We start from the raw sequence: 288,358 nt of genomic DNA, 5'->3' as shown, positions 1-288,358 counted from the left end.
TATTGTTCTTTATATTTTCTAACCCTTTGTTAAAAACTTCTAACTTCTCCCTCTGTTCAGTGGTTTTTCTCCCAAGTTCTTTGAGAATGTTTACAATCACTACTTTGAACTCTTTCTTGGGTAAATTGACTGTCTCCACTTCACTTAGTTACTCTTCTGAGGTTTTATCTTGTTCCTTCATTTCATACATGTTCCTCTGTCACCTTATTTCACCTAATTTGCTCTTTTTATTCCTATTTATCTAATAAGTGGGTCATGTTTCCTGACTTTGGGGAATTGGCCTTTATAGGAGACACCTGATATGTCCCAGAAGTGCAATCCCCTCTCATCACAAGGGCTATATGTTCTAAGAGTATCTTCTAGGTTGGGTGCTTGAGTCATTCTCTCGTGGTGGGCTGACTTTTGTGGGTAGTCTGGTGGGCTTGTCTGGCTCCCAGTCTGGTTGGTTGCCAAATCCTCCCTTGTGTGGATGCTGCTAGCTACTGCTTGCCTGGACTAGGTCATGAGGTGTCTGGCTTTAGAACCCCAATGGGTCTCCTGGGTTAGTGCTGGCTCTTGGTGGGCAGAGTCAGGGTCCAGGAGATCCTGGGGCTGGTGCCCACCCACTGGTGGGTGAAACCAGGTGCCAGGGCTACTGCCAGCCAACTGTTGGGCACAGCCTGGTACTGAGATCTCACTGCAGAGCCCAGGGGTCCCAGAGCTGGTGTCAGACTGCAGATGGTTATGGCTGGTTCCTGACACAGCTGGCTGCAGGGTCCAGAGTCTCCTGAAGCTTATTGGCCTGCTGATGGGCAGGGCTGGACTCCAGTGTTCCCATGGCTAGACCTGGCCTGTTGGTGAATAGTTGGGATCTGTAGGCTGCAGGGTTGTGGTTTTCCTGTGGTTGGTGCCTGCCTGCTGGTGAGTGAGGTTGGTTCTTAGGCTAAAGGAGGCTTGCTGGTGGGTGGGGCCAGGGCCCTGCAGGTGTCACTGCTGGAGATGGCCTGCTAGTGATTGTGTTGTAGGTTATAGGGCTATAATTTTCCTTGACTGGTGTCTTCCTGCTGATAGGTGAAGCTTATTGCAAGGCTAGAGAAGACTAGCTGGTGGGTAAGGCCTGGGATTCTAAGACTGGTGCCTGCGCATGGTTGGGTGGAGCTGTGTCTCAGGGTCTCTGGCTGCAGTGCCTTGGGCATTCCACATCTAGTGCCTGCACATTTGTGTATAGAACCTGCTCCTGGGCCCTCTGGTAGGCTGGGCCATGTCAAGGGGCAGCTACGGGCTCAGGTAGTCTTAAGACAGCCTGTCTTCTGGTTTGTGGGACTGTGTCCCTGCCCAGTTAGTTGCTTGGCCTGAGACATCCCAGTACTGGTGCCTGTGGGCTGGTGGGCATGGGCGGGGCTGGGTTTTGAGGCTAATAAGCTGGAGGGAAGATTCTAAAATGGTGCTTGCCAGCACCAGAGTCCACATAGTAGAACAAGCTTCCAGAAATGGCTACCACCAGTTTCTACGTCCCCAGAGTAAGCTTCAGTTGCCTCCTGCCTCTCTAAGAGATTCTCCAGGATCAGTAAGTAGGTCTGACCCAATCTCCTTTAAATTACTGCTTCTGCCCAGGGTCCTAGAGCATTTAGGATTTTGTATGTGCCCTTTAAGAGTACAATCTCTATTTCTCACAGCCCTCTGGCTCTCCCAAAATTAAACCTGGATGGCTTTCAAAGCCAAATGTTCTAGGTGTTCGTATTCATGGTGCAGGACCCTCATGCTGGGTGGCCCAAAGTGGGGCTCAGACCCCTTTCCTCTTGAGGGGAACCTTTGCAATTGTAATTATTCTCCCATTTGTGGGTTGCCCACTTTGGTGTATGGGTTCTGACTATACTGTGACTCTGCCCCTGCTACTCATCTCATTGTAGTTTCTTCTTTATGTCTTTAGTTGTAGAAGACTTTTCTGATAGGTTCTGTTCTTTTTCATCAATAGGTGTTTCTCAAATCTCTGTAATTTTGGTGTGCCTGTGACAGCAGGTGAGCTTATGACCTTCCTACTCTACCATCTTGGCTGATCTCTCTATGCATTTTAATATTTTAAATGATACAACATTAAGTCTTTTGAAAATTATAAAATATTTATAAAATTTAATGAATACTTTAACTAACTGCTTTTCTAGTTGAGTTTTTTACCCTTCATACAATTATGAGGCTTCAAAATTACTAATTTTATTTTAATAATAAACCTTATTTGAGATATGCAATAATATGCCTACACACACACACACACACTCCCAACAAAACCCAGTATTTTAGACTTTCTCCTTGCAACATTGGCAGATGGAGAACTGAGTAGTGTAATTTTCCCTTAGTTACTCTGAGGTATCCAACCCCAGTCAAATGTTCTGTATGCATTGTGACCTACTATACCTGAGGGGGTAATAAATATGAAATTATACACTTTCCTATTTTGTCCTTCTGTGGATCATATTCTAAAGAATATGTAGCAGCTCTTGCTATATTGTTGAGGTCAGTGGCAGTTTTGCTGACAAATCATCAGATAACACCAACAGCTTATAAGTCTCTGTCAATATATAAAACATACATCAAATACACTATGCAAAACTTTTGAAAATGAAAAAGTAGACTACACTTTAACAATGAAGAAATAGGTTTTCTTAGACAAAAGCTGACAAATTCCTCCTGACCTATTCATAATTGCCTAAAAGCTATTTTTGTGTCTCCATGTATCTATATGGACATAATATATAAATTTCTTTTTTCAGGTCATGAGTAACATGGAACCCAATTTTCTTTTTATATCTGGCATCTACATTTTCTGTTCACTTAAATGTTTTCCTGTTATGAAATGCTGATCAGTCTGTCACATTGGCCTGGTTTATAATGGCTGTAAATGTGACATATAAGATGTTGTTTTAAATATGGGAAAGAACACTAAAGTGCATGCATTAGGGAAATTTTAAATTATTTTTAAAATACTACAACACTATAGGTAGGGGTCAGAAATAAAAACACAAAACGTACTCCAGATGGTAGATGTTTCAAAGCAGAATGCTGTAGTTACCTCTTAGTAACATATAAGAACTGTCTTTGCCACCATCCCCACCAACATACTCATTTCAGAGTAAGAAATTGATCTTACTCTTCAAACTTGAAATAAGTCTGAAGCAAGTAGCTCCTTCAAGGTTAGATTTTAAGACATAATCATCTCAAAACAAGTGTATCTCTATAGTTAGTGACAGGTATAAACCACAGAATTTAAGATTACATTCAAAAGTATTTGCTTAATAGCTTCTGTGGCTATGGGCCTGATTTTTTTTATTTTCACTTTTGGGAGAACCAGTTGTTTGAAAATAAATTTGTAAGTTATTTCTTAGAGGTAAATTGTCTCTTTGGGATAACAAAATGATATAAAATTGTCAAATTCTAGATTGTTCATATGCCAACTCTTAACCTAGTGGCTCCACTGTATGGCATACAATGAATGTAGAAAATTAATAAGAGTTAATCTCATTAAATATACAGTGGGATTCAGGGTATAAACTGAATTTTTAACATGAGACCAAAAGGTAAAGAGCCAAGTCATATTTCTAATTTTTCTGCAACTCAGTAGTATGGGAAGAGCACTGGAAGTCAAAGAATTTTGATCTATTCTTGTCTTATTCTCATTGGGTGGTCTTCCTGGGGGTTTTGAACCAAATCCCTTAGCTCCCTCTTCCAATGAGTGATTCAGAGGCTCTGCCAAGCATGTTTCCATCTTAAATTCATTAGACCTGAAGAGAGAGTTCTTTCTGGATAAGATGTTCCACATCTCAGGCACTTTAGTTAAGTTTTGTTAGAGAAACACTCAAAAATAAAGATGGCCTTTTCTACATTTTTCTAAGATCATTCCTGTGAAAATCATTCTAACTACCTAAGGTTGGTCCCTGCCTGAGGTTAAAATAGAGAAAGATAATTTTCTTTCGCCTTGATATAGTTTCATTCTGGCATATCTGTCAAATTGTTTGCATACAATAGCCAGAGGTTCAATTTCAGAACAGGGACATATCATCTTTTATCACAATGTATTAAGCAGAAAGTATCCATCTTAAATTTTGCTTGTTGCTTGTCATAGTAAAGAGTATGAAGAATGAATTAGGATTTATTTTTCCATATATTCAAAATCTATCTTAATATACCCAGAAAGAGCTAACACACAAAGTATGATTAACAAGCAAGAAAATATATTTGACTAAAAAAAATTCTAGCAATGAGATCTCCATTTTGTTTTCCTAACTTGGTATTAAAAAATGAAAAACACATTTTCTTTCTCCTCTGTACCACTACCTTAACACCTCCCCATGCCACATTCCTAATTCTGATGTTCTGTTTTCACACCATTTATAGAGTAGTTCAACCAGATTTTGGAAAGACTTAATGAAATATGGAAATAAATATATCTATATATGCATCATTGGGACATTATGCTATACACCAGAAACTGACACATTGTAACTGACAATACTTCAATAAAAAAAAGAAAATATAAGGCATTGCCATAGAAAATCTGATGTAATCTCTTGGGAAGTTTGCAGTCCAATGAGGAAGACACAAAACACACAGCCACAAAGAAACACCCACACACACAAAACCACAAATGACAAAGACTCAAAAATATACCTAGAAATATTCGCTACAGGGAAGCAGACATGGGTTATATATGAAACTAAGTTAAGGTGAAAATAATCTCAGAAGATACCACAAGTAATCAACTAATCAAAATTTCTGGTAAAATACTACTATTAAGAAATGATATGCATTAGCCTATGTAAGACATATCGTATATTGATAATAGGTATTGGTTTGTGAAAATATTGACTAAGGCTTTACTGAGAAATGCAAATTGTGAAATTTTAACATACCTGTGAGATTCAAACAGATTGTCATTCACTAAAAGTCATTGCTGACTGTAATAGAAGGAGATGTTCAAACAATAAATGATTTATGTTGATAGAAAGGATTCAAGCAGGGCCTAATTGATGGATTTGGTAATAGATCTTTCTTACTTGGATCCTTGCCCACCCTGTCTTGCACTTAAGTGCTGAGAGGTTATTGTTGTCATTGAGATGACTGTGAGACTTCATGAACAGATTCACTGTAATGAATGTTTTAAAACAAAGAAGACACATAGGAAGCTTGTTTGCATGAAAAATGAGATATTATTCTAGATAAATAAAAATGCTTCGGATGGGCAGTCCATTTTTAATATCCAAGAAAAGGAAAATAGTTTTGTTTTGAGAAGAGAATAAAAGCAAATGGATGCTAAAACAGGATAATATTTACTACTTGCCCTTTAAGTACTTTACTTTTTTTTTTTGCTACATAAGCCATGCATACTCCACTTAATAATTAAAACCACACAGCCACATATAAAGAAAAGCTTCATGATTTCCTCTTACCCCCCCAAGTATCCCCCCAAGATAACCAATGATAATATTTTCTTGTAGAACATGTACATTCTGTCCTATAATTACACATCTATATTCATACTTTTTTTAGTTTGTTTTTTAATACAATCATACCATTAATATTTTTTTTTCTGATACTTTCTTTTCTTTTCACTCAAAATGTCTTAGAAATCACCTTGGATAAATTCTTATAGCTAAATCCATAGAATATCTGTGTCTTTTGTATATTATATTCCCTTGGAAGTGTCTTCTTGGGACTGTTTGTGGGGAGAGTGGAAGAGGTCAAAATGTAGACTATGGCTGAGGTAACTTCGACAGTGGCAAAATAGGTGATGAGTTTCCTACCAATATTGACAGATGCACCTGATGGCAACAGATGCTTAAGGTGATTTTTGGCCTGTCACTCTTGGCGTGGCAATGTAGAAATGCTCATGTTCTATGCTGTTTCCTCAAATAATTGTCTGCAAGATAGAGGTTGCTATTTTTTATTTGAAACTAAAATTCCATAAATGATATTCTAAGGATATGAAGAGTTTCAGTGATGTGAAAATGAAATGGTTTGAATGGATCTTCTTCAATGTGGAGGCTTTTCCTTTGAAAGAGGGCAATACTGAATAATGGCACGATTTACTGAAAAAGCATCTGAGATTGAACATGAAATTCAAATCGCTGAGAGCTTGTAAGTTCACGAATTACAGGAATATAATTTGGAAAACAGAAGGGAAAGCTTTGGAAAAAGGCTAATACAGTATGAATGCTGTATAGTACTTGATTGGTCTCTTTCATTATTCTAAAAACTCCCACTAAATGGAACACTCTTTAGAAATGAAAGCCGAGACAAAGAATGAAATTGACTGCATGATTACAAATGATATGGCATTCTTATCTATGACTTTTAAATGAATAGCAACTGATTATACCTATGGATTTCACTTTTAAGAATAGTTTTATCACTTTGTAATAGTCAAATGAACTTCTATTCCAACCATACACGATTAAAAATGAAAACAGAATACAAAAAAATAATAAAAATTACCAACTGACTTAACAAATATAATAGAAAGCAAAGAAACTTGCCCTTAAGTCCTTGATATATCATACATTTTTCTTCATTTGTTGTAAAAGAATTACATTTTTCTAATTTAGTGTTGAAAAACCAATTAGAAAACCCATCATGAGATCACAGTATTTAATCCCTCCATAGCCAACAATAAAACCCTAAGTATCACGTGATTGTAAAGATGCCACAAAAGTAAGAGAACCACATAAAAATTATGAATGCAACTCTAAATTCATGGGGATAGGAAAGGCACAACCTCTATAATAAACAGAAAAATTTATAAAAGCTAATTATTGATGATTCTAAGGAGATCAAGCAGAAAAAATTATGACTATTTCAGTATCACTTCATTTATGCGTTTACCTAACCAACCAAATAATGAATGAAGACTGGCTGCTATGAAAGATTTTTATGAGATGCATTGCCCTTGATTTCAAAAAGTTGCAAATTAGAAAAGAAAAACCTGCACAAAAATACAAGTGCAATAAGTATAATACACTATAGAATGCAAGTACCAAGACAAAGGTAAATATAAGATCCCCAGAGGAGGAAAATATTACTTCCAGCTTGCTGAAGGCTGGCCTCCTTGGCAAGCAGACTCTGAGACAAAGATTAGCATGCTGGAATTTTATTAGAGAGTCCTTCCAGAATTAACACCTGTCAAGTGAAAGGAAGAAAATGAGATCAGGCAGAGGTGATGGATGTTAATTAGATTTATTGTGGTGATCATTTTGTAAGATATAGAAATATCAAATCATTATGTTGTATGCTTGAAACTAATGTAATACTATATATATCAATTTTACCTCAGTAAAAAAAAGGGGGAAGTTGGGCTACAAAAATTGCCCTCAGAACAAAGATCTCAGTCAACCTCACAGTGCTCTGTGAAACTGGGATGGTTCTTCATAATTGTTCTGAGTTTGGATGAAGATGATGGACATTTATATCCCCTGTCTACAAGTCACTGGATGCAGGGGCATGACCTCATGTGGCTAGATTCTCTTCAGATGAAATCCATTCCTGGATAGAGATGTCAGGCAGCAGTACTTCCAGCAGTCGTGGGCAGGGGACTAGCAGAATGCTGGAGCAAAGTATAATGTCCACTGCACAGATGAAGAAGTCAAAGTATTAGCACTCTAAGGAACCTTATTAATTATCTCATCCACCTCATTATTTTTACCTGATAAAACAGATTAAATTATTTCTTCAAGGTCACAGAGCTGGAGATAAAATTGAAAGTAGAACTCGCTTGATTGTTCTTTCCATTATTCATGCTAATACAACTAAAGTTTTCCCCATGCAAAGAATGAAAACAAGCAAAAGCAAACAAAACAAAAGAAAACAAAACAAACACTAAAGCTGAAGCATTCAATACGTTGACAAAGGGCAGGAAAAATGTATATGAATTTAAGTAGATATTGCTTTATAAGTAAACCTCATGTAAATACATCTTGAGTTTAAACATTTTTCATAAATATATGTAGCACTTTGCTATATTAGTGAAAATAACTAGAAATTGAAGAGTAATAGGATAATGCATACAATTACCATTATTCCCAGTTAGTGACATTTCAACTTTACAGTTCTTCACCAGGAGAAGCCTACTATTTCTTGCTCAAGGAGGAGGAAAGGGAACACCCAACAGTCAGAGAGAGTGTGATAAATTTCTATTTGTGTTATTTCTTTCAATTATCTTGACCGAACCCTCAGCAATCTCATGGTGGTGGCACCAAACACCCAATGGGAGCCTACAGTAGCCAAAACTAAGAGGGAGAAGACATTCTCTTAAAATATTCTGCTTCGCCCCCCACTTGTCCTCTGCTGCTTGGCTCTGGAAGTAAGTGCTGTTGCAGAAGTATGTGGCAGAGTAGGGATAAATAAAGCCCCAGATTTCTGAACACAGGACCAAAATTGTTATCCTTAGGAAACCATTAAGTTCCAAGAATAGTCCATTACATTTACTCTCATATTTACGTTTCTATTGCTATTACTTCATTTCCAGTGTTCCAAAGTATCATCTTATATCATTGTCTTTTAGTTTGAATAGATTTCATTAGCGATTCTTCTAGAGTGTTACCTCCAATTTGTGGAAAGAGGATGGAGTAAGGGGTTTTATGATGCAGATTGCTCAAATATAGTAAATCCAAATGTATTACCTGAATTGCTATTTAATTCAACATGTTGTAAAGAAATAGCTGATGCAAGTATATTTTATCTATAGCTATTTATCGTTTATAATACCTGGAAACTACTGAGATTAGTATGACCTCAGATTGTAACATAACATAAAATTATACTGATGAACATTTTGTTGGTTTTGCTGCACTCTGTAAATTCATCTTAAGGTTTTGAAATATGAATGAGAAAAAAGGAGGCATTTTCAAAGTTACTATACATCTGTTTTACCTACGAGTATCAGCAGCTTCAAATTATCTTCAGGGAAGATGGTTTCTTCTGTTTAGGAAGCATCCAAGTGGCCCTTTTAATTATTTAAATATAAAGTAGGTGCTCTTGCAAATGCCTTTAGAGAGACCGTAAAGTCCTGGTAACCTGAATTTGATCTTGAGTATTCCAACTGGTCATACAAATTGCTGTCTAAGTTTGAGATTATGTAGGATTATGTAGCTTGGTTTTTTAAAGGGAGATGCAAGTGGGAAAAATAACTTCCTGGGTGCAGACAAATGGGAAAGTGCTTTAACAGTTTATGGAAAGAATGGTGCTTTGGGAGTACTGGGAGGCAACACTCTGACATGGACACTGTAGTAGCAGTGGAGAATCCTTTCCAGAAAGCTTTAAGGTAGAGACACATTGGCTGAGGGGAATCAGAACAGGAAAGGAAACATATTACAGGCACTCCTAATAGATAGACTGTAACATGAGGCACCCGTCTGAGGATATGTAGGAATAATTGCATAATATCCTGGAGATGAAGGGATTGGGATGAGTCTCAACAAACACAGTGATATGGTTTAGAGCTGTGCTGTCCAATGGAAATTTTGGTATTAATGTAGAAGTACTAGATCTGTGCTGACCAATGTAATCTAGTAACCACTAGACACAGGTGGCTATTGAACACTTGAAGTGTGGCTAGTGTGACTGAGGAAGCAATTTTTTTTAAATTGAAGTATAGTCATTTACAGTGTATCAATTTCTGGTGTACAGCTAACATCCCAATCATGCATATCTATACATTTATTTATTTTCATATTCTTTTTCATGAAAGGTTATTACAAGATATTGAATATAGTTCCTTGTGCTATACAGAAGAAATTTGTTTTTAATCTATTTTTATATATAGTGGTTAACATTTGCAAATCTCAAACTCCCAATTTTATCCCTTCCCACCCACTTTCCCCTGGTAACCATATGATTGTTTATTATGTCTGTGAATCTGTTTCTGTTTTATAGGTGAGTTTATTAGTGTCCTCTTTTTTCTTCTTTTTTTTTAAGATTACAAATATGAGTGATATCATATGGTATTTTTTTTTTCTCTTTCTGGCTTCACTTGGAATGATGATCTCCAGTTCAATCCATGTTGCTGCAAATGGCATTATTTTATTCTTTTTTGTAGCTGAGTAATATTCCATTATATAAATATACCACAGCTTCTTTATCCAATCATCAGTTGATGGACATTTAGGTTGCTTCCTTGTCTTGGTTATTGTATACAGTGCTGCTGTGAACATTGGGGTGCATGTATCTTTCTGAATTAGAGTTCCCTCTGGATATATACCTAGGATTGGAATTACTGGTTTGTATGGTAAGTCTATTTGCAGTTTTTTGAGGAATCTCCATACTGTTTTCCATAATGGCTGCACCAAACTACATTCCCACCAACAGTGGAGAAAGGTTCCCTTTTCTCCACACCCTCTCCAGCATTTACTGTTCATGAACTTTTGAATGATGGCCATTCTGACTGGTTTGAGGTGATACCTCATTGTAGTTTTGATTTGCATTTCTCTGATAATTAGCAATCATGAGCCTTTTTGCATGTGCCTATTGGCCATTTGTATGTCTTCATTGGAGAATTACTTGTTTAGGTCTTCTGCCCATTTTTGGATTGGGTTTATTTTTGTTTGTTTGTTTGTTCTGTTACTAAGTTGTATGAGCTGTGTATATACTCTGGAAATTAAACCTTTGTCAGTTGCGTCACTTGCAAATATTTTCTCCCATTCCATAGGTTGTCATTTTGTTTTACGTATGGTTTCTTTTGCTGGGCAAAAGATTATAAGTTTAATTAGGTCCCATTTGTTTATTTTTGCTTTTATTTTTTATATATTGCCTGGGTAGACTGCCATAGGAGAACACTGCTAAGATTCATGTCAGAGAATGTTTTGCCTATGTTTTCTTCTAGGAGGTTTATAGTGTCTTGTCTTACGTTTAAGTCTTTAAGCCATTTTGAGTTTATTTTTGTGTATGGAGTGAGGGAGTGTTCTAACTTCATTGATTCATATGCTGTTGTCCAGTTTTCCCAACACCACTTGGTGAAGAGACTCTCTTTTCTCCATTGTATATTCTTGCCTCCTTTGTTGAAGATTAATTGACTACAGGCCTGTGGGTTGATTTCTGCACTCTCTATTCTGCTCCATTGATCCATATGTCTGTTTTTATGCCAATACCACACTGTTTTGATTACTGTAGCTTTGTAGTATTGTCTGAAGTCTGGGAGGGTTATTCCTCCAGCTTCATTCTTTTTCTTCAGTATTGCTTTGGCAATTCTGAGTCTTTTGTGATTCCATATAAATTTGAGGATTATTTGTTCTAGTTCTGTGAAAAATCTCCTGGGTACTTTGATAGGGACTGCATTAGATCTGTAGATTGCTTTGGGCAGTATGGCTATTTTAACAATATTGATTCTTCCAATCCAAGAGCATGGGATGTCTTTCCATTTCCTTAAGTCATCTTTAATTTTCTTAATCAGTGTTTTGTAGTTCCCCATGTATAATTCTTTCACCTCCTTGGTCATATTTATTCCTAAGTATTTTACTGTTTTGGATACAATTTTAAAAGTGATTGTTTATTTACTCTCTTTTCCTGCTATTTCACTGTTAGTGTAAAGAAATGCAGCTGATTTTTGTATGTTAATCTTGTGTCCTGCTACCTTGCCAAATTCTTTTATCAGCTATTGTAGTTTTTGTGTAATGCTTTTAGGGTTTTCTATATATAGTATCATATCATCCACGTATAGTGATAATTTGACCTCTTCTCTTCCAATTTGAATCCCTTTTATTTCCTTTCCTTGCCTGATTGCTGTGGCTGGGACTTCCAAAACTATGTTGAATAGAAGTGGTGAGAGTGGACATTCTTGGCTTGTTCCAGATTTTAGTCGGAAGGCTTTCAGGTTTTCACCATTGAGTACTATGCTGGCTGTGGGTTTGTCATAAATAGCTTTTATTATGTTGAGATACGTTCCCTCTATACCCACTTTGGTAAGAGTTTTTATCATAAATAGGTATTGAATTTTATCAAATTTTTTTCTGCATCTATTGAGATGATCATGTGATTTTTGTCCTTTATTTTGTTGGTGTGGTTCTATCACATTAATTGATTTGCATATGTTGAACCATCCTTGTGGAGGAACCAATTTTTAAATGTAACTTAATTTTAATTACTTAAATGTAAATAGTCATATATGGCTAATTGCTATTTATTGGGCAGTGCAGGTCTAGAACATTAAAAACAAATGTGACATCATCTACTTAAAAGTTGTAAAAACATGAAGACTTCAATTACACATTTAAGACTGAGTCATAAATTGAACTGAAAATGCATCTTTCTATGTAAAATAATTGGCAAAAAAATTTTTAAAGTATGTCATTCTCCACTGCTTATGAAATAAAATTCAAAATCTTTAGCTGAGTATACAGAGCTTTCCAAAATTCTTTCCCAGGTCACTGTTCCAACCTTAAGTCCAAAAATCTTCTAATACAAAGCCCCTATTGCTGAAGCTGATCTGGACTATATGCCCTTCCAAAGAAATGAAGAAAGCAAGGTTTAGAAAGATTAGATTACTTATCCACAGGTTACAAAGGGGATAGATGTTCAAATCTAGGCAGTGTGATTCCAGAGCTCTCTCTCTTATCACTGTACTAGTTTCCCTATCTTCAAAATAAACATAGTAATAGTACCTACTTCATAAGATTGCTTGAAGATTGATGAGATATTTATATGATGAGCTTGATTTTTACCTCGTACAGAACAAGTGCTTAATGAAAATTAGCTACTGTTGATGCTACATCAATATTGTGGCTTACAATGCTTATTAATTGTAGTATTATAACATAGAATGAAACGAAGGATATGATTTTTCTTTTTTAAGTCCAGTAGACTATTTTTGCTTTTGACCTATATTATCTTGACTAGCATTATGACATTTACAGATATTTCAAATAAAAATTAGTTCATTGATTAGTTCTATATCACTCTGGAGAAGTCCCACCACCCCAGAGCCACCTGAATTCTAAAGAAATGAAATGGCTTAACAAAGTGCCATGGTGCTAAAATAACATCATTTCAAAAAGTACACTTGTGTATAAACAAACCAAAAGAAAAAAAAAAAACAGAATAAATGAAGAACAGTCAGTCACTGAAAGCCACAGTGGACTATAAACGAAAATGAGTCTCAAACAAACAAGATCATTCCTCATGCTTTTCATCATGGAAAAGACAAAATGTGGAAAGGAGAAACTGAAATGCATTTGCAAGAAGTCAGACAAGTAAGGTTATTGAGCTTGTCTCTCTATCAGAGGTAGAATAACCTAACTATGCTCTTGAGTATGCATAGTAAAGTTATTATTTGCTTTTATAAAGTATGTGGCTCTGACCATAAGAAACTGCAACATAAATATAGGCTTTACTATGAAATATAATTTAGTAGGCTGTCATCAGTTTGGAAATACATGACTAAAATTTCTCCCACAAAACAGAAGGGATTTAAGAAACAAATGTAGTTTTCATTGAGATATTTTTGTGCTCACAGTAAGTATTCAGAAGGGAAAAATATTTATTAACAAATGAAAATATAAAAAGTATCAATACTTTCTAATATTTATTAATTATTTTGAATGTTCCATATGTGGCTTAGAAAATTGAGGCAATGCTTATGAGATTATGCTATATAAATACTGATTGTTTTAGTAGTAGAATATAAAACCTGAAAACAAGATGCCCAGCAGGTAAATTCTATTAAATAAATAAATAGATAAATAAATAAATAAATAAATAAATAAATTTTAAAAATCTAAAAATAAGAACTCTTGGATGCATGTCATGATTCATTTCCTCAGAGATTTTCTGCTTCTTTACCAATAGGTATAAGGAATTTTATTTCTCTCAGATTTCAAGAAGAATAAACCAAGCATATTGCTAAGGCTTTCAGAAATAGATACAAAATTCAATAAACTAATTTTAATCAAAGTTAAACAGTTGGATGAAATTTGTTATATTGTTAGTTTTATATTTTCCTAGATATTAGAAAGTACTATTCTATTTTGTGGATTTGATTGCAGTAGATTCTTGAGTAGATATTTTCAGAGGAATTATTTGACCCTTACTTTATTGTGCAACCTTTTATTATGTAAGAAATTGGATTAAAACTAGATTATACTTCATGTAATATTAATTGACTTTCTTGAACTTTTATTTGTAGTTTTTAAAAATAGAAACATTGTGTAAAGTTTGCTTAACTGTACAGAAATGCAAAGCCAAAGGAATGCAAAGAATCATTCTTTGGGAGAATTTCAATTTCTATATATTATTTAAAAGCCTGAAACTATCTGACTTTTTCTTTATGACTTCATTTCCTTTTTCACAAAATCTTTCCTGAAGTCTTCCATAAGGCCTCTTAAGATAAATCAATGGATAACCTAAATTAGCCAGTCAGTGCTTTTGACCCTTGGACTAATATAACTGTGAATATAATAAATTTGTTACAATGATGCATTTAGATCAGGTCAAAAAAGTAACATAGTTGAATGTGTTTATTTTGCTTTACAGTTGTGATATAGTTGAATGTTTTTTCTTTAAGCTCTCTGCTTCTATCACATCGTATCAATTTAGAGGATTCAGAATTTTTAGTACTGAAGGTCAGACACTACTAAGCACTAAAAGACTTTATGTAACTGAACAGGGAAAGGAGAAAACATCCAAGTTTAATTCAGACATTTGTGACCTCAATTTAGATCTTTATTTTTATGTTAAATCCAAAAGTGTTGAATCTAAAATCAAAACAATATACTTTGTTCTGCTCTAGATTAAAATAGGTTGTGCTGTAATAGTTTTTAATATGTGTCTCACATCAGCCTATCTTCTGCTAATAGGTTAGTAACCTTCTATTTTTCTTTACCAGTGCAACCAATAAACACTACTGTTATAGGAAATATAATACTAATACAAGGCAACTTGCCTTTCGTGCTCATCATAAAAAATGTGTAATATGAGCATGCTGTGTATACACAATCAGCTCTTCCATTCTAGGGGAAAAGAGGGAGAAAAGATGATAAATTGGTGCATGGAAGTCTTTGTGGCACTAAATGACTCAAAGTAATGAGATATTATAATTCAGGGCACAATAGTAGCCCAACTGTTTGAAATTTTATATTATACTATATTAAAGTTTTAGTTATCTGCTGTTGGTTTGGATATTATCTAAGATTCAGAGTTAGCATTCACAAGGAAGCAACCAAGCATTACAAATCTTTAAAAAAAAAAAAAATTAAAAACTGCAACAGTACAAGTTGATTTCCCAAGGATGCAAAGAGAATAATTTTCTACAGATGAAGCATACCTTTATGCACTCTATTGAAAATTAGGCATAGTGTTATACATTCATAATACATCTTGTATCTCCTCAAGTACAAAGAGTGGGTTAGAACTAAAGTGTAAATCATATGCTTGTTTTTGGATTGCTTTATCTAATCCTTTATACATATATTAGTCCCGTTGTAAAATAGAGATGTAATTTTCCTTTCACAAGTCTAACTAAATCTTCACATTATGCAAATACACATCTGTTCAAAAAACAAAGCTAAAGAAACAATCCACATTTACTGTAAAACAACAAAGATTTCAAGGATATTGGAGTATAATTTTGTTTTTGCTTTATTTGTTTCAACTGCATCAAGGTCTAATGGTAATGTACTACTGTTCTCCAAACAATAAAAAAAATTCCTTTAGAGTGTATTGACCACAATATAAGCAATGTCCTTAAATATTGTTATTTTAAACAAATAAACCTCAAAGGCAAACTAAGTATATTTTATATATTAGTAACTTATAAAAAGGGAGAGTTAATATGAAAAACAGAGCTTGAACACACACTTTGCCACCAGATGATTTTAACAGTTCCTTCTCCCATCAACAGTGGGTTCAGTTATAAATGCTGTTCACTAATAGGATTATTTAAAATGAGACACCTAGAATATTCCACTTCAAGCTTGTTTTATTTTGGCAAGTGTTTAAATCCTTTACTCCACCCTCCTCCCCTTGTTATTAGAAATGTTGATTTTTAATTTGGAATTTTCCCTTCTCTTCACTTGAGTAATTTAGTTTAGTGACAGTCACCTTAATTAATCAAACGATATATTTCCTGCTATTATCTGGCATTATATTCAAAGAAGACAAAGTGAATAATTTTATCAATAAGTCCAAACAAGAGAAAGAAAGATATATGGAGAATAAAATGTACCTGGAAAATGAGTAAGAAGAGAGCTTTCAAGTGAATGATCATATTCCCTTTGGGGATACTTGTGGAATGAAGAAATATTGGGTTTTCTTTTCAAAAGATAACCTCTTTATTACAAGAATTAATTTCGGTCCTGAGATCAGTTAAGAAGGCAGTTTTTTTGGATTTAATCAGTTGTGCTCTCTGTCATTCAACAAGTATTTATCAAACATTGCATTATGCTAATTCTTAATTTTGTCTTTCAAATTTTAACAAAATTATTCAATTTGGTATGAAATGCTATTGTTATAAAAGATACCTGCAGTTAAAGCTACTCTAAAAACTAGATTTCCTGAAAATGTGGGTAAAATTACTATGCTTTTTGATTTTTCAAAGAGATCAGAAACCTCAATACAGGCAGACCTTTTTCACCAGATGCTCAAGAAAAAGTTTTAACAGCTATATTACATTCTATATTCAAGATCCAATTTTAAAAAGAGATAATAAAAAAAATCCAGGCTTATAAAATATTAGGAGTTAATTGTGCACATTACAGAAAGGTGTTTCAACTTCACAAAATAGTAGTGTAGGATTTACATATGCCACTTACTGAATAAATAGATTGTACTATTATTCTCCTTTTCAGTATTAAAATTTCTACATTAAGCAAGACACACCAGTATCTAAACTTAGAGGTAGATGAAACCTAGACTAACTTTATGCACTGTGCAAAAAATGTCATTTAAATGTTCCTGACAGTGTTCATTTAACTTTAGCTTTAGCACTTTTAGTGCAAGAGAGCATGTTCTGTTTTAGTTTGGTTTCAATGCATTTCAATTTCTTCATTCTAGTGGGCATCACATTATATGTGTTATATAATTTGGCAGCATTAAGTAAAACAAAAAGACCAGGTCTTCTGAGAAAGGCTAAAATATTTTTGCTACATTTTTGCTAATGGTATTTCCATAGACAGCAATACCCTCTTTCATTTGGAAAGACATTTCTATTTTACAAATAGGCACGCACACACACACGTGCAGACACACACACACACACAAATACACATCCCAATAAACAAATGTTTGAATAGAGAGAGACATAGACACAGGAGGTTTAACGAGAGTGTTAGGTTTCACATCCTAATGTGTTGGGATTTACTACACCTACAGCTCATACTTTTAAACCATGCATGTATCTATAAGATTAAATCAGTCTTCTCTGAAGATTGAGTAATTTACTAGCAAAAGTGACAGTAGCCAGGGCTGCCCAGGTTTTTTTTAATCCCCCACTGAAACCACTAGGGGGCATGTCTGTCCATAATTCTAAAGATCAACAATTGACTTGACCTTGGAAGCTGAGTAAGTAAAATTTTCATTTCAATGGGTCAGAAATAGTAGACTGTAATTGATTTAAGAGTTTAATCAAATTTATTCCAGATACTTCCTGGATAAAAAGTTAGGCCAGCGGATTTCTGTGCACTGAAAAAACAAGATAGATGAAAAAAGAATTTTCATTCTAACAGATTTCTCAGTAGTAGTTGCTCAGAAGAGACACATGTTTTATCTAATATAGAAAAGTGTAGGCAGTAGAATATTCCATTTTCTTTATTGTATCTCCACAAAATATGTTTGTATTTTTAGGTGCAAAAGACTAATTCTATTTGATTTTTCTCTAGAGAATTTGATTTAGGCAGAATAATGATGAATATAAACCATTTAACATTGTTTTTGGATTTCTCTTTAGAAATGGAATTAACAAGGTCAAGGTTGGTACACATTCAAAATACAGCAATTACAACCAACACTGAATCAAAATTACACTATCTACTTGTTTGATTTTTCCATCATTGTTTCCTAATAATTTATAAATATGTGTGCATTTTTCCTGATGATTTTCTTAGCCGAATAATTGAAATCATGTCATTCTTTCCTTATTTTATAAGTGTAGATGTTTAAAAACAGTAATATCAATTCTTTGTACTCTAGATGCCTATAGATCTTTGAATCAAAGTTGAAGAGGACTCAAAAATAATGGGCTGGGGCTGTGAGTTGAGAAGGAAGGAGTAAGAGAAATAATGAGGCAAAAACTATAGAAGTTCCATTTTACTCTAACCAATATGTGTATGAAATGGTAATTATAATTTGAGATTCTTTTATCTGTCAGTTTGCTATCAGTTGTTTCTACATAATCTCAAATTCAGTCACCTTTATACCAATGATTTGTAATCTGTGGAGTTAAGAATGTAATCTATTGTGGTTGGGGTGGGAAGGGGAGAAGAAACAATTAATGTTTGCTTAGCATCAAATTGTTTCAAGCATTTTACAAATATCTCATTTAACTTTCACAACATCTCCCAGAAGTGGAGAATAATGCTATCCCCAATTTACAGATGATCAAACTGGTTTAGAGAGATTAAGTCTCTTGCATAAATCACAAAGTTAAGAAGTGAAAGATCTAGGATGGTAAACTGTTCAACCTCCCTCCAGATTCCATGCTCTTTCATTTTACTGCAAGCTAACTGGCCAATATGGAGATAGAATTTAAAACTTTGACCTTGTTAATACCATATTCCTAATTTATTTGACCCTTGCTACTCAAAGTATAGTCCAAATACCTGTAATTATCAGCATCACCTGGGAGCTGGTTAGACATGTAAATTCTTCAGCCTACTCCAGGCCTGCTGAAATTAGAAACTTCATTTTAACAATTTCAGCAGGCTATTTGTGAGCATATTACAGTTTGAGAAGTGCTGTTTTATATAACTTGACAGGATGAATCCCTGCTTCTTGGAAATTTGTAAATATAATACTGAGGACTTCTTTTCAAGGACTTTTTAAAATTTATAGATTGGTTATTTAGTGTTTAAAGTAGGCAGGTGGTTGAAATAGTTCTAACATGGTGTCTCTGTACAAAAATCACTTTAACCACGCCTCCCCCACATTTTGGTCTCTATAATGTATTTTATTTATTCTTGTTACAGCTGTAAAGTAGAGAAAATGTACAAAATTTAATAGATTATTAGAGATGATTTTATTTCCAACTTCTAATGAGATCCAATGGCACTTCATGGAATGATTATATAGAATGAGTAGTACAGAACCTCACTTTGATTTGTCTCGAAGTTTATTTTCATCTGTAATGAATGGTAATAGATTCCTTCTGTACATGCCTTAAAAACAGCCTGAAAGCCCATGGACTCATTAAGTAGTACCATTTATATTCATGCTCATGATGTATTGACTTCCCTCCTAAACGTATTTTTTTGGAAAAAAGATGAAGATTCAAAGCTCATTGCAGTCACTTGAGTATTCAACTTTAATTTCTGCTTCCCCTAACTTGACCTTGCTGATCACCAGCTCTTTATGTTGTCACTTCTTTGGTCTATTTCTAAGTAATATTACTGTTGGACTTTTTGTCAAGCTAGCAAACTGCCTCCAGTTAATATTTCTGGCCATAAAAATATATTTGGCACTCTCCTATTTAAAGTATTGTTGAGTTTATATAATTTTCTTAGTGGTTTCCCTAAGTATTACCATATATATATATTATATATGTATATTATATATATGACATTACATTCTATTGAACTCAATATCTTAACTCTTCAGTGAAGTATAGAATCTTTACACTTCCACTTAGGTTCCTGTAACTTGCCACTTTAAAAATATGTCTTAAGAATTTCGTCTTTATACATTGAGTACCACTTAAGATGATGTTATAATGTTTGCTTTAATCATAAAATATTACTAAAAATCATGTAGTCAAGTATAGTCTATTATGTTTACTTCTCTTTTAACTCAGTCCACTGTTCTTTCATTGCTGAAGGATCAAGCCTTAATCTATTATCATCTTTCTGTTTGGCGAGGTTCCTTTAGACATTCTTTAAGGGTAGATCTGATAGTAACAAATTCTTATTGCTCCTTCATTTAAGTCTATTTTCTCTCATTCTTTAAGGATACTTTCATATGTTATAGTTTGCCATTAACAGTTTTTTTTTTCAGCACTTGAAAAAATGTTCCACTTCCTTCTGTCTACCATGATTCCAGATAAGAAATTATTCAAATTGTTTTTTCTCCTATAGGTAATGTGTGGTTTCTTTCTGACTGTATTCATTTTATTTAGGTGAAAATAACACAACATAAAATTAAGTGAACAGTTCAGTGGTATTTGTACATTCACAATGTTGTAAAACTGCAACCTCTATTTAGTTCCAGAATATTCTCATCACCTTAAAAGTAAACTCCATGTCCAATAAGCAGTTATTACCCATTCCTGCCTTTCCATGGACCCTAGGAACCACCAATTTGCTTTCTGTTTATATGGATCTACCTATTCTTGATATTTCAGACAACTGGAATTGTCCATGTGTAAGCTTTTGTGTCTGGCTTCTTCCACTCAGCATAGTATTGTCAGGGTTCACCTATGTTTAGCGGATATTAGTACTTCATATATCTGTGTATATATATGTATATGACTTACTGATGAATATGTATATGGAAATATATGTTAGGTATAAATAATAATCATAAGTTAATAATTACATATAACTATTAGCATATTTTATATAATAAATACTTATTAAGACTTTATTTCTTAGAGCAGTTTTAGGTTCACAGCAGAATTGAGTGGGAGATACAGATTTCCCATATGCTCCCTGTTTCCACATATACATAACCTCCCACATTATCAACATCCCCCATCAGGGTGGTGCATTTGTTACAATTGATGAGCCTACCTTTACACAGCATAATTACTCAAAATCTGTAGTTTACATTAGGATTCACTCTTGATGTTTTACATTATATGAGTTTGAATAAATGTATAATGACATGTATTCTTCATTACAGTATCATGAGAATATTTTCACTGCCCTAAAAATCCTCTGTGCTATGCGTATTTATCCTTCCCCCACCAACTCGTCAATCACTGATCTTTTCATTGTCCCCATAGTTTTACCTTTTCCAGAATGTCACACAGTTGGAATCATAGATTATGTAGTCTTTTCAGATTGGCTTCTTTCAATTAGTAATATGCATTTAAGTTTTCTCCATGTTTTTTCATGGCTTGATAGCTCATTTCTTTTAAGCTCTAAATAATATTCCATTGTCTGGATGTAACAAAGTTTGTTTATCCATTCACCTACTGAAGGGCACCTTGGTTTCTTCCAAGTTTTGGCAATTATGAATAAAGCTGTAATAAATACCCATATGCAGGTTGTTATGTAGACATAAGTTTTCAACTCCTTTAAGTAAGTACCAAGGAACGTGATTTCTGGATCATATGTTAAATGTGTTTGGTTTTGTGAGAAACCACCAAAAGTGGCTATATCATTTTGCATTCCCATCAGCAAAGAATGAGAATTCTTGTTGCTCCATATTCTCTCTTGCACTTGAAATTGCCAGTGTTCCAGACTTTGGCCATTTTAATAGATATATAATGATATCTCATTATTGTTTTAATTTGCATTGTCTTGATGACATATTATGTGGAATATCATTTTATATGCTTATTTTCCATCTGTATTTCTTGTTATGTGAGGTGACTTCTAAGATCTTTGGCCCATTTTTTAAATTGTGTTGTTTTCTTATTGTTTAGTTTTAAGAATTCTTTGTGTATTTGGGACAACTGTCTTTTATAAGGTGTGTCTTTTGCAAATGTTTTCTCCCAGTCTGTGACCTATCTTCTCATTCTCTTGACATTGTCTTTTGCAAAATCGAAGTTTTTAATTTTGATGAAGTCCACCTTATCGGTTATTTCTTTAATGGGTTGTGCCTTTGGTGTTGTATCTAAAAAGTCATTGCCATGGGTGCCTTGGGTACAAGATCATCTGGGTTTTCTCCTGTGTTATCGTCTAGGAGTTCTATAGTTTTGTGTTTTATATTTAGGTCTGTATCCATTTTTTTGTGTGTCCATTTTTAGTTAATTTTTGTGAAGGGTATAAGGTCTGTTTTGATTCATTTTTATACATGCGGATGTCCATTTGTTGTAGTACTATATGCTGAAAAGACTATGCTTGTTTCAATGAATTGCCTTTGCTCCTTTGTCAAAGATTGGTTGACCATATTTATATGGCTATATTTCTCTGCTCTCTATTTTCATCTATTGGTCTATTAATGTATTCTTTTGCTAATACCACACTGTCTTTTTTTTTTTAATGGAGACACTGGGAATTGAACCCAGGACCTCATGCATGCTAATAAGCACACACTCTACCACTGAGCTATATAACCACCCTCTCAATGTCACTCTCTCTTGAATGCTATAGCTTTATAGTAAATCTTGAAGTCAGGTAGTCTCAGTACTCTAACTTTGTTTTTCTCCTTCAATATTGTGTTTGCTATTCTGGGTCTTTCGTCTCTCCATATAAACTTTAGAATCAGTTTGTTGAAATAACTTCCTGGGAGTTTGATTGGAATTGTATTGAATCTATAGATTAGGTTGGGAAGAACTAACATCTTGATGATATTGAGTCTTCCTATCCACAAACATGGAGTATCTCTCCATTTATGTAGTTCATCTTTCATTTCTTTCATCAGTGTTTTGTAGTTTTCCTCATATAGATCTATCTTGTACGTATTTTGTTAGATTTATACCTAAGTATTTCATTTTTCAGGTGCTAATGTAAATGATACTGCATTTTTATTGAAGTAGAGTTGATTTACAATATTATATTAGTCTTAGGTGTATAGCATACTGATTCAATATTTTTATAGATTATACTCCTTTTAAACTTGTTATAAAATACTGGCTATATTCCCTGTATTGTATAATATATCCTTATAGTTTATTTTATACATAGTAGTTTGCACCTCTTAATCCTCTACCCCTATCTTGTATCTCTCCTTTTCCCTCTGGAACTAAATACTTTGTTGATATTCTTTATCAAATAGAAGAAATTCACCTCGTTTATTGAGTTTTTATCCTGAATGATGTTGAATTTTGTCAGATGCTTTGTCTGCATCTACTGATATGATCAAGTGATTTTTCTTTTTAAGCCTGTCAATGTGGTGAATTACATTAACTGATTTTCTAATATTGGACCAGCCTTGCATACCTGGAATAAATCTCACTTGATCTTGGTGTATAATTTTTTGTATACATTGTTGGATTTGATTTGCGAATATTTTGTTGAAGAATTTTGCATCTGTGCTCATAAGAGATATTGGCCTGTTGTTTTCTTGCAGTGTCTTTTTCTGGTTTTAGTGCTGGCTTAACCTAATGAGTTTTTAATTATTCCCTCTGTTTCTGTCCTCTGAAAGAGATTGTAAAGAATTAATATAATTTTTTCTTTAAATGTTTGGTAGAAGTCACTAGTGAACCCATCTGGGCCTGGTGCTATCTGTTTTGGAAGGTTATTAGTTATTGATTTAATTTCATTAATAAAGATCTATTCAGATTTTCTGAGTTTTCTTGTGTGTCTTTCAAGGAATTGGTCTATTTTAGTCCATTTCAACTTGTTTATCAAACTTGTGCACATAGAATTGTTTGTAGTAGTCCTTTATTATCATTTTAATGTCCATGGGATCTGTAGTGATGTATCCTCTTTCATTTCTGATATTTGAAATTTTTGTCTTCTCTCTTGTTTTTCAGTCAGCCTCACTAGATGCTTATCAATCTTGAGCTTTTCAGAGAATGAACTTTTGCCTTTGTTAATTTCCTCTATTGATTTTCTGTTTTCAATTACATTGATTTTGCTCTATTTTTATTTCTTTACTTCTACTTTGTATGTAATTTGCTCTTCTTATTCTAGTTTTTTAAGGTAGAAGTTTATATTATTGATTTTAGATCTTTTTTCTTTTGTAATATATGCATTTAGTGCCATAAATTTCCCTCTAAGCTCTGCTTTTGCTGTATCCCACAAATTTTGGTAAATTGTATTTTCATTTTCCTTTAGTTTAAAATATCTTAAAATTTATCTTGAGATTTCTTCTTTAACTTATGTGTTATTTAGAAGTGTGTTGTTTAATCACCAGTTATTTCAGGATTTTTGAGCTATCTCACTGTTTTTGATTTCTAGTTTAATTCCATGGTATTCTAAGAGTAGACACTGTTAAATTTCTATACTTTTAAATCTGTTAATGTGTGTTTTTGATTTTAAGTGCATACATATTAAGAATTGTTATATCTTCTTTGAGAACTGACTCCATTCACATTATGTAATGCTCCTCTTTGTTCCCGATAACTTTCCTTGCTCTGAAGTCTGCTCTGTTTAAAATTGATATTTTACTACCACTTTCATTGATTAGTGATAACATTTTATATCTTACTCCATCATTTACTTTCGATCTCTATTTATATTTAAAGTAGGTTTCTTCAAAAAAAAAAGTTCATATATACAGAGAACAGATTGGTGATTGCAAGAGGCAGGGGTGCAAGAAATAGGTAAGCTGGATTTTTTTTTCAGTTAAGTTTAAATAAATTAATTAAGATATTTAAAAAATAATGTAACTCTCCCTAATGCCACTGAACTTAAAAATGGTTAAGAAGGTAAATTTTATGTTGTGTATAGTATACCACAATTTTTAAAAAGAAGGAGATCCCCAAATAATACATACAATAAAATTCCAATTGTATGAAATTCAAAACCAGGCAAAAATAATGCTTTCATAGATAGTACAACTGCAAAGAAAAGCAAGGAGATGATTCTTAGAAAAGTCAAGATAAATGGTTATTGTCTCTACTGGGGGCATGAAAGGATGAGGGTGGAACTTTTGGGGTGCTGACTATGTTTTATTTACTGGTTCGAGTTGTTATGTGGATGTTTATTACTCTCTTTAGCTGTATGTATATTTTAGGTATTCTTTATATTTTATATATTTCATAGTTAAAAAGGAAAAGAAGAAGTCTAAAGCACTTTACAGTTATAGATTATGCAATCAGACAATATTGTGGAAAAAGCAACTGATGATTTGCTGAAAGCCTCACAGCCTCCCACCAAAACAGCTTTAGGATTTCTCCTATTCATTCTCCATGGTGGGTTTGGAATTGGAGCTCTTCAGCAACCAACATCATGCAAGCTTGGTCAGGCGCTGTGGAAGGAGATAAAAGAAGCTGAAGGAATCACCAAAAGACTGGTTTTCAAAGTGGATCTGGGGCTTGACTTTGATTTCATACCTCTCATGACACTACTACATTCAGTATTTTCACTTGTTAAAAAGCATAAGGTGAATGTTTTAAATCTTAATAATTCAACTCAGTGTGGAAAATAAAGATATGCTTTAAAAATATCTAACTCAAAACTTTGCCTGAAAGTATTTCTGGTGACCATCCAGGCATCATCTGTATTATCACTGAAAGTATTTGCTGACCACTCACTATGTGCCTTATCTGAAATGAGTGCTGTCATTGCAGGTGGGAAAGAAGGATTTTTAAAATATTATTCATTAATAACCAAGCAATTCATTACATTCCAAGAACTTCAAGTGAACTATAATTAACTTCAGATTCATTTGAGTGCAAAAGACAAAAATAATATATGGTATATGCCAAGTATTTAAAAAGCTGTATGTTTACCCCTGGGGTACAGGGGTTGGGAAGCACAATAGTAAATATTGAGTATTTGGAGGATATTATTGTCATAAAATATGGTGGAGCAATAATATAATAAGTAAATAAATCATGCTATCATCATACAGTGATTACTATATAGCAACACTAATTAATGAATTACAGCTACACTTAACAACCGGGATGAACCAATGCTAAGGGGAAAACAAGTCACAAAAGAATAACTTCATTATTTTATTTAAAAATCCACATGAAGTTCACAAATAGGCAAAACTGTTGTATCATTTGGAATGTATACATGAGGGGAAATAATGAGAGTAGTGACCTGCATAGGGAGAGAGGGGATGGTGACCTGGAAAGGCACATGTATGCACACACACACACAAACTAAAGCGGGTTTCTTGTGGACAACATTTAGTTGGGTCTTAGATTTTTTTTTCAGTCCTTTTTTTATTTCTAACTTCACTCCATTGTGATATGGAGTCATATGATTTCAGCTTTTTATACTTACTGAGATTTTTTGGGCCTTACAATTGGTCTATAATTTAAAATGGTTTGTATGTACTTGAGGAGAATGTGTATTCTGCTGTAGCTGGGTGGAATGTCCTATTTATGTCTGTTAGTTCTTGTTGGTTTATAAGTGTTGTTCAGTTCTTCTATTTCCTTGCTGATCTTCTGTCAAGATTTTCTATCTGTTCTTGAAAGTGGGGTTTTAAAATCTCCAACTATGATTGTAGAACTGTCTTATTTCTCCCTGTAATTCTATCAATGTTTGCCTTATATATTTTGAAACTCTGTTGTTTGATTTGATGTATTACAGTCATTGAAACTTCTCAGTGAGTTGACACTTTTATCAATATGCTATAGCTCTTTTTCTCTTATAATAATTCTTTTATTTAGTTTATTTTTATTATAGTTACTCTAGCTGTTGTGATCATTATTTGGATGAAACATCTTTTCCCATCCTTTCCCTTTTAAGCTATTTGTATCTGTGGATTCAAAGTGACTCTTTTATAGACAGCATATAGTTAGATTCTATTTTTTTAATCCATTCTTCCTTTTCTGTATATTTTAAATATATTTTCTTAGTGTGTACTATGAGGATTACATTTAATATTCTAAATTTATGAAAGGTATAACATTCTAGTTTGAATTGATACCAACTAAGCTTGAATAGCATTCAGAATATCTGCCCCTAGATAGCTCCACCTCTCCCTTTATGTTCTTTTTGCATCAATTAAGTCTTTATTAATTGTTTGATCATTAACATAGGTTTATAGTTAGTTTTATTATTTGTATTTTAAATCATGTAGGAAATAAAAACAGGAGTTATGAACTACAAATACAATAATAGTCGCTCTTATATTTACCTATGTACTGACATTTATCTCTTCATATGATTTTGAGTTACTGTCTAGTGTACTTTTATTTTAGCCTAATACATTTCTTTAGCATGTCTTGTAGGGTATGTTTACTAGTGTTAAACTCATCTGGGAATGTATTAATTTCTTCTTATTTTTGAAGGATGGCTTTGCCAGCTATAGTATTCTTGACTGACAGAATTTTTATTTCAGCACTTTAAAAATGTCATCTGACTGCCATCTGTCCTCCATGAGTTCTGTTGCAAAATGTAGTATTAATTTTATTAAATATGCCTTGTACATGACAAATCACTGGATAATTTCAATTCACCTATCTTCAAGTTCACTGAATCTTTCTTTTGCCTGCTCAAATATGCTATTAAAAGCTTCTAGTGAGATTTCATTTCAGTTATTGTACTTTTCATGTCCAGAATTTCTATATGGTTCCTTTTTTATAATTTACATCTCTTTATTGATATTCTCTACTTGTTTATGCATTGTTACCCTGATTTCCTTTAATTCTTTGTTTACATTTTCCTTTAGTTATTTGAACAGGTAATTTAACGTCATTTTCTACTAAGTCTAGTGTGTTTATATCCTCAGGGACAGTTTCTCTTAAGTTTTTCTTTGAATGGACCATCATTTTTTGTTCTTTACATGCTTTGAATTTTTTTTTTGAAAACCAGATACTTTTAATATTATGATTTGGTAACTGTGAAATAAAATTCTTTCTTAGTCTTTGAATTTGTTACTATAGCTATTTGTTTAGTGAATTCTTAAAATTATTTTTGTAATATCTGTATTATTTGTCCTATGTGGTCTCTGAAGTCTCTGTTACTTTAGTTTGTGTTCACTTTGTGCTTTGACAGAGATTTACTTGAATGTCAATAGGGAGAGAATGAAAAAAAAAAAAGTTTCCTAGTCTTTGTAGATTGCTTTTGTGCTACAGCATTCTTTCAGTGTCTAGTTAGGTTATTTACAATTCTATCTTAGCTCTTTCTTCCTGCTTGTACTGAGCCTATCAGTCATAGTTGAAATCTTAGGTTCTTCTCAGATCTTTTGTAAGCATGTGTCCTAACCTGTACATGGCATTCTACATTTCCTAGTATATTAGGTATGTTTTCAGTGCTCCAGTATTCCAAGGAATCTTGCTCCTTGGCCTGTTTTCCTTGATTTTTGGTGTATTTATTGTTTGCCTCAGCTATAATCTGTTGCCTCATGTGGCGGTGCTTTATTCATTTGCCTCTTGCTGTTTTTGAGGAATGCCCTCTGGGTGCCTACTTTTCTGCCCTGAGAAAATTCTTAGTTAGGCGATATAAATCAAGTCTTTCATGTAGCCTCCAGAAAGGTTAGAAAAGACAAACACAATGATTAGCAAATAAGACATGCTCTGCTCCCTCTGGAATCAAGGACCAGGGTCCCCTCCTGGAAACTTGGGCACCTGTCTTAAGAAAACTCCTATGCTGGAGAGGAGACTGGGTAGGGGCAAATAAAATATCACAAAGCTTTCCTACTGTTTTTAAGTTGGCTTTTTCTTGATTCCTCATTTGCTTGTTTGCTGTAAACCTTTGACTGCTTTCCAGAGTCCTAATAAAGTTGATTCTGTTTTGCTTGGTTTTCCAGTGTTTCTGTGGAGAGATGGACTCTTGAAGCTACCTACTCTGCCATGTTTGCTAACGATACTCTCAAGATTTTTTTTGTCTTTATTTTTCAGAAGTGTGACTGTGCTGGATCCTGCATGGCTATGTTTCACTGTATTCTATTTGGAGTTCAGTCAACTTCTTGAATCTATAAGTTTATGTCTTTTGCTGAATTTGGGAGGTTTTCTGCCATTGTTTCTTTTCAGTCTCATTTATTCTGATAAAAAGTTAGATCTTTTGTTACTGTACTCCAGATCATTGTTTTGCTCGTTTTTTTCAGTCTATTTTTTTCTCTGTTGTTCAGATTGAATAAATTCTGTTGATCCATCTTCAACTTCACTGTTTACTGATTCTATTTTCTGCCATCTCTAGTCTGCTATTGAGTAGAGTTTTTAAAATTTTGGTCATTGCATTTTTTAGTTCTATAATTTCCACTTGGATTCTTTTTTTACAACTTCTATTTCTTTGCTGGAATTATCTATTTTTCTTTTGTTTTAAGAGAATCTGTAATTAATTGTTGAGGCATTTTTATGACTGCTGCTTTAAAATGCTTTTCAGATAATTCTAACGTGATTCATCTCAGTGTTAGCATCAGTTAATTGTTGTTTCTCATTCAGATTATAAGTTTCTTGGTTCTTGATGTAAGAAGTGGTTTTTAATTATATCCTGGACATACTGATTATTATATTAGATTTTTGATCCTATTTATTTAACCCTGTTTAGGTTGAGCATGTAGATTCTGTCCACTTTTGTGGACTTTAGTTCCAATAATAATTTCGTTTTCTGAACTTTTGCAGTGTTATCTAGTCTACATCATTCATCCAAAGCCACAGGGACTCCCACTCATTCCCTGATAGTGCCTACTGACAGTGCAGAGGGTGCTTCCCTGTGCCTGCGCCCTGTTATCTTATCCATTATAGGGATAAATAAAAACTTAATTTTTCATTTTGCCAAAATGGAAAGAGACTGTTTCCCCCTACCCTATTTTTTCCTTATAGCTTTTCTATATGAAAATCTTATGGTGTTCAATTCTTTCTCCTACTTAACCTTTTGATATGCATGTACATCTTTTTAGAGGCTTAGTAACCCTATTGCCACGTTTAGAGCCTAGGAATTTTTTTAAAGTGTCTGGGAGTCATCCCTTTGAAATGTAAACATTTACAAAGATAGCACCTCTAGCTCCCTGTCACAGTGGGAGTTTAAGCTAGGCACCTTGCTCTGAGCTACAACCATCTGCTTGTCATAGAGATAAGAAGTTTTAATATACCTTTGGATAAATGCAATTAACTAAAACAAATGGTTACTGTAATTCCCAAGTGAACTTAGAATGAACATTATGAAAAAATTTGTAGCAAATGATGGTGTTAAGTCCTGTTAGAGAGGACTTGAGAACACATGTACATAATGGGTTATGACTATTTGGCTGTATAAATGGGGTGGAATTTCTTTGGCTTACCTATGAGGTTTTGTAATCTGGATATACTTATTCAATAATAAAACTTTCTATCTTTTCTGCATTTTGAGGAATAGAGTCTCTAGGTTGGCAGGATTGTTATTTCTCCAAAACTATATACCCATGACCTGGTTATGATTCTATGAATATTTAAATGACACACTTGCCAGAATTCAGCCAGGGAGAGTGCTTTTCATCTCCAGGTGTTTAATTACTTGGCATTCTAAACCCATTGAATCCTCCTGAGTGATCTCCTCCCTAAACTACAGTGCTCCAAATTCCATCTACTGTGTGATCCTGGGCTTCTGCCAGTGTGAAATGGAAATACCCTGTAACAGCAAAATAACAACCAAATGAATAAATGCACCTGTGAAAGGAGGAAATGTAAAACAAAAATGTTACTGGCTAGAGGAAATATATTTTTGTCTCTTACACTAGATCAGATTAACCAATTCTGCTCTACTTTTCTAATTTTATTTTGTTTGTTCTACATTAAACTAGTTTTAGTGTACTCTCAGTACTTTTAACTTTTGACTCCTCAGTCATAATTAAATGCAGGTAATACTTGAGAATATATGACCTCCTGTAAGAATTAGAGTTTATATAAAATTTGGCATAAGTTGATGCTTATGCTGTACTTATACACTAGAGTTCCTAGAAAAATCAAATTTGAATTTTTGATATGGGAATTACTGAAAAATGAATTGTTGCATAAAGCTTAGATTTTTAAATTAAGAAAATGTACAATTTGCTCTAACAATTTTATGGAGAAATATCCTTTTTTGTTTTAATATGATTAAAGATAAAATATGCTCATACCCTTATCCCCTGCATTGACAAACTAGAATGTTAAAAAGTAAAGCATTTCAAATTAATTTAAAATGCCTTTAGCATCAAATTTTTGCCAGTCATTTTCATGTTATAAAATCTGAATTTTAATTAAAATGGTATTAGAGAAATTTCCAGTTTATGAAAAATGGAAACAAATGGATTTTGTTACAAGAATGAAGCAAATGCTTAGTACAGAAGCTGCAGTACATCCTAATAGCTAATGCCAATTCTCAGGGTGTGTTAGGTTACTATAAAATCAGTGCTCATTCAAGTTGAACTGCTTGTGACTTCCATATGCATACTGTAGTTGGAATTTAGGATTACAGTGAGGCACTGTATTACTATAAGGCACTACAAGACTATGAAGTAACATGTGAATCACAAAAAGTTTAACTTATATTTAGTGGAGTTATGTATATTTAAATACTTTCTAATTTTACTGATTATATACTCTTATGGAAAGATTGTAGAATGTGTGTATTTTCTGGAATCAGCATGGGGAGAAAACATTCAGAAGGGCTACCCTTTGTTGACTGAAAAAGTAGAAGTTCCACAGCCTTGATAGGGTGCTTTTATTTCGTGTCTCACACGTCCCAATTAATGTATGACCTGCTTCAGAAATAATTATTTCCATTTACAGTTACCCTTCAACTATGCCTCCACTGATTTTCCTCTGTCCTCCTGTTTCAAGGTGGACTGTTGGTTTTCTTGGACTTCTGTGCAGTTCTTGTTCCTTCACTGTTGACCTGAAAATCATCTTTATTGCTCTACAGGAACTATGCAATTTGTGGCTGCCCAATATCTTTTGAAAATCCCCTTCCCATTTTAGTAGTTTTCTAACGTTGCCTTTCACATGTAGAAATTGAAACAAATTTCAGTATCCCTTTTTTACCAGAGTATACTCATATGACTAACTTCCACCAAGCATATGACTAGCTTCTCTTGTGCCTGAGTGATAAATGGAATGCAGAGGTAGAGATCTGAGATTGTGCGGCTCTCTCAACAAGCAGGGGCATCATGAATACAAGCATTTTGCTTATATTTGGCAGCAGAGATAAATTATGAGAAACAATCATTTCTATCCATTTGCCACCAAGATATTTCCCCTGGTAAATATCTCATTCTTGTAGAGACTCCTTTCTCTCAAATGATGTTCCTACTGCATCCTGTCACACTCAGATTTACCTATTTCTTCTCATTCAAACTATAGAGGCCACTTCTGTTCCCTCCTTTTCTGTTTTGAAATATATATTCTTGTTTGACAAGTATTTCCAGGTCTCCAAAGGGAGAAAGCATTTAGAAGGGCTACCCTTTGTTGACTGAAAAAGTAGAATTTCCACAGCCTTGATAGGGTGGTTTTATTTTGTGTCTCCCATGCCCGACTTAATGTATGACTTGCTTCAGAAATATTATTTCCATTTACAGTTACCCTTCAACTATGCCTATGCTGATTTCTCTGTGCTTTGCATTGCTTTTCTCACAAAATACTCAGCTTCTTTCTGTCAGTTATTTCCAAGGAATTTTTGTCCAAGTCAGGAATTTAAGAAATCTTGTGTTTTAAACTGCTGTGGATTTTTTTTGTAGTCATTGTTTATTGATTTTGTAAACTATTCATGACATAGGAAGGACAAGAAAGAATGATCTGTAACAAGCCATTCTGAATAAAATCATTCATAGAGAAGAAGGTCAGGGATGGTTTGTTTCAGAAAGGTACTCAATTCTCCCCACCCCATTCCTTAACCATACATTATCTCTGCTTTTGCTAGACCTTAGTTAAAACTAAAACTCAGTCCCATTAAAGGCAAGGGTATTATTATCATTAGAGAAATCTTTTGCAGTTATAATTATGAGGGTCTTTGACCCTTCACATTAGAATATACTTTGTATATAAAGTGACAAGCTAATTTGGCTAGAGCAAGTCTCTGTGTAAGCTAATTACATGTGGTAATTTTGCCTGAAAGGAGACTGACTTGAAAGTGAATCCAATTTAACGGTGAGGAGATTGTTATAAGAAACATTTCATTGTGGGCTTGGAAGTCCCTTAAAGTGCTAATTTTTCACTTGAATAACCATATTGCCATAGTGAGGATTTTTCAAATTACTTAATATTTGTGAGATATTATTCGAACTAAGAAAAAATAAAGGCAAATAGTGAGAAATTTTTTAAATTTTCTGGGGACAATTTAGGCGTCTATCTAATTATTATTCACACACATTAAAATTAGCTTCTGTTTCTCTCTTCCCACTTGTTCTTCAGATATGGTGGGCCACCTTGCTCCATTAAAGGACAAATCTAATTTCTTAATTACATATTCAACTCAGAAGGAGCATGGTTTGTCCATTTTATCAATCTTTCTGAGTTTTGCTTTCTAAAAATATAATCTCCTTTCTCAGGCGTTTTAATAATCATTTCTCAGAAAATCATTACATGCAGCTAGCAGCTATTGCATGGTGAGTTGAAATATGGCAACTGCAAGCAGAAAGGGCAGGAGAAATTCTTTAAGGAGGACTGGGAGTGTGGCTTTAAACACTGTTGTCTGGCTGCGGATGGCTAGGCAAAGGAGCTCTTTGGAGCACAGTAATCAAGATCAGGGCCTTCCCCCCCCCCCCATCAAAGACTTTCATATAAATCCAGGTCAAATCCAATACAAACCCTGCAAATGGCAGCCACAGGTTTGTATTGTACTTTACACAATATTGGGGTTTATATAATGTAGAAAGCTAGCAGGAATACTGGCCAGCTTCAGAGCTGAGCAGGACATCATGACCTATTTGAGGACCACCAAGTATACCATCTGTTCTAAAATTTTCTTTCCTTTTGAGTTACCCCTGTTCTTAGAACCTGTGTCATAAGTTATTCCATTGTGTTAAAGCCTAAGACTTCCAGAAAGTCCCTGTAAAATTGCAGATCTTCTCTGGGAACGTGTAGCGTGTACTATGATGATCTACTCAACTCTTCCCTTCAGGAAGACACAGTAATGACCCCAGCTGTTTGGAGAGTTTGTGACTAATGGCTCTCACCTGAATCTCTTTCTATGCAATTGACCTCGGTGAAAGATCACTGTCTCACTGAAAACTTTCTCTCTTCCATGGGGTCAGTTCATATCCAGTGACTTAAAAAATGGAGCATAAAGACCTGACCTTCTTGTCTCATGGCAGAAGAACTCTGAAGGGCAATTCCAGCTCCAGAGTTCCCTATAGGATCAGCTGAGACCACTGATGCAACTCCTCACAATTGTACTTCTCCCAATGCTCAGTCCTGCTTCCCTCCCCACTCATAAGTGTTGTTACTCAGTAAACCTCCTGCAAGCAACTCTGAGAGTCTCAGGATCTGTTTCCGGAGGAACCTAACATAAAAGAATTGATGTTAGGATGTTTCCTGGGAACAGACTCTAAATGTGATGGATAACTGGTAGCACATGAATAACTGACAGCCCCTGGCATGTGACTGTTGTACAGCACTTAAACATTTCATCGGTGATAAACTGGGATGAAATGCTGAAGGAAGGGAATGCCCTGGAAGGTCTGATGTCCCAGATGTTTGAGAGTTTTGAGGGGGAGTGGTGAGAGAGACTAACTATGAGAACTTTTTAACAACATGGCAGTGCTAGGGATCACCTATGCACTGGAGAAAGACAATGAAAGGCTGAGGATGATTAATAAGCAATATAAGGTGAAGTGTGAATGCCAGAGAATTTTCTTGGAAGCATATAAAGAGAGTCTCATCTCCTGAACCTGGAGGGCAGAAAATGGAGACAATCAGGCCCAGTAGTTATTTGTAAGATTATCAGCACTCCAGAAAGTTGAATTCTTATCCCAGGTAGATCTGATATATCAAAGTCAGGACCCTGATTGGGAAAGGTTGTATTCTCAAGACTTGGGATGAGGACATCTGCATTGGTGCACTTGAGAATCTTATAATCACCTTGAACACTGTGAGTCTACAAAAATAGCCCACTTTTCCATGTTGAAGGCATCCTATCACTTTGCTTAAAAACAACCAAGAGGACCATCCCCTCCAAGGCAACACCTTGCCCCTTCAAGATCTACCTCCACATCCCCTGGCCAACAGACCAATAATTGGAGTCAAGTTACAACACAAACTAGTTAAAGAAGTGCTAGGCATTCTAAAGAATACAAGTGGCTATATGCTGAAATTGCTACAGGATCTAGCCAACATGTACCAGAATGAACTCAGAATATGTTAATGGACTGGATCCCAAGGGTATTGGTTCAAATAAGACAAAATAAAAAGTTAGATAAGGAAGAGTGTATCAGGATAAGGTCATTCTCTTCTAATAGAGGATTTAATATCTTCACAAAGACCATGGGAAATGGTGCTAATACACTGCTAGGTGGCCTCTCGTAGGCTTGGGGAAAGTAATACTTCGCACAGAGTGAAGTATAAATGCCAGGGCTTACCTGGAAAACACTGGAGGAAAGAATGAAAGAATCAGAGGAATGGCCATTCTGATAGGTATATACCATATAAATCAGGAAAACCCTCCAGGTAGCTATATTTTGTAGGAAATTCCAGTAGACACCCCACCGACAAAAGTGGTAAGGAATACACTGGTTTGGGGGCACATGTTTTGTTGAGAAACTCAGATATGGCTATCCTCTGAAGTCCTTGGCTGAGAGTAGGAGATACTATTATAGAACTGACCTTGATATCAATGGATATGATAGAATCCCAAAGTCATAGATGCCAAATAGTGGTATGTAATCATCAGAAGCAAGGTGGATATGATACCGTAGTAATAGGCGGGATCAAAACGGTAGCCTATAGGACCTGATCTACAGAGCTATAGAGATGATTAATAGAACACAGTATTCCCAGGGGCAATCTAAATGGGCAAACAGGGTGTTGCCCAATCTATACACCCCAATATAATCAAGTATTGATGATTATGAGGCTGAAGCAGCTGCTTCAATAGCAAGTCATGATCCTAGTTTTGGAAAGTAAGCAAATTCTCAGGCCAAGATCCATTGACTAAAGGGGATGCCGGTCCTCCATGAAGAAGAACTTTGAAATACCAGTGTGTATGGTATTGATTCCCCAGTCCTTCTCTAAAGGGACCTATGACCATTTGCTTGTGTAGTTGTACATTGGGGAAAAGGGAATATTCAACATTTAAAGGACTGTTGGACCCAAAATATGAGTTGACATTGATACCCAAATATCCAAAGTGCTAGCATAGATCCCAGTCTAGATTGGGGGGCATATAGAGGACAGGTAATAAATAAATTGCCCTCCAATGTCTGAATCATTGTGTGTCTATTGGGTCCAGTAGACTTGCCAGGTGGTTGTATTCTGATCCCCAAATTTATAATTGACATATTTTTGAGTTGGCACAACTGTTGCATTGGTTCCTTGGTCTGTGGCTCATGAGCTGGCATAGTTCTGATATTCTATGCTTCTGCTGCTTTTGAGAACTTATGAACATAGGAAATGAACAATGGAAATAGAAACTGTCAATATAATGGTCTAATGTGTTGTTTTAGAACAAGTAATTATCCTCCATATATTTAACTCCCAAGCTGAGAGATAAACCAAGATATCCCCGGCTTTTTAAACCAATCCAAAACCCACTATGAATTGGTCAGCCAATAGCACATTTATTCATTCTTTTCTTCACAAAAACAAATATTTATTGAGAACTCTGAGGTACTATTCTAGACGTTAGGTTAAATGAGAAGTAAAAACACTGAAACCCTTGTTGAGTTAGGGTATAATTCTAACTGATACTACTTTCCGGGGTAAGTTTTTTTAAACAACTCCTTCAAACTTCAAAGAGGGAATTGTACATTTAGTACTCAAGCCCTTATTGGGTCAGATCAAGTTCATTATATCCAAATATAATTTGTAAAATTTTATTTCTGTAAATGATACAAAAACACTTATTTTTATATTGTAGTAATAACAGTGTGTATATAATACGCTGCTTTGTCTCTGACTAGTCTGGAAATAGTGATCTGATAAGATGAGATTGATGAATGGTCAGAAGGGAGAAAAACATCTACTTTTAGCTTTCAGAAGAAAATAATTTCACAAAATGATTAACTACAAGCTAAAAACATTTGCAGAATAAAAATAGAGTTGCCTCATTAGGATCAGTAACAATGTGTACATTTATTTCCTTGTAATCCCTCTTCTGTCATATTCATTTAGCAGAATCTCTGATTTGACTTACACAATTTATATGACTTTTTATTACTAAAGACCTTCTGTATAACAGACTTTGAAAAATGTACAATTAGCAAGGACTGCAGTTTTATAATTTTGTCATTTAACATGGAAAATATTTAAGTGATCAGTGTTTAGATTTAAAAATCTTTAATACCCTTTGGTATGTAGAATGGTTTATTTATATACATAATACATACTATATATAAATTATGCATGTATTGATTGATATATGAGATTGTCACCATTCTTAGATTACTGTGTTCTCCATTGCAGTAATAAAACTGAGTCATTTCAAGTCATTTTCATCTAATTGGATGAATACTTCCCTATGTGCATTCAGTGTTTAATTTCTAATTATGGTTCCCTTGTCTTAGAAACTAAAATGGAAAGGGACATATTTTTCTTTGCTCTCAAATAAACCCTAACCCATGCTAATTTACTTAAAGTGACAATGTCTTTTTCTATTAAATACTGACATAGGATTGGCAGAGACACATTTGTTCATACCCTTCCAAGCAGAGCTAGCCCTTCTTCTTCAATGCTGCCACATTGGATACTCTATTGGCATACTCTTCATGTTCTGTCATGCTTTCTATTTGTTTCTCTCTCTCCTACAGGATTATAAGCCTCTCAAGGACAGAGATCTCATTCTAGTCATCTGTTGTTCATTAATATCTAAAATAAGACTGAATGAAAACTGTATGTGTGTAGAGAGAGAGAAGAGATTTCTTTTTCTTACTTTTTCTTCAATATTCCTTTTCTGAATTCAGTATACTACAAACATATCTGTGACTTAAGTAGTATTCACTTTATACTTAAACTGTTTGGCATTGTTGTGAATGTTTTCTTGTGAGATGGCTATATGTCCAACTACATGTTATGTTCCATGAGGGCAGGATTGCACCACAAGCTGGGAGTACCCTGTCTGTGCTAGTGAAGCCCAGTGTACAGAGCAAGTAAGTTCAGGGACCTTTGGTTTAATAGAAATGTAGTGAATTACAAGCCTAAGACCTGAGTTCAAGTCTAGGTCTACTTTCTTTAACTGGTTATATAATACTTTGAGCATAGTATAAGCCTAATCTCAAAATGATAAAAATGTATTTTTCCAGGTCTTTGTAGGGGTTAAATAAAATAAATTTGCAAAAGTACACAATGGGTGCTTATAAATATCCTTCTTTTAATAAGTATTCATTTAGTACAATAAGGCTAAGAACTTAGAGAAGATTCATGAAAGAACTAAAGTTATTTAAAGCAGAGTTGCACTTGGTTATTAGTGTCAACAGGTAAGATTTTGTCTCAGGCCAGCTTCCCTAAGCATATATATTCTATTCTCCTTTCCCCTTTAGTAACTCACTGTTTCTGTTTTCCTCATTGTGAAGTAAATATGTATTATTATTACCAGAATTCTGAGAAATTCTGAGATGATCCCCAAGATTCTTGTCCCTTCGTATATATGCCATGTATAGTCCCTTCCCCTTGAGTTGAGAAGGACTGGAAATATGATAGATTTTACTCTTGTAATTTTGTCATGTCATATAACAAAAGTGAAGGGACTGTGCTGATGTAATTAACCTCCCATAACAATTGACTTTTGAGTTAATAAAAAGGAAGATGGTCCTGAGTGGGCCTGACTCAATCAGGTGAGCCAAAAAAGGGACTGTGCCTTTCCTGAAACTAAAAGTTTGGAGCAAGTGAGAGATTTTCCTTCTGGCTTTGAAGAAAAAAACCTGCCATGTTGTGGAGAGATCCATGGGGGGGGGGGGATGACTGGTGGCCTCAAGGAGATGAAATGACCCCCAGCTGACACCCAGAAAAAAAATGAGGATTTTAGTTCTACAGCCTCAGGAACTGAATTCTGCCAAAAGCCATGTGAGCTTGGAAGAGAACCTCAAACTTCACATGAGATTGCAGTCCCTTGCCCACACTTTAATTTCAGCCTGGTGAGACCTTGAGCATAGCTAACTCAGTTAACTCAGGAACCTGACTTATGGGAACTGTAAGATAATACATTTGTGGGAATGTGTTATGCAGTAATACAAAATAAATATATTTACCTAATCTGAAGAGATAATTTGATTTAGGATGTTAATTGGTAATAATAGTTACCCTTCCCAAGTAATGTATCTTCAGCCAAGAAAAGCTACATGGTAGAAATTGCAGTTGGTAAAAGCAGGAAAGTCAAGAGCAAAGGAGGCAACTTCTCAGTCCTCATTTGGGAAATCATGGTACTAAGTATTGAAAGTCAATCATTGAGTCTAAAATATATTTGTTTGTTTTAATTAAAAGAGGAATAAAAGGTAGGAAAAAGATTTAACAGCTTCAAAAGATGCAAGAAAATGAGAAGAGGCAGCATGAGATAGTGGATTTAAAGAGCAGGAGCTATAGATTTGAGCTATGATACTGCCTGTAAGAAGCTATTAACCTGGGAAGACCTGTGAGATTCAGCCTCCTTTCTGGTAAACTCAAAGGATGAGACTATATGATTTATATGTCTCTTTCTGATATAAAATGCTGTGGCTCTTCTAAATGAGGAAATCTGCTGAGATTTGATTTAATTACAAGGAAAGTTTTTGCAGACTACAAGAGCTTGGGAGGGTTTGAAGGATGTTACATAGTTATAAATTTTACTAAAAGAATAGTATATTTGAGATATATAATATATTTATATGTGAATATAATTATATATTATTGATGTATGGATAATATAACCTAGTATTAATTATAATAATATCAAAGCATATTATATATCACAGAATTTTAGGGCAAGAAGTACTTAGAACCATCTCCCTGAGTCCTTTAACGATGGCCTTTAATTATCTCAAATATATATACCCTGAATTTCTGCAATGTTTATCTTTGTGACTGAAACACAAGATTGTCTGATTCAGTCAGAGAAATGTCAAGGCAGTAAAAGTCCTACGTCTTCTCCAAATGCCCTATAACCCACCACCCCCGAATGAGATGATAGTCTTTCTCCAAAAAGCTGCTGTTTTCTAGACTTATGTTATTTGAAGGGTTGAATTAAACATCTAGGGACAGTGTTTTCATGGACATAATCGAGTCCTTAATAGAACAAAAGGATGTTTTTCACCAAAAATGGGAAAATACAATGAGACCTGAAACTAGGAACAATATTTAGTTTTGCTGAATAACAGTCCCATTACTGAGTTCTTAATGACTGAATTATAAATAAACTTGGCAATCATACATCAAAATTTTTTATTCCACACTGCTCTAATTTTTAACAGCCAGTTGGTTATCTTAATGATAATTAACATACTAAAAGTACATTTAACAGGACATTATAGTAGTAACAAATCAGTGAAAACAAGGAAATTCAAAAATGAAGCTAATATTTCATTCTTTAACTATATTGGCTCAAGCTTAACTCACGGAGGCATTAGAACTGGAAACCTCCAATTAGATCAGAAGTCTTTTTCCCTAAACATGAAAAGAAGTAAATGGAGGAATACCATCTGCTATCTTCAGATATAAAAGAAAACAAATTAACTCTTCAAGATTACTTTAAAGTATGGTATGGTATTTTAGTGCATACTCTGGGTTTCATTTATGGTCCTGCCAACTGGAAAATCATACACAATGCAAAAGAGGTAATAACTTGAAAATATTACCATTTGTACCCCATGTCTAAGGTCTGGTCCTAGGAAAAATTATGAAATAAACGAAGTTGTCCACTTTGCTTACTTTTACCTTTCTTCTCCCTTTTTAACTCCAGTATTTTATCCAAGATCTCTTAGATGCCTTGTGGTGTTTTGAACAACTTGCCCATTTTAACAAACTATTCAAGTCTTACTGTAATTTGAAATGCTCAAAATGATTTTAACTCAATAATTGCCCAGTTTTATGAGTTTGGGGAACAGAGGCTAAATATGCATCTGTGTATGGTGCGTGTGTGTCTATGTGTGTATAAAAAACAGCATTGCACATCAACTTGGTGGATGGCACCCTTGATTTGAGCAGTATGAATGAATCTTTGTGCAGAGAATATGCAAATTTTGGAAACTGGCTAATTCCAAAAGTCTCATTGTTTCCTCAGACTATCTGCAAGGACAGTATTAGGCAGGGACTCACAGTCTGCTTCTGGCTAATTAAAACTGACAATAGTTATTTGCATCCTCAGAGCGTGAAGTGTGTTAATTATATCTTAAATGCGTGCACTTTGTGCATAAAGGATTTGTATTTCAAGCAAAATTTTGAAAAGAGAAATATATTGAATATAATATTTCTGAATTTCAGAATATGGGAAGCATATTAATAAAAATCGTGTATTAATTTTATATAACCATTTCATAGGTTTCTTTTTGAATAAAAATGCAGATAAGATTAAACACATTTTGGTCTTCAAAGAAAACATTGTATACAATAGATTGGGCATTCATTTCTGGATAGAAGGAAAGTTGCTTAGGATGTATACAGAATATTGTTTAAGACAACAAAATATTCCATCGAATGGAGTTTTTATAGGAGATATATATTTTTCAATGTAATAAGATACAATGTGGGTAATATCAGGACATTGTATTAGTCATTATTTAATTTTCATAGTGTTATTTTTTTTTAAATTGGAGCTAAAAATCCAATGCCATTATAGACAGACAATAACTACAAAATGGAAAGGGAACTAGTTACTGAATAATGCACCAGTTACAGAGGTTTTCAATGGACTGTTCACTGCCTGTAAAGAGTGCAGACTGACTATAAATAAATAAACTCCTTGGTGCAACTGTTCCCTTCACTTAGTGGCACGAATAGCAAGCTCACCCTGACTCACCTCGCTGATGGGGACTGAAAGCAGTGATGCATGCCTTATATTATCAGAAAAAGTTCACATAGTAAGTGCAGATATTTCAGATAAAGAAACACTGTTTGGTTTGGTTTTTAGCATGTTTGGTAACGAATATTCTTTTAAAAAGGGTACTTGGTCACTTAAATATAACAAGATAAACAGAAAATAACAAAAGCAAATGTCATCTACTCCCAAATTTTACTTATAGTTTGGGGCAATTTGACATTATAAACTTCAGTCACTTAGGTGAATGTTCTCATCTGAAGCATATAGCATCTCTACCCCATAGCTATTAAGATGGTTGCATAAGCATATTTGCATTTACGTGCTCTCTGGAGCATGACCTGTACTCTGCAGTTCAAATGAGAGAATTTTCTTCAAGGTTCCCAATGATTACTGTCAACATGATAGGATGATATCCAGATTTATTCAGGGGATTTTATTGGTAGCTTTCAGTTTTTATTCCTTCATGATTCATACACCTATATTGGAAGATCATGTGATAATTGACTGAAATTTGAGTTCCTGGAAAGAAGAAATTGAAACTACTAGGTCATTTAGGACTAGGGGAGTTTTTGTTTTTATTTTTGTTTTTTTTAACCTTTCAATATGGAGTGGAAATGCTATTTGGAAAAATTTTTTTTTTTTTGAAAACTCTTAGAAAGAAAGAAATGTTTAAAAATTTCTAACCTACAATTTTCACCTGGTCTTGAGGCTTCTGGTAAAACAAGTTACAAAACCTCTGTCTATGGGTTTTGTAAGCTTCAGACAACTTTTATTCAGAACCAGCAGATCTGCTTCTCAAACGTCCTTAGTCTATGAAAGTAAGCTTTAAGTGCCTTGCAGGCATTCAAAACTGTAATCTAGGTTCAGAGAAATACTAAGACATAGGATATAACAGAGGTAAAGATACTTTCTGATTAATGTAGTAGTTGGAAGTAATGTCTGGCAAAAATAAATCCCAGAACTATTTTTATTATTACTTTGTTCAGGAAAAGAAAAATCTGTAAAAGCATATGAGCAAGAGAGCATGAAGCTCAGCAACGTACTGAGCCAAACATATAGAAGCTGAGAGACGGGATTAAGGTCAAAAGACAAAGAGGCATGGTAACTAGTGGCTGAAATGAAGAGCCCATCATTGTGTTCCAAACCCTATTTAGGTCTTTGGATGGAAAAAGAGTTCTGATATGGGGGTCAAATAAGGGACAGTCCTCCAGAAGATGACATTAAACTGAGGTTGAGGAATAAGTTTTCCTTTAATGAATCACCTAACCACTGACATAGGGACATACTCTGCTTTTAAAAGTCTTCTAGGTCAGCTCTACTGAATGAAATATAATGATGTCTCGAACTTACCTTACAGTGACCTTCTTTGTCATACCTTGGTGAATAACCATACTGTAAATGCCCTATATTGCTGTTATTGAATTCTCTTTCTATATACCTTGATAATAAATTACCTATATATCAAAAGACTGCCTCACACAGAAAGTTTCTTTATATGTGAAGAACAGTAAGAGTATTTCACTATTTACTATTAAAATAGATCCATTAATTCTAAAGAAAATATTACAACATGATGTTAGTATAAAATGTGAATTTGTTTAGAAAATATATGGAACAATTCCTTATCAACAATTAGCATTAAGTAACACACAACCTTACTTTCCTTTTCTTCTGCCAATGCCATACAAACATGATACATGAATTTTTATTAAATAATATATAGAATTTATTTAAGATGAAAAAAATACTTCCCTCAAGTTTAGGCTTTCAGATAAACAGAATAGTTTTGGACATGCACACTTTTGAAATTAGAAAGCGATAATGACAGTTTTTAATTTGAAAAAAAATTCACATTCATAGAATATGACTTCAACTATTTTTGTTTGTTTTTAACATCATATTAAAAATATGGAAGAGATAATCCAAGATATCGCTAGTAATAAAATTATTAGTACTTTTATCTTTTATGTGCTTTACAAATTTATAGAATTAGCATGCATTACATCTTTGGTGGAAAAAAATAAATTTTATTTTTGAAGTATATTTTAAAAACATTTTGACTTTGCTTCAAAATACTTCATGTTTTGAGGAGAAAGTATGAGAATTGAGTAGAGGGAAAGAAAAAAAGAAACTTAAAAAAAGAAGGCAGACCAGTAAGAAAGGGTGGATCTTAGGGAAGAAGAGAGAAGGAAAAAAAAGAATTAATGTAAAGGGGTGGGAATTCAGAGGGGCAGATGCTACCAGGTGTGAAAGTATAGTGGTGTTATGCAAAGAAAACTGATTCTTCCTCTTAAGGGCCTTCCTATTTAGTTGGTGATATTTAATTTAAACTAATTAATTATGATTGAATCAGCTTTCATTTTTCGTCAAAAAAAAAATACAGTAGAGATGAAAAGTGAAGGAAATCCAAGTGGGGAATGGAACATATGAAACCATAAAGTTAAGACTAAATAAAATGTGGTGGAGGGTTAGTAAAATAGCAGTTCAGGATAGAATGTTCCTACTTCCATATTGGATATTGGAAGTTGCTGTGAGAGTTAAGTGTGATAAAAACATGGGCCCTATGATTTGGTACTGATTTCAAGCAAAGATATATTTATTTATGCATTCATTCACTCAGAAACATTTATTATTACCAACCACTATCTGCCAAACACTCTTGTAGGCACTGGGGTTGTAAGAATCGACAAGACAGAGAAATCCCTGCCCTAGTATGATTGTATTCTAGCAAATATATAATTAAAATACATTAAAATATATAGTAATATTTTATAGTTTAGTACATATAAAAGACATAGTACATTGGATTTTTCATCATCATATGAAACAAGCACATAATCATCCCATGGCATCTCATAGTACATTGACCCTTGTTGGTGGATAACATCAATGAAAAGAGACTTTCATACAAGAGGTCACACATGGGCCTTGCCTTAGAACATTGGGTCTTAATGCTTTGCATTGTGTATAAAACAAGAAACACTCTGTTACCAAGATTATCTGCTGCTAACTGGGATAATGAGCACTACAAATATGATCTACTTTCCATGTCAAAACAAAGAGAACAACAAGATGTCAGAGATGTCAAAACAGCCAGACACTATTTATTCTTAATCTCTTCACATCTTTGGCTTGTTGAAATTGAGTTTCATGAACTTGTGGAACTGAATACAGCTAATCTGTAGACTCCTTCTGCCCAGGAACATAGTCAAGGTGTGTTTGGCGGAGGGGCAGATGATAATACAGAAAAGTGTTAGTGAAGTTTGCCTACTAGCATTTTAAGTTTCCATTAGCATTTCTGTGTAATTCTATGCACACATCTAGATATGAATCTCTCTCTGAGGCTATACTCAGAAATGACTTACTGTATGCCAGAAAGTACATGACTCTCGTATGTAATCTACACAAAAATCAATTTTCATTAACAAGAGCCTTGGTGTGCAACAGGGAGTGAGAAGTTGCTATATGGAAAGATTTTTCACTTATTTATTTATTTTTAAGATAGAACAAGAAAGAGGAAACATCACTAACATGATTGAAAAGAGAAGCACTCAGACAAAAATGCCTTACTATTTTTTCTCCTTTTTTCAAAAAAGATGGATGAAAACACTGAAGCAGCCCTTAGGCAGATTATTCAAGCAGATCCTGACAGTGGCAAGCACTTGGGGGTTAATCTTTACAAAGAATAAATTAGTTTTGAACAATTTCTCCTGTGTTCTGTATTAGGATCTAACATTCTTTTCTTAAATATCAGCCATCCCTGTCACTTCTTTTTCCTCTACTTGCTTTTGGAAATAGAGATCCACAGATCCCAAAGCAGAGGACTTTTCTGTATTTTGTAATCGCTTGGTGCCCTTACTAGGCCGCTGAAGGAGAACTTGCTGAACAACACACAGATACCCTTTTTGTCTATTTCACCAACTCAGCAAACAACACATTTTCTTTTAGAAATCTTCTTCTATGTCAACTCTTTGCTAAAAATTTTGAAGAAGACCCTTCTTTTTAAAGATCCTGCTTATTACTTATCATTGCTACTTTTTAAGAACCCCATTTTCAATCTCTTTCAGTGTTCCAGTTCAGGGTACATTCTACATGTCTTCAGTGTATACTGTACAGGTCATAACCTAATTTCAAATTACAGTTAATGGGAAAATTAACCAGTTTTTTCCGACATATGTTAAAGATGCCTATGCAGTGCTGACTGGCACTCAGTAAGCATGTAATTAATGCCTGTTGAAAGAAAGCTGCACTTGATGAAAATAAATTCACAATATTATTGCTAAATTTGAATTATCCAAAATCACTATTCACGTACCACATATTTCTAAGCACAGGTATCAAGAGAAGTTTCTCTACTTGTTATATGCCGCATTAATAATTATAAAGTCACAAATAACATTTAAAGTAGAGGAAATGCCAACATTACTTATACATGCCTCTAAAATAGACATGGCTTTTATTTTCTTCAATAGATTTTCCCTTCTGAGCCATGGTTTGCTTAAGGGATTATTAATTTTACTCACTGGAGCAAAGTAGCATTGGATTTCCCAATCATTAATTCACTGACCTTTTATTAGACACCTACTCTGCGCCATGGTTTTTAATAGGTAGTGAGTATGAATAATGTGAATAAAACCGCCTCTACACTCATAATGCTAACATTGTAGTTGAAGTGACAGATATAAAAATAAATAATAACAAAACAATGTAATAAGTGATAAAATAGAGAGATTTCCCCCCTCTCCCTCTGTCTCCAGTAAACAAAGGTCATGGGGTATTGTGGATTAATTCTGTTACCGTGGCTAGGAGTTTAGAAGGTTCTTCGGAGGACAAATTATATGAACTGTGCATTAAAAAATAAATACACTTGGAAGTTGAAAAAGAGGTTTGAAGTGATATGAAAAATATTTTAAGTAGAGGGAATAAAACATTCAAACAATGGAGAGAAATGTCAGAGAGAAGAAATATAATAGTTTGATAGCTGCAGGGAGAAGCTAGCATGAAATATTTTTCTTGGGGAATGCACAGCAGATATTTGAATCTGGGTGTGTGTGTGTGTGTGTCCACATGCATGCTGCATTTGTGAGTCTTTGTGGATAAGTAGAGGGTGATATGTATATAACTGAAGCCTGTTTCATATGTTCTGTGTCATTAAAGTATCTAAGTTCTTTCTGTTATATCGAATTTATATCCACATATAAGGAAAGAAATACTATCACATATAATTTGCTTTTTAAGTTAAGAGAAGCAGTTAAAAAAGGTACCCTTAGATATAGTAGGGATAGAATGATGATGGTTATTTATGCATCGATTTAAGACAAAACCATTCACACTAGTTATCTTTTACTTTAAAAAATAAACTAGCAACTCAGTATTTTCTAAAGTGTTTTGAAATAGTGAAAAATAATTCATATTCTTAACAAAACTCTGAGATTTGGGTTGGACATTTGAAATTTTAAATATATTTTCTGATATGAACAGTAGCGGTAAATATCACTGATAGGAAGACTAATCCTTCCCCTACTATGCTCATGCCTCCCCTGAAGCCCGTGCCCTGTATTGAATGACAGTATTTTACACTTCCTAAACTGTATCCTGAAAATTCAGGCTATGACGCTTCTTATGATGTCACTAATGTCCCAGATTGATATTCTGGGTTTTCACCCATGATTCCAACTGCTTGCAAGAGATGGGCCTAAATAATGCTTGCTCCTAAGTCAATTATTTGAAAATAGAACCCATAATGTGAGATTTACTATGATACTCTCAACTTTGTAGTGAATTGAAATGTTTGTAGTGTCTGTAAAATTGACTGATAGTTTCTCATACCGCCAGCAGTTCTACAGAGAATAAGACTTTTATGTTCAGAAAAGGAGCAAGGTCAAACAACTACAAAAGGTGGACTGGAAATGCTACTTCTGATTTTGTAAAAATACTGAAAGCAGCTTATACAAATGCTTTGCTTCAAGAAAGCGAATGTGTGGGGAGAAGGAGAATCATGGCAGAAAGGGAGCAAGATAAGGAAAACCAGATTCATGGGGCACTGGTTTGGAAAATAAATAGATGCAAATTGGTTTAGGTAATCTAGTTAATGTCTTTTAATATTTTATTTGGGGAATGAGTGCATTGTTTCATATGTCCCATTTTGGCAGGTGCAAAAATAAACTACCATACATTAGGAAGCAAACACTAGTCAGGTAGGGAGAAAATAATATTCTTCTAATCCAGTGAGTATGTTTCTTCATTCCCTAGAACTGAGACTAAACTGTCAAATTGCATAAGGAAATACTTTATGCAAGGATTGGAGAGTCGGTTCTCCCTCCTCTCATCACGTATATTAATGATCAGTGTAGAGTTTTCTCCTCTGTATGACTTTGGTAGAGTACATCGTTCTTCCCTATGAGAATCAGAGAGATAACTCTGTTATGAGCTTCTTTTTCTCTGTATAAATATATTCCCTATAGTATCAAGGCCAAATATTAACATATTGAACAATTATTTCATAGAATTTTACTACTTTTTCCAAAAAAGTGTTGGAGTTCATTTCTCTAAGTATGTTCTTTTTAAAATCATTCCCACTTCCTCTCTCCAGATTTTAAGTCGTTAGGTTAAGTAATAACTCTTCTTTAGTAACATTCTCACTCAGTCTTGTCAGGTAGTCACTAGTTATATAGTATGTTATAATTCCTGACAGAGAAATTTGTCCATTTGCTTGCTTCTGATTCCCATGATATCCCAATAATTGCATTGCACATTAGTAACTTTCTGGGCAGGCCTGTGGGGCTCCTCTACTGAGAGTCTTAATTAAACTTGTTCTAAATTAAAACAACCTTTGCTGAGACACTTGTCAGATCAGTTTTACAGGCTTGCCTGGTACACAGGAGGCAATGCCACAATCAGTGGAAGCACAACAGGGATCAGGACCTAAGCAGTATACTTGATGATTCACAGGGAGGTAATTTATTACACCCACTAGACCCGCTAATATGATGGAGGACAAGTAGGGAAGTAGGAGGATTAACAATGTAAAATATTGGGACAAAGAATAAAAGTGATGTAATTTCATAGTGCTACTATGCCTCCCTCACCCCCAATAAATAAGCTACCAAAATAAAACAGATACCACAGCTTTATTTTATAGTGCTAAGAAGATGAAAGAACAGTTAAACATCTAGTCAATCTTCTAAGTTTTGGTTTATTGAGGTTAGTGCTGGTCCTTGTCTTCCAGGCCTTATCCACATTAAAAAAAATTATCTGTGGACTTCTTACCCCTTGATGATACCAGATCATGATCAAATTCATCCTGTAAATCAATGACTTCATTTTTCACTTGACCCAGGAAAACTATTCTCAAGAAACTAATTAATCCCATTACACTAAGATATAAATGAATGACAAGGTTTAACTTACTAATTTCTTCATAGATATTTATATTTGACAGGAGGAAAAACCCCTGCTCAGTTTAAGCCCAAAATATGAAGCTGTAAATACAAAATTTCAAATTTGGCACACTTAACTGGGTCCGTGTTTCCTTCTGGAATGTCTTGTTTTGACTATAGGTCAACAGTTTTGCTAGAAATCTCCACAGCAAAGAAAACCATCAACAAAATGAAAAGGCAACCTACAGAGTAGGAGAAAATATTTGCAAACCATCTCTCTTATGCAGAGTTAATATCCCAAATATATGAAGAACTCATATAGCTCAATAGCAAAAAAAATCAGGCAATGCAAATGGTCAGAAGCTGATTTCTTGAATATGTGTAAGCACATTTGATTGTCCTTTAAATGACTGGATTATTGCATTCTGTTAATTCTTATTTTGTGGTTGGCTTTATTCCTTTGATAACTATGTAAGTTTAAAAAGCTAAAGCTGTAAACTGTTCTTAGAAACAATGAACAGTACATATATGTAAATTTTTAACAAATATCCAGAATAGATAAATCCAAAGAGAGAGAATTTATATTGGTGGTTACCAGGGACTGGGGGGAGGATACCAATAGACAGAAAGTGCTTAATGTGTAAGAGGTTTTATTTTGGGTAATAGAAATGTTTTGGAACTAGATAGAAATGATGTTAGCACGACATAGTGAATGTATTGAATGCCACTGAATTGTTCATTTTAAAATGGTTATCTTCTAGATTGTGAATTTCACCTCAGTAAATTATTTAAATAAATAAATAATGAAATGCCAAAAAACCCCAAAATGGTCAGAGGAACTAAACAGACATTTTTCCAAAGAAGACATAAAAATGGCCAATAGGTACAAGAGAATGTGCTCGACATCACTAATCATCAGGAAAATGCAAATCAAAACCACAATGATACATCACCCCACATCAGTTAGAAAAGCTATTATAAAAAAGACAAGAAATGACGAGTGTTGATGAGGATGTAGAGAAAAGAGAATGCTTGTGCACTGTTGGTGGGAATGTAAATTGATGCAACCACTACGGAAAACAGTAGCAAATTCCCTCAGAAAACTAAAACTAGAACTACCACATGATCCAGCAATCCTACTTCTGGGTATTTATCCTAAGAAAATAAATCACTATCTCAAAAAGATATCTACATCCTCATGTTCATTACAGCATTATTTACAATAGCCAAGACGTGGAAATAACCTAAGTGTCTATTGATGAATGAATTGATAAAGAAAATGTGGTATATATACAATGGAATATTATCCACCCATAAAATAGAAGGGAATCTTGCCGTTTGTGATAACATAGATGTACCTTGAGGGCATAATGCTAAATGAAATAAGTCAGACAGAGAAAGACAAATACCATATGATCTCACTTACACGTGGAATCTGAAAAACCAAACTCATGGAAACAGAACAGGTTAGTAGTTGCCAGAGGCAGAGGATAGGGCTTGGGTAGATGGATGAAGGTGATCAAAAGGTACAAACTTCCATTTATAAGATAAATAAATTTTGGGGATGTAATGTACAGCGTGGTGATTATAGTTAACAATATGTTATTGTATATTTGAAAGTTTCTAAAAGAATAAATCTTAAAAAGTTCTCAACACAAGGAAAAAAAACAACTGCAAGGTGATGGATGTTAATTAAACTTATTGTGGTAAATATATACTCTATGTATAATATCATTATGTTATACACCTTAAACTAATCCAATGTTATAGGTCAAGTACATCTCAATAAAACTGGAAACAAAAGACTAGTTCCAAGTTTGGTAAACATAAGTTAAATCTTGGCTCTTCCACTAATTGTGTGGCCTTGAACTCTTCTAAACCTCTGTCCTTACCTATTAATTGAGTATAATAGTTCCTTCCTCATTTTGAGTATTAATGATATAATACACAGGACTCCCTTACCTTTGAACCTGGCCCACAGTAAACACTCAAAAATACTACCTGTAATTATTAAGCCTCATTTACAGGTTGGGAGTAGTTTCTAGGCACAACCTTTAATATAATATACAGCTTTTCCTTGCTCTCTGAAAGTAGAGCTTTCCTATAGAACCTTTTATGAGCTGAAATGTTATAAAGCAAAGACGCAATTACCTTAGGACACATCTTGCTAACAAATGCACAAAATAAATTGAGATAAGGTACAATACTCACAAACACAGTTCAAAACTATGGCAGCTTGATGCCGAGATGCTGAGTGTAGTTTTTCAGGAAGGAGCTTAGAGGTTCCACTCTCGCTGCTTGGGGTGCCCACTGCCTCTGTAACAGCTCACTATAAAACAAATGCTGGACACTATTTTTGCCTTTTATTGTAAAAGGGAAAATCCTCTTTGGATTTCTTTCAGTTAGAGAAAACAGGTACTAATAAAGGTCTTTTGCAAAAGCAAAGTGGCATAAAGCAAACTTTCGAAAAGCAGGGGCATACCTGTATAGTGCGTAGATTTATTTTTAAAAACTGTATGTGGGAAATAATATTTTCATACTTTCTATATGAGACCTAATATTTAATTTTTGTTGCTTTATAGTAAATAATGTTTTTTGTGAAATACCGACATAACATAAAACAAAATTTTGTCATAGTAGCCCATGCCTTTATTTGGTTTCGATCTACTAGATTATAATTTATAATTTAGCAATTTATAATCCTCTTCACTGTGTTAAGTTTTTGTATAGAAAAAACAACAATAATAACTTCTGTTTTTCTCCTGGAGAAGTATAGTTAAGAAAGAATGATATGCTGTTAGTAGGTAAAATATTTTTTGAAATGTCTCCTAAGTTACGTTTATTTATTGGAAGGCCAGTCTCTCTTTCACACCTTGCCATCAAGTTGTAGTCATGAGATTGGATTAAAAGAAGCAACATGTGATATTAAGTAGGTAGAAAAACTGAAGCTTGTTTCCTTTGACCCAGGCATACTAGAGAGAAGTACTTGATAAGCAGAAAGTGGAATTCCTGTTCTCACATCATAGGGGATTTTGGAGAAAACATGATAAAATCATCTGCATAAAGTCAGATGTTAGGTTACTTGTTCACATCCCCAGCTCCCTCCTCTTTTTGATGCTGAACTCCAAGTTGGGTATTTATGTGTCTGTTTGGGGAGGTTTTTTAGAGATATCTAAGTAGGTGTGCAGGAGATTGAACGTAGCAGGCCTAGAGCCCCATTTTCTCAAATATGGTGGGCACTTGGACTGAGTTGTATCCCCTCAAATTCATATGTTGAAGCTGTCAGTGTTCCTGTATTTGGAGATACGGTCTTCAGGAGGTAATTAAGGTTAAATGAAGTCATAAGTATGAGGCCCTAATTAGCTAAGACTTGTAGCCTTTAAGAAGTAGGAGATTCTCTCTCTCCCTCTCTTTCTGTCTCTCATCTCTCTCACTTTCTCACTCTCTCACTCTCTTTCTCCTTTTCTTTGTGTGTGCACAAAGAAGAAAGGCTATTTGAGGACACAGCAATAAGGTGGCCGTGTACAAGGAAGAAGAGAGCTTTTACCAGAGACCAAATCTGTTGGCACCTTGTGCTCAGACTTCCCAGCCTCTAGAGCTGTGAGAAAATCAATTTATGTTGTTTAAGCCACCCAATTTGTGGTATTTTGTTATGGCAGCCCAAGCAGACCAAGACAAGGGATAGACTGCAAGTCTCTAAAAGCAGCACACACAGCCATTTCCACACATTACGAGATAAATAGTGCAGCATTGTTGATGGGCCCCAGTATATGGGTGAGCATGAAGCAGTGTTCCTGTTTCTCCAAGTTACACATGTACAAGGGACTCAAGTTCTGCTATACCCTAGTAAGGTGCCTGGGAAATTCTGAGAGTGCAAGTGAGCAACCCAAGGTCTATAGCCAGGAAAAGGAGGCTGTTTTGGGTGAGGACATTGAGTCTTTGGACTCAGTGAGCTCTAGAATTTGATTTCAGCACATCAACCATGAGCTCTAGAATTAGATTTCAGTACATCAACCCAAAATACCAAGTAAGATTCATCTTATCCTGGCAGATACCAGTCCAGGCTATAGACCAGTATAGTCACTCTTAAACAGTGACAGGCAAGAATCCAGAGATCAGCTGTTACCACAGTGAGATTGTATGAGCATACCCCTTCTTGAAACACCCAGGTTCCATTTTTTACGAGAAAGGTGGAGGACTCTAAAAGACTAAGACTATATTGGAGTCCAACAAGCACAAATTGAATCATATAAAGGAAATTCGTAAATTACTGAATCAGTCTCAGCTTTAGTTTATCAGGCTGGAAAATGATGTAGTAGTTCTTGTCTCTCCATCCCTCTCTGACCCTGGTATCCAATGCATGGGACCCTTGAGAAAGATCACATTGGTAATTTCTGGAGAAATAAGGAAGTTACATTGGCTTTTCATATCTTTTACATAGTGTGAAGAAGTTTTTCAATGACAGTGCACTTATTTTCTGTTGAGGTTTTCGTACTCTTGGGGAGAAAAATTAATTTCCTGTCAAGGACCACCTCTAAGTATTTGGTAGTGGCTGTTGAAATGTTGAACTAAAAAGCATTATAAGGCTTCATCTTGACTCTTAGGAAGCGGATGCCATGATTAATGATAGGTGTTAGCCTTAGAAATGGGATGGAGTAATTGTGGCACATTTGCTAACTATGTATGAACACTGGCTTATGTTAATCTGAGGCAGACATTCTCTATATAGAAAAAACTTTCCTCAGCCTGGTACCTGACATTTGTTTAAGTTGCTGGTTAGGTTTTCTGATATGATAATGAAACATTGCATACACTTTTGTCTTTCAAGATGGCATATTTTATTTCAAGTGATGTGTTCTTTTATTTAGGAAAATGCCTTGATGGGACTTTATGGTCATCGTGGGTTATTGAAGGACATTATTCTCTCATAGTAGTGTTCAATTCAGGAAATCAGGGGTTTTTGTAAAAGAAACAGATTCTTTCCCACAGGTGCCCCAAACAGCTTCTTTTCTATATTTGTACTGCTGCATTTTTGCTTCTTTCCTCAAAACTTACCCATTCCAGATATCAACTACTTAATCTGATTAAAAAATAATAATAATCCCTGCCAAGAGCTTTAAAGCATCCTCACTAGCAGCAGTTTTTTATCTGAGACCTTCTTATGTTGCCTAATTGATTAATGGCTTTTGGTGGAAATTTCACTCAGTCGAGGATAGTAGCTAAGAAGATAAATATTTAGTGCAAACCAGTCATACTTGATGTATTTGTAAAGACAGCCATCCCTGTTTTCCTGATTTCTTGAATGATTCTTAGGAAATAGTTTCATATTCATCTTTTTAATGTCATAATCATTTGCCACAGGAGATGGCTTGTTCAGAAATTGCTCAGAGATCTTATTATAAATACTGTTATTATTCCTGTGATTATTATTTATAAATAGGACCTAACCAAGGTTATATATGATGTACTCTTCACTCAATTTGCAATTATTAAGTTACTTAAATCAACAGTGTTTAAAAAACCTTCTCAACATTAGGAAGAAAACTGCACAAGGTAGAGAATGTGAAGCAAAGAAAGAAAACACAGACTTGATCGCTATAAAAAGATAAAGAAAATGCAGGAAAATCGTAAGATTGGGTTTTTTTTTTTGCTTCCTCAAGCAAGGTCACATTTTTTAGATAAAAGTAAATTAGTTGTCTAATTTTCTTGCACTTAGTAGGCATTCAATTCATTTAAAACAGTCTCAGAAAATGCTGCAATGTGAATAAAATAATCTCATTCTATTTGACAATCTGATACTTTGAAAATTAGTTTTGTCATGCAGACATTTAAATCAAAACAACATTGCCAATATATACTATGTTGCCAGGTCTTTATACATACTCTATTATTACACATATAATATTACAATGCAATTATTAATGTATATAACGTTCTATACTCTCACCATGACCTCTTTGTGGGTAAGGGTCATGTTTTCATCATCTATTTGTCACAGAATTTCTTGTGAAGAGGAGGTACTCAGCAAATATGTGTTGAATAAATGGTTGGTAATGACAGTCATTTTATTTTCCATTTTTATAAAGGTGAGGGTTGAAGTTCCTATAATCATACATGTTTCTGCAATCATAAAAGATGAAAGTAGAGCAGCCATCCATTAAAAATCTGATTACCTATACATCAAGCAGCAGCATAATAATAATACTTTTATCTCCATCGTTAAAATGCATATAATTAGTTTCAAGATTGCACATGTCTAATAAGATGATTCTCTATTTAGGGGACCTTTAACTCTGCCAGGATGTCATCAAAATAGATTCATACATGTTCTTTCTAGATCATTTCAATGACAAGTTATAATAAAGCTAATACTTCCCTTGTTATTAGAAAACATATCTAAGTACAGTGCCTACCAACTTTACTGATGTTTCACTGTCTATCATAAATGAGAACTGCAAAATTATATAAAATAAAATCACACAAGGACATTTTAATCATGTTCTAAGGAGCATACATGTTAGTAAATCAAACTGATATTCTATCACCTAACTATGATAATTAATTAATATTAGGCCTAAAATCTAAATTGCATCGTTCTAAAATTTTAATTTATTATTTTTTAAAATTTCTTCTTTCAAATAACCATTTATGTTTGTTCACGTCACAGTACAGATTTTCAGTGCTCCCGTCAGACTGATAGAGAAACTACTGTATTTATTTTTCTAGGTATGAATAATTACATTTGTATTCACAATAATTGTACAACTGTGTACCAGCAGAATTTATAAAGATAAATTATGACCACTCTAGAGATGGCCTTTGACATAACTGTAGCAAAAAAAAAAAAAAGGAGAGGGGTTCTATGATAGTGCTCCAGTCTAATTTATGTGAACAAATATTGCATGTAACAGCAGTAATATTTTAGACATATTTTTAATTATTATATTATTTTCAGTGAAACTTTTGTACAACTGTGAACATTATTTCTTAGGAGTCGGTGGACAATATTGAAAATGCTCAATAATGTTTGCAAATACATAGTTTTGATTGAAAATCAAAATCTACAGTGGAAACAAAACCATCACTTAAAAGGATGGAAATATGTTTCACATTCAATTTGTTACAATAAAAACTGGCCAAACTGCTTATTTTCTTCTCAAAACTGCAAAAAGCTGATAAAATCATCATCATGAACATTTTGAAGAAATTTGGAAGTAATATAATTTTCAGAAAAAAATGCTATATTCTTGGTTTCATGTTGGAAATCTTATATAATGTTATGGAGAGATAGTTAGGTGGATAAATAATCTCACCTATTAGACTTCCAAAACCAAAGGATCTTTTAGTATATTTAATCAGGCAAATGTCAAAGAGAAAAAGAAAATGCCAAAAATATGAATTTATTCTTATGATGAGTATAGACATACATAACTTCCACTTGACCTTTATGTAGCTCCAGGCCCAAATTGTAGCATCTTTCATGTCAGCCAATCCATGCCCATTAATTTCCTCAAGCCTTTTTTCCAGAAAACTCTCTGATGAAAGTCAGTGCACAAAGATTGCCTTTGCTTTGTATTTCTTGGCACTTGTGCATACTTCGTACTATTTGTTCATAACTTAGAGATCTTGTTAATTGGATGTGCATGTTCACAGACAGATTATAAGAGTTCTGTGAGCATAGGATATCTGGTCTGATGGATTTGTATAAAACAGAGACTCAACGAATGCTTTAGAAACATATAATAGCCTTAAAGAGCATGTGGTTGTTGTAATTTGCCATTTATGAAAAATGAATGAATGCCAAATTATGAAAAAAAAATCTGCAAATTCCAAGAATGATGATGATTTCACTAAAATTGAAATTTACCTGTTTTTTTCTATTAGGTAAAATATTTAGCAAACACTTAAATCATACTTAAATCTAATAATGAAATATCAAAAGGTAGTATTTCTTTGATTAAAATAGATTATATTAAGAAAATTTAAATGATCTAAAGTGGCATTTAATAATTATTTTTTAATGGAAAATATCACTCAATTTTTGTCCTATCAATCATCCTCCATAATTTATGGCATACTTTCCATGGTACATAAATAGCAGAAGTACTAAACTTCAGGGTCACAAGTGTGTTGGATGAATAATATATAATGAAGGACTCGAACTGGAATGTGTAAAGTCTTATCATTAACTTTAGCAGTAAAACCTTCTCCCTATATAGTGTAGAACTTGTATGATCAAGTAGTAGAACAAGGTGTTAATGCAGACGAGTTTTTTGGGGATTCGGTAACCAAATAAGCCAGTTAACTATGTAAAAATATCCTCTGTTTCTTGGTCACACACTGTATATTTCCTCCAAGTAAGTTATCTTAAAGGTAGTCATGAAGGGAACTAGAAAAACAAAAGTTTACTCACTACAGCTCACCGTGAGCACTGATTATGAGTCTATAGCATCAGCTATATATTTGCAACACTTGAGGGTGAAGACACTGCTAGAATTGATAAGACATCTTTCCTTGAAGTAAGCATAACATTCTTCCACTCTTGTAAAAACTCACAGAAATATATAGTTGCTTTTATTTGTGTCAATTTCACTCTGACTCATAATTCTTTGTAGTTAAATTTGGCATTTTCAGCAAGAATCACAGCATAAACGATCCCCGTGTTCTCCATAGGTTTTAACTTTACCCTTTCAAGGAACTTGAAATAATTAAAACATACTGTTTTTCAAAATGATTGATTTTATCAAACAAGTCTCAATTGGCTTGCAACTTTCTTAACTCCTCAGCTCATCACTATTCCACATACTCTCCATATTGTCAGATCCTCTCCCTATGATTAATTGATCAAAAACAATAACAACCATAAAAGTGTAAATTGCACAAGCTCTGTGCCCTTAGTATTTTTTGCAAAACACACTTTCTTGGGTAAGTGAACATATGTGAAGTAATAAATCTATAAAAGCTGTTTATGAGGTATTGCTGAAAAAATCAAATTATAAGTCACAATTTATGTGCAAAATGATAAATGTTCACTGAGGGTTTTTTCCGTGTTTTGTTTCCTTTTGGGGGTGGTGTTGTGGTTTTCTACTTGTTTTGTTTTTGACTTTGGTTTTCATTTGAAAAAGACAAAAGGAGATGTTTCTTGGTTAGAAGTCGGCTTTTGGTGCAGAAAAGTGCTAACGAAACTTGTGGCTAAATAAATGCCCAATAACTGATCATAAAATGGAATGTTTCGGAGAGCTTAGTGGGCAACTGAAACCGTCAGAGAAGTTAACAGTTGTCGGGAGTGGATTAAGATCCTAGGAATAAATGGATAAATTCTATATAGAAGTGTGGTGTACTATATGATAAGGACTAGACACACATGGGCATAGGGCACTTGAAATGTGGCTAGTCCAAATTAAGATATGAAAAAAAGATAAAATGTTTCATGTTAGGCACATAGTAAGAATTGTTCATTCAATAACCATTCTTCACTTTCTCTATGATAATAAAAGCTTAGCTGGACATTGAATACTCTGCTAAAGAGTATGTTTCTTAGCTTCTTTGTCGCTAAATGTTGTCATGAAGCCTAGTTCTGGCCAATGAGATGAGTGAAAGTGACATGTACAACACCTTTAAAAGGAAATAAAAATGTCCTTTCTTTATCTCCTCCTCTTTATGCAGGCTGGGATTTGGACTAGTGGTAGAAGTGGTGTAGTAATCTGAAGCCACAAGATAGAAGCTACAATTTCAGGGTGGCAAAACAAAAGAATAGAATGATCTTGTATTCTGAAAAACCATGGAGTTCTCATGTCACCCTAAGAACACTTACACTAGGACTGTTTTGTGAGAGTAAGGTAAAGTAAGTAAGTACTGCATAATGTCCATGGTAAGTGTACATCTACCGTAGATTATCTATCCACTTTAGGAGTAACAGACACTCAAGTTGCTTCCTGCTCACTACCATCACGAGTAATATTGCAATGATATCCTCATGTGAATCTGTGTGAAGATTTCTTTGGGATGTTATTCAGAAGAATGATTGCTGGTAAATGGAATATGTATAATATTACATTGTCTAACTAGTGCCAGATTTTTCTCTCTAATGGTTGCACCACTTTATATTCCCTTTAGCAAGCACTTCTAGGCTAGATAGACCAGGTAGTGAGACACCATTGCAATCAATAATAATATATTCAATTTGCATGTTTAGAACTAAAGAGGGGAAAAATCAGCCTCACAAAAGCTCCATAAGGGAAGGGATAGTGCCTGTTTTTGCACTCCATTATAGATCAGTGACTGATTCATAACAGTGGCTCCATAAATATAAGTTGAATTAAAAAATGAGTGGCTATATAGATCCTACAAAAATAAAGTTGTATATTCACAAAAACAATCACTCCAAATGGACTTGATTCACAATTAATAAGGAAAACTTAATGGGGTGTACATTTCTGCTTGAAACATATTCCTTTCAGGTCTTTGCATTGCTTGGTCCTTCATTCAGGTCTGTGCTCAAATGCTTCCTTCTTAGGCAACATATTTCTAATCAACCTATCTAATGGAGCATTCCACCCCCAGCAATCAACAATCATACTAAATTCCCTTCCCTTGTTTCATTTTTCTTTGAGTACTAAGTATTTTCCTCAAGTACTAAAACCATCTGAAAAAAATATATAATGTTATATATATAAAATTGTGTGTGTGTGTGTGTATACATATGTGTATATATATATATATATATATATATATACACATATGTATATATATATATATACTATCTTCCCTAATTAAGTTCCATGAGGGTAAGGACTATATCCCCAGTCCCTAGAACAGGATGGTACCTAATACAGAATAAGTACTCAGTATATTTGCCAAATGAATGAACAAACCATCCTATAATCAATCAGTATGTATTGAATCACTCCATGTAGAGTAACCATACTGGGTACTGGTGAAAAACTAAGATACAGCAGACAAATCTATGATCTCAATCTGCTTATAGTCTGGCAAAGCAGAAAATACAATGCATACAAAAAGCTAACTAATAATGCCAGGCAGTTTGAGGAAAGGAAACTACTAGTAAGTAGCTGTAGGAACTCAGAGGATGGAAAGACCATATGTAGGTCTCACTGAAAAGATAGCACATGAGGTGAGTTGGTACTTAAGTTGGTAAAGGGGGACGTGTGGGCTGTCTAAGGGCAGTGACCTGAATAAGCAGATAAGAATCTCAAAGAAAATATTTCCTCAGATATGCATATAGCTTTCCAGTTTTCAAAGTACTTTCACACATATTTTAATCCTCATAATAATTTTCAAAGTCAGCAGAGAAGGAACTAATGTCCAAACAGTATTTTTAGGAAACCCAGGCTCAGATACTAATTTGCTTAAAGGGCCCTTGAATGGAGTTGGAAGCAAAATCCATGTTTTCTGATTCTTAATCTAGGGCCCTGTCCTCAATAGCAGGAGTCAAAGGGCAGAGCTATTACACACCTGGGATCTTGTCACTAAATACAATTATGAGGTGTTTCTCCTGGACATGTTTGGATAACTGTAGCTGATTGTGTTTCCATTACCTGTGTTTATTTGTATTTGTCTAATCTCCCCATTAGATTAAGCACCTCCACAAGGGTTGGGTTATGACCTCTATTTCCTTTGTAATTTCCACAGAACATAGTACAATTGAGAGGTGTTGATTGGCCCATCTCTGTTCTAAGGCAATATCATGAGGAAAGAAAACAAAATAAATTCTAACAAAATACGTTATAAATTAAATTATTTTTAGATTAAGCTACAGAGATGTATACACACAGCAACACATAGCCTACATAATTTCATCAGGAGGAGATGATCTCCTACTGCCAGTGACTACACAGATCCTTAAAGACATCTAGTTATATATCATCCACACCACACACTGAAAGTCAGAAAAACTAACATTTCAGTTGCAGGTTTTTATAAGCAAAAGGAGAATCTACTGTTTTTCTATTGTATTAATCAGACACTAAGTTCCATGTAGAGTATTAATCAGACACTAAGTTACTTAGCTACTATTCTGCACAAAAAGGAAAATATGTTAAAAGAACAAGAACAGAACATCTTGTCTTTATATAAAATTTTGTTTAAGATATTAAACTAAATAACTTGGCCTTAATTTTCACACTTGACAACAAAGAAATAAAAGTGTTTCTGTTTCAATCCATGTCTAGGATGCTTCTACTTCTCCCTTTTTTATTCTTTCGGCAAATTAGTAACACAAATTATTCTTATATCTTAGACATTGTAGTTAGGGTTAGGGTCATATTGTATAATATTTTAAAATCATGAATGAATTTAAATTGAATTGAATGAAGTTAAATTGAAATATGATTTTAAAGTAATATAAAAAATCAGCCACAACACAGCTATAGCTATAACATTAATAATTGACTACACATTTGTCAACTCTGGACTCTAAAACAGTTTTCAAAACTTGCATTAGTAAAAAAAAAATGTCTATAGCTATTGTTAAAAAATAGGCAATCACTTCCACATTTGGCTTTCTTTATTTCTTTTTCTGTTCTTTTTCCTGGGACCTTAAGTGCAGAAAATTGAGATGTTCATGGCACACTGTCATCATCAATCTATGCAAGGCAACTCATTTATTTCTCCTATTCATTCCTGATCTCCATTTCTAATCCACCCATGGGCCACTGTAACGTGTTTAATATGTTCCCTTGAATGTTTTTGCAAATACTTTCTAAACTATAAGCACTGTTTTGTGTATATATTTAATATATGAAATGGCAATGCATTATAGAGCTCATTTAATTTTTTAATTTGTTTAATTCAACCACCCTTTCTAATTTTAAAAAAGCTTTAAAATAAAAATTATATATATTTAAGTTATGCAACATGATAATTTGATATGCACATACCTAGTAAAATGGCTACTACAGTCAAACTAATTAACACATTATCTCCTCACATCTTTACCATTTTTTTGTTAGTGATGAGAGCACTTGAAGTCTACTCTCTTAACGAATTTCTAGTATTCAATACAGTGTTATTAACTATAGTCATCATGTTGTACATGAGCTCTCTAGGCTTATTCATCCTGTGTAACTGCAGCTTTGTAACCTTTGACCAATATCTACCACACCGCATCCTCCTGTTTCTCCCATCTCCCTCTACCTGGTAACCACATCCTACTTCCTACTTCAGTGTATTGGATTTTTTTAGATTCCACACGTAAGGGAGATCATGCTTTTTTTTTTCTTTTTGTGTCTGACTGTTTCACTTAGCATTATGTCCTCTAGGACATGAAATGACAACTGCTGACAAGGATGTGGAAAAAAAGGGAACCCTTGTGCACTGTTGGTAGAAATGTAAATTGGCACAGCCACTATGGAAAACAGTATGGAGGGCCCTCAAAAAACTAAAAAGAGAGCTATCAAATGATGCAGTAATTCCTCTTCTAGGTATATCTCTAAGGTAAATGAAATCACTATCTCAAAGATATCTGCACTTCCATGTTCATTGCAGCATTATTCACAATAGCCAAAACATGGAAACAAGCTAAGTGTATGCTGACAAATGAATAGATAAAGAAATTGTGTTATATGTATACAATGGCATATTATTCAGCTTTTAAAAAGGAAATATTGCCATTTGCAATTACATGGATGAGCCTTTCTAATTTTGTAAAATACATAGTATTCTCTTTTATTTTTCAACATTTGTATTATTTTGAAATTATTTTCAATATCTTATGATTACTTTATTATATCACAAGTAATTAGAAATGCACTTAGAATTTTCAAACATACAGCAAAGTTGAATGAATTTTGGAGTGAACACTCACATATTCCCCACCTAGATTCCACCAGCAATATTTTACTATATGTGGTTTGTCACTATGCATCCTTTCCAACTTTACCCATTTATTAATCCATTTTACATTCATAGTATTTCAAAACAAATTATAAACATTTCTATACCCTAAATATTTCAGAATACATGACAGTTAGGATTCAATATTTATTAATAGTATTTTCTATGTAAAATTTCCACAAGTGAAATACACAAATCTTTTGTGTATATTTATGTGACAAATTCATGCAACTTTATAATAAAAACTCCACTCAAAATATAGAACATTACAACTATCAGACATTTCCCTTATGCCCCTTCCACATAAATCTCTACTTCTAACCTCCAAGACTACAATTATTCTTACTTTTTTCAAACATGAATTAATTTTGCCTATTTTAGAACTTTATATAAATGGAATCACATAGTATGTAGTCTTTTGCATAAGACTTACTTCACTCAGAACTTTGTGTCCTTTTTTCTTCACCCACTATAAATAAACCACCCTTTGTTTATCCATTCTGTTATTGCTGAGCATATGGGTAGTTTCCAATTTGGGGCTATTATGAATAAATTTGTTATGAAAAATCCTTGTGCGACTATTTTTGTGGATGTATACTTCCATTATTCTTGAGAAATACCCAGGAGTGGAATTAATAGGTCAGTAGATGAATGTGTAGAAGAAACTATCAGACCTATTTCCAAAGTGGCTACACCACTTTATGTTCCCACCAGCATTGGTGATGTCTTTTCATTTTAATTGTAGTCATTCTTGAGAGTCAGTAGTAGTAACTGTAATTTGCATCTTTACAATGATAAAGTATGTGATTATTGACCATTTATGTAACTTCATTTGGCAAATGTATGCTTGAATGTTTTGTTTACATTTTTTCACTGAATTTTTCTTTTACTATTACTGAGTTGTAGGATTTTTTGCAATATCTTTATCAAGTTTTGGTATCATTGTACCTGGCATCCTCCATTTTCTGAGTTTATTTAGGATTGACATTATTTCTTCTTTAAGTGTTTGATAGAATTCAATAGGGGAATCATCCTGACCCGGAGTTTTCTTTGAGGAAAGATTTTTGATAACAATTTCAATTTCATTAATAACTATATGGCTATTAATATATTTGGTTTAATGTCACCTTAGATACATTGTATATTTCAAGGAATTTGTCCATTTTACCTAAGTTGTCAAATTCATTGACATAAAGTTGGTAATATTATTTTATTATTCTTTTAATATCTGTAGAGTCTTTAGTGATGTTTCCTCTAACATTCCTGTTATTGGTAGTTTGGATTCTCTCTTTGTTCTTGAGCAGTCTAGCAGTAGGTTTATCAATTTTCTTGCTATTTTCAAAGAAATAATTCCTGATTTCATTATTGTTCTTTATTGTTTTTCAAAAAAATTCTATTTCCTTACTATATGCTCCTATTTTTATTATTTAATTTTATTTTATTTACTTTGTTGTTTTTCTACTTTCTTATATTGAATTCTTAGGTCACTGATTTCATAACATTATTTTCTTTCTAATATGTATATTTACAGCTATGGGTTTTCTTCTGAGTACTGCTTAAAATGCAATCCATGAATTGACCTTAATATGCTTAGATTCCTTTCTCTTTATATTTTTTTGTACCTAGTATAAGATTTGCTTTGTGGTTACCATGAGACTTACATAAAACATATATTTATAAGTCTATTTTAAGCTGAAGACAATGTGACTTCAAACACATACTAAAGCTCTACATTTTTACTCTCCCCCTATTTTATGTTTTTAACATCGCAGTTTACATATTTTTACCTTGTGTGTCTGTTAACAACTGTAACTTGTAGTTACAGTTATTTTTAATACTTTCATCTTTTAACCTTCATACTAGATTTGTCAGTGATTTGCCCACCACCATTACAACACCAGAATATTCTGAACTTAACTATACATATACCTTTACCAGTGAGATTTATACTTTCATATATTTTCCTGTTACTAATTAGTGACTTTTCATTTCACACTGAAACAATCTCTTTAATGTTTGTTGTAAGGCCAGTATAGAGATGACGAACTTCTAGAGCTTTTACTTGGTTGGAAAACTCTCTCTCTCCTTCAATTATGAAGGACAAATTTTCCACGTAGAGTATTTTTGGTTGGCTTTTTTTTTTCTTTCTTTCTTTTAGCACTTTGAGTACCACTCCCTTCTGCATACAGCATTTCTGCTGAAAAATCTGCTGGTGGTCTTATGGGGATTCTCTTATACATAACAAGTTGTTTTTCTCTTGCTGCATTTAATAAAGATTCTCTCCTTGTCTTTAACTTTTTACAGTTTAATTATAATGTATCTCAGTGTGAATCTATTTAGATTCCTCTTATTTGGAACTCTCTGGTCTTCCTGGATCTAGATATCTGTTTTTTCCCCTGAATTAAGAAAGTTTTCAACCATTATTTCTTTCAATAAGCTTTCTGTCCCTTTCTCTCTCTCTTCTCCTTCCTAGACCCCTATAATACAAACATTGTTTCACTTTATGGTATCCATCAAGTACCTTAAGCTATCTTCACTCTTTTTCATTCTCTTTTCTTTTTGCTTCTCTGATTGGAAGTATTTTACTCCCATGTCTTCAAGTTTGCTGATCCTTTCTTCTGCTTGATCTAGTCTGTTGAACCCCTCTGTTGAATTTTTCAGTTCAGTTACTGTATTTTTCTGCTCCAGCAACTTCAGCTTGGTACTTTCTTATATTTTCTGTCTCTTTGTTGAAATTTTCACTTTGTTCATACTTTTTCTCCTGACCTCACACCATTATTTTATTATCAGGTAAATCACTATCTATGTTTCATTAAGGTCTGATTTTGGAGTTTTATCTTGTTCTTTTGTTTGGAACATATTCTTTTCTTTCTTCATTTTCTTGATGCTCTGTGTTGGTTTCTTCATGTTAGATAAAACAGTCAACTCATTCAGTTTTGACAGGCTAGTCTAGTGTAGGAGATGAACCTTATCATTCAGCCTGACCTGAGCTCTTGGTGTCTCTCAAATCTTTTGATTGTCCACGATACCTTTGTTCTTAGTGGCTCTCAGTAGTTGAGGGTGTGCCAAGACCTGTCAGTGTTCCAAAGTGGAGGTAGATATAGACTGAGTGAAAGCTGGACCCTCAGGCAGCAGCTTTTAAAGTGTGAAAATAGACCTCTTTCTCAGAAAGACTGGGAGATGAGTGTTTCTGCTCCCTCTGTGCTGAGCCCCAGGGGAATAGCTGGTTACGAATTGTTTGTTTGTCACAGACTTGTGGGGCCCACAAACACAAGCCCTGCTGGCCACTAAAACCAGGCAGTCAGGGAGTACAATTTCTAGGCAGCAGTTACAAAAGCTAGGGTGCCAGATGTGTGCACAAGCTCCTTCCAGGGAGACTCCAGTGATCTGGAATGGGCCGGAGGGAGGGTTGCAGGCAGCTTCTAGATGTATGCTAAATTAAAAGCCTGGCCTTCAGGCAACAACATTTGAAGTATGTAAGGAGATCTCTTTCAGGGAAAGACTGGGAGATGAGCATTTTTGTTTGCTCCTTCAGCACTGAGCCCTGGGGGGAATAGCTACAGCAAGTCCTCACAGTTCAATTAAGAACTGTTTCTTTGCTGTAGTCTTTTGGGTCTCAGGGACACAAGCACTTTTGGCTTTCAGAGTTAGGTGTTTTGTGGTCCCATCCCTCAGGGGGAAATCTTAGAAGTAGGAGTCAACTTAGGTGTTAGGTCTAAACCCTTCACTCCTTAGGCAGAAGCTTGGAGTTGCAAGTTCCCTCCCAGTTTTGGGTCTCTGTGCCAAGGGTGAATTTATGGTGAGAGTGTGTCTCAGCCTTTCCTACCCATTTCAATATGGGTTTTTTCTCATTCACTCGATAAGTAGGAGTTGCTCAGCTAGTTTCTGGATTTCTTTCAAAGTAATTGCTCTATGTGTAGCTGTAGATTCAGTGTGTCTATGGACGCAGGTGAGTTCAGGACCCTTTGACGTTGCCATCTTTTGCAATTCACAAATATTATTCAGTTCAAAATATTTTTAAATTTCCCATGCAGTTTCTCATTTGACTTATGGATTATTTAGAATTGTTTTTCTGAGGAGACTCTGGATTCTGTTTTATAATTCTGAAGAGTTATTTTTGTTTTACCAAGTGTTTATTTTGTTTTATCAGTTAACTTGTTTGGAATCAAATGGTAAACTCTGTCTCTTGGGCAAGTTTGTTTATTTATTTATTTTATCTTTATCTGGGCTACTTTCTACTATTGTTGCCAGTAGATGCAACTGGTGTTCCAGGTTCTTGTCCTGTCCCAGAAAGAATTCAGAGACAAGACATAGTGGTTTAAAAAGTAAAGTGAGGATTTATTAAAGGAGATAATAATACACTCTCAAGGAGAGAACAGGCAGGCTCAGGTGAGTGGCTGCCCTGTGTTTCTTTGGCAGGTTAGTTACATAGGGTATAAAAATGAATGGGTGGAATATTCATTGGGGAAGGAAGGGTTTGGGGTGATGTTCCCTGATTATCATCCCAACTCCACCTTCCCAAAGGGAGGAGGGATTTTTGTCCTTATTTAGTCTGGATCGGAAGTGTCATGGTGTTGGTGCATGATGGGTACTTCTGATCTGCAGGGCTAATTTTATTTAAATGAGGGCATAATGAGCAAAAGGTTACATTCGGACTCTGGAAATTCCTTCCTTTTCTCACCTTTTTTTTGTTCCTCTCCAGGCCACTCATCACCCCAAAAGGTATGATCCCTTATCAGCCCAAAGGTCCTTGCTTTTCTTTCTCTGCCCAGGGACCCCTGGTGCTTTTACATGATGTATGTTTTCCTGTATTTGGCTTGTGCCCCTCCTTTCTGCCCAATTCCTGCCATTTGGTCTGTGTCCCCCTTTCTCTGCTCGTATCTAGCTATCTGCCTGCTCTAACATTAGGACATGATGCAGGAAAAACAGGTGTGGGGTGTGAGAAGGGCTGTGTCCCAGGCTTCAGTTGAGCCCCTGGGACCTGCCCCGCCAAGTGTGGGTCCCTGGCTTCACGCAGGAAAGAATTCAAGAGCGAGCCACAGTTGAGTAAAGGTAGATTTATTCAGAGAGATACATTGAAAGGCAAGAGAAAGGCCACGAGGTGTGGGGGTTGGGTGCTCAGATTAAAAGTAGGTACACACTCCATAGACAGAGTGTGGGCCATCCGAACAGAGAGAGAGAGGCCTTGGCTGCAAGGCACTGTGTTGCCAGTTTTTATGGGCTTGGTGGCTTCATATGCTGATAAGTGGAAGGACCAGTCTGACTAGTCTGGGGAAGGGGCTGGGATTCCCAGGAAGTTGGCCATTTCCCACTCTTTGAACTTTTGTGGCTAGCCTTGGGACTGCCATGGTGCTGTAGGTGTGTTATTTATCATGCTAATACATTACAATGGGTGTGTAATGAAGCTCAAGATCTGCTAGAAGTCAAATCTCCCACCATCTTGAGCTTCAAGGCCTACTAGGGGTTGAATATTCTACCATTTTGATGTTAATTGCTGTAGCATTCCTTGAATGGCTGTGCCCTGCCCCCTTCCTATCTCACTATCTGTCTGCTATCTGCCGTGGAGATGCATGATTCTGGGACTAGCAGAGATCTGGGCAGAATTTATACACAGAATATAGGACTCTCCTCTATTTATTTCCTTTATGGATTCCCCCTTAGCTCTTTCTAGTGGTTGTGTTGCTGGTGACTAGATTCTTTTCTTGTCATAAAAGGAATTCAGAGATGGGATGAGGAGGTTAAGAAAGTAAAGTGAGGATTTATTAAGGGATAGATAGTACACTCTCAAGGGGAGAGCAAGCAGGCTCCGGTGAGCAGCTGCCCTGAGTTTCTTTGGCAGGTTGGTTGCCTAAAGTGTAAAAATGAATGGGTGGAATATTTACTGGGGAGGGAAGGGCTTGGAGTCATATTCCCTGATTTTCATCCCAACTCCACCTTCCCAAAGGGAGGAGGGATTTTTGTCCTTATTTAGTCTGGATCAGAAGTGTCATGGCATCAGTTACATTCAGACACTGGAGATTCCTGCCTTTTCTTACTTTTCTTTGCTGGTATCCAGGCCACTTGTCACCCCAAAATGTGTGATCACTTATCTGCCTAGAGATTCCTGCTTTTCTTTCTCAGCCCAGAGACCCCTGGTGCTTACTTAATATATGATTTCCTGCATTTGGCCTGTGTCCCTCCTTCCTGCCCAATTCCTGCCATTCTGCCTGTGTCCCCCTTTCTCTGCTCATATCTAGGTATCTGCCTGCTTTAACAGTTGTGGTTACCCCAAACTCTGTCTTCTGGGTCTTCAAGCCAAGACTATGGTCTTTTAAGCCTAATTTTAACCACTCAAGGTATACTGGTAAATGTTTAATAACTGGATCTCTGAAGCGAATATAAATAAAATCCTGATTTTAGCATCTTCTGATTTCCGTGGTGTGAAAACTCCTACCATAGCCAGTTTCAAGCTATGTGTTTCACTGAACATTGAATTAGGAAGTTATGCCCACAGTCAACTCTCATGAGCTAGTGTGAATTGGCTATAGTGTACCTTTGTAAACACCTTACATGGTGGAGGTTTTAACCTATCCTAAAGATAAAAGCCATAAAAATGAGATACTCATCCCCACTTTACAATTCTAAGTGTCAACTCTCCTTCAAATTTCAGAATCTGCCTGCTTTTGTTACTTTTCAGTGCATTGATCTTGTTTTTGTTGATGCTATTGTTGTCGTTGTTTATTAATTTGCCTTTTCATGAAAATAATTATCCATTATTTAGATTTATGAAAGGGTAGGTTCCAAGAGGATCTCATTTAATCATGCTAGAGATAGAAATCCAACAATACTTTTGATATATGCTTTTTGAGATCTAATTATATTTCTTAACATATATCTGGTTCATTGTAACTACTGGTTAGTAGTCCATGGTATGTTTTACCATATTTAATTATTTAATTTACCATATGTAATTATATATTTCTCTTGTGATTATTACAGAGCTGCCTCTGAAGACCCAATTTCACAAAAATGCTTCAAATATGTCCTAATGTATGCGCATATATGCACACACTTATGACCTTATTTTGAACTTTCTCTAGGGTGTACACCAAAGAGTGGGTAATACAGTATGCATATTCCTAATTTCACTGTCTTACCCAGTTGTTGTCTAGAATAGCTGTCTCTTTTACACTTCTACCAGCAGTGCATTAGGTATAACAGTTCCTCACATCTTTGACAATACTTGGTTATATCTGATACATTTTTGCTGATCATAAAGTTGTGTAATTGCTTTACTTCACATTTCTATAATCAACATCAAGTATAAGCATCTCTGTATTTACTTGTAACCAGTCAGGTTTCTTGTTCCATTAACTCTGTTTTCTCTGTTCATTTTGTTATTAATTTTCTCTTTTTCTTATTGATTTGCAGGAATTCTTTATATATTCTACACATTAATCTCATTTGCTTTAGATGTTGCATGCATTTTCTTACTGACTCTTAATATCCACTTTTGAACAAGAATTTCTTTTTCTATAAGTGAATCCATCAATTTTTATATCTTGTGATTTATGTTTTTGAAACTTGTTAAACATTCTTTTTCAACTCAAGGTCTTAAGTTTTCTACCACCTGTATTTCTTTTAGCTTTATAATTTTACCAGTTGTTCCAAAACTTGATAAATAAGATAAATAATAAAAAAAAATAAAATAAAACAATGAGGGAGCTAAAAAATTCTTGGGCCTGATTCTAGACCTACTTAATCAGAATCTTTGGGGCTGGAGCCCTGGAATTTGCATTTTTTTCTAAGCACCTATCATGCAGCCAATTTCCTGATGTGTTTGGCAACCTCTCAATTGCATGGCATGCAAAGTCATTTCCAAATTTGGAATTCCTAGACTATATCAACATTTAATTAAAAAAAAAATAAATATCCCTAATAGATGACACTTTACTGTTCTACAAGAACATCCACCTGGGACTTCTTATTGAACTCCAGAAGATACAGAAGTTTAGGGAAATAAATATTGTCTTTCCTCCTTCAGGAAAAAGTAATTTCAATTATTTTGACTTAATTTCTTAAACAAACATTTATAGACTATCTACTGCATGCCAGATATCAAGACTAATATGGTTGAGTCCCTCCCCTTCATCTCTGTCTATTAATATTCAGATAGGGAAAATGGGTTTTCTAGAACTAGTAGCATTGGTGAAAGGATATCTTCTCCATGCCCCTTGAAGAGAAAAAAAAAAAAAAAAAAGCCATAGAAAGCATGTTGCAGCAGAACCATCCAAGCCACCTAGCAACCAACCATGTCTTTGTATACTTGACTACAACTTAATTAGGGGTAAATACTGAAAGAGCATAATGCCTGCTATAGCATATTAATATGCATAGGCACTGAAAGTAGGCTGAATAATGAAGTTAGAGAATTAAATAATTTTCTATGACTCTGGGACTTTATTTTTTTAATTTATACGTTTGTACAATTAAGAGAGACATGCATGGTAGCGCTTCTTGTCTGTTTGAATTTGGCCTCCTGTCAATCATGAACTTAATGAAGAACTAAGAATAGAGTACAATCACCATTCCTTCTTCAAAAGTTCAACATCTAAAAAGTTTTATGGAGAAAACTAGCGTATGGTTTTATCCAAAGGAAAGCAGGTCATCTCATATGACTCTGAGAAGCTTCTTCAAAGTAAAGGACTGCCTTGCCTTTTTAAAATATTTTTCCTCTCTGCTCATCATCCTTGCTTGTAAAGAATTCCCCAGTGGAATTATAGCTGTTGATTTTTCTGATGTAGATGAAGCCATACCAAACCATCAGGGATTTCTTGTTACGAAATTTCACTTGAACACTTTCTTCCTTCAACTGCTAGTTCTTTTAGCTTATTCTAAAATATGAGTGTTTATTCAGTCCTCCTGGTGAACCTGTAATGGATGGATAAATGTTCAGATCTTTCCATGATCACAAAGTTGCCTCGTTATAAAATTTGTCTTTGGAAATTTATTGTATTTAGAGAAAGTTTATTGACCTTTGAAGTTTTACTAAGAATGTGATTATTCTTCTCTCATTTCCTTCTGTGTAATGTAAAATTCAATTAAAATTGTGTTAAGTATTTAGTAACCTTTAATCAGGTGAGGTTCAGCTTTATAGGTTTACTTTTAGGTGATTAACATTTTTCATCTCTCATAATAGTACTTGTCTGTATGGTGTTATTTGTACATATGTACAGTCTGTGTAAAATACATGCACATGGGGTTTATGCATAAAAATATTTTATAACGTTCTAAATACAACCTTTTCTTTAGCTCCAGTTTGGAAAAGGTGTAGTTCAACTCTTTCATTACACTCATGTTTCCCACTGAATGTCAAACACAAAATATACTTCCCCCATCTCTCCAACTCAGACCACATCTTGGGTATATGACTTTTTCCTCCTTGATTTACTATGGATGGAATGCAACTTTTCCTATCCTTAATGTGAATGAGTACAATTTACCTACAATTGCAGTGATGATAAAGGGACAGAGCTGGATGGAAAAGAGGGCTATCACTTTACCTATAAGTGTATTTCACAGTTCTGAAGATCCATATACACTAATAGCTTCAATATTTCCCTCTCTGGACCTACTGCACTATTGGAAATTACCTGATCCTCTGACTAGCCTCATTTTCTTAGTTGTTAAGGTGATAAACAATATTCAGAAGTTTGATATAACTTTGGATTTTCAAAAAGTTAGCATCAGAAGTCAGAGAATTCCTATTGAAATTGCCTCTTGGAAGCAGTGTAATAAGTAGGTAAAGAACACAGGCTTTATGAGCCCAGTTGACTAGGGTTTGGGGGAGCTGAGTCTGCCATTTAATAGCTGTGACCTAGGGCAAGCAAGTCACAACCTTTTTGAGCCTACGTCTCTTTATGAGGAAAATAATGATAGTAATATTTGCTTCACAGGTATTGTTGTAAGAATAAAATGGAATATGTGTATAAAATGTATAGTATCTTGCATGTCATCAGCATTTAATAGATCATAGTTTTATACACTGGGTGGGGTAATAGTAATTTTTCATGACATGTGCACTAGCATTCAGCTCAGCTCAGTCCATTGAACATTAAGTACCTACAGAGCATCAGACCCTGTGCGTAACAAAACTCTGGTAATACAAAGATGAATAACACATGATTTTTGTCCTCAAAGATCTCACTGTCCATAATAACAAAGACACATAAGCAGACAATTCTAATACAGAAGGATCCATGCAATGGCAGAGATACACTCATTTTATGGGAATAGAAAAGAAAGGGTGGCTTGAGGGAGGCAAAGGAAAACTTCTGAGTGGAAGGAAAATACCTGAACTGAATTTTAGCTCTCTAAGCTCTGGGTTGTGCTGCAGCTAACCTAGAACTGTGGCTTAACTGCTTCTGAGTGAATGCAGCCTTGTGGAAGAATACACTCTCTCTGAAGCCAGACTACCTGGATTCAGCTCCATCACTTACTAGCTGTATGACCCCTCACTTCTCCATCAATAAAATGGAGATAATGATAGTACCAAAGTCATAGGGTTTTGAATATTACAGGTGCTTAGGAAACTGCTTGATAAATAGTAAGTATCATATAACTGTTATCTTTGCTGTTTCTATTATATCTTTAAAGTAGAAATAGCAAAAATCTAATCATTCACATTTACATATATCTGGGCTGACAGAAATAAAAGTGGCTTCAAAATTACCTACTATATTAGCATGTAATTGTACCTAATTTACTAGTGATAGGTGATGTCAGAAGTCAGGACAAAGTTGCATACGGTACCTGATTCTAAAGAATAGAAAATATTTTAAAAATGAGAAATAATAGTGTTAAAGAAGTGAGCTAAAAAAATCTGTTCTTGTATATGTAGCCAAACGACTGATTATAACTTCACCTCCTTATAAAAACTAAACTTTAAAATCTAAACACATAATTCTAGGTAGACATGTACTTTTTAACTAGTGGTTTTCAAACTGTCCCCAGGTTCTTTGGAAATGCTTCAGGATCCTGCAACAAAGAAATATTTTCTGCCATCTACTGAAGATTTGAACTGCCCATTCATTACTGTTACCCAAATGACATATAAGGGCTCTGTTTTTAAAAACTATTTGGGAATTGATTTATAAATTTAAACAATATTTCATGGCCTAAAACCTTTGATAATCACTTTTTAAAACTTTCAGATATCACTTTTATTACCCATAAACCTTGCCACTGATTGTGTCATTGTAATAAACATATTGTGATTTACACTGACAGCAAGATAATGTTATTTCTAAACTGTTCTTTATCGAAGAAAAACCATGAGATAAACCTTCTATCATTGCTTATATGAAATGAGATAATTACTCCTTTATTGAACATAGACAACTTTCTCAAAGTCCACCCAGTAAAAAGAAACTGACTTTTTATTTTCAAGATTCAGATTCTTAAAGCAGTCTGCCTTTTTTTGGATAATATACAGTGTTTCAAATGTCATATACTTTTTCATTCAAAACTCTACATGTTATAATGTATCATGAAATACAGTATGTAAACAGTTCATTTGTAAGGAGAGTGTTTTAGTTATCTATCGCTGTGTAAAACATTGCCCCAAAACTAGACAGTTTAATAAAGCAAGTATTTATTATTGTACATACTTTCTGAGGGTCAGGAATTTGGGAGTAGCTTAGCTGTGTTGTTCTGGCTCAGAGTCTTTCATGAGATTATAGTCAGACTGTGGTCTGGGCCTATAGTCTTGTCAAGGCTGGAGAATCTACTTATAAGCTCACAACGTGGTTGCTGACAAGCCTCTGTTCTTTGATAGCTGTTGGCCAAAGCCATTAATTAATGTCTCAACTTGTTTACTTTTCCATAGGGCTACACACAATATAGTAGAGATCCAAAAGAACACGAGAGGAAGGGAGCAAGAATACCGGAAAGTGGGGTCACCTTGGAAACTGATTACCACACCATGTCTCAGAAATAATGACACCTGGACTACTAGACCTACAAAAAGGTCTCAGAAAACACCTCATATGTCCCCTTGCACTATGGTAAATGAGTATTTAAAATTTGCAAAACCTAGGATTATTTACTCTCTCCTTGAATTCTTTGGGATTGTACTATCAAAGTCATCCTTATTGACTCATTCTAGCCCTTTATCCCTCTGATAATCAATAAAGTCATATCAAATTTCAATTTCACCTGCGTTAATTGAAAAGCATTTTCTATTCTGGAAGAGTTCATGTTGACTAAGAAAACATAGTCAACTATAACATCTACTTCAGTTCAAAGTTTAAGGTGTTTACCATTATGAATTTTTGTACAATTAGAAAACCAAACAACCAGCTGAAAGGATCAAAGTGTAATAAGTGTAATTGTGACTTTCTTTGAGGGTGCTTCTGATACCTTCTATTTCTAGGTTAGTGGAATAGTTGGAGAAAAGTTAATTTTTTATTAAGACTGATAGATGCACATCACTATATATAAAATAGATAAACAACAAGGACCTACTGTATAGCACAGGGAACTATATTCAGTTTCTTGTAATAAGCTGTAATAGAAAAGAATCTGAAAAAATGTACATATATGTATGTATGTGTATAACTGAATTGCTTTGCTATACACATGCAACTAACATTGTAAATTGACTACACTTCAATTAAAAATAATAAGTAAAAAGGACTCCCCTATCTAGTAGGATCAGCTCAGAATTTCTGTATTGATGCTATCATTAAACATTAGTACACAAAGCATGGTTAGATTATGAAAAAAATTGAACATGGTGTCATTGTTCTTACTGAGTTTAACTTGAAGATGCTTCATGGTCTTAGAAAGTTCAGTTCATCAACACAACTAGAACAGTATAACTTTCAAGTGCCACTGGAGCACTTTTTGATTTAAGGTTTATAATTTATAGGCTTTGTAGAAGAGCATTATAGCAACCAGGTTGGCCTGCTGCTAATAGCATGTGGGCAATTTATGGCAAAGAAATGAAAATCAATGATAAGTTCAAATCACAACCATTAGCTATTAACATTTTTTGTTGTAGATGAATATCACTGGGCTTAGCATGGCTCATTTATTTCCAGTACTCCCTGTCCTCTCGTCATGGGGTCTGTTTTATACTGTTCTATTTTCTTAGTCCTTAAGTACAGAACTGTTCTGAAATAAAGGTTGTGGCAGATAAACATGTTATTTAAATTATTCACTCCATAAAGCAATCAAATGGCAAATCTAGATTATAATAGATATTTTATGTTGAGAAGTTTACTTAAGTTTTGTTTTAAACCATTGCATTTTACGATATATTTAGGTACACTACAGGTCAGTGTATCGCTTGTATGCACATAGTGGTGTGTGAGAGCATATTCCTTTATTACAAAGAGATGTCCCTGACCCTAGAAATTAGAATGGGATTTACTGTCTGAAATTGACCAGTGTGATAAGGAAATTGGGATTATGAGTGAACATCTTTGAAGGAGGGTTAAACAATTCTTTTCACTCTTGTTGAAAAACAGTTCTAATATTAGTTTAATTCTGTGTGTTTAAAGTTAAACAACCATAGTAGAACTCCTAATCTAGAATCTTGCAAGGGCTCAAAGGTCATAACTGTTTTTAACAACAGTAATCACTATACACGACAGTGGAGCTAGATATGTAGAAGTGGAAAGAGACTAGATGACTTGTAAATGAACCAGGTAATATATATATGTAGCTTCTTGAATAGGTCTTTCAGCAAACACACACACACACACATAAACACACATACACACGTGGACTTAGACTGCTTTTATTTTTAAAAACTAAAAAATAATTAAATGTAAATTTCAAGTCAGTGAGGCATACATGCATATATAACTCATGCATCTTTCGTTGGCTTGGATAAAAATTCCCTTGAATAAAAATAAATCAGCTGTAGATATTACCATTTATTTGGGGCTTTCAGACTATTGTCTTTCTAATAGTCAGATGATATGAAGCCTGAGAGACAGTATAGTGTGTGTTCTAACTTTTTGCTTTAGGTATAAAATTTTTTTGATTTGTGTAAAAATACTGGAGCATTTGACAAATTAATGGTCCAGTTGAGAACACTTAGGGCCTAATTCATAGCAGCGGAACTCCCCTAAGAATAAATCATAATAAACCTTTTTTAATGTAAGTCAAGAAGAGGGCATGTAATAACTTAGGTAAATACAAAATAGGACAACTGGATACATTTGAAAGAATAAGAATGTTACAGGAACATCAGATATCATGGATACATAGAAAAATGAGACTCTGAGGAGAATCAGAATAGATCAGGTGATACCTTAAGGAGTTAATAGAAACCCTGTAAGAGATGAGATATCCTGACTTTCCTCCTTGCCATGAAGCAAAGCTAGTCAATGATTTGTGCACCCATGGAAGCAAACACAATAGCATCATCTATTCTATTATCTCCCTTACAGTTAAAAACATTCAAGATACAAGCTTCACTATGCAGAAAACAACTGAATAGTAGATGAACATCTTTTTCATTAATCCCCTTCTGCCTATTAAAGCTTTCATATACTTCAGTATGCCCAGAAATTAACTAAGAATTTCCTTTACAAAACTATTCCTCCTCCATATCTCAAGGAATCATACCAACATGCCCTCCCTCCCCAGTTTCCTAAGTTAGAAACTTGTGAGTCATCTTAGAGTTACCTATCTTCCTTACCCCTCACTTTCAGTCAGTCATGAAAACCTGTTCATTGCTTCTCCTGATAATAATAGCTGGCTGCTGACCTCTCTTATTACCCCATTGTTTTTGTTGTTGTTTTGTTTGTTTGTTATGTAGACATATAGTCAGTACTAATCTTGGCAGGATTCAATGTTCTTTTCTAGATCTGCCTTTCTGACTCTACACTCCTGACTGCATCCACTCCTATGACTTCAATTAACATCTATATGCTAATGACTGCAAAATCTCTGAGTCCAGTTCAACTCTCTGTCCTGAATTCTGTACATGCACATCCAACTGCCTATTGAATGTATCCACCTGGATGTCTTACAGGGACATCAAACCCATATCAGGAACTGAACTGAACTCTTTGCTTTCAAATCTCTTCTTCTGGTTTTCCTATTTTCAGTAAATGGCAAAACTGTCTACTCAGCTACTCAAGCCCGAAACTGGGGATCATTCTAAATAAAATTCTCTCAACCATGTTATAAGAAAGAATAAAATGCTATGCAATGGTAATAATATTTTCTTCCTGAAAAAACGTTATTTTAGTGGTATTTTTCTTCTTAAATTTATATTAAACATATAATCAAGCAAAATACTAAGCATTTAAAAATATTTGTGTTATTTGATAATTTACCCCTAAGTACTGTCTAAGAATGAATGATGGCTAAATGTAATTAATGATAGTCACTTTACACAGAGATAAACTTTTTGCTAACTTTCATATTAATGATTTGTCTCTTTGATGGAGGTTTATCTGTGCTATGTATTTATGTCTAACCATTTCAACGTCTACTTGTGTTATCATTCAATAATTATTATATTCTAAATATTTTAATCGTACAAATTATTTCTATATAGATTAGAAAACTATTTCCATGTAGATTATATCTGAATAAAAGAAGCAAAAAACTAAAATACTAAAAATTGCACATTTTATTTAAAAAAAGTCAGCAGATGAATATTCCAAGATAAAATAATTAATGATTTATTGAGTAGCCTAACTCAAGAGTAACTGGATAATGCAAAACATGGAACTTAACATTTTCTCTTGGTCACAATGTACAGGCAGTAAATGGATTTTCATTATTACTCTGCAAGGGAAATAAAATATATTAATGTATTTGATGTTGTGCCCATGTGAGGATAGGACTCAAAAACTCAATAATTGATTTCCAATAAAAGGGATAGTTGATAGTTACAAAACCCAGTTCCTATACTTCAGTTATTAGAGTTTTTCATCCCATATTTACATTAAAATATAAGATACAATATTCTGAATGTTATCTCAATAATATTTTTATTTTAAATATATCACAGTATCTAACATTCTGTTTTAAAATCATTATGGATCACATTTTCATCATTTCATGCAACAAACTATTCTGAGATTGTCTTGTTATTTGCTTTAAGCTAAATACCTATTTCAGTTTACTATATCTTTGGTATTCTGTCAATGCATTATTATTTAAAAAGAGCTTTGTTATAAATTAATTTAGGAAAATATTATTCTAGAATAATTTTTCTCAAAATGCAAATACTTTCTAACTCTGATAAAAGTTCTTCAGTTGCTCCCACTGCCTTCAGGGTAAATTCCAAATACCTTATGCTAAGGTACATTCTGATCTGGCTACATCTCAATCCTCATTGAGGATTCTGTCACCGCCTTCCCAACATTTGTGCTCCCAGTAGAGCATGCAAAAGTTAATATAGTTTCCTGAACTCTCTCACATTTATTATTTAAAGTGTATAATCCAGCAGTTTCCCTTTTTGTAACATACAGGTGAGTGTTTTTTGTTTTTTTTTTACAATATTCACAAAGTTTGGCAACCATCACCACTACCTATTTCCAGAACATTTTCATCATATCGAAAAGAAAAACATAACCCTATCCTTGTCAGTAGATGTTTGCCATTCTCTCTTCTCTCCTTGAAACACACTATTTTCTGACTTCTAAATTGGATAGGAAAAAAAAGACATTTGTACTTTTTTTTTTTTTTACTATGTAATTAAGTTTATGAGTGCTCTTTATTTTTCCTTGTGGAATCCAGTTACTAGCTATTGTCCTTTCGTGTAGACTGAAGGACTATATAGTCTGTAGGACAAGTCTACCAGTGATGAACTATACATTTTTTTAAATATGGAGAGTCAATTTTTCTTTATTTTTAAAGATATAGGATTTTTACTTTCTTTTTTTATCACATTGAATATGTCATCCCTCTTATTTCTAGACTCTATATTTTCTAATATTTTAGTTGTTAATCTTATTGAGACTTTTTTGTATGTGATGAGTCGCTTCTCTGTTGCTGCTTTCAAGAGTCTGTCTTTGACGGTTGGTTATAATGTATTTAGGTGTGGATCTCTGAGTTTCTTCTACTTGGAATTAACTGAGTTTCTTGGATGTGTAAATTGATGCTTTTCATGAATTTTAGGAAGTTTTCAGCTAGTAGTTCATCAGATATTCTTTCTGCCCCTTGATCTCTTTCCTGTACTTCTGTGATTCCTATTATGCTTATGTTGGTATTCCTGATGATGAGCCATGAAACTCTAAGGTTCCGTTCATTTTTCTTCTTTTATATTTCTATTTCTCAGACTTGATACTCTCAAACTTTAAACAGCAATTTCTGCTTATGGACTACAACTCATCTATTCTTTTTATCTTCTGAAAACTATATGTAGGACCATAAAAATACTGAATATTAGAGTGCAAAGAACCTTAGAAATCATCTAGGTGTGTTAGGCAGTTAGGTAAGTGGGGGCACTGGGCAGATAAGGTGGAGGAGAGGGAGGATGCACTGGAAGATGGTGATATGTCTCCTTTCAGCATAGGGGGCTTTACCTCCTCTAAATGAGTACCAGCCAAAGAAACTGGTTGGGACCAGATGGCTGCAACTATGCAGTAGCAACAAGGAGCTAACCAGACATGACCCTGTGCTCACTGTAATATAATTAGCATTGCCATTTAGGCCCTCTTCTGTGGGTTTTTCTGTGTGCATCATGGGTAAGGACATACACAAAAGGGGATTGGCATGACTAAGCACTCCAGGGGCAAGAGCCATCAATCAATCAACAGACCGCCTCTAAGAGAGAGTATGAGAGCTGCCATCCACTCTTGGATCAGCCCGCTTCCTGCTCTTGGAGGTGTACTTTCCCTCTGCTAATAAACATCTTTAAAATCTTTCACTACACAATGCTTTCATCTCCTGTCTAAATTCTTCTCTTTCGGGCAAGATAAGAACTGAGCCTTTTTCCCTTCCCCTTTGGGGGTAACAGGGGGGTTGTTCTTATTTTGTAGCATGCTGAACCTCAGAGAGGGGAAAGGGTTACCTACAGAATGTTAGTCCTTTTTGTAAACCCTAGTACATTTTCAGATTCTACCCAAGTCTAACTAGTGTTAGGCAAATAAAATGGTTGATATTGAACAATTTCTTCGTGTTATTTAAGCAGTGCTCTATAAACAGAAAGCAAATGATCTCTATGATTATAAAATATATTACTATAACATTATACATACTCAGCTTTTTGAATTACCCATTGTGTGCATAACTAGGAAGTTAAAGCTGTGGGGACAGCTAGATCCACTTCACTGCTATAGTAACTAATTTAGAGCTATTGAACACTTAGTTTCAGGGTTATTTCTACCTGAGACATTTTATTTTAGAGATAAGAAATTTTATATTTCAATAGACACCTATGTCTATCCAGCTTAAGATATTCTGTGAAATTGCTAGCTGCACAGCCAATATTCATGTCATTTGACTCTTTAATATAATATTAATCTTACATAAGTAATTTAAGATTCTTTAACAAGCAAAAGCAACTCTCAAGTATTTCTAAGTAAACTCAGAGTATAAGTTCTCTAGTCCCTTCTCAAACAGGCCATTGAAGTACATCTTAATGTAAATATTGCTAAACCCACACCAAAATATTCTCTAATTGAAGTGAGCCCCATAAGGTATTAAAAATAGGCAACACAGTGAACTCTGTTGTTAGAAGGGGAAAAAGTAGGAACTTTTTGTATTTATCTACACATTGTTGGGGCCTAGGGCAGGTCGCCCCAAAATGTGCCTTAGTGGCATATTAATTATTTTGAATTAAAATTACTTAAAATGGCCAACACAAGACAGAAGCCCTGACCCTCCTTTCTGTCACCCTGAAAACAGAAAATAAATCTCTTATGTGAAAGGCCAACTCCCTAAATCTGGAGGTAACAGGACACCTTTGTCACCAAAGACAGAGAATTTGAGACCTAGATTCCTATAAAAACAAACCTTGTTACTTCTTTAGTTTACTACCCCTAGCCAAACTCTGTTTACATTCTTCACTAATTAGGCATCCCAAACCTAAATTTCTTTGCCCTGTCAATTCCTCACAAATTTATTGTTTCTAAGTCTAAAAAGTATAAAAGCTTGCTGTGCTGGTTACTTCTTAGGTCCCATTTCTATGAGACCTCCATGCTCATGAATTAAAATTTGTTTCTTTTTCCCCTATTAATCTGTCTTGTGTCAATTTTATTATTAGTCTAGCCACAAAAACTCAAGAGGAATTGAGGGGGAAATTTCCCCTTCTTAAGGAAATTAAGAATAACTATGCTTGTAATTTTGTATATAGTATATTGTAGAAGAGTGGTTTGAATAATTTACTATTTATTTCCCATCATATTCCAAAAAAAAATTATTTAAAGAGACACACAAAAATTACATGTGTTACAGGATAAAACCAAAAAGTTGGGAAAATCATTAGAGTGCATCAGAGTTCTAGAAATAGGGTGGTGGGAGAGCTTTCTGAAGGAGGTAGGGACAAGGAAGATTTTCAGAAATTCTCACTTATATAAATAGTTGGTGTCCCTCATGAGAAGACTATAGAAGATGGTATTTTGTGAGGCTGAATAGGAAGTATAATTTCAGTATGATTGAGTAATAGTTGAATTAGGGCCTTCATAAAATATTCATCACATCTTAAAATGCTACTATTATGACTTTTCATGGACTCCAACATTCCTGGGACAGCATTCTCTTCTTCCTTAAAGACCCAAAAGATTGGAAAAGACTCATCTTATGTCTCTTCTGTCACCTTAGAACTTTCCCTGAAGATACGCCCAAAATTGCATGATTGTGAAAGCAGGCCTTTCTTACAACGTGACTTTCTAGATGAACTCAGGTTGTCTAGTAACAGTATTCATAAATTAACAGAACTTTCAGCAGAGATGGAGATTACATTGCTTCCTCCCCGCAAATTTCTAAGCCAGTTTTTCCTTTATCCTCACAAGGAGGATATAGGGTCCAGGGGAGCCCATACATACTAGTAAAGGTATACTAATTGTTTAATCTGTCAGCTCTTCTGATAGTCCAGTACCCAAACCTGTTTGTATTAATGCCTGTGCTGTACTACTTGTTAAATATTTTGAATATCGCCTTTGCCATGATCCTGATGAGAAGTGAGGTTAACCAAACTGGAAATATATTAGAAGCAGGTCAGTGTATTACTATGTTCCATAAATATCTATTTGGCATTTAACACCATCTGTTTCCTTCTAAAGGTTAGGCCTGAGCTCACATTTGTTCAAGGAATAAATAATTTGGAGGCCGTGCTTCCTGTAGCAACATGTTCCACACACACAGTTTAGGTGGTTAGAGATTTTAAGTACAGAGTGTTGTTCCATTGCTATATCTACAGAGAGCAAAGTAATTGTCCTGAAGAAGGTTAATTTGTGGGTGTCTATAAGCCTTGGTGAAGTTTTTGATGAGTAATCTTTAAAAGACTAGGCTATTCATTCTGGGACCCAAAGAAATAGTTGCCAAGGTAGTTTAGAGGAAGAAAAATCTTTTCGGTGTATGATGTGGGTTATCCCCACAAATCCTACCTTTATGTTCTCACTTTGTATTTATTATAAAATCAAATCATAATGAGGATAAATTAATAAAATGAAAATGAAAAATAAGTAAAATCAAAGCAAAATGATCTGTTATTAAAATAAATGTGTTAATCTAAAAAAAAGAATAAACTGAGAAATTTAAAATATTTAAGATAAAAAAGTAGTATATTAAAATGGGGCTTCAAGACCCAGTGAAGATAAAAGTCAAAACATTTGAAATAATAAAATAATAAACTTTCAGGTAAAGGGTATAGGTCAGAAAACAAGACAAAACTTATGAAAGAAAATAATTAGAATAAAGTGAATAAATTTAAAACATGAGATTGAAAATTAAGAATAACAAGACAGGACAGAAAGCTAAGAGTAAGAATCATTTTAAATAATATTAACTTTAAGATAATACATTTAAATGCATTTATTAAATTTAAAGCAATAAGAGCAGAGGTCAGCAATAGGATACCTGTAAACTTTCACCTGTAACTTAACAGCTTACAAGTTCTTATAATGAATGGGCTTTTCAAAAATTATTATTATTATTAGTGGGTCAAGAACTCTATAATTCCAAGAGCTGGAAAGCTGCAAGGTGTAATGAGCAGTAGGCAGACAAGCTTCTGTAACCTCCTAGGAAAAGCAAAAACTGAAACAAGAAGCCAAGAAATTATACCAGATATACTTAATTATTTTAAATATGTAGATATTAAGGTTGAGCTTGCTCTTCATACTTCTTCAATACTAACTATAAAAGTTTAGGAAAGTTTATCAGATTCTTTTCCTTTGTTGAATGGTACAACTTTGCAGAAACAAAAAAAATGCATATCATAAAAATAGTTCTTTTGTTAGCAGTATGACAGATAGTTTGAAGCACCTGATGGCAACCTGGCATCTAACTGTGTTCTTAATTCTTGCAAATTTAAGATAATTAATACCTTTGAGGTACCGTATGTGCCTTTGGAAAAGAACGGTTTTTATTTTCACATTAGAAATTCTGGAAAATAATTGTAGCATGTTCAAAAATTTGGATCTTATCTTCTAACCATCCAAAGAAATATTTTGTTAAATCATACTTTATTCTTACTTTGTGTTTTTTATAGTGCAGATACAGAATTTATTAAGCTCTGGAAATGCTCACTAAAGAATTCTGTCATGAACATGTGGCAGATTCTAATGTAGGATGGCTCAATTTTTAAAGGTAAGGGGAAAACTTAAATGGTTAATATATTTGAGATATATCCTTATTTGCCTCCAAAAAAATAATCTGATTTTGCTTGGTTGTGACTCCCTAGTTCATGGTTCTTCCTAGTTACAGGTATTCATTTCAGCATGACTGATGAATATCTTGTGTATATAAGTGCATATGATCATATACATTCTTTTATAAAAAGTCAAAGTCAGTATTCCTAGTATGTTACTAGGAGTGAATATTGGAATGAATAAACTGCTTGTGATCACAGTCTATAGGTCTGCAGAATCAGAGAGGAAGCCCACTCTAACAACAGCAAGGTAGTATAAAGCAAAGAATGTTGCCCACCATTCAGTTCTACAAGGATCAAGTCATTAGCCACTGCAGTCGCTGACTGACAGTATACCCTGAAAGGAAATCAGGATGAAAAACATGCTTCTTAGATAGTTAGAGATATCTCAGGAAAAAACTTTAATGAACCCAGACTCTTGCATCTTCCTATACATAGAAAATCACTAGAATTATTAACTGAGATGTCTGATCCTTGAGACTAGCAGCAGCCTTCTACTGAGATGTATGCTTGACTGATGCATTCCCTAGCCAAAATCATATGAATACTGGCATCTGCCCTACCTCTTTGGAGCAGTAAGGTCTCCACCTAAAACTGAAACCCGCAATTCTTAACAGTACACAGGAGAAAAGGTGGTTTAGACTAAAAGGAAGAAATGAAGAACTATTACACTATTTACCTACAACACTCTCCCCGTTTTAGAATTCTTTGTATAATGTTTTTGTTTGTGGAAGTTATTTGAGAAATACAGTTATGTTTTATTTTGGTGATTGGGGTGATTGAGGAAAGAGAGGAGGGCAATTTGAAGAGTAATTGCCGTTTGCTGGGATGACTTAAAGTCATGTAACTATCTCAGATGTCTGTTTTTACCTTTAAGACAAACTACACAAAATAAAGGTAATGACAATAACTATAATTTATTGAGCACAAGTTATGTGGGCTGCCTTGCTAGGTATTTTGCATACAAAAAATTTGCAATGCATTCTCTCCATTTAACAGTTGAAGAAACTGAAAGGAAATTGATTAAGTAACTTGCCCAAGAAGTCAGTTTGGTTAAATTTGACCCAAAGCTCCTACTATTTCCACTGTTTCATGCAACATCTCTCAGAATCTCATTTTAAGCAGCTACTAATCCATGCTGCTGAATAATGAAGAAAGTATGTCTTAACGAACTGGCTTTTAAAAAAAGAAACATTCTTTTAAAAAATGGCGTAGGATAATTAAAAGTATATTTCACTACTCAATCTCATTTTTCTTAGCTCAAACAAAATTCTTCAGCAATTTGATCTCAAGCATATGTAAAGGCAAGGACAAGTGGGGAGCCACCCTTTGTCATTTAAACTCCCCAGATGGCCTGAGATAAATGCCCGATTTTACCTTACCCTCATCTCACTAGTGGATGTATTTAGAACCCTGTCAGAAAACTCTTCAGATATTCTCTGAGTTTATTTTTAACTTTCATTCATTTGAGAACAAGATCAGAAAAGTTATTTTCTGTCTGTCACAGACACAGATATAGCTATTAAGTCTCTATTTTCACTTGCCACTTTAAAAATCAGAGCTAAATGGCTGTAAGATACACACCTCTCAAACAATACAGGTGGATTGGGCTGATGATTCCATTTACAGAAACATGACTAAAATATTACCTATTCTTACTCTCCCAAACTCCTATTTATTTGGTCACATTTCGATCTTGACCTTTTATTTTAAAGATTATGTTAAAATCTACTTCTTGCTCCATCAATCTTGCCATGGTCTTTGATAAAAACCAATACTATTCTGACCTAAGACATAAGAATTAAATTCTTTAGTATAGTGGAAAAAAAAAAAAAGCTCACCAACAATATGTTATTAAGATCTTATTATCTTTAGTCAGCGATTCATGAATCAGGCAGCATCTGAAACCAAGCAGGACCCTATGGGGCCCTCCCAGGTACAAATTCTTTCCATGTCCCTCATTTCTTGTTTTTAGGAAATAGGCTTCATTCAGCCTTCTAGACCTTCCTGAATATCAAAGGGCAGGTTCAGACAGTTGCTAACCAAGGAAGTAAGGGAATGCAGCAACAAAGGAGCAGTCAAGAAGCAACAGTACACCAATGGACAAGGTCCTGGTTCCTCAGGAAATAATATACCTAACAATACCTTTGAGTTCTTCTGCTGGAACTAAAGCCCCCATCCAGGTGGAGGATGGTGACTTCAGGCTGAGCAGAGTCCTGGAACACCACCCTCTTACCGCACCACCAACCAATCAGAAGAAAGTCACACACCCTGCTGCCAAAACTTCTCCCCCAAACCCATTGGGAAGTTCTGGGTTTGAGAGCACAAGCTGCCACCTCTTCTGGTTTGGTTCTACAATAAACCTTTCTCTGCTCCAAACTCTGATGTTTCAGTTTGTTTGTCCTCACTGTGTATCGGATATATGAACTTGTGTTCTCTTACCGATTATCTTGTGCTCAGCCTGAAGCTGTGATTGGAGGCTGGTATAGGGAAGCTGGATACATGCCTACTAGATGTGGAACATCCTATGTGATAGGGTTCGGGAACATGTTTGGTTCTCTCTGGTTGGCCCTGAATTGAAAGGAGACAGAATTAGGAAAGCTGGCAGTCATTGACCAAATCCTGATCTTTCTGAATTGACTCCTACAGAGGTTGTAACTCAGAGTTCTATTTTCATATATGGTTTAGCCATTGTCTGTATATTCAGTCTCTCATTATCAAACATTAGTATCATTCACTTGTTTAATACTTTTTTGAGTACCTACTGTGTGTCAGGCAATGTTATAGGTGCCAGTGGCAAACAGTGAACAACACAGAACAAAACAAAAATCCCTGCCCTGAGAGAGATTATAGTCAAGATAAGAAAGAGATACATTCAAGATTGGTTGCATTTTTAAATAGAGAAGGCAAAGACGGTCTTACTGAACAAGTTGACAATGATAAATAGAGTTGAGGAAAAAAGCATTCCAGGCAGAAGGAACAGTAAGTTCAGGAATCCTGAGGTTGTGATATGCATGGTATATTTTATGAATAGCATGAAGGCCATGTGGCTTGAGTTGAGTAAATAAAGGAGAAGAGTGGAATGAGTTACTATCAGAGAGACAAATGGACCAGATCAAACAGGGCAGAGTAGCCACTTGCAACAAATTTAACTTCAGCTCTGAGAGAAGTGGAAAGTTATTGAAAAGTTTTGAGTAGAAGTATGGGAAGAAATATGTTTTAACATGATAATTCTGACTATTGTCTAGAAAATAAATGGCTGGGATATCAAAAGTCCAAGCTTAGGAGCTTGATTAGGAGGCTACTACAATAATTGAGATGATTTATGGTTTGGCCTAGGCTGACAACAGCCATTCTGTGACTTTTGATTGGAGAATTTAATCCATATACATTTGAAGTAATGATTGCTAGGTAAGGACTTATTATTTCCATTTTAGCCATCAATTCTTAATGTTTTAAAATAATCTTATCACCCAGGTGTGCGTCTCTAGGTACTAGAGCCTTGTTTTATCCATGTTTTCTTAATTTGGTAAATCTTCTTAGTCTCCTTGACTCTATTGTTTTCTAATGTTCTCATTTCTTTATAATTTATCACTGAAGAATTTAAAACATTTGACCTTTGGAAGTTAATGTAAATTTTACTGTTGTATACTCATGTAAAGTCGTCATGTTCCTTTGTCCTCTAAGTTTCTTGTATATTGGCAACTGGATCTAGAGACCGTATCAGACAGATTTGATCACTTTTGCAAATGAATAGATAGTGTATAGCAAGAGCATAGGAGGCACAAAATGTCTGGTTGTCCCTCTTTTTCTAATGTTAGCAGTCATTGATACTAAATACCTGTATCCATTCATTGTGGCTTGAAAAATAGAAACATTCTAATGTTATTTCTTATTCAACTTTTGGATAGTTTTATAGAGATAACTCCTCTCATTTACTATTTGTTTACCCAGTGGTATGGTACATGAAGGAAATGTTTGATTCTTTCCCTTTATTTACCTGTTTTCAAGCTAATAAATTGCTTCCCTGTCATCCTCTAAAAGTGACCAATTTTCTTAATATCAATATAGCTCATAGATTTAAACATATTTCATGGGGTTCAATCATTTGTAATTATTACTGAAGTTTGTGTTATCCCCTCATTGGCCAGTGGGAGTCCTTTCAAGTTGGTTCCTAAGTCCACCTGACCTACACATATTTGGTAGCTTCCTTGCTATCTGCCATTACAAGAATTTCCATGCTTGTTGGCTTGTTTTGTATTTTTTTTTTCTTTTTTGCCCTAAACCTAGAATCAACTATTTCTCCAAGAAGTTCTGGTTTGGGATAGTGGTAAATGATATTTCAAGACTACAGTCTGGACACCAGGCTTGCTCACTGCTACTGAGTTGGGATTGTACCTAGATCCTTTAGTCAGTTTTTTCTTGTGATGAGAATTCTTAGGATTTATTCTCTTAACTTCCGTATATAACCTACAGCAGTGTTACTTACATTTATCATGTTGTACATTATATCCCTAGTACTTATTTATCTTATTACTGGAAGTTTATACCTTTTGACAGCCTTCATCCAATTCCCCCTGTAAACAAGCCACACTTCTGGTAACCACAAATCTGATCCCTTTTTTTTTATGAGTTTCTTTGTTTCTGTTGTTTTTAAAGTATAATTGACTTCACTATGTTAGTTATTACTGTGTTATAGTATTATAGAACTCATACTATATTAGTTCCTGGTACAAAATACAGGGATTTGATATTTCTATACTTTCAAAATGATCACCATGATAAGTATACTTACCATCTGTCACTATACTTAAATATTGCATAATTATTGACTATATTCCCTACACTGTACATTTCATACCTATGACTCATTTATTTTGTAACTGAAAATTTGTACCTCTTAGTATCTCTTACTTGTTCCTCTCCTTCCCACACCCCTTTTCCATCTGGCAACCACTTGTTTTTTTCTGTATTTATGATTCTGTTTCTGTTTACCTGTTTGTTTTTTAGAATCCACATAGAAGTGCAATCATACAGAATTTTTCTTTCTCTTCAGCTTATTTCACTTATCATAATACTCTCTAGCTTCATCCATGTCATTGCAAATTCCAAGATTACATTTTTTATAGTCAAGTAATATTCCATTGTGTGTATATATATATATAGATATATATATATATATCTATATATATATCACATCTTCTTTATCCCTTCAACTATCAATGGACACTTAAGCTGCTTTCATATCTTGGCTATTGTAAATAATGCTGCTGTTAACATTGGGGTACCTATATCTTTTTGAATTAGTGCTTTTATTTTCTTTGGATATATAGCCAATAATGAAGTAGCTGGTCAATATGGTAGTTCTATCTTGAATTTTTAAAAAATCTCCATACTGTTTTCCATAGTGGCAGCACCAATTTACATTCCCACCAACAATGCACAAGGGTTCCCTTTTCTCCACGTCCTCACCAATACTTGTTATTTGTTGTCTTTTTGATAATAACCATTTTGACAAGTGTGAGGTAATATCTCATGTGGTTTTGATTTGCATTTCCCTGATGATTAGTGATATTGAGCATCTTCTCATGTGTATGTTGGCCATCTGTTTATCTTCTTTGGAAAAATGTCTTTTCAGGTCCTCTGCCCTTATTTTAATTGGGTTGTTTGTATTTTTGATGTTGAGTTGTATGAGTTCTTTATGTATTTGGAATGTAAACCCCTTGTTGGATATAACGTATGCAAATATCTTCTCCCATTCAGTAGGTAGCTTTTTTGTTTTGTTGATAGTTTCCTTGGTTGTGCAGAAGCTTTTTAGTTTGCAGTAATCCCATTTGTTTATTTTGATATTGTTTCCCTTGCCTGAGGGGACATATCCAAAATAAATATTGCTAAGACTAATGTCAAAAACTGTATTGCCTATTTTTTTTTTTTTTTTTGGCCTAAACATTTTATGGTTTCAGGTCTTACATTTAAGTCTTTAATCCATTTTGAGTTAATTATTGTACATGGTGTGAGAAAGTAGTCCAATATGATTCTTTTGCATGTAACTGTCCAGTTCTCCCAACATTGTTTATCGAAGAGGCCATCTTTTCCCCACTGTATATTCTTGTCTCCTTTGTTGGAGATTAATTGCCCATGTAAGTGTGGGTTCATTTCTGGGCTCTCTATTCTGTTCCTTTGATCTACATATCTGTTTTTGTGCCACTACCATATAGTTTTGATGACTTTAGCTTTGTAGTATAGTTTGAAGTCAAGGAGCATGATACTTTTAGTTTTGTACTTTCTTAAGATTGTTTTGGCTTTTGGGGGATCTTTTTGTTTCCATACAAATTTTAGAATTATTTGTTCTAGTTCAATGAAAAATGGTTATTTTCAAAGGAACAGTCTTAGTTTCATTGATCTTTTCTCTTTTGAGTTTGTGTTTTTTAATCTCTATATCTTGTGTCCTCTCACTGGTGGACAGACCTGGGTCCTGAGGTCTCTGTCTTCAGTGTCCATGAGTCCTGAATCTGGTGTCAGCCCACTGGTTGGCAGCCCCAAGGTGTCCTGGTACTGATGGCACCCCTGGTTGGTAAGGCCAGGTCCCAGGGCTAGTAGCAACCCAGTGGTGGATGGAGCTGTGTCCCAGGGTCTCCGTCTGTAGTGCCATGGGGATTTGGAGTTTGTGTTGACCCACAGATAGCTGGGGCTGGGGCACTGGGTGTCCCAGGGCTGGTCCTCACCACTGTGGGTGAGGCCGGCTACTGGGGCTTATGCTGGCCTGCTGGTAAATGGAGCTGGGTCTTGAGTCCTGAGTCCTCTGGTGCATGGAGCCAGGTCCTGGGGCATCTGGGGTCTCAAGTAATCCTTCAGCAGCCAGTCTGCTGGTGAGTGGCACTGTGTCCCCACCCAGCTAGCTGCTTCGCCTGGGTTGTCACAGGACTGATGCTGACTGACTGAAAGGAGAGTCTGAGTCTGGCACTAATAAGCTAGAAGGAGGATTTCAAAATGGCACTTGCCAGCACCAGTCTCCTTGTGGCGGGATGATCTCCCCAAAATGTTTTCTGCCATTGTCTGTGTCCTCAGGGTGATGTCTAAATGCCTCCTGCCTCTCTAGGTGGCTCTCCAAGATCAGCATGTAGGTCTAACCCAAGCTTCTTTCATATTATTGCTTCTGCCCTGGGCCCCAGAGTGTGTGAGATTTTGTGTGCCCTTTAAGAGTCTCTATTTCCCACAGCCCCTCTGGCTTTCCTGAAAGTAAGACCTGTTGGTCTTCAAAGTCAACATTCTGAGGGCTTGTCTTCCCAGTACAGGACCCTGGGCTGGAGAGCCCAAAGTGTGGCTGAGACCCCTTGCTCCTTGGGGAGAACCTCTGCAATTGTAATTATCCTCCACTTTGTGGGTCACCCACCCAGGTTATGGGTCTTGACTATACTGTGTCTGCCCCTGCTGCTCATCTCATTGTGGTTCCTTCTTTACATCTTTGGTTGTACAAAATCTTTTCTGCTGGTCTTCAGGTAATTCTCATTGATAGTTGCTCTGTAATTAGTAGTAATTTTGGTGTGCCTGTGAGAGGAGATGAGCTCAGGGTCTTCCTACTCTGCCATCTTGGCTACTCTCAAGATTCTTTCACGATTCTTAAGCATATATACATCTCTATCCATGAATGTGATAAGAGTTTCAATATGGATTCTTAAGGCGGGTATATATATACATATTGTGTGTGTGTGTGTGTGTGTGTGTATGTGTGTGTCCTATTCACATTCAAGTTTATAAAGTTTTAAATTCCTTTCTGTAAAATCCATATTTTCTTTCTTCTACACTAAAGATTCTGCTCCTTAAGGACATAGCACGGTGAGGATCAATTAGAATATAACAACTTACTTTTTAAATCTCTAATTCCATTCACATTAGTCTCAGAAAAACAATATTACTACTACCTCCAATATGATTACTGAAATGTTAAAAATACTTTTACATGTACACTATTTTCCATCTATTTTTAAAATGATTGTATTGTATTTTATTGTCAAAACATATATCTGTTACATAACATCCTCTTTCCCTCTTAGTACCTTGTTTAGTTCTGCAAATAACTAAATATTGAATGCTTATGACCTAATCTTATATTAAGGTCTCTCTAGTCATTTTGTGTATGAAGCTTATTCTCTATTAGGTTCCTCAGGAAGGATTCATGGGCATAATATTAGCTGAGTTCCTGTATTTTGATAAAGGTTTATGCACTTTAGAGCTGAAAGTTAATTTTGCTGAATACAAAATCCTTGGCACACATTTCTTTTCTTCAGTATTCAAAAATGCTACTAGTTTCATCTGACATAAATCATTGCTGTCAAAAAAGTCTGATGATAATTTAATTTTCTTTCCTTTATAAGCACTTTTCTTTCTAGTTACCCAAAGGAAATTAGTTTCTTTAAAATTCTATAATTTTAATAAAATATATCATGATGTTTGTAGTTCTGTGTAAGTATTCTCATATACACAATATGCTCTTTCAATATGTAGTTTCAAATCATTTTTTTTAATGAACATTTTCTTGAATTTGCTTTTTTAGTTTTTATTCTTTTTCCTTACTTGGCTTTTCTTCATCAAGGATAATATAATATCTGTATGTCCATTCTCTCTTGTTTATTTTTAACATCTTTCACGTTCTTTCAAGTCTTTTTTATCTTTCTTTACTTTAAAATATTCCCTTTTTTTGTCTTTTATTTTTCTTATGAAATTAACTGGTTTTTAATTCACTCTTATGTGCCTTGTGAATATAGTTTCATTTCAGAAATAATTTTTTACTTTTAGTTCTAATCTTTCTAATTTCTTTTATCTTCTTTCTGAGTTTTTAAATGTATTGTATTCTTTTCTTTAATCTTCTTGCTTATTTTGGAATTGTAGTTTGCAGTTTTGATCTGCTTTTGGAGTATGTGTTTCTGAGGTGTCTGTATTATTGTATTATTGTCTGTAGGGAAGTAATTCTGCCCATTCTCTATTATTTTTATAATAAATTTGAGTAGATTTTAATCTTGATAATTTTCTCTTGCTGACTTTTATTTGAAATTAGTCTTCTTGATTTTTTTTAAAAGAGGCACAATTTAGGAGCGCTCTTATAAACTTAACAGATTTCCTTCTCTTGTTTTCATATAATGTTCAAAAATTTTACTGTTTGCTATCTGAGATTTCCTAGCTCTATTTTCTTCCCCTACTTTTGACATAGCTTCTCTTTCTCTACTGTCCCTATCTTGTTCAATTTTTATCCTACTCTTAGAAATTCCTCCTCAGTGTAGGGCCCGTTGTAGACGTGAGCTCTAGTGGGGCATATGTGAATGTTCATGGGAGTTATACTAATCTCGCTGCTCCAATTCTTCGTACCACAGGCTGCTTACATTCACCTACTGTTAGAGAGGGAAAATCGCTTCCATTTTCAGCTCTTGTTACCTCTTAGCTGTTTCAGAGTTATCTATTCCCAAGTTCATTGCACACCACCCTTGTTGCTTTCTTGATACCATATAGGTCTGGTGTCAACTAATTTTTATCACCTGCTTACATTCTGTTGTGAATGTCATCCAGAGGTATTTAGTTCTCTCATCTAGTTCTCTCTCTTTTTATAGAGGATATGGAGAGACTGACATATTCTGTTGCTGTTGTTCCTTCTTCTTAGAATCTAAGAAATAAATTTTAATTCCAATTTTCTTTTTCTTAAAGCAAGGACTTGGCAAATTCTTGGCAGTGGAGCCTTTTTGCCAATTAAATTGTACACTGATCCACCAAGTATAAAAAATATATATAGTGAAAAACATAAATATAAATAAAATGTAAAAACATATACATATATTAGTATATAATTATTATAACACTAATTATAAATACATTTGGTGAGAACAATTAGGCTGCTGTCATGCCTCAGCATCTAATTTATCTCTCCATTTGTTTTGGTTGAGAACAGAAAATTCTGATTTACTCATCTAAGAAGATGAAATGATAACAGCTTGTTTTTAAAAACAATTTGCCTTGCAATCTTAAGTATCTGTTTCAACTGATTTGATTTGTCTTAAGTATTTAAATGGGACGAGCAAGAAATAACATTTTCAATAAATACTAAAACCAGTATGATGTCATACTTTCTTTTCCTTTTTGACTACAGAAACTATTGTTGAATCAAACAAGCTGAGCAGATGTTTCTGTGCCTGGCTGGGCATTTAATTGACTGTGGTCAGATACACTGTGGTCGTAGGTTGGCCTATACAATTTACTTTCATAATCATGGGATGGGTATTTTTGAAAGAGTTCAGCACTATAAACTTAATCAATGACACACTTAGGAAATTCTCAAGCATGTTCTAGAAATGTCAGGAAGTGTTTTATTCCCAGGTCTGCAGAAAAATGTGGTGATTTGAGAGCATGCATAAATGGGATAAGGGTTTCAACAAGAAGTTAAAATTAGGTGTATTACATATCAGAGTGTGCATTTTCTATTAAGTGGCAAATTCATTAAGACAAATAAACACAGGTAAAATTTAGGTCAAACATTTCTGGAACTTCTAGGCACTGTCAATCACAGTCTGAAATCTAGTGAATTAGAATAGGTACTCATGAAAATTTTATTTCATGTCCTTGAGTTGAAATATATAATCCAATAAATGATTTTGTCATAAATATTAGCTTTCACATGAATAGAACCAATATAGTAACAGGAAAAGAAGTTTGAATTCAATTGTTATTTTGAGAGTCGTTTACCTCCTAGGTCTACTTTCATAACCTGGGAAGAAAGTGATTCTCTGTTAAGATACCATTTGTCTATCATAGAAAATAAAAATGGCAGAATCTGTCAACCAAAGCTTGCAACTTGTTAGTTAATTTTGTTTCTTTTCCCTATATCAGAGTGATTTCATCTGTCTGTGAAGATGTCCTTTCAAGTGCTTTTGAGGCATTACTTTGCTACAGTACACAATTCAGGTGATCAGTGATGAACCATTGTCTTCTATGGTTAATTTTTTCCTTCTTTTTCTTCTTTTGCTAAATTATTTTGTTTAGGGTGTGTGTGTGTGTGTGTAGGAGTACAACCAGCCAGTCTGGCTTTTTTAGAATGTGCACTAAATGGTCATGCTCAGATGAACTATATTTTTGCTCATTGTCCATCCCTTTCATTTATATAATAGCAAAGAAAGAACAATAGTTAAGTAAGTCATTTTGTTAACATTCATGTTTCATTTTCAATCAATACACTAAAGTATGATTTTTAAAGTACCTTTGAAATAGAATCTCAACAATGCCTGTTGAAATGTATTATTAAAAGGAGATAGGCATTAATTACCTAAATAATGCTAGAAAGAAGCTGAAAGGGGATAGTAGCAGAGGAAAATAATTAACCTGAAACTAAAATGAAGAGATTTCAAATCCATTCAGACTTGTCAAAGTGGTTCATAGCCTTTGAAACTTTGGTAAGTCAGTCATATCCTATTGCAATAGATTGATTCATCCTTGTAGTAATGATTAAAGGGAAATATATTGTAACAGTGGTGTTCACACAATAGTGTGATATTTGTTGTCATTGAAATGGGTGGACTGTGCACTCTATGCTCCCTAGAAGACGATTCTTTCATCTTTGAACACTATGACCACAAGACTGGAAATTGCTGCCAGTTACATATTTGACTAGAAACTAATGTTTCAGAGATATGAAATCCCATCTTACCAACTAAACTTTTTCTCTGAGACCTATAACTATCCTTAATAAAAAGTGAGATGTTAGAGAAAGACAAATATTGTATGATCTCACTTGTCTGTGGAATCTGAAAAAAACCAAACTTGTAAAATCAGAAAATAGAATGGTGGTTACCAGGGTCTCAGGCTGGAGGAATAAGAAAGATGTTTAAGGCTACAAACCTGCAACTAGTAGATAATTTCTGGAGATCTAACGCACAGCATAGACTGCAATACTGTATTATAAACATCGAACTTGCTAAGAGACTAGATCTTAATTATTCCTGCAACAAAGTAAAAATGATAATTATGTAATATAATAAAGGCATTAGCTAATGCTACAGTGGTAATTATATTACAATATATAAATGTATCAAATCAACATGTACACATTAAGCTTACACAAAGTTATATGTCAAGTATATTTCAATAAAAAATGGGCAAAGATATATAATAAATTTCAAAGAAACAGAATGCCTACACACAGACATGGGCCTTCCAACAATAAAATAAAACTGCTATCAATTAGATTTTTTGAGGAAATCATCCAGTTTTGAAAATACTTCTCCACAGTCACAAATATGCATTGAACATCAGCTTTAACATTTTTATCTTGTGTGTTAATTGAGTTGCTGCCTTCTCTTTACATCGTCAAGAACTTGATTAGCTCGACCTAGCCTTCTCCTGTCAAATTTTACAATGTCACTTGGCTTCCTTCTATACATAGAAAACATCTTCAGTAGCATGGCCTATATATAGAAAGAAATCAAGTGATGTTGTCTATATTAATGAAGCCAAGTGTATATTTTATATATATACATATTCCACTGTCAGACAGAAAACAACACAGAAAAATCAATTTTCCTGTGACTATCACCTACAATAGAAATTTCCAGTTCTACTCCCATCAGCAATTGTTTTACAACTATTTAACAGTTGACAGTGTCTTAGTGGCTGATTTTAATCGAGCCAAATCTTTTTCTAAGCCACACATTAAGAGGCGATATAGTTTAGTGGTTTTAGAACATGGAGCCTAAAGTCAGTTTGCTTTGATTTATAGCCTGACTGTGCCACTTACAGACTGTGTGATCCTAGGCAAGTTGAAGAACTTTTCTATGTCTCATATTCCTTATCTGTGATAAGGGAATGATTACAGAACTACTGTGAGAATTAGGGAAGCTAACATATGTACAGTGTTTAACACATAGCATGACATATACTAAACACTACATTTAAGTATTAAATCTTAGTATTGTTTTGCACGTATTTTCAATATTTCAAAAAGAGCACTTTTTATAATAATTGATTTTTAAAGAGTCAGTTAGATCTAGTGTCAAAGGTATTTTCAACATAGATCTTGAAAAGGCTTCAGAGTTCATAGGTGGAGGCTCTTTTTTGAACTCACATGTGAAGAATTATCTCTGTTGAGGTTTGCTTAAACATCTTCAGAGGCGTGACCTTACGACCTGAGGAGGCAGAGCCTACTTTCCACACTTCCCAATATAAGACTCCTTCTTACATGGAAAGTGGGTGTAATTGAGTTGGCACTAAACTCTCATCTGGGAAACAATCCTGCAGATTCAAGGTATAGCTGGAGTAATAAAAATGGAAGATTTGTCATTTTATTTGCATAATCATTAGAGGTAACCATTCAAGCATAAAAGTAAATTTTCTGCTGCTACAACAGTTTTTGTTTCTATTTTTCATCATAAAACTAATTAAGAATGGTAAAGGGCTGAACCAGGATTTTTAGGGGGAGGGTGAGAAAGATAAAGTTTGGTTATTTTCATTACCTATACATTTTGGGACATTCTCTATTCTATTTTATTGTCAACTAATTGACAGATATTTAAAACATTATATCTAAACTGTAGTGGTAAGCTCTACAGAAATAGACATTTTCCTGTTTAATATAGTTTCTCTTCTAATTCTCTAGCACTTTCTAAAACCATACATTATTTTCTTTCGTTATCAGACCTGCAATAGGGCTTCAGTGACATTAAGTTAAAAAAAAAATGTAACTAAAACCATGCTATAAAGCCTTTATAAAACACAAAGGTCCAACATTGCAGAGGATAGCCTTCTGAAAAGCAGTACCTGGAGGAAGCTTTATGAAATATCCATCCTTTAAGATAAATCACCAGATACTCTAATGGACTCTGTTACATTTAGAAGTCTTTTTCAGGCAAAGGACCTCTCCTCGATAGACATCTATTATTCACATTCTTCCTTTTGGTTTGACCCTATGCTACTCAGGGCAGATCTAGACAATGCAACACAGTAGGTGATTGTTCATCTGTATTCTTTTCTTTCACTTTACTTTCTGAGCCCTATTGACTTTTTTGTTTTTTGTTTTTTGTTTGGGACTCCTTCACTAGAGTGTCATGATCCTAACATGGGGGGAAAAAAGGGTCAAATATTCCTCAATCAATTAGGCTTTATTGTATTATGTATCATCTCTCCTCAGATCATGTGTATATGTAACTGTGGCATTTGTTGATGGTAATACTTAACTGAAGATACAACATTTTTAAGTGATAGAGTTTAGGGTCTCATGATATAAGTGCAATTAAATATGCCATTATTTTCAAATTATTAGATTAAGAAGATGACATAGACATAATGAATCAGGATTTTAGCCATATTTTAAAGAAACTTCACATAGTATCCTGGTATAATATCCTGGCCATCATGTTGTTTTGTAAATAATAGTTGTTTATTACATGGAAATTGAATGCAATTGCAATGTAGAGAAATGTAGAGTTACAGAGATGTGAGTCAGGAGATTTCATAATATACATGAAAAGTATTGGTTCACTGGATGGGATCTGTATCTGTAGAGTCATATCTAGTGGAGAATTATAGGGCTTGGATATTGAACTTAATTATTTCCACTTTTAGCAAAAAACTTAAGACAAAGAACATAGATAAGCTTATCAAATTTGTGGATGACGTTACTTGACAGGATACTAATACAGAACGAAGATTTAATAGAAAAAATCTGACAGAATGAAATGATAAATGAAAACTACAGTGATGGATTTTACTAGATAGCAAAAATTTACTGCAAAATTATAGGAGAAGGGTAAAACTCCTTAAGAGCTTCTTATGTAAAACAGATGTTTCTGTTGACTGAGTGAATGTAAGAAATGTACTGTTGCTATGAAAATTATGAAATAGTTTGCATTCACCTGAGTGTAAGGTCCACGGTAAAGGAGCTTATCTTCTTTCACTGGTTGGACCATATTGTGAATGTTGGGTTCACTTGTGGGAGAAATGCCTTTTAAGAGTGGCATGCTCTTTTAAGAGGACAGGAGACTAGGAAATAGAAAGTCTGAAAATTATATGGGAGGGATGGTAGAGGAAATCTGGAAATTTTTGCACAGAGAAAGGAGAGGTAAGGAAAGAATGATAATTAAGTCCACATATGTGACGAGCTCTCAGGCCCTTAAATATAGATGTTTTTCATTGTTTTTTTTTTTTTCATTCTTTTGTTTAACAAATATGTGAGTGCTCTATATATCCCAGACCGAGTTGTAAGCTCTGTAGATAAAGAAGTGAACCCGTCGATGTTCCTACCTCATGGAACTTGCTTTTTAAGTTCTTTCATCCCTTATGCTTGCCTCATTCTATGCATTGTACTTAGGCAATTCCATCCACTCTCATGGCTTTGTTTGGTCAACCTCCTATCAGTAATCATGTTGATAACCTATACAATGTCATCTTTAGGCAGAGTTCTCCTATAAAACCTAAAAGATAACAAAGAATTAACCAAACCAAGAGACTAAGAATTAAATGTTCAGGGTAAGCAAACAGTATATGCGAAGACACTGTTGTCTCCCCAAACTGCCCCTTCTCCTGTAGTCATCCTCAAATTCTCCCTCTATCTCATATTCTTCGTACAGTCCATCAGTCCCTTCTGCTTATGCTGAACATTTAATTCATATGCGAAGACACTGAGATGCTGTCCCCTCTTCACCATCTCCATTGCAGAAATCTCCGCTCACACTCATCATCTTTCAACTATGTTCCTGGAACACTCTCATAACTGATTTTCCTACCAAACATTTTTACTCACCTTTACTCACAGTTGACAGAATAAAAATGTTAAAAAATATTACCTTTTGCCCCTAGTTAAAATTCTTCACTAACTGTGTATCACCTATAGAATAAAATAGAAACCCCTGAAGAAAGTACCTAAGGCCCTTCTGGACCTGCCCCTGCCTACTTCTTCAGCTTCATTTCTTATCACTCTTCCTCTTATATCCTTAGGTATGAGACAGGAAGGAAGGGGGCAGGGCACATCCATTCAAATAATGACACAACAATGAACACCAAGGTGGCGGAAAATTCAGCTCCCAGTAGGCCTTGAGGCCCAAGATAATGGGAGATTTGACTTCCAGTAGACCTTGAGCTTCATTATATGCTCATTGTAATAATATTAACATGTTAAATGGCTCTTCCACAGGAGCCATGACAGTCAAATTAGGTGGTGGCTCAGTTCCTGGGAATCCCAGCCCCTTCCCCAAAGTAGTTGGAATAATCCTCTCACTTGTTAGCATATGAAATAACCAAGCCCATAAAAACTAACAACCCCCACACCTAGTGGCCACTCTCCCTCCTGAGTGAGACAGCCCATACTCTGTCTATAGAATGTGCATCTACTTTTACTTTAAATTAAGCTTCCAACCCCTACACCTCATGACCTTTCTCTTGACTTCTGAAATAGCCTGTACTCTGTCTATGGAGTATGTATCTCTCTGAATAAGTCTACCTTTACTCAACTGTGGCTCACTCTTGAATTCTTTCCTGCGTGAAGCCAAGGACCCCCTTGGTGGGGTGCATACCAGGGACTCAACCAAGACCTGGGACACAGCTATCTACTCACCGCACATTTTCCTGTATCAGATATGGTCAAGTGAAAATACTTGTAGCTTCCTATTATATTTTATTTTATTTAGGCCTTCTAGAATTCCATTTTTCCCTCTTCTCTGTATTTTTCTATTGCCTCAAATAATACTAGATCCTCAATAAATAGTGGAAGAAAGGGATATAGGAATAGAAGAAAGGAAGGGAGGAAGGAAGGAAGGGAGGGAGGAAGGAAGGAAGGAAGGAAAGAAAGGACATAAATTCAAGGTGGTTTAGAAAGAATATTGAATGATAGATTCATAATGGGCTATTAATGGAAAAAATAATGATATTTAGGATAGCACATGTTGGTATTCTTATCTGGTTGTATAGGAAAAGAATGTCTCTTTTGGCACCATAGAGCCATAGAGATTTACTTTACAGAGATTCTTGGTTTGATGAAGTGCTTCATTCTTTATATTCTACTGAGTGTTTGGATTTGCATAGTGTTTTCTTGGGAGGAAGGTAAACAACAATGATAATTTTAGTTCATGCTTCCTCATAACTACACTCTGAATTAGGAAAGCCAATTTTGTATTGTCAAAGTTTCAAAAATAGAGAAACTGAGAAACAGAGAGTAAGTGATTTTTCCCAGAGTCACACTGCTATATGGCATCAGCAGTAGCACCAAAGCCAGATCTATTTATTCAAGTCTTGTATTTTTTTTCAGCAAATCAGTGTGCCAACATGGTTCTGTTCTCTTAAACATCATTTACAATTTTTTTTTCAATTATTGAGGAAGTTTTTCTATTACAATGAATATTCTCACCAGATTTCAAGAAGAATCTGGCAATCATGTGGAGGGCTAAATTCTGGAAATTCACAGCTAAGGAAATTACATATTTTCCCAGTAACAGATGTTTCATTTAGAGAAAGGATGAGATACTGAGCAAGAGAGGGATGAAGAAATCCTTTCGTTTTAGTAAGCATTTCTGTGATCTCAGTATACAACTTAGCAAGTAACTATTTCTATGAAGTTACAATTATCCTTTACACTTAATGACCATTTGACGTTATACATTGTGGTTATAGATGGCTGGGCTTACTTTCAATTCAGGGAATAAAGGAAGGAATCCATGCTGCATTTTATTTACCAGTTAAGAGGAGAAGATTTGTTTTTCCAAGTAATTGAAGACCCAGCATGCTTATTTTACAGAATATAGAGGAGATGTCTTTTCTGTGGAAGTTCTTTTCTAATCAGCAAGGTCCAAATATGTTTTTGACACCTTTTGAAAAAGGAAATAACCCACAGAAATATTACTTCCATAAGAATATTCCAATTCATTTGATTGGAATTTTCTGTACTTTCTGCTGGAATAATGGGAAGCTGCTTACCAGGCATTATTTTGTCCTCACGCTATACCATTGATTCCAAATGCTAATGTCTTAACTTGAGCCAGGACCAAAACTGGCAAGAGTGGCTTCATCCTTCTCACTTCCCATGGGAATATCATTGCCAGGACTTTTATAATTCTTCATAAAATTCCAAATGGAGCCATGGGAAATGCTCTCAGGGGATTAAAGTGAAAGCCTGCTGCTGTTCCTTAGGAGGTATCTGCCCTACTTTCTAGGAAACTGTAAAATTAAATTTTAATCAGTGGATCTGCAGAAGAGCTTTGGTGCACTTAGGGCCCCAAGAAAAATGAGATTTAAATTATCCTGAAGGTAATCCCTACTGAAAACAAGGAAAACAACAACAAAATAATATGAAACAAAACAACAACAACAAAATAGTAGAAATTCTGTTATCAGGCTCCAGAATTGTATTTTTAAAATATTTCTCATTTATATTGCACCTATCAGGCCAGTGCTTCCCTAGGTGCCTTACATATAAAAATGCAATTTAAAACAGCTAAAGTAAAAACTCCTCAGAACTGTGATTATATTATCCCTTTCAGAATTCTCAGACTTTCTTCTAACTCTCCAGCTGGAGACAAACAATGGAAAACATTTTCCCTCTCAAAACACAGACATATTTTGCAACAAGCTTTGAGTATTAAAATTGATGGCAGTAAAGGGGTTGTTTAAAATTGCCAGTTTCTCTCCAACACAGGGAGTAAGACTTTGAAGCTAGTAAAGCCAAGTCGATATTTAGCTATCTATTTCTTTGAATTACATGAGGAAAAATTATTACACTTTACATATAGTTGATAATTTTTCATGAACAAATAATACTTCATTGAATTCTGTCTCGATGTTAGTTCTCAGGGTACAAAGATGAGTAAGATGCCTGTCCTAAAGGTATGTAAAACAAACAAACACAAATTACAAAAGAGTGGAAATGCTGTGTAGAGAGTAGGACAGGACATCAAGAAAGCACTAAGGAGGTTTTCTGACTCTGATTTGGATGGAGTCATATTTTTAAAAATTTAGATCGATTTCAAGTTGAGGCCTCGACTCAAAATGGTTGGTGTTAATGCCAGTATCATCCTATGACTTAGGCAAAAGGAGGCCCCTGCCCCGGATTCAGGACCCCGCCCTGGCCCTACTCTAGCCACACCTCTTTCCCTAGGGAGGGGGATCTGCAAAACCAACTGTGTATTCACTTCAAATATGTGCCATCTCTTTCTAGACTGCTCAAGTTACTCAAGACCCTAGAATTTCTTGTTCAAATGGTACCCAATCCACTTCCAGAATCTAATCAGGCCTTTTTTCTTGAGTCTTTCTGAGGCCACTGTTTGTGGGAGGTATGGATAAAGCTTTGTTTTGCAGGCTGGAGTAACCACACTTACACATACATGTGAAAATAAATGAAGATAACTCAAGTGAGAACAGAGGCTACTTATTCAGAACTTGCTATAGCAAGGGCGTCAGCCACCTTCACTAATGTTTAGCAGTGATTCAAAGGCAGGCAAAGGAGTAGGAAATCTGTATCATGAAAAAAGGGACAATTTCAGGTGTGCTCTGATGGGAGGATATTGGTATGAGAAAGTGTTAGATGTGTTCATTAGAAGCAGGGCTTCCGTTTGGGGAGAATATTTGGCATTCTCTAATTGGTCCTGAATAGGAAGTGGAGGCAAAACTTAGGGAAGCTGGCAGTTATTAATCAAGGACTGACCATTCTGGGCTGATTGCTACAGAGGTTATGGATTAGTGTCCTACTGTCATGTATGGTCTGGCCATTGTTTGTTTGTATATTTAGACTCACACATGAGGACCCTCAAGTGCTGGATGTGACTGGTGGAGGGAAGATGACTGTGAAAACTTTTCACTCACTATAGCACATTCATACATGGAACAAGACCAAAAATTCCCAGTTTCAGCCTGTTCTTCCAGATCTTTATGCAAGTGTATTTGTCAACATAGGAGAGTACAACGTTTTAAATATCTTTGTATATGTTATATGAGCTTCCACTTTTACTTTTACTCTGAGCCTCACAAACATTCAGAAAGGCCTGGCAGATGCACCAGAGAACTCTATTGCATTGGCTCCTTCCATCAGTCTCCTACTTGCATGAATTCTGGCACTTAATGCAGTCTACAGATGAGAATGCTAAAGGTGATGCTGAGGGTGCTGGTTAAAGATATTCTCGAGGTGGAGCATTCAGCAGTGAATAACAGCATAGTGTGGACAGCTCAGAAACCACAGTTAGAACTGCCCGCACAGATCCGACCACACTTCCCGCCATCATTATTCAATCCATTGTTCCACCAGTCTGGATTCATTCATTTTATTAATTTAGTTTTTACTAAGTACTGTAAGATAAATTATATCACTTTCTTTTCAGAAAAATCCCTGATCATTTTCCTGTGCCTTTGTAGGGGAGCAAAATTTGGCACCCCAAAATGCCTCATTGGCATGAGGATTATTTATAGCTGAAAAGAATCAAGGTCCAAAAGACTCAGGAAGAACCTTTGACCTTCCCCGCTAACTGCCTGAAAGAATTTAGATAGACGACCTGTTCCAGGAAGGGGAGCTATCACTGTAGATAACTGTAGTATGAACTAGTTGTGTAGACAAGGAGGAACTAACCAAGTCTGTTTGTTAAAATTCCCCTATGTCCCATTGTCTTCATGGCCCAGCAAACACTTGTTTACCAACATTTGCTTTTCCATCTCTCTATCAGTTGCCTTCCTCCCCTTTGAAGTCCCAAACCACTATTCCTAACATCTTCCTTTGTCTTTAGCTGAAGATGGTGTTTAAGATGAGGACTTTGGCTGTTTTGGTCAGTTACTCAGTTCTCCTGGGTCTTTCCCACATATACGTATTATTAATTTTTTTCTATGATTTTTTCCTGTTAACCTGTCTCATGTTAATTTAATTCTTAGACCAACCAGAGGAACCTAGAAGGGTAGAGGAAAATTTCTTCCTCCCTGACACATGCAAGTTTAAGTTAAACTCCTGGACTGTCATTATTTGACACCAATTGACCTTAACCATTCATCTTAGGCCACTTTTTCTGTGCATGCAACAGGTAAGTCACATTAAATGTCTCACTATTTCTCTGATGTTCCAGGCCTTTCACAAGTCTTTGGTTACAGACATGATACCCCCTCTAGTTCAGAGGCCTGGTTTCTACTCTGCTTGGCAAACTAGCACTCATTCATCATCAGTGTCTTCCTACCCACTTGTTTCTTACTCTCTTGCTTTAAACAAACACAGATTTCATCTCTTAGATGAAAGAAAAAATGACCCTAAAGCCCCCTAATATAGATAAAATGTACCTGATTTGTAGAGTTTGTTTGTTCCCCAAAGGTGGCATTAGCCAATTCTCCCAAAGTGTGGGCATAATAGTCTGCTTCATTGTAGCACTTAAATACCTCTTTTGTACTCACCTTCCTACATATCAGTATTTTGACTTTATTCCAAAGCCTGAAAATGTAGGAAATCTGCTTTATTTATCTCTCCTGGAATATAATAGGTATTAAGTAAATGTTTGCTGAATTGAATAAAGATAAAAGGTCAGAAAAAGTTCATTTAGTCTTGTAGCATGACACCAAAGAAATTTTGCAGAAAAAGATCATGCTCATTCTCTATGACCATTAATAGATCAATCTCAAGATTATAGGAATGCTTAAAATCCCCTCTTCTTGACATAATGTGAATCTATCATCTATAGATATATTAAAAGCTCAGGAAAAATATAGACTGTTCAAAATGTTTAATACCTTAAAAATGTAGTTACATTGTCTTTAATATCTTCCTTCATCCTTCATCTTTCCTTCAGAGTTAATCCTTGAAGACACAGTTCTGGTCACACCCCTCTACTCAGTATGCTCATTCTTTCCCAGCTCTGTCTTTTCTAAAGTAATGCCATTTGCTTGGGACACCCTGAAATCCCTGCCTATACTTCAAGGCTCAGCACAAATATCAACTCCTTTCTAAAGCTCTCCCAGATTTGCCAAACCAGAATTAATCAAATCCACTTCCCTGGAGTGACTGTGCTAACATATTTACTGCCTAAAATATAGTTAGGCACTCAATAAAAGATGACTATACTGCATGTTCTGACAACTCAAACCATTTCCTTTGTAGTTGCAAGCTTTTATAGTCAGTCCAGCGACAGTGCAAAATATTGGAGACAGAGATCTTGTCACCTCTAGAAAGCTTTTGTTTACTTTTGTGGAAGTTTTTATACCTGTAATCAACCCAACCTATGATTTATGAGCTATGCAGGTTTCTTACCTATTTGCAAGTTATTGTCCCGTTTGGAAGAGAAAACCCCCTAAGTAGGAATTACTGCCTTGACCCTCACTATACATGTGCTGTTGTTCACTTGTGTGACCATCTTGTCATATTTATGTCAGTTCTCTTTTCTGACCTTGATGATCAGTCATTGTTCCCAAGCACAGCTAGCTAATTTGTGGTTGGTATTCACTGCTTAGAACAAACTGGGAGGCTTGAATCGATTGCTTTGTTATTAATTTATCTAGTTTGCCACATAAAGATATACAAATTTTGGATTAATGCCTTAGTGCAAGACTTAGGGCCTGTAAATATAACCTATATCCGTGTCTTCTAAAACCCAGTTCTGCTACCTGACTCTCCATAGCTCATTCCATACATCATGAAAACTTGTTTTAAGGAAAATATAAAATTAGTGTATTTTAGCTTCCTGCTCAGAGGTATGTACACTCCAAATCAAGTTATGTATGTTAATGCCCTGTCAGTGATGTGAAACCCAGAGATATAAGCAGAAAAATTGAGAGACTAAACATACAACTCTAGCGAAAATTTAAAATTATTCTGGACTCACCTAAAAATCCCCTACCTTCAAGACCTTTTTCCAAAAGCTCCACATTTTTCTTCCTGGAATAAAAAGCAAGATGCTTTTTTGAATTTTTTATTTGTTTTAGTTAGGTTTTTTTTTTTTTTTGAGGGGGGTGGTAACTAGGTTCATTTATTTATTTTTAATGGAGGTACTGGGGATTGAACCCACGACCTTGTGCATGCTAAGCATGCACTCTACCGCTTGAGCTATACCCTTCCCCAAGATGCTTTTTTTAAATAAATAATTGTACAAATGAGGTTAGTGTATCTAATAAGTAGGAAGTTGTCTACCAGGCAGAGTAGAAGTGAATTTTTCTGCTAAAGAACTTGGAAAGTAATCCTGCAGGAAAGTAGATTGCAGACAACAGGAAAACCTCAGATTTGGGAGATTTTCAGCCATTATTTCTTCAAATATTTTCTCTGCATTATCCTTCTTCTCACCTGCTTTAGGAACTTAAGTGACACAAGTGTTAGATGTTTTATTATTGTTCCACAGGTCCCTGGGTCTCTATTTATTTTTCATCCTTTATCTCTTTGTTTTTCAGATTTCTACTGACTCACCTTCGAGTGCACTGACTTTAGTCTTTCATCTCCAGTCTGCCATAGAGCCCATGCAGTGAAATTTTTTATTACAGGTATTGTGTTTGTCAGTTCTAACTTTTATGTTTTTGTTCTTTTTAAAAAATAATTTCTATATGTCTGCTGAAAACTTTTCCTGATTTAAGAATGTCACATTAATCCCATGAAAGATGACTCTAATAGCTGCCTTAAAGTCTTTGGTAATTCCAATATCTTGGTTGTTTTGGGGGTTGGCACCTGTATTTTACCTTGAGAACTGGTTACATTTTCCTGGTTCTTTGTATGTTGAGTAATTTCAGATTGTATCTTGAACATTTTGAAAATTATGTTGTGAGACTCTAGGCTATATTAAAATCTTGGATGATGCTGATTTTTTGTTTCGAGAAAGAGTCAATCCAGTTAGGTTGAGGTCAATGTTTTGTCTATCTTGACTTCAGTGGGTAGTAGCTTTAATGTCAATTCAGTGTACAAGCCATACTCTTTGGGCAAGTCTTTCCCATGAGCCCTTCAAAGGTTCACCTGGAATTTACATGGTAGTTAATGTTGTACTTCACCTACCAAAGCCTTTTCTTTCTTTCATTGGTTTTGTTCTACACATTCACAACTTGAGAATGAGCTTGGGACATGTGTTGATTCATACACAAAATTAGAGAAACCCTCTATCTCTCCCATTCCCAGGATTTTTCTCACAATTGACAGTTTCCAGAGGATCCTTTTCTTTGCCTTATGGTTAGAAATCTGAGACTTCTCTGAGAGATTTAGCCCCCTGCCGTGTCATACATTTCTGCAAGACTGAGCATGCACTTAAAATGAAGGAAATAAAGATAACAAATGATAGAGTTTTCCCCTCTGCATTCACCTAGCAGGTGCCTCTTTCCAAATTTCTCTATTCAGAGAAATGGGCTTTCTCTCAGAGTTTGAGGTACCCATGTGCCTCCACTACAATAGGTCTGTAGCTGACTCAGAGTAAGGCTTAGGAGAGAGAAAATAAAAAGAGGGGGACTCCTGCACACTCACCAGTTTACATTTCCCGGTCCTCTTTGATTTTTCTTCATAACATTATATGGATTTCTGCATAGAAGTCTTGTACAGTTTTCAATGGTTCTTTTCCCCAAGATAGTTGATGTGTTTTGACATGATGGTAAATAATTTCTCTCATATCTCTATAAAATTTTTTCTCTTTTGTTCTTCAATATAGAATTAAATTTTTAAAAATTATACTGTGTGCAGAAACCATAAGTGTGCTTCCAATGATTAATTTGTGGGTTATTTTGCATTTACCACATATTCATTGTTAGCATAGGGAATGAGAGTTTTATTTATCCCTTTCCAGTTACTTAATACTACTTCTTTTCCTTTCCTTAATGCAGTGGTAAGGACTTTCAGTTTGATGTTCAAGATTAGTAGTAGTTGACTAAGGGATTGCTCTGGGAGTTGAGTCCTTAATATCTTAGTACATTAAAAATGCCTCCGTTTACTTTAACTTCATATATTTTAAAAAAGAAAGAGCAGTAGCAGTTGTTGCAGGTATGCTTGTATTTTCTAGATTATAAAGGTGGACATAAATCAACTCAGTATTAAGTATGATGTTTGCTGTAAGTTTTGATAGCTTCCCTTTATAAGATTAAAGAAGTTCTATTCAATTCCTAGCTTAAGAATTTTTTAAACCACAAATAAGTGTAACATTTTGTCAAATATTGTCAGCATTAATTAAGATGTTCATATGATTTTCTCCTTCAAAATGTTATTGTGTTATATTAGCTTGTTGTTTAAATGCTTAATCAATCTTAGATTCCTGAAAGAAAACAATATGGTTATGAGGTATTATCCTTTTTATATATTATTGAATTTATTTTGTTAAATGTTGCTTAGGATTTTTGCAGTAATGTTTATGAATGACGGGGTATATAATTCATCCTTCCTTGTAATTTGCTTGTCATATTTTGTTATCAAAATGATGCTGGAATAATATAAAAAGTTGAGAGAGAAGTTCTTCATTTCTTATTCTCCATAAGAACTTGTGTACGATCAAAATAATTTCTTCCTTAAATATCTGATGAATTTCATCATATCATTCATCCAGGCCTGGAATTTTCTTCGTGGGAAAGTTTTCAAATTATAAAGCAATTCTTTTAATATGTACTGGAGTATTTGTAATTTCTATTTATTCTTGCATCCATTTTATAATTTATTTGTCTGATACTTCGTCCATCTCATCTAAATGTTTTGATTATTGGCATGAAGTTGTTCATAATATTACATTATGATTTTTAATAACTTTGAGATCTGTAGTAAAGTTCCCTTTTGTATTTGTGATATTGATTACATGTGCCTTCTTCTGCTGGTCTTCATCAGTCTTCAGATCTCAATTTTAACTTTATTTTCTATTTTTATTTTTGGTGTAATCTTTATTTTTTTCTTACAGTTTTCATTGAGTTTAATTTGTTGCTATTTTTTAATTCTTGAGATCACCTCTTACGTTTTTTAGACTTTCTTATTTTCTAAAATACTAATTTAAAAGTACATATTTCAGTTTGAGCATGGATTTAACTAGATCCTCACATATTTTATTCTATGTTATTTTCATTTAGCTAGAAATACTATCTAATACTCAGTATGCTTTATTCTTTGACCTAGAGGTTATTTTGACATGCATTTTGTAATTTTCACACAGATAAGAATTTCTGGGTATTATTCTCTTATTGATGTTTAGCTTAATTTTTGCTATGGTCAGACAATAAACTGTTGAAAGTTCAAATTTACCAATGGTCCAATGCATGTTCAATTTTGACAACTATTCTGTGGATTCTAGAAGTGAACATGCATTCTGCGGTTGTTGGGCACAAGGTTCTATAATAACATTAACATAAAGTCTACTAATCATGTTGCTTAAAATGCCTAGATCATGTCTAATTTTTTTGGTATATTTTGCTATCTGAAATGTATCTATTGAATTGGTGGATTGGTCTATTTCTCCATTTTGTTCTATTGACATTTACTTAATATATTTTAAGGAAGATTTGTCATTTGTTGCCTACAAATTTAGAATTGTTATATTTTCCTAGTGAATAATCCTGTTTTACAAAGTGGCTCTACCATTTTGCATTCCCATGAACAGTGTATAAGTGTTCTGTTCATCCTACATACTTGTCAATATTTAGTTTTGTCCGTCTTTTTGTCCATTTTTTTCTCTATGACTAGTAACTTTGAGCATTTTTATGTATTTTGTTTATCACTTACACTGAAAAAGATTATAGAAAGAAAAGAAGTATGGTTCCACAACTCACTGTTCTTTTTCTTTTAGGTTCTTCTTTACTCATCAGTAAGCCAAAAGTAGAGAGTGTTGGTATAACATGCACATATCAATAAGTGTACTGGAAACTCTTAATTTAGACAGTGTTTCTACTGCTCTGATAAGAACAAATATATGTACACGTATAAGCTATAAAATGTCAATGATTCCATATACAAAAGTAATGCTCTTGTATTTGCATTTAAAACTGGCATTATAAATAATGATAAAATTCATTCTTATAATTTAAAATTTTAATTTTTTCTTAGAACCACAATTGCTTCTATGATATTTAATGCATAACAAAGTGTTTTTAAAGGAAACATTTTATATATTTATACCTTTAATAGCGTATTTCTCTTGTTTTTTGATTAAGGGCTCCACATTTCCATTTTGTACTTGGACCTACAAATTACGTTGCTGGCCCTGCCTGGATACAAATCCTTTGTCAGACATGTTTTGCAAATGTTTTCTCCCAGTCAGTGGCTTGCCTTTTCATTTTTTAAAGTGTCTTTTGAAGAATAAATGTTTAAAATTTAAATGAAATCCAAATTATCTTTTTTAAAATTTTTGTAGGTTATGCTTTAGTGTCCTATCTACTAGCTATTTTCCTAACTTCAAGTCACAAGGATATTCTAATTTACTTCTAGGAGGTTTTTTATTTCTAGCTCTCATGTTTGGGTCTATCATCCATTTTGAGTTAACTTTTCTTCATGATGCAAGGTAAAGGTTGATGTCCATTTTTTCTGACTTGATAAACTATAGTTCCAGCATCATTTGTTGAAAAGATTGTACTTCCTCCTTTGAATTACCTAGCACATTTATGAAAAATCAATTGATAATATAGAGTAAGTCTATTTCTGGACTCTATATTCATTTCCATTTATCTGTATGTCTATATTTACACAAATTCTACACTGTCTTGATTCCTGGAACTTGGTAATAAATCTTGAAATCAGAAAGTGTAAATTCTCTAATTCTGTTCTTCTTCAAAATTGCACTGGCTCTTTCAAGTCCTTTTTATTTCCATATAAATTGTAGAATGTTTACCATGGTTTCAAAAAAGTTTTTCGATCATAATTTTCATTACAATTGTGTTATATCTATATATTTAATTAGCAAATGATTGATATCAATAACCTTGAATCTTTTGATTCATAAACAGTATATTCCTCCATTTATTTAGGTCTACTTTAATTTCTCTTAACAATAATTTTTATCTTCTAGTGTAGAGGTTTTGCTCTTCTTTTGTTAAATTCATCCCCAGTGTTGTATGTTTTTTAATGGAATTATAAATGGTATATTTTAAACTTTCAGTTCCTAATTGTTTGTTGCTAGTATATAGAAATAGAATTCATTTCTACATACTTTTTATCCTGTGACTATGCTAAACTTATCAATTTTTCCAGTAGGATTGTTGTAGATTCCTTGATATTTCTATGTAGGTAATTATATCAAGTGGAAATAGAGAGTTTTGTACCATTTCCAATCTGAATGTCTTATTTTTTTCCTATTCAACTGGATAGGACAGACAATATAACATTGTATACAGGTGATAAGATCAGATACCCTTGTCTTGTTCTCTAAGTTAGGGTGAAAGCATGAATTCTTTCAACAACGTGTATGTAGGCTGTACATTTTTCATAGTTGCCTTTTATGATCTTGAGAAAAGTCTCTTGTATTCCCAAGGTGCTGAGAATTTTTTAAATTATATATTGATGTTGAAATTTTCAAATAACTTTTCTCCATATGCTTTGAGGATTATATAATTTTTCTTTTCAATTCTTTTAATTTGGAGAATTAAATGATTAAAATTTGAAAGTTAACTTAAATTCATGACAAAAATTACAATGAATCATAATGTATTACTCCCTTTATATAATGGTGGATTCAGTCTACTAGTTTCACTAAATAACTTTAAATCTGTGTTCAAAAGGGATATTGTTTATAGCTTCTTTTCTTGTAATACAATACCTAGTTTTGATATCAGGTTATTTCTGACTTCATAAAATGAGTTGAGATGTTTTCCCTCCTCTTGTGTTTTCTAGAAGCCTTTGTGTAGAATAGGTATTACTTCTTTCTTAAAGGTTTAAGAGATCACCAGTGTAGCTTTAATGATCTGGAATATAATTTGTGGAACGTTGTTTTTTATGAAGTATTCTATTAATTTTATATATATAAATTTATTCAGATTTTCTATTTTATCTGAAAGAACTTTTAATTTGTGTATTTCACAGAATTTGTCTATTTAATCTAAGTTGTGATTATTATTATACATTTTTCCTTATATTTCCTAATTTTCCTTTTGATCTCTACGGTGTCTGTATTAATATCCCCTCTTTCAACCAGGTATTGGTGATCTGTATTTCTTTTCTTCATAATTCTGGCCAGCAGTTTATTAAATTTATTGATCTTTTCAAGGAAACAGTTTTTGGTTCATTGAGTTCCTCTACTGTATGTCCATTTACTATTTCATTTATTTCTGCATTTATTATATTTTTTCTTTACATCTGCTTCATTTGGCTTCATTTGCTTTTCTCTTTTTAGTTTCTTAAGGAGAAAGCTTTGGTAATTGGTTTATTACTTTATTCTTTAATGCTACTAATTTATTTCTGAGTATTGCATCTCAGAAATTTTAATAAGCTGTGTGTTCATTTACATTCAGTTCAAAATATTTTCTAATTTCCCTGGTTATTTTTCCTTTGATCCAGAGGCTACACAATAATGTGTTGTTTAAGTTCCAGATATTTCGGAATTTTCTTTCTGTTGCTATTTTCTTGTTTTGTCTAGTTATGATCAGAGAATATTATTTATATAATTTTAATTCTTTAAAATTTATTTTAACTTCTTTAATATTCCATAATATAGTCTGTCTTGCAGAATATTCTATTTGTACTTGAAAACAATGTGTATTCTGCTATTGTTGAGTGAAACATTCTATAAATATCAATTAGATAATTTTTTTGGTGTTTGAGTCTTCTAATTTCTTACTCTCTAGTTTTTCTATCAAATACTAAGATCAGCATGATAAAATATTTAACTGTAATTGAGAATATTTCTATTTACCATTTCTCTTATATGTTTTCTTCATGTATTTTGGGGCATTTTTAATATCTACATATTATTTTAGTATTGATAGGTCCTTCTTATTGTTTTGATCAAATATCCATTTACTATTTTTTTCTTTCTGCTTGAAGAAATTTCTTAATAATTCTTGTAATAGTCATCTATTGGCAATTGATTCTGTCAGCTTTTGTTTATCTGAAAAAGTCTGTGTTTCACCTTTATACTTTTAAGATTTATTTTGGATAGGTATATAAATTTAGATTGGTTTTTCTTTCTTTCAATATTTTGATAGTGTTTCTCTACGGTTTTCTGGCTTGCAAAGTTTCTTATGAGAAGTTTTTGTTATTCTTATTGTTGTTACCCTCCATGTAATTTTTTAAATATTAGCTGCCTTTAAGATTCTATCTTTACTGCTGCTTTTTTAGCAATTTAATTATCATATGTATTGGTATGATTTTTCTCTATATTTAGTCTACATGAGGTTCATTAAGAAACTTGGATTTGGGACTTATTATTTTAGTCATGTTTGTAAAAAAAAAAAGCAAGCCTATTATTTCTTTAATAAGCAACCTTCTTTCCCACACACATCCCTTCCTGAGACTCCAATTACATGAATGTTAAACCATTTGATATCACCCCACAAGTCACTGATACTCTGCTTGCTTTTTTTTCTTTTTGTATCTTTTTGTGTTTTTGTATCTCCTTGTCTTTTTATATCACTTTGTCTTTTTGTATATCTATGCTTCTTTAAGTATAGTTTATATTGCTATCTTCCACAAATTCACTAATCTTTTCTTCAGCTTTATCTAATCTACTGTTATCCCATCCATTATATTTATTTTATTTCAGATAATCTATTTAAAAATTCCATTTTGTTTTTTTTATACCTTCCACTTCTTTATTCATCATGTTCATGTTTTCTTCTACATTCTTGAATATATGAAGCATATTTGCAATGGCTTTTTGTCTACTACATCTATTATTTCTCTTATCTCTGGCACCATTTTCACTGATTATTTCTTGGATAATATTTTCTTTTTTCTTGAATGCCTGACGTTTTTGAATTGGATACCAAATGTGATTTTTACATTGTTGGTTCTGGATTTTATTAAATATGTTTATAGAGCATTGGGTTTTATTCTGGCAACAGGTTGTATTTATTAGGAAGTTTTATATTTTCAAGGGTTATTTTTATACTATTTTAGGGAATAGCCATGGTTTTCTTTAATATAGAGCTAATTTATCCCCACTTTAAGACAGTAACTTTCTGAGAACTCTACATGATGCCCTGTGTATGAGGATTCACTACTCTGGCTTGTGGGAACGCAAACTACTCCCAGGCTTTGCGTGAGCTGCGGAAAATGTGCACCCTGCTGTTCACTGATTGTTTCCTCATCCTTATGGAGATCCAAGTCATACAAGCCTAGACCAGTACTCAGGCAAAATTTGAGGGACCCTCTCTGATCTTCACCACTCTCTTCTCTCAACGGAACTCCCTCTTCTAAGATACTGTGCTATACAGATTTTGTCTTGCTGTCCTCTCTGTTCTGACCTCAGTCTTCTCAACTCAGCAAGACTTCAGGGCTCTGTTTTGGTTTCAGCTCCCTGGAAACTGCATCCAGGAAGTTACTGCATCCAGGAAGTTACTGCACCCAGGGAAATTATAGTGCTCCCCTCCTTTGTTTCCCTTCTCCTAGAGGTCACTGTTTGTGTTCCCTATGGTCAAACGTCTTAAAACAGTTTTTTCATATATTTTACCTAAGTCCCACATTGTTTATGGTTCGGAGACAATTGCTGTAAAAAGTCCTTCATAAGTGGAATTAAATATCCCCATCTTTTTACTTTTAACCCATTTCATCTTTATATTAAAGTATCTTTTTTTAAACAGTGTGTAGTTATTGTTTTTTAAATTCTGTCAGATAATTGGTGTTTAGCTCATTTATATTCAGTGCAATAATTATTATAATTATATTTACATCTAGTATCTTGCTATTTCTTTGCAAATTTCCCATCTATTCTTAGTCCCTTTGTTTCAGTTTGCCTACTCCTTTTTTAAAATTTTAATTTCTTTCATTTTACCTTCTCTATTAGATTTTTAGCTATGTAACTTTTAAAAATAGTTTGTGGTTAATCTAGGCATGACAATATGCATGCTTAACTTATAGCTTACCTTAAATAATTACTGCTTAATGAACAATGCAAGAAACTTGAAACAGTTCGACTTAATTCAATGCTCTTTGTGCTATTATTATTACATATTTTTCTATGTATATTGTAAACCCCATAAGACATTGTTGATTTTGCCACTTTAAATTGTCTATAGTCTTTTATAGACTATCTATTCATCCTTTTTTGGTACTTTTTATTCTTTTCTGCAGTTTGATGATTCCATCTGGGATTATTTTCCTTCAGACAGAGAGCTCATTCATTCTCAATGTAAATATTTATATATGTGAGATTAAATATATCTTATTTATTTTCTCACTTATTCTATTTTTATGCTGTTATTCTATTGTTTTTCCTTTAATGGAATTATCATTATTTTTGTTCCATTATTTTTCTTCCTTTAGCTTGTTCTTTCCACTATGCTATTCGCTGGTACCATTTTTTGCTTCTAAAACTTCTAAGGCTCCATGCAAAATCTATATAAAAGTATAAGTAGAAAAGGTCCAAAATAATTTAATTTGGTATTTTGTTTCCACTTCTATCTCACATTTTTAGAGTGACATTAAGGAATATATGATGCAATTCATTAAATGTAGCAAAACAAATACAGTTCTTTTATTTTAACTCTAATTACTTTATCTCTGACAGCACAGTTACTAGCTTTGTTGAGGGAATTATTTTTACTGATATTGTTGGGAGGTACACTAGAAAGCTACATATTTGAAGTGGTGGACAATTTTTAATTAAAAAACATAAATAAAGAATCAAACATTTCATTTTGCTTTGGCTCTATAAGATTCATTAGAGTTTTAATTTTAAAGATGTAGTTGATTGGCACTTATTTAGCTTGACTAACTCAAAATACTCTGCAAATGTCCTTGTCCATGAATGTTAATTTGACATTTGAAAGTATATTTGAAGATATTCGCATAGATCTTTGATTTGTAATAGTCAGATAAACATTGAGAAGACACTAGGGAGCAGAAAAGTTTTAAGTTCACTTTCTTGATATCTGATGATTGTTACAGAGTTTATCCAAGAGATGCTCTATTCCATTCCTAATATGGCTAATATATCATGAAACAGTCAAAATAATCATACTGATATTTTGATATGAAAAATATATTTACCAGGCAGAGTGACATTTGCAAAAGAATCTTAAGATTGTGCCTAAGGGTATGTTCAACTTAAGTTGATGTGGCATTTTCATTAACTAAACTCAAAACTATCATCACTGCATATTTTTCCTAAAACATTTTGTGTCATAATAGTATTGATTACTTTAGATTTTTAAAGGATGTCATCCCACATTTTTAATCCCCTTACACATTTTTGTATTTTGTTTTCATCTGTTTTGTCTTTTTTTTTTTCTCTTTAAAGTAATTATCTTAGTTCACTCAAATTCTTGGTGCAGAACAACCAATTTCCTTATATTCTAGCTAAACATTACTGATGCTCACCATTATTTCCACTTCTCTTTGCTTACCTAAACATACAGAAGACTGTATTTCCAAGCCTTTAAAATTGGATGGTGCCACATGACTAATGCGGGTTAATTGACTATGACTAGTGGTAATATGTATCACTTCAGGGCTGACACACTTAAGAGCCAGTGTTTCATGATCTCTTCACCTGCCATAATGGACCCTGAAGCCTCATGTTGAAATGGATGTACCATAAAATAGAAGCATCCTAGAATACTTAGCTACAACATGGAGAATATTCGTCCTGAAAAGTCATGGGGACCTGCAGCAGAATTTGCATGAGTAAGAAATAAACTTGTTTCATGTTAAGAAACTGAGATTTTGGTATTGCTGTCACAGCATTACCTAGCGTATCGTGGCTGCTACACGTCTTAAAGAACTAAGGCGTAGATATGAGCTGGGGTGGGATTGACGTGAGCTTTTTGGCATATGACTCTTATATCTAACATCTTGTCAAATCATATCAATTTTATTTTTATAATGTGATTTTCCTTCTTTTTTTCCTACATCTACTTCCAAACTCTCTAAGTTTTATATCACATTAGGTACAAAAGTATAAATGCATTTTGTGACCAGACCAGAGTGACACATATTGTTGTAGGGACAATAAAGCTCTCAAGCCCATATTGTTTCATGCTTTCAATTATGTTTTATTTCCTATAGAGTTAAAATTTAAAGATAAGTATATATGATACACAATCATGCATACTACAAAACAGTCACTCTTGAGAAATTATAAGCTACTGAAATTCACACGTATTTTGGGAAATAAAGACAGTATTAACCACTTGGTTGCTTATCTTGACCCATTAATAGGGTCATCTGAATTATGCTTCTGAAAAGAACCATTTTGTTAAATGAGTAAAATGTCATTGTTCACATTAAAGGTGAAAACAGAAAACATGGAAGAAAATCAAGTTTACATGGTTTACAAAGAATATTCAGTATGTATTTAGAAGTGCTATAAGTGCTATATGCTTTCAATTCCTTGTGTTTGTCTTTGTCATTCAGCGAACTGATGATCTCATGCCATAAGTACTAGGGCAAAGGGAAAAAATAGGTGCTGGTTATTGAAAAGAATTTTTCATGCTGAAAATCTGTACTATTATATGGAAAGAAGAGCCTGACAATGAGATAGATTAAATGGAGGGGATACATTTTCTCAATACCTCATATCTTCCTCAGTGTCATCACAAGTATGTTTGCATAAACATATCCATTTTACTTTTTTAGGAAAGTCTCTTTGCTTTCTCCTTCCTTTAATCACACTAGTAATGATTTTATATGCATTTTTTAATTAAATACTATCACATATCTTATTTCTTGAGTAGACACTCCAGACAACTTTTACAGAATAAAAGTTAATCATGGATCTCACACCTCTACGTAAATAATCTTACATTTGAGACTTAAAAAGCAACCTCACTACCATTTCCTAAAGTATTTATTAGACACTTACATGAAGTAATCTAAAGATTGTCTCTGACCTCTAAAAACTTGTAACTTAAAGCAGGCAAAATGGCCATACACATCCATTTGAGGCCTACAGCTGTTAAGATACTAAACAGGTATATGATTCTGTATTTCATTCCCAAACATCTATGATTGCCACACTCTTATGATATCTACCATATTGACCTTTATTTTCTAGTTATTTGTGTGTTTTTTATTATATCCTCTACTAATCTTTGTGCTCCTGAGAGGTTATATCTAATACACCTAGAATTACAATAAATAGCAAATAGGAATTCATTAAACAGCAAATATTAGTTAAACATAAGCAAAATATTTTATGTTTATGTCTTTGTGTAAAATGTAAATCAAAATTTAGAATAGCTATGGCTTTTTTATTCATTCAGATTTCCCATAGTCATAATTATTGACCCCAAGAATACGTGATTTGCAAACAGCCATTTTAATGTATATATATATTTTTAAATAATTTATTGGCTACTTTTATAATTCACAATTACATGAAAGCTTGTAAAATCAATCCATCAAGGTTTATCAGATGTTAAAACAGCGCTACTCACTCAAACCACTGATCCCATTATGTGTACTAGTAAAGAGAAATTTGAACCTTTTTATATTGCTTGTGAAATTCTGCGTACATCTATTTTCCTTCCTTGGGAGAAAAGCTCTATAAGTTTCATAAAATTTTCAAAGGGATCTTTGAGTTCCCAAATACTCTAAAGCTAGTCAGGCTTTATGTCTTCCTTACCTTTACCTCTCACATTCCCATTTATCTAGTCATCAATTTATCCTTCTAAATATCATTTAAAATTGTCACCTCTCTGACCTTACTGCCTTAGTTCAGACCCTCATCATATCTCTTAACTGGTTTTTCTGCCTCCACCCTTATACCCCTCCAAGGGAGGAAGCACTCGAAAGCTGGCAATAGAAGGAAAGATTGCATTAGAAATGAGATTAAAGAGAATAGATGAGAGAAAAGGTTAGGTGTATTCAATTGATGAATAGATCAGTGGATTCAATAGGTTCAGATTTAAGCAGCTCCCTCTAAAATTCAACAAATGGGAGTAAGGGGGCGGATGAACTTGAATAATGGACATTGTCATGACTTTTTGAATCTCTTGTGTGGATATTGTTAAAAGTGAAACATGTGACTAATTTTAGTTATATTTAACTAATATAACTAAAATATAACTGGATCCCCATTTCTAGGTGATATCAGAAGAAGATAAAAAGTGATTTTCTGGGATAGCTAAAGATTGATGAAAGTGATTTGGTGATTTAGTGCTGAAAATGCACTATTTTAGCTAGTTCTGTAGAAGCATTAGCAGAAAGAGTCTAATGATTGGTGAATTTTCTCAAAAAACATTGCTCTTGATTAATTGATAATTATAAACACTATTGTGACCTAGAAATTTCTCTACTGAGAAATTTAATTCTCAAAGGAGAATTAAAAATTCCTGTCACTGATGAGGAAAATTTTGGTAGGTAGAGAGTATCATTTGAACTAGTGTTTTCCAGTAAATTTAATCCAAGGGATAACAAATTTAGTTACTTTAGGTAACTTTTAAGCATTTATAATGTTTTTCTTCCAATTTTATCCTGTAATTATTTAAAAATTTTTGACCAGAACATAAATTCTACTGCACATTATCTGTAGCTTGTTCTTAGCATAATGTAAAATTTCAATAAATGTGCATTAGCTGACATCACATTTGTTTTTTATACTTTTTAATTCAGATGTAGCATATATTTGTTAGGTAAAATATACTTATTTGAATAGAAAAGCTTAATTATTTTTTTCATATGTATATATCAACTACCCAAATCAAGTTACAGATCATCTCCAGCACACCAGAAAGTTTCCTCAGGACCCTTCAGAGTCAATACACTGCTAGATGCATACAATGTTCTGACTTTTATCACATTGGATAGTTTTGCTTGTTGTTAAAGTTTATATAATTGATATCACATATAATCTTTGTGATTTGCTCTTATATTCATCAACATACCTGAAAAATTCACGCAGATTGCTGTGTATATCCATAATGTGTTCTTTTCTTTATATTGTATGTTATACTATTGTATGAATTCCATTGTAGAATAAACCATAGTTTATTTGTCCATTTTTCTCTTGACGATATTTAGGTTGCTTCTAGTTTGGGGCTATTATAGAGTTGCTACAAACATTTGTAATCATGTTCACTGGTAGAAATAAACACTTAATTATCTTGGGTATATACCTAAAATTGGAATTACTGGATCATAGGGAAGTGTAAGTTTACCATTTGGCTAGTATTTTAAAGAGTTTGTACAGATATAAGATCTCTTTAGAAATACATAAGAATTCAGGTTTCTCTTCATCATCACTGACAGTATTGTCAGTATTTTTAAATTTTTAGTCATTCTGATGGACATTTAAGTGATGTCTCATTGTGGTTTTAATATTCATTTCTTTCATGAATAACTTGAAAATGAGCATGTTTCATATGCTTATTGGCAATTTGAAGATCTATTTTGTGATGTATCATTTCAAGTCTTTTGTCCATTTTATTGGGTTACTAGACTTTTTCTTACTTGTCTGTAGAATACATATATATATTTTCAGGATACAAGCCCTTGCTGAATATATTTGTCTTGAATACCTTTTTCCTAATTTTGGCCTGGTTGTTGCTCTAATAGTGTCTTAATAAAAAGAATTTCTTAATATTATATTTTATTTATTTTTAATGGTTTCTTATTTGGCTTTTTAAAAAAATTAAGGTATAATTGACATATAACATTATATCAGTTTCACATATACAAGATAATGATTCAGTATTTGTATACATTGTGAAATGATCACAAGTTGAGTTAACATCTGTCATAATGCATAGTTACAAATTTGTGTGTGTGTGTGATGGGAACTTCCAAGATCTGTTCTCTTAACAACCTTCAAATATCCAATACAGTATTATTAACTACAGTCACCAGGCTGTATGTTACTTCCGTATGACTTTTTAATTTTATAACTAGAATTTTGTACCTTTTGACCTCCTACACTCATTTTGCCCATTTCCACACCCCCTCACCGCCCCACTTCTGGCAGTCACCAGTCTGTTCTCTGTATGTATTAACTTGTTTTTAATTTTTCTTTTAGATTCTACATACAAGTGAGATCGTATGGTATTTGTCTTTCTCTGTCTGGCTTATTTCACCCAGTATATTGCCCTCAAGTTTCATCCATCTTGTTCAAAATGGCAAGGTTTCATTCTTTTTTTTAAGCTGAATGATATTCCATTGTGTGTGTGTGTGTGTGTGTGTGTGTATACACCACACTGCAATTTCTTTACCCATTCATCCATTGATGGCCACTTAGGTTTTTTCCATACCTTGGCTACTGTAAATAATGCTTAGTGATTAGTGATATTGAGCTTGAGCACCTTTTCATGTACCTGTTGGCTATTTGTATGTCTTCTTTGGAAAAGTATCTATTCAGATCATTCATTCATTTTTTAAACAGGTTATTTACTTGCTATTGAGTTGTGGTAGTTAGTTATATATTTTGAATATTAACTTCTTCTCAGATACATGGTTTACAAATATTTTCTCCCATTCTATAGGTTGCCTTTTCATTTTTGTTGATTTTTTCCTGTTGTGCAGAAGCTTTTTAGTTTGATACAGTCCAAATTGTTTATTTGGGGGGTTTTTACCTGTGCTTTCGGTGTCATATTAAAATATCTCATTGCCAAGACTAATGTCAAGGAGCTTTTTCCTTATGTTTTCTTTCAGGAGTTTTACAGTTTTAGGTCTTACATTTAAGTCTTTAATCCATTCTGAGTTAATTTATGTGTATGATATAAGATAAAGGAAAAATTGTTTTTCCATGAAGCTATACACCTTCCCAGTACATTTATTGAAGTGACTATCCTTTCCCCACTGTATATTCTTGGCACACTTGTCAAAGATTATTTGACTGTATATGTTTAAGTTTATTTCTGGGCTCCCCATCATGTTTCATTGGTCTATGTGACTGTTTTTCTGACAGTACCATAGTGTTTTGATTACTATAGCTGTGTGTGAAATCAAGAGTTTTGATGCTTCCAGCTTTGTCCTTCTGTTTCCCAAAAGGGAAACGTAAAAGACCCAATTATTGTCTTACCTGAAAGATAAGATTTACAGACAGGAGACGGAAAGTGTATAGCAAAAAGATTTTAAAAGATTTATTTAGAGGAAGAAGAGTACACCTCCAAAAACAGGAGGTGGCCTGATTGAAGAGGGAATCGTGGTGGTCTTTGTCTCCCTTTTCTCTCTTTTTTTAAAAATATTTATGGGGGGATGTAATTAGGTTTATTTATTTTATTTTAGGAGGAGGTGCTGGGGATTGACCCAGGACTTCATGCATGCTAAGCATGTCCTCTACCACTTGAGCTATACCCTCTCCCTCTTGAGTTATACCCTCCCCTTGTCTCCTTTTTCTCTTATACCCTCACATAGAGGTGGTCTTTTGATTGATTGACGGCTCTTGTCCCTGGAATACTTAGTCATGTTTAGTCCCTTTACACTTGTCTTTACCCATGGTGTACATAGAAAAACCCATAGAGGCGGGGCCTAAACCACAATGTTAATTATAATACAGTGAACATTGGGTTATATCTGGTTAAGTCCTTTCTGCTACCGAGCAGTTGTATCTGTCGGGTTCTAGCCCATTTCTTGCTGGCACTCATTTAGGAGAAGTAAAGTCCCTTTATGCTGGAGGTGGGCATAACATCATCTCCTGGACCATCCTCCTTCTCCTCCACCTATCTACCCGGTGCCCCCACTTATCTAACTACCTAAAAGTTCTTCCTGAAGATTGCTTTGTCTATTTGGGTTTTCTTTGTGTGTGTGTGTGTGTGTGGTTCCATAATAATTTTAGGATTGTTTTTTCTACTTCTATGAAAAATGCTTGGACTTTTGATAGGGATTACTTTGAATCCATAGATAGCTTTGGGCAATATTGATATTTTTATTAATGTTAATTCTTCCAATCCATGGAAGTGAGGTATATTTCCATTTATTTGTATCTTCTTTAATTTCATCAAAATCTTATAGTTTTAAGTGTATGGAACTTCCACGTCCTAAGTTAAATTTATTCCTAAGCGTTTTATGCTTTTTTTCTAAGCCTTTTATTCTTTTTGATGCTATTGTAAATGGAATTATTTTCTTTAGTTCATTATTGGATAGTTTGTTGTTAGTATATAGAAATGCAATTGGTTTTTGTATTATTGACTTTATATCTTGAAAATTTACTGAATTCATTTATTAGTTCTAACAATTTTTTGGTGGAGTCTTTAGGATTTTTTGTATATAAGATCATGTAATCTATAATCAGAGGCAATTTTACTTCTTCCTTTCTGATTAGGGTGCCCTTTATTTCTTTTCCTTGCCTCATTGCTCTGGCTAAGATCTTCAGTACTGTGTTGAATAAGAGTAGTGAGAGTAGTCATCCTTAACTTGTTCCTGATCTTACAGCAAAAACTTTCAGCTTTTCACCATTAAGTATGATGTTAGTGGTGAGCTAACATTAATTAACATTATTACACTATAACATTAATATTATTAAAATGGTCATACTACTGAAAGCAATCTACAGATTTAATGGAATCCCTATAAAAATACCCATGACATTTTTCACAGAACTAGAACAAAAAAATCCTAAAATCAAATGTAATTGCAATAGATCACAAATTGCCAAGTCAATCCTGAGGGTGTGAAAAAAAAAAATAAAAACAAAACAAAGCTGGAGATATAATGCTCCCAGACTTCAGACTATATTACAAAGCTATAGCAATCAAAAAACCATGATATTAGTATAAAAACAGACACACAGATCAATGGAACAAAACAGAAATTCCAGAAATAAACCCACACATCTACATCCAATTATGTCATCCTATGTCAAAGGAGGCAAGAATACGCAGTGAAGGAAAGGTAGTCTCTTCAACAGGTGGTGATGGGAAAACTGGACAGCCACATATAAAACAATGAGATTAGAACATTCCCTCACACCATAAGCAAAAATAATTTAAAAATGGTTTAAAGACCTAAATGTAAGACCTGAAACCATAAAACTTCAAGAAGAGAAAACAGGCAGAACACTCTTTGACATAAATTGTAGCAATATTTTCTTGGATCAGTCTCCTAAGACAAAAGAAGTGAAAGCAAAATTTCTTAAAAAGGGACCTAATCAAACTTAAAAGCTTTTGTACAGCAAAGGAAACCATTGACAAAACAAAAAGACAACCTATGGAATGAGAGAAAATATTTGCAAGTGTTGGAACTGACAAAGGGTTAATATCCAAAATATACAAAAAAGCACATACAACTCAATATCAAAAACATAAACAATCCAATCCAAAAAATGGGCTAAAGACTTAGACATTTTTCCAAAGAAGACATACAGATGGCTAACAGGCACATGAAAAGATGCTCAACATTGCTAATTATTCGAAAAATCAAAACCACAATGAGATATCACCTCACACCTGTCAGAATGCTTATCATCAAAAATTCTGCAAGTAATAAACTTGTAGGAGAGGGTGTGGAGAAAAGGGAACTCTCGTATGCTGTTGGTGGGAATGTAAATTGGTGCAGCCACTATGGAAAAGAGTGTGCAGGCTTTTCAAAAACCTGAAAATAGAACTACCATATGACCCAGCAATTCTACTCCTGGGTGTGTATCTGGAAAAGATGAAAACTGTAATTTGAAAACATACATGCACCCCAATGTTCATAGCAGTACTATTTACAATAGCTGAGACATGGAAACAACCCAAGTGCCCACCCACAGATGATTTATTTAAGAAGATGCGGTGTATATATATATAATAGAATATTACTCAGCCACAAAAAAGAATGAAATACTGCCATTTGCAGGAACACAGATGGACCTAGAGAATATTACACTAAATGAAATAAGTCCAACAGAGAAAGACAAATATTATGTGATATCACTTATATCTGGAATCTAAAAAATAATTCAAATGAATGTATATGCAAAACAGAAACAGACTCACAGATGTAGAAAAGAAACTTGTAGTTACCAAAGGGAAGGGGGAAGGAACAAGTTAGGTGTATGGGATTGACAGATAAAAACTACTATATATAAAATAGATAAGTGACAAGGATATACTGTATAGCACAGGGAATTATACCAATTATCTTTTAATAATCTATAATGGAATATAATCTGGAAAAATACTGAATCACTATGCTGTATGCCTGAAACTAAGACAATACTGTAAATCAACTATACTACAGTTAAAATATTATCTTCACTATTGTATCTACTACTGGATTCTAGCTCTGCCTACATTTTTCAGAGGTTGCTCTGGGGTTTGCAATATAGACCTTTAAGTTAATATAGCCTACTTTCAAATACTCTAATATTTGTGTATACTGTAAGAATCTTATAACAACATACTTCCATTTCCCCTCTCTTCATCTTTGTACATTTATTATATTTTATTTATACATGTGAAGTAAATGCACAATGCATTGTTATATTCCCTTTAAACATTTAATTATTTTTAGTGAGGCAAAAACAAATGAGAAAAGAAAGTCATTTATATTTATTCACATATTTGCCCTTTCCAGTGTTCATCATTTTTTGTGAAGTTCAAATTTCTACCTGATATAATTTTTCTTCTCCCTATGGAGCTTCTGTAGCTGATAGTGATAGTCTACTGGCAATTAATTTTTGACTTTCATTTGACTATATGTCTTTAATTTTTCATCATTTTTGGAAGATTTATTTTCTGAGTATAGAATTCTATGTTGAGAGGGTTTTTCTTTTTTTTTTTTTAGAGACCTTGGTCTATTTTCTTCTAACTTGCACAAATTTTAATTCCTGATACACCATAAGACTAAGTGTAAAAATTAAAATCATATAATTTCTGGAAGAAGACAGAAGGGTAATTTCAAGAGCTTGTGTAGGAAAATGTTTCTTGTACAGACCACAAAATAGACTGACATTAATGAAAAAAGATAAATTGTTCTTCTTTTAAAATTAAACATTTCTGGCCTCCTGTGGGTGGCATATATAGCATATTTAATGCCAGAAGCAGACCATATCATTCTTAACATTTCTTTTCTAGTAGAGTAAAATTTATTTTTAATAAGTTTAAATTAGCAATTTAAAAAAATAGTTTCCTTTAATAGAGATTACATTTATTATGTGAGTTCATTCAATCAACCTCCAACTTTGTTCTTATTTTGGCTAGGCTTTTTGCTTTTCCATATACATTTGCTAACTAATTTGCCCATTTCCACCAATTTCCACCAAGAAAATCTCCTTGTATTTTAACTGGGATTGTGATACATAAAGTGATCAATTTAGGAAGAAGTGAAATTTTAAAGTATTGAGTTTTTCTAACATGAAAAAGTTTATTTTTTCTATTTTTCTGATTTACTTTAATTTTTCTCTCATCAATAAATTGTTGCTATCAGTATGGGATTTTGCTTTTATATGATTAGATTTATTTCTGGGATTTGATTTTTTTTAAATGCTACTATAAATTTTTTTCAAATTTTGTTTTTCTGTTTTTGGCTACAGGTATATAGAAATATAATTAATATCATGTACTGACTGTTTTCCAGCAAGTTTACTAGATCCATTTATTAATTGTCATTATTTGTGTACATGTGAAATCATGTTATCTATGAATAAAAACAGTTTTATTCTGTTTATTTTAATCTTCACTCCCTTTATTTCTTTTCTTGGCCTTCCTTTCTGCTCTGGCTATGAACTTCAGTACAGTGTTGAATAGAAGTAATGTTGGTGTAAAATTTTTAAAAATCTTTTTAAACTGCTCTTTATCACTTTCAAAATTCCTTCCAGCTTAGATCATTTTTCTTCAGCCTGCAAAACTGCCTTTAGTGTATCATGTAATTCAGTTTTTCTGATTCCAGTATTCCAGATATGTTTGTCTTAAATGTCTTTATTTTGCTGTTATTTTTGAAGGAAATTTTTTATGGATAAAGAATTCCAGGTTGGAATTTTAAAAAATCTTTTAGCAGCTTAGATATACCATCCCATTTTCTTCTGACTCTATAGTTTCTTTTCAAAAGTCAGTCATCAATCCTATTTTTGCTTCTATTGAAGGTAATTGTTCTTTTTTTCACCTGTTTTTAACATTAGCTCTTTATGGTTTTCAGCACTTTAAAGTTGATGTGATTTTTTTATAAATTCATCCTTCTTTGTGTCCACAGAGTTTCTGGAATCTGTGTGTTGATATCTTTAATTAGTTTGGCAAATTTTCAGTCATTGTGTCTTACAATATTGCTTCTGGCCCATTTGCTCTCTCCTCCCATTATGCCACACTAATTGCAAGCAAGTTATGCTATTTAACTTTGTCTCACATATTTTTTATGCTCTGTTCTGTCCTTTCTACTTGCTTTTCTGTATATACTTTAGTTGGGAGACATTCTATTCACCTTCCTTTGAAATAACTTATTCTATTTTCATCTATATCCAGTCTCCTGTTAAGCCCATCTGAGTTTTTCATTACTGGTATTGTTTTGTTAACTTCTAAAATATCTGTATGACTTTTTTAAAGATCCCAATATCTAATGATAATGTTCATATTTTGATCAATTTTGTTACTCTTTCCTTTATATATAACTGTAGGATTTTTACATTTTATTTTCTACTCTTTATCCTGGGTATTTGCTGCATTTTCCTACAGTCAAACTTCTCATAGTTTTTTATTATATGCTTGTAAGTATGTATAAAAGAACTGTAGAGACTGGAGATCTCCCAGAGGGTTCACCCTTTCATGTGTTAAACAAAAAGCTGAGATGCAGATCATGTCAATGAAATCAAGGACTGAGCTGGGTAAGAGCTGGATTGCAGCTTTAATTAGACTCAGTCCACCTCAGGTTTCAAACATCTCAGTGGTGATATCTGACATATGATGTATCTTTGCAAGCTTTTACTTCCAACAAGACTCTATTTTCGAGACTGTATGAGAGCCTATCTGCTTTTTCAGTTACATCCCTCACCTAGCCTCCTATGCTGTTGTAGCACTCAAAAATGACTCAGCAGGAAGGTTGAATATTTTAAAGATTTTGTCCTTCTTTTGATTTTACATTGTCATGCTAGCTCTTACAGCTGCTCAAAGTTCTGGGTTTTCTTCCTCCCAGGAAGATAATTATGCCTGGGACAAGTCAGATCATAAGCCCCAAACTTAGCCCACATAGGAAACATTCTATGGTATTTGAACTGAGACTTGCCCCTTTCCTCCCCCTCCTCAATGCTGTGAGATGAAAATTTCACTCCAGATTAGTGCAGCCAAGAACACAGGACTCCCTCTACCCTTCATTCCCGTCAGAGGGTTACCTTCCCTGGAAGGATAGCGAGTCAGCATTTCTCACCCTGCCGCCAGCTACCTGACTCAGGCTAAGTATTGATGAGTGTGTTTGAGAGACAGGAGCTCCCTTCTTTTATTTAGCCCCAATTTGTGCATTGGAAGCTCTTCTACAACAGTACTGGGAATATTTATTTAGCCCCAGTTTGTGCATTGGAAGCTCTTCTACAACAGTACTGGGAATACTGGGAATACAAGATCTTCCCTAACTTAGCTCTTGCTATTGCCTCTCTCCAACTAGTGCTCCTAATTTAGGGGCGTTACTCAGCGAGAAGAGCATCATTGCTCCCAAATTCATCTCCAGAGCTAGCTAAAAGATTTTTGTCTGGGGAAGCAGATGGCCATAAAACAGAGAGCACCAGTCTTTTCCCAAAGGAAATGACTTCATTTGCAACAGAGTGTGGAGAAGCCTGAGAGACATTCTCAAAAACTGGAGGTTTTAGTGAAAGGTAAGTGGGAGGGCATTGGGTACATGCATTGGAAATATAGGCTAAACTATAGGCAAACTAGATTGCAGGAGAAAACCTAGGAGACAGCTAGCAAGAGCCCTTCTGGGGACAGAATATATCTCAAACACTGACTTCAGGAATTATCACTTCAAAAGACATTGAATTTGAATGGATGGCTCTGCTCAGCAGTTTATGCCCAAGGGTATTGTTGAAAACAATAGTGAAATCAGCCAGCCTTAATAGCTGGGTATGGTCACAGGAAGGGACAATCAAAGAGGGCCCTAGGAAATCCACTGTTATTCAGCATGACTGCACACACCCACGGCTGAGGAACAACACCAAAGGCCTCACACTGAAGGGAAATTGATTTCACAAAAATAGCTATCCAAGTCAAAAAATAATCAAGCACACAAAAAATTTTTTAAAAGATCCATAGTGGGGTGGGGTATTCAGTACACAGAATTACTACAACATATTACATTATATATCCACTCTGGAACAAAAATTATGAGACATGAAATTAAACAGGAATGTGTGATGCATATATAAGGGGAAGAAAGCAAGTGACAAAAACTGCCTATGTGAGGAATGAGATCAAATTTAACAGTCAAATATGTTAAAGTATAACTATACATATGTCCAAAGAACTGAAGAAAACTTCTTTAAGATGTAAAGAAAGTTATGAAGTTAGAGTTTCCTCAAATACCAGATATCAATAATAAGATAGAGGTAATTTTTTCAAAAAAGAACTAATAGAAAATTCTGCATTTGAAAAGCACAACAACTAAAAGGAAAAATACATTAGAGAGACTCATCTATAATTGGAATTGAGGGGGAGGGTATAGCTCAGTGGTAGAGTGCATGCCTAGCATGCATGAGATGCTGGGTTCAATCCCCAGTACCTCCATTAAAAATAAATAAACCTAATTACTTCCCCCTAATAAATAAATCAATAAAAGATAAAAAAAGAAGCAAGGATTTTAATTGGAATTTGCAGAAGATTCAGAGAACCTGAAGACAGATCAACAGGTATTATGCAGTCAAAAAAACAGAAAATGAAAGAAAAATTTATACCAGAATATATTTATTTTACACAAAATCAGTAAAAGAAGAATAGAGATACAAAAAAGGGAGATAATGCATATAGAATAATACATTAAAATGGCAGGTCCAAGTCAAACTATACCGTAAATAATACTAAATGTGTATAGATCAAACAATCCAATAGAAGGCAGAGGTAGTGTTGCCAGTAGATGTAGCTGGTGTCCACGTTCTTGTCCCGTCCCAGAAAGAATTCAGAGACAAGACACAGAGGTTAAGAAAGTAACATGAGGATTTATTAAGGGATACATAGTATACTCTCAAGGGAAGAGTGAGCAGGCTCAGGTGAGTGGCTGTCCTGAGTTTCTTTGGTAAATTTGTTACATAGAGTATAAAAATGAATGTGCAGAATATTCATTGGGGAGGGAAAAGTTTGGGGTGATATTCCCTGTTTTTTTTTTTTTTTTATCCCAACTCCACCTTCTCAAAGGGAGGAGGGATTTATGTCCTTATTTAGTCTGAATCAGAAGTGTCATAGCATTGGTGCATCATGGGTACTTCTAATCTGCAAGGCTAATTTTATTGTAGTGAGGGCATAATGAGCAAAAGGTTACACTTGAACACTGGAGATTCCTGCCTTTTCCCACCTTTCTTTGTCAGCCTCCAGGCCACTCATCACCCCAAAGGTGTGACCATTTATCAGCCGAGAGGTTCCTGCTTTTCTTTCTCTGTCCACAGACCTCTGGTGCTTACATGATGTATGGTTTCCTGAATTTGGCCCATGCCCCTACTTCCTGCCCAATTCCTGCCATTTGGTCTGCAACCCCCTTTCTCTGCTCATATCTAGCTATCTGCCTGCTCTAACAGTAGTAAGACTGGATACCAAAACAAGAACTGATTATATGTTGTCTTAGGACAAATAACCCACAAAGTAGGAGAAAATATTTGCAATTCATATATCTCTGATAAGGGCCAAGTATCTTGAATATATAAAAAAGTACTTTCAACAACAAGACAAAAAGACCAAAAAAAAATTGAAAACATGTATTCAAACAAATACTTAGACATGAATACTCTTTGCAGCAGTATTTACAATAACCAAAGGTGAAAACAACCCAAAGTCCATCAATGGATGAATGTATAAGCAGAAGTGGTATATTTATGCAGTGGTATATTATTCAATGATAAAAAGGAATGAAATACTGATATATGTTACAATATGCATGAATTTTATAAAATTGACCAAATTATTGTAAATTCATGTGTAACTGCAAGAGATCAAAATGGGTGAAAAAATCCTGAAAAAGAAGATCAAAGTTGAGAGACTCAGATTTCATGATTTCAACAAATACTACAAAGAAACAATAATCACGACAGTGTGGTGGTGTGGTGCTGGTATAAATATAGACATATAGGTTAATGGAAAGGAATTGACAGTCCAGTATTAAAACCATGAGTCTGTGTCAACTGTCTTTCAACAATAGTGCCAAGGCCTTTCAGTGGGAAGAGTAGAATTTTCAACAAATGGTCCTTTGACAAGTGAATGGCCATATGGTAAAGAATGAATTTGGGCCATTACCTCACAGCACTCACAAAAGTTAACTACAAGTGGACAAAAGATCTAAATATTATGGGCAAAGAAATTCAACTGCCATTTCAGTAAATAGAGAAAATTGTGTCCATCAAGCCATCAGTCTCTGTAGCCACTCCCAATGGTGTACCCTGAAGGGTTCAGGATGGAAAAAAAAACCAGGTTATTGGCCCTAGACAGTTAAGATGCATATCAAAGGAATAATTTCAGTAAGTCCAGAATCTTGTGTCTTCCCATACATAGAATAGCACTAAAATCATTAACTTGAGGTGTCTAGTTTTCTTTAAAGATCAGTAATCTTTTGATGTCCTGACTACCTATTTTTTGTTTTTTGGGTGGTTTTTTTTTTGTTGTTGTTGTTGTTTTTTTTTTTTAGTAAAACTCCAGTATATCCTGGCTCCCCACTTACCTCTTCAGAAGAGTCCCTCAGAGCTATCTGAAAGACTGTATCCCAGGCTTAAGTCCTTACTAAGTCCACCAAATAAAACATAATTCTCAATTTTAGAGAATTATGAATGTTTTTTCAGTCAACAATATGAAACCTAAAACTATAAAATTCTTAGAAGAGAACATACAGTAAGTCTTCATAATCTCAGATCTGGCTATGGATTCTTAAATACAACACCAAATGCATGATTAACAAAGGAAAAGCAATATATGTATTAGTCAGAGTTGTCTGGAGAAACAGAAACAATAGACTATAAAAGGAGATTTAATATGAGGAATTGGCTTACACAGTTACGGAGTCTGAGAAATCCCATGATCTGCCACCTGCAAGCTGGAGACCCAGGAAAGCCAGTGGTTTAATTCAGTCCTAGTCCAAAGGCCTAAAAACCAGGGAGCTGATGATGTAAATCCCAGTCAGAGGGGAGAAGATGAGGTGAGATGTCCCAGCTTGTGATAGTTAATTGTATGTGTCAACTTGCCTAGACTAAAGGATTCACAAATAGCTGATAAAACCTTACTTATTTCTGGATGTGTCTGTAAGGATGCTTCTGGAAGGAACTGGCATTTGACTCAGTAGACTGAATAAAGAAGATTGCCCTCACCATTAAGTGTGGGTATAATCCAATCTGCTGAGGACCTGATTAGAACCAAAAAAGTTAAAGGCAAATTTTCTCTGTTTGAATACATACACTTTACATATATATTTATATATGTAAAAAATATATATTTATATATATTATTAATATATATAATATATATTATTTATATATATATAAATAAATAATATGTTGTTTTTCTGAAGATAGTATACATATGTGTGTGTGTGTGTGTGTGTGTGTGTATACTTTGAGTATATATATACCCCCCCTCAGTGTCCATAGAGGATTGGTTCTGGAACCCACCATGGATATCAAAGTCTGCATCTACTCAAGTCCCATAGTTGGCCCTCTATCCACAGTTCCACATCAGCAGATTCAATCAACCAAGATTGGGTAGTACTGTATTTACCACTGAAAAAAAAAATCTATGTATAAGTGGGCCTGCACAATCCAAAGCTGTGTTTTTAAAGGATAAACTGTATGTATTATATATCCCATTGGTTCTGTTCCTCTAGAGAATCCTGACAAAGAGATTTTAGTACCAAAGGTGGTTCTAGAACAGAATTTTAAGGATGAGTTTTCTGACTTGGCTCTGGATTTTCTGGAAGTGGGTCTCTAATCTGATTAGATTTAAAAGCAGTAATGACTCTATTTCCAGTAGAAAAGAGCACACTAACAGTCAGTGGAATGAACTGCTTACAGAATTTACAAGCTATCTTCATTGGATAGTCCTAATCAACCAAAGAAGCAGAGAGCTAAATGACTCCGTATATGATTCTTTTGAACATTTTTGGAAAAACAAAGGATATAATGACATTGGTTAGTTGTTCCTAATGTCTCTGGACAAAGTGATGAAAGAGAAGAATGAGCTCAGGGATTCTGATTCCCAGCTCAAATGCTGCATAAATGATCTAAGAGCTTCTGTGTGTGTCCTGAAGAAGACCCTTACCTCCTGTAGCTTGCTGGGTTGAAATTGCTGAAGATGAAATGCAGAAACTCATCTTGTGATTGAATTAAATACAAGTGGAACTCATCCTGTAGAGTGTCTACTAATAAAATGAGAGCATTGACTGGGAAAGAGTGGGATCCTATTAATTGGGATGGGGCCATGTGGGAAAAGCCTGTTGGAGCTGAGGACATTGAGCCCCTAAATTCTGATGCATCTTCTTTGCCAGTGGAAGTATTCTCCCTACCCTAAATGGCAGTGGCATCTCCAACCGAAGTGGTAGTGGCCTCCCACCCACAATGGCCTTTCTACCTCCCTCTGAGAGAATTAAGCCTGTATTGCCTGAGGAAATGGTAATGACCTTCTCTGAGGCAGCTGCCCTGCAAGACAATACTGTTTCTTCTCAGGACCCACCCCCTACTATCCCTCTTTGCTTCCAGACTTATAATTAGACTCAAGTCCCAGAAGGCCCCTAATGGTGGAGAACATAGTGAAGAACCAATGAGGAGATGTGATACACTTCAAAAGTACTTGAATTTTCTAATTTATACAGATAGAAACCCAAGCACATGTGTGGGAATGACTACTAAGTGTGTAGGATAATTTTGAAAGGAACACAAAGTTGGATCAGGATGAATTTACTGATGTTGCAGCCCCAGGAATTAGAAAGGGCTCTAACAGTTTGGTTGGTTGATTTGCTGAATCATGGATCAAAAGATGGCCCACCATGAGTGAACTGGAAATGTCTGACCTTCTTTGGTTTACTATAAAGAGATTCAGAGACTTAGAGAGTCTTATAATACATCTTTGTTGGTTGATATATAGACAGCTTGGTGCTAATGATTGATGACGAAATCTAACCACAGAGAATAATTCAAATTCTACCCCCATGAAATAAATTATATACAGCATGCTGTAAAATATAAGTGATTATATAAATTGAGCAATTTTATTTTACCTTATTGCATCATACCAACATCTTTCAGGTCCTTGTATTGTAACAGTTTATTATGTACAGGCATGATTTTTCAAATGTTCTCCTTGTGGGCATGGACGATACTGTGACTCTATTTGTATTCACAGTACATAGAAAAGTGTTCTTCATACAGTAGATGCTTAATAAATATTTGTTTAGTATTTAACTGAGTATTATAACTTTAGAAATGGGAGGCACATCTCAAATTTAACTGAAGTTTTTGTACAAGTAGTTTGTATAAATATCTTTAAGCAAAGTAAATTAATAAAAAAAAATCCAGCTTTTCCAAATCTCTGGGGAGAAGTTGAAAATGTTTTCTATTTGTTCAATGTGTAAATTGAGTTTTCTTTAGATTGAAGTTCTTTAACCAAGGCTAAATATAATTTCATAATGGAAAGCAAAGAATGACTAAGCACTTAACTACATATTCAAGACTTTTTAACATTTAAAATTATAATTCTCCTGAGTAAAACACCTGACTTCTTTCAGATATTATATCTGCTCAATGTGCAGCATAATTGGACCTCATGTATACTTATTTGAAGAACCCAAGCCTGAAAGGAATTAGATTGTGTCACTAGAGGTTGTTTACTGTAAACCAATTGCTTAATCCCTAACCCTTAAATTAGTATACTAAAGGGTTTTCTTTTTTGCATAAAAAGAGGTAACAATTCCATAAATTTGCAGCAGTGCATCAGTCTTTTTGCCACACTTTCTTGTTGTCAGTGTTTAACTTGTGACCCACCTAAACAATGACCCTCCATTGCACTTTCATGGCTGATATGTACTGTACATCTCTGCCCAAGCTCTTCACTCTTCTACTTTCAAAAACCTTTTACTGCACTCTTTGGAAATGGCACTCCATAATCATCAAATTCTTCTGTATTCTTAACAGAATTTGGAATGTTTTCTTCAACTACTCCCTATGTCTCAAAATACACCCCTTTCTTAACATCATGTGTGCCCATTTTTATTTATTTGTTTTTCTTTTTCTCCCATAGATCTGACTGCTCCTTCTCAATCTCATTTATAGGCTCCATAATCTTTTTCTGATCATTTGATATCAGAGAATTCCAAACTTCTCATCTCAATTCAAGATTAATCTATCTATCTATCTATCTATCTATCTATCTATCTATCTATCTATCTATCTATCTATGTATCTATCTATCTATCTATCTATCTATCTATCTATCTATCTATCTTTCTATCCATCTGTTACCCCTAAAGGGGAAGGGAAAAAGCCTCGGTTCTTGTCTTGCCCGAGAGAGAAGTATCCAGATGGGAGACAAAAGCGCTGTGTAGCGAAAGATTTTAAAGATTTTATTAGCAAGGTGAAAGTACACCTCCAAGAACAGAAGGTCCAAGGGAGTATAATAGTGGTCTTTGTTTGTCCCTTCTCTTATACCCTTGCTTAGATGTGCTCTCTTGATTGATTGGCAGCTCTTGCCCCGGAGTACTTAGTCATGCCCGTCCCCTTTTGCATATGTCCTTATCCATGATGCACACAGAAAAGCCCATTGTAGGGGAACTATAACCGCAATGCTAATTACATTACAATGAACATTGGGCAATGTCCAGTTAGGTCCTTGTCACTACTGCACAGTTGTGACTGTCGGGTTCTAACCAGTTTTTTGCTGGCACTCATTTAGAGGAAGTAAAGTCCCTGAAAGCAAGCATACCACCATCTTTCAGACCATCCTCCCACTCCTCCACCTATCTTCCTGGTCCCCCCACTTATCTAACTACCTAACACATCCATCCATATAAATAATTTGATATATATTTCCAGATTCAGATCCCTGAAATGAGCTTAAGACTCATACATCCAATCATCTACCTAATATATCCAGTTGGGTATCTCAGTGGAAGTTTAAATTCAACATGTCTAAGGTAAAGCTCATTATTTTGCTCCCTAAATCTGTTCTTTCAGTGTTTCTTCCATCCAGCTCCACAGACCAGAAAACTAGGAATCATCCTTAATACCTCCAAATCTCTCATATTCCATACTTAATCCATCATCAAATTCAACTTACTTTATTCTCTGAGTCTTTCCTGATACCATCCACTCTTTCCCATGCCCTCCATTCTGGTCCAATATACCATCTTCTCTAGCCTAGAATACTGTAATAGTTACATAAATGGTCTCTTGGCTTTCCATTCTGCTCTCACTTCCCCACCTTCAAGCAGTTCTCTGCACTGCAGCCAGACTGACATTTCAAAACACAAATCTAATCATATAATCCTTAGACAGGCACCATAGAAAGCCTTGGATAGATTTTACTAACCAAAATCCATTCTGTCTTCCTTCTTAGATGGGCCCCAGCATTGTCCACACTTCTCCAAGAGATCATTTCCTTCAGGGAAGGTCCCTGAAGGCCCCTTTCCGGAGAGAGCGGGTGAGTCTTCATTACTCTAATCTAATTATCATTGCTTTATTTGCTTGATCAAGAAACTGTTTTAGGAATGGGAATATGATACAATTCTGTGCAATGAGATATGAAAGGACACATGCTGAGCATCTTCTGAGAAGGTTTTACTCATAAAAAGGATTCTGAGACAAGAATGTTCATTATTCTTCGTCTGAATATTGACATTAGCAAATGCTGCCTAGAGCTGTATCAGTAATTTGGGACCATTGGAGGATTCAGTCTCAGAGGACAAGCCAACAAACATATGAGGGATGAAAGGGATCTCTGTTCTTGATTACTTTGTTAAGTCAGTGAATTAACTAACTCTAGAATCTATCTCTGGACTTCTTATGAATAAATGTGTTCACAGTTTAGTATATTTCTGGTCGGATTTTCTGCTAGCTGTAGCTAAAAGCATCCTAACTGGTATACAAACACTTGCTTAAAAACTATCAGTGGCTTCTAAATTACTCTGAGGACAAAATCAAAAATCTTTAATGTGGCCTCTAATGCCCCACATACTCTGGCCACTGCTTTATTCTACAGATTCATCTAACACAACTCTCACTGTGTTTTCTTGCCTTCTTCCAACTTGTCACATTTTCTGTGTTCTTCTGCCATAGTTTGCTTGGACTACCATAACAGATACCACAGACTTGGTGGCCTAAAAAACAGAAATTTATTTCTCACAATTCTGGGGGTTGGAGGACCAAGATCAAGGAGTCAGCGAGTTTGGTTTCCTCTGAGAAACTTCTCCCTGGCTTGCAGATGGCTGCTTTCTCACTGTGTCCTCACACAGTCTTTCCTCTGTGTGCACACAGCCCTGGCATCTCTTAAGCGCCTCTTATAGAACACCAGGTGGATTCAATTAGGGCATACCCTGGGGAGATGACTCATTTTAATTTCATCACCTATTTAAAGGTCCTATCTGTAAATATACTCACATTATGAAGTATTGAAGTTTGGGGCTTCTATATATGAATCTGAAGGAAACATTTCAGTTCATAACAGGGCCACTGTAATTGTTAATTCCTCTGTCAAGAACACTTTTTCCACCTCCACACAACCCCATACACCCAATCTTTCTAGTTTTCTCGTTGAGTCCCACTCACGCTTTATATGCTAGATTAAATAATTTTCTATGAAAATATTTCCCTAATAGCAAATTAGTAAATCCAATTCACATTTATACATTCATTAGTATAATGATTTGTTATTATATGTATATGCTACTTCATGATCAGTAACTTGAAAGCAAGGGCCGTGTTCATTTTGGCTCATCAAAGTGTTTGTGGTTCTTAACATAATGGAATACAATGCATGCTCAAGAAATAATTTTGAATGAATTAACACTGAATGAATACTATATCACATAGTTGGAAAATATAAATATTATTTTCCAGTAATAATTTCTTATTAATATCTGTATCTTCATTATCTAGTATAATGAGTAGAACATAATAGGTGTTGAATTCATGTTTTCTCTGAAGGAATGAATGAATGAGTGAATGACTGTTTCTCTTGCACTTTTCATAAATACAATGCAGTTTGATTGCTTGAGAGAAACTCTATTAAAAAAATAGAATTCAGATGTAGTCTCCAGATTTACTTAGACCTTCTTCTCACTTGTTTTCTATAGTACTGCTTTTATGTACAGCACTGGATTGAACTTTTCTATCTCCATACCATCTCAACTTCATAGCATGATTCTTGTTCCCTACCTAGACCCTGAATTTGCTACCTCTGTTTGGTACTTACTACACATTGATGTTTGATAGTTTTCAAAGACACACTTCTTATTTTCCTATGTCTGATTTCATGTACCACAACTAAGATGGAAGATGGCTTCACACTCATCATATATAACCTTTTATAGTCTTAGAGGCTCATAAAGACCACATTTTCCCTCAAACTTGATCATTTGTCACATAGAAAGAGGACTGAACAGGGTGAAGTTACTTCATTACCCAAAACATATAAAAAGTAAGTATAATATTTATTTATTTAGATGAATAATAGAGTTGTCTTAGCTTTTCAGAAAAAAAGTGTGTATGTGTATGTGTGGAGAGAGAGCTCTATCTCTAGTAAATATATTTAACAATGAAATTCTGATGAGTTTGCAATATAAAAAGAGATGACAATTATGTATGCTACCCCAAATTAAACCAAAAGTTTTCATGTTCTCTCTTATGAACAATTATAAATGAATCAGAGGAAATAAAGAAAAAATGGCTCTCCAAATTAATAATGAATAATTGACAGAAATGACTGAATGAACATATTTTAAGAGTTTTGCTATACATGAATCAAGAAGATAAAGACAAATGATGGGCATATTTAACTCAGCAAATGTCAACCTGAAATTATAATATCTATATCATTCAGAGAAAAGTTTAAATCATATAAATAAACCCTTCAAAGTGAATCAGTGAAAAATAGATATAAAGGAAGAGAGCATCATTTCATCTAAAAGTCTAAAGGAGTAATTAGTGCAGATTTCTGCATTGTTTTCTGGCATAAAGTTGTAGCTTTCAATAATGTCTCTTTCTCATTTGTTATACAATACAAATGTCCTTCAAGTGAGAGAGAATATACATTTTTAGACCAGAAACTCACTGATGATCATTGCCATGTTAAGTTTCTAATGTTGCTGATATAATCTAACCCAAAGATTCATGCCATAGGAATTTGGAACTTTAGGCTGTAGCTTAAAATGGGTTGTTTTATATACATAGTGTGTCTAATCTATGCATTTACACTTGTTTGTTTATCTAGCATTTCCCCAATTTATCTGGTTCCTATTCATAAAAATATAATACCAAATACACACATTCAAATTTAACTAGGAACGATTCAACGTAGGAAGAAGGGAGTAAATAAATAGCACTGTATCGATTATCTGTTGCAGCATAACAAAATAGCCCAACACTTAGTGACTTAAAACAGCATTTATTCTCTCTCAGTTTTTTGTGGCTCAGGCATAGCTTAATTAGCTGGTTCCTGCAGCTCAGGCTGCTCACAAATCTTCAACTAGGGCATCTGCTGTGGCTGCAGTCATCTGAGGGCTCAACCTGGGTGTTTAGGGTGGGGAATCAGTGGGGCAGGATGCACTTCTAAGCTCACTCATATACCTATCAGCAGGCCTCAGGTCCTCACACTCTGTTGACCAGAGATATCAGTTCCTGGCCAGTTTTTATATAGTTAACACACCACATGGAAGCTTGCTTCTGAAAGAGACAGAGAGGAGGGGGTGGGGGGGAGGAAGTCTGAAGCTATAGACCTTTCCTAACCCAATCTCAGAAGTGACATCTCATTGCTTCTGCCACATTCTATTTATTACAAGCTATTTAATAAGTCCAACCAACGTTGAAGGGAAGGAAATTGCACAAGTGTGTAAATTCCTGGATGCAGGGAGCACTGGGGCCTACCTTAGAGATCATCTACCACAAACACCAGAGAAAAGCAGAATGGAATAAAACTAGGGTAAAAAGTGAATTATAGAACTAACTATATCACTTGAGATAAAGCATCTTTTCAGTTTCAAAATACAAAATGTGATCATAAAAACCTCTGCATAATTATTTGACTTGACCAGTATTCAGAAAATTATTTCAACAGTTACTGGATAGCTACTCTTCTGTCAAGGATTAGGAAACCACGGCCTCAGCCCTGTTTTTGTAAATCACATTTTATCGGAACAGCGTCATGCCTATTTACATACTGCCTGTGGCTGGTTTTGGAATGCAACAACAGAGATGAGTAGTTACTACTATGACCTATGACCTGCAAAGACTGAAATATTTACTATCCGGTCCTTTAAGAAAATGTTGCAGGACTATGTCAATGATAATACTTACAGGTTTCTGCAAAAAGCCAAGATTGTGTGGAGGAATTTTTCCTAATAGTACAAGCCCAATTCTCACCATTTCACATGGAGTAAGCAACTATCTAGATAAGGCAATCTCAATTAGACAGTACCCCACCCAGGAAGTTTTTCCCAATCACAAAGCGTGAATTAGATGGCTTTCTCTGTGCTGCTGGGGTACTATGTGCGTTTATCTGACTAGCATGTGCTATATTTTATCTTTTTTTATTGAGATAAAATTCACCGTTTAACAAATTTCAAGTTCACAGTTCAGTGGTTTTAAGTACACTCACAATATTATACAACCAGCACCTGATTCTAGAACTTTTTCATAACCACAAAAAGAACTATATCCACTAAGCAGTCATTCTCCATTCTCCTCTCCTCACAACCTCTGGCAGTCTCCTTTCTATCTTGATGGATTTGCTGCTTCTGGACATTTTATATAAATGTAATCATACAATATATGGCCTTTTATGTCTGGTTTCTTTCATTAGTATTTTAGGATACATCAGTACTTCATTCTTTTTATGGCTGAATATTATTTCATTATATGGCTATATCACATTCTGTTTCATATATTTGAGTTGTTTCCACTTCTTGATTGATAAGCATAGAGCTACCGTAAACATGTGTGTAGATGTTTTTGTTTGAACACCTGTTTTCAGATCTCTTTGTTGTTTACCTAGGAGTGGAATTGATGGATGGTATGGTAATACATTGTTGAATCGTTTGAGGAACAGCCAAACTATCATTTGAGGAACAGCCAAGCTATTTTTCACAGTGGTTGCACAAGTTTACATTCCTACCAGCAAGTATGAGGGTTCTAATTTCTACACGTCTTTGCCAACCCTTGTTATTTGTCTTTTAAAAAAACAGTGCACATTCTAGTAGTTGTGAAGTGATATCAGACTCTGGTTTTGATTTGCATTTCCCTAATGACGAATGATGTCCAACATCTTTTCATGTGTTTAATGGCTATTTGCTGGCCCCATAGAATAAGTGTTCCTGTCGTATTTTTAGGGAGAGTGAGTTTGAGAAGGAGTGGTGTTAATTCTTCTTTAAATGTTTGGTAGAGTTGACCAATAAAGAGCTTTTCTTTTTAGGAGGTTTTGATGGTCAGTTCAACCTCTACTTGTTATAGAGCTGTTCAAAGTTTCTATCTCTTTTTGAGTCAGTTTTGGTAGTTTGTGTCTTTCTAAGAATTTGTCCATGTCATCTAGGTTATCTAATTTGTTGGCATATAATTGTTCATAGAATTCTCTTATAATACTATTTATTTCTTTAAGGTTGGTAGTGCCCTGACTTTTATTTCTGATTTCACTTATTTGTACCCCTTTTTTCTTAGTATAACTAACGGTTTGTCATGTTGTTTTTTTTAAAAAACAACCTTCAGTTTAATTGATTCTCTCCATAATTTTTCTGTTCTCTATTTTGTCTCTCTTGGAATTATTATCTTCTCCTTCTATTGTCTTTGGGCTTATTTTTCTAGACTCTTAAGATGTAAAGTTAGGTTATTGTCTTTCTTCTTTTTTAATGTAAGCACCTATGACTACAAATTTCTCTCTGAGCATTGCTTTTGCAGAATCCCCTGAGTTTTGTTATGTTGTGTTTTAATTTTCATTTGTCTCAAATTATTTTTTAATTCCCTTGTGATTTCTTCTTTAACCTATTGGTTATTTAGGAGTATGTTGCTTAATTTTCACACATTTATGAATTTTCCAGTTTTACTTCTGTTATTGATTTCTAGTTTCATTCGACTGCAGTCAAAGAATGTATTTAATTTCAACCTTCTTAAATTTATTGAGACTTGTTTTGTGGCTTAACATATGACCTATGCTGGCGAAAGTTTCATATGCACTTGAGGAGAATGAATTCTGCTGTTGTTGGGCAAAGTGTTCTGCAGATATGTTAGGTAGGTCTAGTTAATTTATAGTATGAAAAATGAGGTGTAAAATTATGCAACTAATATTGTATTATTGTTGAACTATTTCTTGCTTCGACTCTTACATTTTTTTCTTCACATTTTGAGATACATGTATGTTTATAATTGTTATACCTTTTTGCTGGAATGACCCTCTTATCAATATGTAATTTCTTCATCTCTTTTTTGTCAAAAAGTGTAGTATGTCTGATATTAGTGTGATACCCATTTCAACTATCATTTGGTTACTCTTTGCATGAAATTTCTTTTTCCATCCTTTTATTTTCAACCTATTTGTGCTTATTTTGATGCAAAGTGAATCTCTTGTAGATCACATATAGTTGCATCTTGTTACTATATTCACTTTACCAATCTATATGTCTTAATTGAAGAGTTTAATTCATTTACCTTTAGGATATTTACTTGTAAGGACTTACTTCCACCATTTTGGTAATTGGTTTATACATATCTTATCTTTTTTTATTTCTTAATTCCTCCATTACCACCTTATTTTTGTTAGTTATTTCCTAGTGTAGTATTTTGATTCCTTTCTCATTTTTTACCATATAATTTTCGCTTATTTTTGTAGTGGCTGACCTAGAAATTATGATTAACATTTTAATTTATAATAATCTATTTTCAATGACTATCAACCTAGTTTCAATAGTATACAAAAGCTTTGATTCTATATAGCTCTATGCCTCCCATTATCTTGTTATTTTCACAACTGACATCTTTACACATTGTATGTTCATCAATGTAGAATTATAGTTATTGTTTTATGTAATTGGCTTTTAAACCATATAGAAAAAGGAGGTAACATGAACAAAAATACATTTATACTGATGCTTATATTCAACTGTAGTTAACTCTACCAGTGCCCTGTATTTCTTCATGTTGATTCAAGTTACTTTCCAAAGACTTTTCCATTCAGCCGGAAAGCCTACCTTTAGCATTTCTTATAGGTAAGTGTTTTGGTGATAAGCTATGCTCAGTTTTTGTTTATCTGGTAAAGTCTTATTTTTTCTTCATTTTGAAGGATATTTTTGCAGGATATAGTATACTTGGTGACAGTTCTTTTCTTTCAGAACATTGAATATATCAGTCTAATGCCTTCTGTCCTTAAAAATGTCTGATGAGAATTGAAATGATTACAATATGTCTTGGTGTGGCTCTGTTTGAATGTATCCTACTCAAGATTTATTGAGCTTTTGGATGTATAGATTTGTGTTTTTTCATCATATTGGGGAAGTTTTCAGCCACTATTTCTTCAAATATTCTTCCTACTTCTTTTTCTCTCTCTTCTCCTTCTAGTATAACCATTGTGCACCTTTTTTTTATGTTTGTTTCCCACAGTTATCTTACGCTCTGTTTGTTTTCTTCCTTATTTTTTCTCTCTTCTCTTCACTGGGTAGTTTCCATTGACCTGTCTTCTAGTTCACTTATCCTTTCTTCTGCTTTGCCTGTCAAGCCTTCCTAGTTAATTTTTTCATGGCAATCATTGTACTTTTCAGCTCCAAAGTTTCTGTTTGGTTCCTCTTTGTAATTTCTACCTCTTCATCTATATTCTGTATTTGTTGAGATGCCATTCTTATAATTTCCTTTAGGTTCCCCTCCTCCCTGATTTCCTTTAGTTCTTTGAGGATAAGTAATATAGTTAGTTTAGTCTTTTGTATAGTGAGCTCAACATATAGTCTTCCTCAGGAAGTCTCTATTAATTTCTTATTTTTCTTTGTGTTAGGCATAATGCCTTTTTTTTACATGCCACATGCTTTATAATGTTTCTTGAAAACTGGACATTTTGAATATTATAATATGACAACTCTGGAATTAAGATTCTGCCCCATTTCCAGTGTTTGTTTTCATTGCTTCGTATATATTTTTTTGTTTATATTTTGATTTTGCTTAACTAACTTGTAAAGTCAATATTCTTTGTCATCTGTCACCACTGATGTCTCTGTTACAGTAGCTCTTTGTTCAGTAATGATTTGACAGATATTTCATTAAATGCCTAGAACCAAAAACAAACCAAATAACTTGTAATCTTTGTAGATGGGCTCTGTGTGTGTGGTGGGGAATGCTTTCAACTCTCAGCCAGGCAGTTTTAAACTGCCCTGAAATGTATACATATATAAAATCACTATATTGTACATCTTAAACTTAAACAATTTTATATGTCAATTATATATCTCAATAAAACGAAAAAAAAAAAAAACTTCTCTGCCTTAGCCTTCACTTCCTGCTTGTACTGACTCTGGAGATCATCCATAGGTGAAAGCTTAGGACTCTCTTAAGTTTACTCTGAGCATGTGCCCAGCCCTATGCCTGAGTGTTACCTTCTAGATTTACATCCCATTCTCCGTTCTTTTTTCTCAAGCCTTTTTAGTTTGTCTATTGTTTGCCCCAACTATTATACTTTATCACTGGTGTCTGTGGCTCAGACATTTGCCTTGAAATGTTTTTGACAAATTCCCCTTGGATAACTGCCTCCAGCCTGGGAGAGTTCTTTTAGGTAAAATAAAGGCAAGTTTTAAAATTTGACCCTTCAGAGAGCTACCAAACAACTCAAAACATGAAGCCACAAATTTCTGAAAACAAGTTCCGTTGTGTGCTGTGTGGTACTAAGAATCTATACTGGTAATGTGGGCTGTTGCCTTCAAAGCTGCCAGGGAATAAGGGATGCAGATGCAGTCAGGGCAAGTAAAAACGCCGTAAATCTCTCTTATTAATATTCACATGTTTTTTTGTTTTGTTTTGTTTTTTACTTACTGAAAGCGTTCATATGGTTGCTATAAAGTTTTGAATAGTTTCTGGAGTTTTGTTAAAGTTGTTTCTCATATTTTGGTAGTTCACTATTTTTGTGGAGAGATAGGTTTTAGAAGTTCCCTATAACATCATTTTTGCTGACTAAACATATTTGATCTTAATTATTTGTTTCCATCTCTTTCCTGGGCTTCAACACCATAAGACCCTAGAGAACAGAGACTATATTTTGGCCATTTTTGTCTCTCCAGAGAGAACTCAAGCTTCAGATACATAGAAACCACTATTAAGTATTTGTATATGAATGAATAAATTAATATTTGAGTTGAAAATATATCACATTTTATAGATAATTGCATAAATCTTCCAATGCTGGCAAAACCTTTGTGGGGGCGGAAATCACTGCTTATGCTTTTGTATGTGTGGATAGGAATGAGGGAAATATGGACTCTTTCTGTGAAGCTATTTTGCATCAGTGAAGTAGGCTACTTATTTTGATCAGATTTCTAAACTGGTGGATAGAGAAAGGTTGCAGATACAGCATGTTAGTATTTAGTTTAGTTATATAGTAGAGTCTCATAATTTATGCCACATATTAGATGCAGAAATAGTAACTGAAAGTAAGTATACTTAGGTAAGCTTATTGTTGAATATCTTAATATTGTATGTGTTCTTGTTAAATATCAATATTAAAACCAGAACAAATTCACTGGTGGTGTACCACAGGTCACTATCTTCTGCCTTAAAGCAAAACGCCAGGGAATCCATAGACTAGCTGGATGCTCATCAACCCTATTCTCACCTCTTGAAAGAAAAAAAAAAGCAAAACTATATTTTTCAGCCTCCCTTGCCACTGTTTTCAGTGTATCCACATGGGTTTTGACCAATGAATTGTGAACATATGTGATATATATGCCGGGCCTACCTCCTCTCCAACATCAGCCTCGCTCTCCTTCTTCCCCTTTTGCATGCATCATGGGAGCCACATCTTGAAGAAGGCAGCATCACAAGATGGAAGGAACTGGCATTCCTTAGTCACCGCTTAGAGAAGAGCTACCCAGGGGCGTGATTTGACCTGTTTTTACCAGTGGCGTGAGCCAGAAATAAGTTTTTATGTATGTTAAGTCACTGAGATTTAGAGATTGTTTCCTTAGCAGCCATTGTTACTTATTCAGACTAATGCGGGTAACTAATACAGTATTTTGGATGCTAGACCCTGTGTCTCAAAGATCTCAACAGACTGGAACTATGTATCAAATCCAACAAAAGTACTGTAAGAGGCACAATTTCAAGTCTTCTTTGCGTGCCCACGTTAAATAATAATCTACACAATTTTTGACTGAGGTGTGATTAGATTCTGATTCAGTATAAAAAAATGTTTGTGAAGAATCAGAGCTGTTCAATAGTGATATTACTGCCTCAAGAGTTGGTTGGATCACTGTCACCAGAGGCACCCAGATGAAGGCTATACACACCATCACTTTCTAAGAAGGAAGTAAATGGGATTCATGCCTCAGACTAGAGTTGAATTGAATTATCTGTAAGGAACCTTGTTATATTTCAGTCTGTGGAGCTGAGTAGTTGAGTAAGAGAGCTGACAATACTAGTTAGATTAAGCTATGAGAACACCCTCAAAATTTCACTGCCTTACAAAAGCAAAGATTCATTTCTTATTCAGCTTACATATTCTGTATAGGGAAGCGTTGGCTCTGCTCTATCACCTTGTCATTCAAAGTCTTAAGTTGAAGGAACAGCCCTTATCTGAGGCATGTATGGCTTGTTGCAGAGCAAAAAGAGCAATGGTTTAGAACCACCCAGTGTCTCTTATCTCTTCTACTTGGATGGGGCCTGTATCCCTTCCACTCACATTTGTTAGCCTAAGCAAGTCACATGGATAAGCCTGACAGCAGTATAGTAGGAATGATAATCTTCTCAACAGGACAGGCCCCAGGGAGATAGTGATGGACCTTATAGAAGGGGCAGAGAATAATTGGAACAAGTAATACAATCTCCCACAGTAACATATGATAATTCCACCCAGGACTGATTTTTTTAAATACATATAGTAACCCTGTGTGGTATGATTTTGTATAAAGTCAGCCCTCTTTCTAAATATCTCCTCTTAGTGTATCAGTGATTCTACCCTGAAGTGAATTAATTTGAGTTCCTCTGCAACATCAGTGGCACAGAAGAAATGGCAATTTTGATTGAGGAAAGAAGGTTAGAAAAATCTGTTTCCATTTTTAATCCCAAATCCATAGAGTGAGAACACTTTAAGGCAAATTTCTATCCCTGAGCCATCACAAAAGGAGACCCTCGTTTCAGATAATTAGATTTTTGATTTGCCAAACAGCTTTTTTCACTGCTGAACAACTTCAAGTCCCTTTTTTCTGGTTTAAACTAGGTTTCATACTATAGTTTTTGTTCCATTCAATCTTGGTCTTTGTCCTATGGCTGACTGGCTCTTTATCCAGTTCTGGCTCCTTTAACATTTGATTTTCTTTCTGTCATGTCATGTCACTAATACTCTTTACTTAAATGTATTCCCAGTGTAGCTTTATTGCTTATATAGGCTGGCATCATCTCTTGCTATTGTCTTCAGTTCCCCAGTTCTTGCTTCATTCTGATTGAATAGCTCACTCACCTGGTGACTCAACAGAACCTCTTATTTTGCAGCTACTAGTTGAGACACTAGGTGGTGCTATGCCTTTGTTGCTGGTCTAGGTTTAATTCCCTGGAATTGTATCCCTGATTCTGGCAAATGGGATGATTCTGGAGAATATAGACTGTCAGGAGAAGGGGAACGGCTTGGAAAGCAGGGAGTAGCTGAAAATAATTTGAATATACAGAAGAAAGTGGGCATTAGTAAGAGAAGTAAGGCCTGGAAGTGAGGAAATCCACTGTAAATGTTGAAGTGTCACCCTTAGAGAGAATAAATGGCAACTCTGAAAGAAGAAATGAGAAAGGAATGGGTGCTCGTATAAGCAAGTCTAAGATGTATAGTGTAACAGCTGAAGGAGTGCATTCCTGATAGCCTCGCCGTTCCCTGCGGAGAAGGCTGAGAGTGAGGGAGAGATGACGGATAAGTGATTTAACTAAATGAATATTATTTGTAATAGCAAATTCAGGAATTGCTTAAGGAGCTGTCTAAAACCAGACATATATTAGACATATAGAGCATTAACCAGTGGTTAAGTGATATTTTAGGATCAAGAAATAAATCATAGAAAGCAGATGGGCTACACTATCAATGTATACAATATTTTTTGTATGATGAAATCTAAGTTGGAGCTGTGGATTTATTTTGTGTATTTTAAGTTTACCTAATGTTAATCCTGTAATAGCCCCAAGTTTATCTATTTTTAAACACTGGCTGTGCCAAGAAATGGAAATCTGAGGACTATTTCCATGGTATTTTTAACATCCTAAAGCAAAAGACAACCATTTAAATGAACGGGACGGGTACAACTTCACAGCTGGAAACTGGATTTGACAGAGAGTACCAGTGATAGACTATTTCCTGTGGAGGATATCACAAAGTAATACAGTAGCAGTCGAAACAACACTCTTTGTAACACATTGTACTGGCTTCATTTATCTGTTCAAAGAATAGGAAATCTACTTAAGCCACAGTGCCAAGATATACTATTTCTTTCACCTCAAATGCATTTTTCACATTGCCTTTGTGATAATGGGAAAAAAAGTGTTATAAACAAAGAAGGTCTTTTATTCCACAGAATACTTAATTCATGCAGTGAAGCTACTAGCTGAGGTTTCTGTTTAGTTTTTAAGAAATTAAGTAATTTAAAATTCATGTCAACAATGAGGTATTTAGAAAACGGATTTGTAATCTCATGATTAAATCTATACACTAGTTTTATATGAAGTATGAAAATATAGGGAAATATGGAAAATGTTTAGTATATTAAAATAGTAAGTAAGGTATTTCCACATGATGACAAACATTATAATGAATTTTGTTCTTCCCAGATTTGTGATGTTAACAGAACCTTTGTGTGAAATGCAAAGTTTTATTTCACTTTCAACTTTCTTTTGTCCTCTGAGAAGCCATTGGTATTCTGCTGTTTGATGTCAAAATAAGAAAAATAATATCGTAGAATGCTCTAAAAACTAGGAATATAGTAACAAAATGCTAATCTGGATCCTTGGTTGAGAGAGAGTGATGGGGGGATAAGCATTGCTGCAGTTTTAATGTTGCCACAATATCTCATCATTATACCACATAGCATGGTTACTATGTTTTGTCAGATATGTTATATGACTCAACCATTTCTGTGCATCAAGATTATACAGGACATTAAGTAAAAGAACAGAAGTGGATGACATTTTCATATTGAATTCAGCATTATATATACTCTTTTCAAAATTAAGGGCAACTCATAATCTAAGAGATGGACCTAACATTTTAAAAGAAGCAAAGGCCCTGGATGCAACCAGAAGCTACTGATTTTCACTGGAGCTGATAAAAGTTTTATTTAATTGGTGCTTTTTCAAAGTACCTTGGCAATATCGATAAATATGGTAGAAAAACATGCTCGTCCTATAAAATAAAAAAATAACTATTCTTTATGTCAAGAGAAAGAAATTTCTCCAGTTTATTCTAACCTTTTATCTTGCTTATTGTAACTTCCTTCTCAGATTTTCATTATCTACAATATATTTTTTGTTTGTTCATCCATAATGTAGTTGTAAGAAGTTCCATAATCACTTGCTGTTACCCCTGTGGGGGTAGGAGGGGGCAGAGAACAACTAAAGAACATTGTGTTTACAACTCCTTTTGTCTTTAGCTTTTATAATATTCAATCCAAACTGAAGAGTCCATCTCCCCTGCAAATTCCCTTGTGCAACTCTTTGTAGTTAACAGCTCTTCCATGCCCATATCATAGGTGCCACTGATCTGTGCTCCATCAGTTTAAGTTTACCTCTCTGAAAAGGACATACAAATGGAATCATATAATACATAACCTTTTGACTGCCTTCTTTCACTAAGCAAAGTGAATATGAGAGTAACTAAGGTTGTTTCTTCATCACCCCTTTCCTTCCTATTTATTGCTCAATTGTATTCCATTGTATGGATGTCTGACAATGTAGACTTCTATTCAGAGTTTGAAGGACATTTAAGCTGTTCCCAGTTTTTGGCAAATATGAATAAAATGGCTATATACAATTACATACAAGCTTTGTGGAAACATACAAGTTTTCATTTTTTTGCATAAATGCTGAGGAATGGGATGTTTGGGTCATATGGCAAATTTATGATTACCTTTATTAGAAACTGCCAAACTACCTTCCAAAGTAACTGTACCATTTCTCATCCCTACCAGCAGGAATGAGAGTTCCAGTTGCTAAAAAGTCTTTTGTAGTGTTCAGCATACAGATAATGCATGTATCTTGTGAGATTCATACAGAACCATTTCATCTTTGGTATTGTTAGTGTTAATATTTTATGAATTTTGAATTCTAAGTTGATTAATATTGTATAGAAATACATTTTATGCACATTGACCTTGTTCCTGTGGCCTTGTTAAACTCACTTATTTGTTCTAGTATCTTTAGGGTAGACTTTTTGAGAATTTTCTATGTAAACATTTGTACCATCTGCAAACAGAGACAAATTTTTTCCTTCTCAAGCTGTAGGCCTTCATTTCCTTTTCTTATTACATTGCAAGTACTTAACATATGATGCTGAATAGCAGTGGTAAGAGTGGACATCCTTGTCTTATTCCTATATTATAGGGAAAGCATTCACATTTTTAGCATTTAATATGTTGTTAACTCAGTATTTTGTTGATGCCTTTGGGTTAATCAGGTTCCCTTCTACTCCTAGTTTGCAGGTTGTTCTTTTTTTTTTTAATATCAGGAAAAGATGTTGGATTTTGTCAGATTTTTTTCTCTGCCTCTACTGAGATGATCTTATGGTTTTTCTTCTTTAGTCTGTTAAAATTGTGATTTATATTGATTGATTTTAATTATTAAAACTGCTTTAACATTTGTCAGGATTTATTGTCCTTTTTGTACGTTATTAGGTTTACTTTTCTATATTGAGGATTTGTCCATGTTCATTAGGGATATTCATTGGTGATTTTTCTTTTCCTGTGATATCTTTGGCTAGTTTGCTACCAAGGTGATGCTGATCTCATAAAATGAGTTGGGAAATAGTCTCTCTCCTCTTCTATTTTCTGGAAGAAGTCATTTACAGTTGGCATTATTTCTTACTTAATTATTTGGTAGAATTCAACTGGGTCTCTAGGTTTCTTTGTGGAGAGGTTTTAAACTATAAATTCAATTTATTTAATAAATGTAAGTCTAAAAAGAGTATCTACATCCCTTTGAGTGAACTTGGTATCATATCTTTTAATGGATATTCCCCTTCCGTCTATCTTGTCAAAATTACGGGTACAAACTGTAGTATAGCCTTATTCTCCTTTAAATGTTTGTGTGTTTTATAGCAATGTTTTTCACTAATTAATTCCTGATGTTAGTAATTTGTGTCCTATTGCTCTCTCTCTTTTTTTTCTCAGTAAGGCAATTTTTTGGATTTGTTTTTCCAAGGAACTAGCTTTAGGTTTCATTGTTTTTGTCTGGTTTTGTTTTCGATTTCACTAATTTTGGCTCTCATCTCATTTATTTCCTTTCTTTTACTTGCTTTGGGTTTAGGTTTATAATGTTTTTTTTTTTTTCCTTTCTTTTTGGTTTCTAGTCTTTTAAATTGGGAGGTTAGATTATTGATTTAAGGATTTTTACTCCTTTTAATGTAACCATTTGATGCTATAAATTTCCTTGTTAGTACTGCTTTAGATGCTTCCTACAAGTGGTGATATGTTATACTTTTGTTTTTATTTAGTTTAAAATAATTTGTTAACCTTCCTCGAGACTCCCTCTTTCGGACACATGGGTTATTTAGAGGCGTGTTGTTTATTTTCAGTATATTTGGGGACTTTCAGATATCTTCCTTTTATTGATTTCTATTTCCTTCATTTGTCAGAGAGCATGCACTCTGTGATTTCTGTTCTTTTAAAATTTATGCTCTGTTTCGTTGAATGTTACATGTGCATTTGAAAGAAATATATTCTGCTATTGTTGGAACGAGTGTTCCATAAATGTCTATTAGGTCAAGTTGGTTGATAGTGTTTCTCAGATCTTCTCTATCCTGACTGATTTTTTACTTGGTCTATCAATTACTGAGAGAGGCGTATTGATGTCTCCAACTATAATTGTAGATTTCTCTTTTTCTCCTTCCAGTTCTTTCAGTTTTTTGTATTTTGTATTTTGAAGCTAGTTGTTAGGCACACACACATTTAGAATTGTTGTGCTTTTTGGAGAATAGGCCTCTTTATTATTATATAATGTCCTCTATTCCCTGGTAATATTATTTGTTCCAAAGTCTACTTTGTCTGATATTAATAAGGATATTCCAGCTTTATTTTTGATCAGTGTTTGAATAGTGTATATTTTTGTTCCCTTCTTTATCTATCTGTCTGTCTGTCTATCTATCTATCCATCTATCTAGTGGTTTTTTTGAAGACAGCATTTATGTTGATCTTGAATTTTTTTATCCAATATGGCAATCTCTGTCTTTTAATTCCCACATTTAGACAATTTACCTTTAATGTGATTATCAGTGTAGTTTGATTAAAATTGACTGTCCTACTAGGTGCTTCCTATTTGTTCCATCTGTTCTTTTCTTTTTCCTCCTTTTTGCCTTCATTTGGATTAGTTGAGCATTTTGTGATTCCATTTTATTTCCATTATTGACTTATTCTGTCTCTATTAAAAAATAGTAGTTATCCTAGAGTTTAAGATATACATCTTCAATTAACTAGAGTCCACTTTAAGTAATACACTTACATTTACCTTACACTTCATATGTAGTGTAATGTCCTTATAACTATATATTCCAAATTCTTTCCTCCTATCTTCTGAGCTATTTTTGCAATAATTTTCACTTCACATATGTTTTCTTTTAAAAACACAGTGCTTTGGTACTATTTTTGCTTTAGATAGGGAATGCAAAACACAGAAGTAATTAAAGCAATTAGAGTTAAGACAAAAACAATTTTTACCTTCATTTTTTTCAGTTTCCAACAGCCTTTATTTCTTCGTGTAGATTCCAACTTCTTCCTAGAGTCATATTCCTTCTGCTTGAAGAATGTCCTTTAACATTTCTTGTAGTGTATGTATGTAGCAATACATTCACTCAGTTTTTGTTTTCAGAGAAATTATTTCTTTCTCATTTTTGGAAGATATTTTCACTACATGTATAACTATGGGTTGATTTTTTTTAAAATTCAGTACCCTCTAAGTGTTATTTCAATACTTTGTGTGTTGCATGGTTTCTGACAAGAAATCTGCAATTCTTATTGTTCTTCTTACCATCGTTCTTCATGTGTCCTTTTTTTCTAAATGACTTAGATTTTCACCTTTTAAAACATAAATCTCATTTTGTGTTTGTGTACATGTGTGCATGCTTGTGTGTTATAATTATTCTACTTGATTTTCTCTGAGCCCCTCACTCTGGTTTGTTGCATGGCATTTTGACAGATTGGTAAAAGCTAACTATGGCTAGAAAGAGAATACAGAACCCCTGGAAGCACAGGTATAAGAAAAGTCCACACTCATTGCAGGCTCTTCTTCTGGATGTAACTGGGCACTCAAAGATTGGCGAGATCCTGGAAAAGCATCCCTCATAGTACAAGTCTGGGTGAGAGGAATAGCAGCAGCAAATCCAGTATTTCTCCAAATATTTCTTATTCCCTGTTCTCTCTTTTCCTTTTGGGATTTCAGTTACACATATTATAGATCATTTGATATTGTCCTTCAAATTTTGGCTGCTCTGTATTTTGTTTTCACCCTTTTTCTCTTTGTGCTTCTGTGTGGATAATTTCTATGGGCATATGTCCAAGTTCACTGGTTGTTTCCTCAGCTTTGTCCAATATGCTGATGAGCCCATCAGAGATACTGTTTATCACATTTACTGTGATTTTCATTTTTAACATTTTACTTGATTCTTTCATATAGTTTCCATTCTTTCTGCTGAAATTTGCCATCTGATTTTGAACGTTGTCATCCTTATCTTTGGGAACCCCTAACACGTTAATCATAGTTATTTTAAATTTCCTTTCAAACAATTCCAACATTTGTTTCATATCTAATTCTGGTTCTGTTGATTTCTTTGTCTCTTGGCAGTATGTTGTTTTTTAATTGACTTTAAAATATACCTCATAGTTGTTGTTGAAACCTGGACATCTTATGTAAGATAGTAGAAACTAAGGTTCTTAAGTCTAGAAATTGGTGTGCCTTTGTATTTACTAGCCTTTTAGTGTTTGCATGTGTGTGAATGGGTGTCATTCTAGTTAAGAGTAGAGCAGTGGGTGGTTAATCTCTTGTTAATCTTGTTAACACCTGCACCAGGCTTTAAATTCCTCCAGTGCTACACTGGTTCAAGGCGGGTTCTGGTTGCCCAAGGGTTTTTATCAATGTCTGCTCCACAGTTTTAGGTCTTCCTTTGGGCTGTGCCTCAGGGAGGGTCTTCTTTCAGGCTTTATACAGTCTCACCATTATTCCACTGTTACTTATCCCTTGGCTCTGCTTAGCCTGATGATGGAGGGTGCTTTCTGTTCTAATTAATCCTTCATCCTAGGCAAGAACAGTGCCCCTAGGTCCTGGAGGTGTGTGCTTCTCAGTACCCTTGCCCTTCCCTAGATATAGTTCTTGGCCTATCCTTTTGCCCTCCCTATAGGTTTTTTTTTTTTTTTCTTTTTTCCTGTTCCCTTCTACCAGCTACAGTGTGTTTTCGCCAGTGACAGTTTGTGTTGCCTTTCTGTGTCTCATAGTTTAAAGTTTTTGTTCTGTGGGTGAAACAGGAGATACAGATCTGGGTAGGATTTGCTGCTGCAATTCCTCTCCCCCAGACTTGTACTAGGAGGGATGCTCTTCCAGGATCTTACTAACCTCTGTTTTGAGTGTCCAGTGACACCACAGAGAAGAGCCTGCAGTGACTACGTGCTCCCTTTATACCTATGCCCTCAAGGGTTCTGTATACTCTTTCTAGCCATAGTGAGCTTTTACCAATCTGTCAATAGTTTATAACAGTTTAAAAAAAATTTTAGATACTTTTAGTCTTATACAAAAGTTGCAGAATAGTAGAGAGTTCCTGTATGTGTATCATTTACTCAGTTTTCGTTTATGTTAACATCTTACATAACCATAGAACATTTATCAAAACTAAAAAACTATTCTATATAAAAATATGCTATACTAAAAAATTGCTTAATTCTTCTTAACAGTGTCTGGCTACAACCATTTTCTCCACATAAGTCCTTGCATCTTATCTCTTCTTGCCTGTCTTTCCTTAGATTTCAAATTATTTGGTTGTCATGTGACCTCAACTTTCTAATAGGTTCAAAAAAAAATTATGAATTTGCAGCATGTCTGGCTTTGTTCTTTTTGTTGTAAAGTGGAAGCGATACTCTTTCCAGCCCTGTATATTCCAAGTAGAAATTGGGAGTAAACACATATTTTTTAAATGAATGACTAAATGAAGGAATGATCTGTTGTCCACAGATAAATTTGATGTATAAGGGAAGACAAAACAATTACTTAAATATTAAGGTATATCATGCAGGTTAAATGTTTTCTAACGTACTGTGTTTCTGACTAGCATAGTAACCCGCTTGGGACTCCTTCATAGGCTAAATCTAAATGTAGGGTTTAGAAACACTTTACAAAAAATGTTTCTGCTTTTTAGGTAGCCACCCTACTCAGAGGATAGTTTTTTTCAGATTTGCGATCACTTTTTTTTTCCCAGTGGATCCATCTAAAATGAAAATATAGAAAGCAATAGCTCTTGATCCTTTAGCTCTAATTTGGAAATCTTTTGGTAAAAGCTCAGATATCCTTCAGATTAGTCACAGTCTTTAAATTGAAAAATTTCTCTCCTTACACAGTCAACAATAATATAGAAATGAACTGTGGTGATGTATTGGTAAATCTGACCTTGTTCTATATTGATGTGATGCAACCACAATGCACATTTTTATTGAGTCTTTCTGTCTTGGCGAATAGACAATGGGTGTTTTAAGATATCCAAACACTTAATGTCACTGTTATCACTTATAACATTTGGGGGCACAACTATAGAATAGATGAATTATGTCTTTGAAGACAAGAAGTTGTATCCAAATTAAACATCTTCCATAGTGTGAGCTATAATTCTAAAAAAAAAATAGTTTCATGCTTTTACCAAATAAAGGGGATTTTAGGTTTTATTTAATTCATTGTTGAGGGAATAGAAGCTCACAAAAGCAAAGTACCATGAAAAATCGTATGTCCAGTTAGGAAGGAATCTATCCAAATTTGAATCTTCTTACTCCATGTCCAGGGACTTCACATCACATGCATTGCTCTCTTGTTTGAATACTTGCTTTAAAAAAGCCTACCAGAACTTTTATATAAAACATCTTTTAACATCTTTTGGAACTGTCTATGGATTAACTTAGTTGTTACACAAGAAAATAAGTCTCATTACTTTCAAGTCATGCCTCATACCCTTAAACTGTTGGTAGAAAATATGTATAAGGAGAGATTTATATTAGCCAAATGCTTGCTTTTCTCTCCCCCCCGACCCTTTCTCTCATCTCTATCCCTGTCTCTCTTTACACTGTTGGCACAAATGACAAGTATCTACTGTGCATAGTAATTATATATTCCTTAAGATTCCTTGCTCATTAAGCTTAAAGGGTATGTAGGATGGTAATTGCCATTTAATCTGCACTCTGTTTTGGAGGAAAGAAATTAACATATATTTATTTTGCAAATACAGCAGTGGCTAAAATTGAACTGATTTCACAACAAGATATTTTTCCTTATTTTAATGCAAACAACTGCAATAAATTTTAATATAGCTCAAAAAAATCTTCTATAGAAAATATGTTGTACAGTGATATTTCCCATTTTCTATCTTTTCTTTAAAGGAAACCATTCCTATTTCTTATGACATGTTAGGCCTCAGATAACAGTATATAACTTTAAAATATCCATTTTTAAAAAATGAAGACATATTACCTTTTGTTTACAAATAAAACATAAAACCCTAAATGCTTATAATGGTATAAAGCTTTATGATTTTATTTAACACATATTTACTTTGCAAAGAAAATCTGCAAATATACAGATCTTTGTAGGAGGTTATAGTAGTGATGAGAAAAAGCAAAAATCTCTCCATGCATTACTATGTCCCTGGGCATTTGGTTGGATGTGGCTGGGTCATTTAATAAGGACAGAATTTGAAAGGAGGAGCTTCATCAAGCTGCTGTGTAAAACAGGTAGTGAATGAATGTGTTGACATAAATACGTTACAGGAGCATCTCGCTTGTTTGGGAGGAGTGAGAATGGCTGTGGCTCTCCTACTACACAGTGGTCAAGTGTAATAGCTGCCATGAGGGAGATATCAAGCATCTAATTAACCTCCCTACAAATATCCCATCACCCAGGGTTAATGGGCGATATTTCCCTCGTATGGATGTCTTATAGAGGTACGATTACAATTGCAGTGGATCACCAGAAGTGTGTGCCTATTTGGAGAGGTTTTAGTGGGTATAACTCCCACACTTACCTGCCAGTTGGCATGGTCCACCCTGCTCTCAACTGCTGCCTACATACTGGCTAATCCTGCCTGGCTAAACCAGGTGTCAAATCCATAAGACATTGGTAAGGTTTCTTCTACCGGTAAACCAGTGACTATTGGTCAGATGGCTACAAAAGAAAAAAAAAAGTAATCCTTCTTCTGTTGCTTGGCAGTATGACATCTTTATTTGAAAATTCTCAGTGGTATATAGCAGAATTAGTATACTCACAAAAAGAAAAGCCAATGGCACATTATAATGCTTTTTGTTACCATTTCAATTCCTTTAATAGATAGGAGTAAAAGGTACTGGCACTATAAGGAGAGGAGAACCTGCATGCCTGATGTACAACTAGTCAGGATTTGAATAACAGGACAGTCATTCAAGATGGGGCAGGAAAACATCAGCACAACATTGGTGTTGAAGAGGAAGTAAGGAAAACCCTGAATAGGTTAAAAGGACACATGGAAGAGGAACCAAATGTAATACCATCGCAGGTACTCTAAAGAACTCTCCATTAATGCTAACAGAAGGAAATTCATTAAAGAGGCAAGTAAGTAGAATTCAAAACAGATATTGACCTCCAAACTCAGATTCATTGCATGGAAGTGAAATTCCATAGTAGTATAAAGTGACCAGACATGGAGAACAATTTCTTATGCATGATTCTGGTGCTCAAGATGATGAAAGAATTCTTATTTACACAACTTTGACAATATTCAGTATTTAAGCAACAGTACCACATTATTCAGTGATAGCACCTTCAAGATGGCACCAACACAGTTCACTCAGTTATTTACTGTGCATAGTGTAGTATTGGGTTATACTTTATCATTGATTTATGCACTAACAATGAAAAGGCAAGAAGACACTTACAGAAAAATATATATGAGATGGTACTTGCATTTGCAAGGGAAAGCTCAACATTAACCTTTCATTGTGCATGATGGATTTCGAGATTGCAAATATGACTGTGATTTAACTTCTACCAAGTGCATTAGTAAAAGTATGCTTATTTCACTTTTCACAAATACTGTGGTGAAAAACATCTTCTTTGGGTCTAACACATGAATATACAACAACAGAAATAACACCAGTAAGTGTGCATCCCTGTTGTTTTCACTTCCATTTCTGCCTTTTGAAGATGTCAATGAAACTTTTGAGTACATTGTAGAGAATGCAGAAGAAAATTTAGATGACCTAATGGATTGTATTGAGCTAGTATATGTTCATGGAAGACATGGCAGAGGCAGAAGATCAGAAATTCCAAGATTTCCACCAGATACTTGGAATGTTTATATATCTGTACTGAACAGTGATCATAGAATGAATAATGCTATGGAATACTGGCATAGCAAATTTCAAAAACTGATGGTAGTGCATCGTCCTTTAATTTGGAGATTTGTTGAAGTACTAAAAGACCAACAGCAAAGCAATGAACAAATTATCACCCAGGTTCTTGGTAGTCACACTTGAATACAGCCATCAACTTTATGATGATACCAACAAAATCAAATTCCTATAACCAAAATGGTTAACAGATATAACAAATACAACGCAATTAATCAAGCCAATATATACTTGAGATCAGTTGCTCATCAACTTAAGACTTAAGAGTAACCCCACTAAACTTCATGATGAGGAAGAACAAAAATAAATGTAGAATCCAAAATTCATCAGGAATTATAATAAAACAGCTTTATTGAGATATAATTGACATAAAACATTGTATAAGCTTAAGGTGTATGACATGCTGGGTTGATTCATATATTTATTGCAAAATGATTACCACAGTAAGGTTAGTTAACATCTCCATCACCTCATATATTATCTTTTTATGGTAAGAACATTTAAAATTTACTCTCTTAGACACATTCAGATATATTATATAGTGTTGTTAACTACAGTCACCATTGCATAAATTAGATCCCCAGAGATGATTCATCTTATAACTGGAAATTTATCAGTATCGACCAACATCCCATTTCCCTCACCTGCAACCCCTGGCATTCACTATTCTATTCTCTGTTTCTATAGATTTGGCTTTATTGGAATTCAAATATAACTGAGATCATGCAGTATTTGTCTTTTACTGTCTGACTTATTTCACATAGAATAATGCCCTCAAGGTCCATACATGTTATCACAAATGGCAGGGTTTCCTTTTTATGGCTGAATAATATTCGTGTGTGTGTGTGTGTGTGTGTGTGCCCGTGCGCACATGTGCTTGTGTGTTTTCTTTATCTATTCCTCCACTGTTGAACATTTGGGTTGTTTCCATGTCTTGGCTATCATGAATGCTGCAATGAACATAGGAGCACAGATACCTCTTTGAGATAGTGATTTCATTTCCTTTGGATATATAACCAGAAGTAGGATTGTTGTATCATATGTATTTCTGTTTTTAATTTTTTGAGAAATCTCTATGCTGTTTTCCAAAATGGCTGTCTCATTTTACAGTCTCACCAACAGTGCACAGGGGATCCTTTTTCTCTACATCCTTGTCGACACTTGTTATTTCTTGTCCTTTTGATAATAGTCATTCTAACAGGTATGAGGGGCTATATCATTATGATTTTTATTTGCATTTCCCTGATGATTAGTAATGTTGAGCATCTCTTCATATGCCTGTTGACCATTTGGATGTCTTCTTTGGAAAAATGACTATTAGGTCCTTTGCTCATTTTTTAATAGGATTACTTGTGTTCTCTGTTGGTAACTCTTCCACATGAGCTTGAGAAGAAAATGTAATCTGCTATTGTTGGATGAAATAATCTATAAATGTCAATTGTATCCAGTCGTATGATGTTGCTGTTAAGTTCCACTCTGTCCTTACTGATTTGATTTTATGCCTGCTAGATCTGTCCATTTCTGATAGAGAGAAGCTAATGTTTCCAACTATAATGAATTCATCCATTTCTCCTTGCACCTCTAAGTTTTTGCCTCACATATTTTGATGCTCTTGTTGTTGCCACAGACATTAAAGATTGTCTTCTTAGAATATTCACCCCTTTATCATTATGTAATGCCCCTCTTTTTCTCTAACTATCCTTGCTCTGAAGTATGTTCTGTCTGAAATTAATATAGCTATTCCTGCTGTCTTTTGATTAGTGTTAGCATGGTATATATTTCTCTGTCCTTTACTTTTAATCTATATGTATCTTTATACAGGCATACATCATTTTATGGTGCTTTGCTTTATTGCACTTTGCAGATACTGTGTTTTTTACAAATTGAAGGTCTGTGGCAACCATGTGTCGAGCAAGTCTATCAACATCATTTTTTCCAACAGCCATTTGCTCACTTCATATCTTTGTGCCACATTTTAGTAATACTTGAAATATTGCAAACATTTTCATTATTCTATTTTCTTTTCTTTATTAAGATATCAATTATACTTTTTTTTTTACTTTTCAAAGTTATTTCCCTATAGTTTGCAATATACATTTACAACAAATTCACATCCATTTTCAGATAACACTGTAACTCTTCACCAATAAGATCCCTAATTCCTTCTTCCGATCCTTTGTATCATTGGTGTCATTCCTTTCACTCATATATAAGCATCCTTAAATATACATATAAATTATATATAAAGTCTTTTTTTCTTCTTTACTTTTGAAGGATAATTTTGCAGGTTACAGTACCCTAGGTTGGTGGGATTTTTTTTCCCTCAATACTTAATTTCACTCTACTCTTTTCTTGCTTGCATGGTTTTTGTTAAGTTGGATAAATTTTTATCTTTGTTCCTCTGTCTTCTTTCAAGATTTTTCTTTGATTTGAATATGATATGCCTAGATTTAGTTTTGTTGTTTGTTTTGTTTTATTTTTGTTTTTTAATATTTATCCAGTTTGGTATCCTATTTCTTTGATTTGAATATGATATACCTAGATGTAGTTTTGTTGTTTGTTTTGTTTTGTTTTTGTTTTTTAGTATTCATCCTGAGCCTCCTAGATCTGTGATTTGGTGTCTTAATATTAATTTGGGTAAATTCTCAATCATTGTTTCTTCAAATATTTCTTCTGTTCCTTTCTCTCTTTCTTCTTCTCGTATACCCATTACACATATGTTGTACCTTTTGTAGTTATCCCACAGTTCTTGAATATTCTGTTCTTTTTTTTTTTCTTTGCTTTTAAGTTTTGGAAATTTTTATTGTCATTGCCTTAACTCAGACGTTCTTTCCTCAGCTGCATCCTGTCTACTAATGAGCCCATCAAAGGAATTCTTTATTTCTGTTAGTGTTTTTGATCTCTAGCATTTCTTTTTGATTATTTCTTAGACTATCTGTCTCTCTGCTTATATTAGTCATTGGTTCTTGCATGTTTTCTGTTTTTTTTCCATGAAAGCCTAGAATATTATTCATAGTTAAAAAAATTCCTGGTCTGATTATTCAACATTCGTTCTAATGCTTGTTCAGTCCCTTTAAACTGTGAGTTTTTTGCCTTTTAGTGTGCCTTATAATTTTTTGTTGAAATGTGGACATAATGTACTGGGTAAAGGGAATTGCAGTAAATCAGTCTTTAGTAATGTCATGGTAAGGTGTGGAAGAAGGGGAAGAATTTTGTAGTCCCATGATTAGTCTTAATCTTTTGGTGAGCTGTGCTCCTGGACTGTGAACTTAACCAGTACTTCTCAGTCTCCTCACTTAGGTAGGTCAGAATGGCTAAAGGGAGCTGAAGTTGGGCAATCCAGGTTGATTAGGCTCTGATAAAACCTCAATAAATTAAGCTCTGGCTAAATAGTTTCTCCTGAGGACAGACTTTATTAAGAAGAGCAGAATGATTTGACATACTTCAAAATGTTTCCTTTTCCCCTCCCCTGCCAGAAGCATTAGGAGATTTTTTTCTCCAGTATTCACCGTGAGGGGATCCCTCTATCAGTAGGCACTCTGGAGTTTTTATCTGTCAGACTTGTACACACTGAGCCTCCAGTACTTCATTATTACAGTTCAGGTTTTCTTATCCTGGCACTGGTTCTGGTGGAGATATCTGCTCCTTGGTTTCTACTCCGGTGTGTCATGATTCTGTGTATCTGCCTGTGTTCCCAATTTGGGGAGGGGCAGTAGTTTCCTTGTGACCTCATTTGTCTGATGAATCTAAAAAGAATTGTTAATGTTTCAGTTTGTTCAGCTTTTTTACTTTTTAGGATGAAGTGGTGACTTCTAAGTTCCTTATATTCTGAACCAGAAACCCAAAGTCCCCATGTTTTTGTTACTTACAATTCCTGTTCTGTACTGAAATTCTCATCTTAAAAATATTAGTTGCAGTTATTAAACTTTTTGTGTCTGGTAATCTCAACCTTTAAATTTCCTATACATTTACTTCTGTTATGTAGTTTTCTGTTGATATTGGTCACCTAGTCTTATCTGCTATAGTATGTTTATTGTTTTGTTAAATGCCAGAAATAGTGTATGAAATGTTTTAAAGATACTTTGAGGTTCAAAACTACAGATCTTTCTCAACTTACGATGGGATTATGTCCTGATAAACCCATATCATAAGTCAAAAATACATTTAAAACACCTTACCTACTGAACATCACAGCTAGCCTACTTTAAATGTGCTCAGAACGCTTACATTAGCCTATAATTGGGCAAAATCATCTAGCACTATGGCTTCTTTATAATAGTGTTGAATAGCTCATGTAATTTATTGAACACTTTACTAAAAGTGAAAAACAGACTGGTTGTATGTGTACAGAATGGTTGTAAGTGAATTGATTGTTTACCCTTGTGATTGCATGGCTGGCTGGTTGCTGTGGCTCACTGCCACTGCCTAACACTGCAAGAGAATATCGTACCACATATCACCAGCCCAAGAAAGGGTCAAAATTCAAAGTATGATTTCTACTGAATGAGTATCATTTTCAAACCATCATAAAGTCAAAAACTTGTAAGTCAAGCTATCATTAAGTTAGGGACTGCCTGTAAAGTCTTTCCTAAGAGAGGATTTACTTTTGTTTCTTACTTTCATTAGAATATGGACATAACACTTCTATAAATTCAGTGATTTGTCTCATTAGAAGCTGGGTTTAATCCTTTGTATGGTCTTGTCTATATCCAGTTCCCTTTTTTCCTTAAAGATGAGCCTTCAAAAGTCTAAAATGAAAGCCAGGTGTGTTTGAGAGAGACTTCTTTTTGGGCTCTGAATTCTAGTTGTTTCCCTTAGACTCATGAGACTGCTAAAAGCTTTGATGGTTTCTCAGCCTCTCAGAAGCCATACAGTAATTGGTTAGTGTGTTTGAAGAGAAAATGGAAGTGAAATGCCCTCCTTAAATTTTTTTACCTTTGTTTCTGGATCTTGGCCCTTCCCATTCTGGGTGCCTTTATAGCTCACTTATGCCTTAGAAATATTTTAAACAATCTTTTCTACAGCTTTTCTAGTTGATTTTTGCTGAATGGCTTGTTTGAGTCAAGCTGATCTGTCACTGCTGGAAATGAAATTCTCCTGTATACATTTTGATATGCTATTTGCTACATAAAGTCTCATGACTGAATCCTTTAACCATATCTGCAATCTTCCTTGGTTGCAGGAGTTATTTATTTGTCCTAGGCTTCAGGTTGGGAAGGAATATATTCTTGGTGTGCTTTGTCGACTATTTTACTCCCACAGGTCTTCTAATTTCCTCTTGCTCTTGTTAACAATATCAAAGGGCCTATCAGTTCAAATGGTACTTTTTTTTCCTACCTTCCAACGGTATGACACCAATACATAAAAAGCTTAAATTCATATAGTATTTTGAAATGGTAATAGATTTTTATTGATTTAAATTAGGCTTCATAGCTACAATTTGTTTTTAATGTATCACCTTGACTAAGCTACACTCCCTGTTTATTCAATCAAACATTAATCTGGGTGATGCTGTGAAGTTATGTTGCTAAGGTAAAGTCCCCAGTCAGTTGACTTTAAGTAAAGGAGGTTGCTCTGGATAATCCAGTTGGGGCTGATTTAATCAGTTGGAGGGCCTTAAAAACAGTGCTGAAATTTTAGAATGATTGAGAGAAAGAGAGAGAGAGGAATTCTGCCTGTGGACAACAGCTTAAGGACCATGCCTGTGGGATCCATCCTGTCCTTACTAACAACCTGCCTATGGATTTTAGGTTTCCTTAGCCAGGCCCAAAATCATGTAACCCAATTTATTTTATGAAATTGAGTATTTATTCAGAAAGAATTTGAAGCTTCATATCTATGTCTATGTTTATATCTATACCTATATCTATGTCTATGTGTCTTTTACTGATTCTGCTTCTGTAGTTGAATCCCAACTGATAAAATGTCAATGAACATATTCTTCAGGAAAAAAATGAGTTAACATAGTGTAAATGAGCACAAGAGTATGCCATAGCCATGAAATGGAATCTGTGGTATTATATTTAAATGGGTTTCTTTGTCCTGTATCTGGCAGAAAGTCAGACTTTTTAAAATTAATTAACCTTGGGAATAGAAATGGAGATAGAAACACAATTAATGAATATGCTAATTTTACCCCATGAAATGTCAGGGGATAGTTGATCTTTATTCGTGGTTTAAAATGCATACCAGATTACATTGATGATTCCCATAATTTTTTTTTATTTCTATAGAACAAAACATAAAAATGCTATTTCAAGGTTAAACTTAAAACATTAGGAGACAAACATCAATTTATTATCCTTGAGGTTAATTAAATATGAAGTATTGTGAGAAAATATTGACTAAGTACCAGAAGGCTGTATTGATGCTATAGAAGAATAGGCAAGCTAATAATGATTCTTAATAACACCCAGTGAGAATAGAATCCCACCACTCTCTATTAGTGCACACTGTTTTTTCTTTTTTGCAAATAAGCTAACATTACCATAATAAGCATGTAAAACATCATAACTAACTAAGTGTGTATGCAGGAATAAATTACTTCTGCTCTAAGAAACTGTAACTGGAGGGGAAAAATATTCTTCTGGATTTGGGCAAGCAAAGCTCTGTAGCAAAATAAAACATTAATTCCTTGGAAAGAACCTGAAGTTTTAATTTTGGAGTGATTCCCTTCAGAAGATTTTTATAAATCTGGTTTTAAGTGAATTATTTAAAATAAAGCCGTCAACAGTTATCTAAAACCTTCTTTTGAACTCAGTTAAAATGAAATCCAGTGTTCCTTAGTTGCTCAAATTAGCAGTTTTTGAAAAAGTGTGTTACTACTAAAGCTTTGGTTCACATAAAATTATACTTTAAAAATGTGTGAAAGGCATCATTATTCATCTACCAAAATATATAAATAACATGTTAAAATCATATTTAAATAGTAATTTTAGCACATATGTCTGGGTTAGGCTTAGCCCCCATGTTTTAAGTCTTATGGTTCCAACTAAAATTTTCTTTTCACCTTCAAGTGTTTTATACTAACCTCTGCCTCCTGAAATATTATTATTCATAGCTGTTAAGCAAAGTTCTATAATATTTAAGTCAATGGAGACTGATTTCACATCCTAACAATTTTACAAAACCAAAAAAGTAAAAGTTCCAAGTGAAAGTTGAAGAAAAAAAAGTAACAATACTCCAACCAATTGTCCACAGTATTTTTTTTTCTGGAGTCAACTTTAATAGGACTTGCAGTATTATAACTTTGATGATTGCTATTATCATCATTTGCCTGATTCAGTAGGAGGCCATGTACTGTACAATAGGAATTATCAAGAAAACATACTTGAAGTATGCTGCACAAACTTGTTTATAACAGCATGGAAAAAATGCCAGCTTCTATTTTACTATGACGGGGTTTTTATTAACAAGCACTGGTGAGACAGAACCTTCTTTGAAAACAGAAATGCTACCGTACCTAGTTCAATTATTTAGCTCCAAGTTTTAGTATTTGTTAACGTGTCTTAAAAGGAGAATTTCATGACAAAAGAGAAGTTCAAGTATCTTTTTCCTTTCTAAACTGTCCTTTGGAATAAAAGTAGTTGTTTGACGTTTGAGAAATCCATCCTATCTAAAATAATAAGTTGGATTCTCTCCTACAAGTGTTTATCCTTAAGAGTCACAGATCTTTTACTGACTTAAAAATAAGACTCATTTCTGATTTATTTTGTATATTTGATTTCATTCTTGATTGTATTTGATACTTAATGCAACCCCCCACAATCAACATACAGTGTGCTGTCTCATCATGCCCTATATCATGCTCCTAATTGATGGGGCCCAACTCTGTAGATTCTTTTTATTTTTAATTTAATTTAATTTATTTTTTACTTGTAATTTTTAGGGGGATAGGGAGGTTATTATGTCTATTTGTTTATTTTTAGAGGAGGTACTGGGGTTTGAAATCAGGACCTCATACATGCTAAGCATGTGCTCTACCACTTGAGCTACACCCTACCCCTGTAGATTCTTAATAACAAATAGGACATTGTGAGTATCTGAAGCACATTGATCACCAAAAAAGGAGCATTGTCTAAATGAATATTAGTACTTTGAAAATTTAGGACACTAAGAGGACCAAGATTCTTATTTTCTATGTACATAGTATGCTTCATTTTGCTCTAGAAATTATGAAAGTCATCAACCTAAAAGAAGGTTACCTATTAGCAGTACATACTCTCTCCTCTCGAACATGTATGTTTGTTCACAAGCCCTCACTTCTCTTAAGTTTTCTAATTAAATGACTTTGAGTTAACGACACCTCTCTACCATCATTTTCTAAATATCATTGATATACCACACAGAGATATGCACCCAAATGCACCCAAAGTGTATGTGTTTTTAATGCTCTGTTATGTACTATTTTGGTACCACATAGGCATGTTTTTTGCATGAACTATAAACCTGTAGAACCTTACTTTACCAAAGTGCAAGCTGTTATCTGGTAACAAGATGCCTCACTTTTGCTTTTCTGACACAATATTGGCAGCTTAGGGATGCCAGATTTCAGAAACCAGTTAACATGAAGTATTTCTCTTTTTAGGCATGATTTAAAAAGAGAAATTATATGTCAATTTTGTCTTAGCATTATAGAAATAAGAGAAAATGTTTGCCCAAAGTTGAGAGGGTGACTTTTATTGAAGAACATCAAGGAATGTTGTGGCTAGAGCAAATAAAATAAGGGGAAAACGGTAGGAAATAAAGTCAGAGAAGAGTAAGGGGGTGCAGAATATTGTTTAATGTTTAGGTTATTGTATTTGTTTATTCCCTATGTAAGATTAAGAGGCAACAGTAACGACAAGATCTGACTTAGGTAAATGGATCTCTCTGTTGCTGTGTGAATACTAGACTGTGTGGTTAGAGATAAGGAATGGGAAGGGTGGGAGCAGACAGAAGAGTTAGTAGGCTCAAAGTCAGTCAAGAATGATGTTTCTTGGATCATGGAGATGTGGACGTTGTGAGAACCTGTTACACTCTAAATTTATATGGAAGTTGGAACCAAAAGAATTTGTTGATGGACAGGATGTAGGGAATGAGAAAGAGTTGCCACTAACTGAAATGGGTAAAGACCATAAGTGGAATCTTTTTGGGACAAGATAAGAAATTAGATTTTGGATATACTAAATTTGAGTTACCAATTAATAACTTATAGTTACTATGGAGAAACCATTTGATAAGACCCATAGTATCTACAATCTTCATGTTTTCTCATACTTTATTATTAATTTATCAGTCAAGATCTCATTGATAGTATTATAAATATTGGAAATCTTGATATTCATTGTATATTATATGTACTATCTCATATATATATGTATTATGTATGCTCTCTTATTGGGAAATAGAATCTTGGATTTAGAAAGGAGTGCCTCCTTGCTGTCATGGCATTGATCAGAAGTGACAAATGTTTTCTTCAACTAGAAGCTAGTTTAACGAGAAAGGGATAGGTGGAAACATTTCTATCACAGGCATGCACTTTCAAGTGGAAACTTAGAAACCCAAATATAAAATTTTAAGATGGGAAAAACTCATGTGTCCAATTGTGTTAAAGTACAGAAAGATGCAAACTGTTTGTGATACCCTGTCATCTAGCCTTATCCTTAACTCCCCAAACTTGCAAGAAGAATGTTACTAGCTGCTAGTGAGTGACACTAAATCTCCTATACCATGACAGGCATAAATCCTTTGATAAAATAGGCTTCTTTATCTGTAATGTTATCATCTGTCAACCAAAGTGATGTGATGTCACATCAAGGACAGAATATAATATGATTTGGGTATGGATACACTAAGTTTTCTTTTGCATGACATAATCTGATTTAGAGATATCTGACAAGTACTGTAATTATTTAAAGTACTTATGACAAAGTAGCATAATTTGTCAATATTGCAAACATAATTGCAATGTGAGTAGTCAAAATAATTGTGATTAAACTATTCTTTAGACACTATTTAGAAGAGGATAAAAAGAGAATGACAAGGAGCTATGGTTACTGACATTTAGAACTCAGGGAGAATTTCCAACCTATCTATAGGGATTGCTTTCATGAAAAATGTTGTTCAGTTCTGACTCTGATGTTACAAAGCTATACGATAGTGGCTGTGCATTTATATGGGACTGTCAAATACATTCTGCCTTTCACATGATGTGACATACAGTTTATAATTACCATTCCATCACGATACATCACTGCAGAAGAATTTCACCAGTTGTCCTCTGTGAACCTCCTTTTGTTTTTCTTTAAAGAAACCTAGATTATAGGACAAGTACATCTTCAAATATTTACATTTATCTTTATTTGAGTCTACTTACATATATTTAATCTTAATCATTTTATTTATACAACTGAACACTGATTTTGAATGCTATCATATTGTCATTTCTTATTTGCCTTACTTTATCTGCAACAATCTATCAACTGTCTCCATGTTTACTTGTATTGTTTTGGCTGTTGCAAAGATAAAGTTTTGTTTAGACATATGGCTTGAATTATTCCTCTTTTTGCCTTTAATTTTTAAGTTGTATCATACTAGCATAGGCTTCAAATTCAGAAATACTGATTTATGTGACCATGGCCAAACACATACAAGGCCACTTAGTCTTCAAAAGAAAGCTATAAATAGATATTTTTATCATCACAATGAACTATTGGCTTAGCAGACTGAGCAATATGTAACTCATTAAAAATCAGTTCAACACCTACTAGAAGAATCATCTCCTTCTAATACTGCAAGAAAGTTGAGCATAAGCATTATTGTAGAAATGTTGTTCTGAATATGAGCTTTAATAAAAGATCAGATCTCAAACTGTATAGCACCATTGACATAATCTTCCTTTGAGTAAAATCTATGTGTGTGTATATATACATATATATATATACATGTACATATATATGTATACACATTTATTACATATATTTATTTATTGAGTGTGTCCTTTATGGGTACCCTGAAGATGGGACATACTTAACTATGCCTCAAAGGGCAAATCATTCATGTCCAGGCCATCACAGCTGATCAGAAAATCATATTCAATATTTCCTTCTTTTTCAGAATACTTGAATCTCTGAAGTCTAATATTCATTCACTGGAAGTTGTTTTCTAGATCATTGGTCTGACTCCTTCATACTCTATCATCCTTGGTGCCTTCAATTAGGATCATGAATTACTTTTAACTGATATTTCTGTATTTTCAGTTTTCTCTGTAATATCATCACAAAGCTTAAATCATTAAATTCATTGTTTCAAATTAGATGTAATAATTACATGACCCCCTATAGGATATTTCAAAATAAACTAACCATTTCATAATAATTTGTCTAATTCCAAACTTGATTAGACACAAGACCAAAATCTATGGGAGTTCAATTTATGCCTAAAATTAAGTATTGCTATGGATAAGAAACAAAATTTTCAATTGAAATCTTCATCTATGCTAATATTCATACATAATGACAGTTTAAAACTGGCTGAATACATTATTTGCATGCAGTATACTCCTTTTTTCATATTACTAATAGCACTAGTAGGTAAAATGGTATTCTTCTGGCACTTTAGTAGACATTCTTATAAAATATAATAGACTTGTTTCCCTTATGCCAAGTAGATCTAATTTAAAAGATAAAATTGCATTTAAAATGTTTTGCCATATTTCTTCTATCTGACTCTTCGACTCTTCATGGCAAATCAAGAAATTAGACTCGGAAAATAAGAGGATGGAATTCTCAGATACCTTTTTTGGAACTTTATCCCTCTATTGTACTAACTAAAACAAATTTGTTGTAAAAGAGTCTTTAAAGCTATACATGATGCCATTCAATGGATTTGGCATCTTGTTTTTCCTTGTATTATTTCCATAAAATGATAAGGAATAGACTTTGGAAGCTAAATAGCTTCACGTGGCTGAGCTGATGGTCCACACTTCAAAGACTTTGTGTGCTATGGTATTGCTGAATTCCAGACTGCCCTTGAAACATCCTCAACATTAGGACCAGGATTCATTTGCAGTCTGCTTGCTCATTCAGTCATAGGTATGCATGAAGTTGTCAATACATTCTGGATTTTGGGACTAAGTAACTTTACCTTTACAACTAAAGAGTGGAAAGAACTTGCTAGATATGGTGCTAAAATATGAGAGTGTCCATTGTTCAGAGAAACAGCTTGTGTAATACCATCTTACTTACCGGCTTCTCAAGGTAGAACTGATGATGAAATAGGAGATTATACTTGTTAGAGAAGCTGACCTCTAAATATAAACACTCAGACATCTAACATCTAAATAAACAGATGCAGACTTCTCAGACCACCTGAACAGAGCTGCTTTGGATTAAATCTGATTCGCAAAATGGTTTCAGTAGAAATGTCATCCTATCACAGGGCAGTTTTTAGGTCATTACATTCAGTTTTCTGGAGAGAACTATATTTTCATCTGAATTTGCTGACAAATTTAGACAGTCTTTTATAACTGTCATATGGTAATTAAATTGGTAATAATAATCAGCATATAACCCTCCAAGTTGACTACATCAAATAGTACCTCAGATAATTGGATGCATAATTTCTTGTATGTTTTCTAAAAATAAATCTCATTACTCCAGTTATACCTCCAGCTTGAGCACTTAAGCCTTCAAAGATTGTTCCTTAGGAAGAATTGAGAAATCTCCATTCCTGATTTGTAGAAATAGTGTCATCATTTCTATTCATTTTATTTGTATGTATTTCTGTAATTCTAGTCCTGGTTTGATATACAAACCAAGCCAGCTTAAAGTATTTTCAAGGTAAGAGAAGCTAGTGAAAAATGATTTATTTACTTCTTCTCCTAAATTATGATAATACAGTTAAATAATAAGCCCAATATATCACTTTAGATGATAGTAACACGAACCTTTTTAAACTACATATCCCCTCCAAACATGTTGAAACTTTATAGGAGAGATCCATTTGTCAAAAGTGCATAATTTTGCTTGTAATCTTTTAAAATATCTCATACTCCACAATTTTAGATAACTATAATTTTTCAACACACTAACCCACCCCCACTTTAAAACACAGTAGTCCTACTCAAAGAAAATCCTAACAGAACCTTAATAATAATTATTACAATGACTATTGTAATCTGTTTGGCACGAACCAGCCTAATAGTACTCATGTTCTTTTCTTGTTACATTCCTCAATATATTTTAATTTCATTTTCTACTACTGTTGCATTGTGTTCTTTTCAACAGGCAAGATTGTAAAAATAGCATTCAGCAGTCCTCTCTGGCAGGAAGTCAGAGGTTTTAGAGACATTGGACAAAAGATACATACTGTGTGCTCTGCAGTTTAAAGATACGTATATTTTGAATGTTCAGTGTTAAGAATGTAGTTTATATAAGCGAACAGGGTGCGTGTTTTATTAGAAGGTGCATATAGAGCCTCTGATCTTTGTATTAGAAAGTCAGCCTTACTCTTACTGAAAAGTAAGTCTTGGTCACAGTATATCACTAAATTGAAAGAACAGCTATATTTCACAAATTAGACAGCATCAAGTAATAAATATTAGGTTAGAATTGCATATTTAAAAATTTTTTTAATTCAGAAAAATTTCACTTTTATACAAAGAAGTGTGGAGAATAAGTTATTTCAATAAACCATAGTCACTATAAGAGAAAAAAAAATCTACTTTAGACAAACTTGATTTGAATTTGAGTTTTACAGTTTACTATCTCTGTGAGCTGAGGCAAGTTACTCAATTTCTCTAAGCTTTGGGTTTCTAATCTGTAAATAAGCATGAGAAAATTTACCTCCCATTTTGTATTGAAGATTAAGTAGGATACTGAATATAGAATGGTGTAACTCTGCATGTTTATTGTACTATGTAGTAACTTATTAATGTAAGTGTTCTGTTAACTGATTTCATTAACTTACTGTGATGAGGCCAGGTGTCTGATAAAACCCTAGCCAGTTCAGATTTCTTGTCCTTGCCCTGTTGCCTGCCTTTGCCAGATTTCATCCTAGCCTACCTAATTTAACACTTAAAGAGTACATTTTTTAAATTGTAGTTTTGAGCTTATGAAAATTTGTTTTACAACTGAGTTTTCCTTCCAGTATGTTCATAAGTCACAGTGATTTAAGCTGAATTCAAAATAAATATATTTACTGACCTATAGTATGTTAAAATATGGACACTCAAGCACTAGGTAATGAACCAAACAAAACAAAAAAATCAGAAAGAACTTCTTATATTTTAATAAAGAGCCCGGAATCTCATAGAAATAGACACAAGTTAGGTGACATCAAGAGCAGCTGGCCTACCATGCCTCTTGAAGATTAGGACAGAATTAAATATGCAGGGATGAGGCAGGGGTGTGATTGAATGGTTTGGGTTGGGATGAAACAGTAAAATAAATGTTTTGTAAATCAGAAAGTAGAAAATAAGGGATGGTAATGGAAAAATCTATAAAGCAGTGGCATGGGTGAGAATAGACGGGCTGACCCAGCAGCGATTTCTTCAGCATCTAGATTTCCATAGCATGTTTTGATCCATCAAAAATATGAACCTCCCAATATTTTTTCTAAGTATGCTGTGCTTAGATTATTATTTTTAACCCTGGCACAACCCAGTTACATGATTTTTATATAAAGGATTATTTGCTATTTTCTAACCAGGTTCCCTCATAGTTTTCTCTTAGTTATAATACTTTCAAATTAAAGGTATGCATTTGTAGAATATTGTCAGCAATCCCTAAAACTCCCCAAATACTATGTGTATGTATATTCAATTTAATTTAAATGTTGCTGTTTCACACATTGCTTTGCACGGAGTCTTTGAAATTTAGAACTTGCTAGGAAGACTTCATTTGGAATTGCATGTGGAAAGCATTAATACTTTCACCAAATATTCCAGTTCTCCTCTCCTTAGTGGCACAAGGCAGGACTACATTTTCTGTACCGCCTCCTTGTGGTCAGATGGGGCCGTAGCTAGGTCTGGCTTGAGTTGTGAGCCATTTACTTGCCAATGCAGGGCATTTAATTTGAGATGAAAAACCTTTCAGAGTTTTCTTTGTCTTTCTCAGACAATGACTGATATTGTTCCAGCTGGTGATTGTTTTATCTGCCTGGGTTTCAGAGTAAGGTGACTTTCCCAGAGTAAGCAGATCCCATAGACAACCAATAATAGACTGGTATCGTGGGTGGGAAATGCATTTCTATTGTTCTAAGCTACTGACATTTTGGAGTTATTAATGCAGCATAACAATTTATCATGATGAAATTATGAAATTATTTTGAGCATCACATGTATGCAGTCGTAGTTATCCTGGAAAAAATAATACTACAGCTGCAATGATAAAATGTTTTTCATTTTCTCTCTACATGGTATTCTTTCAGACAGGGTAGGGCTCCATGAATGAAACTGTTTTAGTTAAGCCCAGATTTTTAGTGCTTAACATTGAATTAGAGAAACACAAGAATACATCAAAATCATATAGATGTATAGTTTGGAAATAGACTTAAGGTACTATATTGCCTGACACTGTGTGTATTTGATTGGCTGTACAAAAATTATCTTTCAAACTACTGCTTTCATTTTCTTTTAAATTACCCAAGAACCTCCAAAGTCCACAGAAACAGAAAGGATCTCCTGATGTAAGAGGTAGCTAATGACTCTTAAATAATGTGTTTTCTCTCCATTGGTAGACAGGAGGGAACTCCTCAGTGCCTATCAAACAGCTCCAATATGAGACAACAAATTGTTACACAGGATCAAAAATTCCTTAGAGAGCCAAGAGAAGTGGCATTAATTGCTACTACTTCTTTTTCCCCTTCCTCTCTGTTTTCTTTCCTCTCTCTGTCTCTACATATCTTCACATGCACTCATGCCCTGCTGTGACTTGCTTTTAGTTTCCCTACATTTTCATTATATGTTGTAATATAAAGTATTTTAAGCATTTCTGGAACTAGAAAGTAACAGAAAGACAATACTAATTTATTTGGGCTTATATGGGTTTTAAATTCCTATTTTAAGGGATCTATGGAAATCATTAACTTAGACATTTTTTATCTTAATCTGTATGGCTAGTTGGAGTTGACAGGGTCTTAACACAAGATTATTTGAAATACTTGTCAGTGGCTTTCCTCAATGCTTGTTTGATAGTTTGTGAAATGAGAGTTAACACACAAATTGGTAATACTTTCCAGAATAAACATCATTTTTTGCCTGTAAGTGTATAAAAGACTGAGCAGGTGCATCTTAAATTGCTTAAAATTCCCATTGCATTCACAAACAAGGAGACAATTAAGGAAAAGCCCTGTTGAGAAGGCAGACCTTCTGAAAAGGGATCTGGCTTAGTGTTAAAAAGAACAATGAGAATACATAGAAATAGTTCTGAATTTTTCTAGTAGTTGGTTTTACTTCCAATGCAACCAATATTTAATTTCTGAAAAATAATAGTGCAATCCCGATGTTTCACTTTTTTAACCAAGAAAATATTTTCAAATTACATTATTAAAAAATTTAGATTACTACAAAACATAAATAGCATTGAAAAGTACCTTTCTCCACTGTTCTTTTCCCTCCAACCTCACTTATAAACTTTGAAAGCAGATCTTCATTTAGGGGGGAAGAATTGTAAATGCTATAGAATCACAGATGAGGAAAGGCTTCACTGCGTTTAGGAAGGGCTTCAAATAGGAAGAAGCATTTGAATGATAAAATGTAGTAGCTTCTTATCTGGTATGAAGTTTTACAGGCAAAGGGAATAAACTGAGACACAGGCAGTGAAATGTACAAAGTGTTTAAGAACACGTGCTCTGCGTAGAGTACATCATGTGAGGGGGAAGTAACAGAAGATGAGGCTTGGGAGGAAAGCTGAGCCTTGTATATACCTATTAGTCAGGGTATAATGAAGAAATACTACTGCTTTAGGTATTTAAAATTATTTTCCCAGGATCACACAGTTCATCATTAACAGAATTGAGATTTGAAAGTAGGCAGGCTTTTCTCCAGAGGTTGGGCTCTTGACCACTATGCTGTGGATAAGTGTATGGGTAACAGCTTTTATGAAGAAAGTACAAGCTAAGGATCAGGAAGCAAGGGATAATTTTGTAGGATGGCATTATAGTTATTTTGGGGGAAGTAAACTTTAGATTGAGACTTGAAGTATGTGATTTTCATGATGAGCAGAGAGGAAGCACAAGGTAGCAAAGAAGAGCAAATATTCTCACACCACATTTCTCTCTTCTTTCTCTTTTCTCCCTTCCCCTATCTTTTGTTCTCCTGCTCTCTCTCTCTCTCTCTCTTTCCTCCCACCAAAGGCATTCAAGTCCCCAGGCCATCCTAATTTTGTTTGTAGTTTAAAAGAAGAAATTGTTTCTGAGATATATTTTGCAGTTAATAGACAAATAGAAACATACAATGTCATACAATGTATTTCATGATTGTATTTACAAACTGCAAATGTATAGACCCTATTTCTCTTTAGATCTCACACTATGGTGTTTTTATAATGTGGATCTGCATTACAATTACATTAACAAAGAACTCCATCACCATATCTACTTATTACACCCAATTATAAAACCTGAGCTGCTTGGCAAAGGTATTCATTAACCTTTTCAGAGCTTATAATAGGAAATCTAATCACATGGAGGTGGTAGACTACATTCTGGAAATGAGTCCAGTTGTCATGTACAGTAAATTTTAATATCCAAATTCTCTGTAAATTGGGCAGTTTCATGAAATTGAATGAGAAAGATCTATTTAATCAGCTTAAAAGTATGAAATTTGAATTCATTTGCTCTGTAAAACTAATGACTGTATCTGAGATAAATGCTAAAAGAACATTTTAACTTTTTATTCTAATTAAACTTCCTGCTTTTATTCATTTTATTTCCCTCTATATATTTTAAGGCTTTTAAATTATGATTGCAATTGTATATTTAGTAATAAAAATTGTTAATTTGTGCCCCCATCCCAACATTCTTTTAAAATACAAGTAGAAAAATAAGTATCTTGTTTTTAACAAACATGTTTACCTTAAGTTTCCTATTGCTTCTGTAGTGTGTAAAACACAGGCCAGCCTTGGTGATTTACCATATGTGGAGTACTTTTAATTTAAATGATCTTTTTCTTAAATTTTTAGCATTGCTTGAATTGATACTACCACACTAAATATATATATATATATACACACACATACACACACACACATATATATGTATATATATACACATATGTATGTATTTCCATATATAAGAATGATTTAGCAATCATAGTTAATTTCAATCTTCAAACTACTTATGTTTTCCGTAACATATGGCGCTGTTAATAAGTCTCAACTCCTAGAATGTTTCTCTTCTCTTGTTTTATAACAGTCTCTCTTTTTTCTCCTACCTCTTTGAAATCCTTTATTTCTTCCTATCATTTACCCTTTCATTTAATTCTAAACTTCCTTGGAGCTCTGTGCATGTCCATTTTTGTATTCTTATTCTGACAATCCTTTCTGGGAAACATGATTTCTTCCCTTGTCTTCAGTTTTTACCCATATCCTAATCAAATTGTTAACTTTCCATTTAACTTCTCATTCATTTATTTAGGAAATATTTTGAACACTTACTATGTGTTAACTATTCTGATGTATGTTGAATTAAACATAGTCCCTATCAACTAGGAACTTACAGACTAGTGAAAGATTCAGGCAAATATATGTGGGGTCTTTTTGTCCAAGGCAAGGGCTTTGGTAGGTACTTTTGTAGTTAGATATACAGGGATGGGGGTGGTGAGCTATAAAATATAAAGTTCTTAAATATTTGAAGAAATATTTGCAGCCAGGGGTTATTTTATTAAAATAATATTTAACTTGGATATACAAATACATATAAAATTTTATAATAGTGACAGAAATATTTTAACATTAGTAATGTACATTATTCATTTTAACAATTTCTAAAAACGAAGCTCAGTAGTGCCTTATTAACTTATTCTCAGGATATTCAATATAGACATACGATTTCATGTGACGTTATTGAAAACGACAGACATTAACATAGAGATATAAACATTCATTATCAGAGTGAGAATTGTCTTCTGTTAAGCATTTCAAAAATATAAGTTGGCGATAGATATAGCAAACTTATTCACTTGGCTCTTCACCTATATTCTTATTCTTACCTATTACAGCTCATTTCATCATTAAATATTCTGAGAATTATTTGGGTTTAAGAAATCTGTGGGCAAAATATTGGCATAGGAAAGACCCCACTAATATGATCTTGCTAAAAATGCGTTATCAAATGCCTGAAGCTTTTGGCAATGAGTTCTGAAGGCCAATGTGTGAAGGGCAGAGACAACTACCTGCACATTTAAATATTCCCATTTCTTAATGCCAGCACAAGGGAAGTTTAAAGTTAGTCATCAAATGATGCTCTGAATCATATCAGCAATTTCTTATGTAAGTGACATGAAAATTGGAGTAGATGGAGATGTGGATAATTTATGAATTTCAGTGCCACCTGTAAATGCAGTCATGATTTTTGCAATTATATTCTATTTCACCTTTAGTTGACTAATGGAAGGATACAGATAACTAAAGGATTTCTTGTTAAAAAGCAGATGAACAAGACTATCTTTGAAACATCAAGAAACCTAAGTGCTGAAGTGCTAGCAATTGAGTTTTTAGCCCTGGATATTAATAAATGCTCCTGGAGTAACTTTCTCTCATTATAAGGTTGAAAGGAAGAGAAAATGTGGTTAAGAGGATAGACTCAAAAGCTAGACGGTATTGATTCAAACCTCAGCTCTCCCACCTATTAGCTGTGAGCTAATTATCTTGAGCAAGTTATTCAACCTTTTAATGGCTCAGTTTAGTCATCTATAAAATAAGGACAATAATTAGAATACCTACCTCATAAGGTTGTTGTGAGGATTAGAGAAGATTAATATAGGTAAAAGCACTTACAACATATATATATATATATAAGCACTTATGACATATACATGTTGCATGCCATATATGTATGTATATATGACATGCAAACTCCTCTTGCCTGTATATAAATAAATATAATTGAATTCTTAAAACCATCCTATGAGTCAGGTGCTAATATTATCCCCTGTGCCTCATAGGAATTTTTTATGGAGGTAACATTTCCCTTTGTTTTACAAATAAGAAAACTGAAAAAAAAAAAAACTGAAGTGCAAGGTTATGCAGCTAGAGGGTGGCTTAGTCAGGATTCAAACCCAAGTAACTTGGTTTCAGACTCTTGTGCTGTTACCCATTATGGCATACAACTTCTCATAGAAACCTTTTAGAGAAAAACACCCTAATCCAAACACACTGGAAATTTATTCATGATAAGTAATGAGAAATGGGAAAGTAGGAAGAAGATGGACAAACACATAGTAAAACAGCCTGAACTTTCAGTAAGCTATTTAAATCAATTCTTTCTATAACTTCCAACTTTCTGCAGGTTGTCCATAAAAAACCATTAAAATAAAGTAACCTGTAGCTTTCATAGCTTTCCTTCAGCCTCATTTGACTCTCTGTTCATAGTATGCGACACTGAATGGGAGACTTATTTTCTTGAAGTAAAGTGAAATCTAAATTCATCATCCTCAAAGTTATATATATGGAAGGTTATGTACAACTGGCCTTCACATATAATTGGTAACTGTGAGTAAAACTCATATATAAAATTACTGCATAGTGTTTGCAAGTATGATCTAGACAAGGAAAAGTTCCTTTCAAGATAATTTTTATATTTTTGGCTCCAAATGCTACACACATATTTACAAAGACGGAATTCAGCCTAATCTTCCAAAGACCTGCATTCCAAAGTCTCAAGAAGAGATGGGGAAGTGTCAGTGGATGTAATGGTAGAACTTTTTTTCTGTCACAATTTTAGGTCCTTAATTTATTTTCACATAATATTGGTAACATCAGTTCCAGCTCCTAAAGTACATGTAGCACTGGGAAATAGGTTTTATGTTTGTATTATTTTGTTTTAGTAAAATAAATATTTGGCTTGTCTGTATTTTCTGATCAAAACCCTTTGCATCATATATCATACAGTCTATTATATAAGTCAGAGATTATCAGTGAAAATAAAAATGATCAGGCAATTGAGGACAATGGTAAGAGTGGAGTTTGACTGATTGGCTTTGTGCTGTGGCATGGGTATGGAGTGATTTTAGTCCAAGAGTTCATTAAAGTAGAATGATTAGAATCTAACTATTTCAATGTGTCTGAAAAAAAGATTTACTAAGAATAAGGAGGTGGAAAAGAGATGATCACCAGACAAGGTTATCACAGCTGTGTACTTAGCTTCCAGTAAGATTCTGTGCACATAGCAGGACTTCAGTAAATAATTTTTGAATGAATATTGTTGTGTATCTGGGTTATCAGTATTGACCTTAATGTAATTAAGGTGTTGGTTGAAGTTGAGGTGAAAGATTCTACATTTACTCTGTTTTTTTTTTCTTCTCTGTTTTTTATACAAGATTTCACATTCTAGTGCAAATGAGATATTTTGGTGAATAAGATGCACCTCAGAACTCTCAAACCACCCCTATAACCTTAGTAATTATTCAGTGCATTATCATTAGCACACCTGAGTTTGTATGTGGTAAATCACAAAGCATTGATCTATAGCAGTAATTAGGCAAGACAGTCAGTGAGTTTTAAAGATGCAGTAAATTATTACTTAGGTTTCTTTATAATAAATATGTCCATTATATTCCTTTGAGTAGGTATGATTTTGTAGAAGGTAAAAATTATTCAGTAATTCTCCTGGCACAATATTCTGATAGAATGACGGTGTAAATTGTTTGTCTATTGCTAACAAGTGTTGGAATAGTATATCACCAATAATTGTTGTGAATTGTCATTAAACATGACAAGATTTCATCTGAATTGTGAGATAAAGCCATGGCTTGGAAAACACATTTTCTGGTACTAAAAAGAAGTGGAAATGAAAGAATAGCATCTGAGGACAGTAGTACAGATTCAAGCTTTACCTCTATGTTGCATAATTCACCTGAAAACATATAGTCTGACCATGATTCTTCAATGTGATGTTCAAACTGAGTACAAAAGTTCTGCTGGTGTTATGATAACATGATTTTCACATTCTGGACCTTAAAAAAAATCTCTCAGCTGGCTGGAATAAGGCCTAAAGTAACTTCTGAAAGTCTTAATGGGTGGTGTATTTTCTGAATCCTTTTACATCTGAAGACTTACTTCTATCACCACACATAGAAGTCATCATGGCTGAATATAAAAGACATGTCAGATCCTTTTGCCACCAGAACTTTAGATGTTGTTATATTGCCTTCAGGACTAAGACGTTACAGATAAATCCAGAGCCAGCTTTCTTTTTTCTAGATTATGTTTATTATGTTTTTTCCCTTCCCAGATGCCTACAAGATTTTAAAATATATCCTTTTAATGTAAGAATTTAACTAGAATACATTTAGATACGAGTTTCCTTTCATCATTTTTGCTTGAAACTAAGTAAGCTCTTTTAAAGTACATACATGGGTATTTTTTTTCAGTTCAGAAAAGTTGTCTTCCACTATATTTTTTATTAGAACTTCTGTTACATTTGTTGTTCAGATATATCAATTAATCACAGGCTAGGTCTCCATTTTCTTTCCTCTGTAGCTATAATTTTCCCTCTGATTTTCACCTCTTTTTCCTTTTCTTGGGATTCCAGTAAAGCTTCCAAGTTTTTATTCTACGTTACTAGTTTGATTTTCTACAGTATATTTCTTCTTTTTAGCAATTTGCATTTTAATTTTGTAATCTTCTATTCCATTTTTAGTTACATTGAAACCCTTCCTTATCTTGCCCTTTTCCCTTTTCACCTATTTTTTTTTTTTTGCCTGCACATCTCAGAATGTTGTCCATATGACTTCGTACTTTTGTATCTCCAAGGCATGTTTTTTTCCCCCACTACATTTAGGATGTTAAAAAGTTTTAAGATATTTTCTTCTGGATCTTGCAGGGACTCATTTTCTGTGATAGTCTCTTCTTTTGAAATTTATGTTCCATTTCCCCAGTCTGCTGTGATTTTTTTTCATAACCCATGTGGTGACTTTTTTTCTCCTTACTCATTTTCAAATGCAACTTCTCTTCAGACAAAATATTTAGCAACAGAACCAGCGAGTTGTTTGCTCTTGGTCCCAGTCTTTGCCAACTCAAAGAATGATTGAATAGCTTTTTTTAGTCCATAGTTAGAAGATAGGTTAATACCCACATATTTTAGTCTTCTTTCCAGTTTTTAGCTGCTGTGTGCCAAACATAGCTTTGCTTTACCTCAATTACTTTTTCTCTATACTTAACCTTGTTTCGTAAGTACAGTAAACATTTATAATTTCTAGTACCCAGCTATAGCAGTTTATTTGTGAGTCTTACATGTTCCCAGGATAAAGTACCTGTCCAGTCATTTTTTTCTGGGAGTTGCTGTCTTTCAATGAACATAGAAAAACAGATGAGGGTAGGCATACTCTTTATGCCTCATAAAGTAGCACCTTCATAGTAGAGATATTGTTGTCCTGAGTTCTGGTTAATATAGATTCTGGAACTCTAGGCCATGGACCATAGTGTACAGTTGCAAAACCTCATCCATCTTACCCCTACCAATCTTAATTTTATGAAGCAAACTTTTGCTCATTTCTTAGTCTGGTCCCATTAGCCCAGATACTGCCCTTTTTTTGTTTTGTTTTGTTTGCTTGTTTTAATCTTTTGCTCTGTGTGTTCTCATCATTTTCTATGGATTCATAATATTTTCATAGGAAGTTGGGAGCAACTTCATCAGGGGCTGAAGTTCAGACATATTATTTTAAGCCAGAAATTGCCAATCAATTATTCAAGACAGCATATGTTACAGGTGGAGAAAAGAATTTGACAGGATTGATGCAAATAAATCATCACTACTGGAAGAAACCTCTCAGTGCTCTATTATTAGTTGTTTAATAGTTGCATAATCTTTTTAGACTTATAGAACATCACACACACAAAAAGCTACCTTGATCAATAAATGAAAAAATAGTGGCTCCTTTCAAGCAATCTCAGAACAGAAATATAGCTTAGAAATCCACTTACAATAATTGTTTCAAGTGGTATGAATATCTCATCTTTCTAACAAAATATAAAACATGTAACTGGAGTCAATTTGCTTAACTCGTGAAGGCTGTAGTAAGAGTTAAAGTTTAACTTTACAGTATTAATGAACAATTTATGAATTCGTACTTCACCTTGCCAACATGAAAGTATTCCTAGGTACATTAGAAATACGTCCTTATACATATAAGAGTTTAGTTACCATAAACCTCAAACACTCTGCTTACATTAGCTGCTTTTTCCACACTATACCTAGAAAAGAATATCACTTTATCTTCCATATGCCTCATCCTCATCATATCATCTGCTAAATCCAAGCTGGCATCATCATCAGATGGGAGTAGACTCCTTCAATGCCTTCCTTGTACTTTGTATTAGTAGCCAACAGCTCTTTCGCTTTACCCAAATTGTCAAGTCCATCTGCCATTAGCCTCTCCAGCTCATTATGCCATCTGCCAGGCAGTGACCTATCACTCCCCGTGGTCTGGATGCCACATTGTATGTGTCTGGCATCTCCAAATATTCCCTACTGTCTCACATTCTTTCAGAATATAGAGAAATGACTCAACCTGACATTTCAAATCTAGCTAGAGCTGGAGCAAAAAGAACTGGTATTTTACCCTATGAAGCATTCCAACTATTCAACGCAGTAAGTATTTTCTCAAAATAGCAGTGGAGTGTTTCACTGTAGAATAAGATGGTCGGGATTTTTTTCCAGGGAATACCAACTGAATGGGAGGCAAATATTCATTTATATTCAATGACTTGTCTGAGTAAATATGAGAGCAATTTTGAAAGGGATATATGTTTAAAGGCTTTAAGTTAAAATAACATTACTGGGAGACAGTACAGAGTAGAAAAGGAAACACAGGATTTGCAGTAAGAGAGAAATGATGGAATGTCAGATCTCTCCTACTAGTTCTAGGACCTTACGCAGTGTTTCTGGTCTTTCTGAGTTTTAGTTTATTCATCTGCAAAATGGGGATAAAAACATACCTCACAGGAGTGCTGCAGGAATTAACTAAAACCATGTACCCTGATACATTATGTTAATTTTTTTAAAAATTGTATTGAGTGAAAGATTTGTTAAATTCTGTAGTGCTTTACAATCTTCAAAACTTTGACACACATGATTTCATATAACCCCATAATAACCCTTTTCCCCCCTACCCCTACATTGTCCCTCCCTCTTCCCTCTCCCCACTGGGAACTACTAGTTTGTTCTCTATATCTGTTTGTCTGCTTCTATTTTATTTTATTCACTAATTTGTTGTAATTTTTAGATTCTACATATAAGTGATCTCATGCAGTATTTGTCATTATGTTAATTTTAGTACACTTTAAGTCATCAATTACTACTTAGTTGGTTTTTAGGAGCCAACACAAAAAAAGTTACTCTCGTTAACTAAGTGACTAACTCCTGGAGAGTAACTTGGACACTGAGAAGAGAGTCCCCTAGAGTACAAATGAGCTTCCTTTTATTTTTCATATTGAGTTCTGGTATTTCAATGGAGGTTAGGTAACAAAATATAGTGATACCCCACCAACACCCTGAAACCCTCTATATATTGTCATAAGTCTGTTTAGTGGGCATTGGTATCTCTAGCTCAATTTAAAATTTGCATTACTTCATTTGTGATGGGTGGGGGATAAAAGAACCACTGAACTGAACGAGAGATCATCGACAGCTGTATCAAAGATAGCAGCAGAAAATCTTCAAATCAAAACACACACACACACACGTTTTAAAATAAGAAAATACACCAGAATGTTATTTTGAAATACCCATTTACTAAAAAATAACATTCATTATTTAAATATCATGAAAAACAATTCAGTGAAGCTCTGATGAACAAACTGTCATCCTGTTATACCAAAGTTCACTGAATAAATAGATAAAAGAAGCATACATCTCCTAACCACAAAACTCATGAAGATGAAAAAGTTGTACAAAATGTGCTTTATATTGTAGCAAAGGACCATTTTCCTGATGTGTAGAATGGCAATTATGATATTCTTTATAAAATCATTGGGAAAATTATGACATATTTTAACAAACTGCATGCTAAACACACTGCAGTACAAGTAAAATGAATATACATATCTAAGCTCTACACAGACATATGCATCTGTATATAGGTATGCATAGACAGAATACTTCCCTATTTTGCTTAAGATTTTTTAAAAATTTCCCTTTTATTTGAGCGAAGAAAATATTCAATGTAATGTATGCAGATCATGTAGTGGCATGCAACTTAAGATGACCAACACCAACAAATATCTCTCACTGCCTTAGGTGCTATCTACCACAGCCAGAACTCTCAAAGACAATACATTGAAGATGATTCCTAAAAATAGGAAACATTACCTCATGAGTACCAGAGATGGAACAAGAAAAAACAGTAAAAATGTAAGGGCAATATTTTGGACAGGCCTAGATTGCCTGCCATGATATGTGCATGTAGTTAACCCCTGTCCTATATCTCCTTACATAATACCTGGAAGTTTTGCTATATCTCTTGGCAATATTAAACACTATTACTAACTAGTTAAATCACATTGCTTTCTTAAAATTTCTTACTACGGATCTTCGCACTAAGGGGATGAAAATATTTTTTAAATGATACATTTTTTGAGTAAAGAGAGTATTGATCAAAACTTTCTCTTTTAACACTTTTGTGTTTTTTAATTACTTTATAATGTAGAAATACATATATATGCATATAAATACATGAAACTACAGCTTTTAATCTCCCCAGGATGCCCTGTTTCTAATTTCCAAGTAGTTTATAACCAATCTATTTTTTTTTCAATGACAGCATTTATTTAGCACCTGCTTAAATTGGGACACTATGCCTGGTGCTAGGAAAACAAGAAAGAACAAAATGTGGCTCCTGTCATCATGGAGCTTGTAGAATTAGTATATCCACATTAAAATTCAAAGAAAGGACAAAATTGTGGTTTTGTGTGATTTTAAGGAAAATTTACATTAGAGTTTTCTGAATCATTGGCCCTATAGTAGAGGGCCAATTGATTTATAGTTGACTATGTGTTTAACAGCATCCTCTGAGCACTTCGTTTGGTTATCATCCCTGACTATTTTTATCCAGTCTGCCTCTTTTCATAAACAGAGCCAATGTGAATGTATAGATGTGACTTTATAAATAAAGCCCTAAGGGTTTATATTTGTCATCTGTCATTCTCAATGTCGAGAAGGAACCATATAAAGTATATTTGAGTAGGTAGCTATCTTTGTACCTATCACTCAATATAAACGCAGATGTCACCCCCATTTTAATGTTGTATTTCCTAGGATCTCAAGGACGGAAGGAACCTTGAAGTATTCTCATTCCATAATACAGAGATGTGATTCCTTTTTTGTGAAATTTCGAAGGCCTTTTTATCCTATCTTTACAATTTCAGACAACTTCATACTTACACTGTATCTATATGCTAAAGCTTCAGGTTAATGATTGGTTCATTGGTATTGTGTTTAATGTTAGCATTTTATATTTCAGTGTAAGGAGACATACTAAGAAACATAAAGAATGCTGTGTTTAAATTTAACCCTATTAAGAATCTTCAGATAGTGTCTATTTTTCATCTTTCATATATACTCAAGATTTGGATCTGGTTTTAGACAACTACAAATAATCACAGAGTAACTATATAAAAGATTACCTCCAAATACATAGCATGGATTCTTTATTCACTGGATAGTTGTTCAGTTCTTCCTTATAAATTATGTAGTATGATGTATAGGTTTATGAGAATAGATTGAAGTCTGTAATTTATAATTTAAGCATCTTTAATTTTTAATGTAAATATAATCGTGAAACTGATTAAACATTTATTTAATTAAATTATAATACAATTACTTAGCAATTACCTTAAAAGGTAGATAAAAAGGATATAGAAAATATGATTAGTAATGAGTATGTCTAGACATGAATGGATATGAAAAGTATAATCATGATATAATATTGATTTTAAAAGCAAGATAAAACAGGATGTAAAGTGTAAGATTAATATGTAAATATATTTATACACATAGAAATATGTCACTGTAAAAAGGCTGAAATAGTAACAGTGTTTATCCTTGAACTGTAGGAATATGGAGTTTTTTGTTTTCTTCACTTATTTCTATATTTTCAAAATATTAAAATGAGATCACATATTTCTTATAACTAAAATACATGCCAAGCATGACTTATAAAAAGCATGACTTTTAATGATTCCTTTTAAAAGTGGTTATAATTAAACATCTTGGTGCTTTAAATGTAAGCTGTATTTATCTGGAAAATCCACTTATGTTGAACTACTCAATTCTACACAAAGACAAAATGAAAGAGACATTTGTATATTCAGAATTAAAGTCCAGATTGTCATATCCATAATGATGCTAGTCAAGTAACAGGACTGTGGTGTACGGGAACACTCTATAAGCAAAACATTCCATTAAATGTTCCTGTCCAAATATGATAGGCTACCAAATGTGACAAAACCTGCAAAAGCACTCTGTAAATTAGAGAGTGCTATGCAATTGTTAGTTGTTATTAATTGTTTTGACATGTCAGTGTTCATTTAAATGAGTCAGCTAAAATTTATTTGAACCGAGACAGTTGTAGAAGAGCATTTTCATGTAGAGTAGCTTTGTACAGCTTGTTTTATGTTTACCTCCTTCTATATTCACTTGGTCGGATGCTTCTTATCCCAATTTTAAGAACTTCTTCATAAAGCTTAGAAATTGATTGGAGAATGGATGGAACAGACAAGAGAGAGCTCTCACTAAAAATAAGTCAGAGCCTATTACTTTGTCAGCACTATGGCATTCGCTGTTTGTTTTAGAATACTGAAATACAACACTAGCCTTAGGATATGAATACTTGTAAAAGAATCTTTAAAAATATACACTATGTTCAAGTGTGCATCTGCAAAAATAGTCCTCCATGATGCTACAGGCTTCAAAATTTATGAGATCAAGTTATTAAACTAGACTAACAGTTAACTGTCCTCCTATTGAGTGATCCTTAGACAAATATTTTGCAGTCTGCCAAGCCAATCATAACTTTTATTTTAAAAGAGTTGTAAACATTTGTTCTGAGGAATCAGGAACCCCATGGCAACAGTGATGATGCAGCATAACTCTCATATATTTTAAAAATGAAAAATAAAAACTAAACCCCATACCAGCATATATTAAAGGAAAGGAATAATGAAAAAATATATATATACACATATGTGTGTGTATATATATTTATGTTCTATTGAATATCTATTGAATTATAATTTATATATAGTAAAATACATACTTAGGGAAGAAATTCTATCGTTGTATAGATACTCTCATAATTATTATCGAGAGCAATATTTCATTTTCATCACCCCCACAGATGTTGCTTCCCAGACAGCATCTCTCCCAATAAATACTATTCCAAAGTTAACTACTATTCTGATTTCTGGTACCATAATTAGGCCTTGTTTGTTCCAGAACCTCATATATAATTTCGGTCATACAACATATACTCTTTTGTGCCTGGCTTCATTTTTCGTTTGATATAACTGTTTTTTTTTTTTTTTTTTTTTTAGATTCAATCACAATGTTCCACATATCAGTAGTTTGTACTTTTAATTGCTGGATAGCATTCCATTCTGTGACTATACCATAATTTGTTTGTCTATTCCAGCTTCATGCATATTTGGGTTGTTTTTAGTGTTTGTTAGTTGTTTTGGCTATTATCAATAAAGTTGCTAAGAGCATGCTTGTATAACTCTCCTTGGACACACGCACTCATTTTCATCTTTCTTCAGTATTTATCTAATGATGAATCGCTGGGTCTTGGAGTAGACATATTTTTAATTTATGAGATTGTCAAATAACTTTCCAAAGTGATTGTGTAACCATTTTATACTCCTGTTAGCAAAACATGATTTCTGTCTCCATTTTTAATTGCCTTAGTAAGGTTTTCAGCTAAAATTATTAATGAAAGCATTGCTTAAATATCCAGTTTTCAATTTTTTATTCACATATTTTGCCTACCAGGTATCCTTTCATAAATAAGGCAGAATATTAATAGTATGCAAGTTAATTTACAAGACTGCAAACTTCTTTGTAGTTGACAGTTATAATATAAGTGCTAATTTTCTGAACTCATATAATTCTCTCTGTACCTTCCTTAAGATACTTATCACTTTCTATGATAACTTTATGCAGAGTTTATGAAATCTAGACTAACTTTCTGAATATGCCTGCCTATAAGCATCAAAGTGGGTGGGGCTACATGGGATGACCTCTCACCAAATCCCTAGGAATGCAGAACTGATTTCGGAAGGATAGAAGAAATGGGATAATGTAGACAACTGCTAGATTTGCCCACTAACAGGACTCAGCCAATAGAGTACACATGCAATAGAATGAATCTGCAAGGGGAAACAGGATTACAGAAGTTGATGATGAAAAACAAATCCTTTGTGAGCAGCAGTATTAATCTGATAGGATGGGCATGCTAATGCTGTTAAACCTTCAGTTACTGGGTGCTTACTATATGCTTATCAAATTTAATCTTCAGATTAAAGTGAGGAAGCAACTACTGCTGTTACCCCATTTTAGATGTGGAGAAATGGAGGGTCACAAATGTTAGATAAATTACCCAAGGTCAAACCACTAGTAAGTGTTCAAGCCAGGACTGGAACCTGGGCTGTGACTCCAGGGCCAGTGCTCTCTCCCTGAGGTAATACTGTCTCATAGAGATGGCTCTACTGGATTAATGTTCCTTAGAATTCCATAGAAAGACATATGAATCACAGTGAAATCAGGTCATAATGAGTTACCAAGATAGACAACTGTGAAACTGACAATAATAATGTATAAAGTAAATCTATAAGTAAGTGTTGATTATGCAAAGCAAGCTGTATAAATCAATGGTGGAAGGATACCAAATGTATACATATGATTTGTGCTAATTAAGGAAGAATCCCTGCAATAAAATATTTTTAAATCAGGATTTGTAAAGAAATCAAGTATAAATATGGCCAGGGAGAATGGTCACTGAACAGTTAAGTGTTAACCTGTGGAGGCAGAGATAAAGAAGTGAGAAAGTTTCATTAGGGATAAGAAGTTAGTTTTCTTGGCTGGTGAGCAGATCATGGTAGAGAGTGTCTAAAAATAAAGTTGGTGAATTGTAACATAATGAGATGGGAAAGTGAGAGCTGATGGAGGCCACAGATACCTGATAAGAATTTTACAAAAAGTAGTGGTGAGAAACTACAGGCTTTTGAAAAGGGAAATTACATGGTCAAAATGGTTTTAAAATTAAGAGTATTATTATTTTATTGAGCAGCAGAGTTTTAGAAAAGGCAGAGGACAAGCAAACCAGCTCCTCTTATTTTTCAGAAAATTAAGTCTGAGGTTTTAATATCCTTTAATTCATCTATCAATGTATTTCCTATTACAAAATACTTCTTAAGGACAAAATTATTTAATAAAACCCAAAAGTTTAGAATGGCTAACTTATGTCACAAATAGATAAAAGTCTATGCAAGTGAAAAGACAATATTCTTTTTTTTTTTTCTTTTTCCCTTCCCACCCTCCACCCCCCTGGTAACCACAAGTCTGTATTCTCTGTCTGTGAGTCTATTTCTGTCCTTTATTTACACTTTGTTTTTGTTTGTTTGTTTGTTTTTGTTTTTGTTTTTTAGATTCCACATATGAGCGTTCTCATATGGTATTTTTCTTTCTCTTTCTGGCTTACTTCACTTAGAATGACATTCTCCAGGAGCATCCATGTTGCTGCAAATGGCATTATGTTGTCGGTTTTTATGGCTGAGTAGTATTCCATTGTATAAATATACCACCTCTTCTTTATCCAGTCACCTGTTGATGGACATTTAGGCTGTTTCCATGTTTTGGCTATTGTAAATAGTGCTGCTATGAACATTGGGGTGCAGGTGTCATCCTGAAGTAGATTTCCTTCTGGATACAAGCCCAGGAGTGGGATTCCTGGGTCATATGGTAAGTCTATTCCTAGTCTTTTGAGGAATCTCCACACTGTTTTCCATAGTGGCTGCACCAAACTGCATTCCCACCAGCAGTGTAGGAGGGTTCCCCTTTCTCCACAGCCTCTCCAGCCTTTGTCATTTGTGGATTTTTGAATGACCGCCATTCTGACTGGTGTGAGGTGATACCTCATTGTAGTTTTGATTTGCATTTCTCTGATAATTAGTGATATTGAGCATTTTTTCATGTGCTTTTTGATCATTTGTATGTCTTCCTTGGAGAATTGCTTGTTTAGGTCTTCTGCCCATTTTTGGATTGGGTTGTTTATTTTTTTCTTATTAAGTTGTATAAGCTGCTTATATATTCTGGAGATCAAGCCTTTGTCGGTTTCACTTGCAAAAATTTTCTCCCATTCCGTAGGTTTTCTTCTTGTTTTATTTCTGGTTTCCTTTGCTGTGCAGAAGCTTGTAAGTTTCATTAGGTCCCATTTGTTTATTCTTGCTTTTATTTCTTCTAGGAGAAAATTTTTTAAATGTATGTCAGATAATGTTTTGCCTATGTTTTCCTCTAGAAAAAGACAATATTCTTGTTATTATCATTCTATATTTGATACATTTGCCCAACCCATAATCAGAAAGCTAAATTTAAGTATAATTTTTTAAATTTCACTTTAAGAGATTTTAAATATTTTTTGGTTGTTTTTCTTTGCAGGTTTATTTATGTTACAGAACTACATTTACCTTTTGTAAAATATATAAATGGCTTCTAAGGAGGATACAATTTGAAGGATTAGTTGAGTCATGTGATGCTAAATAAAATATGATGAAGATAAATCATATTGGTAGAAATACAATTAACTTTTTCCTGAAAAAAAATCAGATTACAATTTATGATGTTGTCTGGGTTAATATCTTTATTTAAACAAAAGCCAGTTACATTTCAGTAGCAAAATAGAAGTAGTGCAATTCAGGCAGCCAATATAATAGCAAAGCAAAGTTTTCATTTGGAAACTGATTCTTTGTTGGAAAACATTCTTCTAAAGTCATGGATGACTTCACTGATGAAAATAGTGGGAGAGTGAAAAGCACACAATGCAGTGCCAATTACATCTGGTTCCATAGATATTTTAAGCCTTCCATTTATAAACCTGAAGAGGAATGCAATAATGAGGCAGCTTGATCTGATTGGCAATAAGGGCCAGGTAATGACAACACAGAAGGGTATATATCATGCCATTTATTTTGAAGATGGCATGTAGAAACTAGAGATGACTACAGAAATACTACTTTTGTCTCCTCAACTTTTCATTTTTTTTAAAAAAATATAGATCTTTTCAAAACTGCTCACAAGTCAAATTTTGCAGGACTTTGTTTTCAAGAATTTAATATCAAGGAACCTCTTGCCTCTCTGATCGTCTTTTCTCTGACTTCTTTCATTATTCTTTACATTAAATGAAGCTCTGATTTTTTTCATTCATTTATTCAGCATCTATCAACTGAGCAATTACAGTATGCAAGGTATTATGCTAAGTGCTGGCAATTATAAATATGAATAAGACCCAGGGCTATTTTCCAACATCAATTTCTTTCTTCTCTCTTTCTTCCTTGGCAATATGGCTCTGATCTTTCTCCCAAATTCCAGTCCTGTATTTCCAATTTCCTGATGGATATCTTTCTGGATGTCTCATTGATACAAGTTATACATATCTAAAACTTAATTTATCATCTATCCCATCATAACTTTTGCTCTTCATTATTTATTTGATGTCTGTTTTTTCTTTTCTTCACATTCCTACTATCCATTCTATATGTTCAATTATGACACCTCTTGAAATATAACCCATACTGCAAGCACATTCAAAATCGTTGATGGGGACTTCCACTTCTTTCCGTGATTTCCTCTCTAAGTTAACAATGAGAAAACTGGGCAAAATATATGAAACAAATGTTTTTCTATATTGAAATGTCAAAAACCACAAGGTTGGAGCTCCTGCTTTAAGCAAAATGAAAATGGAAAAACAGGGAACAAATTTGCCTTCCCACCTGAAACAAATAAAATTCTGGACAAAATATATGAAACAACATTTTTTGTTCATCAGACATTGCCCAACACAGGACAGAGATTCCTGAGAGGAAGGAAATAAGTGAGATGAGCCTTACAACTGCCCCAGCTTACCTTCTGGAGAAGAGGTTCCATGTTGCAGTGCAGTAGGCAGAAGCTGAGAGGAACCTGACAATCTCTCTGAATTGAAAAGCTGAGTGGAGATACCACATTGGTGAAAAAGGCTAGAGTTCACAGGACAGAGGAATGGAGAAGTGAGGGTTACATTGAGAGAATTCTCTGATATCTGCAGAGGGTTCCTCTTGAGTCTTGAGCCAAGTGTTGATGAGTGTCTGTGTATGCAAAAAACTATCTGAGGTTAAAAAAACACCACCCAAAAGGGGCAGAGGGAACAATCTGTGAAAATTGCATAGGGCCAAGAAAAGTAGTTGTTCCCACAGCTGGCAGAGATCCTTGTAATTCATAAGGAATTGGGTACAGTACTCAGAAGGATATTGCCTCACTAGTGGGGCAAAAGTGTCCCTAGACTGAAGGCTATTCTGGCCCCACCTAACAGACTTATGCTTAGAATCAAGTTGAATCTCAATAAATTAAGTATGTCTCAAAATAAAGATCAAGAATATTCATTGGAATACAAAAAATCTGGCACTCAGCAAGGTAAAATTCACAATATGTGGCATTCAATAAAAAATTACTCAGCAAGCAATAAGCAGGAAAATATAAGCAATAATAAGGCAATAATTCAATCAATAGAAACAGATTTCTTAAAGACAGAGATGGTAGAATTAGGAGTCAAAGACATTAAAATAGTTTTAATGTAAACTCATAAAACTATATACATGTTTAAGAAAGTAGAGGAAAGGTAAAATACATTAAGTAGAGACATGGCAAATATAAAAATTCCAAATGAAATTCTGGAGATGAAAAATAAAATATCTGGGATAAAATACACTGATAAGATTAAACAGACTAGGCATTGTAAAAGAAAATGTTAGTGAACTTGTATAACTAGCAATAGAAAATATCCAAAATGAAACAGAAAAAGAGTGAAGAATAAAATAAAAATAGCACCAGGGAGCTCTGGAACAACTTCAAGTAGCCTATTATACACACATTATACATGTAATTGGAGTCCTTAAATGGGATGAGAAAGTGAGGGGCCAAAAAAATATTTGAGGAAATCATGGCTGAAAGCTATCCAAGTTTGATGAAAACTGTAATAAACCCAGTAATCCAGAAATTCAGTGAAACCTAAATATATGACATCAATAGCATAATCCAAAAAAGAAAAAATGATATACTGATCTTTATAAGAATTAAGATTCTCACTCTTCAAAGCACAATGTTAGGAGAATGAAAATACAGACCAAATATTGGGAGAAAATCTTTTGTAAATCCTATATCTGATAAGGGATTTGTATACAGACTATTAAAAAAAACTCTCAAATTGCAATAATACAAAAAGCACACATCCCAATAAAAATTGGCTACAGATTTGAGCAGACATTTTATCACACAACATATTCAAGTGGTAAGTATGTAAAAGATGTTCAACATCATTATTCATTAGTGAAATGAAAATTAAAACCACACTGAGATATCAGTATGCCCCAACCAGAATGTATAAAGTTAAAAAGTCTGACCATACCAAGTGTTGGTGAAGAAGTGGAGCAACTGGAACACTTAAAGACTGCTGGTTGGAGTGTAAAATGTCACAACTTCTTTGAAAAAAAATGTTTCATAGTTCCTAGTAAAGTTCACCATAAGTCTACCAGTTGACCCAGACATTCTACTCCTAGATATATATCTAAGAAAACTGAACGCACATGTCCACACAAAGACGTGTATGAGAATGTTCATAATGACTTTATTAGCAATCATCAATAATGAAAAACAACCAAATGTCTATTAATATGAGAATACATAAACAATGGGTGGTACATATGGACAATGGAATATTACTCAGAAATAAAAATTAATTATTAATACATGTACCAATGTGGATGAATTTCAAAATAATTAGTTTGAATCAAAGAAGTCAAGCCAAAAAAAAAAGTATATATTGTATTATCTCATCTATTTAAAATTCTAAAAAATGGAAGCTATTCTATAGTGACAGAGAACATATCAGTGGTTGCCTAGTATCTTGGGTAGAAGGAAGAAGGGATGGTAGGGTTTCAGGGGGTAAAAATAAACCTTTGAAGTTAATGGATAATTCATTGTTTTTTATTGTGTTGATAGTTTCATGGGTGTGTGCATATATGAAAATTTATCAAAGTTTACATTTTAAACATGTCAACTGCATCTCAATAAAGCTAGGGGGAAAAAACAACATCGTCTATCACTATAGAGCAGACCAGACATATGCCTCTGAGGCTATAGCCCCTTCAGCACCATACCAAAGTTCTTGCAAGCCTGAGCTTTTCCCTCTGTAGTGCTAGTATGTGAGGGAAAAAGAAAACAGAAGCGTGATCCCTGAGAGGATAACAAATGATGCGAGTCTTTAAAGTGCCCCTGAGTCAAAGCAAGAGAAGGAAACCCCAAGCAGATAGCAGTGGTATTGCTTTGTTGAAAATTCAGAGAGTGATGTTTAGTGACATTGAGGCAGAAGACAAGAGAATAGAGAGCTATGCAGAGAAAAAGCTCTAAAAATCCACATATGCATCCTTGAGTCTGTTGCAGAATACTAAGTGGCATGTGCTTAAATTGAAATCCCACAAGGCTGGGCAAAGAATTACCAGTGAGTTGCAAGCTAAATAATCCCTAGAATTCACATAAGGCTGAGAATCATTCTAATTCCCACCTTTCAGACTGCATAGTTCATTCAGATATCCAGGACAGTTGGTAGAGATACCAGAAAGGACACATCTTAGTAGTAAGGCTAAAATAACACTAAATTTAAAGCTCCTAGAGATATCACCCTAACTAAGCTATGAAACAAGCCACAAAAAGATCAGTTTGACTTGGAATTAACCTAACAACCTGAAAAACAATTTTCAACATCCTTTCAAGGGTGACAACGAAATCCAGAAATTGAACAACACAACCTTACAGTGTTCAGCACTCAATCAGAAATTACTAGACATATGAAGAAGTACAGGAGAAAACATCATTCAATAGAATATACAATAAAAATTGTTTGGTTAACTGCCCCCCAAAAGGATTTAAAAGAGCTGTTAAATATGTTCAAGATTTAAAGAAAAGTGTGACCATAATGAAGAGATAAATGAAAAATATAATAAAACATTTAGAACTAAAAATGCAATACCTGAAACAAGTTTCACTGTATAAGTTTAACAGCAAATTAGACAATACAGAATAATGATCAGTGAACTTGAAGTTATAGCAATAGAAATTATCAAAAATGAAATACACAGAGGGAAAAAGAAGCTTTAAAATCCATGAACAGAGTGACAGTGACTTGTGAGACACTATCAAGCCGTCTACCATATATATAATTGAAGTCTAGAAAGAGAAAGAGGATAGACAGTAAAACATATTTGAAAAAATAAATTGCCCCTTTCCCTAATTTGATGAAAACAATAAACCCATATAACCAAGAAACTCAAGGAAGCACGAGTAGAATACATATGAACAACATACCAAGGCACATCAAAATCAAATTGCTGAAAATCAATGATACACAGAAAATCTTAAAATCACCAGAGGAAAAAAAGATACATTATTACAGGGGAACAAAAGCAAGAATGAATACAGACTTCTTGTCAGAAATAATGCAAGCCAGAAGACAATGAAACAGTATCTAACTGTTGACAGAATAAACTGTCAACTTAGATTTCTATACGCAGGAAAATATTCTCCAAAAATGAAAGTAAAATAAATACTTTTTCAAATAGACAAAAGCAGAGAAAATTCTAGTGAACCTACATTATAAGGAATGTTAAAGGAAGTTGTTTAGAGTGAAGAAAAATGATACTAAATGAAAATTGACTCTACACAAAATAATAAAGAATGATAGGAATGTTAAATATGTGGGCAAATATAATTTTTTTATTTTTATAAATTTTAAACACATTATTGTCAATTTAAAGCTAAAATAATAGCACTGTATTGTGGGGCTTATATGTAGCAGCAAAATTTAAAGTAACAATAACACAAAAGATGAGTGAATGGAAATATATGACTGTAAAGTCCTGAAGTTCTTAAATTATATGTGAAATGCTATCTTATTTGAAGACAGACTATGATAAGTTAAGAGATGCACATCACAATCCCCAAACAGACACTTAAATGAAACAAAGTAGAATAGCTATTAAGTAAAGAATGGAGATAAAATGGAATATTTAAAACAATACTCAATTGCCCTCAATAAATGCAGGAACTGATAGAAATTAGTGAACAAATAAGATCTGGACAAACAGAAAAACATAGGAAAATGGTAGATTTAAAGCCAATATAAAATTTACATTAAACATAAAATATCAAAACGCTCAAATTAAAAGACAGAGATTATAAAACTGGTTTAAAAAGCAGGATCTCACTTTATATTGTATAGCGAAAACTCACTTTAAACATAAAGATTGCTGATTGGTCAGTAGTAAAATGATACAAGACATACCGTGCAAACTATTGTAACACAGCTGGATTGGCTATATTAATGTCAGACAGAGTAAACCTCAGGACAATAAATAATCCCAGAGGTTAAGAGGAGCATTTTATGAGTATAGTAGTTCAATTCATTAAGAAGAGCTAATAGTCCTAAATGTGTATTTATATAAAAATGGAGCTTCATAATACATGAAACAGAAAAATTGACAGAAAGGGCTTGTCCTGCCAATATCCTGAATGAGCAAGGAAATGGATTCTCCCTTAGAGCCTCCAGAAAGGAACACAGCTCTGAGAACCCCTTGATTTTGGCCTGGTAAGACTCATGTCATGTTTCTGAGCCACAGACGGTAAGATAATAAATTTGTGTAGTTCCAAGCTCCTAAGTCTGCGGGAATTTGTTACAGCAACAATAGAACATGAACACAGGAAACAATGGTACTTTCAACAAATGGTGCTGGAACAACTGGTATCTTTATGTAAAATTTGTATAAACCTCAAATTTTGCCTTATGCCATACAGAAAAATTAATGTAAAATGAATCAAAAACCTAAAGATAAGAGATAAGATGATAATATTTATAGGAAAAAAAATTAACATATTTCTCTCAACTAGAAGTAGCCAATGACTTCTTATATAGGACACAAGAGGCAGGAACTATTAAGAAACAAACAAACAAAAAAACCCAAATGATAAATTGAACTTCATTTAAAAAAAAAATTCTGCTCTTTGAAAGACACTATTAGTAAAATTAAAAAGGAAAAATATGTATTGGGAGAAAATATTTGAAGAACATGTATCTAGCCCAGGACTTATATATATAAAGGATACCTCCAAACCAATAATGAATTTTGAATGTCATCTCATAAATGAAGAAATACAAATGATTAATAAGCACACAAATAAACGCTCAACATTATTAGTCACAAAGAAAATAAGGACTTAGAATTTAAGTGCACAGGGGCATAAGGAGACTTTTAGGGTGTTGGAAATGTTTCTTGTCTTGATTTTAGTAGTGGTTATATGGTTTTATACATATCAAAATTCCTCCAAGTATAGTTTTAGAATAAAGCTGATTTAAAATATGATTTACATGACAGAGAACAAACAATAACAATGACAGACCCTTAAATGATACTCTGAAGTTTATTAGCAAATTCTAAGTGCCTAATTTTGCCTTTCAAGTAACTGCCCAATTTTGCCCAAACCCACATTTCCACACTTCTCTCCTGCCACTGACCTGCATACACCAAAAGTGATTTCCAAGTGTCCAGGAAAATATGATTGTTTATTGTTCTGATATTTTCTATCTTCTTTCCTTTTTTTTCCCAGACTCTTAGTTTTTGCATCTGATATCCTTTCTCTTAACTCCATTAAATCTTACTTGAACAACCCGCATTGTTTTCTTAAATGTCAGCTTCCCTGTGCCACCTTTCCTGAATCCTCCCTTTATATGTACTTCCCTTAATCTGCCCAAAACTTTGTTTTGTATTAAATTTGCTTATGTAAATCTTATTAGAATTAAGACATATTTTGCTATCCATCACTGTACCTTGTCTGCTTTATTGCATATAATAGTACCTTGTCTGCTTTATTGCATATATTATATAATGCATATAGTAATAAATGATGAATGCATGAACAAATGAATATGACTATAAAAAGGCGTACGAGGCAAAGAAAATTAGGGACAAAAGTGTTCACTGGGTCAACAAAATTTGCAGTTAAATATAATTTTTCTCTCCTACTTTTTGTTACAATTTGCAAGATGTAACTAAAAAATTTAGTCAAGCAGACATGAACATATCAAGTACAAATTGATGATTGTCACAATCCAAAAGAATAGCTTTCAAATAATGAGCAAATCTCCTGGAAAATATGGTGGCACATTGGCAACTATCTGCCTCGGAAAATTAACTGGCCTTTTAAGTATCCAAAATTCTTTTATCTATTTCGTGCTGAAATCGGGACTGCTGCATGATGCTATCATATATCGTTACATTTGGTCATTCTCCACTTCTCAGAGTTAAATACTGTTACTATATTGCTTCTTCTCTCACCCCACATCCTCCTTCACAAATCCATTATGTTTGGAAGGTCTTTGACATTTTCAATAAGTCTTTTTGCAAAGCTGAATGTTGAAACTATTTTATTGTTGCCATTGATAAAGTATCTTCCCTATTTCATTAAAAATTAAATGAAGACCCATGGGGTCTAAAGAAAATGGATTTCCATTTTCTCTCTTTGCTCTTAAGAATGATTTATGAAGTACAAATACATTCATAAACTGAGATACCATACCCTAGGGAAAATAGCTAGAATTTATTCCGTTGTTAGTGGTTCACATTATAAAATGGTCTCTACCCAATTTACATGGTGAATTTAAGTCATATTTAACCACATCACGTCATCCCAGATGATGAGAAAAAGGAAAAGCAAACTTGTGTTTGTTATCCAGATCAAAAACTGGAGAGTAATTTAGACTCATGTGTCTGTTTTACATGGCTGGATCTAAAAGTATATCACCACAACTAAGTTCCGTTCATTAAAGGGTATTTATTCTGAGGAACAACATTCTTCCTGCTGTATTTTCAAATGACTTGAGCTATTTATTCAGCTTATGTTTTCACAGAATGACACAGAAAATAACAGCATCACCAAATTCAGGTTGGTTTTTAATCTGTATTTATTGTACCAATCAGAAAAACCACAGCCTGGATTCTTTTTTAAAATTTTCAAATGTATCTGTATCAATTTATGGTCATCCTGCCCTTGAATTTTCCATTGGCTACAGCCTCATGATGCCCTAAATATTGTAGGAGGGTGGGCATGCTTTTTCACATCATCCAGAAGTAATTCAGCAATAATCTAAAATAGCTGGTACAGCTCTCACTGTGATTACCAAAAATTTAGAGAAAACCTTTAACAAAAGCAGAGACCATCTAACAAATTGGTACAATTATCAGCATGAGCAGCCAAGGGGGAAGCTGCATTTGAATAAAATAGGCCTTTGATTTTCCAGCCTCCTTCTATTCCATGCCCTTGCTCAAGGTCACTCTCCAGATTAAAATCCTTCTTTGGTTTGTCATTGCCTGTAAGTAGGGTTTGCTTGGGGCAATTCCAGCTTATACCTGTAGTCCTGGCATTATCATTAATAGTTCCACCTTTCAATCTTAGAAGTGTTCCAGTTTAGATGATATATTTATATGGTCAGCCTATCCATAGGATAGACTCTCCAACACAATTTATGAATTTCTTTGTAGTCTGGCCCCAGGCTGTACTTCCCTCTCTATCTCTTCTACTTGTACTTTACCCTCCAGACACATACAACTATTTATTCTAAACCCTGAAACCCCCCTGCATCACTATACCTTTATATTCTTATACAGATATTTCTTTCTGCCTGAACTGCCCTTCCTCTGCCTTTTTCATATAATGATTTTTTATTCATTCTTAGAGGCACAAACATCAAGCCCTCTGGGACGGCTTACCTAATTACTCTAGGCTAAGAATGAGAAAACAGTTTCAACTTGTTTTGTTACAAATGGATTGTTAAACCATATCTCAGTTCAGTGAGAAATTGCCTGGAGCCATTAGCAAAGGAGTTCTGCCACAGGCAAGGGAGTAGAATGTGGCAAGTGAGCTTGCTACTTACTCACTGTTCCTGCCCTAAACAGTGTTTGATGCCCCCTGCTCTGTGGTTTGGGGCACTGAATTTATTTATGTATTTTATATCACTGAGCTAGGCAGAATTCTCAGCTAGCCCTCAAGATTTCAACTCTCCAGTGTCTGTGCCTTGTATAATCCTCTTCCCTTCAATGTGGACAGGGCCTGAGAATTTGAGGGGATATTAGGGCACTAGCTATTTAAATAATCAGTTAATCAAAAGGAATATTATCCTGCATGGCTGACCTAATCATAGGAGCCTTTAAAGGACTCTGAGCCTTTCCTGAAGTCAGAGAGATTTGAAGCATAAGAGTGTGGAAGGCCTGTAGAAGATGCCACACTATGTTACAAGGACCCTGGAGTGGCCTCTAGCAGCTGAGAGTGATCCTAGCTGACAGCAAGAAAGAAAACAGATCTGAGTCCCACAGTTGCGATGAATTTAACTTTTCCAACACCCTGAATGATTTTTGAAAAGGATCCTGAGCTCCGGATGAAAACCTAGTTCAACCAACACCTTGATTTTAGCCTAGTAGATAAATTCCTGTTCCCTGATCAGAGGACCCAGCTAAGCTGCGCCTGCACTTCTGACCTACAGAACTAGGAAATGAGAAGTGGATGTGTACCAAGTAACTAGGTTTGTGGTAATTTGTTACATAACAATAGTAAATAAATACAATCACTTAACACTAATTAACATTTACTTTTATTTAGCAATTTTTTAGTTTTAAAAAATAATTGATTAGCAATAATTGCTGTGAATTTCTTGAGGACAGGGACTATGCTTCATTTTATTATACTTTATGCCTATCAGAGTATGTGTATAAATGAATAGTTATCAAACAAATGAATGACAGTGCCTAGTTTCCTCTTGCCACTTAAGACCCCATGACACAGCTAACCACACAGGTCGTTACACCAGATAATGCCCACATCCTAGATTTGTCCCTCCTACTTTTTCCCCTATCCAAATTTACCTGCTGGCAAGTTCTGGTTATTAGAAACCCATTCTCTGCTTTTCATATCAATAGCTGCTACCCTTTCTGAATTGAGTTTTGGAGAGAGAATTAAAATTAAGCACATATGCCCTAAGGCATTCCTTGTGTGTAATGAAGTAACTATACTTGTGCACCTAGAATGGTTTTAATTCCATACCATCTTTGGGAAAATTTAGAAAAGAATCACTCAAATAATTTTTTTCAGTGTTTTATGTTTTAGATGAGGAACCCATTCACTCTAAGCATGAATGGCTTTATGTGTTATCCCTCCTATTACCAATTTTTTTTTTAAATCAATGATTTTTTGAGACTATTTCCAATGAAATTAACATATTAAAATTATGTCAAGCACCTTGCACAGTCACCCATAAACTATCTTGGAATAGCACTCAGAATTCTTCAAATAATTGTACATAGTCCATTTCTAGAACCAGCAGAAAGTCCCAGACCTTTACATCCAAAATTACATATTAAATCAATTCAACAACCCTTTCCACTTTATGAATGCTGATATTTGCACATATTTTTGCAAAATTTTAATTACTTCTTTAAGATATAGAAGTAGACATGATGTGATGTATATTGCAAAATTGTCTTCCAAAAAGGTGGCAAAAATTTAACTCATTGATGATATACAGGAAGGTGATCATTTTCTGTATTCTGGTCAAAAATGTTCAACTTAGAGAGCAAAATCATTAAGATGGTGAAATAGGTGATTCCTGACTTCAGTCTCCCTCAAAAGACCAACTAGCAACTATCCATAGACAAGATAGAATTGTGAAAACCTTAGAACATGAGGGTGAGGCAGACCCCTTGGCAAACAAAGAGAAGGGTCTCATTAGAAGGATGCAAGGAGCCCAGGCCAGCACAGCTCCACACTGGGCCTAAGATTTCTCCAGTAAGAAAAAGAGCTCAAGGTGGACATTCAGCTTCCTCAGCATTACAGGACACTTCCTAGGAGAACCATTTGGTTTTCATCTCACAGAGATCTCTTGGGGAATCTATAGAACTGGATTACTGGGGATCAGATAGAAACAGAGAAAAGGGGCAGGGATTACAGCAACAGTGCTCAGATCTTGGCAGGCCATGTTCCTGCAGATGGTGGCCCCCAAGCAGAGAATGCAGACAGTGGCTTGGCCCATTTGCAGAGCTTACTTGGTGGCCTTGTCTGACCAGGGAGCTCACTAGGCAGTTATGCCTAGTTTGGGTCCCCAGCCAACATATCATACTGGCAGTGGAGCACATTCTATAGTCCTTCTTAGGTAGGGAAGCAAGCTCACTGTCCCACCCAACTGCTTAACATAGCCTCTGGTCTGCCCCTCCAGGAAACCTGGCCACAGATGTATGGTAGCTGTGGAGCACACTCTGTGACCCACCTGGACAGTTAACCCTTCCCAACTGTTGAGCATAGCCTCCAGTCCTGCTCAACCAGGAAGCCAAGCCAGAGTACCAGGGCAGCAGCAGAGCCCATACTCTGGCCCTGCCTCACAACAGAGGATAGCCTATGGCCTTGCCCAATTTCTGAGCAAAGCCTGCAGACTTGCCCAGACAGGGATCCCAGCCAGTGACCCAGTCCAGTCATCATAGCCTGTGGCCCCATTCAACCAGGTAAACTGGACCATGACCCCACTCAACTGCGAATATACCTTCAGCAGGGTATAGCTGATGACCCTGTCTTGTCAAGGAGCCTTGCCAGCAACCTTGTCTAACAACAGAACACAACTAGCAGCCTGCCAGACTGTGGAACCCAATCTGTGGTTCTGCCCAACTTTGGGCACAGCCTGTGACCCTGTTTGATCACAGTGTACAGTCAGTGGCACCATCTGGTGAACAGCCTGAGGCTCTACCCAGCCAGAAAAATTGCAGAGCCCAGACTACAACCCTGCCCGATCATGGAGTCCAACCAGCAGCAATGCCCTAGCACAGAACAGTCTGTGACCCTATTCAACCAGAGGTGATTATGGAGCCTAGCTAGTGGCCTCACCTGAACATGGAGCTTAGCCAGCAGCCCCACCCAGCCATGGAGACCAGCCAGTCTTCCTGCTTAAATGTGGTTCCCTGCCAGAAGGTATACCCAACTGAAGATCTCAGCCAGCAACAACCACTCCCCATCAAACTTAGACCAGGAGCAGTCACCTTGGTCACCTACAAACCCTGACAGCTAGCCCTGCTTGCCCACAGATGATACAAGCTGAGCCATCCAAAATCCCAAACTGACAGGTCTTTCTCTGCTGAAAGTAATCTATAAGAGATTTGATTACTCAAATGTGCAGATATCAATGAATGGATACAAGGATCATGAAGAATCAGGTATGCATGATACCACCAAAGGAAACTTATAAAACTCCAATAACTGATCCTAAAGAAATGGAGATCTATGAACTGTCTGACAGAGAGTTCAGAGTAATTATGTAAAAATTCACTGAACTACAAGGACACACATACAACTAAACAAAATTAGGAAAACAATGTGTGAACAAATTAAGTTCAATTTGTTTGAAAAGAAATAGAAACCATCCCCCCCAAAAAAAACCCAAACAGAAATCACAGAGCTGAAGAATACAATGACTGAAGAACTCAATATAGAGCTTTAATAGTAGACTCCACCAAGCAGAACAAATCAATGAAGTCAAAAACAAGTCATTTGAAATTATCCAGTTAGAGGAACAAAAGAAAGAATAAGAAAAAGTGAAGCAATTATGAGAAAGACTTATGGGATACCGTTAAAGAAAACAAATGCACATTATAGGAATCCCAGAAGGAGAAGAGAGAGAAAGGAACAGAAAGTCTATTTAAAGAAATAATGGCTGAAAACTTCATAAACTTTGGGAGAAAAGTGGAAATACAGATTCATGAGGTCCAAAACTCCCCAAATAGGTTAAACCAAAAAAAGGGCTACAATGATACACACTGTAATTAGGTTTTCAAAAGTAAAAGACAAAGAGAGAACATTTCACACTTGTTAGAATGGCTATTATAAAACTGACAAGAGATAACATGTGCTGGCAAGGTTGTGGAGAAATAGAACTCTTGTGTACCATTGGTGGCAGTGTAAGCTGGTACAGCCACTATGGAAAACAGTATGGAAGTTCTTCAAAAAATTAAAAATAAAACCACCATATGATCCATAATCCCATATATATATATATAAAACATAAAAACAGGATCTCAAAGAGATAGCTGCACCCTTTTGTTCATGGTAGCATTATTTACAATGGCCGAGACATGGAAACAACTGAGGTGTCCATCAGTGGAGATATCTATATATAGATAGATAGTATCTATCTATCTATCTATCTATCTATCTATCTATCTATCTATCTATCTAGAGAGAATACTATTCAGCCATAAAAAAGAAAACCCTAACATTTGCAACAGCATTGTTGGACTTTGAGGGCATTATACTATGTGAAATAAGTAAGACATAGAAAGACAAATTGTGTATGATCTCATTTATATTTGGAATCGAAAAAACCCAAACTCATAGAAATAGAGAATAGAATGGTGATTACCAGGAGCTGGCATAGGTGAAATAGATGTTGGTCAGAGGGTACAAACTTCTAGTTATAAGACGAATGAGCTCTGAGGATCTAATGTGTAACATGGTGATTATAGTTAACAATACTGTATGGTATACTTGAAAGTTGCTAAGAGAATAAATCTTAAAAGTTTTCAGCACACAAAAATTGGTAACTATATGTGATAATGGATGGGATGTGTTAACTGATCTTACTGTGATAATCATTTTGCAATATATACATGTATCAAGTCATCACATTAGACACCTTAAACTTCCACAATGCTATATGTCAATTATATTTCAATAAACCTGGAAAAATAAATAAAAGTTTTGAAAACTAAAAAAGTAAAGATAGAAAACAAAACAAAATATTCACTAATGTGTTTGGCACAAGGCACTAGCTCATTATTTTCTATTTATTGATTTATTAATGAGGATAGATACTTTTTCATATTCTAATTATAATTTGTTTCTTTTGTTAATGCCATTACATACACTTTGGTAATTTTTCAATTATGGTTTGGGGTTTCTTTGTTTTGAAAGAGTTCTTTACTTATTGGTAATATTCACTGTTGAATATTTTGCTATATTAATTTTCTATTTCTGTGCAATATTTCACCACAAGATTAGTAGCTTAAAACAAGACACATTTATTGACTGACAGTTTCCACGGAGTCTCTTGCAAAGTCAAGCCTGGGCATGACTTAGCTGGGACCTCAGATAAGGGTCTCACAAAGCTGCAATCCAGTTATCAGCAAGTCTGCATTCCTTTCTGGAGTTTGGGGTCCTCTCAGAGCTCACCTGATTGTTGGCTGAATTCAGTTCTATACAGTTGTAGACTGAAGCCCTTAGTTCCTAGAGACTGTCCATAATTCCCTGTCACTTGGTTCTCTCCATAGGCAGTTCTTATCATAGCAGCTTATTTTTTCAAGACTAGCAGAAAGTTGCTTGCTCTACAGTATGTTATGACTGAGCCTTGTGTATATAATGTGACTTAATCATAAGAGTGACAAGCCATCACCTTTATTATAAGTATAACCTAATCAGGAGTGAGATCTGCCATTACCTTTGCCATATTTTATTGGTTACAAAAAGTCACAGGCTCCGCCTTCACTTAAGAGAGGGGATTATACCAGAGCATGACTCAGTGAAGGTCACCTAATAGTATATCTGCTATATTTGCATTTTCACAGATTACCATTTTCTTTCTATAATTTATGTATGATATTTTCTTTGTTGTTTTTTCTCTTTGATATTATATTTTAAAAGAATTCTCCCACTTTGAAATGATATAAATATTCACCATTTTCCATGAAGTGTTTTGTTGCACTTCTCATACTGAAATATTTTTACTGAACTCTCTAATAATAATAGCTAATGTTTGCATAGAATGTAACCCTAGAGTTAAGCACTCTTTTAAAATAGTTCTTAATTAAACATTTTATTTTAAGAAGAGTGCAGCTTTAAGAGGTAGTTCAGAGAGTTCCCATCTGCCCTTTACCCAGTTTGTCCCTATGGTAACATCTTGCATATATACACTATAATATCACACCTGGAATAATACAGAATAAGAATCTCTCATGTTACCCTTTTGTAGTGATACTCACTTCTCTCCCACCCACCTCTCATTTTCTTAACTCCTGGCAGCCATTAAGCTGTTCACTTCTCTAATGTTGCCATTTCAAAAGTATTATATAAGTGGAATCATAGAGTAGACAATCTTTTTAGGATAGGCTTTTTCACTCAGCACAATTCTCTGAATCCATCATTCATTCATTTTTATTGTCACGTATTCCATGTATTGCAATTTATTTAACGATTCACCCACTGAAGGACACTGGGTTGTTTTTTTTTTTCTTCCAATTTTTGACTATTACGAATAAGGTTGCTATAAGCATTCATGTGCAGATTTTTGTATCAACGTAGGTCTTCATTTTGGGGGGGACGAATGTCTAGTCATGCAATTGCTAGGTCGTGTGGTGGTGCATGTTTAGTTTTGTAAGAAACTGCCTGATTGATCTCCAAATTGACTGAACCATTTTATGTTCCCACCAGCAGAGTTATCCAATTGGTGCATCCTTGCCACCATTTGATGTTGTCACTGTTTTTTATTTTTAGCCATTATGTTAAGTGTGTCGTGATACTCATTGTGTTTTTAATTTGCATTTCCTGATGGTTAATGGTATTGAGCAGCTTTTCCTGTGGCTATTTAACAACCGTATATCTTCAGTAAAATGTCTCTTCCTGTCTTTTGCCTATATTCTAATCAGACTGTTTATTTTTTATACCTTTGAGTTTTGAGAGTTCTTTGAAAATTTTAGATACTAGTCTTTTGTCAGATATATCATTTACAAATATTTTCTCCAGCGTTAGCTTATCTTTTCAGCTTCTTAACAGGATCTTTCACAGAGCAAATTTTTAGAATTTTGATTAAAACCAATTTATCGATTTTTTAATTTATGGAGTGTGCTTTTGGTGTCAAATCTAAGAACTCTATCCATATCTCTATAGTCAAGATTTTCTCCTCTGTGTTTTGCTAAATGTTTTCTGGTTTTTCATTTTACACTTCCATGATCCATTTTCAATTAATTTTTGTGTACGGTGTGAGACTTAAGTATTTCACTTTTTTGAGAAATTGAAAATGGTATTGTATTTTAAGTTTTGGTGTCTACATGTTCATTGCTAGCATGTAGAAATACAATTATTTTTGCATGTTTTAATATATCCTACGATCTTGCTGAAATCATGTGTTCTTTGATTTCTGTGTGTGTGGATTCCCTGGGATTTTCTGTATAGACAGTCAGATCTTATCTACAAATAAGGGAAACTTATTCTTCCTTTATGATTCATGTTTGTTTGTTTGTTTATTTATTTGCTTTCTTGCACTAAGACTTTCATCACTATGTTAAGTGACAATTCTGAGAGAGGACATCCTTGAATTGTCCATGAACTTAGGATAAAGATTTTTCACTATTATGTATAATGTTAGATGTAGTCTTTTTGTGGATAGTCTTAATCAAATGAAGATGTTTCCCTCTATTCCTGTTTTTTCTGTAATTATTTATCATGAATGAGTACTGAATTTTATCAAATGCTTTTTCTGCATTGCTTGATATGATCATGTGACTTTTTTTCTTTAGACTTTTAATATGATGGATTACATTAATTGATTTTTGAATGTTTAACTAGCTTTGCCTACATGGTCATGGTGAATAATTCTTTGTATATACTGTCGAATTCTGTTTGCTAATATTTGTTAAGGTCTTCTGCATCTATATTCACAAAGGATAGTGGTGGTCTGTAGTTTTCTTGTATTTGCTTTGGTTTTGCTATCAGTGTATTACTAGTTTCATAAAATAAATTGGGAATTGGTGTTAATTCTTTTTTAAACATTTTGTAGATTTCTCTGGTAAAACCACCTGGACCTAGAGATCTTTTGGGGGGAAGGGGGGCAGAGTTTTTAAATTACCAATTAAAGTTTATTAAAAAGTACAGGGCTATTAAAATTGTATATTTCAGATTAAGTAATGTGGTAGTTTTTGTTTTTCAAGGAAAAGGTTGTTTTCACCTAATTTGTCAAATTTATCTTTGAAGAGTTGTTTGTAGTTTTTTCCCTTATCATCCTTTGATGTCTTTAGGGTCTGTATTGATATCATTTGTTTTACTTCTGATTGATGATTTGTATCTTTGCTCTTTGTTATTCTTGCTAGAGGTTTGCCGATTTTATTGAACTTTTCAAAGAATCAGATCTTTAGTTTCATTGATTTCCTGTATTGTTTTCCCATTTTCAATCCCATTGGTTTTTAAAAATCTTTATTATATTCTTTCTTCTGCTTTCTTTGGGCCTATTTTGCTCTTCTTTTCCTAGATTTTTGAGATGGGAACTTAGATTATTGATTTGAGACATTTCTTCTTTTCTAACATACACATTTAATGCTATAAAATTCCATCTCAGTACTGCTTTAGCTGCTTCCTACAAATTTTGATATTTTTATTTTAATGTACAGTTGACCCTTGAACGACACAGATTTGAACTGTGCGATTCCACTTATACATAGATTTTTTTCAATAGTAAATACTACAGTACTATATGGTCTGCAGTTGGTTGAATGCGCAGATGTGGAACCAAGATATGGAGGAACCGTGTATACAGAGGGCCAATTATAAGTTACGTGCAGATTTTCGACTACCTGGAGGGTTAGTGTCCCTAACCCCCATGTTGTTCAAGGATCTATTTTATTATCCTATGAGACTTCCTCTTTGACACATGCATTATTTAAATATATGTTGTTTAGTTTCCAAGTGTTTGGAAATTTTCCTAATATCATTACATTATTGAATTTAGTTTGACTTCATTATGTTCTAAGAATACAATCTATTATATGATTTCAAATTTTTATATTTATTAAATTCCCTTTTTTTGTCTGAGGATATGGTCTATCTTGTATATATTGTATGGAAACATATAAAAAATATGTATTCTGCTGTTGTTGGGTAGAGTATTCCATAAATGTCAATTAGATCCTGTTAGATTCTACTTAGATATTCTATCAATTGTCAAGACAAAGGTGTTAAAGTATTGTGGATTTATCTATTTCTTCTTTCAATTTTATCAGCTTTGTCTCCTATAATTTGCAGTTCTGTTGTTTGGTGCATACACATTTAGAGTTTCTATGCCTCCTCTTTTACATGATGTCATCTTGTGTCTTTGGCAATTTTCTTTGTGCTGAAGTTGACTTTATCTGATAGTAATATAGCCAATGCTGCTTTCCTTTGATTAAACTTTGCATTGTATATATATATTTTTTTTTTTTAAATTTTTTTTTTTTTACATTCAACTTGCCTATATTATATTCAGAGTGAGTTTCTTGTAGACAGAATATAGTTGGGTTAGGCTTTGTAAATCCATTGTGATAATCTCTGTGTTTCAGTTAGATCATATACATTTAATATAATTATTTTAGACCTTAAGTCTGCCATTATATTCTTTTGCTTTATGCCTTTGTTCTCTCCATTTTTTGTTTGACTCTTTTTCTTTTCCCGCCTGTGGGTTTTCTGAACATTTTTCACAGCTCCATTTTGATTCATTCATAGTACTTTTGAGTATCAAAAACTCAATAAGACATGGTCTCTGCCCTTGAGGGAGTCATAGTGAACAGCAGTATTTCTCAACCCTGTATAAACATCAGAATAACCTGTTGATATATATATAGATGATAGATAATAGATATTATATAGATTATATAGATTGATATTATATATTATATAATATCTAGATATATTATATCTATCTGTCCTTCTATCTATCTTCCTATATCCTACATAGAGATTCTAATTTTGTGGGACTAAGTTAGGATCCAGGTTCTGATGTTTAAAACTACCACAATTTGATTTTTTTCTTGTCCTTTTTAATAACAGCTTTATTTAGATATAATTCATATATTATAAAATTCATAATTTTGAAGTGTCATTGGTTGATAGTATATTTGCAGAGTTTTGCAACAGTCAGAGCTATCTACTTTCTACCTCTATGGATTTGCTTATTCTGGACCTTTCCCATGAATAATGTTGCTACAAACATTCTTGTACAAATTTTGTGTGGATCCAAAGTTTGATTCTGATATCCTACTGAAACTGTGAACCAATAATCTAGAATAGCACTATTATAATCTTCTGCATTAATGGAAATAGTGCGTAGTGGCGACATCCAAAGCAGTAGCTGCTGGCCAAATATTACTATTAACCACTTGTAGGAACTGTGGTGAAATTTTAATTTTATTTCTTTTTAATTAATTTTTATTTTGTTAGCCACATGTCACTAATGGCTACCATACTGGACAGCATAGAATAGGACCTGGATTTAGGAAGATAAATATTCACAATAAAATATGGATTTGTAAAGAATGAGGATGTAGACAGGGGACAAGAGAGAAAATAATTTTAAAATTCCACTTTGAGAAGATGAGGGTCAGAACTAGGCCAATAGTAGCAGAGATAACCTGAAGAGAAGAAAATCCAAGAGACATCTTAGACTAGACATGGACAGATTGATGATTTAGGGGAATGGAGAGGGAGGAGTCCAGGAGGACTTTAGCCCTGCTGTATGTCTAGGCCTCACCTTGATATGTGTATATACTTTTAAGTTTGTTTGTTAACGTTTGGCAACATATAGGCATTCCCTTTAAACTCTGTCAATATTCAGTTAATTAAAATCTGAAATTCATTGGTAGAAAAGTATACTCACTACAAATTTGAAAACATTAACAGTTACCATTACAATTTTCATGACTGCCATTCTTAGTTTTTTCATTTGACTAGAAATTTCAATATTTATTTTGATGCAGAAAAATACACTTAACAGGCAGTGCTTGTGCTATTATTATATTGAAGAAATAACCAAGGAAAAATCTGCAACTTTTACTTCCAAGGTGAACTTGTATTCTACGAAGGTCTTCATATCACTATTGTCCAAAAATGGACATTCTTCTATTTTTATATTTGCAAAGCATATCAGGAACTTTGGTAGCAATTAATTCTAGACACTAGAAGCATAAGTTTTTGTTGTATTATGTGTATATTTTGTTATTTTAAAAATTAAAAGTTAGGAAATACATTTAAAATGACCACTATAAAAATATCTTGATCCTTAAAAATGAAAGTGTTTTACTATATGATATTTAACTGATAGACCTACACAATTTTATTATTCGTTAATCCTACTCTTGGCCATATATTCTATAGGTGCATGCTAATAATAAGAGATGAACAAATTGTCATATTTATTTATCATTTTCTCTTTCTTTCTAATAAATGACCTTAGGAAAAGCTTAATTGGTAGTATAGGTTCTGAAAGGTAGTCACTTCCCTCATCTGATTTCCCGTAAGCACTGCATAATGCACAGTACACACTTTGTACCTTGATATGTGACATTTACAGTGCCAGGACTAATTGCTATTATCTGAGCAGCAGCTCAAAATATTGAGGTAAACTTAAGGCTTGGCTGGTACATAGATTTGAAGTTTTGAGATTTTTAAAAAATGTTTACATATTCTCAAAGAATGGTAGTGCCAAGTTATCGTTCATTACTGAATACTCATACCAGCTAAACTGGAAAAAATACAACAACAATAACAGATGCTGTGGGTGACTGTAGTGCTCTGCCATTAGTTTGACTTGTGTTTTTCATTTTGAGACTGGGTGACTCACTCACAGAGAGTTATAAAGTAAAACAAAGAAGATTCAAGATTTTAATAAGACATTACCTTGAGCTCTTCACATTGAAGATAGTTTATCTCTGTCTGAATGCAAGTGTTTCTGTATGTGAACACTCACACAAAGATAGAGACCCCAATAAACAAGCATCTTCATCTTTGCAGGTGAAGATGAAATACTGGCTACAACCTGTGTATATAGATGTGACACAAAGATCATTATTCTATTAAGATCTTGAAGGTCAAATATATGTCTCTATATAATGCTCCTTCTCAGCAGAAGGTTCTGATCCTACCATGATGTCTCTGCTCTTTTGCTTAGGGGAAGTTGCCTTTTAAAAAGAGAATTATTTAATCCATGATCTTAGTTGTATATTTTATTCTATAGGGGATATTTATTTGGTTTTTCAGAACAATGTTATATTCTCAGGTTGACAAATTCAAAAACAGCTACATGGGCTGGGTGAGGAAGATTATTACTGTTATTCAGTTGGTGGTTTGGTCCACATTAGTCTAAATCACTGGTTTGAATGATTCTTACTGAATCAACACATCTATTTATAGCTATATCAACCAGCTATTATGATGTGTGTCAATATCATGACTAATTACTGGGTAAAAACTAGTAAAAAGCAAGACAAATGAGCAAGTTTATATATTATATCTCCCTTTTGCTTTATATTTCCAGTGCTAAATATTTGTGATATTTGATTGAAGACTCTTGCATTGATTACAACCCTTTCTAAGTGAAAGTGTCTAGATTTCAGAAGACCTCTGATTAACCGTAGGGAAGTATGTGCAGTGAGTATGTTCCCATGTGTTAGTGCTCAAGTCCTAATATTGAGAATAAAAAAAAGACTTTATGACTTATATAGACACAATACAATTTTTAAAGTTCTTTGTGATTTTTTTTCTCCTAGACCCTTATAAATAATAAAACTAAGTCCCATTTTTTGTCAGAGATTAGATTAATGTCATGTAGGACTGGCCTTATTATCAGTTAAGGAAATCAGAGGTGGGAATGGATTAAAGCGTTATAGCAATTACTGAGAATATACCATGGTCTATTCCAAAGCTAAAATTCACCCCCCCCCCATTATTATAGTTGGGAATGTGGAACTAGAGAAGATAAATGGAAATTTAGATGTCAAGACTAAAACTAAAAGTATGGTCATATAATGAGAGATGTTTGGGGGAAATTAACATCAAAAAAAATTGAAAGTTTCTAGTGTTACAGGTTCTTCAAATTAGCCTCTGGCTATGAATTACACACATATATGTATATGTACATCTATATTATAGTACAGTATAATTATTATTATCACATATTATAATTTTAACCAGGAAAGGGTAAAATACAACACAGAATCTTGAAATTGGTAAGTGCTGGGCCATGTCTTCTCTTTGCTCCACATCTGGATCAGGAACATTTACATCACTATTCTGCAGACACGGTGAGGTAGTGCCTATGTAACTCTCACACCACTTGTCTAATATCGACTAGTTTGAGGAGATGAGGAGAAATAAATAGAAAACCACAGTCTGTCAGGTGTTAATGGGACGAAGGGTCCCCTGGTCAATTTTGAGACACACCAAAATCACTATCCTTTTCGTAGAGAATGCAGTTGATCACTATTGCAATTCTTCTGGCAGGAGGCTTCCATGGACTTCCATATTACATAAAAACGAATGTGTCTTATCTTTAGCTTATTTCAGCCTCCTGCATTGAGCACCATCCATCATTTCCTTCTTCTTCTTCTCCTTCCCTACCCCAACCTGGCCTTTGAAAATGTGTTTTCACTGCTTTTTTCCCCTATGTTTACCAAAGAAAAGATGTCAGTACACACTGTTCAAACATTACATAAATTACTAAAATAAGAAGAAAGCCCCCTATTATACTATCTCTTAAAGACAGTCAACCCTTTTGTAAATATTCTTATATGTACTGTATGTTTAATCCTCTCATCTTCCTCCTCCTATTTTTAAACAAAAATGGGATTCTAATATGCCTTTGGTTTGCAATTTATTTCACCTGACCTTATCAAGGCTACCTCTCCATGTCAGTAGATAAAGAGCAAGTCCAGAATTTTAATAACTGTCTAGTATTCCATTATTTGGAGGAGAGTCTAACTAGCCAAGCCCATCCATAGACAGTCCTCCAACTGTGCTTGCCATTTCAAAAATCACTCTTGCTGTTGATGTACGCCAGAGTATGGCTTGGAACCTTTGGGAGAGATTCTCTGTGAAGACTGGCTCCCATCAAAATGGCAGCATTCTCATAGTTATATTTAGTTATATATCTATATTTCATAGAAGCTTGTGGTAACTGCTCAGCTTTATTTGTTAAAGCTTTCTATTTTCTACTATTTTCTGTTTGTTCTTCAGAAAATTGTCAAAATATCTGATCTGATAATGGTACTCTTTCTTTTTATAGCACTAATACGGAATTATTCAATTTAAATAGTCTTTACTGTCACTTCTATAAGATCCTTAGAAGGAGGTTCTGTCATTTTGAACCAGAAGCTCCACTGAATTTTCAAACGGACTAGTTTTGCATCTAGCCAACATCACGTTCGATTTCCCTCCTTCTCTTTTACCCACTTTTACCTTCTCTTTTACCCAGTATATTATCTACACAGCAGCCAGGTTTCCTTTTAAAGCATAAATTCTGTGTTCAAAACCCTCCCTGGCTTTTCAACTCATTCAGACTAAAGTCCAGGTTTCTTTAATTGTTTGCAGATCTCTGCAAGATGTTGTTCCCCAGTACCTCGCTGACCCTACTCCTTTTTTTCACACACTCTGCTTCAACCACACTTGTCTCCCTTCTGCTCTTCTAACATACCTGGCATGGTCCCACAGAAAGGGAGAAAATATTTGCAAATCATATATCTCATAAGGGGTTAATATCCAAAATATATAAAGAACTCATACAATTCGATAGCAAAAAAATCCAATTAAAAAATGGGCAGAGGTTCTTTTTTTCCTTAATTTTTTTTTAATTTTTTTTATTGAGTTATAGTCATTTTATAATGTTGTGTTAATTTCCAGTGTAGAGTGCAATTTTTCAGTTATACATGAACATACATATATTCATTGTCACATTCTTTTTCCAGAGGTTCTGAACAGACATTTTTCTGAAGAAGACATACAGATGACCAACAGGTACATGAAACATCACTAATCACTAAGCATCATCTCAAAATCACTAGTCATCAGGTAAATGCAAATCAAAACCACAATAAGGTATAAGGTATCACGTTACACTTGATAGAATAGCTGTTACCAAAAAGACAAGAAATAACAAGTGTTGGTGAGGATGTGGAGAAAAGGAAACCCTTGTGCATTGTTGAAGGGAATGTAAATTGGTGCAGCTGCTGTGGAAAACACTATGGAAGTTCCTTTAAAAATTAAAAATGGAACTACCACATGATCCAGAAATTCCAATTCTTGATATTCTTCCAATGAAAATGAAAACAGTAACTTGAAAAGATATCTGCACCCCCACATACGCTGCAGCACTATTTACAATAGGCAAAACATTGAAACAACCTAAGTGTCCATCTATGGATGACTGGATAAAGAAAATGTGAATTACACACACACAAATGCATGTGTGCATGGAATATTACTCAGCCATAAAAAAGAAGGAAATCCTGTCATTTGTGACAACATTGATGGACCTTGAGGGCATTATGCTGAGTAAAATAAGTCAGATAGAGAAAGACACATAACATATAACCTCACTTAAATGTAGATTCAAAAAAAAATGAACTCAGATACAGAGAACAGACTGGTGGCTGCCAGAGGTGGTGGGTGGGGTGGGCAAAATGTGTGAAAGGGGTCAAAAAGTACAAACTTCACTTACAAAATAAATAAGTCCTGGGACTATAATGGACAGCATGGTGACTATAGTTAGTAATACTGTATTACATATTTGAAAGTTGCTAAGAGAATAAACCTTAAAGGTTCTCATCACAAGAAAAAATATTATTAATATTGCATGTTAACTAGACTTACTGTGGTGATCACTTTGCAATATATACATATATCAAATTATTACATTTTACACCTAAAACTAATATGTTATATGTCAATTATATCTCAATAACAAATATAATTTCATCTCCCCTGGAATTCCTATCCCCTATTCTCTTTTACTATGATTTATCTATTAGCATTGATAACCATCTGACATACTACACATTTACTAGTTTATATGTTTATTGACTCTCCTTCTCAATGGACTGCAGGCCTCATCAGGGCATGGCTTGCTTGTCTTGTTCACCATAGTATCTCTTCGCACCTGGCACAGTGCCCATATATGGTAAGTGCTAGAGAAATATTTGCTGTATGAGTAAATACATGAAAATAGGAAAGTATTGATTTTTTATATATTAATTTCAAAGCTGAACATCTTAGTAAATTGTTTCATTGTTCCTAACATATTTTTCAGTTTGCTCTTTTGGATTTCTTTTTTTTTTAATAGTCATATCATCTGCAAATAATTATAACTTCTTTCTCTTCCAAGAGTTATACCTTTTATTTTCTTATCTTTTTAAACTGCTGTATCCAGAATTTTTTAAATAATATTAAATAGTGGTGGTGATATTTTAGAAGCCTTGTTTTGTTCCTTATTTTCATAGGAATTCCTCTATGAGAATTCCAGAGGAATTCTAATAGAATTCCTCTATTTAATTCTATCTAATTTTATACCATTATAGAGGATTTTGGTTCAGGTTTGACACATAACACACACACACTCAATGATATGAAGACTATATTTACTCATACTTTACTAAGGATTTTATCAGAATTGTAGTAGGATTTTGTTAAATTCTTTATTAGAATTTATTAACATGAGCATATGTCTTCTCATTTGACCTGTTAATATGAAACATTGAAATAATAGATTCCTCAATAGTGAACACTCTTTGCATTTAAGGAACTAGCTTCACTTTGCCATGGTGTGGTTTCTTTTTAATACACTGATGGATTATATTCAGTGTTTTTAAAGGATATGTTGTATTTATCTATCTATATATGTAAAACTAGTCTTTCATTTTGTGCAGTTTTAGTCAGGTTTATTATTAATACGCTGGTCTCATATAGAAAAGAGTAAACTTCTCTCTTTGTGCTCTGAAGTGGCTCAAAATGAAATACTCCTTGACAATGTGAAATAATTTATTTGTGAGACCATCAGGCTTAGCATGCCTATGATATGTTTATAATTGTTTATGTGTGTGATTTTCTTGGCAGAAAGGGAAGGCTAATAAACAAAACAACATTCACTGTTTTCTAGGGCGAATGCTCTGTTCTTGTTTCTTATTTCTTCTTGGAAAAAAATTAGTTATTTTTATCTTCTGACAATTTTTTCACTCAGAATTTAGTTACCTGCCTAAGGAGGAAATCTTTGCCCATGATTATTTCTTTTTGCTTACTTTTAATTCTTTGTATTTGTGACCGTGATGCCAAGGGAAGGAACACCCTCATCTGGACACCTGTTTTGTCCTTTAGTAGCCTGAGAAAAGTGGCAGAGACCTGCCCCTGTGGCACTGAGGCAAGAACTCACACTGTGACGTCCTGCTTTGTGACTAGAGTGTGACTTTCCACTCTCCAAGAAGGTACCAGCATTTGACCAGTGAAAAAGCTTATTATTGGGCCAGTGTGAGATCTGGGAGAAAAACCGCCCTTTGTGACTTGAGGTAGAGACTCAAAAGTTATTATAATTATAAAGTCATTAGAAATATTTTGTTGTCTCATGCTGATGAAGTCATGGCATTTGGGTAACACAAACCTCTTCTATTTTTTTCACCCCCACCTTTTTTTTGGGGGGGGTGCTTTTTTATTCTGCTTGCCCCTGAAAGGGTGAGTTTCCCAGTGTTTTCCATCACTCACCTTCCCAGCAGTGAGAAATCTCATTCTGGCATATACAACCAGTTCTTCACTGGGTGTATTCTCCTGATGCCACACAGGCACCTCAAATTCAACATGTCCCCAGTCAAGACGCTCACCCCTTACGTGTATCCTCTATGCCTATATTCGCAGTATTCATTGTTGCCACTGTTCATTGACATTCAAGCCAGAGCCTTAGGGTCCACCTAAATTCTCTAGCTTTCTTCATCCTTCACATGAAATACCAAATACTGCGTGTTCATTTTATTTTCCCTTCATTTTTCTAATAACTTCCTCCCTCTTCACACTTAGCTCAAATATCCTAGTGCAGGCCAGCATCATCTCCTTCGCAGATTTTCTTTAGTAACATGTTATGCATTGAATACAAGTGAAACCAGGGTGCAGTGAACCAGGAAACCCTACTAGGTGCAGCTAAGTATCTAAGAAATGTAGTCCTTTGTAGTCCATCTGCAGATGTCTGAACCTGAACTGTAGGTGTTCTCTGCCTTTGGTTTGACAGTATTTTTATTACTTGCTCTCATTTCCTTATATTCTTGATCTCTGTTTTAGAACCTACTTGATACTCTGACCACAAATCTAATTAACTCAGCCACGGTGGCTTAGAAAGAAATAATCAAGATCAAGTGGATATCTGATTGGCAAAGAGCACAGAATTTGATGACACACTGTTGGAAAGAGTGTGGTGAAGCAAGCGTGCATACACTATTCATGGGAGGTTAAGTTGGTAGGACCTCTATGGAGAATACTTTGGCAATGGCTATTAAATATAAAATTGACCAAGCAATTCCATTTCTAGGAATTTATTCTTCAGATATAGTTATATATGTGCACAAAGATGTTTGCAACTAAGTAATCACTGCAGAATACTTTATAGTAGGAGAAAATAAGAACCAACATAAATGCTCATCGAAAGTGTAATGAAGAAATAAAATATGTCCCAGCCATATTTTAGGGAATACTATACAATTAGAATGGATTAGGTAGGTATGTATGAGAAACGATCTTTAAGATTTTGTGATAAAAAAGGCACAAATATGTAAAGCAAAGCATGTGCTATCATTTGTATAACAATTGCATACACACATACAGATATGCTTATACATGTGTAGACTATCTCCAGATGGATCAGACACAAGATGTACTGTTTGTGACCAACGGGCAGGAGGTCAGGGATCTTGACGTATAAGACTTTTCACTGTACACCTTAGGTAAAGTATGATTTGGGGGGTCATGTGCACATATTATTTAATTTAAATTAAAATAAAAACAAAAGACCAAGTGGGAAGTCTTGATAGATGTAGTTTAAAATATTTGAAATATCTGCACATGTAAAATGGTATCACATGGGAAGCAACATCTATACATACACACACAGTGATATGTGATATGTGAGTAGGTAGTTATAAGCACAATATGTTTGTTTGTGTGAATGAAAAAGTTTGTTAAATCGTCTTAAAAAAAGGAAAAGACACCTAACTCTCCTAACCTATAGCAAGTATATTTAGATAAACTATTCAAGATGTTATTGACTCTTTTAACCCCTGGTAATAGCATAAGTTTGCTTTTCAAAAGCAAATGTACAGAGTAGTATTTCAGCTTCAGTTTCTCTCCTGGAAGATTTTGACTTTGATAAACATATTCCTATAAGGACAATTAATTAAAAAAATAAAGTGTATATTTAAGCACTCAAAAACTTTAGCCTAGCACTTAATTGCTAAAATGCTGAACATGTTTTATTTTTTCTGCGGTACATCACATACTCAATCCAGATAAAAGACTTACCTATGTATACAATAAAAAATTGTCAACAACACCTACATTGAGCACAACAGCCAGCCTTTGTCTGTAAATGGCTGCCTGGATAGTGTTACCTGATCTGTAAAGAAATGTTTACTCCAAAAATTAACTCCTTGATTATCCTGCCAGATATAGGCCAGTTTTGGTTAGCTCTGAAAATCTGTAGCATAAATGCTACTCAAGAAAGCAGGCCATAATATAGCAGATGTAAACAAGAAGGCTGAACGTCTTGGGGTACTGATACTAAGTTTTTACTAAATAATCAAAACTGTGATTAATAGGATGAATATCATTGTAAGATTTCTCAACCAAGAGAACACATTTTAAAGTATTTTATGCACCAACAATATACAAACAACAAACACTGAGTTTCCAACATCCAAATGAAATGTGCGCCCAAATGGTGGCAATCTAGAACTTGAAAAGCATTTTCTAATTGGAGCAAGGCTATAAACCTGCTCTGTTATATGGTGGGTAGTTCCTCAGATCAACCCCAAAGACACTTTTTAGCACACATTTTCCAGAAATACAATACATCTGAATTGTGTGAAAGACCTAAACAAACTAATGAAATATTGATAAACCTAAAGTACTGAATCGTAGTCGGAACCATGACTGCATTAGCCCAGAGAATGAGCAAATGTAAATCACTCAAAGAGATAACACAATTAAGGATTAGCCAAAAATTTCTGACCACCACGCAAAAAGGATGGTGGTGTTGGAGGAGATGCAGAAAAATCTTAAAGACAAGTTGTGATTGCCCAAGAGACCACTTCTGCTTTTTCTCTCTCTCTGCCTAATATACTAAGCAGAGGTAGAGGTAAGCTGGGCACTTTCCACCTGGAAGAGAAAAGCCACACAGAGTCAAAAGCACACGCACAGAGCGAAAGAGGAAAGTGAGGGGGGCCTGGGCACTTTGAGGACACGGCGGGAGACCATCCTCAGCTCCAGAGGCCTGCATAGTTCCCGTGGAGGCCAGAAGGGAGAGGCCCCCCCGCGACGAAGAGCTTCATCTCGGGCCAGTTGTAGCAGTGGGTGTACAGCGCGTTGGGGAACTCGCCGATGCCACCGAAGTAGTTCACCCACAGGTCGTCGTGGTTGAGCCAGCCTCTGCCACACGTGAGCTTGAGCTTCCTCCCTGCGAGCCCTGGAGAGGAGGGCGGGCTGGCCGAGGCCCTCTCCTCCAGGAACTTCTGGGCGCGGATGTCGTAGAAGAGCAGGGAGCCCTGGCCCGTGCCCACGGTGATGATGTGCTGGTAGAAGCTCAGCGAGCGCACACCCGTGCCGCCCTCTCGGGAGCACAGGGGCCGGATGTTCTGCTGGCGCTGCCGCGGATCCAAGAAGGAGACGTGGGACTGGGAGCCCACCGCGAACAGGGACAACTCATCGCAGTAGGTCAGGCACACGTTCTCTCGGCAGTAAGGCAGCCTGATGGACAGCAGCCTGGACAGGGTGCTCCGGGCTTTCCACAGGTGGAAGTAGCCGTCCAGGGACACGGCTCCCAGCTCCTGGTTCTTGCCGCTGAAGGCCAGGGCCCGCACCTTGCGGTTGCCGGGGTTGGTGCTGGCTCTGGGGATGGCCTCCACGTCCCTCGGACGGATGTGGGCGTACACGGGGAGCCCCGCGTCGTTGTGCCAGGCGATGCTGCCACTGAACACGTCGGGGTCCATCCTCCAGAGCGCCACGGTGCCGTCGCGGGAGCCGCTCACGGCCACCGTGTCGCTCATCCAGGCGATGGCGAAGATCCAGTCCTTGTGGCCGTGCCGATCGCCCAGGCACACGGGGTCCAGCGTGGGCAGCTGGTAGACGGCCAGGCTGTTGGGGTTCTCACCCCCCGTGGCCAGAAGCGTCTTGGAGGGATTCAGCTGGATGGCGTGGATGCCGCAGCTCGGCTGGGCCCGGGCCGGCCCGGGCCCGCGGTCCCGCATCAGGGGGATGCGCGTGATCTGGCCCGACTGCACGTCCACCACGAAGAGCGTGTTGCACTTGGTGCCGCACACCACCTGCCTGGCGTTCAGCCACTGCGACGCGAACACCTTGTTGAGGGTGCCCAGCGCCAGCTCGCGCTCCCGCAGCAGCTCGGGCAGCTTCTGCACCGCGTAGCCGCGCAGCTCGCCCTCGAAGCCCGGGAGCCCCGCGCGGCCCCGCGCGCCCACCTCGCGGCCCTTCAGGTAGTGCAGCAGCGAACGCCGCGCCGCCGGCCGCTTCTGCTTCTTGGGCGGCAGCGGCCCGTCTCCGTCCGCTGCCGCCGCCGCCGAGCCCTGCGACGACGAGCCCGCGGCGGTCGCCTCGAGCGCGGGCGCTTTCCGCTTCCTGCTACCTGTTTGCTGCGGGGACATCGTGGGCGGCGGGCGGGCGGCGCGGCGGCGGTGGCGGCGCGTGGCCCCCGTGTTGGCCGTGGCGGCGGCGGGGACAGTGGCGTCGGCCAGGGGCCCTTGGCGGTCACGGAGCGCAGAGTCGACCGAGTCCAGGGCGCGGCGACGGCAACGGAGGCGAGGGCGGCGGAGTCGAGCGAGAAGAGGCGGCCGGCAGAAGCGGAGCGCCGGTGGCGCGCGGCGGCGAGGGCGGCGGCGGCGCGATCGAGGCGAGGGCGGGAAGTGCGGCCGGCAGCCCGGCGAGAGCGAAGTCGGTGTGGGACGAGGACGACGCGGGGGGCCCGAGAGGGAGGGGGCGGAGGCGACGGGAGGAGTCGGCGTGGAGCGGGCGTGGGGTGCCGGGTAGCACAAGCCGGGCTGGGAGGGGTCGGAGCGGGGGCGGGAGGTGGAGGTTGGAGCCCGCGGTGGAGAGACACCCAGGACCGGCGCTCCAGGATCCCCAAGCCGTCTCCGTGCGGACCCATCTAGTGCGCCTGCCCAAGCTCCCTGAAACCCTACTTAAGGACAGCAATCAACTAGCCTTCTTAAAATCTTTACTTAAATAATTCTGAAAGTTAAAATACAGTCAACTATAAGACTAGAAGGAGCTCTGACAGTTATCTGTCGAAGAAACAAAAGTACACTTGGTGCAACCTTGGTAGATTGCTACAATTAGTGAACTTGACGGGGGGTAGTGAACTTTGCCTCTGCCAAACACACCCTCTCCATTAGGTCTGTCCTGCAGCCCCTCCTGTCTCAGCGCCTCTACTGGTGTCTGTTATAAATTTTCAACCAATTTTTAAAACCACTTCCCCCCTCCCCCCGCGCTGGTATTTATCAAATTGAGTCCTCTCTCCTCCTGTACCAGAATCCTTAAGGGGTGCGTTCCAATTGTAGTTCCCAGGCACCGCTTCCCGCTAGGGTGGGGTTAGGACTCTGGTCAAAGGCGAAGCCTCAGGATTGGAGATGGCTGGCTGCATTGAGGATGGGGTGAGGGCTGATGGGGTAAGAGAAGGGTGTGCAGGGTGTTGAATTCTCTTGAACCTCAGAGCCTTCAGGTGGTGGAGCTGACTGGAAGAGGTCTAGGAGATGGATACCTCTTCCTCTGCTTCTGTGAGTGAAGATTTAGTCCTCACTGTCAATCTCAGGAGGAGCCCTAGGAGCCTGGGCAGAGCCCTATCACTCGTGAGAGGCCCCCTGGGACGTGGGGACAGGGCCATGAAGGATGCGCAGGATTTCCATAAAGAAAAGATAGTGAAGAACTTTCCAGAAGGATGTAACCAGAAAGAATGGTGGAGAGTAGGAATTCGAGAGTGGTTTTAGCAGTCTCAGGATTTTGGATGGTCCATATATGGTTCTGCAGCCTCAGAGCAGCCAGTGCAGTGGTAAGCCCACATCCAGGCATGCTCAGTTACACAGGAATACAAGTGGCTGGTGACTGATACCAACTCTGCATACACCCCAATCCTTTGCTGCAAAACCGTGTTTGCTCAGTTGGTGCATGTGGGGAGGACAGGTGAATTAACATTTCTGATCAGTCACAGGAGAACATGGGAGTTACTTTGTTGCTGCTTTTACCTCCCTCCTCCCAGCCCCTTTTGCAGCCTTACCTCAAATGCACAAACTAAAAGTACATAAAGCATGGGTCCTTCCTACCGCTCCAGTCCAGCTGCTAGGTCGCAATACCCACTCCTCCCCCATATTCCTGCCCATGTCTAATGCTGTATCGAGAGGAGGATGAGGCTGGAGGATGAGGAGTGACCTGACAATTAAAACGGTGCTGACAACTTCATAATTAGAACTGACATTAGTAGAGAGTAACTGACTACAAATTCCTTTAACTTAACCTACCATGTTTTCTTTTTTTAAAAAAATTCCACCTCAGAAAAATAGATATTATACAACGAGACATCTTAGCATACTTTTTACTGTTGTAGAACAAAATAGTCTGAACATTTTGGAATATATATATAGAGAGAGAGGGAGAGAGAGAGAGACATAGGTATAGATATATTTAAATTGTAAAAATAATTCCTATAACAGCTATTATTTATTAAGAGCCTTTTTGTGTCATGGGCTGGAGGGCTGTGCTAAACACTTCCAATGCTTTATGTACATTTAGCCTCACAATAACTTGGCAAGGTAGGTTCTGTTTTTATAGCCATGTTTTAAAATGAGAGATCAGAGACCCAGAAAGAGTAATGATGACTGCCCCCATGGTTACAAAGCTAGTAAATGGTAAAGGCAGGTTGTGAATCCCTGTCCGACTCCAAAGCTTTTTAAGACTAACTACTACTCTATATTATTCAATAAATACAATTTTTCTATTTCTGTCTCTTTGAAAACCATGTAAACTACCCCATCTTGAAAATTTTACAGGTATTACATCTTACACACTTTTGAAAGATAGCCACAATTTCTAAAATACATGAATAAATACTGAATGCAAATTATGTATAACACTTTCTATAGGATATTTAAAGGCAATAATATCTCTGAGGCACAGTTTTAACAAATTCTTTTTAATTAATATTTATGAAATGTAATAATATATGCCTACATTTGTTTCAGTTTATGTTTGGTAAAAAGAACACCCATATAAATAGTCCTGGTATTATGTCTCTCCACTTTTTTGATATGAATATGCAATATTTATGTATAGTAATGTGTTTATAGTCAGTGTTCAGATTACTATTTTGTATTGATTAATGAGTGTGTTAATTTCATCTAGAATACAATACATGGAACACATTCCATTTCATTTATGTCTACACTTTCAAATTTCTCTGAGCTTTTTACCTAAAGAGGTAAAACTTCCAGACCAGAGCCAAGTTATGTTGAGAGATTTATAGTTTTGTATATCAGCTTACAAATTTGAACCTTTATTTATACTTGATTGCTTTCATTGTCAGGAAAACACAGTGTTTGATAATATATAAAGTCATACACAGTACACTTACTGTTAAAGCAGTAGATGTAATAGCGTTGTGAGAAAATTTCAGATGTCTGCATAGCCTTCTGAGTGTCAGGGTCTCCATTACTTTTTGTGACCTATGAAGGCTATTGTGTGTATGAGTGTAAACATCTTGTCCGTTGTTAACTAATCTATTTGTACATTCATTAATGCTTTTTGCTACTAACATATCCTTGGATAAATTGATGGTAGCCTCACCTGTCTCCCCTACACCAGATTCCCCTCCATTGGATAGGGGTTTATATGAGTGGTTTCAGGGCACAGTCCCATCCTGTTCTCTAATCACTTAATATGTTTAAATGTTATTTTCTTAATCAGATTGTAAACTCCCCAAGGGGTTAGGCAATGTTTCCTGCTTCTTTCACATCATCACATCTTTCCAAATATACACTAAATGATTGGTAAAACTTGACTGTCCTGTTGATAAACTAATAGAACAAAGGCAAGAAAACAAAATGAAATATCAGAAAATTAGAAGTAAGAGAGTTTGAAATCAAATTACTTGAGTAGAGAAAGTGAAGGATTTGAATTGCTTTGTAATAATGCCACATAACTTGTTGAGGTTATATAGATATAATGATCAATATAGATATCTAGATATATATTAGTATAGATAAATAGATATAGATAATAATGCCACATAATTTGCTTGAAGTTATATAGATATAACAATTTATATTGATTTTATCTGTGTTGATATAGATATCAATGTAGATATCTATATATCTATATAACTTCAAACAAGTTAATGTGGCATTATTATTTATATTTATTCGTCTGTCTATATTTATATATGTTTCTATCCAGCCTACTAGATAATTTTATTAACTGTCTGTGCACCTTTCTAATCTATGAATGAAAACAAGGATCTGTCTAGCCAATAAACAAGTTAGATTACCAGTTTAAAAGCAGTTAAGGCAGAAGATTGGTTATTTTACTGTGGTACCATGAAAATAAGCTTGGTTATTAAATGTGATTCAAATTATTTTGAAAACAGTACTATCTTTAGCTTCAAAACTGAAATAGCCTCAGGGAAAAGGCACTGAAGGAGAAAGGCAGGGTAGTAATAAAACTGGTGGGTCAGTAACAAGTCTTTTTGAAGAAGTGTTCAAATCTGAAACTTTCTTTTACACATTCTATGCCAAAATAGACCTTACAAAAACAGGCTTTATAGATTGGAACAGATTCTCAGGTATAAAGGCATCTGTCTTCAGAAATAGGGTTTTCTAATCGTTTCTGATACATTGTCTATAGATGGAAAGCAAGGTTGTCCTTAAGAATATTTTTGGCATCTTGTCTATATTTGTACGTATAGCTTTTGCATTGTCTTTATCAACAAGTAGAAGACACTAAAAAATGAAATGTAGTTCATGAGGCTTGTTTTAAAGTAATATTTGATAATGATACCCTGTTATTTGTAACAGACACGAGGAAAACTATTCTTGAATTATTAGATTGAATACATTTCCACTTAATCTCTAATTACAATACAGCCGTAGCATTTCAAGCTGTGACTTTGTCAAGTCTCCTAAGGTAAGCAGCTGTGAACCTGGTTTGTAGTTAGACGGGAGGCTTCCTCCAAACCTCATGATGCAGAACCTGGTAGAGATGACTCAGCAGGCTATGTTTCCCCCTCCAAAGGCACTACCACAGGCATGCACTGTCAGGTGGGGGAATAAAGGAAAGATTTATCACATTATTTCATCTGATAAAAACAGAATTATAGGGAAAGAGGCAATTTTGACCCTATGACCTCTTCCTTGCCCTTTGCCTATCTTCTCTAAGAGGAAGGAAGGCGTCAGAGCCCATGTTTGGGCTTTATTTGTTGAGAGGGTAGATTCAGTGCTGGTTATATGTTTTACGGGAGACACAACAGTGTAGTAGTTAAGACAGTGGACTTGGGAGCCACATAACATGGTTTGAATTCTGTTTCTGTGGTTTTCTGGCCTTGGAACTGGGTCAGTTAGAATACCTTCTTTGGATTTATTCCCTTATCTATAAACATGGGATAATAATAACACCTATGCCCTGGGGTTTTGATGATTTAATGAGTTAATACATAAAAACCACCAAGAACAATGTCTGGAAGATTGTAAACGCTTGATAAATTTCTCTTAAACCTTAATGGCTTTCCCTCCTTTCCGTTACTTAACTTTACAAAGACAACTTGGAAGCCATAGAAATGAGGTTTTTTGAGTATGCACTGCAGTGCAATGGACACTTACTCACCATTCCTAAAAAGGAGCACACATGGGAGTGAAATAATTGCAGAACTAGCTACTTGCCTATTCCCATACAGCTCATCAGTCTCCATTATCTGTCCAATCTATAGATAAGTCGTCATCAGGGAAAAAGGTATTGTTAAGAACAACTTCGTAATATGCTAGTAGATTATCAGGGGATGGTTTGGAAGGTTTCATTCTATGAACCAGCCAGATCGAGGTTCCTACTGCTACTAGATATAAATATGAACCCCTGTACAAAAAAATACATCTTCTCTTTGATTTAGAGCATTGCCCACCTGATGATAGTAGTTAAATTGGACAGAAGTGACTGTAAAAAAGTATATAGATCAGGCTATAATATCAGACAGATACATAAAGGAAGCCTGTGAAGTTCATTGATAAACAATTGTATTCCATGTTCTGTAGTGTCTTAACTGGATATAGATATCCAGTTATTATTGCCTAACTTAGATACCCACTTACACCTGGCTTCAACTACACCATATACACCAATGCCTCCTCATTTTTTATCTTTGTCCCAAACTGACATAGCCAACTGTCTACTTGACATTTTGTACATCAAAACAGAACTTCAAGCTCAGCATATATAAGCTCGAGACCTTGGTTTTGACTCCTGTGCTCCTGATCTTTTATTGTTTCCTATCTTAGTGAAAAGCACCTCTGTCCATCCAGCTGTGTCAACTAGAGTCCTAAGAATTAGGCTTGACACACAATGATCCCTTGTCTTCAGGTCCAATATCCATCTTCTAACACTTATCAAATCCACTCAGTTCTCACCTTCTCCACTGCTACCACCCTTTCCTAAGCTGCTGGCTGTTTTGTCTTGACTAGACAACTACAGTGGCTTCCTAATGGATTTTCCTGCAACTGCTCTAACTCTCCTCCGTTAAACTCTCAACAGTGTAGCCGGAGTGGTATTTTCAACATGAAAATATGGCCACATCACTGAACTGATTTCAACAAACCAATATTTTCCTATCGTCTTAAGCTAAAGACCAAAGTCTTTAACACAGCCTTTAAGACCCAGCATGATCTGACCTATGCTCTCCAGTTACGTGTCTACCTTCTTTTCATTGTTTTTTTCTGTTCCAGACACACTGGCCCTTTTGAATTTCCTCAGTGACATTACATAACTTCATGCCTCCGACCCTTTTTGGCATGCTGTTCTCTTCGCCTGGAATACTTTCTACCTATGGTCTTCCCACTTTTACCCCAACATATACCTTACTGTATTAACTCCTTATCCTTCAGGTTTTCGGTAAGGTATCACTTTCTTCTGGAAACTCTCCTTGAGTACCCAGACTAGGTCAGATCTATTATGCATGGAGATCCCCTAAACTTTACTTTATGGCATTTACCAAGGGTGAAATGGCATGGTTATTTCGGTGGCTCTTTGTTTAATGTCTGTCTACCAAAAATGTCTACCAAAAGATTGAACAAAAACTTTGTGAGGACAGAGGCAGTATCCATTGTGCTCACTATGGTATCTCCAGTGTTTAGCATGTCCTAGAAATAGTCAATCAATATTTGTTGAACAATGCTAACTGAAATTTTAGAGACCCTGGATCTCTGTTTAACTGGTACATCAGAACCCAAAACTTCATGCTGTTTGATCAACCGCTTCTCAATGCACACAGCTTGGAGGGAAGAATTTTGCTACCTTCAAGTCTCATCTCAGACATTACCTCCATTATGATTATTTCTCTGACTCTGCTGGATGGGTCTAAGGGCATCTTTTGCTGTACAATAAGTACATGCTTCCATTATAGCAATTAACTTACTTCATTGCAGGCATTGGCTCATCTAATTCTAAAATAAGCACAATCTCCTTTGAAGTAGAAATATTTTTAAAAATATACTTGGATCCCTAGAACCTAACACAGTGCCTGGCATATAGATGGCCCATACACACTTGCTGGATGAATGAACAAATCTTTCTCTCTAAACCCTTGCTAATAAATATAATAGTTAGCATTCTGAAGGCTGGTTCATGAACTTTCAGTTTTATTCTTGAATCACCTTACACCACCAGAAGACTGTATCATAGGATCATAGTGACTTAGTATTTGCTGAGTCAGTTTCACTCACTTTCACTTTAATATTATGCTTTAGGCAGTTATCAAAGGTCATTAAAAATAGCCAAACAGCTATATGGATATCCTGTCTGCATTTATTGTAAATCTGTTATGAAGGGCACTGTTCATCATATTGCTCAATGTCCCCTTTGTACAATGTCACACAGAAAATTAATTTTATAATAGAATGGCAAAAAGCCTTTATCTCTGTGGAATTCTTGTATTTCCTCCTTTCTGACAATGAGAACTATATAAGAGTGCAGACTATGAAGTCAGAGAGTCCTTGGATTTGAATCTTGGCTCCACTTAAGCGTTTAGTTTTGTGATACTGGCCAAGATAGTTTTTCCAACCTCAGTAACTTCATCTGTAAAATGAGGATTATAACACCTGCTCTCCATGGTTGTAGTGAAGATAGACATGCCAGTGCACCTAGCAGAGTTCCTGGGATGCAAGGTGTGTTCAGTATATAGTAAAAATCATTGACTTCTTTCCCTTGGCTACCAGGAAGCACAAAGACAAACGTGATACTTAACCCTACAGCTATATCAGCTCTTCCACTTTTTCTCTTTCTTGACCTGATTTTGATTTTTTGGAATTTTATTCTTAAAAGCTACTTCAATTAATTATGGAAAAAAGCATATAAAATAATAAAAAGATTATTACCTGTGAACAGAGAACTCTTAACAACAACAAAAATCTTCATTAGTTAGAAACCCTTAAGTTATCATTATCATAAACTAATGTAGAGTAGGAAATGTTGAGATTTAAGAGACAGAGAAGAAAATCCCAAAATTTGTACAAGTTCCCCCCCCTTTTAGGTACCACAGTATCATAAATATTACCATTAGGGTATCCTCTCCCGATAGGACCCTTGAACAAATGTAAATACACGAATATACATTAAAGTATTATTGACTTTTTATCATCAGAATTAATAGGATCAAAGACAGGAAGGATTGCTTAGAGGAAAAGGGAATGAAGAGGAGAATAGAAAGGAAGGAGAAAAATTGGTTAAAATATTTTAAAAAGAAAAAAAAAACAAAATGAGAGAAGAACACAGAATATTGCCTTTGCTCAAATCCTAATTTGCTTCAAGTAGGCCTGATCATACTGTTCTTTGGGATATAAATTAAAGAGGAAACAATTGCTTTACAATATGTCCTCTAACTAAAGAGACCAATTATGGAACATGCATTTGAACTGATCACAGTTCTCCTGGGGGGAGGGCTTTGTGAAAAAATGGGAAAAAGTGGGCAAGATGATAGGGGGCAATAAGGTAGATTGTGATGTGAATAATTAATGATGATAAATGATTACTGGTTTTATTTGTTCAACAAGGATTTATTATACGTCTGTGATATGCTATGAAGGCATTAGATCTTAGGAAATACAAAGATTAATGAGATATAAAGTCTTTCCCCTCAATGAATTGTCATTCTAGTGTGACAAAGAGACAAAAATAGAAGGACCAGGAAAGGAGGCCAAACTTGTTCACCAAACACTTACATGAGTAACTACTATGTATTAGGAACTTTGCCAGGACCTGTGGGTACATCAAATGTATTTTTTAAAATTAAAAGTCTTATTTGTATGTATTTGTACATATTTAAGTATATATACATCTTATATATATTTAATTACAATAGCTTCTGATTTGTGATGACCTATGTTGCACTACAGGTTTTCCATATATTATCTCTATTCTTCACAACAAATCTGCATGACAGAGGACATTCTTTCAGTTTTACAGATGAAGATACTGAGGTTTAGTGAAGTAAAATAGTTAATAAGTGACAGAGGTGACATTCCAACTCAGGCCAGTGCCCTTTCCCCCATCACACTATATCCACTACAATATTCTTTTCTGGGCCTTTGCCAGTACCAAAAAAAAGGGGTGAGTGTGGCATGAGGATGAGACCAGGTAAGTCAATATGCTCCAGTCCCAGTGCCTGGTCACTGAGTGATTTGGAGAGCTACTGAAATCTGGGTTATCCCCAGCCTTCCTATCTTGCCTTGCCAGCATCTTGCTCGTTGTAGTATGTAGCCTCTAAGATGGTCCCCAATGAGTCCTGCTTCCTAGTTTTCATATCCTTATGTAATCCCCTCTTTTGATATTGGACTGGCCTAGTGACTTGATTCTAACCAATTGAATCTGGCAAAGGTGATGGGATGGCACTTCCGTGAACAATTTACAAAAGACTGTGACATCCATCTCCCGCCTTGTTCTCTCAATGGCTCACTCTGAGAGAAGCCATCTGCCATATTGTGAGTTGCCTAATGGAGAGACTCACTTGGTAAGAAACAGATGTCAGCCTGCCTACAGCCACATGAGTGAGCTTGGAAGTCGATTTCCCCTCTACTGCCCTGAGGTGAGTTACGAGGTGAGACCACAGCTCAGGCTGACACCTTGACTGCAACCTGGATGAAACATTCTGAGCCATAGAAACCCATGTCAGCTGTGTTCTGATTTTCCTGATCTACAAATATGTGAGAGAATAAATGTCTGATGTTCCAAGTTACTATGTTTTGGGGTAATTGTTCCATAGCAATCAATAATTTATACATTGTGGAAAGGTGTGTCCCACATTTGTAAATAGCTGATTCAGTCAGAACAGTGGCTGGGCTCATGATTCAACATGGCAGCAAGATATGACTTCAGTCCTTGAAACATTAAAACATTTACTGAGCATTTACCAATCACCAGACCCATAGTAGATTTTCTTAGTTCTTTAAAACGACTCTTTGGAAATACTGTATTCAACCCCATTTGACTAATGAGGAAACTGAGGCACAGAGTTTTCCAAGTTTGCACAGCCAGTAAAGTAGTAAAGCTTTTATTTGTACCCAATACTGTGACTCTAGAGTGAACATTCTTAAACAGATACCCATATTGACTCAACTATGCTAGATATTCCTAGTATATTTCCTAGAGGTTAGCTAAGTGGTTCTGTCTCTCTAACGGTTTTTTTTTTTGATAGGGACATAAAAGGAATATTTATCAAACTTATAGATGAAATTAAACTGGGAAGCAGAATGAACATGATACATAACAGAAACATGATTCAAAAATATCAATAGATTGGGACAATGTTCCAAATCTGGCATGGTTACATGTAATGGGGATATGTACCATATTTGCATATTTAAAATATTTAAGTATAAAAGGGAAGCAAAATGGCTTCACACTTAAGAAGCCATGTTAAAGGAGTTTGAGATTGTATTTAACAGTAAGCTCAAAGAGTGAATAAGAAAGGTCCTCTGATTTTAGGCTGTAATGATGGAAGTGCATGCAGTACACAGAATAAAGTGAGAGATAATTTTACTCTTTACAAGTAGGTTGGATTACATGTGAAAGGCTGCATTCAAAATTAGTCACCTGATTTTAAAGAGTTTTCCCCCCACTGGAAAAGTGCATTATCAGGGCATTGTGGGGGTGGCTGCTGTTCAATGGGAACACTTTGAAAATTTGAGGGGCTGTTTTTTTGTCTTAAAGTTTAGTTGTAACTTACACATTGCAAAACATTTTATTTTATTACAAATTTATTTTATTGCATTTCTCATTTGTATTATAGTTCAAAAGCTATATAGATTTTTATAGATGATGTGGGGAAGTAGGCTATATTATTGATGAATTTCATTTCAGGTAAGGGGATGTTGCAGAATATGGTCATTAGATCTGATAAGCTTGATAAGAACAGCACTGGAACATATTCAGGGTAGAACAAGCAAGGGTGGTAAGGAGACTTCAAAGCATGCCATTTCGGAAACTGGAAAGAGCTAAGGTGGTGTAACAGAGAGAAGAGAAATATGACTTCAGGGTGGCATGAGAGTTATTTTAAATACTGATGGCTTGTCCTGCAGAACAGATGCTGGAATTATTTTACGTTGTCCTAATAACTAAAATGAGATAAACAAAGGGAATTGTAGAGAGCAGATTTTGGTGAAATACAAGAGAGACAGTTCCAACAGGACATTATCTGATAGAATGGGTGGCTTCACCCCATTGAGGGTTGCAAGTTACCACATGCAGTCAAGTACTCTCTGCTTGAGTGAGTAGTACATGGGAGGTATTCAGTGACTATCTTTGAATAAATGAATAAATTTCATTATAAGAGATCTGAGCATTAGATAGGTCATTTGAATTAGAAGGTTCTGTGCTACTCTGAAAGTCTGTGATTAAGATTGTAACCAAAAGATATAAGTATGTTATGTATCTTTGTAAACCATGAATTTCAGAATGTTGAGGCCACACATGTGACAAATAAAAAAAAATAATGCATATCCAATCTGTATGCTAGAGAAATGTCGACTATCGTAGTGCAAAATATATATTGACCATCAATCTGCACAATATACAGGATCACAAAATTGCCGAAGCCTGTTTTAATAAAACAAACTATTTGCTCAATTTTAGTAAACTTTTCTAAATTGAAATTAAGAAAATGCTTTTGTTCTCTTGTTAAATTAAGTGATGGAAGAAGGTGTACCTGGCAAGTATTCTCATTTACCTGGTGGCAGCAAGTCAACAATTCAGAGATGAGATTTAACTCATTTAACTCTCCTTATCAATTAATATTGACAGTCTCTTTATCAATAGATACTCACTGAGGATCTATTAAGTGTCCAATGATATGCTAAGTTCTGTAGAACATCTGCAAGGAATAACAAATAATGGCCTATGCAATCAAAGAGCTTCTACTTTAGTTAGGAAGATAGGATAAAAATATAACATTGATCATAATTTTTAAAATTCACAATTATAAAATTAAGTGCCAACATAAGGAGTCATAAAATGTCATATAGGAGAGTTGTGAAGGAAATTACTCAGTACAGGCTGTGACATGGATGGAATTCATGGAGGAGCTGTGACCTTCTTGAACCTTGAAGTTTATTTAAATAACATGAGCACACAGTGTAGAAAATAGCTTGATGAAAGCAGAGTAATTGTGTTATGGAAAAGTGGGAAATAGACTTGAACATTAAGCTAAGGGTGATCCAACTATAGAAGGCTTTGGAAATCATGCAGGGTAGGGCTGGTAAATAGGGAAATACCATAGGTTTTTGAGAAGATGAATGACATGATGGGTGTATCATTTAAAGGAAATTAGATTAGCCATGGTTTACTGAGTGGGCTTAATCAGGGACAAAAAAAAAGGCTGTAGAGACAAGTAGGCTGTAATAATCCAGTCACAGGGGAATCATGTTTTAGAATGACATATTTTCTCTGAAAATGAAATTTAAGGTACAAATTTGTCGAAATAATGCTAACAAGATTTGCATCTTGCCTGGGTATATGAGATGGAGAAGAAGAGTGAGTCAAGTGGCTACAAAATTCTAGGCTTAAGAGTTGACAGAGAAAAGAAAATTAAAAAGAAGACAAGCAAAGTAAGGATGTAGATTTCTAAACTGATTCAATATTGAACAAATGAATTTAAGATAGCTCAATAAAAATCAATGAAAGATGCACATCCTCCTGACTTGCAGGGTTCTTTGGTGACATATCTATCTTCTGATTTCCTCATAAAAGCAGTCCCAAGTACAAAACCTCAGTAACCTTTGGTTTCTTATACTGGAATATATAAGGATAAAGTAGACTTTAGAATTTGATATTTAACAGTGCTACAAATGATGTTAAGAATTCCTAAACGGGGAGGGTATAGCTCAAGCGGTAGGGTGCATGCTTAGCATGCACGAGATCCTGGGTTCAATCCCCAGTATCTCCTCTAAAAAATAAATATATACATAAGTAAACCTAATTACCCCCCCAAAAAATAAATAAATAAAATTAAAACAAAAATGTTTTAAAAAACTGTTTAAAAAAAAAAGAATTCCTAAACAAAGTATCGTGGTAGATATTAGGGGAAGCAGGAAGCTACCATAGTACCATCATTGCCCCCATTCTTAAGAAACTTAATAAAAGATAAACAATATAGAGGGATGGAGGATAGAGCATTGACAAAGGGAAAGGCCTGAGTGCTGGTTATAATTTCATGTCATCCAGATGTTCTCATTGACCATTTCTTATCTTGGCAAGGAAAACTCTGTTCTGCTTATAACAACTGCCTTCGGTATCATTTCTTTTTGAAGGCAGATATCTGTATCTATCTATCTATCTATCTATCTATCTATCTATCTATCTATCTATTTATCTATCTATCTACCTATCTATTTTATACATACATATAAAATCTCCATAGGTATCGCCTGTGCCCAAGCAACAGTGGAAACATAGGGAGTTGACATGTTTTGTGAAAGCATTCTATATATCTGTGGGAAACTTGAAGGTAAATATCATATTCTTTCATATGCAAATGTTCTGGGAAATTACTAATGGGACAGGAAGACATGAAGAATAAATAAGAAAAAAATCAAGAAATTTGAACTTCTAGAACTTGGCTTATGTCCATGTTATGCCAAAACAACTTCTTAAAAATTACAAGAAAACTGCATTCAGATGAGTTTGATGTTATAATTGACTGGAGTGGATTCTAATGCACTGCACATAGTAGCTATTCAATAAATGTGAATGATTATACTAATGATTTAGTAAAATTTTAAACTTTTTAACCTGTTGGGTTGGGATGTAGCTGAAGTTTTACTCTGGTGTAAAAAAAAAAACACTAGTCAACTAGATTGACAACTCTAACTGATTATACTGGTCACCTCAAACCCCTTTGTTTCATACCCTTTGACCAACATCTCACATCCTCTACTTCCCTGCCCTGATACCCACCATTCTACTCTCTGCTGCTACGCATTTCACTTTTCTAGATTCCACGTGTAAGTGAGATCATGCAGTTTTTCTCTTTCTGTGTTTGGCTTATTTCACTTAGTGTTATGTCCTCCAAGTTCATCCATATTGTCAGAAACGATGAGATCACCTTCTTTCTTAAGTCTGAATAATATTCCATTGCTATTGTGCATAATGCTGCCATGAATGCAGTAGTAATCCTTTCACTATGCATATGTATATCTAATCATCATGTTGCACACCTCAAACATATACAATTTTTATTAAAAAAAATAGAAAAGAAAATTTTAAAGAAATTTAAAAAAAACTGGAACACCTGCCCCCCACCCCCCTTTGGACTTTGTATAGAGTCCTGGTTCACACAAAGGGAATTGGACAAGAACTTTCAAATTTTTAAAATTTGATTCAGTTTCTTTCTCTTTGTGCAAATTGGCATGTTCAAGAGTAGGAAGAATGAAAACAAGGTAATAGATGGAAACATGTCATTGGTAACGAGAGAGATCTAATGATTACCTTCAAAACTTTCTAAGCTTTGAAACTAAGGAGAGCTTAATTTTCATCTACAGAACTTATGCACTTAAATGAGCTATTTTTGTTCTCGTGCACGCAGACTCCCTCTTCTGTTCCTGCTGTGTTCCAGAGACAAATCAAAATAAATTTACAGTAATAAAATTAAGAGCTTCAACATGCTGGTCTTGTATATGTTCACAGAGTTGCTCCCCCGAGCCCACCTACTGCTGTTTGCCACGGAGTTTCAAAAACTCTTTATTTGGTTGGTAGACAAGTCATTTTATCACAAAAGTATGAAATGTCATTTTGAAAGCCTGATAACTTTTTTTAAAATTACATTGCCTGCCATAGAGAATGCAACAATTTATGGTTGTTAGGGAAATATCATTGAAGGTATTGAGTTAACATATGCAAACAGCAACAACGTTCCTTTCTTCTTTAACTTTCCAGTCAAATAAAAACATTTTTGCAAGTTTTAGATGAAATCATGTTCTGAAATTTAAATCATATGCTTTCCTTGGCATGAGACAGACTACTGACCTTCTTTAAGTACATAAGGCAGGGTGTCTCGTGTTGTTTGAAGATATTTTGAGTTTGCTTTTTAATGTGGGCCTTACGTGAACAAGGAGCCTCGCTTGAGCGTGTTTTGAAACTGGAGGGAGTGCCAGATCCCAGTTCTCCAGTGGAGAGCTGGCAAGGTGCCCTACTCAATATTCATCTACTGAGCAGAAAAATATTGATGTTCACAGAAGAAAAGAATTAAATATGCATTTTACAAGTGTAAATAAAATGTGTCACTTTATAAGCATTTGAGGATTAGGAGGAATGAGACATTCCAACTTTTATTGACACATTGACACCAGCAATGGGAAAAAAAAGATGATAGAATGTCATAAGGTTTACTTATTCAGTCTTGAAATTCTCATACTGATAAAAGTATTATTACTGGAAGCATATAAAGATAAGAATTATCTGATTTCACAATCTCTTCCAATAAAACAGAGAACTAAGGTCAAAATATTATACAGAGAGAGGAATAGAAGAGGCATTTATTGGGCTTTTTTAGCCTTGTGCTTTTATTATGGATTAATTCCATCCCCTCTGAGCTATTGACTAATTGATTTACGAAACTCAGGATTTGTAGGTAGACAGTTTCACAGAGTATTTTGTCTTCTTGACCAGATAAACAGATTATTGGGATAAGTTAAAACAACCACATACATATATTATCATTCAGACTCACATATATTTCTTGCAATATGTAAATTGGTCCAAGATGTCACATTGAAGTTCAACTATCCAAAAACCCTTCTGACTTTGGTAATTAACAGTCTTGACAACACTGTCACTAAGCAAAACTGGAGCAGATGGTGACTTTCAACATACATTCATTATGCAGCATGAAAGAGTGTAAATAATGTTGCTCTTTGGGAGCATTTGAAAGTGATTCTTTTAACTAATATTTTAACGTTGACATGGAACTTTACAGATGAAAAACTAGAATGATTAGAGACTTTCAGAAAGTAACTCCCTTCTATTTTATGAGTGATTGAACTATTGAAGTAGATATACACCTTTTTTCTTTGTGCCCATCTTTCTAATTATTAGATGCTCAATAAATAACTTCTTGAATAAATGAATGAATGAATTTCCTATTAGCTGCTTAAAGGAAGGAGCCACAATTTAAACATCTCTCTATCCTCAGAACCCAGGAGAGTGTTTGACCCAAATCCTCAGCAAGTTTATTCCACATTTACTCTAAAATCTAGAATAAAAGTACGAATACACCTCAGGCTTATCATGTCCCTTCCTATAAACTTTAAACTCTGCAAGATATCTCTGGATCTTGAATTCTTAAGTACCTGAGGAATTCCATTTAGAGTTAGCTATATATTTAACAAAAACATTTATATGTAAAATGTACAAATAGTGCCTATATGAGGAAGCATACAATATCAAAGTAACTTTTTTCAGCTTTATTGGGGTATAGTTGAAACATAAAATTATAATATATTTAAAGTGTGCAACATGATGATTTGATATATGTATACGTTGAGAAAGAATTCCCACCAGCAAGAAAGTAACTCTTTATTGTTTACATGACTTAGGAAAAAGAAGAGCCTTAGAGGACAAGACAGACATTGGTTTGAATACTGGCTCCACCAAGTTACAAACCATGCAGTCTGAGGTAAGTTATCAAACCTTTCTGAGTCTGTTTTATCACATATAAAATGTGCTTAATAATACTTATCTTAGATAACTAAATAACAAATATGGAAGTTTACCAAAGTATAAATAATTGGATGGAACAGATAGATAAAACATTTTCACAAGTCTTGTATTTTTTTGAATATTTTGTTTCTTACTGTGCATAGTTTTGTGAATAAGGTATATTTAACTAAAATGAAATTATGTGATTAATGATGTCTGAGTTTTGACAAGAATGCTTAGGTATTTGTCTAGGGACAAATTAAGTTTTTGGATGGCACCATGTTTTAGTGTTAAGATTGCTGTGTTTGGAGGTAAAAGATCTACATTAGAATCCTGGCTCTTGAAGTCCCTAGTTCCGTGGCTGAGTTTTACATTCCACACATCTGAAACAAAGATCATGAATACGTTCAGTATTTATTATTGTTCCTTTCCATGTGTTAGATTTGACTTGGTAGTTACGTTCATTGATTTGTCAGAAATGGTTATTTAGTGGTTAAGAGAACTGACTGAGAATTATGACAGAAATTGCTTAGGAAACACATCACACATCATCTACAGTGATAAATTTTTATTTCAGTCTCTATCATAGATATGATATGTGACCTTGAAAAAAATTACTCTTTCATTTCCCAGTTCTCAAAATTGGAGCAAGAATTACTCCAATTAGTGCCGATTAATATGAGGATTGCAAGGGTCATAACACACAGTGAGACACTGGGTTAAGAGGAACACTGTAATTGCAAATGTATCAGGGTGTTTCCTATTGTCAATAAGGACTTTTCATTATCCAATCTGTTTCTTTGGCTAAGAAAGGCATTAAGTGAGATTTTCCCCTGCCGTTCAACTACTATGCTAACATTTTACTAAATGGAACTGTAGCAGTTCCAAAATGTCAATATAAGTAGCTTACTCCCAGGCAGTAGCTTTTCCATTGCAAGAATCTGGCTTATTCATTCATGGTAAGAACACCCCGAGTATGAACCCTTAAAATTCACTATAAGATATTTCTTCAAATGTGTAATAACCATTTACATTTAGAATTGACATTAAAAATTATTACATATAATGTCTTTAAACTTGAGTGATATGTTAAATATCAAAGAATTAATTTAAAATAAGCTGACAGAGAGCCCCAATCCACATGACAATCTGAAATAGTCTTTTATTGTCAAGTAATGATTTTTATGATGGCAGCTGGCTGAAAGGTGGTGATGGAGGGGATGGTAGAGGTCGTGAAAGGATGGAACACTGTTAGTAATAGAGACATTTAATCAAGAAACTATTGCAACTAATAATTGAAAAATAAATCTTTATCTATTATAATCAGATTCTGTATGTAGATATGGGATTTGTATGGGTGGCAGAAAGATTGAAATCACTAGAAGCCTTCAGCCATGAAGGAGTTGTGCACTGTAAACACTCAAATCAAGATCTTTCATCCATGACAGAATAGCTTGTTACTTTGCACAAAGGACAATAAATTGGCTTATAAGCAAAGTGAGTAATTTTTTAAACACTCTATTGCATGTATAACAATCCTTGTAACATATCTGTCAAGCACATCATTTGTAAATACAAAAAGAATTTGAAAATAAATCTTAAAGCCAGAAAAATCACAGAGAAAGACCTTAGTGGAAATCAGCTGGGTCCAAGAAATAGGTAATCACATAGTCTGACAAATGACCTTTCACAAATTACCTTCTTTGGTGATGTACATCCAAAATGGAAAATATTACAGAAAGATGGCTGTATTTCCTGAGAGGGAGAAGAAATCCAGGAGCTAAAATTTTTTTCTTTATTATTTTTCCATTTCACCAATGAGGCCTTAGTGAAAATAAACATGTAAGTCACACGCATTCATTTTATTTTCTGTAGATCCAAATGACTCACAGTTTAATGGTACAAACAAAAACATGTTTGCTAAAGTAAGAGAATGTTCCCGAAACACAATTTTGAATGCAGACACAACTTTAGCTTTCCAGTGAAAGGAAGTTAATATTCTTTTCTCTTTAATAAGATGCTGCAAAAGAATCTTTAGCCAACTCAAAACAACAACAACAATAATCATAGAAGCCAAAAGAAGGGTTTGGAAATGGAATAAAAAGTCAGGATAAGAAAAAAAATAAGACTTGCACTCCTTAAGAATTGCTTAACTTTTATTTGAATTATATCAAGCATAATAAAGGCTCTTTGCCAAAAGTTGTTCCATATTTGAGGAATTCAGTTATGCTTAAAATAAACTACACTTTTAATAGGTCAATATATTTATTGTTTAGTGGGCATGAAAGAAAAATTACTACAGAAATTTTTTCCAAACGTAGCCTCAAATTAAAATTGAACAAAGTCTCATTAATTTATATATTGGTGGTTAGGTCAGGAATGGAGAGTTAACATACACCTCACTTCCTTGAATTTTAGTGTACCTCACTTACTTGACTTACTTGAATTCGCTCCTCAACAAAAGTTAGAGTGTGTTTTCTCTCCCTCTCTCTCCCCCTTTCCCTCCCGCCTTCTATCATGTTTGCAGACCACACACATACACACATACACACGGCCACAGACACATACAGACACACAGACACACACACACTCACACATACCATTCTTTCAAGGAAACCAGTCATTTTTGCTCAAAATAAAAAAGAGTTTCATATGCAAACTTAAAAATTTGTGGCAGAATACTTCAGGAGGATATTCCAAAATGATACAAAAGAAAGTAAAATCATCATAAATGATAAACATAGAAAATTTGCTGTCAGAGTTTTTTAATTGATGGCTGACTTCTGATAGGAAAATACACATTTAAAACATCTGAAAACGTATTGAACTTGGTAAAATTTCAGTTAATAAGAATTAATAAGAATGATTGAAGAATGCAGGTTTTAGTTTTTGTTTGCTGCTGGTTTTTTTGTTGTTTTGATTGACTAAGTCTTAAGAACAATCTCAGATGTTGAAGAACTTTTTTAAAATTTTATTTTATTTTATAGTTTTAACCTGAGAAGGTGAAGTTTATTTTTTCCAGTTTTAATGAGGTCCAACTGACAAATAAAATATAATAGATTTAAAGTGTACAACATGATTATATATATATATATTTCATGAAAGAAATCAATATTGAAGAAAACTGAAAAATTCACAAATACATGGAGAATAAACAATATGCTCCTCAACAACCAATGAGTCAAAGAAGATGTACATCTTGAGACAAATGAAAATGGAAACAAAACATACCTCAACTTATGGGCTGCAACAAAAGTAGTTCTGAGAGGGACAAATATCTCCATTAAGAAAAAAGAAAGATCTCAAATGAACAATCTAACTTTACACCTCGAGGAACCAGAAAAAGAGCAAACTAAGCCCAAAGTTAGTAGAATTGAAGAAAATAACCATCAGAGTGGAAATAAATGAAATAGAGACCAGAAAGACAATAGAAAAGATCAGCAAAACTAACAGCTGATTTTTGAGAAGATAAACAAAATTGACAAACCTTTAGCTAGACTAAGATAAAAAGAGAGACGACTCAAACAAGATCAGAAATGAAAGGAGACGTTACACACTGATGCCATATAAATACTAAGGATCATAAGAAACTACTGTAAACCACTGCACACAAAGAAACTGGATAACCTAGAAAAAATGGGCAAATTCCCAGAAACATTCAACCTACCAAAACTGAATTATGAAGAAATAGAAAATCTGAAGAGGTGAGTAAAGAGATTGAATGAGCAATCATAAACCTCCCAACAAAGAAAAGCCCGGGGCCAGATTGTTTCACTGGTGGATTCTACCACACATTTAACGAACACCTTTCTAAAGTGTATAGTCTATGGGCATAAAATAATCAGGTCATAAATGTAAACCATGGAGTGCCTGGAAATTAATTTTCCATGGTAGTTCTCATAGTAGAACAGTGTGGAGGGAGAAGATATCCTTTAGCTATTACCTGAAAGTAGATTTTTAAAACAGATTCCTGATATTTGGTTTCCTTTACATTTCAGTCTCTAAAAGAAGAGAAAGGAGTTGTCAAATTCTGCTCCCTAAAGAATATAATCTAAACTTGTAAGCATTGACTATTTATTTCTACTATATTTTTAAATAGGAAAAAAATAGATAAATAAAAACAGTGTCTCACAATAGTTTATAGAAACTCATACCATAATACAGGAACACTGAGGGTATTATTATGTTAAGAAAACCCAGTAATCTATGATTTGTGAAATGTGACCACTTGCTCGTTGGGTATTTTATATAACAGTTTTATTTATAGGTCATATACTGCAAACCTCTATTTTTAAAATCATATCCTCTGCAATTTATAAATGACTTACTTGTACTTCAAAACATAGCAAATTATTTTTTAAATCTTTGTAATTTAAATAGTAAAACAAATTTATATTTTCCCAAGATGGTAATATTTCTGTTTAGTTAATTTCTGTGTGCACAAGTATGAATCACATAAATGTGTATAAAATGTTGCTTTGATTTATGAGCCACATTATAGATCTAAAAGTTTCAATTCATTAGCAGTGAATATAATGACTTTGGAAGCATTGAGGTGTCTCATGTCATATGTAGCTGTCTAATGTCCAAAAGCCCTACAGTAAAAGTCTAATATCCACTGGGTAGGAAATTTATATCAGACCCGAACATTTTGAGAATAAAAATGTCCTTAAAGTGATTTTGGTGAATGAATAAAGGTCATCATCTTTCTGACATTCAAGGGAGTACTTATCTTTTTTTTTTCCTAAAGTGTGAAATTCACACCACTTTGCTTTCAGTCTTAATCTGTTGTATTGTTTAAATAGTAGGGGTACTGGAACATAAGACTGGGATCAGATGCAAAGTCACATAGCTGGTCCTGTATTCTCATAGAAGAATTTCAAATTAATAGACAAATTTCCAATTCTTACTTGAATATCCCTTAACCAGTATTTCATAGTACTTAATTTATAAAAATTGAATATTTTCCACTAATGATAATATTAAAAATCATATAATTTGGACTCTGTGTACATGGCAGTTTTAAAACATTCTCAATTAGATTTTGGTGAAACTGGTGATGTGATAGTCATTACAACAAAATTTTTTCCCTCAGTTTTATTGAGATATAATTGACAAATAACACTGCATAGGTTTAAGCTGTATAATTTAATGATTTGATATACGTATTTATAGCAAAATGATCACCACAATAAGTTTAGTTAACATCCATCACCTCACAGAGTTACATAGTTTTATATTACAACAAAATTTTAAAATGATTTGAATAGTCAAGTCAGTTTCAGGAGTGCCTATACCACAATCTCTACATGTGTACTAATAATTGATTGCCTAAAGATAGGTTAAAATAGCACATTTATGGAATACTTATTATGTGTTCGGCACTGATCAAAGCATTTTACATTATTATCTCCCATTTTATAGATCATAGATCTGAAGCAAAAAGAGATTATATCACTTGCCTAAAGTCACTTGACATGTACTTGGTGAAAGCAAACATATTCTAACTCTAGAGCCAACACTTTTAACCTCTGGACTTTACTGCTTCTAACGGTAATCTGCTGGAATTGAGGGAAGCAATCTAAAATACTTCAGTTTTTTATGTTTTTCTGCTGGTACGGGGGTATTGGATCTTACTGAGGCTCTGAAAATAACCAACAGCTCCCCCTTGAACAAGCCATATCACCCCTGTGAGCTTCCTTAATTTTTTCATCTAGAAAATGAGAGTCTGAATGAGGTAGAAACTACATTTCCTTCAGTTTTGCAATTTTTATGTTTATATGATTTTACTCAGACTTCAAAGAGATAGAAATCGATGCATTGACTACTTACAGTGTAGAGAATGAGGGAAATATTTATTTCGACAGATACCATGCAAATGGGTGCTGAGCAAGCTTAGGAACACAATTTTTGAATGTGATTCTTTCTGCTTAGAGAACATTCTTTTTCGATTCTTTACTTGGCTTATTCATACTTACGCTCCCAGATTTCTATCAACCTTTACCTCATCCAGGAAGCCACCTCTTTTCCTCAGGAACTGTTCTTTTTTCACTGCCATATCATACACTAGGAGAGGTGACCTTCATTTTAATCATATCTGTGCCTTCACACCCTCTCCCTGCCCCTCCATGCAGCTCTACATCTTTTTTTGGCTGGATGCCTTCTAGTCAGCTTTCGATAGCTTAAGCATTATCTCTTCAGGTATTTCTTCAATGGTCTAACCCCCCTTCAGGCTGATTGAATGTCCCTCTTCAGGGTTTCAATATCATCCTACACATATCTCTGTCAGAATGCTCAACAGATTGTATTAAAAAGATGTATATATTTGGCTTCCTCAATCATTAAGTGATGTGAAAAGACAAGGGCCATGCCTTACTCATTTTTATAAACCTAGAGACATTGCCTGGAATGGAATGTGATCAACATATATTTGATAAACTGAACTTAAACTATGATTCAATGCAGAGGTACCTTCAGGGTAGTCCTTTACGCATCCTAAAGGGAGGGCAGTCACATCTTACTTATTTTTACCTTGTAGACTATTATGAGAGTTAGTGAGTCAAACTAATAGATTGAGGTCTTAAGACTAGATGATATACAAGATGCAGCACATAAGGCAGCTAGCATTACACCAAATAAACATATGAGCACTGATACATTTCCAGTAACAGGAAGTTGTATCTCACAAAGATGAATTTTTATTTTTTTTAGGATACAAACACTAAAAAGGATTATAATGAACATACAGGGTGAATCTCATATATAAGTCAACTGTTAAAATAAAATGACATGAAAGCTTATTGAAAAGAAATTAGCATCGTGTGCTGGCTGTTAAACTTTCCCTATTGGTGCTCTTGGCAGCTATGATCTGGGGCTTAAATGAAAGTGAAATACATTGATGAGGCTGCTGATGAATTAATGAGGAAATCAGGCATAGCTTATTAATAAACTCTTAAGTGGAGACTAGCATAAGAAAGAGAATCCAAACTTGAAATATTTTATCAAAATCCTTAGTGCCACACAGTGAGCCATGTTTACCCAGGGCAGTAGACCAATTTCTTTGCCGCTCTGAAGCCTCTCTTCTGTCTATTGCTCCCTCACTGTCTACCTTCCACCATTCAGCAAACACTGGGACTTTGATAGACCCTGAAGAGAGGATTGAGAGTCAGAGATTAATATTTAGTCCCTGAATCTTCTCAAACGTGATGAAACTTCCAAAGACATTCCAAAGTGTAGTTCACTCTAAGGCTAACAGGTCCAACAAAACTAATAACTTTGCCATTACTATAGACATAGCTTTGCCTGTTTATACTTTGAAAATCTGCAATTGATATTTTCCACCTTTATTAAGTCAGACCCAATTGATATGAATGTAAACATTATATATCAATTCAGTTGGGAGTGATCTGTCTTTTGTGGCAAATTAATTGTTTATTCAAGTTTTTAATTTAAAGAAAAACATTCCATTATTAGAGGCTATAGGGCAAAAGTGTGAATACTTTCCAACCTTCTTTTCATATCTACATGTTTCATTAGTTTTGGATTTAGGGACATCTTTAAATGACACTTCTGATTATATCATTCCTCTGATATAGGCAATGTTACTCAGTGCAACATAACACTCCAAAGAACTGTCAGACTAAGTATTTCAAAAATGATGAATTAATAAAATGAGAATTAAAGGACATCATGATGGATTGGGCAGAAAGCTGTTAAGTTATGACCCCATGATATAAGCAAATATGGACTGGACATAATCTGTTATAAGAATAACACTAGAATTGTGAATATTTTTTAAATAACATTTATGATTGTCAATTATACTCATCATCTTAGCACCAGAGCATCAGAGGATCTCTATTAGATAAAATAGAAGATTCATTTTGCAGTCCACAGTACCATTTGTGGTGTATTGGTGACATTAATAATTATTACCTTAGGCTACTGCAACAGCAAAGAGGAAAAAAATAACTCTATGTGGTTCATTTTATAATAGAAGACATAGAGTCCTTGGAAGTGAGATGCCACACTTGAGCACATTTAGTGTTCAGCAAATAATTTCTGAATGTCACTGATCCTACATCATTTTTAAAAAGCTACTTCCCCCTACTTTGAAAGATGTGTTATGCTGCATTTCATTACTTTTCTCCTTACCTCGTTCTTCTTTTGTTTTAAAATAAGTGATGAGGCTTTTGGTGAAGATTAAGCACTAGCAGACAGTAATGCAATGGCCCAAACAGGGTTTTAATTGGAACCTGAAATCCTGTGAAAAAATAAGAAATTAAATCATTAATAAAATGCATTTCCAAGAAGACACTATATTGATATATGTTATGTTCAGAAGCCTTCATTATTTTTTCTATAAGATTCTGATAGACATACTTGTGAAATCTACAATTCACCAGCCATGCCACATTAAGGCTATGTAATGAAACTCCAGCCCTTTCCAAGTTCCAAATATCAAGGAATAAATAAGAAATCCATAACAATTTTCCTTTTACAAATGTTAGCATTTTTATGTCAACATTAATCCTCATGTTTCCTTACAATGTTACAGTACATTCATTACTGAATGCAATCCTGGGAGTACTACAGAAGTATTTCAACATGACCCAAGCAAAACCACGGCACAATGTTAAACAATTCAAGCTGCTACATGGCTGAAAGTTTAGAATGAAATGTTATTTCTCTGGAGACTTGCAAAGACTCTAATTACAAATGTCCCCTCTAAAGAAAATCATGAGAACAATCTTCTAGTGAGTCATAGGTTATAGCAGGTATGTGACTAAAGCACATTACAGAAATAAAAACGCAGATGACAAATTGTGGAGTACAAGATTTGTGATCCTATCTAAAAGACACTTCATTATGCATGTGGTCAACTCATAATTCTTGAGAAACTCTAGACCCCCTTTTGTTTAAGAGTAATGCAAAAATAGTTTATATTGAAGAGGTTAAATCTAGTTGGGGGAACCAACTTCAAATGTTACAACTACAGATTAATCCATGTACATTGAGGGTAATGATTTATCATTCAAATGGCATGTTATTACACTTTATAATTGCTTTTGGTCATCTGTTTTAGGGGGTAGGAGTTTAATTTTGTAAAGAACGTGTTTCTCTATTGTATACATATTAAGATGAGTAGGTACAGATAAGATACTACACTACATTCCATAATATATTCTATAAAGAGATGCACATGCCACTTTTATGCATCGCCTTTTACTATTTGGTAGTAAATGTTAACAATAAAAATTATATATAGTATAAACACCTAAAATCTTCTTTACTTCCCCTTGCCTCATTGATTTCAAATGGCTTATTTGCTTGGTAAACTTTAATGCAGATAAATCCAAAGCCTATACTATTGGCATTTAAAAGGTCACACATTTTTCAAGTATATTCTATCAATGATAACTGGCTACTCTACTGCATTTATTCTGTCATATGTTGATGAGAAGATGTATCCCAAAGTTGATCAGCATGATTGCAATTCTCCTCTGCTTCTGTCTTCTGTCTCTAATATATTAACATCCCAACAATATTTTACATTTTGATAAACACATTCAAATCCATTCTTTCAACAAATATTTATTGATCACAAAATATTCTAAATGCCAGGCAAAAATAAAATGAAAAAAATTAAAAGGTGAATTAGACATGAACTCTGCCTTCAGGGGACTTTAGAGTCTAGTAAGGGAGATGACAACTCATTATTAAAAAGAAGGTGATAAGTATCATAAAGAAGCATAGGGAGCAAAAAAGCTACACTAGTTCAGGGGAAGAAACTTTGCTTCCAACTGTGAGGATCAAGGAAGATTCTGTGGAGTACGCAGCATTTCTATAGGTCTTTAAAGGATTCGAGCAATTAGAGATCAAACAAAGCATTTGGCAGAGAGAAAACTTATGTGAAAAGACTATAAGAGGAAAGTGCGGGCAAATTTGAAACTGGTGGGCAGCTTTATTTAGCTGAATTACGTGGAACGTGGATTGAGGTAGAGGTAAGGCCTGAAGGATAGATGATTATCAGACAATGGAGAGACTTAAATATAAGCCGAAGGAAATGGAACTTGTTTCCCTAAGCGATAAGACTCACTAAAGTTTTTCCCAAGCAGGGGGACAATGTGATGGGATTTTGTTTTACCAAGATTAATCTGGCAGAAGCATGAATAATGAATTTGAAAGTTGAAAATAGATAATAGGAGTGGAGGCAGTTAGGAAGCTATTGTGATAGTCCATGTGAGAGAGATTAAGGACCTGAATTAGGGCAAAAGCAACAAAAATGAAAAAGATGAAATAGATGTGAAAAATGCTTTTCTAGGTACATGACAACTAACTATAAACCCCGGAAATGCTGATCCTGAAGAACTGGGAGGATGGTGGTGCCATTAACAGTGATGGGAAATATAAGAGAATTAACTAGTAGGTGTTAAAGAAGAGGATAGAAAGGAAATTTGGTTTATTTTAAATTTGTAGTGCTGGCAGGAGATGGCCCTGCAGGCATATGGATGGTATAACTGGTGTCCAGAGAATTCTAGGCTGCATAAATAGATGTGGGAAGCATCTGCATTCATTTATTCAATTAACATTTAACGAGCACCTAAGATATACCAGACATTAGAGGTAAAAAGATAAATACTACACTGTCCCCTGCCCCAGGGAGCTCATTGTCTAATAAGGGAGAGAGTCCCAGTAATAGAAAATTATGATTAAATATGGAAAGTTCAATCATCAAGGTTTGAATTAGTATAATCATATATATGGTGCACCTGATACATCATAAAAGGGTCAGAGAATAAGTCTGAAAAAAAGCAAAGCCTCACTTGTGTTTAAAAGATGAGGAAATATTCACCAAATGAAAGGGCAGCATTTGAAGTAAAAGGAATAACAAGAGCAAAGATGTGAAGGCTTAAACAGTGTGATGTGTGGGAAAGTATTACAAATGTTTGCTATTGCAGCAGGGAAAATGTAAGAGGTAAGGATTCAAATGCAGTTTAGGGCTAGATTGTCCACTTTCTTGGACACCAAAATAAGGCACTTGGATTTATTTAGTAGTCAATGAAAAGCTAGGGAAAGTTTACCAGCACAAGGGTGGTTTGATTGTATCTGTGCTTTAAAAAAATTAACTTAGTAGAAGAAAGCAGGATTAATTATAATGGGGAAGGCCTGTAGATGGAGGGGACAGTTAGGAGGCAGTTGCAAAATTTCAAATGTAAATGAGGGTCTTACACTAAGGTGCTGGTACAAGTAATGGAAATAGGGGACCAATTCAAGATATATAATGGAGGCAGGATTGACTAGAGTTGATTGCTCTGGTGTTGTAGGAAACCACAACCATACAGTTTATAACCACATTCTCAAACTATACAGAAATTACTTGTCTCTATATATCTTGTGTTGATTACACAACACACTAGACAGCCAGTTGACATGAATCAACCTTTTACTAAACAAATGCTATACTAGATCTAAAACCATTCCTCACCGTAGTTCTTGTCCACATGTACATAGGTGTGATAGAATTATAATTCACTTAGAATTCATGAAGAAATATTTGCAAGTACAAAACCTTTTTTTCTTATTTTTTCCTTTTGATTTACCATCACAGAACTAGGAGTATTGGCTTTAAGCAAGCACATACTTGATTATGCTATAGTTCCATAGACAGTAGAATTCCATTTCAATTTTGCTTGTTTTACTTGACCTATGAATCAAAAAATCTGTCTAGGACACATAACCCATGTTTTTTCTTATGTTTATGTGTACTTCTTTTGAAAAACCATTTTTAAACATTTTTTATTGAGTTATAATCATTTATAATGTTGTGTCAAATTCCAGTGTAGAGCACAATTTTTCAGTTATACATGAACATATATATATTCATTGTCACATTTTTTTTCTCTGTGAGCTACCATAAAATCTTGTATATATTTCCCTGTGCTATACAGTATAATCTTGTTTATCTATTCTACATTTTGAAATCCCAGTCTGTCCCTTCCCACCCCATTTTAAAATAGTAAAAAAAAAAAAGTGATAAAATAGCATACATAATAGGTAGGTAGGTAGATAGATAGATAGGTAGATAGAAAGAGATAGATAAATAGATTAATAGATTAAAATATTTTACCCAGGTGAATTTCATCATAGCTGAAGCACACTTTCAGTTTTGACTTACTTTATTTTAACCATTTGGGGCAAAAGTCTTTCTAAACTCTATTTCACACTCTTGAGCTTGCTTTACAGAGGGAACATATGCACATAAATTCAACACTTCCCTAATGGCATCAAGTCCTCTGCTTTAGCATCAATTATTACAGTATTTATGAGAACTAAAGAGGCTATTGGTAAATGTAGAGATGTTTGTTGGAGTTGTCCTTCACTTAATGGACTAGAATTTTTAAGTAACTCATTTGATTTAGTTTTAGCTCTTTTTTGGTGGGAGGGTCTCCTGAGTTGGTATAACAGGTTCTGGCACCCTCTTCATTCCCTTCAAATTTGGTACTTATAATCTAGGAATGCCATGCAAAATTCATTAGACTTGTGTTTAAAGTAAAAGTAAGTATAGTCTAAGTATGGGCCAATAAGACTTGGTTATTTGTGAAGCTTGTGAAGAATCATAGTGCTTGGATTCCAGCTCATGTGTATGAGTTGACCCACATCTAGAGATATTTGGTTGGACATCTTAACTGCATTATTCAATTGATTAAGAGATAAGACAACCTTAATTCCCTAAACTAATATAACACATGTTAAAAAAAAACACTGGGGGAAAAATAGAAAACAAGTTGGTAGACATTGCATTTTTCATCATTACATGGACTGAAAGAGTATCTAAAATAACTCTAAAGTTATTTGTACAACAAATTATTAAACTGTATTCAGTCTCTTCTCTCTGGGAAGAACTAAAATTAAGCCTCAAAGTAGACTTAGTCTCAAAAAGCTGGAAAATCATCGCAAATAGTAGTTACTATTTATTGAGCGCTTACTATGTATACTGGTCATTATTTTAAGTGCTTCAGATTCATCCCTTCCTTTATCTCAAAGGCCCAATGAACTGGGTGCTATCATTATCCTGATTTTAGAAGTAAGGCAATGGAGGCACAGCAAGGTAAATCACTTGTCCAAGATCAAATAGCTTGTAAGTGGTGAAGACAACACTTGAACTTTTAGGTTTATTAAATCACATTGAGCTAAAGTTTACCATTGAGTTTCCATAATGAAGAGCCTGTTTGAGCAAACTAAACTAAAAGTGTGAATAAAACAGAAAGAAAAATATTTAACCTACTTAAAATGAAAGTAAGTTGTCCTAAATGTATTATTAATTTGCAAATAAACAGGTCAGTTATAGCTGAGTCTTGTCTGTTTCTTTAACTAAGATTTTATAGGGCTTATATGTAAAACTTTAATCAAAACAGTTTGATATAGGTACCTGAAAGGTATATATATATTTCTATATGTCTATATATATGTGTATGTGTACATATATTTCATTCCATATTGCTATAATTCAGTCTTTCTCACTAATTCAAACAAGCTTTAGCTTGAATTATTCAATCTAAGTAGGATTCTAGTATGCACCATCCTTCACTTAAAGGGGTCCTTCTCATTACTGAGAATAATCTTTTCTTGAACTTTATTGAGGTATAATTGCACACAATAAAATGCATCCATGTTAGCTATACAGTTAATGTTTTAACAAATGTAATTATTGGTAATGTCTTGACACCAAAATTAGATATAATCAGGAAGCCATTCTTGCGAATAAATAAAATCGCATTTCTGTTATTCAGGTGTTAATAAAAGCTATCAATCACACAATAACCATCAAAAACTTTAAGCATCTTGAGGTTCCATGAGATAGTATTGTTCAGTTTTGTGCTGCTATTATTCTCTGAGGAAAGAATGTATGCAGTATGATTCCAGAAGAGGAGAGAGGACACTAATGTATTCCAAGGTCCTCAAACCCTGTTAGGTATTTGAGAATGAAATCCAGAGATTAACGATGAAGACTTTCCTTAAAAGTTACTTGCAGAGGCATCTAAATTGGAACAGAAGAAGTAAAATTATCTCTGTTTGCAGATGACATGATCTTTTATGTAGAAAACTAAATATCCCACAAAAAACCTGCCAGAACTAATAAATGAATTCAGCAAAGTAGCAGAATATAAAATTGACACTCAAAAATCAGGTTCCATTTCTATACACTAACAATGAATAATCCAAAAATGAAATCAAGAAATAACTCAATTTACAAAAGCATCAAAAAGAATAAAATACTTAGGGATAAACTTAACCAAGGAGGCTAAAACACTAATAAACTAAAAACTACAAAATTACAAAATATTGCCAAAAGAAATTTAAAAGGCACAAATAAATGGAAAAACATCTGTGTGCATGGATTGGAAGACAATATTGTTAAGATGTCAACACTACCCAAAGTGATTTACAGGTTTAATGTAATCCCTCTCAAAATCCCAATGACAGTGTTTGCAGAAGTAGAAAAACCCACTCTAAATCTCAACTGGAATCTCAAGGGCCCTTAAATAGCCAACCAATTTTGACAAATAATAACAAAGTTGGAGTTCTCTCACATCCTGATTTCAAAACTTGCTACAGAGCTACCATAGTTAATACAGTGATACTGTCATAAAGACAGATATATAGACCAATGGAATAGAATATAGACCCCATAAATAAACCCTTGCATATACGGTCAAATGATTTTCAACAAGAGTGCTAAGGCCATTTAATGGGGAAAGATAGTCTTTTCTGACAAATAGTGTTGGGAAAACTGATATCCACAAGTAAAAGAATGAAATTGGGCATAGATAAGTATACACCACATAGAAAAATTAACTGAAAATGGATGAGAGACATATATGTAAGAGCTGAAACTATAAAGCTCTTAGAAGAAAACAGTGGAAAAGCTTCATACCATTTGATTTGGCAATGACTTCATAGATATGACACCAAAAGCAGAGCCAACAAACACAATAAATAAGTTGGAATTCATCAAAATTAAAAACTTCTGTGCATTAAAGAACACTGTCAACAGAGTTAAAAGGTAATCCATGAAATGAGAAAAAATATTTGCAAATCATGTATCTGAAAATATACTTAATGACATAGAACCGTACACCTAAAATGGTTAAAATTTAAATTTTATGTTATGTATACTTTACTACAATAAAAAATAAATTTATAAAGTTACTTGCAGACAAACAGAGAATGACATCAGGATCAGTTCCAAGCTTTGTCACCTATCAAACTATGTGATCTTAGGCAAGTGGCTTATACAAGACACTTTATTTCTCTGAATTGATTTACTTGTGAAATTAGAATCTTATTAGCACTCTCCTCATAGGCTGTTTTCAGCATTAAACGAGTGAAAGTACAGTGTCTAGCACATTGTTTGTTACAAGAATGTTTGATAATTAGTTTTTGTCCTTCTTGTCACTGCTCTTGGTGGTGCTCTCAGGGACTGACATACACACACTTTCCTAAGAGGACCTCAAGGGAAATGGAAAATATTTTTCAATGTTAGGAGCATTAAAGAGACTTTAGTCAATGTATCCTGAAGCCTCTATGTTGTCTTCTTCTGATAGTCTAAGGGAAACATTGGCAGATGTTGCTGACTAACTGGATATTGGAAGCACTGAAGAGAAGCTGCCTACACTCATTATTGAAGAAAATGCTCAATTAGAAGTTAGTCAAAAAATATTTACTATTTCCCTTTCTATACCCACAAGTTCTTTGAATTCACGTTAAAAACCATCCAGATAAAGAAAAGGAACAATGATAGCTAGATATAGGAGAGAAGAGAGATTAAATAATTAAAAGTAATTTCAAGCTTTGTTCCTGACTAATTGGCAGCTTTAGTTGGTTGTCTGTAGACAGAGGTAGAGTCTTCAAAAAGGCTACTAAACTTAGTACTACGGTCTGAATGTTTGTGTCCCTCAAAATTCATGTTAAAATCCTAATCTCACAAATAAGGACACAGCCCTCTGAATGGAATTAATTTCCTTATAAAAGAGACCCCAGAGAGATCTCTTGCCCCTTCCCTTATGTGAGGACACAGAAATTGGCAGTCTGGAACCCAAAAGAGGGTCTTTGTCAGAACCTGCCCATGCTAGTACCCTGATCTTAGACTTCCGGCCTCCAAAACTATGAAAAATACATTTCTGTTGTTTATGAGCTACCATGTCTGGGATATTTTGTTATAGCAGCCTGAAAAGACTAAGATACTTAGGGACAAAGAGATGACATATAAGAACTTCCCATGGGACAGAAATGTGAGACTGGAGTGCTGGCAAGACATAGACTAGAGGTAAACATCAGAAAGTAATTGCCATATATATATATAAGAATTGAAGTATCTGAATGGTCAGCATTCATTAGCAGGAGAGTAGAGCTGTGCAGCATATAATACTTTAAGATATGCAGGAGTCAGATTGTTCCATTTGGAACAATGAAAAAATTGGCTGGAGAAGTTATTGCCTCTTCATGAGGAGACTGAACAAGATGATCTATAAGTTTCCTGCCATTTTTTATTTTATAGTATTCTGAGCTTTAGAGAAAATTGAGGCTAGAACACGTCAATGCTCATGTTAAGGAGAAAGATCAGGCAATAAAACAAACAGCTAAGATGTGGTCACAGGAGTGGGAAAAGAACCAAGATGGTTTAGGGTTTAAGAGGAACAGAAAGGAGGGAGTTTGATAAAGAAGGATAAAGTTACAACAATGAATGCATGATAGCAGAATAAAGGAACTTTGTATTGTTCTTCATATGTGCTGATCAATGGATCAGTGTCAGTCTGTGCAGAGATCTTCTTACACATTGCCTGGTTCTGAATTTGGTCTTATCTTGGTCAACATTTATATCTGTAATTTCAGTGAGCAAACAGAATCCAGATTATCTGCAGGTAACACAAACCTGGAGTGATAGCGAGATGTTAGATGATAGACTAAAGAGTCATAAAGTTCTCAAGATCCTCTGATTAGGTGATGAAAAGAGATACTTCTTGTTTGTTTGTTTCCTCACCATGTCTTTATTATTGCTATCATTGTTTCGTGATAAGAACATTTAACATGAGATCTACCCTCTTAGAAATCTTAAAGTGTACAATACAGTATTGGTAACTATAGGCTCTCTAATGTATAATGGATCTCTAGGACTTACTTATCCAACTGAAATTTTGTATTGAAAGGAGATACTTTTATACACATTTGCATCAGGGGATAGAGTGATGGACTAAACATTAAAGGCAACAAATAGTAATAACAATTTCAGAGAGAAAATGTAAAAAAGTGAAAAAGAAAGATAAAAAATATCAATATCATGTATTTTGGTTGGGGAGGCCTGGCTTGACAGCAGTCTCTGTGCAAAAGACCTGGGGTTCAAAAACACAAACTGATCAGTCAGTGCTATCCTTGGCTATACTGATAAATATGTAGTGTCCAGACTCAAGGGGATATTGGGCATCAGTCCACTCTCTGAATGGTTTGGACCTCTCTGCAGTAAAGTACTCAATCATGGACAGACACAGGTTCTAGAAGGGACATTTGACAAGGGTGGTGAGAATGGTGAAGGGAACATGGTGGTACCAGTTGTTATGGGTTCAATTGTGTCTCCTCACCAAAAAGACATACAAGCATACCTTGGAGATATTGTGGGTTTGGTTCCAGAGCACTGTGATAAAGCAAATTTCACAATAAGGTGAGTCACCTGAATTTTTTGATTTCCCAGTGCCCATAAAAGTTATGTTTACACTATACTGTAGTCTCCTAAGGGTGCAATAGCATTATGTCTAAAAAAATGATGTACATACCTTAATTAAAAATACTTTGCTACTAAAAAATGCTAACCATCATCTGAGCCTTCAGCAAGTTGTAAGATCAAAGATCGCTGACCACAGATCACCACAACAAACATAATAATAATGAAAAAATCTGAAATATTGTGAGAATTACCAAAATGTGAAACACAGACACGAAGTGAGCAAATGCTGTTGGAAAAATGCCGCTGTCAGTCTTGCTCGACTCAGAGTTGCCACAAACCTTCAGTTTGTAAAAAGCGCAATTATCTGCGAAGCAGAATAAAATGAGATTTGCCTGTATTGAAGTCCTAACCCCCCCCCCCATATCTCAGAATGTAACTTATTTGAAGGGGGGGATCCTTACATCAAGTTAAAATGAGGTCATTAGGGTGGGCCCTAGTCCAGTGTGACTGGTGTCCTTACAAAAAGGGAAAATTAAACACACATAGAGGGAAAATGATGTGAAGAGGTCATCTTGCAAAGATGGAAGCAAAAATTGGGGTGATGCTTCCAAAGTGAAGAGGCTTCTGGGATCTTAAAGAAGCTGTAAGAAGTAAGGGAGGATCCTTACCTACAGGTTTCAGGAGTATGGCTCTGCCAACGCTTTGATTTCAGACATATTGCCTCCAAGGTTGTGAGAAAATAAATTTCTGCTTTTATAAGTCACCAGTTTGTGGTACTTTGTGATGGCAGCCTTAGGAACCTAATCAAACAATTAAGAATAGTTGGGGATCTGAGGGAACAGCAGCTTAGAGGATAGAAGGATTGTGATGACTGCCCTTCAGTATTTTTAGTCAAAGATTCTTCGTAGCAGTTCTGGCCCAGTAAAAGAAAATTACGACTTCAGAAAAATAAAGAAAAAAAGGTAAAATCTTTAGTTTTCTGCACTAGGAGTTATTTTTGCCTCAAGGGTTCAAGAAGAGTAGAATTTAAGAACTGATTGCCAGTTAGCACAGGGACTTATTGATTGGTTTGGTTTGTTTTTTCATCTTCACCCTCTTTTCTGTATATGGTTTCCTTTATTATATATCCTGTGTTTATGCCACTGACATGTTCATACTGGTATATATATATACACAGCATAATAATTTTTAAAAATATTTATCATTTTTCCTCAGTTAGATGCATTTATTTATTTTCTACTTCTATAAGAAAAATTGAAGAAATTATATTCACACAGTTCTGGTTTTAGGGAACAAGGCACAAACAAAGGATGCTCTGTACATAGCTGTAAACCTGTGGCAGCATTAAACACATTCAGTAGTTCCACACATTTGAGTAGTTACAATTTGAGTCTGTTTAGCTCTGGCTGATGCATTTTAAAAAATTTCCTAGGTGAATAAGGAATCCAGGGAAAAGCAGGCAGGCAGCCAGTCAGCAAGCCGGTGACATCCATGAAATACTTGTTCATCTTGGCAGTCTTTCTGGCACTGGGCTTGTCTTCTGAGACTAGGTGTCTGATTGACAGGTATTCTTTTGATGTAACCAGTGAATGAGATGCCATTGGTAGCAACTGTCATTAATTCTTGGCTAATTAATATACCCACCCAACCATTGATTTCTGTGAGAAAACCTGTAGGGCCTCTGAACCTGGAGGTAGAGTAGGTAGAGATAAAGTAATGAGTGTGGTTTTCTTAAAGAACATTGGAGAATTCAAACACACAAGTGATTGTTAGACCATTCAAAATAGTTGCCTTGGAAGGTTAATCTGGATACTCCACATTTTTTTAAAAATGCATACATTCTTGGAGATTGTCAAGCTATGCTGAAAGGAAGCAAATCCCATGAAGACCATTCCAGTGTACAGTGTATAACTTTGTCTGAAAGGCCTGAGAGGTACAAAGGAGGTTGTTTTGCCCTTCTAGGCCCACTGTCTGATAACAAACTGAGAGACTTATAGAAATAGTCTCAAGATGCCATGACTCTCTCTAGTCACTCCGTCTGGCAGAGTAGTTGACCTCAGTAGTCGGTCTGCATCATTGCCTGCAGTCCCTACCAAGGGGAGGTCGAAGGCTGGGGGCCCAGCTATGTGGCTGGGAAGGGAGGCTGGCTTCTGGGGCTGGCCCTGGGTTCTGAGGAGGTGAGGCTGCACCTTGGCTTGAAAGAGTGCAGGGGCTGAGTTTGTAGCACTGGGGAGTAGGGGTGTAGACTGTCAACAGGGTAGGAAGAAATAGGCTGCAATAAGGTCTAGAGGGGAGGGGAGAAGGGCAGAGTTTGGGGGAAATGCTTCCACTAGGTCGGGGGGCTGGGTATGAGAAGGACTTGCAAGCTGCTGGGGATAGGGGTGGGGAAAAGGGAGATGGGAGCCCGCTCACCCCAGGGGATGGGGCCAGGGAATAAAAAGAAAAGAAAGAGTCTCTACAGTGGTTTCCAGGCATTTCAGGCCTGGTGAAGACGATCATTTGGAATGTAGGAAGAAAATATTGAATTGATATTTAATTTTAATCTTTTAAAAACATATTTTTGTGGAGCTTTATGATGTACTTAATAATTAGTATGCTTAGTATATGTGTATAACTTATAAGTGAATGAAATGCTTACATTGAGTTTTAAGTTCATTTGTAAAATGTGGAAAATAGTAATACGTAATTCATAGGATTGTGTCAAGATCAGATGGGTTAATACATGCCACACACTTATAAGAGTGCCTAGAAGATACAAGTACTATGTAAGAGTTAGCTATTATTATTATTATAGGGTTCAGTTGCAGGAGATTTGGTGAGCTCAGCTTCCAGGAGTAAAAGAAGAGAGTGGTACTCAGTAAACATTAGCTGTTATTATTATTGAAATAATTTCTAAACAGTTTCTAGCCTCCAAATCCTATTGAAATGATAGCAAAAATATAAAATAAGATTATGTCAATAACACTAGAAAACTGGGGAGGTGGCATTAATGAACCAGAAGCTCTGAGAAATATCCATGTATTACGAATTAGCTGAGACCAAGCTGACAGTGAAAACAGGGCAAAGGAGCTACAACACAGCACACTCGAAACAGAGACTGATAGAAAATGACTTTTCCCAGGAGAATCTGGGCTAAACTCAAAATTAGGGTCAGAAATAATTAGGCATGATGGCGTAGATAGCTTATGGGTATGGTCAAGGGGCTAATTAGTTTTAGAAATGCTAGAGGTTGGGGGAGGTCCCTTTCCTACAGAATATGCCATAAGCTCCCTTGCTTCAAAGCAAGGTCCTGGGCATACTAGAGGAAGGCGCCTGTCAGAGTATACCCCTCTCACTCATTGAATCACATGGCCAGCAAGTCTCAACTCCAATTCACTACTAGTGAAAAAGTTAAGATCACAAGTGCTAGGAAAATCCACTCCAGCTATGAAATGTGGTCAAATAAGACCTTCATTTGTGAAAATGAGAAGAGAATCAAGATTCATCACACTTTTGAAGGAAAACAGCAGAAATAAAAGAAGGCAGATATTGATCAGAGAAACCAATCCCGAAGCAAACCAAGTTACTGAATAAATAAAACAGATGAGAACTCTTAAAATCATTAATGGGTCCTTAAAGGCAGGAACGTATTGAGTTCTAAAATGGGATTCTATGTTAATGAAACAAACAGAAAACTCTAAATGATTATGGTAAACTAAAAACATGATAGCTGATATTTTAAAAATCAGTTTGAGAGCTGAACTGGCAGAATGGGCATCCTAGACTCCTAAATTTATGGTCTAGAAGACTGTACCAGAGGATTGTCCTGGGGTGCATTGCAGAAAGATAATGACTAAAATTATATTTTTAAAGAGAAAACTGAAGAAACATGAAAAGTATATTTTAAACAAAAAAAAAAAAGGAGAAGAAGAAAAAGAAAATGGAGAGGAGGGAAGGGGAAGGAAGGGAAGAAATTAGTTTTCTCGAAAGACTTTCTTCTCTTGGCTTCTAAGAAAATACTGTCCTCCACTTACTTTATTGGTTATTCCTCTGTCTCACCCTCTTCCTAACCTTTGATATTGAGATATCCTAGGTCTCAAACTTCTGTCTTCTCTTCTCTATCTAAACTCATGCCTTAGATGACTTAATCCAGTTCCAGGGATTTAAATACCATATACATGTGGATGATTTCTAATTTTTTATCTTCACCCATATTTCTTCCCTGAACTCACATATTTTGTTGCCCATATAACATGTGTACTTGAAGGTATAATGGACATAGAATAATTCACATGGCCATGTTCCTGAACTTACTAAGTGACTGAGTTCATTTACTCAGTTGATTAGGCCCCAAGCCTGGAAGTCACTATTGACTCTTTTTTTTTCTTACCTCCCCAAAACCAAACTTTCAGCAAATCTAGTGGATTCTACCTTCAAAATTTATTCGGAATTGTCTACTTTCCCTGCCTCAAATATGGATCCATGCATTTCTTTAAGAAGCCCTGGTTCCTTTCAGTGGGGGAATGTAATTTAAGGACTAAGTAAGACCTTGTTACTCATTGCTGCTGGGGTGTCACTGCTCTTTGGCTTTTTCAGTGAACAGAGCTAAGAAGTGCCCCATTCCATATTTGTATTTCCCTTATTCCTCATTGAGGATGCTGCTTCCCAATAATATCAATATTTTCTGTATCCTAGAATATACACAGTTTCAGAATAATAAACCAAAATAAGTTCTGAAAACAAACATCAGTAAACATCAAGATTTCTTTATATATATTTTTTTTGTGTTTAGACTATATCCCTGCCAGTGTGCAGCCAGAGTATTAATTTAAATATTACTTGAATTAAAATTTTTTTCTTGATGTGCTTATGTTATTTATTTGATATTACCATTATGATCTTTTTAAAAATTGGTTTTAAGTTTAGAGTCTGATATATTCATCTTCTTGATTTAATTTTATTATTTGAATTTTTAAAGCATTTATATGTTATAAAAATCAAAACTATGTAAGAAGATATACTCAGAAAAGTTTTCCTTCACCCTCCACCCTAATCTTATAAGTTATTTTCATCAGTTTCCAGACCATCCTGTGTTTCTTTTTGAAAAAGAAAATCTTGTGACAGAAGGTTAAGGGTGCATTAAAAAAATAATGGAGTTATGTCAAATGGACACAGGAAGCAGTTTGAAGTGACTCCCACTGGATACATTTGAGATTATTTGGGCATCAAGAAGAGTAATGATGACAATAAATTGAGATTAAAAATAATGAGTCCATAGTAGAAGTCTTGGGGGTGGATGAGGAAGACACAAAGAGAAAATTTCTTTGCTGAAGGATGACAGCTAATAATGTAGAAGGAATAATAGGATTAGAAGATCACTTTTATGTAACCCCTTGTGTAATGACTAATTTGTGAAAAGATCATTATTGGATGATGAAACTATTCAATGAAATGTTGTTAGTAAACAGGGTATTCACATGGTCTAAAAATGTTACATATAGCATGCTTACTAGTTACACGGGGGAAAATGTCCCCTTTACAATGGAGAGAATTAGCAGTCAGTACTTTAAGCAAGTGTTCATGATTAGATTCTGTTTTTAAGATGGCCTGACATTTATGTACCTTCTGATGTCATATAGCAGGAAGTACACAGTATCATCTATGAGGTGTTCTAGCAGGAAATTTCTGACCTGAACATAATCACATGTTAGAGGAGTCCAGAATGTTCTGTAGGACAAGTGGCCTGGACTCTTTATAATATTCAATGCCATGAGAAACAGAAGGAAGTAGAGGAACTTTATCTAGATCTGGGGAGGACAGAGAAACATTAGAATCAAATGCCACGTGTGAAATTTGTGCAGATCCTGGATTGAAAAATGTAAATGAAAGTGAAAATCTATGAAGTACATTTTTGGACAATTGGGATAATTTGGGTAAGAACTCAACAGTGTTTTTGAATTACTGTTGACTTTCTTTGGTGAGATAATACTGCTGTAGCTGTATAGGGGATGATCTTTGCTGTTGGGAGATGCATGGTGAAGTAGTGTTTAATGATGTTGTGTCATGGTGTCTGCAGCCTATTTTTGGATGGTTTAACAAAGAAGGAAATGTGTGTGTGTGTGTGTGTGTGTGTGTAAAGAAAAAGAAAAAATTGCAAAATGTATATCAAAATGTCACAGCTGCTGAATCTAAGTGAATGGTGTATGGGTATTCACTGTACTTTCAAGTATGCTTTGGGGTTGAACATTTGTTAGTAAATAAATAAAGCAATATATCCAGCATCCAACAATTTTCACTGTTTTCAATGCCAGCATTTAACCCAAACCACTGTCATTCAGAAGGTAAGTTATTGCAGTAGCCTCCAAACTGGTGTCCTGCCTCTACCTCAAGTTTTTTACACACCAGTAGAAGTGCTCCATTTAAAACGTAAGTCACATATGTCAGTTCTCCTGTCAAAGACCTCTGGTGGCTTTCTAACAATAAAAGACAAAGTCAATACCATGCACCCCCCAGTACTTTTAAATTTTACTTTTTTCAGTAATGGTCTTTAAGACACAGAAAGATTGATGTGACTTTAAACATTACTTTGGCTTGCTGGTGTCTTTGCGTGTGTGTGTGTGTGTGTGTGTGTGTGTGTGTGTGTGTGTTTACATATTGATGAGGAGGAGATGAGCTATGTTAAGTCCTCAACTTTTTAGTAAGATTCAGTCATTTCAGCACAATTTTAGGTAAGGTAGTAAAACTGTGGAAGCAGCAACCCCATAAATCTCCAGAAAGATATGAGACAGCCATGTTACTTCCAAATGGCCAGCCAGCTGGTTAGAACTAAGTAATCCTCACTGATGATTGTAGATTATAGAAGCAGATTATAAAAGCAGAGATAGGCTAATTAGCAATAGACCTATCTTCGCCTTAATCCTTCCTGCAAACTTAAAAGTTCATTCCCACTTTCAAACTTCCCAAGCAGTCATAAAAGTGGGAGTGGGAATGGGGTGAGATGTAGTCTGAAAGGCCTTAAAAACAATTCCCAGCAGGGAGGGTATAGCTCAGCGGTAGAGTGCATGCCTAGCATGCACGAAGTGCTGGCTTTAATCCCCAGTAACCGCAGTAAAATGAAGAAATAAACAAACGAAACTAATTACCTGCCCTCCCCCCCCCCAAAAATTAAAAAAACCCAATTCCCTTTCTCGCTTCACCAAGGCCCAGTTTCCTTTAGGTACATTCCACCAATTTGCCCTTTATTTAGCTTCAAAGCTGTTATATAGCTATTATATAAATGTTCCTCTGGGCTAAACTTCATTTGTGCAACTAGGGTAGGCCACACAGAATTTTCTAGCTAATATTGTTCATAATTTTCTTTCCTATTAAGGCAGCATAAAGTTTTGAATCAAACATACTTGATTACGGATCTGTTCCTTATTGACTGTATAGCCTTGTATAGTCCTTGTCTACAAAGAGAGATCAGTATACTATCTTCCTTAAAGGCTAGTGCTCTGAAGACAAACTTTCAGGGTTTTTATTTCAGCCCTACCATTTCACCACTTACCGGCTTTGTGATCTTGTAAGTTACTTACCCTCTCTGTGCACCAGTTTTCCTTGACTGTTAAATGGGATAATAATGACTCACTTCATAGGGTTTTATGAGGATTAAAAATTCATAAATAATAAGTAATAAAATGTAAACATTTTGACTGAAAACTTACTGTGTGATAGATTCTGTGCCGAGTGGTTTACATGTATTAACACATCTAATAGTATATGCAAAGGCCCTGAGTGCTGTATTTGAGAAAATAAAAGACCAGTGTGGCTGTTGTGTAGTGAGTAAGAGAAAAGGTGGTACAAAATTAGAGTTAAGCAAGAGTCAGATCATACTCCTTGTTGGCGATATAAAGGATTTTGGATTTTATTTTGAACATTGTTTAAAATTTTAAATGGTGGTAAGCCAAAGCTCTACTGGATTTCAAGGTATCCAACCATCTTAAAGGCTAATAAGAGGTCTTACTAAGATGAGGACAAAAAAAAAAAAGTACATTAGAGGCAATAAGTCATCTTGAAAAGAGTCAAGGGCTCTTATATGGAAGTCTGCATAATGAAATTCCAGTATATCTCTAATTGTAATGCCTATAGTGCCTAAAAACATAATTTTTTCATATTTCTTTTGGTGTTGCACTTACCTGAAGCGCTATATATTAAATGGCTTCTGTAAAACTCTTATAGTTCTCTGATTCTAAGATGTTCCTCCTTTTGTATGTTTGTAAATTTTTAATTAAAGAGAAGTCTTAATCATAGCATTACTATTATTGATTGGTTATAAAGCAAGTATTATTTCCATTTAGAACCCTACGTGGATTCTTTCTTTGATGAAGTTTGGTCAAATCTTTCCCCAAGCATTTTTATTTTAGAGAACTGATGGACAGGACCAAACTCATAGAATATAAAATTCATCACTGCATAATACCCATTCAAATGGTAATAATAATTCTCAGGTATCTATCTTCCCCGATTTTTTGTAATTTATTCATACCTTCTATTTTCTTTTCCTGCTACTGTTCACTCTTTGGCAATTTCACTGTTCATTAGCATGTCTATCAGACAGTGAATAAGAAAAGCAAGGAAATAAGTTAAAACAAATCAGATTGTTTTATTATTCATCACCAGATCTCAAAAAGCAGCTGTAGGAAGAGATTGGAAATTAATTTTTGAATGGATATTTTGGATTATCTCAGTCTTAGCTGATGCCTGTGTATCACAAAAATAATCAACCTTATTATTGACAAAACTAAATCTAGTGTTTTTGATCTTATATATTTGCTAGACTACTCTTTCAATAGTACAAATAACATAATATTTCATAAATATTCATTTCAGTGTCATTAAATTCAGCAATATTTATTAAGCTTTTAAAAATTCCTGTAAGTGTAGAATGCCTACTGCAGAACTAGAAGAAACAAAAGATGTATTTGATATGGTCGCTGCCCTCAGGGAGTTTATGAACTAGCTAGGGAATCTGGTTTACACACACATAAAACAGATGATAAGAAAAGACAGCAAACCGTCATTTAACATCAATGATAAAGGCAAAATGTATACTAATAAGTAAGAAAATATAAAATGCATTTGACACTCTATATCTCATTTCTGAAATTAACTATTATTAGTACTTCCATTCCAGTGAGTCCATTAGTAACAGACTAGTGATTAGAGATAGTTTCTTTGTCTTTATCAAGCATGGAGTCAACTGAGACTTTGCTGAATGGTTCAAATTATATTTTTATTATAGAAAATATTATTGGTTTGACAGGCTAGATATGCTTAAGGTTTTGATGGAATTAAATGCTCTGCCCTAATTATTTTCTCCAAGGGAGAAACTCTTTAAATAAAACAAAGACAGAGAAGTCATCATTAATATGCCCAAATATTTATTTTCTTTTGAATTTTTCTTGAGTATAAAATTTATCATTTGGCTATAGGCAGCAATATGTCAGTGAAATAAGGTTTACAATAGTATTTTCCTAAATTATTTGATTACTAGGCCACATTATTTAGACAAAATTCTGAATAATTAGTACATGTAAAAAATTTATCATATACCTACTATGTGAAACAGATTCTTTATTTTATGAATTCTTCCCATTTCCCTTCCTTTTAATAAAAATAGACTAATCTTCCTAAAGGAATAACACAAACACTACTGTCTGAAAAAGCAATGAGAAAATGCCCAACATTTATAAAATAATAGCAAATGTGATTACATATCAAATAAAAAGACCATATGTTGTCATGAGGTAAGAAATATCTGAACTTTGACACACAGAAGAATTTTTTTTATTTTTTTAAGGTTGAGACTTCCGGTGATTGTGTTCCCCAAACTGTGAGTGTTTATATGCAATGATAACGAGGGCCGGTGATGAATTCCATCCAGCAGTTAGTTTGTCACAAAGAGAGATATCTGGATCCCTGAAAAAACAATTTTCTGCTTTTTAACCTTCCTCAGAAAGTGTGAACAGCTTATTTGAAATCCTTCCTTACACCCCTCCTGGAAAAACAAGTCACAGTTTACGGCATTGCCTGTATCATCATCCACATTAAAAAATAAAAATAAAATAAAATAACAAGCAAAAATTAGCAAAACAATCACCACGTATCCATTGAGACTTACATAGTATCATTTCCTTTGACATTCTATTGAAATTACTGGTTGCTTTAGTTAAAACGATCTGCTTCACATCACCCAATTAAAAAACAAACTGAAATATGTTGTGTATTACTTCTGAGTCTGCCTCCACAAAGTCTAAACAACCCGTAGCAAAATGAAAAGTTCAATCAACCCCACTGTTTAGGCTACATGACGCCAAATTACCAGTCTGAATTTTCCCCATTGAATGGGCCAGATGTTTCAGCATTGTGCAGACACAGCCTAAGAAAGTATTCAACCACTTGCTATCAGATGATTGTATTAGAGGGTGGGAATTCACATGCCTAGCCACACCTATTCAGGCAGTAATACACCCTTTGCATAAAGTGAAGCACACTGTATAATTTTATGATGTTATGTCAGTAGCCATATTTTATCTTGCACAGAAATTATGAGGACATACTGCAGTCACATAAAACAGAATCTTGTTTTACCTAAGCTCTGATGAATTAGGTAATTTATTGTGCATAGTTTGTGCATGTATTTAAAATGCCTAGAATGTGTAGTTGTATATACTTTTTTGAATGAGTGATCTGAAGATTTTTCTAATGATAGAATTGTGAGCTCCAGGCTGAAATTTTAAAAGAAAATATGATGATAGATTTACAATTCAAAGGAACATAAATGAACAGAAATGCCCTAAAAAACAGCTGTCTACCTGACTGATCCAAGAAAATGAACACTGAAAACAAACAGCTGCCCTATAGTAGGCTTTGTGGTAAAACTGATCACCCTGAGCATAATGAATTTATTTTCCTTTGTGCTTATTACGAGCTTGGCAAAATTTCTCTGGTATAAATATTTAAATGTAACGATGAAAAGAAACAGTAATGGCCCAACATCCAAGAGAGAGCCAGAACTGTCTCTGGGAATTTTAAGGACTCTGAGAAAACTTCCTTTCAATTTGTCATTCTTCGTTTATGATTAGAATTAGGAACCTAAATCCTTAAGTTTCTATTAAGCATAATTAAAAGGTGTAAGTATCATTGTGGAGTACGAAGGGAAAGAAAAGGAAGTGAGAGAGTGATGAGAGAGAAATGGTGGTGGGGGAAAGATAGAAGAGGAATGAGGGGAGGGAAAAAGAGAGGGGAGGGAAGGAGCTGGGAGGAGAAGAGAGGGAGAGGCATCAGCAGAGCAGTAGAGCAGCCTTGTCATTCTGAAAGTGTGGCGTAATAAGTAAGCATGACCCAGGCTGTCAAATGATATCAGGTTTACCCTTGTCAAGATAGTCAAGGATATAGAGCAAGGTTAAATGATTTCCGGTGATTCTATATGCAAAAGCACTCAACATGCCAATATTTCTTCTTGAATTTAGCACCATTCTCTAAATTTTTCTTGGTTGCATACTTGCTAGCACCCATAATATGCTAAAGGCAATTCCTTTGAGTAAGTCTTAAAGCTCTCTCTCTTTTTTAAATGACATTGCTAATAAGGAAGCTTTTAGAGCAAAAGAAAATGGGCTCAGTTAAAAGTATTAGTGCTATTCTACAAGATTCTAGTATCAGAAAGTCAAAATTACAGAAAACTCCATTAGGGCATCTGTTTATAAGCAGCCTGTATGGAAAAATGAGTGAACCATAAAAAAAAATCAATACCATGGCATGATTTTATGGAGCAAAATTCAGCTAGTGAGGTTTATGATACTTGAGTGCCAAACAATTACATTTTTTTTTAATTTCTGCCATATCTTCCCCCCCCCAAAAGATTTCAACTGGCTTTTAACAAGACCTAGAGATGCATTATAATCATTACAGCGAGCAAAAATAGGCTACAACCAATAATAGATGGAGGTTGGTGTGGAGGTGGGAGAGATACTTAGCTTGTTGACAATCAAAGTAAAGAAAGGAAAAATAATGGACTAACTCTCATTCTCTAATGAAAAGAAACAATACAGATTTTCAGATAAGACAAACTCTCCGTTGAATCCTTCATCTTCAGGATAAAGTAGTGGTGTGATCCTTCATATAAGAATTATAAGGCAACAAAATATTGTCTTAGAAAATTTTACAAAATGAAAGCACAAGGGCAGCCTTTATATGTTTTCCGATGGTGACCATGGATAAGAGTAGAGAGAAAATATGAAACTCTATATTTACTGAATTATTTCTATGGGGAACTCTAATAACATAATTTAAATATGCAGCAGTCTAACAATCTGATTTGATAGAAAGCTACGGTATAGAGAGTCTAACTAGTACATTCCGTATTTCAGTGGCTTTCAACCGAGCTATTCATTAAAATAATCTGGAGCTTTAAAAATATACATGACTGGTTCTGATTCTCTAATATGCTGCTTCAGTATGTTTGGGATGGGGCTAAGTATTTTTAAATATCTTTCTCTGGTTAGCTCTTCTGAATATTTCACATTGTTATTCTCTGGATTTCCTCTGAGTGCAGCCAGTATATCCATGCCTGCTGTAAGCATTATGTTTACCTGATGCTATTTTATTATCATTTATTTCTTTTTCCCAGGTGACATGTAGGAATCCACACTTTCAAAACTTTAAAATTTAAAATGATAATTATTGCACTGGCCTGAGTTACTGGAAACTATACATGGTGGCATGGCTTAAAAATTTTTTCATCTGGACAAATACACCACTTAAAGGATAAAGAAGAAAATAAATTTAAACACATTGAGCATCTACAGTGTGCCAAGAATTGTCTCACTTTATATCGCTTTATATGTATTATCTCATTGAAATGCTAGAGCAATTCTGGGATAGTTATAATCCCCATTTTACATATGAGAAAAGTCAAACTTATAGAGGTTAAGGCCTGCCCAAAGTTACACAGCTTATAAACAGTGGAGCTGAGATTCAACTGTCTTAATTTTTTATATATTCACTTATTCATTCATTTACTCATTTGTTTAATATGCTTTCTTTTTTAGTTAATTATTTTTTATTAAAGTATAGTCAGTTTACAATGTGTTAATATCTAGTGTACAGCATAATGATTCAGTTATACATATATATATATATATATATATATATATTCCTTTTCATATTCTTTTTTATTCTAGGCTATTACAAGGTGTTGAATATAGCTCCCTGTGCTATACAGTAGGACTTTGTTGTTTATCTACTTTATATATAGTAGTATCTGCAAATCCTGACCTCCCAATTTATCCCTCCTCCCTATTCTTCCCACTTCTAGTAACCTTACATTTGTTTTCTATGTCAGTGAGTCTGTTTCTGTTTTGTAAATAAGTGCATTTGTATCTTTTTTTTTTTTTTTTAGATTCCACACATAAGTGGTATCATGGTATTTTTCTTTCTCTTTCTGGCTTACTTTACTTAGTATGATGATCTCCAGGTCCATCCATGTTGCTGCAAATGGCACTATTCTATTCTTTTTTATGGCTGAGTAGTATTCCATCATATAAATATACCACAGCTTCTTTACCCAGTCATCTGTCGATGGACATTTAGGTTGCTTCTATGTCTTGGCTATTGTAAATAGTGCTGCTCTGAACATTGGGGTGCATGTGTCTTTTTGAATTAAGGTTCCCTCTGGATATATGCCCAGGAGTGGGATTGCTGGGTCATTTGGTAAGTCTAGTTTCAGTTTTTTAAGGACTCTTTGTACTGTTTTCCATAATGGCTGCACCAAACTACATTCCCACCAGCAGTTCCCTTTTCTCCACACCCTCTCGAGCATTTATTGTTTGTGGCCTTTTGAATGATGGCCATTCTGACTGGTGTGAGGTGATACCTCATTGTAGTTTTGATTTGAATTTCTCTTATAATTAGTGATATTAAGCATTTTTTCATGTGCCTATTGGCCATTTGTATGTCTTCATTTGAGAAATGTTGTTTAGGTCTTCTGCCTATTTTTGGATTATGTTGTTTGTCAACTGTATTTAAAACAAGTGTTCATTCCACTATCCCATGTCACTTCTATCATAGATAACATGATGTGCTACATCATGTTATGATGAGTTCATAACGATAACTGATGGCATGATTTAAAATCAGGGAAAAATAAATATATAGTGCCCTTCCTTACTAAACAAGAACAAAAATAAAATATTTGTTCGATTCCTTAATTTATTTATGAACCCATTGCTCTTCAAAGCCTATTGTAACTAAGATTGCTTCTCCATCACTGTCCCACTACAACAAGCTTAGGAAAAGTGATTCTTTGATCATATTATGAGGGTAGAGATTCTCTTTTTGCCATTGAGAAGTGGATCCAATAGATAACATCCAGGTGTTAAAAATGAAAACACACAGCAAATAAAAACTCTGGTCAAAAAATTTTTGAAATACAAAAAAAAAAAAAAAATCTTAAAATCCCATTAATAAACAATCACCAAAGAGCCAGAATTTAAATAGATCTTGTTAATTGTGTTTATCTCAGTGTGAAGCCATGTCAGAAAGCCTAAAGCAAATGTATTTTGTTAAAAGTGCTACTAGCACAGCAGGCCCTGAGCATTAAAAAGGAAGCTTGTCATTACAGGGCTGCAACCAAGAGAGGAGACTAACGCCGGTCTAAATCATTCATATTATGTCTTAAAGTTGAAATGCTGCATTTTAAAGCTATTTATGTCCAGCAGAATTCCCTACCCTGCATTTGTCTTAATACTATTTGAATTGAGCATTTATAATCTGTTTAAAATCAAACAAATCACAGCTTAGGGACTTGGCCTGCTAGTTGTGTTCAGAGTTGTAACACTAGTGTGCTTGGGACTATTACCAATATTAATTGCTATAGAAGTGATTTTCCCTTTGAATAGATTACTAGATTGCTGGATGCCTATAGTCTAACACAAGTAGAGTCCTGTAATCTGAGAAGTAAGAGTGAAAATAGCTGATAGGCTGTCTAGCTCAAGATGATAGACAGCAGTCATTTATATCTCCCTTTTTTGGAAAATCTTCTGAATAATAGTACTGAAGTACTAAAGATAGCAAATCTGTAAATTCACTGCAAATAGGAAAGTCGTTAGAAGGTCAGGTCTTTGATACATATCCTAGAAGATGGAAGAAAGGTGAGACCATATTGATGGACAATCTACAAGGGCAAGAGCCACAGCTCAGGGCATGCACAGGATGCTGCCGCAGAGGTTAGAGGTGCTTTCACCGGAGAGGCGGAAGAGGACTTACAAAGCGACGTGATTTACCAGCTGCAGCAGCGGTCTCCAAGGCTGTGTGCCCTCATCCTAGGGGGTGCACAGGATGATTCCGTGCGGTACGCAGAATAAAATAGTGAAGTCTCCATTTATACTTGTTTTCTACCAAAAAATAAGAAATATATTATGCTTATCAATATTTTATAAACAGATTGACAGTAGTCTGTATGTGATTATAAAACTATATGATATATATTTTGATGTATTAACCACATGACTTATTTAAGTTATATAAATTTTACAAATACACAAGTTATATTTATTATATAAATACCATTTATATATAAAATTATAATATTGTGTATATATGTACAATTATTAATAGATGTCCTTTTTGTGACTGATAGTCTGCAGAATGGCTGTGGGGGTCAGCAACACCCCTATACTAGCCTTTATCTGCAGACGGAGGCTAAGGTGCTATTTCCTAGAGAAGTGAATGATGTACCAGGAAGGGATTAGTGCTTTAGTTACCATAGTTGATACCTCACAGAAGAGCTGTCCTCATTTTGGTTTACAGAAGAGTGACTGTGTGCCTATTTTCTGCCGTAAGCACTAAAATATAAACCACTTGTGTGAAATTAGATCTGACTTTCAGGAATGAGGCTTGTGAAAGAAGATCTTAATAATGGCAGAAGAATTGCTTGGTAGTGACCTATAATAATCCACCTAGTCTTTCATTTGTAAGTATGACTAGAAAACCAAGCATCATCAGATATTTGAGAAAAACTGGAAGCGTCAAAGGAAGCACAACTAACCCTGGAAGAACCAGGGATAATTTGGAAGAAAATAACTTTTAAAAAGCATGCTAATTAATATTTTTGAGAGAATCAAAAAGAGCCCACTTTGATAAAATAAGAACAGGTGGCTATAAGAAGAGTAATCAGAAAACAAGGTTACATTTAAATTTGATTAAAAGTTAGAAAGTCAAGAGAATAAATTCAAATTGAATGTAAAACGAATTGCAAAAATATGGGATATCACATAGATGGTGAAAGTTTTATAGGCAAACCGTAAGAATCACATGTCAGAGCCACTTATCAATGAATATCTAGTAATATTAGATCAGTTCAAAATTGAAGGGAGAGAAAAATTGATCAATATAATGACATGGTAGGTGCTTCACAAGAATCTAATCCAAATATCAAAATATTAAGGGAGCCTTTTGGAAAATGAATGAAGCTTTCAAATATTTTTGCAAAAATTACCTTACTTATTTTCATGCTGTGGAATGTAAATACAAAATGAAGAATGTAGTAGACTATTATCTTATAATTTGGTTGAGAAAATTTTTCCCCAGTCCCCCCTTCAAAGTAAATACTTCTTTCATTCATGTTTATTCTAAGAAATTAATGCAGTTTTAATTAAAACATAAATGTCATTAAATATAAGATTTAAATAAAAGTGAACTTTAATTTTTTTCAGGCAGGTTTTATAAAACCTCTAATTTCCGCTATTTTCATAACTATGAAATTTTGGTTCTTGTTTTCAGCATTTTCACTTTAAGTGGGATTTTTTTAAGCATGGATAATGAAGTCTTAGAATAGTATGATTTAAGAAGCTGGATAATCTTAGTCATGAGGCAAATAAGACATACATTTCTTATGTCAACAACCAAAAAAGAAAAAAAAAAAACCTAACCTGTCATGCTAGCAAAAACAAGAAGCTATGTAAGGATGTAATGATCCAAATAGGAAGCAAACTAAAATGTGGCATGATTTGGAGCATTAAATGGAGTGTAAAATAGAAGAATACATTTGGCTTTGATGCTTGAAGCATCTTCCCTTAAGAAGGTACATCATTGTTTTCTGTAGATCCACTCATGCTACTTGGCTCTGCAGTGAAAAATATTTACAGAATTATAATATTGAAAATTATAACCTACATATTTATATGATTTTTAACAAAAAACAATAGATAATGATAGAATTTTAATTATATTTGAAATGCAGGATTATGTCCTAAATTTTGTCAATGTAAAAGGAAAAGATCATGTTAAGTTAGGATGTAAAGGGGAGGAAGAAGTTTATACTTTTTCTCTGACTTAGTGGGGGAGTCAATGGCTATAATTTAAAATCAGTAAGTTAAGAAATAGGGCTTTATAAAAATAATCAACAGAAGAATTATTAAAAACAAAATATATCTAACAGATATTGAGAAGACTAGAGAAAAACAGTCTACTAATTGAGCTCAATTCTTTACATTTTTAAAATTTTTTGAGGGGGTGGGTAAGCTTATTTATTTTTAGAAGAGGAACTGGGGATTGAACCCAGGACCTCATGCATGCTAAGCATGCACTCTACCACTTGAGCTATACCTTTTCCCCAAGTCTTTATATTTAAACAAATACTCCTTAAATTTTCATTTAAAAAATAGGAGTATAAGCATATTATTTAGAGTTTTGACATAATCACGAGAAAAACAAAAGAAATGACTCCTAAATTGTGTGACTGGTAATATGAGAATGGAGTGGATTTTAAAAAACTTTTTAATACCCTTCTGTACTTTCAAAATTTTATTTCCATGTGCATGTATAATATCCTCTTCTCTACCCTCTGATTTCTTCCTCCTGAAGTAGTCAATGGTAAGAATTTGACATATTTCCATTCACACACTTACATCTGCTAATTCTCTCAATTTTCTCTCTCTCTCTCTCACACACACACATACACACACATATGTGTACAAATAACATACATACAAATTAGTGCTTTTGTTTTCTGTAGATGAGATTCTCAAAAAAATATAATAAAATGCATATATTATTTTAATAGATTTTGCAATATTACTTGTTTAAAAAGTTGTATTTCACAATCCCAGAATCAGTAATGAGAATGCTGTTTCTCATATGTCTGACAATACTGGATTTTATTATCCTTGTTCATTTTACCATCAGATGGATAAAAAAAAAAAAAAAGGTAATTACATTATTGTTTTAACTTGAATTTCCCTGACCACTGGTGAAATTGAGTCTCTTTTCACATGAATATTTGCATTTTGATTTTCTTCTTCCCTGGATTGACTGTTTGTAACCTTTATTCATATTTCTATTTGATAATTAGTCTTTTCCTCACTAAACACAGTATCTTTTTTTTGCTAATTAGTCATATTAATCCATAGTTAGGGTCAGCAAATTTAGAAAATATTTGGGACATGATTGTATATTTTCAATTATTGATTGTTTATCTGAAATTCAGATTTAAGTGGTATTCCTGTATTTTATCTAAAAGAATACTCAGTCTGTTATTTATTTGATTTTGTTTATGATCTCCCTTTCCAAACTATTAAGTAATTGAGTTTATTAATAATTTTCTAATGGCTTCTGTTTTCCTGTCTTGATTGAGAAGGTATTCCCCACTCTATGGAATGTGAATATTTCCTGTTATTGTCAAATGTTTCTATTATATATGCTACATTTAAATCTTTACTCCATATGGAATTTATTTTGTGATTATGTCAAGTGGTACACTTTTTTCTCAAATAGTCATTTTTTCTAACACCTTTATCAAATAAATTATGCTTTCTCAACTGAATTAAAGTGCCAATTTTGCCACATTTTAATTTATAATACATCTTAGATCTATTTAGACAGTTATGCTCCTCAACTAATCTATTTGTCTATGCTTATCCACTTGACTTTAGAGTAAGTTTACTATCTGATATAGAAAGTCTTATATCACTAATGCTGCACTATTAATTTTAATGTAATATTCTTTGCATTTGATGATCTTTATTGTTACATATAAAATTTTATATCATTTGATCCAACTCTAAAAATTTGGAATGAGTAAATTTATGTCTTCATTTGACAATAAATTGATGTGTTCATGCTATCAACCATCCCTATGCAGGAAAATGCTAATCATTCCCACTAATTCTGGTATTTTTATATCTTTCTATAAAAATGTGTTTTTAATTTAATTAAATATTCTTTATTGAGATGCTACTCTATACCATTTAATATTCTAACCCTTTAAAGTATTAAATTCAGAAGTTTTACAATATTAACATAGATGTGCCACCATAACCATCTAATTACCAAAAAAAATCACACCAAAAAGAAAGTACATACCCATTAACAATCATTTCCAATTCCTCTCTTCCCTCAGTCCTTGACAGACACTAATCTACTTTCTGTCTTTATAGATTTACCTATTCTGGACATTTCATATAAATTGAATCACATAATATATTGTATTTTGAGATTGGATTCTTCTACTGTGAACATTCATGTTCAAGTATTTGTGTGGACATTTGTTTTCATTTCTTTTTTTTTTTTAACACTTTTTATTGAGTTATAATCATTTTACAATGTTGTGTCAAATTCCAGTGAAGAGCACAATTTTTCAGTTATACATGAACATACATATATTGTCACATTTTTTTTGCTGTGAGCTACCACAAGATCTTGCATATATTTCCCTGTGCTATACAGTATAATCTTGTTTATCTATTCTACATTTTGAAATCCCAGTCTATCTCTTCTCACCCCCTGCCCCGTTGGCAACCACAAGTTTGTATTCTATGTCTATGAGTCTGTTTCTGATCTGTATTTCTGTTTTGTTTTTATTTTGTTTTGTTTTTTAGATTCCACATATGAGCGATCTCATATGGTATTTTTCTTTCTCTGTTTGTATTACTTCACTTAGAATGACATTCTCCAGGAACATCCATGTTGCTGCAAATGGCATTATGTTGTCAATTTTTATGGCTGAATAGTATTCCATTGTATAAATATACCACCTCTTCTTTATCCAGTCATCTGTTAATGGACATTTTGGCTGTTTCCATGTCTTGTCTATTGTAAATAGCACTGCTATGAACATTGGGGTGCAGGTGTCATTTTGAAGTAGGGTTCCTTCTGGATATATGCCCAGGAGCGGGATTCTTGGGTCATATGGTAAGTCTATTCCTAGTCTTTTGAGAAATCTCCATACTGTTTTCCACAATGGCTGTACCAAACTGCATTCCCACCAGCAGTGTAGGAGGGTTCCCTTTTCTCCACAGCCTCTCCAGCATTTGTCATTTGTGGATTTTTGAATGATGGCCATTCTGACTGGTGTGAGGTGATACCTCACTGTACTTTCGATTTGCATTTCTCTGATAATGAGTGATATTGAGCATTTTTTCATGTGCCTATTGATCATTTGTATGTCTTCCTTGGAGAATTGCTTGTTTAGGTGTTTTGCCCATTTTTGGATTGGGTTGTTTGTTTTTTTCTTATTAAGTCTTATGAGCTGCTTATATATTCTTGAGATCAAGCCTTTGTCGGTTTCATTTGCAAAAATTTTCTCCCATTCCATAGGTTGTCTTTTTGTTTTACTTATGGTTTCCTTTGCTGTGGAGAAGCTTGTAAGTTTAATTAGGTCCCATTTGTTTATTCTTGCTTTTATTTCTATTGCTTGGGTAGACTGTTCTAGGAGAACATTTTTGAGATGTATATCAGATAATGTTTTGTCTATATTTTCTTCTAGGAGGTTTATTGTATCTTGTCTTATGTTTAAGTCTTTCATCCATTTTGAGTTTATTTTTGTGTATGGTGTAAGAGAGTGTTCTAGCTTCATTGATTTATATGCTGCTGTCCAGTTTTCCCAACCCCATTTGCTGAAGAGACTGTCTTTATTCCATTGTATATTCTTGCCTCCTTTGTTGAAGATTAGTTGACCAAAAGTTTGTGAGTTCATTTCTGGGCTCTCTGTTCTGTTCTATTGGTCTATATGTCTGTTTTTGTACCAATACCATGCTATCTTGATGGCTGTAGCTCTGTAGTATTGTCTGAAATCTGGGAGAGTTATTCCTGCAGCCTCTTTCTTTCTCTTCAGTAATGCTTTGGCAATTCTAGGTCTTTTGTGGTTCCATATAAATTTTATTATGATTTGTTCTAGTTCTCTGAAATATGTCCTGGGTAATTTGATAGGGATTGCATTAAATCTGTAGATTGCCTTGGGCAGTGTGACCATTTTAACAATATTGATTCTTCCAATCCAGGAGCATGGGATATATTTCCATTTTTTAAAGTCTTCTTTAATTTTCTTCATCAATGGTTTATGGTTTTCTGTGTATAATCCTTTCACCTCCTTGGTTAGATTTATTCCTAGGCATTTTATTACTTTGGGTGCTATTTTAAAGAGGATAGTTTCTTTACTTTCTTTTCCTGTTGATTCATTGTTAGTGTAAAGAAATGCCACTTATTTTTTAACATTAATCTTGTAACCTGCTACCTTGCTGAATTCTTCAATCAGCTCTCGTAGTTTTTGTGTGGACCGTTTAAGGGTTTTCTATACATAGTAACATGTCGTCGGCATATAGTGATGCTTTTATCTCTTCTTTTCCAATTTGGATCCCTTTTATTTCTCGCTCTTCCCTGATTGCTGTGGCAAGGACTTCCAAGACTATGTTGAATAGGAGTGGTGATAGTGGGCATCCTTGTCTTGTCCCAGATTTTAGTGGGAAGCTTTTGAGTTTTTCACTGTTGAGTACTATGTTGGCTGTAGGTCTGTTATATATAGCTTTTATTATGTTGAGATATATTCCCTCTATACCCACTTTGGTGAGAGTTTTTATCATAAGTGGGTGTTGAATTTTATCAAATGCTTTTACTGCATCTATTGAGATGATCATGTGGTTTTTGTCCTTTCTCTTGTTGATGTGATGTATTACAATTGATTTGCATATGTTGAACCATCCTTGTGTCCCTGGGATGAACCCCACTTGGTCATGATGTATAATCTTTTTTATGTGTTGTTGGATTCTATTTGCTAATATTTTTGTGAGGATTTTTGCTTCTATGTTCATCAGTGATATTGGCCTTTAATTCTCCTTTTTGGTAGTGTCTTTGCCTGATTTTGGTATCAGGGTGATGGTGGCTTCATAGAATGAGTTTGGGAGTATTCCCTCCTTTTCAAAGTTCTGAAAGAGTTTGAGAAGGACTGGTTTGAGTTCTTCTTTGTATGTTTGGTAGAATTCCCCGGTGAAGCCATCTGGTCCTAGACTTTTATTTGTAGGGAGGTTTTTTATTGCTAGTTCAATTTAATTTCTAGTGATCGGTTTGTTCAAGTGGTCAGTTTTTTCTCTGGTTCAGTCTTGGTGGACTGTATATGTTTCCAGAAATTTGTCCATCTCCTCTAGGTTATCCATTTTGGTTCCATATAGTTTTTCATAATATTCTCATGTGATATTCTGTATTTCTAAGTTATTTGTTGTAGTTTCTCTATTTTCCTTCCTTATTGCTTATTTGTGCTCTCTCTTTTTTCTTCTTTGTGAATTTGGCCAAAGGTCTGTCGATTTTATTTACTTTTTCAAAAAACCAGCTTTTGGTTTGATTGATTTTTTCTATGGTTTTTAAATCTCTATTTTATTTATTTCCTCCCTGATCTTTATTATTTCCTTCCTTCTGCTGCCTTTTGTGATTTTTTGCTCTTCTTTTTCTAATTCTTTTAGCTTATGGGTTAGATTGTTTATTTGAGATTGTTCTTCTTTTTTGAGGAAGGCCTGTATCACTATAACTTCCTTCTTAGCACTACCTTTGCTGCGTCCCATAGATTTTGTGTGGTTGTGTGTTCATTTTCATTTGTCTAAAGGTATTTTTTTATTTCAACTTTGATTTCATCATTGACCCATTGTTTTTTTTAATAGCATGTTGTTTAATCTCCATGCTTTCCTTTTTTTCTCCTTTGTTTCTCTGTTGTTGATTTCTAGTTTCATGGCATTGTGGTCAGTAAAGATGCTTGAGATAATTTCTATCTTCTTAAAATTGTTGAGGCTTCTTTTGTGCCCAAGTACATGATCAATCCTAGAAAACGTTTCATGTGCACTTGAAAAGAATGTATATCCTATTTTGGGGGCGTGTAATGCTCTGAAAATATCCACCAAATCTAATTTTTCTATTGTATTATTTAATTTCTCTGTTGCCTTATTTATTTCTGTCTTGAAGATCTGTCTAGTGATGTTAATGTGGTGTTGAAATCTCCGACTATAATTGTATTCCCATCCATATCCCCCTTTATCTCTGTTAGTAATTGTTTTATGTACTTAGGTGCTCCTATGTTGGGTGCATATATATTAATGAGTGTAGTATCCTCATCTTGTATTATTCCTTTAATCATTGTAAAATGTTCTTCTTTATCTTTCTTTATGGCCTTTGTTTTAAAGTCTATTTTGTCTGAAATCAGTACTACTACACCTGCTTTTTTGGCTTTTCCATTTACATGGAATATGCTTTTCCATCCTTTCACTCTCTATCTATACGTGTCCTTCTCCCTAAAGTGGGTCTCTTGTATGCAGCATATTGAAGGTTCTTGCTTTATTATCCAGTCTTCCACTCTATGTCTTTTGACTGGAGCATTTAGTCCATTAACCCAACACTAAAAGTTTAGTGTTGCTAAACTCTTTTAGTTTTTTATTCTCTATGAAATTCTTTATCTCTCCTTCTATCCTAAAGGATAGCCTTGCTGGATAAAGTATCCTAGGCTGCATCTTTTTTTCATTCAGGACTTTGAATATATCTTGCCACTCCCTTCTGGCCTGTAGTGTTTGTGTAGAGAAATCAGCTGAGAGCCTTATGGGGGTTCCCTTGTAACTCACTCTTTGCTTTTCTCTTGCTGCCTTTAGGATAATTTCTTTATCCTTGACTCTGGCCATCTTGATTATGATATGTCTTGGTGTGGGTCTATTTGGGTTCTTCCTGTTTGGGACCCTTTGAACTTCCTGTACTTGGATATCTGATTCTTTAAGTTTGGGAAGTTTTCAGTCATGATTTCTTCCAATACCTTTTCAATCCCCTTTGACCTTTCTTCCCCTCTGGGACCCCGATTATGCATAGATTGGCAGACTTTATATCATCCCACAGGTTCCTTATGTTGTTTTCATTAGATTTTATTTGCTTTTCTCTCAGCTGTTGTGATTGGGTGTTTTCTGTTGTCCTGTCTTCTAGGTCACTTATTCGTTCCTCTGCATTATCTAGGCTGCTTTGTACAGCCTTTACATCAGTTCTCATATCAGCCATTGAGTTTACCAATTCTACTTGACTCTTCTTTATAGCTTCAATTTCATTTTTGACATATTTATATCTCTAAACACTATCTCTTTTAGTTCCTTCAGTACTTTGATCACTCCTTTTTTGAAATTTTGATCTAGTAGGCTATCTATGTCTATTTCATTGATTGTTCTTTCAGGGGATTTCTCTTGCTCTTTTAATTGGGAATGGTTCCTCTGCTTCTTCATCTTGCTCATATCTCTCTGGCACTGTGGTTTATGGAGTATCAGTTATCTATTGTGGTCCTTAAGGAGTTTATTTACTTATCTATCTAATGCCTATGTAGGAATAAAACTTAAAAAAAAAAAAAGAGAGAGAGAGAAAGAGAATTTTAAAAGAAGGGAGAAAAAAAGGTTTGAAAACAGTATATAGTCAATAATAGAAGAGCAGTTTGAATCAGACTAGCAATTGAGTTGAGATGTGTTTTTAAAAACCCTTAAAAAAAAAGTTAAAAAGATCAAAAAACAATATTTGAAACCTAATCAATAACAGGAGATCAAAACCAAAAGAAATGAAAATGAAATCAGGTGGAGTTTTGAAAATAATAATAATGAAAATACTTTAAAAGAAAAATTTTTAAGGGGTTAAAACTAGAAGCATATACAATTGTTTAGAAAGTAGAAATTTAAAAGGTAATAGAAAATAGAACAGATAAAAAAAGATAAAACAGAGAGAATTTTAAAAGAAGGGAGGAAAAAAAGGTTTGAAAACAGTGTCTAATGAATAATAGAAGAGCAACTTGAAGCAAAATAGCAATCGGGTTGAGACATCTTTTAAAAACCTTTAAAAAAGGAGAAAAGAGGAAAACAATATATTTGAAACCTGTGTATAATCAATAACAGGAGATCAAAACCAAGAGAAATAAAAATGAAATGAGGTGGATTTTTTAAAATAATAATAATAAAAATATTTTTAAAGAAAAATTTTAAAGGGATTAAAACTGGAAACATATATAATTGTTTCAAAAGTAAAAATTAAAAAGGTAATATAAAATAGAACAGGTAAAAACATTTTAAAAAAAAGGGGGTGGCTGGTGTTCTCATGGAGACTGTGCACTCTAAATGAGAAGTCTTTCTGTCTTCGCCCTGTTTCGCAAACTCAGCTTGCTGCTTCCAGAGGCCATCCATTGGTGCCCTTGTCTGTGCTGCTCCCAGTGCCTGTTGGCAAGCAGATTGCACCCCCTTCCAACACTGGGTCAGGTGCAGCTCTCCTTCACTGTGGTTGGGTGGGTCACTTCCCCTCCCAATGCCGCAGTCAGATGTTGCAGACTGGCCTGGTAGGCGGTGTATTGCACCCCCTCCCAGCACCGTGGTCAGGTGCTGCGTTCCTGCCAGGAAGGCGGGTGGCCGCCCACCCTCTCCCTGAGCTGGTCTGTGCAGCTGCCTGTTCCGCCTCCATAGGCGGGCTGGGGGAAGACCTCGGAACAGCCCCGCCCCTGCTCCGGGCCAAAACTCAGCTCTTTGTTTGTCTTGGCAGCACGAGTTCTCTGAGGTACCAGGGCGGAAGGATTCTATCTGCCTCGGGCTGTAAAGAAGTCTCCATCTGGCCTTTGAGGCTGCTAAGCCCTTAGGTACGGATTCAGGTTTCGCCCCCACCCCTGCCTGGGTGCTAAGCGCCATAGGATATGGCGGCTGTGCCTGAGCCCTGCCTCTCTTTGCCCGAAAACCTTCCCTGGGTTTTCACAGATGGGGGTATAGCACCCTTCCCTCCAGGGCACATCAGCCATGTTGTTTTATGGAGGGCCCAGATTGTTCTGCCCTGTGTACCTACTCATCCACGGTGCACAGCACCCTGCAGTCCCCTGGGGCTGCCTGTCCCGGGCCCCAGCTGCTGGCTCGCGTCTCGGGCTGGGTGTCGCAGGGACCCACTGTGCCCATTTAACTTAGTTCTGTCGGTCAAGGGGTGTTCCATACAGGTCCGAGCCTCGGAGGCTCCCCCTCCATCCCGCTGTCCTCTCCATTGGAGGGAAGAGACCCAGCAAACGAGTGCTAGTCCTCCTTTGCCACTCCCTCCCCACGGGACCGGTCCCACACTGTTTTGCCTTTTCTTCTTTCTTTTTTCCTTTTCTCCCACCAGATTTTTGGCATCTTTGTCTTTTGAAGAGGGTGATGTTCTGTTGGGGTTCCACAGGTGCTCTGGTTGGCTGAGTGGGTCTGTGGATGTGACTCTTGGTGTATTTGTGGGAGAGGGTGAGCTACGAGCGTCCTTCTACTCCACCATCTTGGCCTCCTCCGTTGTTTTCATTTCTATTAGGTATGTACCTAAGAGTGGAATTGCCAAGCTGTAGGATAACTCTATGTTTAAATGTTTGAGAAACTGCTAAACTCTTTCCCATATAGGCTGCACTAGTAACGTATGAGGGTTCCAGTTTCGCCACATCTTCATCAACACTTATTATTGTCTGTCTTATTTATCTGCCACCCTAGTGGGTGTGGAGTTGAATCACATGGTGATTTTCATTTGCACTGCCCTGTTGACTAATGATGTTGAGCATCTGTTCATTTTCTTAATTACCGTTTATATATACCTTCTTTGGAGAAATGTGTATTCAAATCCTTTGCTCTTTTAAAAGTGGATTGTAGACTTTTTATTGTTGGTTTAGCAGAATTTGTTACATAGCTTGGATACTAAACTATTATAAGATATACAATTTGCAAGTATTTCCACCCATTATGCTTTTTGTTTATCCATACCCAGAAATCTTCTTAAATTATATCACTCACTTTGATAATTTTTTTTAAAGTAGACCTTCTTAGGTTGTCTAGATCAATAATTGAATCACCACAAATAAGAAAAAAATGTCAATTGGTTTCTAATATTTATGCTAATTATTTCAGCCTCTTATATTGGATAAAACTTATAAAACAAACCTTATTGGCATGGTAGCCAATCTCATTGACTTATTTCTAATTTATTGAAAATGGCTTCAATATTTTACAACTAAAATAATATTTGATGCTGGCTTTTCATAAATAGTATTTTTCATAATTACTAGTCCTATTTTATTGAGAGTCATACTAGGAATTGGTTTTGGAATTCTATTAAATGTCATTTCAGTATTTAAAGATATAACCATATGGTTTCCTTCACTTAATCTGTTAATGTAATGACCTTTGTTCTTATATTTCTTAATGATGAAAATGATGAACCATCCTTACAATTTTAAAATTAAGTATATTTGGTTCTTGTGTATAATTATTGTTAGATTCACTTATGATTTCTATTGTTAATATTTCATTTTAAAATTTTCAATGACATTAACAAATTATTTTATATCAACATGAAAGAATCACTAAAAGCCCAATTCATTTATCATTTCCTTATTCCTAACACTGAGCTGAGTCTTTTAGTTGCTTTTACTACCTACACTTTCCCACTTAACTGCTTGATTTTGCTAAATATACTTTGTGTTCTTAGTTCCCAGCTACCATTAGCTATTGCATTAGTACATATATTTTGTTTCAACAATTCTTATAAGAACAAGAAGAGCTGTAATAATTGTAAGGAAGGCTATATGGAAAAGGAAGAGAAGATTCAATAGTTGATGAATTAGTTAAGACATATAAAGAAACAAATGCTGATTGTTCTCTGTTATTACTGAAAAGTGTTCCAGAATAAATAACTATGAGTTATGTTAATGATAGAGATACAGAGAGACAGAAGAGGAAACATAAAGCTTATTAAAGAACATAATAGGTAAAGGGAAAAGAGGGTATTCTTTTTCTTTGGGACTAATGAAGGCCTGTAACAGTCAATTCCATCACTGGATGGTGGTCTAAGTGTTTTGATGATTTCTGTGATTAGTATTGATCATTGCACAAGTATTATGCATTTTCTGGTAGGTGTGGTTAAGATGAACAATATGATGTAAACATACTTTTTTAAAAATGTCATCCTGCATCATTAGAGTGGAATTAGCTTAAATAAAGTGAATCAATTCCTAAAGTAATTTTTGGGTTAATCAATCTATGATTCTAAGCTTTGAACTTTGAGAGATTTTTTGCTGTTCTTGTTGTTGCTGCTGTTTTCCTTTTTATTTTG

General features: G+C 34.7%; 1 protein-coding gene across 1 annotated transcript; it reads right to left on the bottom strand.

Annotated features, from left to right (window-relative positions):
• Positions 1–223,895: 223,895 nt before the first annotated feature.
• LOC105106667 (DDB1- and CUL4-associated factor 12-like protein 2) lies at positions 223,896–225,473 on the bottom strand. Its single transcript, XM_031445566.2, has one exon. The coding sequence runs from the start codon at positions 225,471–225,473 to the stop codon at positions 224,076–224,078; it is 1,398 nt and encodes a 465-aa protein (XP_031301426.2). The 3' UTR covers positions 223,896–224,075.
• Positions 225,474–288,358: the final 62,885 nt, after the last annotated feature.

This window comes from Camelus dromedarius, chromosome X, assembly GCF_036321535.1.
Source record: "Camelus dromedarius isolate mCamDro1 chromosome X, mCamDro1.pat, whole genome shotgun sequence".
Classification (NCBI taxonomy): Eukaryota; Metazoa; Chordata; class Mammalia; order Artiodactyla; family Camelidae; genus Camelus; species Camelus dromedarius.
The sequence above is the reverse complement of the archived record's forward strand: the minus strand, read 5'-3'. Positions and strand labels throughout refer to the sequence as shown.

Excerpts from the sequence above, each read along its gene's own strand:
- LOC105106667 (XM_031445566.2), bottom strand. The coding sequence starts at position 225,473 with ATGTCCCCGCAGCAAACAGGTAGCAGGAAGCGGAAAGCGCCCGCGCTC.